Below are 257,203 nucleotides of genomic sequence, written 5' to 3'. Positions count from 1 at the left end.
ATGAGGAAAAATAAAAATAAATTATAAAATGATTGGTTGATGTAGCAACTAAATCATCTCTCATATCCTCAGAGATAAGTGGGCCATACTCTGCAAAATTTTTTTGCATGAAGAGCTCAGATCGGTTCTTCCTGGACACAGGAGACACAGAACTGGCCTCCCTCTGGCCGCACGTGTCCCTGACTGAGAAGACGAAGTAAAAGGAGCAGGACAGCACCTGCATGAGCAGACCAGACCCACTGAAGCCCTCCCCAGAGCCTCCCCCACAGCAGCCCAGGGCCTCCGGGAACCCTCTAGAAACAGGGGGCTCTCAAACCTGGGAACACAAATACACTTGCTCCGTAAGAACAGACTCAAGGGTCCTGGTCCACAGAATTTAGTGTTCCACCAGAACCACAGGGCCTTCTCTTGTCATGACCCCCAGAACATGGGCAAATGGTAAAGTAGCAGCTATGACCTGGCCCAAGGAACCAACTCTGAGCTCTGAGAATTCATCTGTGTGCAGAACTGGCCCAGCCTCTCATGCTCTCCCATGGCCAGAGCAGGGGCTATCTGAGCTCTGCAGAAGTTTACATTTGCTTGGTATTTGCCTCCACCTGCAGCTTCAATGCTCCCAGGCCTCTGCCTGCCTCCCCAGGCTGGCATGCCTGGTGTGTAGAGCCAGAAACTGAATAGGCTGCTCTCTGTTGAAGAGACACTCAACTGTGGTCGCAGCAAGCCAAGCAGAATGAAGGTGCTAAGGGAGGCAGCATGTCTGCACAGGGACAGTTCAGGCTGACAACAGGCTCCAGCTCCGGCTGTCCTCCAACTTCCCGAGTGACCCTGGACAAATGCCCCCACTCCACCCCAGATCCTATTTCCTCAACAGAGAACTTCTGGACTCAGTCCCCTGTGAGGACCCCACCAGCTCAGCCCTTCAGAGAAGTGCCCCTAATGGGGAACGGAGACTATACCCTCCTCATGTGCAAACAAGTTTTGGCAAGAATGGGACCCTTATACAGGTCACAGCCCTGAGCAAGCCCTCTCCCAGTATACCTGAAGGCTGCCCGTCTGGCTGGGACACCACAGCGCCATTCTCCTGTCTCTCCTTCGCTCTGCTGGTGACTTCCTTGACAAGCTTTCCCCTCAGACTCAGAAATTCAGAAAACTTCCGGGCCTTCTGCTCCCGCTGGACTCTTAGCAGGGATTCCAGGTGTCTGAGAGTCTGAATCGAGATTCCCTTTGCATCCTAGAGGAGACAGGAGTTCACCTTTACAGAAAGAGGCTACCCTTCTTCTCTTTCCCCTAAGCCTCTCACACCTGCTGCTGCTGGCCTGGGAGTCTGTGATCAGTGCCTGGTGCTTTTCTTGCAGGAGTGGGAGGCATGAAATGGGGATCAGAGAAGGGTAAGCAGCAGCTTCAAAGTTGCTGGAAGTGCAGCAGTTCAGGGTTTGGGAGCCCTGCCAAAATGTACACAGCAGGATAATGCAAAGGACCGCGTCACAATTCTAACCACATCATAGCATAAGGGACTTCGTTGGAACATGCTTTTCTACCATCTAACTGAATCTAGGATAACAGACCATGGCTTGCTCATTTTTGTACCCCCAATTACTATTATTATGCCAAACACACTGTCCATGATAACAATGTTGAAAAAACTAAACTGCTGTAAACACAATCCAAGTACCCTTTCAAGGCCTATTGGAAGTTGCTCGAGCTTTTGACATCCACCCAGAGCCCATCGGAGGCCTAGGAAGGCATCTGAATCCAAGATGAGGATTCATGCAAGGTTAGAAAGGAACGTCTTAATCAAGTCTGAATATAGGGCCAAAGTTAGAGTAGTCAGTAGTTGAAAACAATCAAAGTAGTGAGCGTTCTTCCTAAAATAACCCTAGTTGTCTATTTTTTTTTTTCTAACTTACTCTACACAAATAGTACTCCAATAGTGTAATGCTTGGCTAATTTAGTAACAGGTGTGTTTTTATTTAATAACAGATTTCATTGGTGCTTCTAACAATAACATACATGTTCTAGTTACGCACAATGGCATTCAAATACTAGTTGGAGAGAGAATCCATAGACCCTTTAAAGGAACTGGATCACTGCTGCAGCCTCCCTGAGATGCTGAAAACCTGAGTCTGCTTGCTTTCTCAATGGGGAGGTTTGTGGTCTGGGGCAAGTTCCCAGCCCTGGTCACCGGCTGCTTGGAAATAGACTTGGTCCTGTCGGTGGGGCACAGTGCGAGTGAGACCAGACTTTAGGACTGCAGGCTGTGTGGAGGCGGGCTGAGGCCTGTGACTGCCAGATTTCCCCCACTTCCCTGGCGACCTGTATGACTCAGCAGAGGCAGCCATGATCCCCCTGGGAATATAACTCCATTGGACTGGGAATCACACCCTTATCCCCCACAGCAGCTGCAGCAAGCCCCACCCAAAGAGAGTCTGAGCTCAGAAATGTCTATCCCTGGCCCCACCTGGTGGTCTTCCTGCACCCGCCCTGGTAGCTGAAGACAAAGGTCATAATCTCTTAGGAGCTGTATGGCCCTGCCCACCGCCTGAGAAACCTGAATACTTAACCAGGTGTCCCTAGGGCAAGTAGGCAAGTATGCATCCTCCCTATAGGACCACAGCTTGAAAGCACCACCTCCTAGCTGGGGCCAACTAACACTAAACCAGTGCACTAAACAAACAAACAAAAAAAAACAAGGACCCTCAAGAGTCCACTTCACTCCCCTACTACCTCCACCCGGAGCAGGTGCTGGAACAGTATCCATGGCTGCAAGACCTGAAGATGGATCACATCACAGGACTCTTTGCAGACACTCCCCAGTACCAGCCTGTAACTCTACTGGGTGGCTAGACCCAGAAGATCAAAAACAATCACTACAGTTCAGCTCTCAGGAAGCCCCATTCCTAGGGGAAGGGGGAGAGCACTACATCAAGGGAGCACCCTATGGGACAAAAGAATCTGAACAACAGCCCTTAAATCCCAGATCTTCCCTCTAACATAGTCTACCCAAATGAGAAGGAGCCAGGAAAACAACTCTGGTAATATGACAAGGTTCTTTAACACCCCCAAAAATCATACCAGCTCACCAGCAATGGATCCAAACCAAGACAAATCTCTGAATTGCCAGAAAAAGAATTCAGAAGGTCAATTATTAAGCTAATCAAGGAGGGACCAAAGAAAGGTGAAGCCCACCTTAAAGAAATAAAAAATGTGATACAAGATATGAAAGGAAAACTTTTTAGTGAAATAGATAGCATAAATAAAAAGTTATCACAACTTCTGGAAATCAAAAACACACTTAGAGAAATGCAAAACACACTGAAAAGTCTCAGCAATAGAATCAAACAAGCAGAAGAAAGAACTTCAGAGCTCAAAGACAAGGCTTTCAAATTAACACAATCCATCAAAGACAGAAAAGAATTTTAAAAAAATGAACAAAGACTCCAAGAAGTTTGGGACTGTGTTAAACATCCAAACCTAAGAATAATTGTTATTCCCAAGGAAGAAGAGAAATCTAAAAGCTTGAAAACATCTTCGAGGGAATAATTGAGGAAAACTTCCCCAGCCTTGCTAGAAACCCAGGCATCCAAATATAAGAAGCTCAAAGAACACCTGAGAAATTCATTGCAAAAAGATCATCACCTAAGCACATAGTCAACAGGTTATCTAAAGTCAAGATGAAGGAAAGAATCCTAAGAGCTGTGAGGCAAAAGCACCAGGTAACCTATAAAGGAACACCTCTCAGATTAACAGCAGATTTCTCAGCAGAAACCCTACAAGCTAGAAGGGATTGGGGTTCTATTCTTTAGCTTCCTTAAACAAAACAATTATCAGCCAAGAATTTTGTATCCAGTGAAACTAAGCTTCATAAATGAAAGAAAGATACAGTCTTTTCCAGACAAACAAATGCTGAGAGAATCCGCCACTACCAAGCCAGCACTACAAGAACTGCTAAAAGGATCTCTAAATCTTTTTTATTTAATTTATTTTTTTATTATACTTTAAGTTTTAGGGTACATGTGCACAACGTGCAGGTTTGTTACATATGTATACAGAAACAAATCCATGGGCCGGGCGCGGTGGCTCACGCTTGTAATCCCAGCACTTTGGGAGGCCGAGGCGGGCGGATCACGAGGTCAGGAGATCGAGACCAGGGTGAAACCCCGTCTCTACTAAAAATACAAAAAATTAGCCGGGCGTGGTGGCGGGCGCCTGTAGTCCCAGCTACTCGGAGAGGCTGAGGCAGGAGAATGGCGTGAACCCGGGAGGCGGAGCTTGCAGTGAGCCGAGATTGCGCCACTGCACTCCAGCCTGGGCGACAGAGCGAGACTCTGTCTCAAAAAAAAAAAAAAAAAAAAAAAAAAAAAGAAAAAATCATGAAATACACCAAAACAGAACCTCCTTAAAGCATAAATCTCATAGGACCTATACAACAATAACACATGAAAAAAAAAAAAGGCAAGGTATTCAGGCAACAAATAGCACAATGAATAGAATAGTACCTCACATCTCAATACTAACATTGATGTAAATGGCCTAAATACTCCACTTAAAAGATACAGAATGCAGAATGGATATGAATTCACCAACCAAGTTTCTGCTGTCTTCAGAAGACTCACCTAAACTCACATTAGGACTCACATAAACTTAAGGTAAAGGGGCGGAAAAAAAAACATTCCATGAAAATGGATACCAAAAGTGAGCAGGAGTAGCTATTCTTATAGCAGACAAAACAAACTTTAAGCAACAGCAGTTAAAAAAGGACAAAACAGGGACATTATATAATGATAAAAGGACTAGTCCAACAGGAAAATATCACAATTCTAAATACATATGCACCCTAACACTGGAGCTTCCAAATTTATAATACAATTACTACTAGACCTAAGAAATGAGATAGACAGCAACACAATAATAGTGGGGGATTTTCAAGACTGCACTGACAGCACTAGACAGGTCATCAAGACAGAAAGTCAACGAAGAAACAATAGACTTAAACTATAACCTAGAACAAATAGACTTAACAGATATTTACAGAACATTCTACCCAACAACTGCAGAATATATATTCTTTTCATCAGCACATGGAACATTCTCCAAGATAGACCAGATGATAGGCCACAAAACAAGTCTCAGTAAACTTAAGAAAATCGAAATTATATCAAGCACTCTCTCAGATCCCAGTGTAATAAAACTGGAAGTCAACTCCAAAAGAAACCCTCAAAACCATGCAAATACATGGAAATTAAATAACCTGTTCCTGAATAATCGTTGGGTCAACAACGAAATCAAGATGGAAACTTAAAAGTTCTTTGACTGAACGATAATAGTGATACAACCTATCAAAACCCCTGGGATACAGCAAGAGCAGTGCTAAGAGGAAAGTTCATAGCATTAAATGCTTACATCAAAAGTCTGTGGCCTGGCACGGTGGCTCACGCCTGTAATCTCAGCACTTTGGGAGGCTGAGGTAGGCGGATCAGGAATTCGAGACCATCCTGGCCAACATGGTGAAACCCCATCTCTACCAAAAATACAAAAAAATTTAGCTGGGTGGGGTGGCACGTGCCTGTAATCCCAGCTACTCAGGAGGCTAAGGCAGGAAAATCCCTTGAACCAGGGAGTCAGAGGTTGCAGTGAGCCAAGATTGCACCACTGCACTCCAGCCTGGTGACAGAGCGAGACTCGTCTCAAAAAAAAAAAAAAAAAGTCTGAAAGAGCGCTAAATAGACAATCTAAGGTCACACCTCATGGAACTGGAGAAACAAGAATAATCCAAACCCAAGGAGACAATGGATCAAGACGAGTGGCTGAGGAGTGGGCCCAGAAGCCTTGGATAGAAGCACTGGAGGTCCTAAGGACTGCAGACTGTCCTTAAATGAGGAGGGAGCTTCCCAGAGTGGGGACGGTCAGCATCACTAATTACCAGGAAAATGCAAATCAAAACCACAATGTTACACCACCTCACTCCTACAAGAATGGCCATAATCAAAAAATCAAAAATTAATAGATGTTGACATAGATATAGTGAAAAGGGAACACTTTTACACTGTTAGTGGGAATGTAAACTAGTACAACCACTATGGGAAACAGTGTGGAGATTCCTTAAAGAACTAAAAGGAGATCTACCATTTGATCCAGCAATCCCACTACTGCGTATCTACACTAAGGAAAAGAAGTCATTACATGAAAAAGATAGTTACACATGCATGTTTATAGCAGCACAATTTGCAATTGCAAAAATGTGGAACCAGCCTAAATGCCCATCAATCAATGAGTGGATAAAGAAACTGTGATATATATACATACCATGGAATACTACTAAGCCCTAAAAAGGAACAAAATGATGGCATTTGCTGCAACCTGGATGGAACTGGAAACTATTATTCTAAGTGAACTCAGGAATGGAAAACCAAACATCGTATGTTCTCACTCCTATGTGGGAGCTAAGCTCTGAGGACACAAAGGCATAAGAATGGTACATTGGACTTTAGGGATTTGGGGGAAAGGGCATGGGGGTGGCGAGGGATAAAAGGCTACACACTTGGTACAGTGTATACTGTTCAGGTGATGGGTGCACCAAAATCTCAGAAATCACCACCAAAGAACTTATTCATGTAACCAAACACCACCTGTTCCCCAGAAACCCACTGAAATAAAAAAATAATTAAATTTCAAATCTTTTATCTGCAAATAAAATATACATACATATATGTAACTGCTAAAAAACTATAGGAAAATATAAGTTATTATTTCTCAAAAAAAAAAAAAAACAAATAATTGGTGTCAGACATAGCTTTCAGTGATGCCCACACACAGCCACCTGCTGAGTGGACACAGCCACATGTACCACAGATGATGGGCTTGCAGATGGATACTTACCCAAGGGGGACCTATCCATAGGCCAGATTGAGCCAATTAAATTCCCTCTAGCAAAAAATTTAGAGACACAGAGGGAAGTAACCAATGAGTGGAGAACACTGAGCAATCAAGAGTCAGGGTAGCATCACCAGCCAAATAGGGCCAGTCTTGAGAAGCTGCTGGAGAAATAGAGGAAAGATATCACACTGCCGCTGTGAAGTGAGAAAGGCGTGCAGATGCCAGAGGAGCCCGGGCTGCCACAAGTGAGATGAATGAGCTCACAAGGCAAAGAACAATCGATCATTTGTCTGTCTGAGAACACTTAGTGTCTAAATCGTACGTATCAGCCCTTAAAACGATGGCCCTGAAACTCACCTTCCTTATGCCCATGCTTTCGAGCTTCTCTTCCAGGGTGTCCTCCAGGATTGGTCTGAAGTGCTTCAGCAAAGTGGGGTTACGCCTCAGAGCTGCCAGCACCTTGTGCTGTTCATCCTGGGAGTCCTCCATCTCTGTAGCATGAGACAATCACCCAGATCAGCCTGGACACCTGAGTTCTCCATTCCCAGAGCCCTACTGCACCTGCCGAGCCCTCGCACTGCCAGGGATCCTGGTCGGTTAACTCAGGACTTGGAGATTGCACTTGAGCCCTTAAAGCAGCTTGTTCTCTGGGCTCCCTTCTGATCTCAGATTCCAGGCCCCACTGCTGTGGGTTCCAGCCTAATCCTAGCCCCACCTGATACTCTCATCTCATTTCCATGCTAGGCTCAATTCTGGTCCAGGTGATAAACTGGGGACAAGATAGACAGATCATTGCTCCCTCAAGTTTACTGTCTAGACCAGGGATTCTCCCTCTAACTTTAGCATATATCAGAATCACCTGGGCATGAGCTAAAACTTAATAGTCCCTCACCTCACCCTCCAAAGAGTCTGATTCCATAAGTCTGGGGGAGGGTCCTAGAATCTACATTTTAACATACTGAGATGATTCTGATGGAGGTAAGCCACAGACCATACTTTAAGAAATACTGACCTGAGGCTAGCAAAATAAGCAATTACAATTAAATGTGGTAACTGCTACAAAAGAGCAGTCCAAGGTGAGTCAGGGAAGGCCTCCTACAGTGTTCTTCAGGTTCCATCTGGGGGCCTCTGTGGTAAGACCAGGACCAAGCCCTTTGACTCACTCAGTAGACATTAACTGAACAAGTAGCATGAGTGTAATCAGGCTAGGGCTGGATGCTAAGGACACAGAAGCCCATCTCTTATCCCCCAAGGACCTCACTCACAATCAAGGGTGGTGAATTTCACTGCTGGCTGTGAGTTGGAATCACCCCAGGCTGATTCCATCAGAATTTCTCAAGGTGGACCCCAACGCTTGATATTTATATTTTAAATTCTCTAGATATTCTAATAAACAGCGAAGCCTGAGAAACAATGATTCTAGGACAATGGTCCTTAACTGTGAGCCAAAGCATCAACATTACCTGGTAACTTGTGAGATGCAGATTCTCAGCTCCCACTCCAAATCTACTGAACCAAAAATTCTACAGGTGGGACCCAAAAATCTGGGTTATAATAACTCCTCCCCTGCCACCCATTCACCTCTGACCCTGCGTGATTCTGCTCAATAAAGTTTGCACCAGGACATGAGCCTCAACCTTGTCTGCACATTGGAATCACCTGCGGAGCTTTAAATGCTCCTGATGCCTGGAACCCACACACTCTATGTTCTGCTTTAGGTAATGTGGGGGTGTAGCGTGGTCTTCCAGACAGTTCAAGCTTCCTAGGTGATTCTTAATGTTTAGCCAGTTGTAGATAGCCACTGGTCTCACAGTGGTTCTCAAACTTGAGCAAGAATCAGAATGCCCTGGAGAGTGTGTGAAAACAGACTTGCTGGGTCCTGCCCCCAGAGTTTCTGCTTCATTTTGTCTGGGATGGGGCCTGAGAATTACAACTTTGCATTTCTAAAAAATTCCCAAGTGATGCTGTTGCCTGCTGGTCTGGGACAGGAAGAGGTAGACAAACAGTATAGTAAGCAAGTAAAACCTCCACTGGAACAGCAGGGGCACGACCATGGGATCCCCTGACTCTTCAATCTCAGCCCCCTCCTCTCTAGAACCCCGCATCTCCTGTTCAAAGATGTGATTCATCCTATCTGAGGACCTTGTGTTACTCAACAGATACCTTCCTCAAAAGTGATATGCAATTCTAATTTTACAACTATATCCCAAGGTTAAACGCACTGGGAGGGTAGGGGGAGGCAGTAGACGACTAACTGGTTAAATAAATTTTAGTTCATCCATCTAAGGGAAGACTGCAAAGCCCTGAAAACATAATGAAGCAGTTCTCTTTAAAGGGATATGAAACCATTTCCCAAGTAAGTTGTTAACGATATAACTAACTGCAGAACAATGTGTACAGTGCGTTCCCATGTGGGAAAAGGGAGAAGAATGGGTACACACTTGTGCTTATATTTGCACATATTCCCATGTAGCATGGAACGATACTTGAGAAACCATTAACAGCGAAACTTCTGGAGAGGAAACTGGATGGCTGGGCAGAAGGCAGGCCTGCTTCTCACTGCATACCCTTTTATACCATTTCTTTTTTTTTTTTCCAAAGTGCACAGATTACCATCTCAAAACTAAAGAAAAACATTATATTAAAAAATAAAATACGCCATGATGAGCTCTTTGATGGCACAATTAAAACTTGTCTGGGTGTGTCCATTGGGGAACTCTGAAATTGTCATGTCATTGCCTTGCTCAAACAAACGGGCCCTGATCAGTAGCTTTTCCAGTCAGCACTCACTCATCTGTCCTGGGAGCTTCCTCTCCCTGACTATCCCTAAGAGCTCCTTGCAGTCAGGGAGCATCTCTCTTTTTTTCATTTTTCTTTTGCATCCCTTGGTTACATCTGGTTGAGAGGTCTGTGAGTCAGTCAGTCACCGGATAGGGTGAATAAAAACAGCAGGTGACCAATGCTCCGAAAAGGGAGCCGAGGTGGATTCCTATGCATTAGTTAGGCCCTATGGGACCTGTCTGCAGCACACTCACGATGTAGAATAAAACAGCAAAGGCCATTTTAAGTCAACTCAGCGAGTTCTCTTCCACTGTTCTGCACAGTCGCAGGTGAGAGTCAGTGGGGCAGGCCGTGAATCAGATGTCCCTCCAAATCCTCACTCAGCTACCTGCTAGCTTTGTGACTCTGGACAAGCTAATGACCCTCTCTAAGCCTGGGCTTCCCCATCACTAAACGAGCAGATTGTATGTTAGTACCTGCATGTCACATGCCTGGCACACAGAAGGTGTTAAGAAATATTATTTCATGTCCTTAGTTCCCTCCACTCCAGCTTCGGATGTCCAGATACAGTTAAGTACAGACAAATTAAACAAGGAGGAGGGCAGCAAATCTGTTTCTGCACTGGACACCCAGGAAAGAAAGTAAGGTCCCACCTTCCTCCGGAGAGTCCTCCTCTGTGTCCGCAGCCTTTGGCACCTCGTGGATCCCTGAAGAGAGGAGGAACAGTTAGTGGCGCCAGTGCCCTGGACCCCATCCCTGACTCGAAGAAAAGTACAGAACCCCAGGTGAGTATGAGCCAGAAAGAGAAAACCCTCCAATCAGTTCATCTTGACTGGAGAGAGGCAGGATGGAGCAGACACTGGGGACAGAAAGATCCGAGTCCACACACTAGCTCTGCCCCTCGCTATCTGTGCAAGAAATGGCAAGTCCTTGAACCCCTCTAAGCTTTGGTTTCCCCATCTAGAAAATGAGGATAATTCAATAGTAAGCCATGTAACGAGATGATGAATCTGAAGTGGCTGGGGAAGGGTGTGGCACATGTCTGTTATTAATGGCTCTGTTCTAGCTCCATCCCTCAAGAAGTTCAGGGCCACAGGGGTCGGGCCTGTCTGAACTGGCTACATGGCTGGGAAGGGGACGGGCGGAAGGCAAGGGATAGGAGGAAATGAGAGTTTGCAATAAGAGGCAGAAGTGTAGCTAAAGCCATAGGACAGGGGAGCTAGGGGTGGAGGATGAAGGGACAAGCTTCACAAAGGGCTGTCCAAGGTCGTCTAAATAGAAGCAGTCCCCTGTGGGTTGCCATCTACCTTTAGATGCCAGCACCTGCACCCCATTACACAGAGACACACGCATCCCCACACCAGAGTACCCAAGAAGAGGAGACTGTATATGCCAAACAGGACACATTCACATGGGGTTGGGGTCAACTTGCTGAACATTGGGAACAAGGTAAAGGTTGCTGGCAACCCTGAATCCTAATTTTCCTCATTCGCTGTAGGCACGGTGAATTAGAAAAGCCTTCTCACGAATCCCTACTCCACCTATAACCACCCTCCTCCCCACTGCCTCCATCCCTCTACAGACAGGAGCAAGCCAGGCAAGAAGCCCTGCCAGCTGCATGGAAAGCCTTCAGCACAAACGCAGCTGCAGCCTGTGTGGGCCAGAAGCCTGACACTACATGTCCACAGGCTGCTGTCACCAATCCACCACCCGTGAATTGACTGGGGGAGAGGGAAAAGGAGGGAGAAAAGCCAGAGACAACAGTCAAGACTGCTACACACTGCCCTGTGTAGACACTTACCTTCCACCTTCCTGAGAGACAAGGACTGGATCTGCAAAGAGGTGGAATAGAGCGGGTTACAACCAGCAGGGAACGTTGTGAGAACTCTGCTTTGAGCAGTGTCTGCCTAGCACAGTGAGGAAGGGATGGCTACTGATTCCATGCCTCTGGCTGGGAACTAGAAGGAGCTCAGAGGCAGCACCCCAGCCCCCTGACACATCTCTGGGGTCCGTGTGTGAAAGGGAATGGCAGCATGCTCCATTTTCCAAGGTGGGGAGGCAAGAATGTCCCCTCTTCAAAGAAGAATTACGGCTCGATAGCAGGAGCCCCATAGAAACAGTGGGACAGGCACGCAGTTGTTCCTATTGGTATAATTCATGGAAAACAGCCAGGGCAAGGGAGAGGCTCCCTCCCACAGTGTGGGCGTCTGAGCAGAGCACTCCCTGGGAGGAAGGAGTCAGACACGTTCCCGAACAGGAGGCCAGATGCAGACATTCACTGAACTGTCTGCTCAACCGCCCTGCTCCAAGAAGTTCCTGTTCCTTCCCCCTTCATGGCTGCAGGCAGGACAGCCACGGGTGAACAATGAGACTTCACACCACAGCCGGACCCAACATCCAAGTTTAGGCAGAGAGCTCTGGACTGGTAATGAATGATGTCAAGAGCTGCTGGCACTCAACTGTTTGTGGTTTTCTTGGTTCGTATTTTTGTTTGTTTTACCACATGAAACAGATAAGCAGCAGAAGCGGATCTTCAGGGTAAAAGGAAAAAATAAAGCAGTTATAGAGAAAGGAACAGAGACACACAGAAGAGGAAAACTGACGACCGCATTCATGTCTCTGGTTTCAGTTTACTCCCAGACTCAGCTGCTCCCTGCCGTGAGCTCTGTGAGATGCTCCGTCTACCCTTATGACAAACTCCCTCTTCTGCTTAAGCTTGGGTTGCTTTTTATTACCTGCAGTGGCACATGCTGACATACGACTCATCCAGTGTCCATTCCCCACTGCTGTCTCCTTTGCCTACCTCTACTCCAAACTACAAAACTAGCTGTTTACTTTCCCAGCCTTCTTTGCAGCTGTAGTTTCCCATGTGACACAGCTTTGACCAATAATATAAATAAGCACAAGTCTTGGGAAGGGACCTTTTCATCAACTTCTTCTGCCAAATATGGTTGTATGGTTGGGGCTACAGTAGTCTGCTTGCAACTATGAAAGTGAAGCAGGAAACAAAAGTCATCACACTGAAGATGGTAAAAAGAAAAACACAGTCTGGATTCACAACGGCATACTACTGCTAACCAAGCCCAGCAACTGTCACCTCTCTTGCTGTGAAAATAAAAATAAGAGCCCCTACTAGCCTGTTCTGTTATCTTTAGCCAATAGGTTCCTCACTGAATCATTTGCAAACAAGAGTTCTGAGTAACATACAGGACATTACAGCCAGCAGGGAACATTGTGGAAACTCTGCTGTGGTTTCCTCCTTAGGAAACCTCCAGACTAGAGCTCAGTGCAGAGCTGAGTGTTTTAGGGGGAAACTGAAAAGTAGCAAGACAGTGGGGTAGTTATGTCACCTGGGGGAATATGGCTGGGTGTGTGGGAAAGCACAAATAGCAAGGGGTGCAGGAACAAGAGGCCGGGACTAGACAGTAACAGTGGGTGCTCAGCCCAGGGAAGCTGTGTGGAGCCTGGTCCATGAGGTGGGTGGCAGCAGAGGAAGATACAGATTTTCCACAGACCTGGGGCTCGGGAGGGCAAGCTCAGCCTGGACTGGGCAGAGAATTTTCAGCAACAGGTAAAGAGTCACCGGGGCCAGCTTTAGGAGAAAGGTGCTAAGTGAGTGCCTTTTCATCACACTGCTTTATCTCTCACCTCATCAGAGGCTGTTCATTTATGAAAAAGGTACTGGTTAAGGAATTCTGCCTAAGAATACTGTGTAAGAAACACAAGCTTTGCGTTCTTCCTGCCTGGCCAGGGTTGAATCTCATCACTTACAGAGTGCCCCATGAGGACTTGAGCAAGGCACTTCCCTTCTCCAGTGTATTTCACCATCTGTCAAATGAAGATGGGAAGAAGGGGATGCCTACCTTGAAGGACAGTAGTGAAGCTTAAATGAGGTAATAAGCAAAGTATCAGTGAGGTGCTGAGCATTTTATATGGTCTCTGCTGTTAGAGTGGCCCCATCTGCCAGCAGCCCCTAAGGAGATGGCACATCTTCAGCCTGGAAGGAGGCAGCTACAGCCTTATCATTTTGTGCCCTTCATGCCAGAGCACTCTTCTCTCTCCTTAAGGAGCCTGAGTGGTAAGATTAGCACCGATGAGCCCAGAAGAATCCAAGGAGATCCTCACAGGAAAGAGGCCCAGGGACACCAAGGCCTGGCTGAAAGGAAGGGCAGACCTACCGTCTCCTCCTGGGAGGCAATGATCCTAGCTTGTTCCTGCAGCTGGGCACGGAGGGCGCTGATCTGGCACTGGGACTGGGCAGCTGCCTTCTGATCCTGAGACAGGGAGGCCTGGAGCCTCTGGTTCTCCTCCTGTAGCTGGCGGGCACAAGACGGCTGGTCAGTCAAATGTCTGCAGGGACATCTGAGTGCCCGGTGTCTGCAGGCTCAGCACCTGTAGGCAAGTGCCGGGCAAGCACAGTAAAGGATTTTGAGACCTGGACAGGCTCTCTAACAAGACTACCTTCCAGTCTGGGGACACTTTTGTGCTGTGCCTGAGAACAAGTAAGAAAGGAATGCATGCGTTTAAGACCAGGAGGGAAAGGGCTGTCTGTCAGGTGTAGCCACCCATTGAGGAACAGTCAGATAAATTAAAACCATTTGAAAATCATCGAATGGATGTTTTTAGGTGAAAACAAGAGGTAAAGAAAATGAGGTAACATGCTACTTCTGATGTGATAGCAGAAATAAAGTGAAAATATTTATTAATATTTGCATAAAGAAACTTTAGAAGAATACAAAAGAAAGCCATAAAAGTCATCTGAGCAGTAGGTGTTGGAGACAGGTAGATGGGGACAGGTGGGAGTGAGAACTCTACTCAGTGTATCTTAATATATTCCTCCTGTTTTGGGAACAAATGTGAATGTATTTCCCATTTGAAAATGCTTCAGATAAAATAAAACCATCACATGTGAGTGATCGTGCTTCCCTACACCGGAGTGAGGAGCGTCTACCATGGACCAGACTGATCTAAGCCTTTTCATCTTCTGAGCTTTTTGCAGGCGGAACCTGGGGCTCTTATGAACCAGCTTCCTCCGCAACTTGCCTCCTGCTCAAGACATTTTTACAGAAGCTGTTTGCTCTGCCCTGAGGCCCGCTGCTCCCTGTTCACTGTTCTCAGTATCTAAGTCCTTCCCTTTGGACTCCCACTGAACTATCACTGAGGCCCACAGCCGCCTGGTTCTCTCCTCGGGTGGGGGAATTTCAAAGAAGAGCCCAAACGTGAAACGACCAGGCGATTCATCTGAGGTTTATTGAACAACCCTCCCTGGAGGGCCTAACGGGGTCACTGCAAAGAAGACCACAGAACAAAGGATGTGTTCAATTCAGAGAAGGCCTGGAGGCCCCTGCTCTTGGACAGGGAAGCTGCTGGCTGGACAGCTCACCCCTTCTGTGTACTGATGGGGACAGTAGCCAGGAGCAATATCTGCAGTATCTGCCAACCAGTTCCCGGTGAGATAGGGGAGATGGTAGGTGAGGGGGTGTGGAGAATGCTGAATTCTGAGAGGAGGTCACAGGAAACCAAGCTCCCCAAGATCACCCAACAAAAGCTACCTCTCTTTTCTCAGCCACGTGCTCTTCATGCAGTTCCTTCACTTTTCTTTTCCACTCCGTTTTCTGAAAAAGATTAAAAGCTTATCAAATGGGCCCTTCCAGGTATTAAAACATGTTATAAAGCTACAGGAAGTTAAAAGTACTGGCTTATGGGTAGGCAGACAGAGTAGTGGAATGGAATAGAAAATTCAGACAAAGATGGAAATACATAGAAACTAAGTATGAGGAGAGGGGGATGGATTATTGACTAATGGTGTTGGAACAAATGGCTAGCTACCTGAAAAAAAATAGGAAGTTGGATTCTTATTACACATCTTAAAGCAAAATAAATTGTAGGTGGATCAAAGATTTAACACAAAAAATAAGGCCAAAAAGTACTAAAAGAAAACACAGGAGTGTTGTCTTTTTAAATCTCAGAGTGGGGAAGGCCATAAAGAAAATATGAATAATTGGATAATTTTGACTACATAAACATTAATTCATTGTTGTATGGCCAAACCATAATAAACAAAACTGAAGGACCAACAGAATACTGGGGAAAATAACCACAACTAGAAAAACAAAGAGCTGAGTTAATTTCCATACATTATACAAACTCACAAATTGATAGGGGAGACATCAATAATAGAAAAGTAGGCAAAGAATGTGAACAGAGTTCTCAGGAAAAGAATGGCCTCTTTATAATGTGAAACCTGTCAAACATCAATCAGCAGAAACATCTTACTGCTGATTGTTAGCTAGACTTTACATTTTTTCTCAAGAATCTTGAACAGCAGAAAGAGAAGCACAACATGATTTAACACCTGTACCAACTACCCTTCTTTGCCATGGAATTATCAGTGATATAGACCATTTTATAACCAGACTGCAGTAAAATTCATCCAGGGGTAGCCAGAGCCACCTCCTACCAGCCGGTGAGAGCAGACTGTGCACAAGTCTTCCTGGCTCCATTCAGTGACCTCACATTGATAGCAGGAAATCGGCCATGGTGGGAGTATTTACACCACGGAAATTGGCAAATGCTACAAATTAAAGCTTTTTTAATTCCAGAGAGCTGGTTGCTAAACAACTACCATCACAACAATGGATGCATCCCAAATATCTTCAAACCCAAGAGACTGTCACACTTTCTAAGAGTTGTTTCCAACTGGTTTAGAATCAGAATGGGCAAAGGTGCCAAATAAGAGACAGAGTTGTATGTATTTTTTAAAAGATCTTAGGCAAATCTGACATTGCACACATACCACCAGCCTCACCTGAGAACGCTATTCTATGCTTTCATGTACTGGCAGAAGGTCTGAAAATATAGAACTTTGATGTCCTTCAACTTCTCTACATTCATAAATGAGAGAATATATTGGAAGAGAAGATGGCTCTTGGCTTCCTCTGGGAAGAAAGGAATGGAGCATGAGCTCACCTGAATTTCTGTCTTCTCTCTCAGGGCCTGAAGCTTCCGTGCCTGCTGGAGCCACTCCTCTGACTCCTCATCTCGCAGTGATCCCAGGTTGGACTCCATCACACCGTGGGACTGCAGTGCCCGCAGTTTCTGAAAAGGCCAGGGCGTAGTTTTATTCAGATGAAGATCTCATCATGATGTTGTCTTTTATACCCAGAACAGTGTCAGAGGGGCACGCCTTACCCAACTCATCCTCCCAACTCATCCTCACTAGATACCTACACGCCTACAAATATTCACACAAATCAGCATTCCCCTTGACGAGGGCTCTCCTGGGGGCTCAGCCCTGGCATAGAAAAAGCAATTCCATGGAAGAACAAATTAAAGAGTGTAGTTTCCATTTCACTTAAATTCTGCTATACTCAAAATCCCGAGCTCTCCTGACTGCTGCCCCATTTCTTCCTCAGTCTGGAATACGCTGATGAGAATGAGACTCTTAGAGCCTATGGGAGGGTCTCACCCCAGGCCACTCCCTGAGGACTCCTGCCTCTCTCCCTACAAAACATCCTGGCGTCTCCAGAAAGGGCTTTGCACAGCTTGGAGTAGAGTCATCAATACCTGGTGATTCCTGGGCTAACAGTGTGTGTGACCTGAAGGAAAAGGTACAGAAAATTGGATCAAAGAGAGGATGCCTTTGCACGCACCTTTGATTATTTCTTATAATACATAACTGTCGTAGGAACAAAAGCAACATATTTCCATCTGTATGACTGTATAAAACTCATAAGCCCTATTAAGGGCTTTAAGGAAGTAACTCCAAGTGCCTAAGTTTAACTTGGTATCATTCTTGCTAACACTTCTCAACTATTGCTAAACAATACTCGTTCCAAAGGTTAACAATTTCTAAACTCCCTGAATATTTTCAAAGAGTCAAATGCTTGATCAGATGTATGCACATCTCCTGGATTCTGATGTGTCACTCCTGGTTTCCATATGCTGCTTATGACGCACTACAGAGCTGACTTTCTTGGCATTACAAACCTTCGTGGTATTTTCATTTAGCTAGACACTCCTTTGGCATCTCAATTTACCCCAGGTCTAATCTAAAGTTCTCTCTTTAGTCAGGTAACATAGCCAAAGTAAGCTCTCAGACTTCTGTATCAGGGAAAAAGTTCTGAGGAAAAAATATTTTCTATATATATATACATATATATATAGTTTTCATTGGCCTTCCTAACATCAGGGAGAACCATTTTCTGCATTTTGAAAATGGACGTCTTACAGTGTTTTTTTTACAATCATTCTAAATGGAATCTTGCTTGTTTTTACCCTTAAAATTTTAAAAAAATAAATTAACAAAATGACTACCCAACTACACTGAGAATTCGGTATCCAGTTTGATTCCTATATGTTAATAAAAGTAAAACAATAAAATATTGAAAAGAGACAGGGTAAGACACACAAACATACAAACACAATATAAGTAATCCTACAGGGGAAAGGTTTTTTAAAAAGAGTAAGATGGGCCAAGCGCAGTGACTCAAGCCTGTAATCCCAGCACATTGGGAGGCTGGGGTGGGCAGATCACTTGAGCCCAGGAGGCCAGCCTGGGTAACTTGGCGAAACCCCATCTCTACAAAAAAATACAAAAATTAGCTGGGTGTGGTGGCACGTGCCTGTAGCCACAGCTACTCATGAGGCTGAAGGAGGATCACCTGAGCCTGGGAGGTCAAGGGTGCGGTGAGCCGTGATTGTGCCACTGCACTTGAGCAAGGGCAACAGGGTGAGAACCTGTCTTAAAAAATAAAAAAAAAAAAAAAAAGATAGCATGTTCCAGTTTAGGAGAACGTGATCCAAGTTAAAAAGGATATCATGGATGGTAAGGATTATGTCCTCATTCACCAAAACTCATAATTTTCTTACCAAAAGTAACCCTTTGACCCTTGAAGAGGTGGTTTCTGAACAACTTCAAATTCCTATCAATACCTGTCTATCAAACATCTAGTCAGCTAGCACTGTGTCGGGGAAGTGTGGGGGTCAGGAGATGTTTGCATGAGCTTGGGAAGGATGGGTGTGGAGCTATATACTAGGAGCATGAGGTCGATAGTGGAGCAGAATCTTCTCTTCCATGATCATCCCTGGCCCAGCTGGGAAGCATTTTGGACGGAAGGGCTTTTGTCATTTTAGGGAGCCCCCATCCCCACCCCAGTGCACACAGAGTTCTCGTTTCAACCCCTCCACCTTCCACCTTTGGCTTTCCATCTCAGACAGGGATGATGGAGCACCCAAGACTCCAGGCATATGACAATTTCCTTTTGAAAAAAATTTGCCCAGGTGCTTCTTTAGGTAAAACGTGGAATGTTTGTGAAAAACGCACTTAAGACAGTTCATTTTCAAAAACAAGATTCTCCTTGATCTAGGAGGACCAATGAGAGATAAATACATTTAAAAAATATTTTTCCTTGATACAGTTTTAGTCATACAGGTTTATATGGGAAGATATGGTCAAGGGATAACTTTTTTTTTTTTTTTTTTGAGAAGGAGTCTCACTCTGTCACCCAGGCTGGGGTGCAGTGGCGCAATCTCAGTTCACTGCAACCTCTGCCTTCTGGGTTTAAGTGATTCTCCTACCTCAGCCTCCCAAGCAGCTGGGATTACAGGCATCCGCCACCACACCTAGCTAATTTTTGTATTTTTAGTACAGACGGGGTTTCACCGTGTTGGCCATGCTGAACCACCCACCTTGGCCTCCCAAAGTGCTGGGATTACAGGTGTGAGCCACTGCGCCCAGCCCTGGGATAACTTTAATAAGGTTATCCTGCATAAACTTGTTAGTATATCCAGTAGAAGAATAGGACCTTTGGAAATTAAAGAGCTGGGTTCAAATCCCAGCTCCATCTCTTCTTAGCTAAGTGATCTTCGGCAAGTTATATGGCCTCAATTTCTTCACCTATAAAGAAAGAATGATGGCTGGGCGCAGTGGCTCATGCCTGTAACCCCAGCACTTTGGGAGGCCGAGGTGGGTGGATTACTTAAGGTCAGAAGTTCGAGACAAGCCTGATCAACATGGTGAAATCTGGTCTCTACGAAAAATACAAAAATTAGCTAGGAACGGTGGCACACGCCTGTAATCCCAGCTACTCTGGAGGCTGAGGCACGAGAATCACTTGAACCCAGGAGATGGAGGTTGCAGTGAGCCGACACCACACCACTGCACTCCAGCCTAGGTGACAGAGCGAGAGAGTGAGAGCAAGAAATGAAGGTAGGTGGGGGGAGGGAGGGAGGGCGGAAGGAAGAAAGGAAGGAAGGGAGGGAGAGAGGGAGGGAGGAAGGAAGGAAGGAGAGGGAGAGAGAGAGAGAAAGAAAGAAAGTAGCTTTTTAAAAAAAAAACTTTAAAAAGAAAGTACTAAACCAGTGATGCACCTATTTTGAGAATGTTATGGTTGATTGCTATGAAGATTAAAAGTTAGTATATATAAAGTATACTGCATAAGGGCTGGAAAATAGTAAATACAGTCATAAATGTTAGGTATTATGTGTGACCTCTGAAGACCCCAACAGAGTGTCTGGCATGTAACCAGGATTCAGGGAATATTTGTTGGGAGAAAAATGCATTCATTTAAATTTTGCCCCATTTCTTGTCCAGTGATGAAAGCCCTTTGCAAAAATAAGAATAATACCTAGAGATATTACTATATACCAGATACACTACTGATACATTACTATATGCTGGATAATGTTACATACTGTATATGTACTAATTTAACCCTCTCAGCAGCCTATCTTACAGAAATAAAACTGAGGCATGAGGAGGTTAACTAACTCATTCAAGGTCTCACAGCCAGAATGTGACACAGCAGTGATTCAACTCCAAGGCCTCTGATATCCGGGCCTCTAATATCAGGCCTCTGATAACTGGCTTCTGATAACTGGCCTCACAGTGCTTTAGCTTCCAACCGCAGATGAAACAAAACTAGTACAAACTAAGAAATGAATTTTGAGAATAAGCAGATTTCCATCAAAGGAACTTTGAAAAGCCTTTTATGTTGGGTACCTCTTCTAGTGTAGAGTTCTGCTTGGCGACATTTTTAAATTCATCCCAAAATAATTTTTTTAGTTTATCTATTTCCCCATAAAGTTTGGTCCACTCTTGTTCTTTCCATTTATCAAATTCTTTCTTAGCTTCTATTTCCCTCTGATGAATGAGCTCTGCTTCCTAAAAAGAAGAGCAAGAACAATACAATGATTAATTCCACATTACAGCAAATATTTACTAAGAACCTACTTAGGCCTCCTTGTCTATGCAAGTCACTATGGAGACCCAAAGAGCATTCATCCCACAGTTCCCGTTGTTTGGACTTGGGAGGACCAGTCTAAGCCAATCTTACCTGAACTGTAAAGTCTCTTGAGTATAGGAACTTGTTTCTTTTTCTCTATGCAGGCTTACCTCTGAGATATTACAGGTTCAGTTCCAGACCACCACAATAAAGAGAATATCATAATAAAGCAAGTATTGGAATAAAGCAAGTATTGCAATAAAGCAAGTGTGTCATATAAATATTTTTGTTCCCCAGTGTATATAAAAGTTGTGTTTATGCTAGACTGTAACCTATTAAGTGTTCCATAGGATTATGTATAAAAAAAGTACATAACTTTATTTAAAAAATACTTTATTGCTTAAAAACAAAGATAAATAGCTAGGACCTAATTAAACTAAAGAGATGTTGCATGCCAAAAGGAACAGTAAATAGGGTAAACAGACAACCCACAGAGTGGAAGAAAATCTTCATAATCTATGCATCTGACAAAGGACTAATATCCAGAATCTACAATGAACTCGAACAAATCAGTAAGAAAAAAACAAACAGTCCCATCAAAAAGTGGGCTAAGGACACGAATAGACAATTCTCAAAAGAAGATATACAAATGGCCAACAGACATATGAAAAAATGCTCAACATCACTAATGATCAGGGAAATGCAAATCAAAACCACAATGCGATACCACCTTACTCTTGCAAGAATGGCCATCATCAAAAAATCAAAAAACAGTAGATGTTGGCATGGATGCAGTGATCAGGGAACACTTCTACGCTGCTAGTGGGAATGTAAACTAGTACAGCCACTATGGAAAACAGTGTGGAGATTCCTTAAAGAACTAAAACTAGGGCTGACTGCAGTGGCTCACGCCTGTAATCCTAGCACTTTGGAAGGCCAAGGCAGGCAGATCACAAGGTCAGGAGATCAAGACCATCCTGTCTAAGACAGTGAAACCCTGTCACTACTCAAAATACAAAAAATGAGCCAGGTGTGATGGCGTGCACCTGTAGAACCAGCTACTTGGGAAGCTGAGGCACAAGAATCGCTTGAACCCGGGAGGTGGAGGTTACAGTGGGCCGAGGTCACGCCACTGCACTCCAGCCTAGGTGACAGAGCGAGACTCTGTCTCAAAAAAAAAAAAAGAATTAAAACTAGAACTACCATTTGATCCAGCAACTCCACCACTGGGTATCTACCCAGAGGAAAAGAAGTCATTATTCAAAAAAGATACTTGCACCCGCATGTTTACGGCACCACAATTCACAATTGCAAAATCATGGAACCAACCCAAATGCCCATCAATCAACGAGTGGATAAAGAAACTGTGAGATATATATATATATATATATATATATATATATATATATATATACACACACATATGATGGAATACTACTTAGCCATAAAAAGGAATGAATTAACAACATTTGCAGTGACCTGGATCAGACTGGAGACTATTATTTTAAGTGAAGTAACTCAGGAATGGAAAACCAAACATGTATGTTTTCAGATATGTAGAAGCTAAGCTACGAGGACACAAAGGCATAAGAATGATACAATGGACTTTGGGAACTTGGGAGGAAGAGTGGGAGGGGGGAAAGGGGTAAAAGACAACAAATATGGTTTTGCAGTGTATACTGTTCGGTGATGGGTGCACCAAAATCTCACAAGTCACCACTAAAGAACTTACTCATGTAACCAAATACCACCTGTACCCCAATAACTTATGGAAAAATAAAAAATAACAATAAAATTTTTTAAATACTTTATTGCTAAAAAATGCTAACGATCATCTGATCCTTTAGTGAGTCATAATCTTTTTGCTGGCGCTGGGTCTTGCCTTGACGTTGATGGCTGCTGACTGATCAGGGTTGGGTGCTGTGGCAATTTCTTAAAATAAGACAACAGGCCAGGCATAGTGGCTCACGCCTGTAATCCCAACACTTTAGGAGGCCGAGGCAGGTAGATCACGTAAGGTCAGGAGTTCAAGACCAACCTGTCCAACATGGCAAAACCCCCGTCTCTACTAAAAATACAAAAAATTAGCCAGGTGTGGCGGCACGTGCCTGTAATCTCAGTTACTCGGGAGGCTGAGGCAGGAGAATCGCTTGGACCTAGGAGACAGAGGTTGCAGTGAGCCAAGATCATGCCACTGCACTCCAGCCTGGGTGACAGAGCAAGACTCTGTCAAAAAAAAAAAAAAAAACACCAGTGAAGTTTGCGACATCGATTGACTCCTCCTTTCATGAAAGATCTCTCTGTAGCATGAGATGCTCTTTGGTAGCATTTGACACAAAGTAGAATTTCTTTCAAAATCAGAGTCAATTCTCTTAAACTTTACTGTTGCTTTCTCAACTAAGTTTATGTAATATTTTAAATCCTTTCTTATCATTTCAACACTGTTCACAGCATCTTCAGAAGTAGTAGATTCCATCTCAAGAAACTACTTTATTTGCTCATCCATAAGAAGCAACTCCTCAACCACTAGTTTCATCATGAGGTTGCAGCAATTCAGTCCCATCTTCAGGCCCCACTTCTAAGTCTAGTTCTCTTGCTATTTCCACCACATCTGCAGTGGCTTCCTCCACTGAAGTCTTGAATCCCTCAAAGTCATCCATGATGGCTAGAATCAATTTCATCCAAACTCCTGTTAATGTTAATATTTTGACCTCCTCCAAAGAATCACACATTTTCTTAATGGCATCCAGAATGGCAAATCCTTTCCAAAAGGTTTTCAATTTACTTTGCTCAGATCCATCAGAGGAATCACTATCTATGACAGCTATAACCTTACAAAATGTATTTCTTAAATCATAAAATTTGGAAGTCAAAATTACTCCTTGATTCATGGGCTGCAGAATGGATATTGTGTTAACAGGCTTGAAAACAACACAAATCTCCTTGTATATCTCCACCAGAGCTCTTAGGTGACCAGGAACATTGTCAATGAGCAGTAATTATTTTGAGAAGAATCTTTTTTTTTAGCAGTAGATCTCAACAGTGGGCTTAAAATATTCAGTAAACCATGCTGTAAACAGCTGTGCTGTCATCCAGACTTTCTTGTTCCATTTTTAGAGCACAGGTAGAGTAGAGCTAGCATAATTCTTAAGGGCCCTAGACTTTTCACAGTGGCAAATGAGCACTGGCTTCAACTTACAGTCACCAGCTGTATTAGACCCTAACAAGAGAATCATCCTGTTCTTTGAAACTGTGAAGCCAGGCATTGACTTATCTCTAGCTATAAAAGTTCTAGATGGCTTATTCCTATAGAAGGTTGTTTTTTCTACACTGAAAATCTGTTTAGTACAGTCACCTTCATCAATTGTCTTAGCTAGATCTTCAAGATAACTTGCTGCAGCTTCTACATTAGCACTTGCTGCTTCACATTGCACTTTCGTTGTTATGGAGATGGCTTCTTTCCTTAAACCTATGAACCAACCTCTTTTAGCTTTCAACTTTTCTTCTGCAGCTTCTTCACTTCTCTCAGCCTTCATAGAAGTGAAGAGAGGTAGGTCCTTGCTTTGGATTAGGCTTTGGCTTAAGGGGATTTTGTGGCTGGTTTGATCTTCTATCCAGACCACTAAAACTTTCTCCATCTCAGTAATAAGGCTGTTTCACTTTCTTATCATTTGTGTGGTCAGTGGAGTAGTGCTTTGAATTTCCTTCAAATTTCCTTTGTATTCATAACTTGGCTGTTTGGCACAAGAGGCCTGCCTCTCAGCCCATCTCAGCTTTCGACATGCCTTCGTCACTAAACTTAATCATTTCTACCTTTTGATTTAAAGTGAGAGATGTTTAAGTTTGCCACCTTATATGGATAGTTTGTGGTGCCCCAAAACAATTACAATAGTAACATCAACGATCATTGATCACAGATCACCATAACAGATAGAGTAATAATGAAAAAGTTTGAAATACTGTGAGAATTACCAAAATGTGATGCATAGACATGAAGTAAGCACATGCTGTTGGAAAATGATGCTGATAAACTTGCTCAACACAGGGTTGCCACAAACCTTCAATGTGCAAACAATACAATGTCTGTGAAACATACAAAACACAAAAAAAATGAAGTATGCCTGTATTTGTCACAATACCAACTATGCAGCTGGTGCTCAATAAATGCATGCTGAGGGGATGAATAATGAAGGGGTAAGCAGGGCAACTTCATGTATTTTCATTCTACAAACATTTACTGAGCATTTTCTCTGGGCTGGGTTCTGGAGCTTTCAGAATCAAACCCAGTCTCTGTCCTCAAAAAGTTAACTAACTGCATTGTGTACGAAGCTAAAATTCAGGTTCAAATGTCCTCAGAGGGTGCTGACTAATGCAGGAAACTGCATCTCTCTGCTCTACTTTCGTCCACATAAGTCTAGCAAAAACAATTCAATTTTCCTTTCCAGTCTACCTAAAATCATTTGCCATGTCCAAGAAGGCACTATCCCAGCTCTGACTCCCAGCTCTGGGAAACCAGCCGGAATTTTTGCCCTGTGGGATTCATGTGCATCAAGGGTCTCCTGGGTAGTCCATGACCCAAGTCTCCCTGATGTTTTCTCTCCCTGCCCACCTGGAGCTGCCGCTGCCTCTCCGCCTCCCTCTGGGCTTCCAGCTCCCCTTGGGTCCACTTTAGCTTGGCCCGTAGCTCTTCTAACACCTCTTCCACTGGCTGTTCCTGTTTCTTCTGTTTCCCTGTGGGGTCCATGCAAAGACAGGTGATCAGTTTAAGTCCAAAAATCACGACGGTGTAGTTTCTCACCGCGTCAATCAGCCACACCTCAGTCTCAAACCAGCTTCGCTACTTAGTACATTGACCTTGGGCAAAGAACATAACCTCCCTGTCCCTCTGTTTCCCCAAACTGGAAAATAGAGATAACAATAGCACCTAACTCAGAGGGCTGCTGTGAGGATGAAATGTGAGAATGCAAAGTGCTTATCATAGTGTCTGGCATGACAACTCAAAAAATGTGAATTATTATTGTACTGTCACTTAAAATAAGTATTTGGACAGTACTGACAAATGGAAATAGAAATTTAAAACTACTATAGTAACAGAAGCAGAATATCAAATAGCATGTACACCAATTATCAATACAAAGAACATATCCATGTATCCTGACAGTAATCACAGAGAATTTTAAAGTAATAAAAATCATTGTAGTTTTAAGTTCACTTTTTTCAATAATATAAGTGTATAGTTGTAAATTTCAGGCCAGGTGCAGTGGCTCATGCCTGTAATCCCAGCACTTTGGGAGGCTGAGGCAGGCTGATCACAAGGTCAGGGGTTTGAGACCAGCCTGACCAACATGGTGAAACCCCGTCTCTACTAAAAATACAAAAAAAATTAGCCGGATGTGGTGGCAGGTGCCTATAATCCCGGCTACTCAGGAGGCTGAGGCAGAAGAATCGCTTGAACCTGGGAGGCGGAGGTTGCAGTGAGCCGAGATCGCACTCCAGCCTGGGAGACAGAGTGAGACTCTGTCTCAATAAATAAATAAACAAATAAATAAATAAATAAATTTCAAATGGAAAAAAAGCAGCATGTATTATAAAGAACCAAAGCTCCTTTAAGTGTATACTTTAAATTGTTTAAGTGAACAAAAAGATTCAGCATGAATTATAAAAAAACATCCTAACTAAACCACATACTGATGATAAAGCAAGAGTTAAGGGTTAAAAAAGAATACAATTATTCTTGAACATTTGTTACTTTTTAAAGCATATTTAGTGATTACTAGATAAATCATACTGTTATTAAAATTCCAAGCCTTTTCTTTGAAAAGAGATGTGGCTTTTCTCAGGTTGGACATTTTACAAACAAGCAATTTTTAGTTGCAGTAGAAATTAATTTGGTTTAATAACATGATTTGAGGCGACCGTGGAATAGGAGAGCTGGACATCTGGGAAGTCAGCAGCCTGCGAATAAACAGGCCATGACCATTAATATAGCAAAAGTGATCTTAAGAACACATTTCTGTCTCCTTACAGCACTTTACATTAAGGAAGTAAGAGATATGCACAAAGATCTACATGCAAGAATATCAATCATCATGTGATTTATAATAAACAAATGTTCAGGTAAGCCATATATTCAACAGGAGGAAATTGTGAAATACGATAGCCACTTAATGAAATACCATTCGGCCATTAAAAAATCACATTTTCAAAGATAATTTAATGACATTGGAAAATAAGACATATTCTTAAACGAAAATAAGCAATAGTCAAAGCACACACTATATGATTATATATGTCTACAGAAAAAAATAACAGAGAATACACCAAAATATTAACTGCTGGTGATACTGTTCATGGTTTTTATTTTCTCTTTTCTACTTTCCTGTATTTAAATTTTCTATACCAGAGACATATTTTTATTCAAAAAAAATTTAACGCATGGAAAATTTATTTTTCCTTAGCCTCCAATGCAGAACTAAGAAGAAGTAGATATGCACTAAATACCTAGTTTTAGGTAAGTGGTACTTTTTTTTATGAAAAGGGAATTTGAATGATGGAAAATAGGAGAAAAAGTTTTACTTAATGGCATTTTTACGTCTATATTTTATGTTTTAACAAATATTTCTTGTTGAACCTCAAAAAGTGAATATAGGTTGAGTGCAGTGGCTCACGCCTGTAATCTCAGCACTTTGGGAGGCCAAAGCAGGCAGATTACTTGAGCCCAGGAATTCGAGACCAGACTGGCCAACACAGTGAGACCTCATCTCTACGAAAACTTTTTAAAATTAGCCAGGTATGGTGGTGCGTGCCTGTAGTCCCAGCTACTCAGGAGGCTGAGGTACGGGGATTGCTTGAGCCCGGGAGATGGAGGCTGCAATGGAGCCGAGATCAAACCACTGCACTCCACCCTGGGTGACAGAGTGAGACCCTGTCTCAAAAAAAAGAAAAGAAAAGGGGAAAGACAAAGAAAAGAAAAGGAAAAGAAAAGAAAAGTGGATGTAAAATATGCAAATCTCTTTATGGGGAAAACATACAGCCTTGCTCCTCATTTTGGAATTTGAAATTGTAAAATTAAAGTGATTAGATCATGATAAGCTCAAGTATGTAGAAAAGTCAAAGAACTGGTCTGACTGCCCATTCACCCCTTTTAGGCTTATTCGTGGCTGGCATCAGGGAATTGCAGATTCGCAGAAGGCTGGAAGGTAAGAGCCCTTCAAAGTCACTCCATCTGACTGCCCCATTCACAGTGAAGGCCACTGAGACACAGCAGGGAAAGCATGGACTGAGGTTACATAATAAATAGCGACAGAGCTAAGAGTGAAATCTACCTGACTCCCAGCCCTTCTTTACACATGGGGTCAGAAACCCTTCCAACCCATGTGGGCTCCCCCGGTGGTGAATGGTGGGATCATCCCATCCCCAATTGGACAGTGAGGTTCTGAGAGCAGTTTTGGGTGGTATAGGTGGTCGCCACCCACTGAATACCAGCCCCAGCCCCTTCCACAGTCGCAGAAGGGGCCCAGGCTGCTGTCTGGACTCACCACTTTCTGCCACGCCTGCATGCCTGCGCTGGATGTGGCCCCGGAGAAAGGTGGCATTCATGAATGTCTTGTCACACAGGTGGCACTATACAGAGAGGAAGCAATGGGGAGTACAAGATTAGGTCACCTGAGTCAGCCTGGGATTTTCCTTTATCAAAGCCCCCATCCCCTTGGGACCCCTGGGCTGCTTCAGAAATAAAGAATTTAATTTACTGAGCAAGGCAATGATGTCAACCCATGCTGCCCACTAGGATTACCTGGGGAGCTTTAAAATACTACCAGTGTCCCGGGAAACTGTGAACACTGACTGGATATTTGATGATACTAATGAATTTCTGTTGCTTTTTCAGAGTGTGATGATGGTGTTTGTCTATGTTTAAAAGTCAGAGTCTTTCTCTTTTAGAGATACAAATAGAGATATTGAAATACTACAAATAAAATCATATTACTAATATGCTTCAAAATAATCCAGAAGTGGGGAAAGCGGGCAGGGGAAGAGGTGCAACAACACAGCCCATGGGTTGATACTGCTAGTGTGTAGATAAAGGTTCATTATACTATTCTCTCTACTATTGTACATGTTTGAAATTTTCCATAATAAAAAGTTTTTAAAATATGCCAATGTCTCGGTCCCATCCCAGGGTGGAGAACCACCAGAGGCAGAGGTTAGCAAATAAACAGCATCTGTAATTCCACATCCCTCTCCTAAGACATTTCAGACATAAGCAATATATCACATCATCTTCTCACTGTAAAATTTCAGAATTCTTCTCAACACAGCTTTGGAAGCTGCCATTGTTAGTTAATCCATAGGCAGATTACTTGCTATCTTTGCAGACAATTGTGACAGGAGTTGCCAGTTGTCCCCCAATACCCATTTTCCCTTGCTTCCTTGGTAACAGTAAGTCTGTGGCCAATGAGAATAAACATTCTATGTCCCAACCTTCCTAGCAACCAGGTGTGTACACAGGACTTACTACTAAAAGGGTTCTGACCCTTTTAATCATAAACATATCAATTATATCAACTTGTTATCAATTAATAATATATCATAACGATTCCTTCTGTCTCACTGTGATATTGTGATACAATAAGAATGTAGGCTGGGCACAGTGGCTCACACTTAAAATCCTAGAACTTTGGGAGGCTGAGGTGGGCGGATCACTTGAGCCCAGGAGTTCGAGACCAGCCTGGGCAACCTGAAGAAACCCTGTCTCTAAAAAAATTAGCCAAACATGGTGGTAGGTGCCTGTAGTCCTAACTACTCAGGAGGCTGAGGTGGGAGGATCACCTGAGCCTGGGAGGTTAAGGCTGTGGTGAGCCATGATCAGACTGCAGCCTGGGTGACAGAGTGAGCCCCTGTCTCAAAAAAAAAAAAAAAAAAATGTAAATTTGATCTTTGTTCCTTCCTAGTTTCTGGCAGAGATGTCCTAAAACACTTACAACAAGCTTGTTCAACCTGCAGCCCATAGGCCACATGTGGCCCACAACAGCTTTGAATGTGGCCCAACACAAATTTGTAAACTTTCTTAAAACATTATGAGATTTTTTTAGGAACTTTTTTTTTAGCTCCTCAGCTATCATTAATGTTAGTGTATTTTATGTGTGGCCCAAGACAATTCTTCTTCTTCCAATGTGGCCCAAGGAAGCCAAAAGATTGGACACCCCTGACTTACAATCTTCAGAGTGATAAGGGCGGTAAAGCATCTTTTGTAATAAGATTTGGTCTTAGTCCCCAGTTCATGACACAAGAGATTCTGAGATCCTTGGAATCTCCAGAGTAATAAGAGTGTCTACTATTGTTTGAATGTTTGTCCCTTCCAAATCTCATGTTGAAATTTAATCTCCAGTGTGGCAGTGTTGAGAGGTGGTGCCCAGTGGGAGGTATCTGGGTCATGGAGCAGATCCCTCATATATAGATTAATGCCCTCCCTTGGGGGTGAGGGAGTTCTCATTCTTATTAGTTTGACAGAGCTGGTTGTTAGAAAGAGCCTGGCATCCCTCTCCCCTTACTTCCTCTCTTGCCATGAGCTCTGGACAGGCCAGCTCCCCTTCACCTTCCACCAAGAGTGAAAGCAGTCAGAGGCCCTCATCAGGTGCCCAGTCTTGAACCTTCCAGCCAGCAGAACTGTGAGTCAAATAACCTCTTTTCTTTATAAATTATCCAGCTTCGGGTATTCCTTTATTGCAACACTAAACTTACTAAGACAGTGTTTTTTGTATGCTAATGAAAGGACTGGTGGCTGGGCACCTTCTGCCCCACCCCGCAAATGACTTTCTGGTGACCAACTCCCATCCTTTTTTTTTTTTTTTTTTTGGCTCATCAGCTCTCATTATGATAAAGATGCTGGGCTCAGGTAATCCTCCCAGGATGGGGGTTGGTCACCAGAAAGACCAAGGCATGGGTAGAGGGTTGAAACTTTCAGCCCCACCCTCCAGCCTCCAGGGAGGGAAGAGGGGCTGGACTACTAAGCAATGGCCAATGATTTAATCAATTATGCATGCTTGGTGGAATCTCCATAAAACCCCTAAATGATGGGATTTAAAGAGTTTCCAGATTGGTAAACACTAAGGTGCTAGGAGATGGCACACCCAGAAAGGGCAGGGAAGTTCCGAGTCCCTTCTCCCATACCTTGTCCTCTCTTGTCCTCAAATGCATCTCTTCCATTTGACTATTCTGACTTCTATCCTTATAATAAGCTAGTAATAAAGTGTCTTCTTCCTGAGTTCTGTGAGCCATTCTAGCAAATTATTGAACCTCAAGATGGAGTTATGGGAACCCTCAATTTGTAGCCAGTTAGTCAGAAGTACAGGAGGCCCAGGTATCTGAAGTGGGGCCAGTCTTGTGGGACTGATCCCTTAACTCATGAGATCTGATGCTAACTCCAGGTAGATAGTGTCAGAATTGAATTGAAGGGCACCCAGTTGGCACTGGAGAATTGGTTGGTGTGAGGAAAAAAAACACACATTTGGTGTCAGAAGTGTTATGAGCAGAAATAGGTAACCCATCCATCCACAAACTATGAATGTCTTAAAAACCTGAACCAGCATGACTTGTGCCTACATCCTCAGAGCCTGGCACAGGGCCTAGCCACCATGACAATTTTTATTAAAGGGCAGATGTCCCTAATCCATACTTCCATGGAGACACATTCAAGTGCTCCATGCTGCTTTGGGAAATGAACTGTCACTTGGTTGAATAATGGAGTCAGTATTCCAGAATAAGCCTGGCTCCACCAATCCCTTGTCACACGTAGATTCAACACATACACACACACATACCCCTCACACACACCTTTACACAACACACTCCTCTACATACACATACAAATTCTCCATCATACATAAATATGCACGCACTCACACCCTCTATAAATGCACCCTTAGACACATATACATCCTTCTTTTACATACACATCCTTACACACATTCTCCATAAGTACAAACACACACTCTTACACACATATATACCCTTCATTCATTCCCACACACACAAACACTATTTTTTTTTTTTTTTTTGGCAGAGATAGCTGAGGTTTTATTTTGGACAAAAAAAAAAAAAAAAAAAGCAATTGAATTGTTTTGCAGCTAGAGGCATGGGCAAGGGGGGGTCCCTAGGCAGTAAACTCCCCTGCAGGTGGGTTGAGGGCTAGGGCTGAGCCTCAGTGGGTCTCCCGTTCCCTGTGCTACCCTGCACAGCAGCCTCCCCCCTCCCCCAGGCTCTGGGGCAGCCGCAGGAGGGGCAGGCTGGGAGGGGCTGCCACAGCTGTTCACTTGGGCAGGACTTTAGAGGACTCGGACACCGGCTTCCCATCACATGTCTCTATCTTCTTCACAATCACAGTGGCCCTGGTGGAGCTGGTGCGGCTGAAGGAGCTGGAGCCTGCGCCAGAGCCAAAGCTGGAGCCCAGGCTGTAGCTGAGGCCAGGGCTTGTGAGGCCCCCATAGGCCGAGCTCAGACCACCTGCATAGCCTCTGGTGGTCTTTGTATGGATACTCGTGTTCTGCATCTCAGACTCCAGCCGCGTCTCCTCGCCCTCCAGCAGCTTTCTATAGGTGGCGATCTTGATGTCCAGGGCCAGCTTGACATTCATCAGCTCCTGGTACTCACGCAGCTGCCGCTCCACGTCCTTCCTGCTTGGCCTGCAGCAGGGCGGCCTCCAGCTCAGACAGCTTGGCGTTGGCATCCTTAATGGCCAGCTCCCCACGTTGCTTGGCATCTGCGATGCCCTCTGGCCTTTGAGGCCCTCAGTCTCAGCCTGGAGCCGGCTGATGTTTTGGTTCATCTCAGAGATCTCAGTCTTTGTATGCTGCAGGTCATCTCCGTGCTTCCCAGCCAGCATCTGCAGCTCCTCATACTTGATCTGGTACATGCTCTCAGCCTCAGCCCAGCTGCGGTTGGCGATCTCCTTATACTGTGCCTTGACTTCAGCGATGATGCTGTCCACGTCCAAGGAGCGACTGTTGTCCATGGACAGCACCACAGGCGTGTCCGAGATCTGGGACTGCAGCTCCCGGATCTCCTCTTCATACAGCTGCCTGAGGAAGTTGATCTCGTCAGTCAGCCCTTCCAGGCGAGACTCCAGCTCTACCTTATTCATGTAAGCTTCATCCACATCCTTCTTGATGAAGGCAAATTCATTCTCCATCTCTGTATGCTTATTGATCTCATCCTCATACTTGTTCTCGAAGTCCTCCACCCAGCCCCTGCATGTTGCCAAGCTCTGCCTTCAGCTTCAGCTTCTCCTGGCCCAGAGTCTCCAGCTGCTGCCTAAGGTTGTTGATGTAGCCTGAACATGTTGCCCATGTTAACTCTGAGCTGTCTTCTGCTGCTGCAGGAGGCTCCAGTTGGTCTCCCGCATCTTGTTCTGCTGCTCCAAGAACCATACCTTGTCTATGAAGGAGGCAAACTTGTTGTTGAGGGTCTTGATCTGCTCCTTCTCCTGGGTGCACGTGGCCTGGATGTTGCAGTCCACCTCCAGGTTAAGGGGGCTCAGCAGGCTCTGGTTGACCGCGATGGCGGTGAGGCCTCCCACGCCACTGGCCCCACCGTAGCCTCCGCCCAGGTCACCCCGGAAGCTGCTGCTGCCCACTCAGGAGAAGCTCAAGGAGCTGATGCAGGCGCTGGGCCCACTCATGTAGAAGCAGCTGCTGAAGGCCCGGGGGCCAGAGGTGGGCACCTTGTAGGACTTCTGGGTCACCCTGATGAACATGGTGGAAGCTGAACCAGGTGAAGATTCCAGAAGGAGCAGAGAAGCTGCTTCTTGGTCAGAAACACTATTAATACACCTTTTTATACATGTTCCAGAGTTGTATCCTTTATAATATAGTACAAGCACACATTACACACCACACACCCTACATACACACAGAGGTACCCTTCAAGTATTCACACACACATTAAACACACACACATATTCACACCATTTACAAACACACACACTCTCCATACATTCATGCATATACATACACTAGACATGCACCCTCTCCATAAACACACACATCTCCCACACATGTACAATCTACACACACACTGTAGAACCTAATGAGACAAGCCCAGGCTTTCTGGCCACGAGCAGCATCTCTGAAATCTGCTCCTAACCAGTGAAAACAGCCCCCCAGCAGCCTTATGGCCCCAGCAGTGCTGCCCAGTAGCAACAGTTGCCCCAGTGGCTGGGGCACACAGCCTCTCCCTGCCTGGTGGAGATTCCTCACCGTGTGGTAGCTGTGGGTGCCTGTCTGCATTAGCAGCTGCTGCAGGGTGCTGATCATCTTGCGACGCCGGCGGCTCTCCTCCCGCACACCCTTGAGCTCGTCGGCCTGGCGGCCCAGCTCCTGCTGACCACGCTGCTGCTGGCCCAGGCTGGTCTGCAGCCGTGCCTCCAGCTGGGCAATGCTGGCACTCAGGCAATCCTGGCAGTGCAGCAGGTACTCAATGATGAGCTGTGCCAGGCGCAGCACCTTGAGCAGTGCCGGGTCCACAGGCTGCCCACAGCGGCTGCACACCTCCCGGTCCAAGTTGCAGAAGGTGATGCCAGCAATGTTCTCTTGCAGAGTGGCCACATCCAGCTCCCGGGCCACGCGGTCTACATCCAGGGTGCTAATGCGTCTCCAGTCCATGCTATCATGGCGAGGCTGAAACTTGAAAGTGGGGAACGCGTAGGCCCCAAAGAGGGGGCCACTGAGGCCCTCAGCAGTGGCAGCTGGGGACTGCATGGGCAGAGGAGGCCCTGAGCTGACCACCAGAGGAGGGTGGCACCAAGGCCACGGCAGTAGGCCAAGGAGCTGAGAGAAGGCCTGGAAAAAGAGAAGAGAGTCCAAGTTAGGTGAGGTGTGTGTGGCTGCACCTACTGTATGTCTGGCCAGAAAGGGCCTAGGCAGGGCAAAGTGAGGTGTCTGTGCAGCAGCTGTAGCATTCATGGTGTGTGCTGACATGGCCAGAGCTGTGGAAGGAAAACATGGGCTTTGCAATCACACAGATGTGGGTTCGAATGCTCTGCCTTGGGCAAGTCCCTGCACATCTTTAAGCCTCCCGTGTCTAAGGAGGAACATGGGGCCCACTGTGCAGGCCTGTGGTGAAGAATGAGGCAAGTGAAGCACCCAGCCTAGTGCCTGGCACACAGCAGGTCCTCAGTGAGCCCCCTCTGCAAAGCCCACCTCCACTGCAGGAGTGCCTGGCAAAGGCCTTTGTCAGCAGGTGGCTATCAAATTTAGAAATGGGTCCTTCTGCAATCCTATTTTTATCTCAGGATAAAGTCCAACAACTTGCTGTGAATGACCAAGGTTCCTAATGTCTACCCTGTCTTCTCTTTCTCCTATAACTACAGGATTCTAGTGGAACACGAGTGAACTACCTTTCCCAGCTTCTCCAGCAATAACGTGTGATCATATGACTAAGTTCTCTCTCCTGGAATGTGAGTGAAATGATGTCCACCCCTGTCAGGAGGGGCTTAAGAGAGTCACAGAGTCTCTGCCACACGGTGCTCAATCCATCATGGGCTTTTTTTTTAACTTAACAGTTAAGTAAAAAGATCTCCAGTTTCTTTGCCAAGACTCAGATTCTACTCTCTAAACTCTTGGTGAGCATATGAACTGTTCTCTCTGAAGAGTAATTTGACAATATCAATGGGAATTTTGAACATTCTACTACTAAAAATTATAATTATGCTACAAACTCATATGTACAAAGGTACTTGTGAAAAAATTGTCATTGTAGCATCTTTTATAAAAGCAAAGTAAAAGAAAAAGTAGAAGAAAGCAAAGTACGATGTATCTCTATGCAATGGAATATTATGCAGCTATTGATTGGTATAAAGCCGACTTACATGTACTGATATGAAACGATAATCTCCTATATGTATATGTAAACACACACAAAATAGGCATATATACCTCTATTTCTGTTTTAATGACATATTAATATAATCATATTTAATAACTCACCAAAGTGAAAGGTATATATCATATCAGAATGGTTGTTTATGAGAGGAGGGAGGGAAATGGGAGTGTGGAATGGGGATAAATAAATGAATAGATGGATGGTGTGTGGGTGGTGATGGTCAGATAGACACATAAATAGGCCTTCACAGACCAATGATGATCTATATATATATATATATATATATATATATATATACACACACACATATATACATATATACATACACACACACACACACACATATATATATATATATACACACACACATATTCAGTCGTCTGTCAGCGTCCATGAGAGATTGGTTCCAGGACCCTCCTCAGACACCAAAATCTACAGATGGTCAAATTGCTTATATAAAATGGTGTAGTATTTGCATATAACCTATACACATTCTCCCACACACTTTAAATCATCTCTAGGTTATTTATAATACCTAATACAATGTAAATGCTATAAAAATAGCTGTTATACTTAATTATTTAGGAAAAATGACAAGAAAAAAAGTCTGTACATGTTCAGTACAGAAGAAACTATCCTTTTTTTTCCAAATATTTTTGATCCGCGGTTTGTTGAATCTGCAGACGCACAATCCACAGATATGGAGAGTCGAAATATACATACATCCATACACACACATACATATGAAAGACTCATATTTGTTATAATTAGTTTTATCATGAATAAAATATGCTCATTTATAATTCATATATATGATTCACTTATGTATATTATTTCATAAGCATAGACTGTTTCTGGAAAGATAGACAAGAACCTATTAGCAATGGCTGCCTCTGGGAAGTGAAAATGGAGATTAGAGGACTTTTATTTTTCACTTTCTACCTCTCTGTACTATTCAAAGTTCTTATCATCTTCTATCACTTTTATTATTTTTTAAAAGAAAACATAGAATTTCAGTTCTTGCAGAAGTGAGAATCTGACTAAGGCAACAAGAGGTACATTTTACCCTATTTAATCAAGTCTTTCGAGATTACATGATTCAGTCTTCTTTCTTTTTTTTTTTTTTTTTTTTTTTGAGACAGTGTCTCGCACTGTCGCCTGGGCTGAAACACAATGGTGCGATCTCGGCTTACTGCAACCTCTACCTCCCGGATTCATGCAATTCTCCTGACTCAGCCTCCAGAGTAGCCGGGATTACAGGCACACTCCACCACACCTGGCTAATTTTTTGTATTTTTAGTAGAGATAGGGTTTCACTATGTTGGCCAGACTGGTCTCAAACTCCTGACCTTGTGATCCACCCGCCTCAGCCTCCCAAAGAGCTGGGATTACAGGCATGAGCCACCACACCTGGCCCATGATTCAGACTTTAAAAAGTGCAGTAGAAAGTGCACTTAAAAAAGTGCAATAGGAAGTCAAAGAAGTCATCAGCTTCAGAAGGAAGAAGGCCTTTAAAAGATGGTAGGACTAGGCTGGGCGCAGTGGCTCTCGCCTGTAATCCCAGCACTTTGGGAGGCCGAGGTGGGTGGATCACGAGGTCAAGAGATTGAGACCATCCTGGCCAACATGGTGAAACCCTGTCTCTACTAAAAATAGAAAAATTAGCCAGGCGTGGTGGCGTGCACCTGTAGTCCCAGCTACTCGGGAGGCTAAGGCAGGAGTATGGTGTGAACCTGGGAGGTGGAGCTTACAGTGAGCCGAGATCGTGCCACTGCACTCCAGCCTGGGTGACAGAGCGAGACTCCGTCTCAAAAAAAAGTGGTAGGACTAGGTTGGCCAAAAAAAAAAAAAGAGAGAGAGAGAAAGAGAGAGAGAGAAGGGCCTCCAGGAACAGCCCCTGACCGCACTGAGCCACTGTCTTCTTCCGTCTTCTGTGAAAGGCAGTGACAGGCCAGCCCTGCCTACCTCACAGGGTGCTATGAGACTTGGAGAAGATGCAAGGGGAAGGTGCTCAGTGATAACAATGGCAACTCTGCAGGGAGTGCCACCCTCTATGCTAGATACAAACTCCTAATACAAACCTACAAACAGGTATTATTATTCTCATTTTACAAATAAGGAAACTGGTTTCTGGAGCGGTTCAGTGGCATCCCCCAAAGGTCATATGTTGAAAACTCAATCCCCAATGCAGCAGTGTTGAGAGATGGGACCTTTAAGAGGTGATTAAGTCACGAAGACTCTGCCCTCATGAATGGATGAATGTCATTATTGTAGGAGTGGGTTAGTTATCACAGGAGTAGGTTCCTGATGAAAGGAGGAATTCAGTCCCCTTCCCTCTTGCTCTTATGCTTTCTTGACCTTCCACTCTCCACCAAGAGATGATGCAGCAGGAAGGCCCTTGCCCAATATTGGACTTCAAGCTTGATATTGGACTTGATATTGGACTTCAAGCTTCCAGAACTGTGAGAAATACATTTCTTTTCTTTATAAATTCCCCAGTCTGTGTCATTCTGTTGCAGCAGTACAAAATGGATGAAAACAGGAGACCAGATTTGAAGTGTAATTGTAGGTTCATCTGGCACCAAAGCTTATGGACTTTGAACCACTCAACATTGATTCTTGGGGCTATTCCTCCTAAAATTTTGCTTTGATCAGATTATCATCCTTTATCCCTTAAACCTCCAATTCATCCACTTACTCACTCCTCATTTATAGTATGCCTATGTGGGCCCAGCCCAAGCTCAGGTCCTGGGCTATGGAGTCATGTTAACACACAGCTGCTCCCCACCCTGGAGCTCAGCATGGCTCCCTATTCCCACTGTACCAAATGCAAACCTCTTAGCCTGGTCTTGAGACTGCCTACAGGATGCCACTGGCCCACCTTTGCAGTTTCAGCTCCATCCTTCCCTTTCTCAGATACTCTTTCCCAACAAGTACTCCAAAAAGAAAACCAGCCAAACATAAGCACCCCCACCATGGTCACGAGAAGACTAGCACATTTCTGCCATGTTATGAGGGAGTGCAGTGGCGCGATCTCGGCTCACTGCAAGCTCTGCCTCCCAGGTTCACGCCATTCTCCTGCCTCAGCCTCCCAAGTAGCTGGGACTACAGACGCCCGCCACCACGCCTGGCTAATTTTTTGTATTTTGAGTAGAGATGGGTGACATGATACTCACCATGCTTAGCTCCAAAGCTGCAACTGTGCCACCAGAGCCTCAGAGACGACTGCTCACAACAAGCTGTGCCTCAGAGCAACAGCAGGTTACCAGGCATATTGTGGGCAAGGGTAACAAGACACCTGCTTCCTGATGTCCCAGCTCTTAGGTGAGCTCACCTGAGAACCGTACTGTTTAACTATTTAAGCTTTGGCCTCAGATGTTTGCCAACAGTCCTCTCTCTAATAATAAAGTCAAGAACTCTCCATCAGCCACTCTCTCTCTCATCTCTCCTCCTACCTCTTTGAATGCTCTTCCTTAAACAGTGACTATTCTTTCCCCTTTCTTTTATGACAGAGTGTGCCAGTACGCCCTTGATATTCTGCTATCCACCTGCAACCCATTTCTCCCTGCACGCTATCCCTAGGAATGAGCTCACAGCTTCAGCTACTATAGGCTTGCTCTAGGCTGAGCCTCAGTCACCTCCAAATCTCTCTCTAGCCCCTCGGTCTCTTGTGATCTTATACCCAACCATTCCATACTGATTATGCCAGGAATTGCAAAACCAAGTTCCACCAGGGCCAGAAAAGTAACATTAAATGCACAAAATGTAGCAGATATGAAAGAAACCACAGTACATGTGTGATGATAAATGGCAACTCATTCTCCACCTTAGTGTCCAAGATACAATAAGGCAGTGGTTCTCAAAGTGTGATCTCTGGACCAGCAGCATCAGCATCACCTGGGAATTTGTTAGAAATGCAGATCCCCAGACTTAATGATTTAGAACCACTAAATCTGTGGAGTGCTGGGCTAGGAAACATTAGGGATTGTGGCAAACCTGAGAGTGCAGGCCCTGTTTAAAGTGGGAAACCACTATTGAGCTCCAGCCACAGGGAAATGGATTTTGTGTTCCTTACTGGCTAATTCCAAATACACTGAGTGATATTCAAAGACTTTGATGAACTGTTTCCAAAAGTACCTTTCTAGCTGCATCTCCCATTTACCATATTACTTGCCTTCCACACTTCCATACCTCTGGGCTGTTTATTTTATGTATAGACACTGTTTTTAAATGCTTTACAAAGAAGCACTCATATATTTCTCAGGACAAGCCCTTGAGGAGGTACTATTATCATCTAAGCCACAGAGAAATAGAGAAGCTTGCCCAAGATCCAGAGGCAAGATTCACACCCAGGCAGCCTGGCTCCAGTCTGGGCTCCTAGCCTCTATTCTATGCCTCTTGGTATAGATGGTCCTTTGCCACCTCCTTTTGTTCCAGCTAAAGGTTGACCCATGTTTCAAGGCCCTGCTTATAAATGATTACCACCATATGGGAGTGTAAATTAGTTCAACCATTATGGAAGACAGTGTGGCGATTCCTCAAGGATCTAGAACCAGAAATACAAATTGACCCAGCAATCCCATTACTGTGTATGCACCCAAAGGATTATAAATCATTCTACTATAAAGATACATGTACACATATATTTATTGCAGCACTGTTTACAATAGCCAAGACTTGGAACCAACCCAAATGCCCATTAATGATAGACTGGATAAGGAAAATGTGGCACATATACACCGTGGAATACTCTGCAGCCATAAAAAATAATGAGTTCACGTACTTTGCCGAGGCATGGATGAAGCTGGAAACTATCATGCTCAGCAAATTAACACAGGAACAGAAAACCACACACGGCATGTTCTCACTCATAAGTGGGAGTTGAACAATGAGAACAGACAGACACAGGGAGGGGAACATCACACACCGGGCTTCCTGATATCCCAGCTCTCAGGGCTTAAAACCTAGATGACAGGGTCATAGGTGCAGCAAAACACCATGCATGTATACCTATGTAACAAACCTGCACGTTCTGCACATGTATCCCAGAACTTAAAAGTAGAATTAAAAATAAAATAAATAGATCCCATTTATCTATTTTGGCTTTTGTTACCATTGCTTTTGGTATTTTAGGCATGAAGTCCTTGCTGGAAACCATCATTCTGAGCAAACTATCACAAGGACAGAAAACCAAACACCGCCTGTTCTCACTCATAGGTGGGAAATGAACAATGAGAACACTTGGACACAGGAAGGGGAACATCACACACCGGGGCTTGTTGGGGGATGGAGGGCTGGGGGAGGGATAGCATTAGGAGGAATACCTAATGTAAATGAAGAGTCAATGGGTGCAGCAAACCAACATGGCACATGTATACATAATGTAACAAACCTGCATGTTGTGCACATGTACCCTAGAACTTAAAGTATAATAATAAAAAAAAGTCCCACAATAAAATAAATAAATAAATAAATAAATGTTTATCACCATAAATCCCTGCTAGGCTCACAGTCAAAGTTCCCTGCCCCTCCCCCAGGCTTCCACAGCGCAGGGCGTACACTTCGTCTGTTAGGGTGTCTCTGCAGCATTCATATCTCCATCCCAACAACAAGTGATTCCTGAGGCCCTACTAAGTGCCAGGCATCATGACTGGCACTCAGGATCAATGATGACCTGGGCAACTATCCCTGCCATTGTTAATAAAAATCGTTCACATTTCTAGAATTCTATTATTTTCCATACACGGTGCTAAGGTTTTACATGTATTATCCCACTTAATTCTCACAACAACCTATTATGCAGATAAAGAAACAGAGAGTGAACAAAGAGAGGAAACAGAGAGAGGAAACAAACAGGGGAAATGACTTTCCCACAGTCACACAACTAGTAAGTGATAGTGTCTCACACAACTAGTAAGTGACAGTGTCTGGCTCCAAAGTTTTTTTCCCCAGAGAGACAGAAAAATACACAGAAATTAACCCACAGAGTGGCAAGTGCCAAGACAGGAGCTGGGAAAGGGTTCTCTGGGAACACCAAGGAGGGGCCCATACCAGGACACTTCTGTCTCCTTCCTCCCCCACTCCCCTAGCCATGAACTTTATAGGGGCTGAGACCATGGCTTATTCGTATCTGCTGTATCCCAGTCCCCCGCCCATTACCTGGCACCCAGATTGCTACTGAACGGAGAAAAATTGTTGAAATCTCAGAATATCTGACTTAAAATTCTATTATTCTTAGGGTCTTGAAGAAATGGGGCTATGGACTGCCAAGAATTAGGATAAAGAGTAAAAGCTGAGTTAGGAATCCCTCATTCGGACTCTTTGGAGGGAAATGCCATTCAGACTTAGTAAATGCTTGATTTGTTGACCATCTGCATCCAGAGCTTAATCCCATGGGCTAAGAAGAGCTGAGAGTGCAGGAGTCCTGGCAGGTGGAACCAGGTATATCAATGAGAAGTCGCAGTGCTCACGCTGACTGTCAAGATACGGCCTCAGTGTTGGAGCTTGCTTCCTGAGCAGCCCTGAAACCTTCGTACTTACACTCTGAGCACAGTATAAACACAGAGAAGGTGGCAGCCCCACTCCCAGCTACACAGAATTAGGGGTCTGAGTTCATGAGGTTTTAATGCACCTCAAAAGTATTACTCATGTCTTTTTCTAGAAGCCTAAGGGTCCAATTCTTAGATGTCCTAGAGCTCTGGCATTATAAGACGGAGCAGGGCCAGGCGTGGTGGCTCACACCTGTAATCCCAGCACTTTGGGAGGCTGAGGCAGGTGGATCACCTGAGGTCAGGAGTTCAAGACCAGCCTGGCCAACATGGTGAAACCCCGTCTCTACTAAAAATACAAAAATTAACTGGGCGTGCTGGTGGGCGCCTGTAATCCCAGCTACTTGGAAGGCTGAGGCAGGAGAATTGCTTGAACCCGGGAGGTGGAGGTTGCAGTGAGCCGTGAGCAGAGACCGTGCCATTGTACTCCAGCATGGGCAACAAGAATGAAATTCTGTCTCAAAAAAAAAAAAAAAGATGGAGCAGAACTGTGGAACTTGAAGATGATTATGAAGATAAGATGACAGTATAATAGGTAACATTTATCAAACATCTATATGTCAGGCACTGTGCCAGCCTTTAAAAGTACTAATTCTAAACTCATATAGCCTTGTAGATGGCTATGGTTCGTCTCATCTCACAGATGTAGAAACTGAGGCTCAGAGAAGCTAAGGGCCCTGCTCACTCAGCTACTAAATAATGAAGCCAAGATTCAAACTAAGTTCTATCTGATTCCAGAGCTTTTGAATTATGCCAAACTCTTAATAATTATGATAATTATAATGATGACATACAAATTATTTTCCATTATGGAAATTACAATACCTGAGTTTTCTTGACCAAAGTGCAAGCACTGACAGAGTTTACAGCAAATCACGACAGGGTTAGTGTTAGGGATTCTAAATTCTCCCTGTATTTCAGCAGGGCTTGTCTGAACCCGGCTCAGCTCCACAGCTTGCATCCTGATTAGGATAGGCAGACAAAAAGCCGAATGAGAGTGTTGCATGTTACCTGGAAACCATACACCCCAGGGGCAAGGACATCGTGCTTTCTCCAGACTGAATTGTGAGCAGACTGCTTTTCCCACATCTGGGAATAGAAACACAAGGAAGAAATGACTCACTGTCAACCAGGCGCAGTGGCTCATGCCTGTAATCCCAGCACTTTGGGAGGCCAACGTGGGCAGATCGCCTGACGTCAGGAGTTCAAAATCAGCCTGGCCAACATGGCGAAACCCTGTCTCTAATAAAAATACAAAAATTAGCTGGGTGTGGTGGCGCATGCCTGTAGTCCCAGCTACTCAGGGGGCTGAGGCAGGAGAATCACTTCAACCTGGGAGGCAGAGGTTGCAGTGAGCCAAGATGGCGCCGTTGCACTCCAACCTGGGCGACAGAGTGAGACTTCGTCTCAAAAAAAAAAAAAGAGAGAAGAAATGACTCACTGTCATTAGGAAAACTGAAGCTGTTTAATCACCTTTAGATATATCGACAGGGTTTTGGGAAACTTCCCAATCCTAGACCAATATTATGAATAAGGGACCCAAAAGAATATTTGTGCTGACATTCAAACTTGCTTCATTGTTGAGTTGGTTTCTGCCTGAGACAATCCCACACCCATCTAGAATATAGAAAACCCATCTACCACCCTTGCTTTGCACACTCCCAGTGACAAGTTGTTCACCACCTCACAAGGCAGCCATCCCACTGTGAAAAAATCCCTGGAGACTTTACGGTTCTTCTAAAACCGGCCCACCAATAATCTGTCAAAAATAACTTCCTCAAAATTGGCCAAACACCTTATTTTTTTAACATAAACTGACAGCTAGACAACAACAACATCACCACCTTATTGTCTCTTCTGCTTCCTCAAGAATGCAGTCAAGAGGAGAACTTGAGGGAGCCAAGTTTCCAAGGTGGCTGCCAGGCAATCATTTACAAACCTGCCCTGGCTCCCAAGCTAACTTCAGCGGTGCCCACTGGGGGAGCTCGGGCGTGTCATTAATGCTAATTGTTGTGGCTGCCAAGGAAACCTTCACAAAGTTTGCAAACAGGCTATGCACACACAGTATGCAAGGGAGCTCCAGAGACCTCAACAGAGATGACAGGGACCTGGGGGCCCTCCTGAAGTACTACCACTGCAGAGCTTAGCCTTATTCTCAGATTCCATTGTGTTCTCCTTTTCCACTCTTCCCTGACCCTCATGGGGGCTGCAGCAACTCCTAGAACCTTCGAGCAGCAAGACAGAGGTCCCCTCCACCAGGCGCAGAGCTCTCCTTACACCTGGCCTCCTATTCCCAGCAACTTTAAGGAGATATTTTTAAGTGGCCATGGTTTTATCAAATGCCTATTAAGTTCTTGCCACAAAAGGATTTTATTTAAAATAAAAACAGGGGTAGGTATTTGACTGACGTCCCTTGTGAGTGCTGTAGAGAAGAGGAATGAATACTGACATGTCCTATCTTCCCAGATGCAGAATTGTAAAACAAACAAACATAATTGATTTTCACATGTAAAAGAAAACTGGCTTAGAACATACTAGCGTTTTCTTTGCCATGAAGGAGTTCACCTTCAGTGACTAAGCCAGAACTACTAGAGTTGCCAGACCTAGAGACAGGAGACATTTCGAGTGCTTAGCCAGGCTGGCCAGGACTGACCATCTCTGCGAGGAGTCCACAAGAAGCCTCAGGGCAGCCCTTCCCTGCCCCTATCAATTTGAGTTGAGCAAAAAACCTTTGACCAAATATCAGCTCCATGGCACAACCCACAGTTATGGTGCCCACATGAATTCAGGTTTCTGTTCCCAACCTGAAGCATACAACTTCATGAGGCATTTTATCAAGCTAGATAGTACCAAAAAATACTTCCAGATGAGGGAGGTGTCTGACCAAGACAGACAAAAGGCCCCTTATCAGCCACTTGACTGGAGGATCAGCCTTCCCTAAGCAGGATTGTTCTCACTGGCCAGTCCTCACATTCGGGAGGGGTGGGAGAGGTGCTAGGGGCTGCAACTGAGAAGGGAGAGATCACCCACCCTGTCTGCAGATGAGGGTGTGAGAAGCCAAGTCAGAACACCCCATACTTCCCAGGCCTCTCTCCAAAGTCCTGTTAGAAATCGAATTCCAGGAGACCAGGCAGGGGCAGCCTAGGCCCCGGGCCCCTAGGAAGTGCTCCGTGAACTAGGCCCTGCCCAGGCAGCCTCGGACCCCCTCCTCTGCCCTGCCTCCCGACCCCTGTCCTGCACTGAGCAGGTCTTCGGTGGACTTTATGCGCAGCCACCTCAGGATGAAAATAACCACGCCTGCCTCCTGCTGAGGTCCAGCCCAGGAAAGGAAGAAGGGGAACGAAAGATGCCAATGCGATTGTTTTTAAATCACCTCATTACTAAAAGAATCCTCCTTTACCTACGGCACTCAGATCATCAAGCCCTCCCAAATCACTTTTCTTTTTTTCAAAAAGTAAAAACCCAAGGCCGTCTTCCCAGTGAAGCCGAATCTTGGGGCATCCCGTCATTCGCCCCCGCGCGCGGGTCCTTCCCTCCCGGGGCGCCGCGGTTCGGAGCAGGCCGAGGGGGCCGGGGTGCAGGGAGGCGCCGGGCCAGAAGGGCGCGCCCTGGGCAGCGCGGACGCACGCAGCCGGCTCCTCCCGCGCCCCCGCTGCACCCCGGCAGGGAGTTCGCCCCCGCTAATGTTTAACCTCCCGAATCTCTGATCCCTCGGACTGCAGCCAAGCTACCCACCCGCCCCGCTCCCGGGACGAATTCCTGGCATAGTTTTCCCGCGCGGCCCGCTCACCGTGGGGTCTCCTGGAGCCGGGGGCGGCGGGAAGACGTCTCGAGGTGGCGGCTCCCCTACTCGCCCCACGTCCCGCCTCCAGACTTGCTCCACCGCCCCAGACAGCCCAGAGATGGTTCCCGGAATGCTCACCGCCCGCCGTTCCCGGGATGCTTCCCCAGCCCCCCGCAGCCCGGGCGCTCTCTGCGGCGGAGGCAGAGCCTGCCCGGCCCACTCCAGTGGCGCCAACCTGCGGGGCCGCGGACAGAGAGCTCCTCGGTGCACCGGTCAGCTCGTGGCTTGGGGTCTCTGGTGCCTCCAGCTCCTACTACAGCCGCCCCGCCCCACCTAAAGAAGAGGTGGAGCCTCTCCCCGCCCCTCTGGAACGAGCTATTTTTAGGTCTGTAACGGATGGGGGAAGGAGGGAATGCCACGTTTAATCCGTTAGTAAAATCCAGGATCCAAGCGAATGGCTTCCTGGCCTTGCTGAGAGGCTGGATTTGCCCCGGTTTCCCCACACCCTGTCTCTGGTACAATCGATGGCCTGCTGTGTAGGGGCGGCCGCAGCCCCCCGGGCTGATAGCCCTGCCCACCCTCCTAAAGGGACCGTCCTGGTTTCTTCCTGACCGGATCCCAAGCTAGGAGAGTTCTTTGGGCGTGCCCCAGGTCTGATCAGGCAGACGGCAGCCACCTTCCCTCCGCAGCCCCCACCCGCCACCCCCTATCCTCCCAACCTGCTGGTTTGCCCTGGGGATGCCAACTTGGAAACCCAGGACTGAAAAACTTATTTTTTCTCCTGATGTTCGTCCCTGATCTCTTCCCATAGCCAGTAGTTGCTTTGCTGAGATTCTGTTTTGTGGGCACCGTAACTGTGAGTTGTGCCATGGAGCTGATATTTGGTCAAAATGTTTGTTGCTCAACTCAAATTGATAGGAGCAGGGAAAGGCTGCCCTGAGGCTTCTTGTGGACTCCTTGCAGAGACGGTCAGTCCTGGCCAGCTTGGCTAAGCACTCGAAATGTCTCCTGTCCCTAGGCCTGGCAACTCTAGTAGTTCTGGCTTAGTCACTGAAGGTGAACTCCTTCATGGCAAAGAAAACGCTAGTATGTTCTAAGCCGGTTTTCTTTTACATATGAAAATCAATTATGTTTGTTTGTTTACAATTCTGCATCTGGGAAGATAGGACATGTCAGTATTCATTCCTCTTCTCTACAGCACTCACAAGGGACATCAGTCAAATACCTACCCCTATTTTTATTTTAAATAAAATCCTTTTGTGGCAAAAACTTAACAGGCATTTGATAAAACCATGGCCACTTAAAAATATCTCCTTAAAGTTGCTGGGAATAGGAGGCCAGGTGTAAGGAGAGCTCTGCGCCTGGTGGAGGGGACCTCTGTCTTGCTGCTTGAACATTCTAGGAGTCGCTGCAGCCCCCATGAGGGTCAGGGAAGAGTAGGAAAAAAAGCTCCTTTTCACACACACACTCTCTCTCTCTCCACCCCGCAACTCTCTTTCTCTTTTTTCCATTTCAAAGGCTTTCTTCCCACCAGAATCTCAATCTGCCAAGCTCTACATTTTGAGGCAGCCAAAGCAAATGTGTATGGGAACAAGCGTTGTCAAGGACTTGCAGGGAAACTGGAACTCCTGTGCATTGCTGGTGGGAATATAAAATGGTACCATTACTGTGGATACAGAATGGTAGTTCCTCAAAAAATTAAACACAAATTGCCAAAAGATCCAACAATTCCATTTCTGGGTATATACCCCAAAGAACTGAAAGCAGGGGTTCAAACAGATATTCATATACTCATGTTCATAATAGCATTATTCACAATAGCCAAAAAGTGGAAACAATTCAAATGTCTGTCGACAGATTAATGGATAAACAAAATGTGGTATATCCATACAATGTAATATTAACTTTAAAAAGGGAGGAAATTCTGACACATGAATGAACCTTGAAAACTGTCTTAGTCTATTCAGGCTACTATAACAAAATACCATTGAGTGGGTAGCATATAAACAATAGGAGTTTGTTTCTCACAGTTCTGGAGGCTGGGAAGTCCAAAATCGAGACATTGGCAGATTCAGCGCCTGGTGAGGGCCTGTTTCCTGGTTGATAGGCTGTCATCTTCTCACTGCACCCTCACTTAGTAGAAGGGGGCTAGCTAACTCTCTGGGGTTTCTTTCATAAGGGCACTAATCCCAATTATAAGGACTCTACCTTCATGACCTAACCACCCCCTGAAGGCCCCACCTCCCGATACCATCACCTTGGGAGTCAGGATTTCAACCCCATTTTGCAGGGACACAAACATTCAGATCAAGGCAAAAACATTATGCTAAATGAAATCAGCTGGACACAAAAGGACAAACATTGTATTATTCCACTTATACCTAGAAATATTGTATGATTCCACTTGTACCTAGAATAGTCCATTCACAGAGACAGAAAGTAGAATAGTGGTTACCAGTCGCTGGAGGAGGGGGAATGAGTAGTTATTGATTCATGAGTACAGAATCTCAGTTTGGGAATGATGAAAAAGTTCCAGAGATAAATGGTAGTGATGGTTGCACAATAATGTGAATGTACTTAATGCCACTGAATTGTACACTTGAAAATGGTTACAATGGCAAATTTTACATTATGTATAGTTTATCACAATTTTTTAAACATTAAAAAAAAATAGAGGATGGAGCAGGGACCAGGACTAAGTTGGGATATCTGTGCACCATCTATTCGGATGGGGAATGTTGTTCCTGCCGTCTTCTCCTAGTCAGGGCACTTTTTTCACCCCAGGATTTTCTGCCACCCACAAAAGCAAAGAGAAAAGTCCAGGCCTTGGGAGTCAAAGACACATCTACATTCCACATTCCCAAGCTACATAACCCTGGGAAAGTCACGTAGCCTGTCTGACCTTCATTTTTCTCCTGCGTAAAATGAGAAAAGTAAACTCTACCTGGAAGAGTTGTTAGAACCAAATTAGCTAAATTATATGTAGGCTCTGCCCTGGGCCTACAAGTCAGTGGTGTGCCCTCCTGACTTGACACTGTGAAATCGCCTAGGACATTTGCTTTTCAACTCTCTTCCCACTGTATCCCCGAAATTTGCAGAAAGTAGTTCTGAAGATACCTTTGTGCATGTTATTTCCACCAGCCTCAATTTCCCCTTGTGTAAATAGGGTGCCCTCCTTTGCAGGGCTGGTGTAAGAAAGTAGACTTGACATGCACCCAGATCTACCTTAGCCAGAAACCAAATCCTGAATCTTGAGCTGACTAAGACCTCATGCATGGAACCCTCACACTCTTCCCTTACTGGGCCTTAGTTCAACACTCAAGACAGGGAAGAGTTACTGAGTGCCCACCATGTGCTAAGTTATTTGCTTAGTCCCAAGGATACCAACAGCCTCTAGAGGACTAGATCACTTGGCACTGGAAAGCCGTCATTTCTGCTGCCCACCTCTACTGCAGCACACACAAGCTCTGGCATCAGCCATGGGGACAGGTGCATAGACCAAGGGAGACTGGCCCTAGCTGGCTAGTCCAGGAGACATTCCCGTCATCCCGAGCAGCTGGCCCATAAATGCTGGGTGGGAGGACAGGAGGATGGATTTTCAATACCCCAACGGCCCCTCACTCCCTCTTCAGCCCAGTACTAGGCACCCGCCCTCTGACCCAGCTCAGCCCCTTTCACAGTCTCCCTCCTACACCTCAGGAAATAGGACACAGCCTAGGCAGCCTGTAATAGGAGTGCCCTCTGCTGCCAAATGGTGGCATCACACCTTGGAAACCTGCTCTGGATCCCGCTCTCCTGAAGGGAAATGTATCTGAGGTGTATGGGACAGGTCTCCCCGCGCTGGGATGCCGGCCACTAATGAGCCCTGAGGTGATTTTAGGTCAAACGTGTATTGTTGGGTTTTCTGTGTTGATGTATAGATAGGCAGGCATACAGTCAGAGGGGGATTTTACATAAAATCTAGTTTGCTGGTTCCCGAAAAATCTAAGAATCTAGCAACAAAAGAAAGGCCTGCACTCACATGTCCAGAACTGGCAGAATCTGAGAGGAAACTCTTTCTTAGGCAGATCGTACATTCTAGCTCAATCCCTGAAAAGATCACTTTGAAGGAAGTCTGAGCACTTACCGAAAAGACGTCCTTTCTCAGGAAAACGTCCCTTCTGCAAAAATGAAAATGCAGAGCTGGATAAGCCTGGCCTAAGGGGTGGTTGTGATATGGACCCTCATTGGCTGGCAGTGATGGGCGGGTGGGATCTAGAAGGAGCTGCCCCAGCTGCCTCCTGCCTGGGCTTTTGCTTTTTGGAGGAGGGATTCCTCTTTGGTAGTTTGAAGAAGCCCATACCCTTTCTTCAGAATGGTTTTTATTTTTATTTTTTATTTATTTATTTATTTTTTTTTTGAGACGGAGTCTCGCTCTGTCTCCAGGCTGGAGTGCAGTGGCATGATCTCGGCTCACTGCAACCTCCGCCTCCCGGGTTCAAGCGATTCTCCTGCCTCAGTCTTCCAAATAGCTGGGACTACAGGCACCTGCCACCACGCCCAGCTAATTTTTGTATTTTTAGTAGAAACGAGGTTTCACCATGTTGGTTAGGATGGTCTCGATCTCTTGACCTTGTGATCTGTCCACCTCAGCCTCCGAAAGTGCTGAGATTACAGGTGTGAGCCACCACACCAGGCCTAAGAATGGTTTTAAATGCACCAAGCAAAACATAGAATTACAGAGGACATCAAAATATTGAAAATATAGCTACGAAATATAGCTAAGAAAATGTGTAAAATAATAGCATTTTTGTTTATTAATGCATTAAATGGCAAGATCTAGCATCTGATCTAAAAGTAGTAAGAATGTAAACAATTATTTCAAGATATCTGTAATAACTTTAACGTGATAGGAAAAAACTAATATTTAATGACAAAGTCACAGGTTCTAATAATACTACTGTGGTTTGTGGCCTACATTCATAATTGAAAGAAATGATACATTTTGATTAACAGCTAGTAAAAATAAAGAGTATGTTCCCAGACCCCCAAAATCTCTTCACAGCCCCCTAAATTAAGAATGCCTGCCCCAATACCATCAAGGAGGGTGCATTAACCTTGTAACTTAGTTTAGAAGATACATCTGAGATTCAGGGTCCTGACAATTCCCTTGGGTGAGAGAGCTCTGCCTTTATTTCTTGGAGGGGAGCAGGGTGACAGAAGGGTAGGGAAGCATGGCATGAAACCAAAAACAAAAAAAACAAAAAAAAGACAGGTTGGATTACATAAAAATTTTGAAACATATATGGTGAAAACATCCTAAATGAGGTTACAAAACAAAGAACTAAAAAAATGCAATGTAATTATACGTATTAGTGACATTAATTTATAAAGAGTACTTACAAATCAACAAGAAATAGAACAACTCAAAAGAAGAGTGGACAAAAGATGAGATGATTCATAGAATAAAAAAAATTGCCAGTTAAACATGTAAACAACCTTACCAAAATGAACATAAAAATTACATGTTTTAAACTATTATACTGGCCAAAATTAAATACATGTTTTAAATTGGTGAAAAGGGGGAAAATGGGCAGTTTCAAACAGCCTTCTTGAAAAATAATTATCAAAATTTAAAGTCCTCAAAAATGCAGTAATCAGGAATTTTTGCTATAGTATTATATGTGCTATTAAAATTAGAATAACCTAAATATCCACCAATTGAATAATGATTGAGTAGATTATGTATCATGTATCCTACAATGAAACACTATGCAACCACTATAAAGAAAAAAGTATATTATATCTTGGTGTGCTAATGAAAAAAGGTACCTACGACATACACATTTTTAAAGTGAAAAACAACATACAAATAACATGTATCTGTTTTTTTTTAAAGACAGAATTTGGCTCTTGTTGTCCAGCCTGGAGTGCAGTGGTACAGTCTCGGCTCACTGCAAACTCCGCCTCCCGGGTTCAAGCAATTCTCCTGCCTCAGCCTCCCAAGTAGCTGGGATTACAGGTACCCGCCATCACGCCTGGCTAATTTTTGTATTTTTAGTAGAGACGGGGTTTCATCATGTTGGCCAGGCTGGTGGTCTCGAACTCCTGATCTCAAGTGATCTGCCCCCCTCAGCCTCCCAAAGTGCTGGGATTATAGGCATAGGCCACCATGGCTGGCCATAACATGTAGCTTATGATTACATTTGTATTTTTTTAACTATTTATATGAGAAACTCAGGAATGGTATTCAAAATATTTAACGAGTCTGGCACAGATACCAACCAATCAGCACTGATGCTGGCCCTTACCCTAGAGAAGGAAAGAGACAGCCCTGTTGAATTGTGGGTGGGAGTCCTGGGGAAAAAGCAAGGGCAGACAAGGTGGCAGTGCAGGGTACTTGGAAGAGACTTCTTACCAATAAGCATGAATATATATGCAGAGAAAGAGTGAGAGGTACCTACAAACATGACAGTAGTACACAACATGCACTTTCACTTTTTGCCCCACACAATCCTGTTTGAAATTCTAAGAATGAGTAGGATTTGAAAAAAAATTAATACAGGGAAAAACACCAGCATGAGCCTATTTGCAAAATGTAGCCTGATATAAATTCATGGCATAGATTCACAAAAGGCCAGAAGGAATCCAGGGTTATCTGGGGTCCCAGGAACTTCACATTTCTTACCACTTACTACTCTTGCCATCATCACCACCACCATGTTTTGAAATGTTCTTTTTCACTAAGCAAACTGGATTCATTAAGTAATACATTATTATTTTATTTGCTACATTTTTTATTAATCAAAAACATAATTTACTGCCGGGTAAAGCTCCCTATAAACATCAAATTATCATTAATGTCAAAATGAATTTGTGTATGTGTGTGCGTGTGTGTGTGTGTGTGTGTACATTTATTTACTTATTTATTTGAGATAGGGTCTCACTGTCTTGCCCAGGCTGGAGTGCAGTGGTATGATCATAGTTCACCATAACCTAGAACTCATGGGCTCAGGTGATTCTCCTTCCTTAGCCTCCCAAGTAGCTAGCACTACAGGTGAGCCACCTTGCCTGGCTATTTGTTTTTTGTAGGGACAGGGTCTTGCTGTGTTGCCCAGTCTGATCTCAAACTCCTGGGCTCAAGCAGTTCTCCCACCGTGGCCTCCCAAAGTGCTGGCATTATAGGCATGAGCCAATGTGCGTGGCCGATTCACATATTTTTGAAATATTGAAAATATTTCTAATCAAACCCCTCAAAACCCTGTTGGTCAGGAATAGTTGAAGAACCATTTGTCATGCATTCTCCAGATGTAGAAGTGAGAGACAATGTATGTGTCCCTGCTTGTCTCTAAGACAGCTAGCCCTAGAAATCCTCACCTGTGGAGACAGTCAGGAGAGCTGAAAACCAGTAGTGGTTCCTAGGACACAACCCAAAAGACAGCCATGGAGTATGGCAGCAGGCCTCAGAGCCTGACGATGGTATCAGACATCTACAAGTCCAAAGCAAGTAGCTGTGAATAAATAAAGCTGGGGCACGAGACATGACTTGTAAATATTTTTTAATAAGATTGTCAAAGCAGTGACTTTTTTTTTTTTTTGATCTGGCTTTGTCACCCAGACTGAGTGCAGTGGCACGATCTTGGCTCACTGTACCCTCAACCTCCCACGTTCAGGTGATCCTCCCAACTCAGTCTCCCAGCTAGCTTGGACTACAGGCACGCATCACCACACCCGGCTAATTCTTGTATTTTTTGTAGAGACAGGGTCTCACCGTCTTGCCTAGGCTGGTCTTGAACTCCTGGGCTCAAGCAATCCACGTGCCTCAGCCTCCCAAAGTGCAGGATTACAGGTGTGAACCACTGTGCCTGGCCAGCAGTGATTCCTAAAGGGGGAAATATTAGAATAAAAGAGGGATAGATGGATATAGTTTGAAAGGGTATCATAATTTTATATTTGAGGGCAAATATAAACCTTTTTCCATAAAGCAAACTATCAAAAGGAAAGTTCTAGAAAACCTTGGCTGATAAGTGTTTGCTGAAGAAATATTAATTCTCATACCTCCTGAAAAGAAATAATAAATTATATATTTATTTATTTGTAATTGACAAATAAAAATTGTATATATTTATGGTGCTTTGAACATGACATTTTGAAATGCAGGAGGTAAATTTTTATGTGAATCTAAAAAGGGCAGCAGTTTTAAATAGTCTGAGTTTGTAAGTTGCTTCTATGGGCCAATTATGACAGGGTTAATGTGTATATTGGAAAGAGGTAGGGTAGAGAACAGCAGACACCCTGGGGAGGGGAGGAGACTGTCACAGGATCATGAGGCCAGGGATTAGGATATAAGTGCTGAGGACCTCATCTGCTTGATCCAGCTGTATCTGCAGCATCTAAATCAATGCTTGGCACATAGATCAGGCTCAGTTAATATTTATTGACTGAATGCATTAATGAATGCCAAAATCAGGACTAGAAATCAAGTCTTGTTTTACCTCAGTCAATGCTCTAATAGGTCCTGGAATTAATCTTACTGTATTAAATAGAACATGTAGCAAAACTGTTAGCTGCCTATCCCAGTACCCATTTTTTCTTCCTCCTTAAACTTGCCAGCCTCTCTTGCAGCTACATCTCAGTCAGTGCAACGTAAGAGAAAGTGTTATACAGTACTCGCAGGAAGTCTTCACAAAATAAAGCAAGCGCACCTTTCCTCTTTTCTTCATCCTACTGCCTGAAATGCAAACATGGTGGGTTGGAGGTCAAGCAGTCACGTGGACCATGGGTGTATGTTTTATAGCCAGTATCATTTGGGATTGTTCTATTATAGACAGAGAAAGCTAATCCTAACTGACATTTGAGAGGTAACCCTCTGCCCACCCCCCCAAGAGACAGTGGAGATCAAGTGAAAATGTGGCACTCCAGGAAATGTCCATTTCCACACTGCAGCAGCAGCAAACAAGTGTTAGCTCTATTTGTTACCTGGACCCAGCTCCCCAGTCACTGACCCCTCTGGGCCTTGAATCAGGTCCCTGTAAGTCCTGGGACAGTGCTTGCGATAGAGATTTTCCACCAGTGTGTTGCTTCCTCTAATCACAGCCCGTCCCTCTTGGTTCATGTGGTTCCACAAATGCAGGGCATAAGAGTCATTGAAGCTTGGGTCTGTATCCCACACTTCATAGTAGCGCCTCCACTCTGGATAGGAGATGGGGTAAAATCTTTGGGGGTGTAAGAAGGATATGTTCAGGCACCTGAGGTCGCTCACCTCCTGGAAGTCTTCAAGTTTACACCATACCCTCAACATCCTTGTCATCAACTCAGGGCCTTGGTTGCCCCAAATGTCTGAATTATAGTGTTCAACAAAGTTTTCCATGCATTCCCACAAAAAAGGGTGGTGGGGGAGGAACCCAAATACTCCATTACTAGAGTACCGAGAAGCCTGCGCAGCCAAAAAGTTCTCCTCAGGGATGGGCCTGATGGAGATGACATCGGTGTCCATGTAGATGCCACCGTATTTCCAGATGATGGCCAGGCGGGATGCATCCGAGCTGACGTGGAGCCAGTTTCTCTCTGCGCTGGCGTTGATCTGCAGGAGCAGGTGCAAATCAGCCCCAAGTAGCCAGGGGAAGAGGGAGGGGCATCACAGCAGGAGGCCAGGCCCAGAGAGGCTGGGGAGGGGTTAAAGAATCCAGCTTCCCAAAATCCTGTTTGCCACAAGCCCCATTTTGCAAATTTACCAAACTTACCTCACTCTAAAGTTTTTCATGTAAGTAAAAAGTTTGCAGCAATCAGTATCAATGGGAAGGTTTTAGCAGCTTTTAAAGATTTCATGAAATGGTTTTTTTAAAAACATTAAAGCATTGGAAAGATAAAGAAGAAATCCAGAAAAGATTTCACAATGCACTGTATGAGTCATTCTTCAATGTGGGTGTACATAAACTACAAATATGAAACTGTAGAGGAAGAACCAAATAAAGCCCTTAAAATGCTAACAACTGACAATGAAAAAAATCAGTATGTCTGCTGTTTGAAAAATTGGTAAAAACAATCTTAAAATGCATACCTTTGCTCATGTATTAATTCCTTTATTATTAAAGGAATTAATTTATTGAGGGCCTATTTACTATGTGCTGAATTCTATTAAAACTGCTACGGATACAGCAGTGAACAAACAAACAGAAATCCCTACTGGGAGGAGACAGATAATAAATAAACATTCTGTGTCAGATGTTGACAACAGCTATGAAGAAAAAAAGCTGGGTGAAGGGACTGTGAAGGGGCCAGGGTGGAGCGCTGTATTACATTAGTTCCCCCAGAAACTGGAATGAAGTGGGTGGGTGAACCATGCCCATAGCTGAGAAAAGAGAGTTCCAGGAGGAGGGAACTCCTAGAACTCTCTTCTCTTGCAGTAGAGATTGTTCACCAGTGGGTTGCTCCCTCTATCCACGGACCTCCCTTCCTGGTTCATATAGTTCCACAAATGCAGGACATAAAAGTCACTGAAGCTCAGGTCTGTATCCCAGTGAATACAAGGGTCCTGAGGCAAAAGCACACGTGCCATGTCTGGGAACAAGGAGGAGGCAGTGGGCTGAAGCAGAGCTGAGAAGGGAGTGGGGTAGGCAATGAGATCAGAATTGGAGAGGGGTGGGGAGGGAGGCCAGATCATGTAGGCTGGGGCCAAGACTGAAGTGATTTGGAAAGTTTAGAAGAAAGGAGGGAAGTGATCTCAATTACTCTTCAAAGGGTCACTCTGGCTGCTGTGTGGAAATCAGTCTGGGGTAGGGTTGGTAGATGGCAAGGGCAGAAGCAAAGGCAAATTAGGAGTTGGTTGACATAATCCAGACAAGAGATGATGGTGCTAACAGTGGGGGTGAGGGAAGGGCACATAATGAAGATGAAGCTGGTCAGGATTTGCTGATGGGCTGGATGTGGGTGGGAGAGAGAGGAGTCACAGATGACTGCAAAGGTTAAAATGTGGGTAAAACAGAAAATGACTTTAAAAAGAATAAAAATAAATCAGCATAAATGTCAATGTTCTCATATGGAATGCTAAGATTTTGAGGAGAAATAGAAAGCAAAATGTTTTGTTTGTTTGTTTTTTAATTTTAAATACATTGATTAAAAGGTTAAACAACCACCCCTGGCTTTTGACAAAATAAACAGTCTTTAAAATTCTGCCATCAAGTCAAATGAAAGCAGGTCAACTAAAACTTTGACGAAATCTTCACAAGTTGTTAAAAATTGTCACATTGTGCTAGGCGTGGTGGCTCACACCTGTAATCCCAGCACTTTGGGAGGCTGGAGTGGGTGGATCACCTGAGGTCAGGAGATCGAGACCAGCCTGGCCAATGTGGTGAAGCCCCGTCTCCACTAAAAATACAAAAATTAGCCAGGCGTGGTGACAGGCGCCTGTAATCCCAGCTACTAGGGAGGCTGAGACAGGAGAATCATTTGAACCTGGGAGGTGGAGGTTGCAGTGAGCCAAGATTGTGCCATTGCACTCCAGCTGGGCAACAAGAGTAAAACTCCATCTCAAAAAAAAAAAAAAAAAAAAAGGCTGGGTACTGGTGGCTCATGCCTGTAATCCCAGCACTTTGGGAGGCCGAGGAGAGCAGATCACGAGGTCGGGAGTTGGAGACCAGCCTGGCCAACATAGTGAAACCCTATCTCTACTAAAAATACAAAAAAAAAAAAAAAAAAAAAATAGCCAGGCATGGTGTAATCCCAGCTACTCCAGAGGCTGAGGCAGGAGAATCACTTGAACCCGGGAAGCAGAGGATGCAGTGAGCTGAGATTGCACCACTGGCGAGAGAGATTCCATCTCAAAAAAAAAAAAAAAATCGTGACATTGTATACAATTGCTAAAAACCTAATAATAACAGCTAACATTTATCAATAATTGTTCTAAGCTCTTTTTAATCTACACAAGTCCTCAAAAATAGGTACTACGATCACTCCTATTTTTTAAATTAAAAATTATGACAGGGGGCAGGGCACGGTGGCTTACACCTGTAATCCCAGCACTTTGGGAGACTGAGGTGGGCAGATCATGAGGTCAAGAGATCGAGACCATCCTGGCCAACGTGGTGAAACCACATCTCTACTAAAAATACAAAAATTAGCTGGGCATGGTGGCGCGTGCTTGTAGTCCCAGCTACTTGGGAGGCTGAGGCAGGAGAATCACCTGAACCCGGGAAGTGGAGGTTATAGTGAGCCGAGATCGCGCCACTGCACTCCAGCCTGCGTGACAGAGCAAGACTGTCTCAAAAAAAAAAAAAAAAACAACAACGAAACAAAAAACAACATAAGCACTCCAATAAGGATGACCAGCGGAAAGAGGTTTAAGGTTCTAGCTGCTCAGAGAACAGTTGCCTATCCCCACCCTATGCCCATAGTTCTCATTCCTGGGCATCATCAAGGGCTGCAATAGCCCAGATCAGTGCAGAAAACCCAGTGGTCACAAGGAAGTGATGGCACCTTGGGTCTTTCCTAACAGGTGGTTCCCAGCTATCCTGTGGTGGCCTAACTGGGGAAGCACATGCCACAGCTCAGTACCCCTAGGGTATTGTGGTGTGATCCCTGTAGATTACAGCCTACTGTAGTATCCTGCAGGCTCAGACAGAGCAAACACTTAGGAGCTCTCTAGCTCAGAGTCCATCTTGCTCCTAAAATCCAATGTAGTAAAATTAAGTTGCAGCTCAGAGCAATCTAAATTGTGTTCCATGGAACATCAGTGCCAAGAGATTATTTATGTGTCACACTGAAAGAGGGTTCCATGCTCAAATAAGTTTAGGAAGTGATGGGTTGAATCCAGTTAAATTTCTTTAGTTCAGAACGATAAAGAGGCTTTAATATCCTCATGTGTGTGATTCATCTGTAAGAAAAGGATGTGGTATGCAGCTTCTCCCAAAATCATTTAATTACAGATTTTTTTCAAGGAGCAAAATACAATTTAGACAGTGTGTTAGGCCGTTGTTGCATTCCTATAAGGAAATACCTGAGACTGGGTAATTTATAAAGAAAAGAGGTTTGATTGGCTCACGGTTCTGCAGGCTGTACAGGAAGCAAAGCAACAGCATTTGCTTGGCTTCTGGGGAGGCCTCAGGGAGCTTTTACTCACAGCTGAAGGTGAAGCAAGAGTAGGCGCGTCACATGGTGAGAGCAGGAGCAAGAGAGAGAGTGGAGGTGGGGGGGTAGGTACCACACACTTTTAAACAACCAGATCTCACGAGAACCCACTCACTATCCTGAGGACAGCACCAAGTCGTGAGTGATCCACCCCCATCACCCAATTACCTCCTACCAGGCCCCACCTCCAACAATGGAATTCCAATTCCACATGAGATTCGGTGAGGACATATATTCAAACTGTATCAGGTAGTGTTAGTCTAGCCCAGGCATCAGGAAACTTGTAGAGTCCCAGAGCACCCTCTAGCAAGTTAGCACTGAGAGCCACAAAGACCAAGCTGGGGTGTCCCCTCCACTCCCAGAAACTGCCTCCCTACCCCTCTGCCCGCCCTGCCACTGTGCAGGGCAGTGCCACCTGCTTGTTGGGAACCCTGCTGTTGGCAGCTGCCAACACAGTGGAAACTCAATCCATGAACTGCCCCACCTCCTCCTGATGGGTCCCAATTTGAGGACTTCAAGGCTCTTCAGAAGGAGAGATACACACTTTGGGATCTAGAAGTCAATGGGGCCAAGAATAAACTGACCCCAGGAGCCATTCCCAGCCACAGCCCCTACCTTTCTGGCCCACCAGATCCCTCCCCATCATGTGTGTCACTTAGTCCAAAAAATGTCTCCAGCTGACAGCAACTAGGTACAAGCATGCCCTCCACCCAGGACAGTCCACCCACTTCCCAGGCAAATGAGGTGGGGCAGAGAGTAGGCTAAATAATGGCCACCCAAAGACCTCAGGTCCTAATTCCTGGAACCTGTTAATGTTACCTCATATGGGAAAAGTATCTTTGCAGATGTCATTAGGAACCTTAAGATGGGGAGAGTATCCTGGATGGGCCCTAAATGCAATCACAAGTGTCATTTAAAGGGAGAGACAGAGGGAGATTTTACACAAACAGAGGAAAAGAGATTTGAAGATGGAGACAGAGACTGGAGTGAGGGGCTATTGGCCAAGGAATGCCAGCAGCCACAGAAGCTTGTCAGAGGCAAGGGATCATCCTTCCCTAGGAACTCAGGAGGAAATGCAGCCCTGCCAGCAGTTTGATATTGGCCCAGTGAAAATAATCTGGGACTTCTGGCCTCCAGAACTGTGAGAGAATGAATTTCTGTCGTTTTATGCCACCAGGTTGGTGGTAATTTGTTGTAGCAGACGGAGGAAACTACCACAAGTACCTTCATAATATCCTCAATTTTACCACCTTAGCCCACAAGGCCGAAAATATTTACTATCTGGCCCTATGCAGAAAAAAAAGTTTGCTAATATTTGCTACAGCCTATGATTAGAATTTAGACAGAACTTTATGTGGCAAGCAAATAGTATCATTTTTGCTTGTGTGTTTGTTTGAGACAGAGTCTCGCTATGTTGCCCAGGCTGGCCTTTGAACTCCTGGGCTCCAGCGATCCTCCCGCCTTGGCCCCTGGAGTAGCTGAGACTACAGGTGCATGCCAGCACACCCAATGTGAATAGTATTATTTTTATGTCAATTTTTAAATTACTTTTTGTTTTCTAAAATAATTTCATTTGTAAGATCAACACATTGTCATCACTAAATTCACTCCTAATCCAATTATACTAAAACACCTACTATTATTGTGTGTTGTATAGTTCTTTCAGGTCTTTTCTTTTTCAATAGATGTGTGTGGGGTTTTGCATAACTTAAATCGTTATAACTATTATAATTACATTATATATAATTACATTATGACATAAGATGGTTTTAATTCCATATTGTGTTATAGTCTTCATAGGATGTCAGTTTTAAAAAATCATAGTTAAAGCCTGCATAATGGAATCATTGAGTGGTTGTACTAAAATTTCTTTAAGCAACCTGATTTCAGCTCCTCTATAAGAGAAATATTAGATTGGCACATTATTCCCTTATTATGGTCTGCTACAAACTTGGGGATTACAAAATTCCTCTGAGCTCCAGGAGTTTCTCAATCATATCTTAATACAACCCAATCTCATATCGCAGCATTTCACCGATCCTTCATGAATTTTCTATTTACATCATTTTCATGTTAAATATTGCCTGGTTTCCACTTTAAGTGCAAAAAAAAAAGTTTAACATATGTGGATTTAAAACTGTAGTGAAAAATAAGTGTTCTATACACCTAGAAAAGATATAAAAACTCATTCAGTTAAGAATAGTCTCCAGAGTAACCGAGATCCTAAAAGAAATAAGGCTAGAAGCAAAAGACACCAGAATAAAGATGCACCTAACATAAGTCTCCCCTGTTTATTTGAATCAGTTCTCAACATAGTAAAAAGAAGGCCAAATGAGAGTCAACCCAAATGTGGGTTCTAGTCCCATCTCCGACCTGAGTCATTACCCTCAGTTTACCCATATATACAATTCGTTGACAGTTTAAGTTTCCCTAAACACTTACTTGATTGTACCATGAAAACAATGGTGTGTCTTCAAACAGCCTTTTCATCTCCAAAGGGAAGAGGAAAACGTTGTCTATTGCTGAGAGGAAGGAAAAAGCTGGGTATGTGGAGTTTGAGGGCATCGGTGTGGAATCGGTAAGACCCTTCATAAAGAACACCACAGCCCACTCAGGATAAATCTTGGCAGCAGACTCTACAGAACAGGAGACCAAGTGGGGCGGCTCCATTCTCTCCGAGGTCTCTAGAAACACAATGCCACGTCTGTGGCTCAGGAGGGCTTCCAGCCCCTGGTGGGACTTGAAAGAAGGCAAGCAGAAGAGGCAGCTGGACTTCAGGGTGAACTGGTAGAGGAAGCCACAGACAAGCAGCAAGGTGACTGACAGGGACAGCTGGAGCTCCTTCCGCATGTCCTCTTCTCTGTGCCAGCCTGCTCCTTTAAATCAATACAACTAATTAAAAATCACAGCTGCAAAACCTGATAAAGATAGCACACAAGAAAATGATACATGAATATCATTTAAAAACTTAAATTTTAAATATCCTAAATAAAATATGATGAAATCAAGTCCAGCAATATTAAAAAGAAAAATGCAGCCAGGCATGGTGGCACATGCCTGTAGTCCCAACTACTAGGGAGGCTGAGGCAGGAGGATCCCCTGAGTCCAAGAGTTCAAGACTAGCTTGGGCAGCATAGTGAAAATCATCACAACAATTTAAAAAAAAAAAGAAAAAGAAAAAGACAAGAAATGTGTGAGAAAGAAAAATGCATCATAACCAATCAGGATTTATCTTGATTTTAAAATGATTTGACATTAAAAATAATTAGTTAATAGGGAAAACTATTGATAAAATGCATTATCTTAACAGACTAAAGAAGAAAAGCCATATGATCATTTTGGCTCAAGAGATGCCAAGAATGTGACTAACTTTAAGATCCATTCACAATTTTTTTAAAGTACAAGGAAACTTTCTTAAACTGATTTTAAACAATGTCTACCAGAACATATAGCAATTATCATACTGAATATGAAACATTTGAAACATCCCATTAAGATCAGGAATATGATATGAATGTCCATTGTCATTGTCACTGACATCATTGGTTACAATCTGATAATTGTAACCAATGCAATAAAACAAGAGAAAGGAATTTCTACTATGAATATTAAAAGAGGCAAAAGTATCTCTAGGTTCAGAAAACATAATTGAAAAACTAATAAAACTAAGAAAAAAATTAACAAAGGAAGTAAACTGAAGGCTAAAGAGTTAAATAAATTGCCAAGATCACACAATTAGCAAGTAGCAGAGCCGTGACCGTAACTTGCATCCACCTGCCACCGAAGTCCAGGCTCTGAACTGTTACCTGCAGTGCTTTCCTCACCATAAATGTTAGCTCTAACCAAGGAGAACACAGATCTCAAGTCTTGGCGGGTCTATCTTTCAAATTACATATAACCCTTTTAGAAAATACAAAACAGTGAATCAGAGCCTACCTTCTAGCTGCAAACGCAGTTAACCAGTATTTGAGGTCTTAGAAATGACAAGTTCTTCCTGCTACACTTTCTGATAAATTGCCACCCAATCTTCCAATTCAACAACACAGGAGTAAGTAAATCATTGGCAGATTGAGACTAAACACAAAAAGTTCCCAGGACGCTCCTCCCTTTACTAAGTTCCCCCAAACACAGACACTTGGGAACAAGAGGGGTTTACCAGATTTTTAAGGTGACCCACACACTAATCCTGCCTGTTTGTGGATCTATTATGGGGGTTATAATGGGATTATTTCACCTGGAGAAAACTGTATCCTGGCATAACCTTGGAGCCAACATATCCTGCACTTGATCAGTTTAGCTTGAATCAAAAGTATGGACAGAGACCCTATAAGGTGGTACAAACTCCCCTTTGCAAGCACAAAGTTTGATTAAAAGGAAAGAAAGCCCATCACCACAAATAAGCAATGAACAAAGCCCTGCAGTCCAAAGGCCCAGTGATCTAGAATGAGAAGTGATTCCTCAGTGTCAGTCACAGTGGCTGCAGGAAGGCTCCTTTTTCCCCAAGGTCCCCCTTATGGGGTATGAACCTCCTCCCAGTCTCAGGAAGCCAGCTTTGTTGTCCTCCACTGATGTGGCAGTCCCCGCATTTCCCAAGGCGTTAGCACTCACCTGTGGCCTATTCCCCACTGCCCCTGAAATGAGCTCTTAGCAATCTTCTTTGGAGCCATCCTCTGCTGAGAATCACCTGTCTTGCCCGTGAGCAGATATCCACAGTTCCCCCTGGATGCTCTAGTGTGAGCAGGTAGGCTTGCTCCTGAGCAGACTTTGGATTCTAACATAGCAGGTCCTACATGAAGGGAGTTAAAGCTGCCCCACTCGTTGATGGCTTCTGGTTTTCTATGTGTCCAAGGACCCCAGAAACAGCTTGTGGGGCTCCACAAACCTCTTCCTTTTGGAGCTGAATTTCTTCTCTGGACTTCTTCAATTCTGGGCTCAGAGTGCCTTGGCATCTTTCCAAAGTTCTCTGTAATTGGACAGATTGGTTGTTCTTTCCTATGAAGGGGAGTGGAGATTAGTGCTCCTGCTCCTTGCCCAGGGGTAACTAGAGGACCCCATCTGTGGGAGTGATAATGCATTCCTGGGCCTCAGGTGGGTCACATATCTTAGTGCCTCCCAACTGCTAGCCCAGTGGCTAAAACTATTGAACAAGTGGTCAAGACAGAGATCAGTGATGTAGTTAATGGCCTTTGTCAGGTGAGGATGGATGTGAGGATCAGCAATGCAGTGAAATCCCAAGCACAAAAGTAGGACCTATCTGACCAAGAACCAAGTAGAAAGTATGATGGAAGTAGCACTGAGCTTGGAGTTATGCCTCCAGCCACCACAGGCTGAAGGCATAGACAAGCCCCTAAACTGCCCAGAGCCTCAACTCCCTTGAAAAGTGCAGAAAATGACTGACCTCAGGCTCACTGGGAGAATGAAAGGTCTCTTTAAACCAAAGAAGTTATTGTCACTTTCTACCAAGGAAAATGGAAGAGAAAAATAGAATTATATCAATATGAATGGTATTTGTACTCCCTGATAACAAACATTAAGTTGTTTTGTTTTGTTCAGATGAGTGAAGTCTATTCCCTATTCTAACCTTGTTTTTTTTTTGTTTTGTTTTGTTTTGTTTTTTTGAGACAGAGTCTCCCTCTGTCACCCAGGCTGGAGTGCAGTGGTGTGATCTTGGCTCACTGCAACCTCTGCCTCCCTGGTTCAAGTGATTCTCCTGCCTCAGCCTCCCAAGTAGCTGGGACTACAGGCATGTGCCACCATTCCTGGATAATCTTTGTATTTTTAGTAGAGACAGGGTTTCACCATATTGGCCAGGCTGGTCTCGAACTCCTGACCTCAAGTGATCCACCCACTTTGGCCTCCCAAAGTGCTGGGATTACAGGCATGAGCCACCGCGCCTGGTCCCCAGTGAACTTTTAAGAGGGAAATCTTCAACCCTGTATAAGAGTTGATGAGATGTGTTCAGAAGCCAGGTCACCGGTACTTGGAGCCTCTGTAGGTTCATAGCCCAAAGTCCTTCCTGTGTCCTTTTGAGAAGGCCTCCTGTCATCTGAGCCACTCTACCTGGAACTTCTCAGGGCCCCCCACATCCATCCTTCAGCATTCCCTTTGGTTTGAGAAACAGAACTACTTTCCCTTCCTTCTGCGCCCCTTTCTGCCTTTCCTGGCCTATACCACACTAACTTCTGTCTGTTCAGGCAGGTGTCACAGCAGCAGCTCTTAACCCGGACTTTACAGATCCCTAGAAGCTCCAAGGATGGGCTTCAGGAGACCCTGAACCCTGGCGCCATATTTTACATCAGTACCTTAACCCAGGATGTCACTTGTCCATACCTTCTCCTACATATCACCTTCCCTAAGAAAAGTCCCTGCTCCCTGACCCTCCTTGACACTAACTCTGCTCAAAATTCTTCTGGATTTCTTCACTACACAATCTCAGGCCTTCTCCAACTAGCCAAGCAACCCCTAGGAACCCCAATGTAGATATCTGAGTAGAGATGTACAAAGAACTACTTGTCTTTGAACAATGGATGTGTCTGAATACACCGATGGCAGTCACATATGCATTCAGGTGTTGTCTACTTTCCCAGGAATTTCTGAGTCGTGCGAGAGAGTTCTTGCTTCCTCCATTATAATGTAAGCCGGACTTGGTCAGTCCAACAGACTATGGAGCCTGGGCAATTGTTGCTGACTGATGAGAACTTAGGAAATGTGAATTGATGTGGCCCCAAATAAATTAACAGGATAAGACAAAACCTCTGAATTCAGCGTTTTTCTATTATACTTGGATGTTTGGAACTAGCGTTAAAAAAAAAAAAAAGGGCAGGCCAGGGAGAAAAACCATTGAACTGGAGGAGAAAAGGAGACATTTCCCCAACTCTTCAGCCCTATGGATGACCTCTGATAACCTCAGTTGAAAACAGTTCAGTGTTTGGCACTAAACTTCCTGCTTCTACAGGATCCGCTGTATTAAGAAGGGGAAGTTAAAATAATTTTTTTTAACAATAAATGTTTGTCGAATTGAATTTCACATGAAAAGCACAATGCTTAATTCTATAGCTTCTTTGAACTCAGATTTATTGCAAGAAGGAAATTTTCAACCCAGCAATATTTGTCCTCTTTACTTTGGAGCCTTTGGAACCACAGTTCCGGTTTTAACATATTTGTTAAGCAAGCGGGGCTGATAAACTTGTTAAAGCATTCAGTTATTAACAGGGAAAAACCAGTACACAAAGTGATATCTTATCAACAATGCCAATTCCCTTCACCACTGTTCTGAAGTTGGAACAAAGACTGGAATGTTGGGTTTATATGAATGGAGAGGAGATGGCTGGACAGAGGCATTTCACTGCAGACTAAGAACAACCCATAGCATAACACTAGGAAACCCATACAGGAATAATAAAATAATTGACTTGCATTAAGGACTGACATTATCAACATTAAATCCTGACAAAAATAATTGTTAAAAAGTATTTCTCACTAAAAATCAATGAGTTAGCACCAGAGTAAAATCTCTTTGTCCCTTAGCAATATTTTAAACTGTTCTGCACTTCGAAGGAAATGAATCTAGCCTTGTGTATCTGGTGATAATGCTCTTTGTTCTCCACTCAGCCACAGCAGTCAAACATGCCCCTGTTTGCAACACTTTACATAGCTATCAATAATTGATTTCCGGATTTGTTCTGGAAATTATTGTGTTCACACATGTAGTTTCCCCCCCTTTTTTAAATTTACTTGCAGATAAAAGAGTAGGTGGGGGATAAGTTCAGGGAGATAAGGGGGAAAAAGTTAATAAATGTTCCCTATAAACCAGTTGTGCCCCAGACACCACTTTCAAAGACTGAAGAACAGGGTCTGCAAGAAGCCTATAGAAAAGAGTGGCACCTTTCTGACAGCGAGGGGCTATTTGAAGAGACCTTGCTAAGTTCTGTAGGCAAGAGTTTAGTTCCTTTTTCCTGTAAGGAACTGAAATCAGCTTAGGGTCATCTATGCTAAGTGTCCACATGGCACAGGACTTTATAAAGCCTGAGAGTCTGAGAATGAGCACTTTCCAATATGGCTGAAAGAAACTGTTATGGATTGAATGTTTGTGCCCCTCCCTATGTTGAAGCCCTAACCCACAATGTGATGGTGTTTGGAGGCAGGGCCTTTGGAGGTAAGTAGGTTTAGAATAGGTCCCTGAGAAGAAGGGGAAGTTAGATCTCTCTTTCTCTCTCTTCATATAGACCATGGAAAGGCTAAGTGAGCAACAAAGACAGAAGGTGGCTACAATAACTGTCTGTTGTTTAAGCCGCCCAAACTGTGGTATTTTGTTACAGCAGCCCAAGCTAAGACAGAAACCCAGGGTAGCTTTCTTCTGTCCAATCCCCTTACACATGTTTTTATGAGAATCTGTTTTTGAGCCATGAGTGAAGTGAGAGCTGCTCTTAAGATTTACAGAATTGGGACCAGGCTTTAGTGGGGAAAGAGTAACTTCATCTGCAACAGAAACCTGTAGCAAGTGGAACTGTCCTCCTAACCTGAGGCCTCTCTGCCTTTCCTTGCTTTTGTCCTTCCACACACCCCCACTCTGTCCTCTTGCTATGTCTTTTCTCTTTAAATGGAGATCCCTGGTCTTCCTTATCTCAGTGACTGACAATCACCATGCACTCACTTGCCCAAGCCAGAAACCAGGGGCTAATTCTTAACTCTTCTTTCTTCTTACCCCTCACATCTAAGCTATAAAGTTCAGGTCCTCTGAGAAGCAGACACTATGATGAAATTAACTGTGCACGGTTTTATTGGGGAAATGCGTATTTGAGAACAAGAGGAAGAAAGCCTTGTATGGCTGGGACAGTTGTCAAGCCACAATGAAGATCTGAGAAAAGCTGAGGGGAAGCATTCTAGGCTGGCTTGTCTAAGGCTGTCCTTGTCTAAAGAAGGTTCGGCACAATCACTGGGGAGTCCTCAAGCCAAAATCAGTCACATAGGCTGGGCGCGGTGGCTTATGCCTGTAATCCCAGCACTTTGGGAGGCCAAGACAGGTGGATCACCTGAGATCAGGAGTTCAAGACCAGCCTGGCTAACATGGTGAAACCCCGTCTCTACTAAAAATACAAAAATTAGCCAGGAATGGTGGTGGGCACCTGTAATCCCAGCTACTCGGGAGGCTGAGGCAGGAGAATGGCTTGAACCTAGGAGGTGGAGGTTGTAGTGGGCCGAGACCACACCACTGCACTCCAGCCTGGGAGGCAGAGTGAGACTTCGTCTAAAAAAAAAAAAAAGTCAGTCATAGAGTAGTTCTGCGTCGCCCAAGAGAGGGTCTACCTTAATACTCTTGCCACATCCAGTCACTGGATGCCTGTGGAAGGAGTGGCCTCAGCACAAAATCGGTGATGTATTTTATAGTGCAGCAGCAGCAGCAGCAGCTAGGACCCCTGATCTGTTGTGCTCTTTCTAGCTGGAGGTCTGTGAGGCACATTCTCACAACTGCCACAGCGCACCCCTTGAGCTTCACAGATTTACTTCTGCATGTAGGTTCCAGAAGCCTTTTTTCCTCGGAGGAACTAACAAGAAGGAGGTTACTGAGATGAATTACAGCCCCTGTCACTGTAGTTGTTCTCGAGCAGCAACTCATCTTGTCCCTTCTCAATATTCATTCTAAATTCCCTTCATCCTCAGAAGGTTCCTCATCAGAGGTTGTTTGCTCAGCTGGTTGTGCAACTCACCTCCCTGAGGTGCTAAATGCTTGATTGTCATAACTTTCTCAGTTCAGGGTTGCTGCACATGTCTGTTCACAGTTACAATGGGGCAAGGGAGTACCAGGAGGCCCAAAGTGGATCTCATAGGTACCATATCTATTCCTCCCTGCTGCTATCGTGTGAGAGCAGCCTTACCTCCTCTTGCCAATCAGGGTTAATTACTTCTACCAGTGTAACTATTTTTTACTTGCTGGTGCCAAAGCACAAGGAGTCCAAGATGCCCTGCAGTAGTCTGTAATACAGGGGGACCCTTGCAGTATCACCTGGCAAGGATCTTCTCTATTTGGGACAAGAACCTCCAACACTGAAAAGCTCAGAGTTTCAGGAATAAGAAACACAAGATCTCCTAGTAGATCATTAGGAGTGAGGATTAGTGGGGCCACTCCTATTTACACCTCTTTAATGTCTGTATCCTTCCTACTGGGAACAGAGCACCCAATACACATCTCTGGATAGACATAAATATGTTGTGTCCTGAAGGATGGCACCCCACTCTTTCAGAGTGTTTCCTCCAAGCAAGCACTTTAGTTGCACTTTTAGAAGGCCATTCCAGAAAGCTGCCTCTGGGTGGTGTGATATGTGATACAACCAGTGGACCCCCCGGTCATGGGCCCACTCCTCGCTGTAAAATGGTGGTCAAATTCTATGTTATATGAGATTCCATGCCTGTGTACCAGGCATTTCATAACCCTCAGATAGTGCTGTAGCTGAGGTGTTACAGGAAGGAAAGGAAAATTCATACCAGGAATTTTCATTCCTGTGGGGATGAACCATTGGCTCTTTCAAGGTGTGATAGTTAATTTTATGTGCCAACTTGACTGGGCTAAAGGATGCCCAGATAGCTGGTAAAACATTATTTCCGGGTGTGTCTGTGAGAGTGATTCCAGAAGAAATTAGCCTTTGAATCAGTAGACTGAGTAAAGAAGATCCACCCTCACCAGTGTGGGTGGGCATCGTCCAATCTGTTAAGAGCCTAAATAGAACAAAAAGGCTAAGGAAGGGTGACTTCCCTTTCTCTCTCTCTCTTTCTCTCTCTTTTGTGAACTGGGACATCCATCTTCTCCTGCTCTCAGACATTGGAGCTCCTGGTTTTGGGCCTTCAGACTCTAGGACTTACTCCAGGCTCTCCCCTAACCATTCCCCAACGCCACCCCACCAGGCCCATAAACACACAGTTCTCAGGCCTTCAGACTTGGACTGAATTACACCACAAGCTTTCCTGGTCTTCAGCGTGCAGATGGTAGATGATGGCACTTTTTGGTCTCCATAACTGGGTAAGCCAACTCCCATAATAAACCTCCTCTTATATCTACATCTATCCCATTGGTTCTGTTTCTCTGGAGAATCTTGATTAACACACAATAGAAGGGGTGTGATGTGGTCAACCAACTTGGCACCAAGTAGCCACTTGGTCCCTTCAGTAAATAATGCCATATCAGAGACTTAATGTTGATCTCTGTTGCTGACAAGTTGGGCATTCAGAGACAGCAGTAGTTAGTTTGGTCCTGGTAAGTGGGAGTCTATGCTGTTAAGCCAATACATGGCCTCTATCTTTGCCATGATAGCCCTTCCATTTATGTTCCCATCATGCAAATTTTGGGGTGGTGACCGATTGCTAGATTGTCAGCAGTACCCCAGTGTTCCTGTGAGACGTCTCACTGTTTTTCTATTGGCATTTCTCTGATAATTCATGAGTTGAAGTATCACTTCACAAAAAGTTAGCTTTTTGGTTTCCTCTTGTGTAAATTGCCTTTTCATGCACTTTGCTCATCTTTCTGTTGGATTCTCTTCCTTTTTATTGTAACTCTACAACTTCCTTATAAAATCTAGATATTAGTCTAGTGTTGGTTTTAAATATTGCAACTATTTTCTCCCAACATGTCATCTGGTTTGTCTTTCTATTTAACAGATATTCTTATTTTGATGTAATAAATACAGGAGTTATTTTGTTGAATAACTTGTGTCTTGGAGATCTTTTTGAAAAAGACCTTCCTCACTCCTAAATTACAAAAATATTCTCCTACATTTTTTCTTTTTCCTGTATAATTTTTTTTTTTAAAGGAGTCTTACTCTGTCACCAAGGCTGGAGTGCAGTGGCACAATCTCAGCTCACTGCAACGTCTACCTCCTGGGTTCAAGCAATTCTCCTGCCTCAGCCTCCCAAGTAGCTGGGACTACAGGCACACGTCACCATACCCAGCTAATTTTTGTTTTATTAATAGAGACGGGGTTTCACAATGTTGGCCAGGCTGGTCTCAAACTCCTGATTTCAAGTGATCTTCCTGGCTCAGCCTCACAAAGTGCTGGAATTACAGGCATGAGCCACTGTGCCCGGCCATTCTGTATAATTTTATAGATTAAATTAAGTTTATTCATTCATCTGGAGTCCACGTTTGCACATGATAAGATACGGAGACTGGCTTTTCCTTTTCTCCCTATAGAGAAACTGTTTCCACAACATTGTCTACAAAACATTTCATGTTTTCTCTGTTGGGTTGTGATGCCAGTGCTATCACACAGCAAGTCTCCATATGCATGTCATATATATGTATTTGAATCTGTCTCTGAGTTTTCTCTTTTGTTCCACTGGTCTAATTGTTCTGTACCTGTACTTCTTTGCCTGTACTTTTAAAATTCCACTGGCTTTGTCTGGTAGTCTTAATCCATGGCAGGTATTGAAGGACTGCATCCTTTTCTGATTTCCCCACATGGCCTTGGAGCAGCTGCCTCGGCAGAACAAAATGGTTGCAAAAGGCAGAAGCAATAGTGAGACACTTGTCCTTAGAATAAATTGATAGAAATGAATGAAGATTAAGGAACAGGTAAAAAAAAAAACTGTGACTGGATAGAACATATTCTTGGAAGAAATTAAGAAAAAAGAAGTAGGAGAGGAAGAGGAGAAGGACTAAAAGAAAAAGAAATAGGTATCAGCAACAACAGCTTTTGAGAGGAAAGAATTTGAAGAATTTGAAACTGTTTAGAAGCAAAAAAAACACAAACTATTAGTGAAAATGATAGCCCAAAATAAGTGCAGGATGTGGTACAAACATAAATTTTATCTCAAGAGATCTCAGCAGAATTTTAGGAAAATAATAACAGCAGCCATATAATTTTTTAATCTCTCCAAATCCCCATATAAAAATGAGTAGAGCAACTATATTTTAAACCCAGAATACCACAGGCAAAATTTACTACAAAACAAGGTGACAAGGTATCCCCATAAATCCCAAAATATATGTGGATGAGGACAGACCACCAATAGCCCCAAGAATTCCAGGGTATCAGCTCTGTGCTGAAAAAAGCAGAGAGAGATGATCAGACCTGAAAGCTGAAGAAACTCAAAGCATCCAACAGATACTCACCAGAAAGCATGGCAAGGCAGTGTGGGAACAGCACCGAAACTGGGGGAGGTTTTTGTCCAGTATAATAGCGCATGAAGGCAAGGAGGCCAAAGAAAATATGAAGGGGCTAGAATAGCCTAGACCTCTGTGAACTTGGAAAATTAAGCAACCAGGCTTCCTCTCCAATACGGAGCCCCATACTGAAGAGAAACTGATAGGAATAGAATGAAAATTTTAAAAGATAGGGAATTTCACTTCCAAAAAGATGAAATAAGGGGACTAGGTTGACCCTCTCACGTGAAACAAACAAAAAATAGACAACATATACAAAATAATGGTTTTTAAGACCCTGAACATCAGGCAATGGACAGTAATCCCTGAAAGATGGGAAACAAAGGTGAGCCCTGTGATTGTCCTAGCTTACTGCCTCAGGACAATTTCTAGGCCACAGTACAGGGAGGGGAAACCCAGGCAGAGCTCATAGAGTCTTTGCATTGAGGAGACAAAGCCATCCTCATCTCTCACCTTATACAAAAACCAACTCAAGATGGATCGAAGATTTAAATCTAAAACCTGAAGCCATAAAAATTCTTTGCCCAAGCCAATGACTAGAAGAGTTTTTCTGAAGATAACATCAGAAAAACTCTTCTAGACCTTCCAGACATAGGCTTAGGCAAAGAATTCACGACTAAGACCCCAAAAGCAAGTGCAACAAAAACAGAAATAAATAAATGGGACCTAATTAAACTAAAAAGCTTCTGCAGAGCAAAAGAAATAATCAGCGGAGTAAACAGACAACCCACAGAGTGGGAGAAAAAAATTGCAAACTATGTATCCATTAAAGGAGTAGTATACAGAATCTACAAGGAATGCAAACAAATCAACAAGAAAAAAATAATCCCATCAAAAAGTGGGCAAGGAACATGAATACACATTTCGCAAAAGAAGATAAACAGCCAAGAAACATATGAAGAAATGCTTGGCCGGGCACGGTGGCTCATTCCTGTAATCCCAGCTCTTTGGGAGGCTGGGGCAGGTGGATCACTTGAGGCCAGGAGTTCAAGACAAGCCTGGCCAACATGGTGAAACTCTGTCTCTACTAAAAATACAAAAATTAGCCAGGGGTGGTGGCGCGTGCCTGTACTCCCAGCTACTCGGGACGTTGAGGTAGGAGAATCACTTGAATCCAGCAGGCGGAGGTTGCAGTGAGCCAAGATCATACCACTGTGCTCCAGCCTGGGCTAAAGAGTGAGACTCTGTCTCAAAAAAAAAAAAAAAAAAAAAAAAAAGAAACGTTCAACATCACTAATCAACAGAAAAATGCAAATTAAAAGCACAATGAAATAACACCTTACTCCTGCAAGAATGGCCATAATTAAAAAGTCAAAAAACAATAGATGGACAGCCAGGCGCAGTGGTTCATGCCTGTAATCCCAGCACTTTGGGAGGCCGAGGCAGGTAGATCACCTGAGGTCAGGAGTTTGACACCAGCCTGGCCAACATCATGAAACCCCATCTCTACTAAAAATACAAAAAATTAGCTGGCTGTGGTGGTGGGTAATCCCACCTAGTAATCCCAGCTACTCGGGAGACTGAGACAGGAGAATCGCTTGAACCCAGGAGGCAGAGGTTGCAGTGAGCCAAGATCGCACCATTACACTCCAGCCTGGGCGACAAAGCAAGACTCCATCTCAAAAAAAAAAAAAAATACACCAGTTACACCAGTTAGGATTAAAGACAGATTTGACACTGCAGAAGAAAATAGTGGTGAACTGGAAGGTACGACAATAGAAGCTATCCACAGTGAAACACAGAGAGAAAAAAAGAATTTCAAAAATGAACAAAAGATCACTGTGCTATGAGACTTCGAGTCACCTAGTGTATGTGTAACTGGTATACCCAAAGAAGAGGAAAGAGAGTGAAGACAGAAAAAATAATTTCTAAAAATAATACCCAGCTGGGCACAGTGGCTGCTGCCTATAATCCCAGCACTTTGGGAGGCTGAGGTGGGCAGATCACCTGAGGTTGGGAGTTCGAAACCAGCCTGACCAACATGGAGAAACCCCGTCTCTACTAAAAAATACAAAATTAACTGGGCGTGGTGGCACATGCCTGTAATCCCAGCTACTTGCGAGGCTGAGGCAAGAGAATCGCTTGAACCTGGGAGGCAGAGGTTGCAATGAGCTGAGATTATGCCATTGCACTCCAGCCTGGGCAACAAGAGCAAAATTCCATCTCAGAAAATAAATAAATAAATAAATGAAATAATACCCAAAATGTTTTCAAATTTGGTGGAAATTATAAAAGCACAGACCCAAGAAGCTCAACGAACCCAAGTGTAAGAAATATGAATTAAGCTATATCAAGACACATCATAATCAACTTGCTCAAACCCAGAGTAGACAGAAGATATTAAAAGCAAAGATACCAGCAATTAACAAGTAGAATTTGAATTAAAAATACAATGCCGTTTACATTAGCAACCTCCAAAAATTAAATACTTAGGTGTAAATCTAACAATTATGTATAAGATCTATATAAGGAAAACTATAAATCTCTGATGAAAAAAATAAAATGACTAAATAATTGGAAAGACATTCCATGTTCATGGATAGGAAGACTCAACTTTGTCAAGATGTCAGTTTTTCCCAATTTGGTCTATAGATTCAATGGAATACCAATCAAAATCCCAGTAAGTTGTTTTCTGAATATTGTTTAAATGATTCCAAAGTTTATATAGAGAAGCAAAAGACCCACAATAGCCAACATAATATTGAAGGGGAAAAACAAAGTGGAAAGACTAACACCACCTGACTTTAAGACTTATTATAAAGCTAAAATAATCAAGACAGTGTGTTATTGGCAACATAATAGACAAATAGATTAATGAAACAGAATAGAGATCCCAGAAATAGATCCTTGTAAATATTGTCAACTGATCTTTGACAAAGAAGCAAAGGCAATACAATGGAGAAAAGATAGTTTTTCAACAAATGGTGCTGAAACAACTGAACATCCATGTGCAAAAAAATGAATCTAGACACAGACCTTACAACCTTCATAAAAATTAACCTAAAATGGATCACAGACCTAAATGTAAAACACAAAACTATAAAACTCCTAAAAGATAGCACAAAAGAAAATTTAGATGACCTCGGGTTTGGCAATAACTTTTTAGATACAACACTAAAGGCATGATCTACAAAAAAAAGAATTGATAAGTTTGACCTCATTAAAACTATCATTTCTCCTTCATGAAAGACACTGTCAATAATTTTTTAAAGCAACAAACTTATAGAAAATATTTGTAAAAGACATATCTGATAAATGACCGTTATCCAAAATATACAAAAACTCTTAAAACTCAACAATAAGAACATAAATAATCTGATTTAAAAATGGACCAGGCCAGGCATGGTGGCTCATGCCTGTAATCCCAGCACTTTGGGAAGCCGAGGCAGGTGGATCATTTGAGGTCAGGAGCTTGAGACCAGCCTGACCAACATACCGAAACTCTGTCCCTACTAAAAATACAAAAATTAGCCAGGCATGGTGGCACGTGCCTGTAATCCCAGCTATTAGGCGGGCTGAGGCAGGAGGATCACTTGAACCTGGGAGGCAGAGGTTGCAGTGAGCCGGGATCGTGCCACTGCACTCCAGCCTGGGCAACAGAGCAAGACTCTATCTCAAAAAATAAATAAATAAAATAAAATAAATAAATAAAAATAAAAATGGACCAAAGCCTTTAATACAGACCTCACCAAATAAAATATGCAGATAGTGAATAAGCATATGAAAAGATGCTCCACATCATATGTAATTAGGGAATTGCAAATTAAAACTGTAGTGAGATCCACTACACACCAATTAGAATGACTAAAATCCGAAACACTGACAACAAATGTTTAGCAAGGATGTGGGGCAACAGGAACTATTATTCCTTGCTATGGGAATGCAGAATGATGTAGCCACTTTGGAAGACAGTTTGGTAGTTTCTTACAAAACTAAACATACTCTTAACATGTGATTCAGCAGTCACAGTCCTGCATATTTACCCAATGGTGCTAAAAGCTTGTGTCCACACAAAAACCTGCACATGGATATTTATAGCAGTTTTATTCACAACTGCCAAAACTTGAAAGTGACCAAATGTCCTTCAGGAGGTGAATGGATAAACTGTGGTACTTCCAAGCAATGAAATATTGTTCAATGCTAAAAAGAAATGAGTTATCAAGCCATGCAAAGACATGTAGACACAAATGCACATTGCAAAGTAAAATGGCTGTCTGAAAATGCTACATGCTTTATGTTTCCAACTATATGACATTCTGGAAAATGCAAAACTATGGAGATAGTAAAAAGATCAGTGGTTACCAGGGTTTCAAGGAAGAAGAGATGAATAGACAGAGCACACCAGATTTTTAGGGCAATGAAACTACTCTGTATGATACCATAATGGTGGATACATGTCACTATACATTTATCCAAACCCCTGGAATATACAACACCAAGACTGAACCCCAGTGTAAACTAGGGACTTTGAGTGATAATGATGTAGCAATGTAGGTTTGTCAATCATAACAAATGTACTACTCTGGTGGAGGATGTTGATAATAGGAAAGATTATGCATGCGTGAAGGTAGGAGGTATATGGGAAATCTCTATACCTTCCTTTCAATTTTGTTGTAAATCTAAAACTGCTCTAAAAATACTGTCTTTTTTGAAAAGCAGTTAGAGGTGGAGAAATGCACGTTACATACAAGGAGCAAAGACATGGATGACAGCAGATTTCCTATCAGAAACTATACAAAAAAGAAGGCAGTGAGGCAACATTTGAAAGTGAAAAACAACAAGAAGAACTATCAACATAGAATTCTACCCCCCTGTGAAAATATCTTTCAAGCCGGGCGCGGTGGCTCACGCCTGTAATCCCAGCACTTTGGGAGGCCAAGGCGGGCGGATCACGAGGTCAGGAGACCGAGACCATCCTGGCTAACATGGTGAAACCCCGTCTCTACTGAAAATACAAAAATTAGCCGGGCGTGGTGGTGGGCGCCTGCAGTCGCAGCTGCTCGGGAGGCTGAGGCAGGAGAATGGCGTGAACCCGGGAGAGGGAGCTTGCAGTGAGCCAAGATCGCGCCACTGCACTCCAGCCTGGGCGACAGAGCCAGACTCCGTCTCAAAAAAAAAAAAAAAGAAAGAAAATATCTTTCAAATTTGAAGGCAAAATAAAGACTTCTTTAAGGTATACAAAAGGTGAAAGTATTTATCACAAATAGATTTGCAGTACAAGAAATATTAAAATAAGTCCTTCAGGCAGTAGAAAAATTATATGAGGAAATACAGATTTACACGAGGGAATGAAGAACACCAGAAATGAGTATATATGAGTAAATATGCAAAGGTTTAAAAAAAACTTTAAAATTTTTCAAATATAAGTCATTGTTTAAATAAAAATCAAAACAATGTAGTGTGGAGGTTATAACACATATAAAAGTAAAATTTATAATTAAATAGCATAAACGCTGTGAGGGAAGCAATGGAAGTATATGATTATAAGGTCCTTACACTATATGTAAAGTAGGATATCACTTGAAGTCAAAAAGTCATAACTTAAAGATATGTATTATAACACTAAAGTATCCACCAAAATGACACAGCTGAGCTTATAGCTAATAAGACAACAAAGAAAGTAAAAATTGAATCGTAAAAATATCAAATTATTGTACAAGAATTCAGAAAAGGAAGAAATTGGGAACAAAAAACTGATGAGAAAAATAGAAAAAAGAAAGCAATATCAGTGACTTAAAATTGACCATATCAACAAGCACAAACCAAAATGGGGAGAAAATTGAGAGCAGATAGGCAAAACAAACAAACAGACAAAAAAAGAAAAACACCCCCCCCCAAAAAAAACAAAAAAGCTCTCAGTAATTGTATTATCCTGAGACTTTTGTGTGAATAATGTAGTCAAAATAAATGAGTGATTATGGAGTATTCTAATTCTATCACAGCCTAGGTCCTTGAAAATCGGGATTTCCAATGTGGTGGATAGAAATATATCCAATATAGAAAAGGTTAAGCAAAACATCCTATAGTCCAGAATTTGAATTAGAAGTATCAGTATGAACCTGGGATATTTTGCCGCTTGTGTGTGTGTGTGTGTGTGTGTGTGTGTGTGTGTGTACATTTCCTAGCTATCACTGAAGACCATTGAAGACCATTGTAAACAATGGTCAATACAGTAGTAATTAGATATCCTTTAACCCAAACAGATTGTGGTTTTGAAATATGTCTAAGAAAAATTAAGTCTTTTAGGGCAGGGCGTGGTGGCTCACACCTGTAATTCCAGCACTTTGGGAGACCAAGGCGGGTGGATCACGAGGTCAGGAGACGGAGACCATCCTGGCTAACACGGTGAAACCCCGTCTCTACTGAAAATACAAAAAATTAGCTGGGCATGGTGGTGGCGGCCTGTAGTCCCAGCTGCTCGGGAGGCTGAGGCAGGAGAATGGTGTGAACCCAGGAGGCAGAGCTTGCAGTGGGCCGAGTTCGTGCCACTGCACTCCATCCTGGGTGACAGAGTGAGACTCATCTCAAAAAAAAAAAAAAAAAGAAAGAAAGAAAAAAGAAAAATTAAGGCTTTTAGAGGGAAATGCTTCATTCAAGGCCTGAGGCAGGAAAAGTACATGTTTAATCTAGAATATATTTTCACACCAGATAGCAAGAAAGCTACTAGGGTCATGTCAAATGATTCAGGAACCAACTTGAGGAGGCTTCTACTGAACAAAATTAGGATACTTTTAGCTTTATAAGGCATAATCATTGCAATTGATCAAAACTCTTCAAATATATTTAAAATCATAGACTCATGATATTTTTTAAAAACCTAACTGACCAGTTTTGGATCATGATAGATACCCAAATCACTATCTTGAAAACTTACTGGTAAGAGAGAGAACCAAAGATTCATTTTATATTTCCTATGTAAAATTGTACTTGTGGTTACTGACAGTAAAAACAGTAGTTATAAAAATATTTCAACTTATAGATGTACGTAAAAGCATTCCAACTAACACATGGCAAATAAATTATTGAGTTAGAATATTACAATTTTGCAACCCCCAGTAAATTAATGGATCTAGGCATTGGGCATCAACAGCTGCTAATATCAAAAAACGAGTGAAAACCAGGCATTATTTGCCTCCTGATGAATGAACACAGCACCACCTATGGACTGGGCAACAACAGCAAAACTCTGCCTGAAAAAAAAAAAATTAGCTGGGCGTGGTGGCAGGCGCCTGTAGTCCCAGCTACTTGGGAGGCTGAGGTATGAGATTCACCTTGAGACACCAGAATTGCCTTGAACCTGGGAGGTGGAGGTTGCAGTAATGAGCCAAGATTGTGCCATTGCACTCCCACCTGGGCGACAGTGAGACTTTGTCTCAAAAAAAAAAAAAAGTAAAATAAGTGAATTAAATATTCAACTCAAAAAAGAAAGTAAACCAAAAAATGGAAGGAAATAAAGATAAAATGCCCCAAATCCTAGACCTTTATGAAATCAAATGTTGACAAGGTAGAAGCCAAGTGCTACATTATTATTCTCCTAGATTAACTCCTGGATTTGGACTGCTATGGGATGATGAGATCCTGGAACAATCTTGGATTCCACGACTTCTGATATGAAGTACAGAGTGACAATCTCTTCAGGTGGCCCAAGTATTTTAACCAGAGATAGCACAGAGGTGTAGTTTTTCTATATGGATCTTCAAAAATACTTTAATTTAGCAATCCATCACGCATGAGGGGCAGTATTTCTGCAGCTTGATCCTTGCTAGTAATTAAAACTATGGGGTGAACTATGCCAAAAATGACCTACATAGTTACTATAGTTACATGAAAATTAAAGCTAAAGTCAAAACACAACATGCTGGCCGGGCGCGGTGGCTCACGCCTGTAATCCCAGCACTTTGGGAGGCCGAGGTGGGCAGATCACAAGGTCAGGAGATCAAGACCATCCGGGCTAGCACGGTGAAACCCCATCTGTACTAAACAAAATACAAAAAATTAGCCGGGCGTGGTTGCGGGAGCCTGTAGTCCCAGCTACTCAGGAGGCTGAGGCAGGAGAATAGTGTGAACCCAGGAGGTGGAGCTTATAGTGAGCCAAGATCGCCCTACTGCACTCCAGCCTGGGCGACAGAGTGAGATTGCATCTCAAAAAAAAAAAAAAACACAATATGCCAAAGTCAGCAGGGTTATACTAATCTCAGCAAATGTAAGATTGTACATTTACCAATGTTTAGTATTCAAAGTAGTTTATTTCCTGAAATCTTATATACCATCTTCAATTTCAATTTTTATTTGACAGATATTAAAAGCTGATCAGGAAAAATATTTATAATAAATGAAAAGAAAGCATACATCATAATATATACAATGACTTGATTTTATAAAACAAAATATAGCCATATTGTGTACATCAAAAAGTTTACAGTGATAATAAGTCCTTGGAGGCAAAAATCCTTCTTACTCATCTTTATGGTCCCATATTATAGCAGAGTGCTTGGCACAAAGTAGATGTTAAATAAGTGTTTATTGTAAAAATGGAAGTGAATAACGTATGTCTTCAAAAAAAAAGATACCCAGTCAAGTAAATATATGAAACTTTAATATGTTTGCATCTGAAACATACAAAAGCCTAAAGATAAAGTCAATATCTAACTAAAATTCTCTAGTGTATCTTCATTATTATAAATTAAGTCTTTAGTCAAAAATTCAGCTCAAAAAATACAGTCTCAAAAAATCACATATCTACATATAGTACTAAGACAAGTTAATTGTCGGCCAGGCACAGCAGCTCATGCCTGTAATCCCAGCACTTTGGAAGGCCAAGACAGGTGGATCACCTGAGGTCAGGAATTCAAGACCAGCCTGGCCAACATGGTGAAACCCTGTCACTACTAAAAATGCAAAAATTAGCCAGGTGTGGTGGCAGGCACCTGTAGTCCCACCTACTTGGGAGGCTGAGGCAGGGGAATTGCTTGAACCCGGGAGGCAGAGGTTGCAGTGAGCCAAGATCACGCCATTGCACTCCAGTCTAGGTGACAAGAGTGAAACTCCATCTCAAAAAAACAAAACAAACACAAAAACAAGTAAATCATCTTAAGCTGCATCATCATCATCATCATCATCATCATCATCATCATCCACCGCAGCATAAATGGCTTGATTCCTCCTCTTAATTTTCTTTCTTTGTTCAGGTTCGTGTTCATCACTCAGCCTCTTCAATGGCACCTTGGTTAAGTCCTCTCCGTTTCCTGACTCCACAGTCCCACCAGGTTTCCCCTCTCTATCAACTGTGGAATCCACTGTATCATCAGAAGATACAATCATAGAGCCTGGCAAGATCCTGACATCAGAGAAACTTGCAGAAAACTCAGAAGCTTGATCAGAAGGTTCTACCGATGGTGTATTCATGCCACTATGTGCACTTACAATACTATCTTCATCTTCTTCTTCTTCATCTAACATTATTTCATCTGGATTAATAGAAGACAGAGCAGATGTGTCTGTATTATATTCACTCCGGTCTTCTCCAGAGTCATTACTCTCCACATCATCCTGTTCTTCATATTCACCACACACATGATGTTCTTCCTTGGACTTCTGAAGCCTAACATTGATGTCTGTGATGCCAAGTTGGGCACAAAATTCAGTAGTCTGAGGGTTGATCCTATGAATCAGCTGCATTTGTGTCTGTGGCTTGCTAGGATCATAACAAGCAGCTGTTACACTAAAGTTACATGGAACCTTGAGATCATGATTCAATTTTTCCAATACTCCTTTCATACCTTCTTCTGTTGCACTATAATCCCACCTATAAAAGTACAAAACAATAGCTTTTTACATTTTTTCAGCTCTAAACAATAAATGATGAAATCTAATTATAGACTTCAGGTGCAAGGATAAAAAATAAGCCATCTATCAAAATTCCATTTTTAAAGTTAGAGTTAATTTAGCAAAGGACCATTTAGAAATAAAAATAATTCTTAGAAAAAGCCATCTTTAACTCATACTCCAAAACAATTTTAATGTGTGGACTATATCTTCACCATATTATGGTTTTATGTACACTTATTCACTTATAAATTTATTTGAGGTAATGCTCAACAGTCCATTTTCCTGTCTCTTTTAGATGGAAAACCTGCAAACTTTGAATTGTTCTGACACTCATTCAACAATAATTCCCTTGATTAAGAACAAAGGTGGAGGCCAGATATAGCAGCTCACGCCTGTAATCCCAGTACTTTGGGAGGCCGAGGGAGGTGGATAGCTTGAGCTCAGGAGTTAAAGACCAACCTGGGCAACATGGGAAAGCCCCATCCCTACCAAAAATACCAAAAAATTAGCTGGGCATGGTGATGCGTGACTGTGGTCCCAGCTACTCTAGGGGCAGGGGTGGGAGGATCCCTTTAGCCCAGGAGGTGGAAGACGCAGTGAGCCAAGATCCAAGATCACACCACTGCAGTCCACTTTGGATAACAGAGCTAGGCCCCGTTTCAAAACAAAACAAAACAAAGGTGGGAGACACAAAAATTATGCATGCAATAGAAAAAGCAGGTCCTAAATAAAGTCTGACTTACCTTGCATGCAGGCCATTATTTTCTGGCATAGTCCACAGGCGCCCAGTCACATTAATAAGATCATCCGTAGCCCTGAGAATAGTGAGCCATTCAATATCATATTCCAAGTAATCAGGAGCACTGGGGTCATGTTCTATCTCTAATATCTACAAGATGAAATCAACGTTAAGAAATACATATATATTTTTAACAGTCTAAGAACTTTAATATAATTTAATAAAATAAAAAGGAATTTAAATTTAATTTCAATTATTTAATTTTAAATCAATCCATTTAATTTTAAATTAATAAGTAAGATACCCCCAAAGAATTCTCAGAATACATAAATTACAAAAAGCATAAAAAATTCCAAAAGGAAAATTATATTTTTTTAAGTCTCTGGAAGAGTACAACTATATTACAAAGCCACTTCACTCTTCTTACCTGAAGAAAATCTCTATGTGGTAAGCATTTGTCCAAGGCTAAAAATTTGGTTGCTCTGGCTGTCTGTCCTTTATCCTTTGCCTGGACAATATGAATCATGATTTAAGAAAGAATGTTAAAACAATCACAGGTAATTCTTCATACACAGAATAGGATGAAAATAATCTTTATTACACATACCCCTAAGTTGTGTGTCAAAGGAATGACTGTTATTTTTCCAAAATTAAGTTAATTCTATACCCACTTGTGTGATAATAGAGAAGGCATTTAACTTCTCAGAGCTTCAATTTCCATACAAAATTCAAGGCAAAAACTAATGATGATGATGATGTTAACTCAAAGCACTGAACACACATAAATCAAAGCATATAACCCAAGGATTAAAGATAAACAAAAGAGCTTAAAAGTAAACTGGCAGAACTAAAACTGTATAATTTTTAGAAGAACCCACAGGAGAAAATCTTTGTAACTCTGGGTTAGGCACAGATTTCTTAGCTACAACACCAAAAATAGATGTGATATATCCATAGAATGAACTGTTACTCAGCAGTAAAAAGGAATGCAATATTTATACATGCTACAACATGAGTGAATCTCAAAATCAAGCAAATGAAAGAAATCAATTGCCAAAGACTATATATTTTACAATTCCATTTAAATGAATGTTCAGGAAAGGCAAATCTATAGAAACACAAAGCAAGTTAGTGCTCGCCTGGGGCTGAGGGCAGCAACAAGGATTGCCTTCAAGTAGGCACAAAGGATCTTTGGGGGTGATGGACAAGTTCTAAAACTAGATTATGTAATATTAGCACAACTCTGGAAATTTACTAAAAATCACTGAATTGTTCACTTAAAATGTGTTTTTTTCTTTTCTTTTCTTTGTTTTGAGAGAGTCTTACTCTGTCGCCCAGGTTGGAGTGCAGTGGCACGATCTTGACTCACTGCAACCTCTGCCTCCCGGGCTCAAGTGATTCTCATGTCTCAGCCTCCCGAATAGCTGGGATTACAAGCATGTGCCAACATGCCCAGCTAATTTTTGTATTTTTAGTAGAGATGGAGTTTTGCCATGTTGGCCAGACTGGCCTTGAACTCCTGGGCTCAAGTGATCCACCCACCTTGGCCTCCCAAAGTGCTGGGATTACAGGCATGAGCCACCATGCCAAAACATATTAATTTTATGGTATGTAAATTATACTCCAATAAAGTTTTTTTTTTTTCAAAAGTGAATTGACAGAAAGAAACACGGGGGGAATCACAAACATGTAGGTCATTTTGGAAAAGGTTAAAAAACCTTTCCCCAGCATCTCCAGTTAAAACCTGAACTCCAGAGCATGGCCTCTAGAATGCATTTGTGATCTTGTTCCAGCTTCATCATGGAGGAAAAAACACAAGGAAGCAAACTATGGTATCTCCTGCTGAGGAGCAAGCATCAGTTCAGTTCTGGTGAGGTACAAGCTGAGTATGCCTTATCTAAAACGCTTGGGACCAGAAGTGTTTTAAATTTCAGATTTTTTCAGATTTTGGAATATTTGCAGAATACATACTGGTTTAATATCCTTAATCCAAAAATCTGAAAATTGTGTGTCATGTCAAAAATTTCAGATTCTAGAGCATTTCAGATTTCAGATTAGAGATGCTCAATCTGTACTAAGAAAAATGGAAGGCATGGCCAGGCGCGGTGGCTCATGCCTGTAATCCCAGCACTTTGGGAGGCCGAGGCGGGCGGATCACAAGGTCATGAGATCAAGACCATCCTGGCTAACATAGTGAAACCCTGTCTCTACTAAAAATAGAAAAAATTGGCCGGGCGTGGTAGCGCGCACCTGTAGTCCCAGCTACTCTGGACGCTGAGGCAGGAGAATGGTGTGAACCCGGGAGGTGGAGCTTGCAGTGAGTGGAGATCGCGCCACTGCACTCCAGCCTGGGCAACAGAGCAAGACTCTGTCTCAAAACAAAAGAAAAGGAAAAAGAGAAATGGAAGGCATGAAGATTATAGGCAGATATTGGCAGCAAAGCAGTCCAAGGAAAAGTGATCTCTGGTGTTGGTAAAGGGGATAAAATAGAAAATGGCAGTCAGAGGAAGTTGAGGAGCCAATTACAAAGAGGTCAAACATATTATTAATGCAGAGATACAATGAAAAGGGTAACCTCTCCTTCTCCCAGTGAAACTGGGAAGTGAGAAGAATAAATCCACAACAGAAAGGGCCTATAGGTATATTTTCAGACAAAACCTTCCACACTGTGTTTGAGGAACATTTTTAAAGTATACCTCTAACACAGAAAAGTGTTTGGTTAAGTAAGTCTGGGAAGCATCACATTCTACTCTTGAGAAAGGCAATGCCCATTAGTGCAATAAAGAATCTCAGAAATTCTCTACATGTCTCCAAGAAGAAATCTGTGTTAACCCAGCATTTTCTAAACAGTTTTCCTATGGAATACTTTATGGGAAAGTCAGAGTTCAGCCAGAATCAGAGGTGAAAGGAAGAAATGCATACTTCCATAGAAGTTTCATTATAAGTATATATTTATTTTCTACCTCCCATCAAGTACATCATCCATGCAGTTAAGCAAAGAAAACTGGGGGTCATCCTGGACTTCTTTCCTCCCCCAGTAACCAAATCGCAATGATTCTCCTTCTAAAATCTCTCTAGAATCTGCTTCATTCTCTGTATTCTCTCTTTGCCTTAGGTTAAAACCTTTTCTTTTGCTTAAATAGCCTGCTCTGCCTCCCATTTTACATTACTCCAATCCATATACAACAATGCTGTCAAACTAATCGTTCTAAAATGAAAATCTGATTTCATCACTCCCCAAATTTCCCCATCATCTCTGGTTAAAACCTTAACTCCAGAGCATGGCCCCTAGAAGGCAGTTATGATCTTGTTCCAGCTTCATCAGTCCCTACGCCTTAGTCCCACAGGAACTACCTACAAGTCCCCAAACACCCCATATTCTCAGACCTCGAGCCTCTGCACATGCCAGTCCCTCTACATAAAATACCCTTACAGTGTGTTTCTTCCTGGCACTTCAAGACTCAGTTCAGCTATCACCTTTTGAAAACCTTCTCTATCTTCATCTCCCGTGTTCCCCATCCCACCACAGTCTGGCTTAGGTGCTCCCACTGCCTACGTTTTCTCTCAAACTTACTATACTGTTTTGTGATTGCTTGTCTTTCCCAGAATCATATATTGAGCTACTCACAAGAGGTAAGTTATCTTTTACTTCTTTCTCTAACTTTACAACTGTGTCTGGTCCATAGATGTTCAATAGTGTGTGTTAAATGAAAGAATAAACATTTTGTTTTCTACCTGATGCTGCATCAAGGCGGCAAACTTCACATGAAGGTGGGCAGAAAACCAATAAGTAGGTTTGAGATGCTCTAAAAGCTCTGAGGCAGCTGGACTTCCTAATGTGTTATTTTCCACTTCTTGTCGGAAAAAAGATTTAGTCTTAAGAAGTTGCTTCTTATTTCCATAATGATATATACTTCTTGGCCAATCATGAGACAAGAATATATCTATAGGCTGCTTCAGCTTTCAAAAGAGAAAAAGAGAAAGAAAGAAAACTCTTAAAACAGATTAACAAAAACAATCCCCTCCCTTCTCTCTACCACCATACAACCATTCACCCACTGAGATCTCTAGAGTTTTGTATAATTCATTCTAAGGACACTTTAAGAGAGTGATAAAAATACTAGGCTACTCATTCATCTAGGCAAAGAGAAGCTGCATTTTCTCTGCTCATAAATCATTCTTATTTTCAGTGGCAAGGCAAGGCAATGGAGACAGACTCTGATTAGACTGCCAATCATCTAAGATCTTTAGCACTTATCTTCTAAAATACACGATAACCATAGTTCTTTTCCTCTTTGGTAAAGAAATTACTATTTTGGGCCGGGCACAGTGGCTCACGCCTGTAATCAATCCCAGCACTTTGGGAGGCCAAGGCAGGTGGATCACCTGAGGTCAGGAGTTCAAAACGAGCCTGACCAACATGGTAAAACCCCATCTCTACTAAAAATACAAAAATTTAGCTGGACGTCGTGGCATCTGCCTGTAATCCCAGCTACTAGGGAGACTGAGGCAGGAGAATCGCTTGAACCCGGGAGGTGGAGGTTGCAATAAGCCGAGATCATGCCATTGCACTCCAGCCTGGGCCACAAGAGTGAAACTCCATCTCAAAAAGAAAAAAAAGAAAAAAGAAATTACTATTTTGAAGATCCAGAGACACTAGATTTCATGACACCTCTAACATGACTGATTCAGTAAATCCAAAGATTTACCAGGAAAAAAAAATTCTAACAGGCTCACATAGTATACAGTAAAAAACTGTTTACTACATAAATTAGTATTTCATTAAACAACTAAAGGAAACAAAATATACTCCAGACTTTACTTATCCCCAGAACCTTCAAGTAATCTGAAACGAATACTCGAAAAACGAAATTAAAACAACTTAAATACCGGCTGGGCGCAGTGGCTCACGCCTGTAATCTCAATACTTTAGTAGGCCGAGGTGGGTGGATCACCTGAAGGTCAGGAGTTCGAGACCAGCCTAGCTAACATGGTGAAACCCCATCTTTACCTAAAATATAAAAAATTAGCCGGGCGTGGTGGTGGGCGCCTGTAATCCCAGCTACTCAGGAGGCTGAGGCAGGAGAATTGCCTGAACCCAGGAGGCGGAGGTTGCAGTGAGCCAAGATCGCACTGTTGCACTCCAGCTTGGGCAACAAGAGTGAAACTTTGTCTCAAAAACAAAACAAAACAAAAAAAAAAACTTAAATAACTGCTCAAGACAATATAAAATATTAGATATTAGATAGATATGACTAACCACTGAATAACTGGTATGACCAACAGATGCAACAAAAATTCAGACTAGGGTAATGACTCTAAACTAGAAAAGTCATGGTTGGCTGGGCATGGTGGCTCATGCCTGTAATCCCAGCACTTTCGGAGGCCAAGGCGGAAGGATCGCTTGAGTTCAGGAGTTTGAGACCAGCTTGGGCAACATGGCGAAACTCTGTCTCTAAAAAAATATGAAAAAAATTAGCTGGGCAAGGTGATGCGTGCCTATAGAAAAAGCTACTCAGGAGGCTGAAGTTGGAGGATCACCCAAGCCTGGCAGATTGAGGCTGCAGTGAACCAAGCCATGATCATACTACTGCACTCCAGCCTAGGTGACAGAGTGAGACCTTGTCTCGAAAAAAAAAAAAAGAAAAGTCAGGGTTGGGAAATGGCATCTAAGTTGGGTCTTAAAGGACTGGTAGGATTTAGACAGGTGAAAAAGAAAACCTATTCAAGGGAACTGTATGCACAGGGCATAAAAGAAACACTTGCAAGCATCGTTAGACTCCTGCAGAGGCTCTAGAGACAGTGTGATGGGCATGAGTGCAGCGAGGCAGGCTCTATCACTAAACTTTGGGAAGTCCTGGGCAGGTTACTTACCTGTCTGAGCCTTGGCTTCTCATCCTTAAAGGGATGAAGTTAAGAGTAAGATCTATCTCATAGGGTTTGAGTGGAGATTATATGAAATACCAAGTGTGAAGTCTGCTTAGCCCAGTGTCAGCCATGTAATGGGTTCTCAAACGAAAACCTAGTTTCACCTATTCTGCAATTAAGCAGTGTTTCCATACCACCTTCACAATTTTCCCATTTCCTCTATCATCTTTACTATTACTTATTTTCCATTTAATACCATTACTTAATTACTATTACATAAAATAAAATGTTTATTTCAATATTTTCTTTAAAATATCACTTTTTTTCTTTTAAATATCACTTTAATAGGTATTCTTTAGCCTTACCCTAAGTAATATTTGAAATCATGAATTAAATCTTTCACTCTTACTAAAATAAACTCATAATTATTGAAGTAAAAAAAATTTTGCCGGGCACAGTGGCTCACACCTATAATCCCAGCACTTTGGGAGGCCAAGGTAGGCGGATCACCTGAGCTCAGGAATTTGAGACCAGCCTGGCGAACATGGTGAAACCCCATCCCTACTACAAATACAAAAAATTAGGCAGGTGTGGTGGCAGGCGCCTATAGTTCCAGCTACGCAGAAGGTTGAGGCACAAGACTTGCTTGAACCCAGGAGGCAGAGGTTGCAGTGAGCCGAGATCGCGCCACTGCACTTCAGCCTGGGTGACAGAGTGAGACTCTGTCTCAAAAAAAGAAAAAAAAAATGTTCATCTGTGAACCTCCTAAAAACTCAAGATCCACATTTTAAAAATACAGAATTGCTCTTCTTGAAAGTAGTATACCAATATGACCAAAATACATTTTGGCATAGAATTACTTTAAAATTTTTTCAAGTCTGCTGTAATGCACTTTTTACGTACCTGTTTTAATTTATAGACTTCAATATTTCTCACATGATATATACTCCTGATTGTAGATGAACTATAAGGGGGGCACTCAAAATGACCTTAGATTGAAGAAGAAAAATAAGCTATATTTAATTTCCTTAAATACTGCAAATACAAAGACATATACACAGGTCTCCAAAATATCATGTACACCTTCAATATATATGATTTTAAAAAGTTATCTAGGGAGATTTTTTTAAAAGATGGTGGACTGCAGTCTCCTTCCTGTGCAGGCTCAACTAAGGGTGTATCTGCTTTCTAAGGTCCCGCACACGGTTGCTGGCACACTTCAGTTACTTTCTAACTGATGACTAGAGACTAGTTCCCTATGCTCCCAATATTAATAAAATAACAAATTATTGTTGTTTTAAGCCGAAAAAGAAATATGTGTATTATATGCATAAATGATATCCCTGAGATAAAATAGAAAAACCTGATAAACATCTTCCCAAGAGTGGTTCCAATTTGTACTCACACCTGCCACAGAGAAGACCAGCCTATTTTGTACCTCCATTCCAACAGTTTAGAATAAGAAAGAGCCAAGTGGCAGGGAACAGACTTTTAACAGTTACATTCAGGATGTCAGTTTTAGCTGTCAACTTAATTCATGAAATTTGTGAAATCGATGTGAATCCAAATTATTCCTTTAACTTTGAAATCAAGGTATGGCCGGGCACAGTGGCTCACGCTTGTAATCCCAGCACTTTGGGAGGCCAAGGCGGGCGGATCATGAGGTCAGGAGATCGAGACCACGGTGAAACTCCGTCTCTACTAAAAAATACAAAAAATTAGCCGGGCGTGGTGGCGGGCGCCTGTAGTCCCAGCTACTCAGAGAGGCTGAGGCAGGAGAATGGCGTGAACCCGGGAGGCGGAGCTTGCAGTAAGCCGAGATTGCGCCACTGCACTCCAGCCTGGGTGACAGAGCGAGACTCTGTCTCAAAAAAAAAAAAAAAAAAAAAAAAAAGAAATCAAGGTATAATTCATTCAGACACAATGAAATGAATATGCAGTTGTGGTATACTTATATAATGGAATATTATTCACAAATGAACAGATTGGATTACACGTATCAACACAGACTTCAAAACATGTTAAACAAAGAAGCAAGTTTGAGAAAGATACAAGCAATACGATACATTTATATGAAGCTTAAAACAAGTACATTGTTTAAAGTTCTTACACATGTGGTAATGATGTAAAATAATCAAGTAAATTATAATCACCAAATTCAACACAGTGACTGCCTGGCAAAGAGAGGGAGGGAAGAAAAGAAGGGAACGGGCTGAGGACAGAAAAACAATGAACTTTAATTGTATCTATACTGTTTTATTTCTTAAAACCAAAAATAAAAAATAGCAAAATACAGGCCAGGTGTGGTGGCTCACGCCTGTAATCTCAGCACTTTGCGAGGCTGAGGTGAGTGGATCACTTGAGGTCAGGAATTCGAGACTAGCCTGACCAACATGGTGAAACCCCGTCTCTACTAAAAATACAAAAAAATTAGACGGGTGTGGTGGCGGGCGCCTGTAATCCCAGCTACTCAGGAGGCTGAGGCAGGAGAATGACTTGAACCCAGGAGGTGGAGGTTGTAGTGAGCCAAGATCGCGCCACTGCCCTCCATCATGGACACCAAGAACGAAACTCTGTCTCAAGAAAAAGCAAAATACTAAGACTTGATAAAACTAGATTGAGGATACAAAGATATATGAAAGAGTCAAAGTATATATTATGCCTAAGTTACTATGGGGCATGCAAGTTCTAAAGTTTAAAAATAATTCTCAAAACAATACCTTTTCGATAGTCATGAGATTTGAAGATACCAGAGATTCCACCGATCCTTACACCTCGGTATTTTACCACACCAGCCAAACCTAAACAGTACAGTTAAATAAAATTACTGTAGGCAAAAGGAATCTCTTTACACTGACTGAATAAACCATTCCATTTAGATGGAATTCCACACAGTTCTAAAAGTATTTGAAAATTAAGCACCATGATGAGGTTACGCTTTTTACATAATAATATGCCAACGGTGTATTAGGGATATATTATAACAGTATATAAAGGCGAGGTCTGGAATTAGATGAGCCAAAACACTAAGTAGATTCTGGAAGGGACAAATGAGATAGGGTGCTGAAAGTGAAACAGACATAATTTGGTACCTAACTGAATACACGGGTGAGGTAGTGGGAGGTGGAAAATGTCCTATGATGGATTTACATGTATAAACCTGAAAATCAACAGGTATAAAGTATAAAGAACCTACAGCTTCTAGTTTCATTTCTGATTGATCATCTTCTGACAATTTCACTTTTTCACAATATTGTAATATAGGATGAATACATCAAAAGATGATCAATAAGTAGCAAAATATGATCTCATCATTGGTAAAATCTATAAACTGTTCTAGAAAGAATATACATTTAAATAAAGGGATGAAGCTGGGTGCGGTGGCTCATCCCTGTAATCCGACCACTTTGGAGGCCCAGGTGGGCGGATCACTTTGAGCTCATGAGTTCGAGACCAGCCTGGACAACATGACCAAACTCAGCCTCCACAAAAACATACAAAAAAACAAAAAAATTAGCCGGGCGTGGTGGTACATGCTTGTAGTCACAGCTACTTGGGAGGCTGTGGTGGGAGGACAGTTTGAGCCTAGAGGGCGAAGGTTGCAATGAGCTGAGATTGGGCCACTGCACTCCACCCTGGGCAACAGAACCAGACCTTGTCTCGAAAAATAAAGGGATGAAAAGGCTATATAGTTTATAGGGGCTAATGTTGAGACAATCTAATCAAATCTGAAAATCTAAAAGCAGATTATAGGAAATGCAAAGGATAAAAGGAATCTAATCAGCTAAATCCTGAATGCAGGAAATGCTGCAGGACAAATTTCCTGTTTTCTTCAGCAAGTAAAGGGCATGAAAAAGCAAGACAGGGAGACTATTATAGTCTAATAGACTTCAGAGTCATGACAACCAAATGAAATGGGCTGGCCTTGTCTGGGTCCTATTTAAACCAATTGTAAAGCAGACATCTTTATGTTAAGCAGGGGAATCTGACCAGGAACATGGCAATAGATAATGATTACTTCAGCTAAGTATAATAACAGTACTGTAGTAGTATTTTTAAAGATCCTTATCACTTAAAAACATGCACTGAAATATGTATAAGTGAAATAGTCTAACGATTGGACTTGCTTTAAATACTCTAGTCATCTCTTCCCACAAAAAAAAAAAAATCCAGGAGATTGCAATATAATAATTGTTGAAGCTGGTTAACAGGTACTGAGATTCATCATACTATTCTCTACTTTTGTGTATGCTTAAGAATTTCTATTAATAAAAGTTTAAGGTCTTTTTTTAATTCAATAAAAATTGTAAGAAAAAATGAAGGGACTACAAATAGTGTGTGAGGTCTTTGCAATTATATTAGCTAGTGCTTAAAACACTAGATGAAGGGCATATTTTCATGATCAACCATTTAATAATTAACTGTCTTAATTAAATTTTCATGATTCAGTATTTAAATTAATGACATTCTCCAAACACCATACATGTCAAGACACAGCCCAATAATGCAAATCCTGATAAGCTCTTCCATCCCAGGAAAAAAATTATCCACAAACACAATCACATACCTAAATAATAAATGTTTGGTGCCACCCAGCCACCATAGGGTAACTCTTGCAAATGATTTGAGGCTTCATGGTTTCCCCCAATGAAGAGCGTGAGAACTGGGGCCTTTTTCTCTCCAGAGTAATACCTAGAACATAAGAGCAAAGTCAGTTACCACAATTAGGTATAGCAGAAAAGCAAATAAGTTCTGAAAAAAAAAAAAAAAAGAAACTGAGTTCATCATAAAAAGTTAAAAAGCTCTTTCCAAAGGAATTGCCTGGGGCTGGGCGCGGTGCCTAACTCCTGCAATCCCAGCACTTTGGATGGCCAACACAGGCAGATCCCCTGAGGTCAGGAGTTCGAGACCAACCTGGCCAATGTGGTGAAACCCCGTCTCTACTAAAAATGCAAAAATTAGCTGGGTGTAATCCCAGCTACTCGGGAGGCTGAGGTAGGAGAATTGCTTGAACCCAGGAGACGGAGGTTGCAGTGAGTCAATATCCAGCCTGGGCAACAAAGCGAAACTCTGTCTCAAGAAAAAAAAAAAAAAAGGAATTGCCCAGTATCCATCCTTGCCCTTAGGAATGAAGAGCTTCCACCTTGGGCCTCAAGTCAGTGCTCGTTCAATTAAGTCAAGAACTGTTTGGAGTTCATTGCCATAACCTCATCTTCTAGAACCACAACAAGCACATAGCAGGCGCCCAGTAAAAACTCCAGGATCATTAAATGAACTAATTCCAGAGTCCTATCAAGTACAAGGTAGCTATCTAAACCTGTCAGCTTCTTCCTCCAGGTTGTCCCCTCCCGGGCTTCGATCCCCTGTGAAATGGATAAGATGGGTGTATGGAAAGAAGGAAAGTGACATTTCCTAAGCGACTAATGAGATAGGGTGCTAGTGAAACAGACATAATTTGGTACTAACTGAATACAGTACCTAACTGAATACACTTCCCGCCTCCCACTACCTCACCCCTGTATTCAGTTAGGTACCAGTTAGAGACACAGCGAACAAAGACAGGATCTAAGGGAAATAGGCAGCCAGTGGCAGAGGGAAATCGAACCAGTCCCACCCCACACTGCCAAGTCTGGGCCCGGGCCGCGTCCTCACCTGTAGAAGGTTTGCATGTGGCGATACTTGGGCGGCACGGCCATGCAGCGTAGATCCGCCTCGTTGCGCACCGCCTGGAAGTCGCCACAGCACAGCAAGAGGTCGACAGGCCCCGGGCCGCGCCGCTCCGCCAGCGCCAGTGTCTCATAGATCTTATCCAGCTCGCCGTGGCAGCAGCCGGCCACAGCCACCCGCATTCTGCCGGCTTGAGGAGGTGAGCCCTGTCTGCAACGCCCTACACCACAGCCAGCCCAGGACCGACTGATCGATCAGCTCCCGCCAACTTTAATAAGTAGAGCCACCGCCTGGGTGTAGACTCCTGCAAAATAATTCACTTCCGGTTTCCAGATCTCGCGAGAGAGGGACCGGGAAGATCAAACCTAACTCTGGGGTCCCAGGGAACTTATTTTCTTTTTTCTTTTTTTTTTTTTTATTATTGTTTTATGCAGTCAATATTTTTTTTTATATACATCCACAAATGTACTCTTTCCATCCGTACTCTTTTCTTCCTGGATTTCCATTTTTCTGTTTGGGATCATTTTTCTTCTGTCTGAAAAGCTCAATTTAGTTTTCCTGTTTGTTTAGTGTAGGCGGACCACAGATTAATTTTTTTCTAGATACTTGTTTGTTTAAAAATTTCTTTGCACTCTGGGGAAAATGGTGAAACTCTATCTCTACTAAAAATACAAAAATTAGCTGGGCGCAGTAGCGCACGTCTGTAATCACAGCTACTCCAGAGGCTGAGGCAGGAGAATCCCTCAAACCCAGGAGATGGAGGTTGCAGTGACCTGAGATCGCGCCCCTGCACTCCAGCCTGAGCGACAGAGCGAGACTCCGTCTAAAAAAAAAAAAAAAAAAAAAAAAAAAAAAAAAAAAAAAAAAGATGGGGGGAGGGAGAGCGAGACTCCCTCTCAAAAAAAAAAAAAAAGAGAGAGAGAGAAGAAAAGAAAAGAAGCCAGTGTGCTGGCTCACACCTGTAATCCCAGCACTTTGGGAGGCAGAGGTGGGCAGATCACGAGGTCAGGAGTTCGAGACCAGCATGGCCAACATGGTGAAACCCCGTCTCTACAAAAGATACAAAAAATTAGCTGGGCGTGGTGGCACACACCTGTAATCCCAGCTACTTGGGAGGCTGGGGCAGGAGAATCGCTTGAACCCAGGAGGCGGAGGTTGCAGTGATCTGAGATCGTGCCATTGCACTCCAGCCTGGGTGACAGGGTGAGACTCCGTCTAAAAAAAAAAAAAAAAAGAAAAGAAAGAGGTGTCTTTGATTCACCTTAATTTATAAAGGATGTGTTTACTGAGTACTGAATACCAGTTAAGCAGTGTGTGTGTGTGTTTTTTTTTTTTTACACAGCATTTCAAAAATAGCATTCTATTATCTTCTGGCTTGCATTATCTTCTACTGAGAAGTCACCTATAAACTTAAGGGTTTTTTTCATTGAAAGGAATGTGCTTTTTTTTTGTTTTTTGTTTTTTGTGTTTTTGAGACAGTCTCTCACTCTGTTGCCCAGGCTGGAGTGCTGTAGCACGATCTTGGCTCACTGCAACCTCCGCCTCCCGATTTCAAGCGATTCTCCTGCCTCAGCCTCCCAAGTAGCTGGGATTACAGGTGCACACCACCATGCCCAGATAATTTTTTGTATTTTTAGTAGAGACAGGGTTTCACCATGAGGGCCAAGCTGGTTTCGAACTCCTGACCTCAAGTGATCTGCCCACCTCGGCTTCCCAAAGTGCTGGGATTACAGGCGTTAGCCACCGCGCCCAGCCAGTAATGTGTCTTTTTCTTTGCTATTTACTGTTTTCTCTTTCTCTTCTTTCTCTCCCTACTCCTTAAAGCTATTTTAATAAAATATATCTAAGTGGGTTTTTTTTTATTTGAACCTATCTCATTTATGCTTTCTGAATCTATAGCTTGCTATCTTTTTTCAGTTTTGGAAAATTCTTGGTCAGTATCTACTTAAATGTTGCTTTTTTTTCTGTCTTTTCCTGCTCCTTTGGAATTTTTCCATGGTATTTTACCTATCTTTTATTTCTATTCCATAGTTCTCATTTTTATCAGTGTTTTATTTTGTATAGTTTCTAATAACCTCTCTTCTAGTTTACTAATCCTATTTTGTTCTATGTCCAATGTACCAACTCATTTATTAATGTTTTAACATTATAGTCCTTTTCAATTTTAGGATTTATATTGGATTCTTTTCCAGGGAAGCCAATAGTTTAAAGAGATTCTTTATCTTTTATTTCCTTCATCTTTTCCTCTCTTTCTCTCATACATTAATCATAGTTATTTTAGGTTGCCTGTCTTCTAAGCCCAATATCTTACTTATCTGCAGAGCTGATTCTATTGTCTGTTTTTGTTTCATTGGATTCTTTTTTTTTTTTTTTTTTTTTTTTTTTTGAGACGGAGTCTCGCTCTGTCGCCCAGGCTGGAGTGCAGTGGCGCAGTCTCGGCTCATTGCAAGCTCCGCCTCCCGGGTTCACGCCATTCTCCTGCCTCAGCCTCTCCGAGTAGCTGGGACTACAGGCGCCCGCCACCACGCCCGGCTAATTTTTTTTTTTTTTTTTTTTTTAGTAGAGACGGGGTTTCACCGTGGTCTCGATCTCCTGACCTCATGATCCGCCCGCCTCGGCCTCCCAAAGTGCTGGGATTACAAGCGTGAGCCACCGCGCCCTGCCGTTTCATTGGATTCTTAGTTTAAAAATCTCGTTTCTTGGCAGTGGTGACTCCCACCTGTTGTCCCAGCACTTTGGGAGGCCAAGGTGGATGATCTCTTGAAGCCAGGAGTTCAAGACCAGCCTGGCCAACATGGTGAAACCCTGTCTCTACTAAAAATAAAAAACTTAGCTGGGCATGGTGGCTCACGCCGGTAATCCCAGCTACTTGGGAGGCTGAGGCGGGAGAATCGTTTGAACTCGGGAGGCAGAGGTTGCAGTGAGCCGAGATCGTGCCACTGCACTCCAGCCTGGGCTACAGAGTGAGACCCTGTCTCAAAAAGAATAAATAAATAAATAAATAAATAAATAAATAAATAAATAAATATCTCGTTTGTCTATATATATTCCAGGGTACATGTGCAGGTTATGCAGATTTGTTACACAGGTAAACATGTGCCATGATGATTTACTGCGCCTATCAACCTATCACCTAGGTATTAAACCCAGCATACGTTAGCTACTTTTCCTGATGCTCTCCGTATCTTGCAGATCACTTGAGGCCAGGAGTTCGAGACCAGCCTGGCCAACATGTATCTCTCCAAAAATACAAAAATTAGCAAGGCATTGTGGCACATGCCTGTAGTACCAGCTACTGAGGAGGCTGAGGCAGGAGAATTGCTTGAACCCAGAAGATGGAGGCTGCAGTGAGCGAAGATTGCACCACTGCACTCCAGCCTGGGGGACAGAGTAAGAACCTGTCTCAAAAAAAAAAAAAAAAAAAAAGAAGAAGAAGAAAAGAGGATTCTTGGGCTTGGTCTGTCTTCACCTATCTTTATAGGTCCTTGAATCCTAGCAGTCTCACGGATGATAAAATTCAAAACTAGGATAGTAAATAAAATCTCCAATAGTAGGAATTTAGTTTGATAAAATTAAACCAAGATAAACAAGCAAGCAGGCGCAAATGGCAAATTCCTTAGGATGAAACTCTCAAGGCAAAGACAATTGCCTGACACCCCAAAATAATTATTTTTAAATAAAACTTTAAAACCCACCAAGGATTTAAAAACTATCTCCCTCTGCCGGGTGTGGTGGCTCACGCCTGTAATCCCAGCACTTTGGGAGGCCAAGGTGGGCGGATCATCAGGTCAGGAGTTTGAGACCAGCCTGGCCAATACGGTGAAACCCTGTCTATACTAAAAATACAAAAATTAGCCGGGCGTGGTGGCGCACGCCTGCTACTACTACTACTCCCAGCTATTGGGGAGGCTGAGGCAGGAGAATTGCTTGAACCCAGGAGGCGGAGGCTGCAGTGAGCCGAAATCGCGCCACTGCACTCCAGCCTGGGAGAGACAGAGCGAGACTCCATCTCAAAACAAAAACAAAACAAAACAAACAAAAACCTCCCTCTAAGAGTTTCTAAAATTATCAGGTTTTTTTTCTTTAAGTGGCCAAGGACTTTTCATTTTCCTGACAAATAGTTTTCCTAACTAGAATGCAAGCTAAATGAAAGTAGGTGAATATTTCTAAAACTTTCAGAAAGGAAGATGACCGAACTGGTAAATAAAGAATGAGTGGGCCAGGCAGAGTGGCTCACACCTGTAAGCTCAGCACTTTGGGAGACCGAGGCGGGCAGATCGCTTGAGGTCAGGAGTTCCAGACCAGCCTGGCCAACATGGTGAAACCCTGTCTCTACTAAAAATAAAAACAATTAGCTGCACGTGGTGGTGAGTGCCTGTAATCCTAGCTACTCGGGAGGCTGAGGCAGAAGAATCTCTTGAACTCGGGAGGCAGAGGTTGCAGCCGCTATACTCCAGCCTGGGCAACAGAGCTAGACTCTGTCTCAAAAAAAAAAAAAAAAAGAAAGAAAGAAAGAGTAACCAAGACAAAAACAAGCAAAGAAAACACCTCTGGAAAACTTAATCAAGAAAAGATAATCTAATCAAGGTAGTACAGAGAATAATAAATCCATCTCTTCCCATTTAAAAAAACTAGTTAAAATAAATATTATAGGAAAAAACACCAAAATCAATTAAAAATGAAGCAGTACATGTAAACAGAACAATGATAATAGGAGACACTGTAAAGATTATCAAAGATACGAAGGCATTGTGTCCAGAGTGATGTTGGAGCAATTTATTTCAAATTTACAAGGAAGATATAATTTTCATGATACTTAAATTGATCAGGAAGGTAGAAAAATATGGAAATCTAATACTTCTGATTGGTTTTAAATATTTTATTTTCCTTCTGTATAGATTTTGTTGAAATATAATAGAACAATGGATGCTTTTTACATTGTTAAATTTAACTTTTACGTAATTTTATTTTTAATCTATGGGAATTGTTTTCCTCTAGATCTTTTTCCTCCGTGTAAAAAATTTTAATTAAAGTATAGCTTACTTAAAGTAACATAAATAACATTTTAAGTGCACAGTGTGATGATGCACATATGACAACCACCCATATCAAGATATAAAATATTTCCAGGCCAACCGTGGTGGCTCATGCCTGTAAACTCAGCATTTTAGGAGGCCAAGGCAGGCAAATTTCTTGAGGCCAGGAGTTTGAGAACACCCTGGCAACATAATGAGACCTCTTTACAAAAAAATTAAAAAGAAAACATTAGCTAGGTGTGATGGTGGGTGCCAGTGTCCCTAGCTATTCAGGAGGCTGAGATAGGAGAATCACTTGAGCCGGGGAGGTCAAGACTGCAGTGAGCCATGATCATGCCACTGCACTCCAACCTGGGTGACAGAACGAGACCCTGTCATAAAAAAAAAAAGATTTACCAGAAAAAAAACCATTATCAGGTCAATTGACAAAATCTGAATAAGATCTGCAAATTAGATAGAAGGATATTAGCATTAATTTCCCAATTTTGATCATTTCACTGGTGTTTTATAAGGGAATTCCTCGTTTTCAGGAAACACACACTGAAATATTTAGGTGTAAATGGACACCATTTCTGAAACTTACAGGGGCTAGAAGCTAAGGAACCACATTTTTTGGATTCCCTTGCCACCTTAGTTCTGGATTAGGTTTTACAAGTGGGAGGCACTTGTGTGAGATTAGGAGGTAGAGGAAAGGTAAAAGCTGTTTCTTTTCTGTCTCTGGCAACTGTGGTAGCAGCAGACAAGCCTGACCTCAGTAGCAGCCAGCACCCTAAGCTTCTTCAGTGGTGATGAACGTTCTGCAGCTCCTGATCTCAAGTAAAATAAACCCTGCCTGTTTGCAACTTTAGATCTTCCAATAACTTGTCATCTTTTTGTTTAAAAAACTTAGAAGGGGTTCTGTTTTCCTGTATGATATGCCAGCCAAGATGTTATTCATGTAAAAGGCAGCAAGCAGATGTTTTTGACCACTGAAAAGAACTCCAGAGAGACAACACTCATGGACCCTTCCTGAAAAAGAAGACTATAATAAAATCCAGCCAAATAAGAGGTGAATAAAAATAAGAATTCAGGAAGGAAGAATTGTGTTTAAAAGATGGATGATTAAAAATGGAGCAGTGGAAAGGGATAGAAAATGTTGCAGAGTAGTTAATACAAGGTAGTTCAGGAAGGCCTTGCTGTTAGGGTGACATATTGAGCAGAAACCTTCATGAAATAAGGGAGTGCACTATGGTGTATTTGGGCAATGGGTTTTCAAGTTCACTTATAAGTAAAGTGTTAACAAACATCAGGAAAAACATTCATCATTGCTATCCATATCTTATGATTGAACTAAGTGATTACGGCACCTATTACCACCTGATGGCAGCACTCTACAAGAAAGCTAAGGAGAGACAGAGACCTATGCCTGATGCAGTAAAACTGTAGTCAGTAATTGTACAGAAAAGCAAACATCACAGACAGATAAAAGAGTTCTGTGGTGTCTCTAATCTCTGAACTTATCAGAAATTTTGTGGAATTTCTGATTTTAGCAGGAAAAAAAACAAGGAATATCTCCTGTGTATAGGTTTTATGGCTTCCAAATTATGTTCCTGTATTGGAAGTGGTAAAAAGATCAGATCTATTTTGTGTAATTTGTTATTATTGCTTCCCCATTTGAAATGCATCTGCCTAATGTGGTCACCCTTGCTTGAGGGAAGTAGGGGAGGCTTTCTATTACCTGGGCAATCCAGAAGGTCATATAACCATCAAAGATGGGCTGTTAGTATATATAGTGTTTCTTCTTCGCCTATAAATAATTGGGGCTCTTGTCCTAATATGATTTTGGACAATCTGCCAGTGTTTCCACATCTATATCCAGGGAAGTAGTATCTTAATTGTTTGATTAGACAAATGTTCATGGATGAGCCAGGATCTGTGTGGAATAGCATACAGGGCTTTGCCTGCCTCATTCCTGTTTACACTTCAGGTCAGAGTTTGGGTGCCAGCTCTACCATAAGGCTCTCCTATGACCTCAGTTCTGGTGAGGTTTCTCTCCTATGTACTCCCTTGGCCCCACACCCTCTCACTTACCACCCTACAGTGTAATGACTTGTTCACTTGACTCTTTACTTCTTGCCTGAAAGTTCTGTGAAAACAGGGAATATATCCATCTTGTTCATAATTGTATTCCACTCCTGGGCATTGTGCCTGGCACATAGGAGGTACCTAGTATATCTCTATCTATCTATGCTTTGTCAAATGAATAAATTTCCAGGATCCTTAGCTAGGTTCTCTTTTTTGAAATTCTTTTCATTATTAAAATAAATTAAAAGAGTTTCTTTTTCATTATTAAAGAAAAACAGTTGCTTAATCCACAGTGACTCAATTTTTTACACTTACATTTTTCACTGTGTGTTTCCTAAAAACAAGGGCATTCTCTCCATGACAGCAGAACAATTATCGAAATCAATACATTAGCAATGATACCTTATCTACAGACTTTATTCAAATTTTGCCAATTTTCCCATTGATATCCTTTATAGCAAAAGAAAAAAAAGTTTTCCCTTGACTGAGATCCAATTATAGATCACAGGTTGCATTTAGTTATCATATCACTTTGGTGTCCTTTAATCTGAAACTATTCCTCAGTTTTTCTTTCATGATATTTTTGAAGGATATAGGTGTGTTATTTTGTAGAATATTTCTTAACTAGGGTTTATCTTATGTTTCCTCATGATGATATTCATGTAGTTTTGGCAAGAATACCACAGAAGTAATTTCGTGTTCTTCTCAGCACATGATATCATGGTGTTTATTGCATTACTGGTGATACTAATTATAATGACTTAAATAAAACGTTACCTACCATTACGGCAGGTACTCTACTATCCTTAGTATCTTGTAGAGTGATACTTTAAGACTGTAAATATCCCGTTTCTCTTAATATTTTCACCACTTAGTTATGGCATCCATTGATGATTCTTGCTTGAAACAATTATAACTCACACAGTTGTCAAGTGGTGATTTTCTTTCCTTTTTTTTTTTTTTTTTTTTTTTTTTTTTTGAGAGACAGAGTCTTGCTCTGTCACCCAGGTGAAGTGCAATGGCACGATCTCAGCTCACTGCAACCTCCACCTCCCAGGTTCAAGTGATTCTGGTGCCTCAGCCCCCACGTAGCTGGGATTACAGCCGTGCGCCACCATGCCAGCCAATTTTTATATTTTTAGTAGAGGCAGGCTTTTGCCATGTTGACCAGGCTGGTCTCGAACTCCTGGTCTCAAGTGCACCCGCCTTGGCCTCCCAAAGTGCTGGGATTACAGGTGTGAGCTACTGCAGCCTGATTTTCTAATTCTATCATTTCTTCTACATTTGTAAGTTGGAATTCTACCATAACAGTAATTCAATTTTTAAATGAGCATTCTCTTTTTTACTGTGGTTTCCAATTTTAAAACTTTGTAAACGTCTCACTACTTCTATTTTAGGAACACACATATTTCTTTTATTTTCTTTTTATTGTTTATTCTGAGACATGGTTTCACTCTGTTATCCAGACTGTAGTGCAGTGCCACCATTTCAGCTCACTGCAACCCCTACCTTCTGGGCTCAAGCCATCCTCCCACCTTGGGCTCCCAAGTAGCTGGGACCACAAGCTCAAGGCACCATGCCTGGCTAATTTTTGCTTTTTTTTTTTTTTTTTTTTTTGGTAGCAATGGGATTTTGCCACATTGCCCAGGCTGGTCTTGAACTCCTGAGCTCAGGTCAAGTGAGCCCATCTCTGCCTCCCAAAGTGTTGGGACTACAGGCATGAGCCACTGTGCCTGGCCAGGCATATACATTTCACACCCTCCGTGGACCTGATGAATTATTGATGCATTATTTCCCACCGCAAAAGCCCTTGTGGACTTTCCTTTACAGGCTGGTTGCTTAGATGAACATTCAGTAGTCTCATCCGGGAAAGTCCTACTAAGTCCCAGAGGACTGTAGGAGCTCCGGAAAGAATTTTGGAACCAGAGAAACCTGTACCCAAATTGATTCAGCCTCTTACTCCCCAAGCAACCTTAAGCAAATTATTGAACCTCTCACAGTCTCACTGTTTTTTTTTTTTTTTTTTTTTTTTGAGACAGAGTCTTGCTCTGTCACCCAGGCTGGAGTGCAGTGGCGCGATCTCAGCTCACTGCAACTTCCGCTCCCAGGTTCAAGCAATTGTCCTGTTTCAGCCTCCCGAGTAGCCACCAGGCCTAGTTAATTTTTGTATTTTTAGTATTGACGGGGTTTCACCATATTGGTCAGGCTTGTCTCAAACGCCTGACCTCAGGTGATCCACCCACCTCGGCCTCCCAAAGTGCTGGGATTACAGGCGTGAGCCGCTGCGCCCAGCCTCACAGTCTCACTTTTATTCCTGTCTGCTGAGGGCAAGAACCATGTCTTTGTTCCATTTCAAAACTCTAGTTCAGTGCATTCACAAGAAAACCTGTAGTTAGTGTCTGTTGAACTGCATTGTATCTCCTCTATACTATTGTCAGCCCATTTTCTTTTTTATTTAAAGTATTTCATCTGTTTTCTTCCTTTTTTTTTTTTTTTTTGAGACCAAGTTTTGCTCTTGTTGCCCAGGCTGGTGCGTGCAATGGCGTGATCTTGGCTCACCACAACCTCTGCCTCCCGGGTTCAAGAGATTCTCCTGCCTCAGCCTCCCGAGTAGCTGGAATTACAGGCATCCGCCACCACGCCCAGCTAATTTTTTTGTATTTTTAGTAGAGACGGGATTTCTCCATGTTGGTCAGGCTGGTCTCGAACTCCCGGCCTCAGGTGATCCACCCGCCTCGGCCTCCCAAAGTGTTGGGATTACAGGCATGAGCCACCGTGCCCGGCCCCTGTTTTCAAGTCTTTTTAAAGATTCTTCTAAATTCCTTTTGGGACCATTCAGGTTTTAGATTATACCTATCTCCCTACACTTTAAACTTTCCTATTTTTGTATAGATACATTTCTCTCTGGCTTTGTTTCTCATCTTAGGCAGTTCCACATAGATATTTATAAAGATTTTTCAGATTTTTTTCTGGCTACTTCTTGTTTTGCATTTCATTTTTTTTCTTCATTAAACTCACACTTTGTTGTCTGTTTTTTTTTCTTTCAGAAATTAATACTGCTCTAAGAGCCATGGAACGACAGGGAGAAGTTTCATTTCTGTTTGCAGAGTAGTCAGCATGGATATTTCCCTCTCCTCACCACAGTGCCAAATTTAACTGTTTTTGTTTTTTTCCGCAACCTCCACTTCCCAGGTTCAAGCAATTCTCCTGTCTCAGCCTCCTGAGTAGCTGGAACTACAAGTGCATGCCACTATGCAAGGCTAATTTTTGTATTTTTAGTAGAGATGGGGTTTCACCATATTGGGCAGGCTGGTCTTGAACTCCTGACCTCAGATGATCCATCCACCTCAGCCTCCCAAAGTGTTATGATTACAGGTGCGAGCCACTGCGCCCACCCTTAACTGTTTTGTTATTGTCACATAGAGGCTGAATCGAAAATTCCTTTTATCTTCCAATTTCTACTCATTACTTAAGAATGTACCTAAAGTTATTTATCAGCAAAATTTGAACTGGGAGCAAGATTCCTGATCTCCAAACTTAGGAGTTGGCTATTCAATGCTTTCTTCCTGTAAAATACCTATGTCAGTCTTCTGGATAAAAAACAGGAAAGCCTGGGTAACAGACGTAGGTGTGAGATGTCTTGAGTCACATTTCTAGCTCCTCCCCGCTCTGATTTCAGCCACAGCAGCAGTGACAGTTCTGTGCAAGCTCAGATTTATGCTGCCTATATCCCACCCTACGATGAAACCTACAGACTCTGCTTTTTTGTTTCAGGTTAAAGAAGCCCGTTCTGTTCTGGGTGCAAATATAATCCAGGAGGGCAGGGAGTTAATAGCCCTAGGGAAATCCTCAACCAATACAGATGGTATTGGTGGATGAATGCTGTAGCTTCAAGATGGACAATCCAGAGAGGTATTCTGTATGTTTTTCAGAAGTGATTGAGGAATAAACAGTGGCATCAGTAATGGATAATTATCTTGAATATTTATTCTTTCTTTTTTCACTCTCCCTGACCTATCAATTTTGTTCCCTGAAAGCCCTTCCTAAATAAACTACGTGCACACAAAGCTTCGTCCCAGGCTCAAACTAAGCCAAAAATTCGTTCAACAAACATTTACTAAGTGACTGTGCTAGGCACTGAGATAGACAACCTAGAAGATAAAACTCCCAGTGCCTGTCTTGAAGTGTATAGTGAGACACACACGGAAACAATTAATAACAACAAAACCACCCTACAATTAAAGTGAAGTCTGAAAGCACAGGGGAAAGGGTATCTAACCCATGCCTGGGGGAGGCGATTCCTGGAGGACGTATTGCTTGAGCTAATGGATGGAGTGTGGATCAAATACAGTTATAAAGACTCTATATGCTATGTATTAGGGTTATGCTCTGCCCCATTGCAGTATGCAGTACATGATGTGATTTTAGGTGGTCCATGGATGGACATTTAAACTTTTTTTTTTTTTTTGAGACGGAGTCTCGCTCTGTCACCCAGGCTGGAGTGCAGTGGCGCAGTCTCGGCTCACTGCAAGCTCCGCCTCCCGGGTTCACGCCATTCTCCTGCCTCAGCCTCTCCGAGTAGCTGGGACTACAGGCGCCCGCCACCACGCCCGGCTAATTTTTTGTATTTCTTAGTAGAGACGGGGTTTCACCGTGATCTCGATCTCTTGACCTCGTGATCCGCCCGCCTCGGCCTCCCAAAGTGCTGGGATTACAAGCGTGAGCCACCGCGCCCGGCCTGGACATTTAAACTTTTTGTAGTTAACGTGTACTAGAATAAAAATAAGGAGCACAACACGCTTGATTTCACAGAGTATTATGGTTTAGGATAAAGCCTAAAATTTTTAATGAGTTGAAATTGGCTTTAAATAAAAATATTGAATGAATAATAATACCTAGGTGCAGATTGGCAAAGATTGTGTAGGTGGTGTACAGATTACCCAAGTTTCGGAAATAGTATTATAGCAGAAGGACTACCTAAAATAAAATTCCTGCCTTCCAGGAATTCAACAGTTTGTTAAGGAACACAGACCCATAAGCAGGGGTGGTAAATGCTACACTAAATTTGGAAACCAAGTACAGGAGGAAGACAGGAAAACAGTGAGGAGCAGAGTGCGGGAGAGGCTACCAGCTACAAGACCAGTTGGAAGGCTATTGCTGTAGTCCAGGGGGTTACAAGAACCTGAATTAGGGTGTGGCTATAGAAATGGGAGGAATACAAGTAATGTTAACAGGCCAATTACAACCATACTGTGAAAACCTTACTGGTTGCAAGCAGTACGAAGGTGAAACTTATCCAACCAAGTCAAGGGCAGTGTTGCACACACACACACAAAGTAGTAGGACAGCTGAATTAATCAACTATAATTAAAAGCATACTTTTATTTGGCTTCGGTTATGAGAGTGTTTTAGTGTGAAATATTTAGATATTTGCCCCCATTTTCCCCACTTGACTCAGAAGCTAGAGAAATGTTAACACATATTGTATAACGCTTTCTATGTTCTAGGTTTTTTCTGAGCGCTTCACGTTTGTTGACTCCTCTATCCTCATTAACCTTTATTTTACAGATGAGGAAACTGAAACAGAAGGTTAGATAACTTGCTCAGGGTAAAGCAGCTGATAAGTCAAGTAGCTAGGAAGAAACCCAAGCATTCTGGCTATTCTTAACACTACACCAGAATAAACGCGGCCGGCACACAACGCTAAGGCAAGTCACATTTCTGTATTGCATCGTGAAACAATCACTCTTACGGTTGGCAAAGGTTCTGGGATCGCAATTTCCCCACCTATAAGATGGAGATAACGACGCCGGGAGTTTGGTGCAGAGAGAGAGAATGAATATGAAAGTGAACTTCAAACTATGTATGTGGCTCCACGTACTACTTTTTCCAAATATGAATACGGGAACCCATAAACTGCAACTTATAAGTCCCTAAAGCTTGTAGCGTCAGGGCGAGACTCCGCCTCTGGGGCCCCGCCCACCGCGAGCGGCAGGTGGGGCCCGCAGATCTTCTTTGCGCATGCGGAAACTGCTGCCCGCTCCCACCTCTAACCCAGGCTCAGAGTAGCTGCTGTTTCTGAGAGAACGATTCGTAGGACAGCCCCTGACGCGATTCCCTTTTGCCCTTCTTTCTGCGGGCCTTTCCGGTACTTGAGCGGTGTCCAGAGCGTGGCCGGTTCTCGTCTGTCTGGCTGCCTTTAGGGAGAGGTGCCTAGCGTTGGCCAATAGTTGGCTGTCGAAAGTGCCGGCCCCCGCGCCGGCGCCTGCAGCAGCCGGGTGGGAAGGCTCAAGATGGCGTGCCTGTTGGAGACCCCAATCCGCATGAGCGTCCTTTCGGTGAGTGACCCGCCGCTGCCGCCCGCCCGCCCGCCCTCCAGGGAGCCCCATCCCGGTCTCCACCATTCCCCCAAGCGTGGTGTGCCTCCTGGGCACCACCCCCTGGGGTGGCGCCCGGCTCAGTCTTGGGCCAGGGAGTGAGCGAGGGTGGACAGGCGGGATAGACGGGCAGAGGGTACCCCGGCCGAGCCAAAGACGTTTCCAACTCCGGGAGCTCCCGCCGGTGCGGGTTCCCAGGATGGCGTCTGGCAGGCGGGGTGGCTGGGCTTACAGACAACTGGCTGGGCGGTGCGGCTTGGACTTTGCCAAGCATTTCACTGAGCCTTCCTTTTAGCGATGCCGCTTCCCGGGGGCCGAGCGCTCTGCCTTATGAAGCGCTGCGCTTGCAGCCGGCCTGGGAACGAGCGCCCACTCAGCTCTCCCGGGCTTTGGCAAGAAGAGGTGCAGGCTCCTTGGCCCCCATTTCCTCAGAGCTGCCAGGCCAAGTCTGTGGGGCTTCTATCGCGTCCCAGCACCTGGGCACCGGCTGAAGCTGTTTGCTTTTTGGCAATGATGATTCGTATCAGCTGCAACTCTTCCTAGTGTGTGTGGTTATTTAAGCCCCTTTCCTCCGTTCTGCTCAGAGGTCGCGGCTCTGAGTCAGAGGAACTCTATGTTCCCTGTGCCTGGTATTCCGTTTTTCTTTAAGGGGAGTCAAACATTGAAGGGGGGAAAAGGGGGTGAGATTTCCCCATTGTTGAAAGAAGGGAACGTATTGACATGCCAGGAAGTAAAACCTGTTTTTTTTTAAAAGAAGTTTTTTTTAAAGAAAAAGACGACTTTCACCTTTCACTATGTTGCTCTTGAACCAGGACCAGGAATGAAAGTTACTGGGAGATAACTTCGAAGGATTTTGCAACAAATTCGAGCTGTCCGACTCTGAGAATGGTCAGTTTACCAATGGTTCATTTGCTATTGTTGGAAACAAGCAGGCAAATACTGATTGACCATCTTTTAGACTTGTGGAAGCCGGTCTGATACTGAGAGGGTAGTTGGATTATAAATGACTTGTCGGGTTCCTAGAGTCTTGTAACTATAACCGGTTTCTTTTCTCTTCTCTGACTTGTCCCACAAACGAACTCACCTATCTGAAAGCACCTAGGACATTTGCTTATGATTCAGGGTTAGAGCAGTGTGGCAGACCTCAACCTTGAAAAGGCTTAAGTTGTCAATACAATAATTTTGTGAGGCTGTCAATAGATTTTTCCCCTGATCCATTTTAGCAGTCATTTTTTTCTTATTTTTAAACTGCAACTAAGGAAATACTGTTTACCTAAGTATTAGATCAGATTAGCCTGTTACTCCATCACTGACTGTAATACCCAGGAATATTCTGTGGAAGTGCAGGCCAATGACTTTTACCTCATTATGTTTAAAAAAAAAAATAGTGTCTTGGCTGTTCTCAGTTCCCCTTTAATTATTCATTTAGATTTCATTTATCCTTCAGTTCACCTGAAGCTTACTTTTTGGATGTTGTCAACTTGTATAATGCATATGATTGAAAGTTTTCATTTGTTTCACTTCCTTGGTAAATAATCTTTTCTGCTTATTTTATTCAAAAACTTCTTGAAGAGTATTTTCTATTAATACTTCTGTTTAGGATTTGCCTTTAGCCCTAGTCTCATTAGGGGCTTTTTTTTTTCTTTAATTAAAAAATTTCCATAGTCCCAAAGTCTGTTCTATCAGATCTTCACTCCTAGAGCCTTGGGAAGTAGGAGCTTTTGGATAAATGATTTAAAATGTTTCAATTCACTGATTTTACTAATTTAAAGTGAAACCTGTACCTTTCAAAGTACTACCCAGAGCACCATGTTTTGAAATGCAAACTAGAACAGGAAACATTCATCAGAAATTATCTTGAATGGTTGATTCCTTTAATAAGCTACAATGTACCAGTTATGTACAAGCTCTGTATTGTATACGTTAGAGAATGCAAGGATGAAATCAGAAATGCGTTTCAGGAGCTCATAGTGTGGGTGACGCTATAATTTGATAAACATAATTTCAGCAAGGAGGCATTCAAGTTGTTTTAAAGGATTTCCATTTGAGTCTCTTTATACCTTCTCCTTGGGAGATCTCATTGATTTTCCTGTAACCTTAACTGATCTGTTCTGATATCTACATTGCCAACCTTGACTTTCTTCTACATCTAGTCTTATATCTTAAATTGTGTGGATGACACCCATCGCTTCCAATAAAGCACATTCCTTCTCCTAAGGGGATTTAGTTATGAGTTTCCAATTTCTGTTAATGGTATTATCTTTCACTGATAAGTCACTGTTGAACCTCCTGAATAATCTGATTCTTCCTCCTTTCATCCCCCTATATCTACCAGTTGTTAAGCTCTGTTGCTTCTTTATTCTTAGTGTTTCTCATATCTTTCTGTTCCCATGACCACCCTCATTCAGGACTTTGTTGTTTTGTGCCTGCACTACCACAGCGTCCTTTTAATTATTTTTACTGTCTCTAATGTCTTACACTCTCAGTGCAAGTCCATGCCTACTTTAATTTTCCTAAAGAACTCTTTGTACAGCTGCTCCTCGGTTTCTTTTCTTGATTGAGTTTGTTTTGCCCAAAGGCCCAAGTTTATATTCAGCTTCAGAGTTCAGATTCTTTATTTTCTTCTTTATCTTTTTTTTTTTTTTTTTTTCCGAGATGGAGTTTTGCTCTTGTTGCCCAGACTGGAGTGCAGTGGCGCAATCTTGGCTCACTGCAACCACCGCCTCCTGGGTTCAAGCAATTCTCCTGCCTTAGTCTCCTGAGTAGCTGGGATTACAGGCATCCGCCACCATGCCCGGCTAATTTTTTTTGTATTTTTAGTAGAGACGGGGTTTCACCATGTTGGCCAGGCTGGTCTCGAACTCCAGACCTCAAGTGATCCACCCACCTTGGCCTCCCAAAGTGCTGGGATTACAGGCGTGAGCCACCACACCTGGCCGAGATTCTTTATCTTCTACATGAGCCTTCTATCCTGTATAAACTGGCTTTCTCAGGTTAGAGTGATACAGGATTCTTCCGAACTCCAGTAAATCTTATTCTTCTTACTCATTTGTACATATGAATTTTAGCTTTGTATATATATATTCTGTACATCTACTTTGAGCTTCTGCCATTTGCTAGGCAAGCATGGTGTTGAGTTTGGGAATACAGCCATAAGCTACACAGACCTCTGTCCTTTTGGAAATGTTAGCCTAGTGGGAAAAATAGATATCAAATAATCACACAGTTTGTGAATGGTGATTAGTATTATGAATGAAGCATATAGGGTGCTGTTCAAAATATGTCACAGAGGAAACTGATCTAATATGGAGGGCAATAGGAAGAACTAGGGAAGGTTTCCCTGAAGAAGTGACGCTGAGCTGAGAGTTCAAGGACGTAGAACTAACTAGAAAAAGTGACAGAAGAAGAGCATACAAGGCAAAGGGAACTGCTTTTGCAGAGGTCTTTAATAATACTCTGTCTTGTCGTATTAGAGAGTAAATTAATTCAGAAGTAACACTTTGTCTCGCAAATCCTAGGTACTCAGTAAATGTTTGACTGAACTATCTATTTCGGAGGGTTGGACAAACTCTCCAGCCCTCTTTCTAGACTGCACTACGACCACCCCATCCCTCTTTGGTTTGCATTTAACATTACAACATCACCCTTTTCAACAAATTCATAAATTTCTCCCATATTTTCTATACTTTTGAATTATGTTGATTGCATTTTTAAAAACATTTATTTTGAAATAATTATAGATTCACAGGAAGTTGCAAAGATAGTACAGACAGTTCCCTGTGTACACTTCACCCAGTTTCCCTCATAGGTTACATCTTATATAGTTACATTACAATATCAAAACAAGGAAATTGATCTTGGTATAAGTATGTATCTATTTCTATATCATTTTATCACGTGTGTATTTATGTAACCATAACCACCACTGTCAAGATACAGAACTATTTCGTCACCACAAACATCTCCCTCATATTCCCTCTTTATAGTCCCATCTACCCAGCCTCTCCCCGCAACAGGTATCCCTAACCCCTGGCAACCACTAATCTGTTCTCCATCTCTATAATGTCATTTTCTATAATGTCATATGAATGGAATCATACAGTGTGTGACTTTTTGAGGTTGTTTTTTGTCACTCAGCATAATACTTTTGAGATCTATCCATGTTGTTGCATGTAGCAGTAGTTCCTTTTTATTGCTAAGTAGTATTTCATGGTGTGGATGTACCACAGCTTGTTTAACCATTCACCTTTTGGGCGTTTTGGTTGCTTCCAGTTTCTGGCTATTATAACGTAATATGAACAATTATGTACAGATTTGTAAGGACATAACTTTTCGTATCTCTGAGCTAAATGCCCAGGAATGCAATTGCAGGATCATATGGTAAATGCATGTTTAATTTTAAAATAAACTGACAAACTTTTCCAGAGTGGCTGTACTATTTTACATTTCTACCAGTAATATGTGAGACATTGTTTCTCCGTATCTTCACCGCCATTTGATACTGTTATTTTTTTATTTTAGCTGTTTTAGTAGATGTGTAGTAATAGCTCATCATGGTCTTAATTTGCATTTCCCTAATGATTAATAATGTTGAGAATATTGTTATTATTTATTTATCCTTTTTTTTTTTTTTTTTTTTTTTTTTTGAGACGGAGTCTTGCTCTGTTGCCCAGGCAGGAGTGCAGTGGTGCGATCTCAGCTCACTGCAAGCTCTGCCTCCTGGGTTCATGCCATTCTCCTGCCTCAGCTTCCTGAGTAGCTGGGACTACAGGCGCCTGCCACCACGCCTGGCTAATTTTTTGTATTTTTAATAGAGACGGGGTTTCACTGTGTTAGCCAGGATAGTCTCAATCTCCTGACCTCGTGATCTACCCGTCTCGGCCTCCCAGAGTGCTGGTATTACAGGCTTATTTATCCTTTTGAGACACTCTTGCACTGTCACCTAGGCCAGAGTGCTATGGCGTGATCTCAGTTCACTGCAACCTCTGTCTCCTGGGCTCACGCGATCCTTCTGCCTCAGCCTCCCAAGTAGCTGGGACTACAGGTGTGTGCCACCATGCCTGGCCATGTAGAGACGGGGTTTCACCATGTTTCTCAGGCTGGTCTCAAACTCCTAAGTGTAAGCCATACTCCCACCTCAGCCTTTCAAAGTGTTGGGATTACAGGTGTGAGCCACTGCACCTGGCCTGAAAGTCTTTGCTTATTTGCCATCCATGTTTTCTCTTTGGTGAAATATTTCTTCATGTCCTTTTGCCCACTTTCTAATTGGAGTGTTTGCTTCTTTACTGTGGTGTTTTAAAAGCTCTTTATAGGTTTTATTTTTATTTTATTTTATGTTTGAGATGCGTTTCGCTCTTGTTGGCAAGGCTGGAGTGCAATGGCCTGGTCTCAACTTACTGCAGCCTCTGCCTCCCAGGTTCAAGCGATTCTCCTGTCTCAGCCTCCCAGGTAGCTGGGATTACAGATGCCCGCCACCACGCCTGGCTAATTTTTGTATTTTTAGTAGAGATGGCGTTTCACCACGTTAGTCAGGCTGGTCTCGAACTCCTGACCTTAGGCAGTCTGCCCATCTCGGCCTCCCAAAGTGCTGGGATTACAGGTGTGAGCCACCGTGCTGGCTTATTTTATTTTTTGAGACAGAGTTTTGCTCTGTCATCTGGGCTGGAGTGCAGTGGTGTGATCTCAGCTCACTGCAACCTCTGCTTCCCAGGCTCAGGAGATTTTCGGGCCTCTGCCTCCCAAGTAGCTGAGACTACAGGCGTGCACCACCGTGCCCAGCTAATTTTTTGTGTGTATTTTTAGTAAAGATGGGGTTTCGCCTTGTTGGCCAGGCTGGTCTCAATCTCCTGGCCTCAGGTGATCTGCCCACCTTGGGCTCCCGAAGTGTTGAGATTATAGGCGTGAGCCACCGTGCCCAGCCAAAAGCTCTTTATATGTTTTAAATCTGAACGCTTTGTAAGATAGGTATTTGCAAATATTTTCTCCTAATCTGTAACTTGCCTTTTCATCCTCTTAACCACAGTTTAAGATGAACCTTGATCTCATACCTTATACAAAAAGTAACTCAAAATGCATCATAGATTTTATCATAAAATAAAACTTTTAGAATAAAACAGGAGAAAATCTGCAGAACCTTAGGCTTGGTGAAGAACTTTTAGACATAACACCAAATGCATTACTTATTAAAAAGTTGATAAATTGGACTTTACCAAAATGAAAACTTACGCTCTGTGAAAGACCCTGTTAAAAGGATGGTTGCATTTAATTTTGGTCACTTTGTAATGGTAAAGAAGTAGGGTAACAAATTGTCTTTGAATCACTTTGTAGGCTATCATAAACAGCTGAGGCACTTGTTGATTTTTAATTGTCTTCTTTACAGTCCTTTCCCAGTGCCATTGTCTTTTTTTTTTTTTTTTTGAGATGGAGTCTTGCCCTGTCACCCTGGCTGGAGTGCAGTGGCGCGATCTCAGCTCACTGCAACCTCCGCCTCCTGGGTTCACGCCATTCTCCTGCCTCAGCCTCCCGAGTAGCTGGGACTACAGGCTCCCACTGCCACACCCGGCTAATTTTTTGTGTTTTTTAGTAGAGACAGCGTTTCACCATGTTAGCCAGTATGGTCTCGATCTCCTGACCTCGTGATCCGCCCGCCTCGGCCTCCCAAAACGCTGGGATTACAGGCGTGAGCCACTGCACCCGGTTTTTTTTTTGTTTTGAGACAGAGTGTTGCTCTGTCGCCCAGGCTGGAGTGCAGTGGCGCGATCTCAGGTCACTGCAACCTCTGCTTCCCAGGTTCACGCCATTCTCCTGCCTCAGCGTCCCGAGTAGCTGGGACTACAGGTACCCGCCACCACACCCAGCAAATTTTTTTGTATTTTTAGTAGAGAAGGGGTTTCACCATGTTAGCCAGGATGGTCTCGATCTCCTGACCTCGTGATCTGCCCACCTTGGCCTCCCAAAGTGCTGGGATTACAGGCGTGAGCCACCGCGCCCGGCTGCCATTATGTTTTTTTTTTTTTTTTTTTTTTTGACAAGCAGCTGTTAGAACTGTATAGGGTATTCCAAATCTGGATATTCCTTCATTTTGTTCTGTTCTCTACAGTTGTAAGCCTATTGTTGGCCTTGCCTATAGCTACTTAATGATTTATTCTCTTACATCCATAACTGGCAATAATTAGGAAAAAAAAATTGCTGTGAAGTTGAACCCACTATCCTGTAAACATAAATTTGGCCTCCCTAGGTTTTTAGTAATAAATGCAAAATAAAATCTGTACAGCACATTTTAAAGTTTGCCATTAGTTTACAAAGCACTAAAAAGTACAGGGTATGTCAGTAGGTGGTCCTAAAATAAATTCATCAGTAAATCACCAGGTGCAGTGGCTCACACCTATAATCCCAGCAGTTTGGGAGGCTTGGGCAGGTGGATCACCCGAGATCAGGAGCTCGAGACCAGCCTGACCAACATGGTGAAACCCCGTCTCTACTAAAAAATACAAAAAAAATTAGCCAGGCATGGTGGCAGGCACCTGTAATCTAGCTACTTGGGAGGCTGAGGCAGGATAATCACTTGAAGCCGACTGGGAGGTGGAGGTTGCAGTGAGTCGAGATTGTGCCGTTGCACTCCAGTCTGGGTGACAACAGCGAAATTGTCTGAAAAAAATAAAAATAAATTCATCAATGAATCAATGGGAACTTTCTAATCTTTAGTGGCAGTGTGTGAAAAATGAGAGGTGCTCATTGTATGTTTCTGGACATCTTGCTGTGTATTTAAGGAAAGACTAAGATAGCGCATGTTCAGGAAGTCTTATAAACTCTGTAAAGAATCAGAAACACATTTATGTAGGGTCTTCAGATTTTAGTTTTGAGACCTAGCCTTATCACCTCTTATTTTCGCTACATTTTAAAATACTTACTGTCAGCAGACAGGAATGTCAGTAATTCTGACTTGTATGTTTTTCAATTCTGATTTGGCATTTGTTTTTGCAGTACCATCTGTCCTGTTGACTTCTGGGTAAAGAGATGGTATTACATGGAAAAAAAACAAAGCTCCTATTATCTTCTAGAAATTGGAGAGCAGCTGCCTTCACTGAACAGTAGTGCTATGATCCCTGGGACTGTTGAGATAGAAATTAAAGGTATTCCAAATAAGAGCAGTTTTACAGAAATAGTCCCCCGCCCCACCACTTGTCATTTTGTTGAAAAAAAAAAACTGTTTTGACCATATTCCCTAATTTCAGAGGAACAAAGAGTTACATTTTCCACTATATTCATAATGTAGATATTAGAGGAAAGAGGAATGATGAAACAGTGTAAGGCTTTATATTAAAAATAAAAAGTTGTGGTCCAATGGGAAGTTTTCAGCCTATAAGATCTATTAATATTGAGAGGTCTTTACCACCTGGAAAGTGATTATTGAACACATGCTTCTTTTGCCTTAGGGGTGTTTTTAAGAATTTCTTAGGCTTTCAGAAAGCTAATGGTGATTGATGGCATAAGGGAGACTAAGGAAAAGGAAAGAGTCATGATGATCATTACGATAAAGCATGATTCACAGGATTTATGCCTTTTTGGCCAGGTGGTATGATCTTCTGAGATGATGAGAATTAGGAGAGGAATATGTTAGGGGAGTAAGTAGGAAAATGAGTTTCATTTTGGACATGCCAAATTTGTAGTCAGTTGGATATAAAGGTTGAGTGCCTAAATCTGGGGTAATGATCATTATTTTGGCATCATCAGTGTATTGATCTTTGGTTCTTAGCTGTTTAAGGATGAGAATCTCGATACCTGCTTTCCCAGGAGAACATGCATATGCCTAAATAGTTGCATAATTTCTAGAGGTTGCTGGATTCCCTGAAACCCAGAAGTCACTCCAGAATTAACTTCTTCACTTGTCCCAGTGTGAGTCAAGAAAACGTAGCAAAAGCCAGGCACGGTGATTCACGCCTGTAATCCCAGCACTTTGGGAGACTGAGGCAGGTGGATCACCTGAGGTCAGGAGTTCGAGACCAGCCTAACATGGTGAAACTCCGTTTCTACTAAAAATACAAAAAGTTAGCCAGGTGTGGTGGCGCACACCTGTAATCCCAGCTACTTGGGAGGCTATGGCAGGAGAATTGCTTGAACCCTGGAGGCGGAGGTTGCAGTGAGCTGAGATCACACCATTGCACTCCAGCTTGGGCAACAAGAGTGAAACTCCGTCTCAAAAAAAAATTTTTTTTAAGTTACTTAAAATCATTTTGGAATGGTAAAGATTGTAGCAATAAGGTATTAAAACTCATGTGAGCTATTATGTGTGAGAATTGTTTCTGAAGAGCTACAATTTTTTACCCAGAGTATGCCAGTAATCTCCCAGAAGGTGTACTTTGTCCACAGAAAGGGCTTTGTGTAGCAGGCCTGGGATGCAAAGCTAGGTTATCTGGAGATCCAAACAAACTACAAAGTAAGGTGATTGTGGGTCTGGACACAGGCAAAGTGGAATAGACAGATTCGAAGTGCCCTGTGATATTGCTGTGATTGTCACAGGCCACAGTGTGGATGACAGGTCAGGTCTGAGAGATCTTGAGTGGTACTGTAACAGGAAAGTGAATGCACCAGCTGCTGCAAGTGATGGGCTGAGTCTGAGGCAAGCACCATGGATAGCTCCAAGGCAAGGCTATTACTGCCTCTAAGAATCTGAAGCAAATAAAGCCCTTTTTATCAGGAAGGCACCTGGCCTGTCTGAACAATACTACTTCGAAGGTGTGCCATGAAAGATGGTGCCCAGGATCTCTAAGTAATTACATGACAGCAATTTTGAATAATAATTTCAACTATTCTTATGGGCCAGGACAACACCTCATCCTCTGAATAGCCTCACTTCGTTGTTATGTCAGGATTGAGAAGTTGGCATTTAAATACATCCTAGTGGACTTCATTGGTCATCTTACCACCTTGGGAGGTATATAAATGAACTTCAGCCAATCCAGAGGATATCTCAGTCTTTGTAAAACTCGTGATCATTTTTGTAACTTTGCATGTGCTTTCCAGAGATAGTTCTTGCTCCCTTGGACTTTCAGATTATGCTGTCTCACACCCTGGGTTCTTATCTCATTTACGGTATCCAGAGGTATCATTTATTGACCGTTAGTTTAGGCAGTCTCATCTACAGCGAAGAGTAAATGAATTGAATTTAATAGTGAGAAGAAACCTTAAAGATCTTCTAGAGTTCAGATAGCTGTTTATGATTTGTACCATACTTTAAAAGGGAAAACATTGTAGTACTTGATTAGAAGCATGAATGCAAAATTACTTTCAGTCCTGTGACCACCAAGCATTTTATGGCAATATTTAATAGTTTACAAGGGCAATAAGAATGCATTATCACATTAAAAACTCACTACAGAGCCAGATGTGGTGCCGTACACCTGTAGTCCCAGCTCCTCAGGAGGCTGAGGCTGGAGGATCACTTGAGTCTGTGAGTTTGAGATTTGAGACCAGCCTACGCAGCATAGCAAAACCCTGTCTGTGGGGGGCAAAAGCCAAACAAAAAAAACTCCAGAAAAAGTAAAGGCTGCTCTTCATATCCCTTTTAATCTAACTGTGCCCTGGCTTTTCTTTTATGAAAAAAGAAAATCCCTCTTTGTTCCAGTATAAAATCATGGGATCTTTTCTTGGAAGAAACCTGCAGATAATCTTTAGTTCATTCTTGTCATTTTTTTATTGAGGAAAACTGAAAACCGGAGAGGCCGGCTTGCCCACTGTAATATAAAGTATCAGAGTCAGATCTCCAAACTCCCACCTTTTATAAACAAAATTGTGTGTATAGCCTTATATTGTATATTTATTATTACTATTTTTTTTTCTTTTTGAGACAGATTCTCACTCTTATCACCCAGGCTAGAGTGCAGTGGCGCAATCTCAGCTCACTGCAACCTCCACCTCCTGGGTTCAAGTGATTCTCCTGCCCCAGCCTCCTGAGTAGCTGGGACTACAGGCACGTGCCACCACACCCGGCTGATTTTTTGTATTTTTAGTAGAGATGGGGTTTCACTGTGTCAGCCAGGATGGTCTGTATCTCCTGACCTTGTGATTCCCCTGCTTCAGCCTCCCAAAGTGCTGGGATTACAGGCATGAGCCACTGCGCCCGGCCATATAGCCTTATATTTTATTAGAGTTTTATTTTCAGATTTGATAAGCACTGATTAATTTAGTATTTATTTTTAATGACATGTGAAGTCTAGTTTTTGGTCTTTACTGAGAAGTCAGGCTTACCTCTTATGCTATACAAGTATATTAAATTTAAAAATTATATATTTAAGTGTTTTTGTGATTGTATTTGTGAAATTAAAGTAGATTCCATTCTAGGAATCTCAGTTGCCATAGTATGTTACATTCTGCACTGATGAGGCCCAGATGCATTGTGAAGTAACATTTTAGAAACTTTCCGAAATTACTAGAGGCTACAGAAGTACAGAGCTTTGATTAATCTTGGGAGGGAGGATGCAGTGAAACTTGACATACCAAAAAGTGAATAAGGATAAAATTGGTTGCAAAAATAGTACACAAGGGGTCTAAAAGGAATTGAATGTTTTAAATCTCATCAAGTCCTAACAGGGCTAGAAGTTTACCAGAATACAAAGAGCAGAACAAAATAAAACCAAAAAAGCCTACCTCAAAATCTTAGGTTTTGATAGTATTTGGGAATTTTCTTCTAATTTTTTTCTCCTTTTGGAGAAAGTTGGAATGTAGGAATTTTGGAATACCTAAGAAGGACATGATAGCTGTCTCCAAGTAAAAGGTCTGTCTTTGTGGATAGTGTTATCCTTTTTTGTTCCAAGTAGAGGCAGATTTTTTTCCCTCAAAATTAGGAAAGAATTGCCTAACAATTAGTTTTGTCTAATAGTGAAATTAACTCTGGCAGTGAAATAGTACACATCACTAGAACTCTTCAGGCAGCAGTTAGGCAGTTGTATTTAATGTTTTTTGTCTTTCATGATTTCATGAGAACGCAACCAGAACGAAGGGGAAGATGTGATTTGAAATTAAAGCACAATTTAGTAAAATGCTGCTTTTAAAGTATTGGTGTCTGATATTCTGGATTGTGGTAGTCCTAATCTCTCTAGGGACAAGTACAAATACATTGTCACTGGGCTTTAAAATGAATAATTGAGAATTTGTGATTGATCTGAGCAGTGTACTTGTTTGGCATTTTAGTAAATTGTCACAGTGACAAAAGGAAGTATTTTTTGAACTGAGGGTTTTGGAGGTATCAGAAAATCAAATTTTGGTTTCACATTGTTTTAGGGATAGAAAGAGGTTCTGGGGCTTCCAGTTGACCGGAAGGTTGAGTTGTTTCAGTTTGTGGTTTCCCAACCCTATCAGACTCACACACTCTGCTTATAATAGATATTTTGTGGCACTTTTTTGGCTATCTTGAAGTGGCATTCATAGATAAGTTAACTGTTCTCACATGTAACTTTTAAAAAGTTGATATAATGCCCCAGCTGTAATAAAGGAGAAAGACATGAAGCTAATTTATAACATCATTTAAACCTGTAAATACTCAGGTCCTACTATACCAGAAGTAATTAAGTAACGGTATATTTGTAAATATACATAGTTTTGTTGTAAATGTGACAGTTACACTGCAGACTGATATAGATATGTTGTAATGTTTACTTAAATACAATAAATGATATTTTTATGTGACTTTCTGAAATGAATGACTTTTGGTAAAGTTCCTACCAGGACAAAATACCACCTTTTCTTTATTCACGAGTTACATTCTTGGAAAATCGATTGTACATTAAAATGGTACAAAACATATTTTGTGTTTCTATGTAAAATGGAATTAGACTCTAGGTTTTTTGCCTACGTGACTGGATAGTGGAAAGTTGGGGGATGTGTGCCTACTGTCCCAGGTCATCTAGCATCTTTAGTCCTTGCCCACTAGATATCAGTAGCATTTGCTGTCATTGTGACAGCCAAAATCATGTTTCAGACTTACAAAATGGATCCTGATTAGAATTGCTGAGAGCACGGGGCTTTCTGAGTGATGTGTGTGTCTTAGCATACACCCTTCCCTTTTCTCACCTCCACTTCCATCTCCCCTTCAGTGTGTGACAGTGTATAGTATAAGCACTTGGAAACAAAATGTGCTATTAAACATTTTTTCCATGCTGTGTCTAGCCCTTAATATATGACGTCACTTATTTATTATGTTTATTGCTTTTTCTCTTTCTCCCTTTGTCGAAATGTACACCCTTCAGTGGGCTTTCTTTTTTTTGAGATGGAGTCTCCCTCTGTTACCCAGGCTGAAGTGCAGTGGCGTGATCTCGGCTCATTGTAGCCTCTGCCTCCTGGGTTCAAATGATCCTCCTGCCTCAGCTTCTCCAGTAGCTGGGATTATACGTGCATGCCACCATGCCCAACTAATTTTGTATTTTTAGTAGAGACTGGGTTTCACCATCTTGGCCAGGCTGGTCTTGAACTCCTGACCTCAGGTGATGCACCCACCTCGGCCTCCCAAAGTGCTGGGATTACAGGCGTTAGCCATGCCTGGCCTTTTTTTTTTTTTTTTAATGTTAGTTGCCTGCAATAGGGCCTGCATAGCTGTTTAAATATTTCTTGACCAACTCAGTTAAAAAATACACTTCAGCATTGTTTTGTGTTCTCAACTGTATACTACCTCATCATAATACTAAATTACATTTTCTTTCTCAAACACCTTTTTGCTTTACAGCTCTTGCGTATGTTGTGCTCTCTACCTAGAGTCCTTGTCTTCTCCCCCTCCCTTTTTTTTTTTTTCTGAGACAGAGTCTTGCTCTGTCGCCAGGCTGGAGTGCAGTGGTGCACTCTTGGCTCACAGCAACCTCCGCCTCCCGGGTTCAAGCGATTCTCCTGCCTCAGCCGCCCAATTAGCTAGCATTACAGGCACACGCCACCATACCCGGCTGATTTTTGTATTTTTAGTAGAGACGGTGTTTCGCAATGTTGGTCAGGTTGGTCTTGAACTCCTTACCTCACTATCTGCCCGCCTCGGTCTCCCAAAGTTCTGGGATTACAGGCGTGAGCCACTGCGCCCGACCTTACCCCTCCCTTTCTCACCTGGCAGATTAATATTAGTCTTTCAGATTACTCATCCTTACTTCTTAGAGATTATTTTCCATCTTGTCCCTAACTTCAATGATATCTTCAATTTTCTTTTTACATTGTGTTCACTTTTATGATTACACTAAATCACTTTAGTATGGTTACACTTGTAACTTGCTTGTTTACATGGTGTTTCCTTTCTGTGCTATGAAACCCTGAGAGTAAGGAACTCCGTTTACATCCAGAACCTGGCATAATTCCTGGTAAATTAGTGATACAATTTGAATTTCATTTAAAATTGAATTTTTGTAGAGTTCAAACATCCTATTTTTGTGTTTGTTTCTTTCATCTCTCCCCAAACCAGGATTTTCTCTCACAATGCTGAATTATGAACAGTTTTATTTTGAAGTTCCTAGTAGTTTGTGGACTAATTGACATGTTAAATTTAATTAGCAGCCACTGGTTTAAACATTCATTTCGTCTGGGGTCAGAATACCTCATTGGGAATTGTAATGCTATTTTAATTTCTAAAGAGCAAATGAATTAAATGAATAAGTAGATATGAAAATGAACTAGAACATACTAAACAAGTATATTTGGTTTTTGCTGAGTATTTAGCTTAGTTTGAGAGTAAGCTGTTATTAGTTGAGGCTGGGTATTTTTGAATAGTTTAGCTTTAACCATGGATGTGAATAAGAGGACTGTTAGTACACCTGTCAAAGCAAATTACCCCCTTTGTACAGAAATAGAATGACTCTGAAAATCGGTATTTCAGGATACTTTTACAGTTTACAAGGGATTTTCTGTGTGATTTGAGGCACACTCTGAGACGTGATAACATCACCATTTTATAATTGAAGAAACAGTCTCAAATTTTACCTTTTTCCAAAGTTGCATAGCTAGTAAGTGGTAAAACTAAAATTCATACCTGAGTCTTCAAATGCCAAGTTATTTGTTCTTTCTACTACATGATGTCTGAGTATGTTAGAAATAAAGAACACTATATTTTAATAAATATACACAGAGCAAGACTTTACTGAAATAAGTTTGGTATTTTCCTATTAGCCTTCAGATTTTTATTCTTCATTGTCTAATAAACTAATGGCTTTACCCTAAAACTTGAGTTGAACACTTATTTTTCCTATTTTTTGAGTTAAATCCTGTTCATGACAGGCCTGGGGTTTAAACCCTACCTGAATAAATATTTTTCAAAAGGCAATGGTTTAAATTCACCATAGCCATGGGTAGTTTATTCAGAGGGACAATCAGAGCCTGTTCTAGTTTGCCTTTTTAGGACATCTGACTAGTTTTCTGAGCTATCTGTAAGTTTTTCCGCTTTTCTTTTGCACTATTAAAGACAAACAAAAGGTGGGATTGATTATACAGCTTAATTTGTCTCCAACAATATTATTTTATGCATATTATTCTGTGACAGTTATTAATGATGCCCTCTTTCACTCTTAAAATTATCCTGATTTGGATGATAAATTCAAAGGCCTATAAGTTATCTATTGCTGTGTAACAAATTGCCCCAAAACTTAGTTGCTTAAATCATTTATTATCTCAGTTTCTGTAGGTTAGTAACACAAGTGTGGCCTAGTTGGTTCCTCTGGCCCAAGATCTCTTATGTGGTTGCAGTCAGGGTGTCAGCAGGAGTCACAGTGTTATCTGAAGGCTCAGTTCAGGGAGAATTCAGTTCTAAGCTCACTCATGTGGTTGTTGGCAGGTTTTAGTTCCATGCCATGTGGGCCTCTCCATGGGGCAACTCCACAGCCTGACAACTAGTTTCTGTTAGAGAAAAAGGGAGGGGGCAGGGAGAACTTGGAAGTTTCTGAAATGGCATCTTATTACCTCTGCTGCATTCCATTTGCTAGAACCTACTTACTAGATCCAGTCCTCACTCAAGGCGAGGGATTGCACGAGGGCATGAATGTCAGGAGGTGGGGATCATTGGGGCCTATCACAGATAGTCACCTTAATAAAAGGAAAACTGCTTCCACATAATACTTTTCCATAATGGAATACGACTCATTACCTGTTGCTGTTTTTGTTTTCCTGAATAAATTTACTTCAAACTTCTCCCCACCTCTCTTATTCATGGTAGCTTCTGTGCATTTAATTGTAGCTGGAGGAAAACACAGCCATGCTGATGGGTTTCCTGTCAAATTTATAATCACAAGCCTCAGTAAGCCCCTTATTGTTCTCTGGCAGTCCTGGTACATTTTCCTGGCCCATTCAGTGTCTTATTCCTTCTCCTCTTTCTTCAAACCACTCACATTTCTTCCTCTATTTTTACTTTCCTAAAATAGAAGTCATCTGAACAGAACTTTCACAAGCTCTCACCACCATATCCACTCAGGCTGGAGTGCAGTGGCTTGGATCTTGTGGAGTGATCTTGGCTCATTGCAACCTCCGCCTCTGTGGTTCAAGCGATTCTTGTGCTTCAGCCTCCTGAGTAGCTGGGATTACAGTCACCTGCCACTACAACTGGCTATCATTCCCTCTTGTTATTGTACTTACACATGCTCTACTTGACTAGTAAATCCCATTCTCCCTCAGTTATTCATGAACATTATTACAGTTCTCCCCCTTCTCATGCAGCATCAAATTTTCTTCTCTATTAAAACATTTCCATCAATGAATAAGCATGCTCCAATTTATTCTGTCTTAAAAAATAGACTCTCTCCTGAGTCTACTTCTCCCTCTAGCTACTATATTTCTTTACTCCCCTTTACAGTGAAAAGCCTTCTTTCTTTTTTTTTAAGGAATTTTATTAATTTTTTTTGCACACAAAACAATAAACATTTTCTAAAAATGCATACAAACAAAAAGATGCATATCAAACGTATTAGGAAGGTTGCACATGGGAAGACGGGGAATAGAAGTGGGGGGTGGGAATTAAAATAAATGAGAGAGGGACTTTGTATGGATCAATGATAACTCAATCCTCTATTTGACAAAGAAGAAGGAGAAGGAAGAGGAAGAAAAAGAAAGTGGGATAAAGGATCAGAAAGGGAGGAAAATAGAAAAAATTAGAGCATGACTCCAGGGTAGACCTGTTTTGTTGTCGCTGGGTTGGTTGGTTGGTTTGTCTGTTGTATTTTTCATATGTTTCACCATGTTGGCCAGGCTGTTCTCGAGCTCCTAGCCTCAAGTGATCAACCCACCTCGGCCTCCCAGAGTGCTGGGACTACAGACGTGAGCCACCACGTCCAGCCCCCACATTGCATCTGGCCTCCGTGGTAGACGACCTAGACGGGGTGGCCGGGCAGAGGCGCTCCTCACTTCCCAGATGATGGGCGGCCGGGCAGAGGCGCTCCTCACTTCCCAGATGGGGCGGCCGGGCAGAGACGCTCCTCACTTCTTCCCAGACGGGACGGCCGGGCAGAGGCGCTCCTCACATCCCAGACGAGGGGGCCGGGCAGAGACGCTCCTCACTTCTTCCCAGACGGGGCGGCCGGGCAGAGGCGCTCCTCACTTCTTCCCAGACGGAGCGGCCGGGCAGAGGTGCTCCTCACTTCTGAGACGGGGAGGCTGGGCAGAGGCTCTCCTCACATCCCAGACGATGGGCGGCCAGGCAGAGGTGCTCCTCACTTCCCAGACGGGGCGGCCGGGCAGAGGCGCTCCTCACATCCCAGATGATGGGCGGCCGGGCAGGGGCGCTCCTCACATCCCAGACGGGGAGGCCGGGCAGAGACGCTCCTCACTTCTTCCCAGACGGGGCGGCCGGGCACAGGCGCTCCTCACTTCCCAGACGGGGCGGCCGGGCACAGGCGCTCCTCACTTCCCAGACGGGGCAGCCGGGCACAGGCGCTCCTCACTTCCCAGACGATGGGCTGCTGGGCAGAGACGCTCCTCACTTCCCAGGTGGGGCAGCGGGGCAGAGACGCTCCTCACTTCTTCCCAGACAGGGGGGCCGGGCAGAGACGCTCCTCATTTCTTCCCAGACGGGGCGGCTGGGCAGAGGCTCTCGTCACTTCCCAGACGGGGTGGCCAGGCAGAGGTGTTCCTCACTTCCCAGACGGGGCGGCCGGGCAGAGGCGCTCCTCACTTCTTCCCAGACGGGGCGGCCGGGAGAGGCGCTCCTCACATCCCAGACGATGGGCGGCCGGGCAGAGGTGCTCCTCACTTCCCAGATGGGGCGGCCGGGCAGAGGCGCTCCTCACTTCCCAGATGGGGCGGCCGGGCAAAGGCGCTCCTCACATCCCAGATGATGGGCGGCCGGGCAGGGGCGCTCCTCACATCCCAGACGGGGCGGCCGGGCAGAGACGCTCCTCACTTCTTCCCAGACGGGGCGGCCGGGCACAGGCGCTCCTCACTTCCCAGACGGGGCGGCCGGGCAGAGGCGCTCCTCACTTCCCAGACGATGGGCTGCTGGGCAGAGACGCTCCTCACTTCCCAGGTGGGGCAGCGGGCAGAGACGCTCCTCACTTCTTCCCAGACAGGGGGCCGGGCAGAGACGCTCCTCACTTCTTCCCAGACGGGGCGGCCGGGCAGAGGCGCTCGTCACTTCCCAGACGGGGTGGCCAGGCAGAGGCGTTCCTCACTTCCCAGATGGGGCGGCCGGGCAGAGGCGCTCCTCACTTCCCAGACGGGGCGGCCGGGCAGAGGTGCTCCTCACTTCCCAGACGATGGGCGGCCGGGCAGAGGCGCTCCTCACTTCCCAGACGGGGTGGCCAGGCAGAGGCGTTCCTCACTTCCCAGACGGGGCGGCCGGGCAGAGGCACTCCTCACTTCTTCCCAGACGGGGCGGCCGGGCAGAGGCGCTCCTCACATCCCAGACGATGGGCGGCCGGGCAGAGGTGCTCCTCACTTCCCAGACGGGGCGGCCGGGCAGAGGCGCTCCTCACTTCCCAGACGATGGGCGGCCAGGCAGAGGCACTCCTCACTTCCCAGACGGGGTGGCCGGGCAGAGACGCTCCTCACTTCTTCCCAGACGGGGTGGCCGGGCAGAGGCGCTCCTCGCTTCTTCCCAGATGGGGCGGCCGGGCAGAGGCGCTCCTCACATCCCAGACGATGGGCGGCCGGACAGAGGCGCTCCTCACATCCCAGACGATGGGCGGCCGGGTAGAGGCGCTCCTCACATCCCAGATAGGGTGGCCGGGCAGAGGCGCTCCTCCTTCCCAGACGGGCAGCCGGGCAGAGGCGCTCCTCACTTCTTCCCAGACGGGGCGGCCGGGCAGAGGCGCTCCTCACTTCTTCCCAGATGGGGCGGCCGGGCAGAGGCGCTTCTCACTTCCCAGACAGGGCGGCCGGGCGGAGGCTATCCTCACATCCCATACGATGGGCGGCCAGGCAGAGGAAAAGCCTTCTTTCAAGATTCTTCTTCTGGTTCTTCTTTTCCCATTCTCTCTTAAACCCTCCCCAAGCAGGCTTTGGCCCCACTGTACTGCTGTTGTCAAGATCAGTGAACACCTCCATGTTCCTAAATCCAAAGGTTAGATCTTAATTATCATCTTAGCTACACATCACTAGGATTTGACATAGTTGATTAGTCCCCTTTTGAAATATCCCCTTGATGTGACATCCTGGATTTCTTCACTCTACACTGGCTGCTTGTTTCACTACGCCAGAGTAGAGTCTTCGGTCTTGCGGTATCCAGGATCACTCCCTTAGTTAATTAATTTCATTATATGCCGACAACATCTGATTTACACGTCTAGCCCACAACTTTTTCCTAAACTCTAGGCTTACATATCTACTGCCAACTTGGCATCCTCACTTGGATGTCTCATATGATTCTCAATCCTAACATGTCCACAACTGAACTTTTGATCTTCCCACTCAAATCCAGACCTCCTGCAGTCTACCTCATCTCGTTAACTAGCAACTCAGTCTTTTTTCTTTTCTTTCCTTTTTTTTTTTTTTTTTTGAGGTGAAGTCTCACTCTGTCACCCAGGCTGGAGTGCAGTGACGTGATCTTGGCCCACTGCAACCTCCACCTCCCTGGTTCAAGTGATTCTCCTGCCTCAGCCTTCCAAGTAGCCGGGACTAAAGGTGCGCGCCACCATGCCTGGCTAGAGACAGGGTTTCACCATCTTGGCCAGGCTGGTCTCGATCTCCTGACCTCGTGAACTGCCCGCCTCAGCCTCCTAAAGTACTGGGATTACAGGCGTGAGCCACCACGCCTGGCGGCAATTCAGTCTTTTTATGTGCTCAGGGAAATAAGTGTTAAACTTGCCTCCTTTCTTCTCTCATACCCTACATCGAGTCTTAACGGCTTATCCATTTTATAACTTCAGCACTTACCTGGAATCTGAATACATCTTCCACAGTGTTTGGTCTAGTCCATGCTACCATCATCTATGAAATAATAGCATTTCTGGTGTTGGAAATAACCTCCTTCCTAGTCTCCCTACTTTTGTCTTGTATCCCTTCCCCTTCTCCACACGTGTCTGTTCCTAAATTGCAACCAGAGTGATGCTTGAAAAACGTTAAGTCAGGACCAGGCATTGTGGCTCACGCCTGTAATCCCAGCACTCTGGGAGGCTGAGGTGGGAGGATCGATTGAGGTCAGGAATTTGATACCAGCCTGGGCAACAAGGTTGAGACCTTGTCTACTAAAAGTAAAACAAACAAAACATGAGATAAGTACACACATAAGTCAGATCATGTGTCAATTTCCCTGAACCCTCTAATGGCTTCCCAACTTGGACCATAAAAATAAAAATCCTAACAATGACCAACAAAGTTCTATACCAGTGCTATCCAAGGGAAAAATGCAAGCCACATATGTGATTTAAAATTTTCTAGCAGCCATGCTATCTAAAGTAAAAAGGAAACAAGTGAAGTTGATTTTAATGTTATTTAAACAAGTAAAGCAAAATATTATTTCAATATATCTGTGTAATAAGTTATTACTGAAATTTGTTTCAAAAATAGCAAGTCTTCACTATCTGATGTATAGTTTATACAATTTGGATGCTAAATTTTTATTGGAAATACTTGATTCATATTTAGGTGTCATAAAGTTTATAGTTGAAAATGTAAACTCATATACCCAAGTAGTTCCAAATCATTCTTATAATTTAAAATAACTGAGTCCAGTATTGGTTTCTTAATTAAAGTTTAAAATATAAACAAAATTCACTTCCTAGCCACATTTCAAATTTCAAATGCCATATGAGGCTAGAGGCTGGCTTACTGGACAGTGCAGCTCTTTACCATCTGGCCCCTGTTCTCTGCCTCATCTCCTGCTGCTTTCTCCTTTGCTCATTCTGCTCCAGCTATAATGGCCTCCTATTCTTTGATTATGGCAGATACTTCTCATTTTAGGGCGTTTGAATTTGCTGTTCTTTTTGCCTAAAAAAAGCTCTACCCCTAGATAGATGCACAATCTGCTCCTTCACCTTCTTCAGGACTTCACTCAAATGTCACCTTTTTAGACGTTCTTTCTCTTATCAACCCATTTAATATCTGTACAAATTGCCTTCTCTCCCTACCTCTTACATTTCTAGGCTGCCTTCTGAAAGAAGAGAGAAGACTGGGAGGGGAGAGGTGACCTGATCTACAAGGAGCAGTGAAATATCAGCATTGTCCTATACAGATAGATGAATACATTAGACAAAAGCGTAGAGTAAGATAAGGTTGAATAAGTGATCATACCCCTTCAGCTTGCTTGCTGTCTGAGCAACTTATTTGATTATTTTTGTGTATACATGACAACCCTTTCAGATATTAAGCTTCTTAAATGCAAGGCTCTGCCTTAATGTCCTCTCACACCTTCTTTGACATCTAGCATGTAACTTTGACCAAAAGGCAATGTGAAATCTCCAATTGTGGGCCACCTATTGGTTAGCCTTTTGTGTTTTACATCCTGCGGTGCCTTTCTATCCTCTGTTCTTTTCAGTGCCAGCAACTAGTATACTTGCTGATTGTTTACTTGTATTGGCTTCTCATGCCCTATGGCAATGATTGTGACATTGATTCTTTCCTTGTCCATCCTGGTACACCCTTACTCATTTTCCAAAGCCAATTCCTGAAAGAAGCCTTCCCTGATTGCCCTGGTTTACAAATGTCCTCCTCAGTGCTGCCTTTATGTTGTGTATACTATAATTCTTATATTCTAATAGGGAAATATTCATGTAAGCATAGTGACAAGAGAATATGAATTCTTGAAAACAGGGACTGTGCCTTACTTATCTTCTTTATTAAAGATAAATTTATTTTTAATGCTTTCCTCAGTGCATGTTATATTGAATGAACCAGGCACAGAGCAGCAAAAGAATTGCTATTAATGGGGGAAACTTATGTTAAGATACACATCATTGAGAGGTAAGAGATGTGGAGCTATAGAGAGTAAAGGTAGAGAGAACAGTAACATCAAAATCAATCTCTGGATAGGAGGGTCTGAGATACTTAGAACTTACTATGTCAGAAAACCAGGAAAACATGTACTCAAATGGAGTGGCAAAACTTACCTGTTTGTATTATAGTAGTGCTTTTTTCAGTTCGTCCGTAGCTTTTGGTTGTCATATATTGTTTCTTGATATGTTCGTACAGTTATTTGTGTCCTAACTGTACATTTGATGATCTGACAAATGGGTAAAGATCATGAGAAGGCACATTTGTAAACCGAGGGATTGGGCAGATTATTGTTGAGAGTCCTTCTAACTCGGTGATTCTGTTATTTTGAGGAAAACAGATTCTGTTAGCAGGCGCTTTAATGGTACCCTGGTGGGCACAAGAATTTTCACCACTTTTGCCTCTTTGCTTCCACTGTTTGTTCTTTGTAAATGAAGTACATGCTAAAAGCAAGCATTTGAGCTGGATGTAGTGGCACACACCTGTAGTTAAGTTACTTGGGAGGCTGAGATGAGAGTATTCCTTGAGCCCAGGAGTTTGAGATCAGCCTGGGCAAGACCGCATCTCTGTTTTTTTTTTTTTTTTTTTTTTTTTAAAGCAGGTATTTGAGTTGCCTTTGAGGATATTTTGGTAGCAAATTCAGAATATGAAAATATGTGTTGGCTGGGCGCAGTGGCTCATGCCTGTAATCCCAGCACTTCGGGAGGCCAAGGTGGGCGGATCACGAGGTCAGGGGTTCGAGACCAGCCTGGCCAACATGGTGAAACCCCATCTCTACTAAAAATACAAAAATTAGCCGGGTGTGGTGGTGTGCGCCTGTAATCCCAGCTATTCAGGAGGCTGACGCAGGAGAATTGCTTGAACCCGAGAGACGGAGGTTGCAAGTGAGTCAAGATCATGCTGCTGCACTCTAGCCTGGGCAACAGAGCGAGACTTGGTCTCAGTGGAGGGGGGAAGAAAATATGTGTTGACTTAGTTAACTATATTATCAGAAAACTAGAGTTTGTGTAGTTCTCCAGAGTTATTTTTGGTGGCTCAAAAGTTTTAAGCTGGCACTGTATCTTGGTAATTAACTCTTTTACTGATTTGGAGTTCTGAGTAAATTGGAAAAGTTATTTCTTCCTCCCTGTAAGAACTTACTGCTAATGGCAGGGGAGTATATAAAGATATTTCGGCAGGCATCAGGAAAAACAAGCAGGGGACAAAACTTTTTCTCTGGTTCTTAAATATGGGTTCTTTGTTTTAAATAATACTAAGCATTGAAAATTAAATATTAAAAAAGAGTTACCCTCCAAAATAAGTGTTACAAGAAATAACACAATAGAAAAACTCCACAATACAAATGAAAAGAGGTAAGTGTCTTCCCTTTGTACCCTTTCTAATTCTACCCACCCTTACCCAGTTCAGTTTAGACAGCTTGGGTGGCCTACAGATCACTCTAATTCTTAATTGTTTTCCTTCACAGAAAGTGTGACAACTCCTTTATTTATTTTTACTTCTGCCTCCAGCAGTGAAGCTTCTCTACATTAGTCTAAGGATTTCCTCTTGTACCTAGACTACCCCTTACGGACTATTTCATGAAGTCCTCACTCTTCCCTGGCTGAGAGCCAGATTTTGTCCTTTCGTGTATACTAAATTACAGAAGTAATATTCCTATCTATTAATTATACGTACATGACACCCAGCAGTTAGTGAAGAAACTTAGCTTGCTGCTAAGTATATATGCTAACATATATGTCTAGGTCTTCTGTTGGCAAAACTTCCAGGGCTCGCCACAAAGGTCCCACTGTCTAGCTGTGTGTTTAGTGAGAACTAGGAGTCTTCTTTCTTTTCTGTCTTACTGTTTATCTTTGTCATGAGCTTTTTTTTCAGACTAATGTAATATTTACAAAAATATACTTAATATCTTCCTGATGATTCTGAATGAACAAAGTTATGTGCTTCATAATTATGTTGATTTTCCAAACTCTCCTGCTAGTTTTAAGACATAGTAAAATGTATACCATGGACATTCTTACTTTTGAAATTGGGCATTCTTGGAAGAAAAATACTAATCTTTGACATCTTGAACTGAACACTACAATTTCCCATTATTTTGATACCTGAGAGAGAAAAGTCACCTGCTTAAGTATCCCATATCATGAGGAGGCAAAACTAAGTATTTAATATAAATTTTAATGCATCTACCTTAAGTTAAATTATCTAGTCACTTGATATTGTGGGTGATGCTGTGAATTTGTGATTTGCATGGCTTCAGATGTCATAATTTTTCCCCCCACTTTCTAGGAAGTAACAGCTAGCAGTCGCCACTATGTTGACAGGCTATTTGACCCTGATCCCCAGAAAGTTCTACAAGGTGTCATGTAAGTAGTATGTATTTAAGAGTCTATCAAAAAGTTGTTTGTTTTCATGTTTTAATCTGCCAAATATTTTAATTTTGAAAATACAGGGTTATACCTTTTTTCTTTCATTTGGCTTTTTTCTAGAAAGACTGCTTGACATTCATGACGTTTAATATTTTACTATAAAGAATTGTCTTTGAATAGTTGTTAACTGACATGGTTAGCTTCATTTTTTGTAGAATACTTGTTTCACATTAAAAAAATGTTTTCTTTGGAGAATGCTTTTGCTTCTTTAATATCCACAAAAGCAGGAGAATAAGATTGATGGTCTTTCATAATTGGAGTGTAGTGAAAGAATAGACCAGTAGGGTTTTTTGTTTTGTTTCGTTTTGTCTTTGGTTAACTCATTAACTGTCACCAAGATTGAGTCTCCTGTTGATGTCTTAAATTTAGAATTTAGAAAGCTGTCAGAAAATCTAAACTCTTAATAACCATAATGCCTTTTTTTCCTCCAAAATTTCATGTTTAATGAGAGGAAACATTTTTAAGCAACATACCAGAGGTAATTATGCTCTTAAAAAATTAAGAGAAGCAAATAGGATAAGATTTCAGATTTATTCCCTTTCCTTTGAGTTTCAGATTATCATACTCTTAGCGCATTAGTTCTAAGGAGGAAGGTCTAGACTAAGGCTCATCATGTGAAATGTGAAGGATCCACAGGCCTGAACTGTGTCTATGGGAAGAAAGACACAAAAAAGGGTCAAGATACATTTGGGTAATGATGAGGGCACCAATGAGGGAGGCCTCTTTCTTTTTCTCTAATCCCATATGCGTTGTCAGCCAAATAGTACTTTAACTTGTGCTTAGCCGTGGCAAGGCTAGGATGCTTTGTTTATATAAGTTTCTTCAGACTGCAGTTTTTAAAGCCTCTCTCCCCAAACGCATTGTAGGCTTTGGAGTTGTGAATTTATAAAGGGAGGTAAAATAAAAGTGCTGTAAAACTGCTTGGCTATTCAAATTGAGCTGAAAGGGAAGGTGGGAAGCTGGTTAGGATCCACCCGAGAGATACTTGACACTTAACTTTCACGGCTTCTCAGTTTACAAAAAGCGGTGGTATTTCTGGTGTTCTCATTATGTTAACTTTGCCTTTGTCTCCTTAAGTAGGAGACTTTGTAATTATTTAATCACTCCTTTTTAGACTAGTTTAATTATTACCAGGAAAAATGGTTTATTAAATCCATCTATTAAATAAATCAGTTTGGGTTGTACCTACACACACAAGTTAGTCAAGGGGGCAGGTTTTACTTAACACTCTTCCTTAGATACTCTCCACATACAACCAGATAGCTCTGTATATGGATAATTCTAAATATTACTTAAAATTGCTCAATAAATGGTTGAGAATGTTAGACTTATTAAGTGTTCAATAAATGGTTTTAAAAGATGATATCACTGCTACCATGTTTAGGAGAAAGCTGTTTAGTAATCAAGAATTCTGTGTGGTAGACTTGTGGAGTTCTATCTGATAGGAGTAGCTGATTCGAATGTTGTCACTTTGAGAAATTTTTTACTTACCAAACAACACTGTAGTTTCTCAAAAATTGATAAAATACCGAACGATAAAAGTGGGAAAGACAAAATTATGACAAAGCAGCTAAAATGTAGTTTGATAGCCTTAGTGTCTTTTGAAAAACTACCAGTTTGAGACCTAATTAGCTGTCAGCTGGACATAAAGAAGTGTTTGTGTGGAAGGAATGGTAGAGTAGAAAGAGCATGGGCTTTGGAGTTGGACAACAGTGGGTTGAATTCCTGATTCTGACATTTTCTGTTATGGTCTCTTTCTAGCGGTGTGCTTGGACAAGTTTTGTAATTTCATTGAGCTTCAATTTCATCATCTGTAAAGATAACACTGCCCATATTGCCAGGTTGATGTGAGAATTAAATCAGAATTATAAAATTCAATGTCTGATACATTGTGGATCAATTGGCACTTAAGTGGTTAGTTGTTATTAGCCCCAATTTAAAACAACTTAAAAAAAAAAGATAATTCTCCTCAAAGAAGAGAAAGGGGGAAAAAAACAGAGGAGACAGTTCAAACTAAAGTAGAAGAGAGAGAGGGACTAAAATTCCTGACTCAGACAAGAGAATGTGAGTGATAACATTCTAGTAAATGTGATTGCTACTTAAAATACTAAAATCTTTTTATAGTTTAAAGGGTACAGATCACCCAACATTTTTTTTTCTTTATCTCAGAGTAGTACTGATCTTATGGAGATAGTGTAGTGTGATTTGATAAAGCTTCCTTTTCTCCAGATAGAAATATTTATTCTTTCTGACTTCTTTCTTGAACTTTGTCACTGTCTGAAAATTAATTGTACGTGGTCAAGAGAATGAAAAGTGAATTACTTTCAACATTATCTGTTTTTAAGTAATCTTTTTTTTGTTTTTTTTTTTTGAGACAGAGTTTCACTCTTGTTGCCCAGGCTGCAGTGCAATGGCGCAATCTCGGCTCACTGCAAACTCCACCTCCCGGATTCAAGTGATTCTCCTGCCTCAGCCTCCCAAGTAGCAGGGATTACAGGCACCCACCACCACGCTTGGCTAATTTTGTATTTTTAGTAGAGACGAGGTTTCTCCATGTTGGTCAGGCTGGTCTCGAACTCCCGACCTCAGGTGATCCACCTGCCTTGGCCTCTCAAAGTGCTGGGATTACAGGCGTGAGCCACCATGCCTGGCCTAAGTAATCTTGTTTAATACAATATATATAGAAAAGGGGAATGAAAATGGTATTTAAGAAAAGAGAGTTGACCAATTTTTTGATTTTTATACACCTCACAGTCATCATTATGTCACCATTAAGTCATCATTAAGAGACCATTACTAGACCAAAATAGGTAGGTAGAAAGATGGCCAGAGTATAAACAACCAAAGGTAGCCTATTAATTTTAGGGAAGGAAAAGGTAGAAGCCGAAATAGCATTAAATCCAAAATATTTAATTGAAAGGACATAAAATAATTGACAAAAATTGTAGCTTTGACTACAAGCCAACCAGAGTTTTATCATTTTTCTGGCTCTATAAAGTTTGATTTATCTTAATAAATGTTGTGAACATATACGAGGCATGGTGGAAGGCACGTGTAGTTAACAGTTGCTTGGGAGGCTGAGGTGGGAAGATTGCTGGAGCCTAGGAGTTCAAATCCTGCCTGGGCAACACAGTGAGACCCTATCTTGAAGACAAATAAGATTGTGAACATATATAACATACTAGCAGGAAAAGCAAAGTCAAATTAAAGATGAATAATGATTCTTCATCATAGTCTACAACTAATCTACTAGCTGAGTTAGAGCTATAGATCTACCCATAAATATGGGGAACTTTGTAGATAGCTCACATCACAGTGAACCATTTTACCTAGTCAGTGAGTATGCCTTGTTGAAAAATAACATTAAGCATCAGAACTGCTTAATTTTCAATTGTTGAAGAATGCGGAGTTATCTAGAGAGAAATTTGTTAGCACAATAGTTAGCATAAACTTGGGTGATCCTCTTGTGTAAAAGGTTTGAATACAAAATCAGGTCCTTTTCTCTAAAAGAGCAAAATTTCATATGCATAACTGAATAGATGATCATTAAGCAGGGAGTAAGATATGAGCCAAAATAAGAGGGAAGTCACTGTGTAGGTCATAAAGTGTAGCCTTTGCAACTACAACAGAAAGTAGGTATGTCAGTTAAACTACCCTGCATTGCAAATTCTGAGCCTCCTGTAATATGGAGAGCTGCATGTGACTTAAAACATTGCAGGACCTTTTTTGGTGAAGTTATTATGGTATTGGTTCAACCATGTTAAATCTCATACTTGAAGAAGAAGAAGAACTCTTCATATGATTTTGTAAATCATGAGTGAAAGCTACTTAAACACTGTTTTGTTTTGTTTTCTTAACATAACAAAGTTAGAGCACTTGATCTGGTTTTCATGTTAGTGAATTTCAATGAAAGATTAACAGAGGCCAGGCATGATGACTCATGCCTGTAATCCCAGTACTGTGGAGAGACCAAGGTGGGCGGATCCCTTGAACCCAGGAGTTCCAGCTTGGACAACTTAGTGAAACCCATCTCTACAAAAATAAAAATTTAAAAATTAGCTAGGCGGCCAGGCGCAGTGGCTCACGCTTGTAATCCCAGCACTTTGGGAGGCCGAGGCGGGCGGATCAGGAGATCGAGACCACGGTGAAACCCCGTCTCTACTAAAAATACAAAAAAATTATCCAGGCGTGGTGGCGGGCGCCTGTAGTCCCAGCTACTCGGAGAGGCTAAGGCAGGAGAATGGCGTGAACCCGAGAGGCGGAGCTTGCAGTGACCCGAGATTGCGCCACTGCACTCCAGCCTGGGCGACAGAGCGAGACTCCGTCTCAAAAAAAAAAAAAAAAATTAGCTAGGCATGGTGGTAAGTGCCTGTAGTCCCCACTACTTGGGAGGCTGAGGTAGGAGGATCCCTTGAGCCCAGGAGGTGGAGGTTGCAGTGATTATGCCACTGCACTCCAGCCTGCGTGACAGAGTTGTTTTTGTTTTGTTTTGTTTAAAAAAAAAAAAAGGTTAGCAGATATCCCTATGTGGCCCTTTGTTGATATTGCTATGTTGAAAAGTAAAAGATGATATAAGCCAGCATAGCTAGCTTTGTAGTTTCAGAGTTTAATGGAATTAGAAAGCTTGACTAGACCTCTGGTGAATTCAGTCAGGCACTTGTGGATGCTGCAGAATCATGTGATTTTTTTTTTTCCCCCACCAAGAATCCACTTCTAAAGTATCTTCTGAAGCATTTTAATGTACTGATGATATGAGTTTATTTTGGTAATGATTATTTAATTCTCTTAGCTCCAGGAAGTTTTGTATCTCTGGTTTCAGTAGAATGTAGACAGGTTCCATTTTCTTGCATGAGCTAAAGATAAGAGTTCCCGTAAAATGAAGCCTTGGGTTTTGAGAACTTTTAAGTTAAAGGGTTAAGTTTTAGAATAATTGAAAATAAGTATTCCAAAAAAATCATTAAAAAAATTTCTTCTCCTAATACATTTAATCAGTTTTTTTGTTTTGTGTTGAGATGGAGTCTCGCTGTGTCACCCAGGCTAGAGTGCAGCAGTGTGATCTCAACTCACTGCAACCTCTGCCTCCTGGGTTCAAGCAATTCTGCCTCAGCTTCCTGAGTAGCTGGGATTATAGGTGCCTGCCACCATGCACAGTTAATTTTTGTATTTTTAGTAGAGACAGGGTTTTGCCCTGTTAGCCAGGCTGGGCTGTTCTCGAACTCCTGACCTCAAGTGATCCTCCCACCTTGGCTTCTCAAAGTGTTGGGATTACTGTGCCCGGTCTTAATCAGTTACTTTTGAGGGTTATGGGTAAACATACACAAAGGTGACCTTAATACCAAGTGTGATAGAGTGATCTGCATCTTACTTGTTTAAAACCATATATTCTGAGAGAATTTGGTCAGAGAGTTCGATAGGCAGGATTATCCAGGAATGATTAAATCAAATTGACATGGTCTTTGCTTGCAGACAGATAAGCTGTTTGTATACATATGTCTATGTGATACTGACTTTGAACATCAAGACTATATATTTGCATGCATATGTGTATATATCTTTTCGTTTCTTTTTTTTCTTTTTTTTGAGGTGGAGTCTCACTCTGTCGCCCAGGCTGGAGTGCAATGGCATGGTTTGGGCTCACTGCAACCTCTGCCTCCCGGGTTCAAGTGATTCTCCTGCCTCAGCCTCCCAAGTAGCTGGGACTGCAGGCACATGCCACCATGCCCGGCTAATTTTTTGTGTTTTTAGTAGAGACGGGGTTTCACCGTGTTAACCAGGATGGTCTCGATCTCCTGATCTCGTGATCCACCTGCCTCGGCCTCCCAAAGTGCTGGGATTACAAGCATGAGCCACCGTGCCCGGCATAAATGTCTTTTCAAATGTATAAAGCGCTTAACTGTATGCTGCCATATTGTTCCATACTGTTCTAACACATTTTTTATGTTCCTTGTAATGATTAAATATATTTAAAATGTTAATATCTACCAAAATATTTTGGTAGATTTTACTCTTCATTTTTAGAGAATGTAAGGTGATTTGTAATCATACATTGATAAAACAGAGTTAAATACATTAAATATCCTAATTTTGGAGCCAGTATTTAATTTTCAAAATTATTAAGGAACAATAAAATGCTATGGAAAGAAGATTAAATATTTACAGTAAACTTTTCATGGTTTTTTTTTTGTTTTTATTTATTTATTTATTTATTTGTTTTGAGACAGAGTCTTGCTCTGTCATCCAGGCTGGAGTACAGTGATGCAATCTCGGCTTACTGCAACCTCCGCCTCCCAGGTTCAAGCAATTCTCCTGCCTCAGCCTCCTGAGTAGCTGGGATTACAGGTGCATGCACCATGCCCGGCTAATTTTTTTTTTTTTTTTTTTTTTTTTAAGTAGAGATGGGGTTTCATTATGTTGGCCAGGCTGGTCTTGAACTCCTGACCTTGTGATCCACCCTCCTCGGCCTTCCAAAGTGCTGCTTTTCATGGTTTTATACAAATCAGAACTGTATCTGAAGCTACATATATTCCAAAAATCTACATCACAGAGTAATTTGTTTGTAAGGATAAACTAAAGTCAATTCTGTTTTTTCAGTTTATACATGTAGTTGATATTCAGTAAATGCCCAAGTTGATTTGAGCTGAATTTTGCTGTAAGTTTTCCAAATGCCTCTTGAATCAAAGCCTTATGTTAAAAATAACTTTAGTTTGAATAATATATCATTAGCTAATTCTTAAAATTGGCAATTCAATAAAGACAATGGAATTCATTGTCATATAACTTTAGTTGGAATATGAATATACCTCATTCCTTAACCATGCATGATAACAGAAAGGTTATCATACTTGGATGTCTGGATATTACATTCTCCAAAAAATGATAATTACAATTACAGGGACAGAGCATTGTGTATGTTTGTGATTCTCACAGTCCAAATAATGTAAGTTGTTTACCATGTTGCCCTTATTGTAGTTACCCAGGGATACGTGTTTTTTTCTTATTTTACAAATGAATGTTTTATAAACAGTGAGTTTTCATAAGTAGATCAAACTTTATACTCAGATTGTAGTTTTCAGTATCCAGTGTAGTTTTTGGCAACTTCATACTAATTAGACCAGAAATACATATAGAGTATTCCAAATATGAAGCAGAAAAGAGCTGCTTCAGGTACGTGAAATACTGGTTCAAAATAAATAGATATATAGTCATGCTCTACACAATGATGTTTCAGTTAAAGACAGTTAAAGTCAGTGACCCTGTAAGAACATAATACTGTATTTTTGTATTTAAATATGTTTAGATACACATTACCTACCATTGTGTTACAGTTGCCTACATTATTCAGTACAGTAACATGCTGTACATGTTTGCAGCCTACAAGCAATAGACTATACCATATAGTCTAAGTGTGTAGTAGGCTATACCATCTAGTTGGTGTAAGTAAACTCTATGATGTTCACACAAGGACAAAGTAGCCTAATGATGCATTTCTCAGAACATATCCCCGTCGTCAAATAACGTGTCCTCGTCGTTAAGCAAAGCATGACTGTAATTGATTTTTTAGCTTGAGTCTCCAGTCTTCAATACTTTTAAAGATAATTTTGTTTTTAGGTGATATTAGGCTTTCAGTTAAAATGTATGCTATTTTTGACCATTTAGAAATAAATATATTCATACTTGATTGACTGAAATGGTTTCTCCAGCAGGTCTAGATCCTTTTTTTTTCTTTTCCTGTTATTTTAATAGCAACATATAGTGCTTTTTCTCTTGGTTTTCATCACCCTTTTAATGCTCTAATTTAGACATATGCTGTGGTAGGCACTGTACATTTTAATATTCAAGCCCTTTTTCTGTGCCACACTAAAAATCTCTTTCAAAGCAAAGAAAGTAAAGTAGAAAGTTTAACCTCCGTGTAAATGTGGGAGCTTATCAAGTCCATTTATTAGCATGCAAATTTAAGACTCTAGCCAGATTTTAGCTGAAAATCTTCCTCAACAAATGCATGTTTGTAACATCTTAATATTGACTTCTTTTCTCCCACTCCCAAAAGTGGGATATCCCCAAGGCTTACTTATTCTTATCTCACCTCAAAGATAATTCAGTGTGTACAAAGTCAAAAATCAATCCTTGTCTTCTGTCTAAGCTTTCTGTTGTTTCCTGCACCCATGTGCCCAGACATGAAGTAGTCGCTCGAGATGTCACATATCACATTTTTGTACCTATTAAATCATCTTGTTAACTGCTTCCTCAAAATGACCTTTGTATTAATGATTCCTTTGGCTGCTCCACTAATCAGTTTTGTATAACCAGATACCTAGATGGATTGATTAATTCCTTCAACAAATATTTATTGAGTGCCTGCCTAGTACCAAGCATTGTGCTAGTATGGGGGTATATAAGGGTGAATAATGTAGTCGGTGCTCTGGAGGGTCCAAAAGTCTAATAAAATAGTCAAATAACTAAAGAGACCATCCATGATAGTTTACCTAATGAATGCTATGTTAAAGATAAGCATAGGGGTCTGGAAATCACAAGGGGGGCATCAGCCACTTAGTTGTCCCTCTTAACTAATATTATAAGCATTCCATTTCACATTCAGCTTATTTTCCTTAGTCACTGCTTCCTTCATGCCCCTTCTGTGATCAAAAATATGATTGCTCCTTAATCCATCTCCCTTTAGTTTGTCTCATCTCCCTATCACTTTTCTAAGTTTATGTTCCATGCCACCCTAAAGCGAACTTGTTTTTCAGTTCAGGCTCCTTGTAGTGCCCCAGGAACATGCCATTTTCATTTCCAATATGGTCTTGTGTGAACGATTTATCCTTTTGTCCTCCCATCTGCTTATCCAAGTCCTGACGATTTTCTAAGGTTTATCTTAGTTCTTAACCATTGCCTCAAAACCTTTTAAGCTTATTGAGCATCTACTTTTCTTTACCTTATAAACATTCAGTTTTTAATTTAGTACTGACTTACATTGATAGTGTTATTTTTGCCACTCCAAGGATATTGTGAACTCCTCAGACCAGGCATCCCATTGTGTGATACTTTTGTATACTTCATAGAGGCTAGCACAGTGCTGAGCTCAAAAACTAGTTGTTGAATTTCAGTAAAAGTAAGTAGAGCATTTTTCCCAACATTAAAAGTTAGTGGGCATGAAATGACGTTCTTTTGGTCTACTGGGAAAAAGGGTGTCTGACTAAAAGTTAGAAACACTTTTATTTTGCATAAAAATGTAACATTAAAACACAGAAGGAAAAAGAAAATGAATTTACTGAATTCATTTGTCTTTTCCATTGGTTCGTTGTCAATGCCTGATGTCCTGGCAGTAATGGGAAAAAACAGTTGGCATAAAAGACATGGGTTGAGACTGGCTCTGTCATTTAATATTGGGTTCTGAAAAAAGCCCAATCCTGAGTTGTAGCTCTCTCCTCTGTAAAATGGAGTTATTATTACTCAAGGTTATGATGAAGATGAAATTAAGTAGTGGATATGGAATGCTTTGTAAATTTGAAGGTAATATAGAAATCTTGGATAGTGTTGTTGTGTTCCCATCTTGGATGATAGCTGTGAGTTTGCATTTTACAAAAATAATGGATATCTAGAATCACTGTAAATAATGATCTACTGACAGTAACTGCTTTGATATTTCCAGGTCAGATTGGCTTTCTTGCCTCTCAAGAGGAAATAGACTTTAACTCTAACAAAGTGATGACCTGGGGGTTTCAGGGCATGCTTCCTGGAGGAAGTGACATTCAGACCTGAAAGATGAGTAAAGCTAGTCAGAGGAAAGTATGAGGGAGGGGATAAGGAGATGACAGAGAAAGAATACTCTCTGGGAACTGAAAGAAGCTTCATCTAGATGGCTGAATGTTGTCATCTGAAATTGATTCCTTAATCCTGTAATTAATCCTTTTGATTTTAATTCTTCATAGAAGTGATCTATTAGCATTCCTTTATAGCAACAATTGAATAGAATTTATTAATATCTTTTTTTCCTTATCTAGCACAGGTATATTTACTTACTAAAGCCAGAGCGAGAATCTTTTTCTTTAGACCTTGTTCCATTGTATTGTGTTCTCTTTAGTTGGCATTTCCTCTGTTACCATCAGTTACCTCCTTCATGTCCTTTTTGTAAACTATTAAGAGAATTAGAAAATTGGTGTTGGACGGGTTTTTGTTTGCTCTTGTCTGTAAAAACATGGCATGGTTTCAGATGTTTGGAATAGGTTCATTTGGTAATGTTAGGGACCACTCATTTCTGCTTAAGAAGAATGGAGAGGAAAAACTGGGGAAATATTAGGGTTGGGAGTTCTGGAATAGAAAGCATTCAGAATGGCACTTAGCCTACACAGACTCTAAGTAGGTAGGGGCTGGACAAATGAATGTACTACATTAGTATAGGCAGAACACATTAAGAGAAAGGAAGACAATGACAGTAAATGACAAGCTGGTAGGTTAAGGTCCATATGCTGATGATTAGGAACTAAAGCCTCTAAAGAAAACAGGCATCCATGAGGATGCAGGAGCTTAGAAATCTCTTACTAACTTTAACTTCGCTAATTGAACCTTTGATATCATATAGTTTTATATTCATGTATCAGAACTTGCTAACAACCTCAGTAAACTTCATTCAGTTCAGTCCCATAAACAACAACAAAAAAATTGCTACTTATTTCTTGTAAACCATATAGAAGATCTGAGGGATACTTTACAGAGGGGTAGGTCAGGCCTGGAAAAAAAGCACTACCCTCAGGCACTGAGCTAATGGAAGAAAGACCAGGCATTCTCAGTATTTGGCTTGACTTGTAAAAATGCCATTCAGAAACTTGTAGGGAAAATCCGCTTTTAGCACATCACTAGTTGTTGCAGTATTTTTCTGCAATAATCAAAAAAGGCAATTGAAGACAAGGATTAATTGTTACCAGGTTCTTTAATGCCAATAAATATGATTGGTGTTAGAAATGTATGCTGACTGTAACATTTATTTGTTGATTTTTTTTTTTTTTTTTTGAGATGGAGTCTCGCTCTGTCGCCCTGACTGGGGTGCAGTGGCGCGATCTCTGCTCACTGCAACCTCCACCTCCCCAGCTGAAGTGATCCTCCCACCTTAGCCCCCCAGGTAGCTGGGACTACAAGTGCGTGCCACCACACCTGGCTAATTTTTGCATTATTTGTAGAGATGGAGTTTTGCCATGTTGTTCAGTCTGGTCTTGAACTCCTGAGTTCAAGCAATCTGCCTGCCTAGGCCTCCCAAAGAGCTGGGATTACAGGTGTGAGTCACCACGCCCGGCTGGGGAAGTATTTTTTAAACATTTTATTAGTAGTACTGGGTTTATTTTGAGCTATTTATTTTTTCTCTACGTTTCCTTTTGAACCAACCACAAATTTGTGAGCCAAGTGATCAGTGGTAGAGGTTTTCTTATTGTGGAATAGAGTTTTGCTCCGGGTGAAGTATAGAGCTCTGTGTAGCTAGAATAATAAATACTGTGAATATCTGAGAAATGTAAAAGATTCTTTGTTATTTTTTAAATCTCCTTAAGAGAAAACTGGCTGCTTAAGCAAAAATAGTAACAATGTATTATGTTGTTTCTAAGCAATTTAAAAGTATTGTATAACAGCAGCCCAAAAAACGGATGGGAAAATGGAAATACATATGCAAGGCTCTTAAAATACATGTGCAATGAGCTAATATCACTTGAAGACTGACTGTGATAAATTAAAAGATGCATTGGAAAACAACAAAGGAGTACAGTTAGTAAGACAATGAAGCAGATAAAATGGAATTATAAGAAATAATATATAAAGAAGTAAAAAAAAAAGTGAACAAAGTGTGATCATTGAAACAAGGAGATAATGTTCTGTGGGCTGTTTTTTTTGTTGTTGTTGTTGTTGTTTGTTTAACTCACTCCCTACTCCCAGAGCTGATTGTGAGGGTGGCCTGTATTCCTTTATATCCAAAGGATTGGTAGGTACCCTTTCTAGAAGAACTCAATTCTGTACTGGAAGTCTTTCGCCAGTACTCTCACTTTCTACAATAGAAATCTCTCACTTTCTACAATACTTGCCCGTTTTACAGTCCCCACATTCACTCTGCACCTATCTCTATCCCTTCATTAGTACTTTAGGTGAAAACAGGTTAGTGCTTTTACTTTGTCAAATCTAAGATATTGCATAATGAAGTAGAATGATCTTTGAATTTTTTTCAGTGCTGTCTTAACATACTTTATTTTTTCTTCCCCTTAATTCAGAGACATGAAAAATGCTGTAATTGGAAACAACAAGCAGAAAGCCAATCTCATTGTTTTAGGAGCTGTTCCAAGGTATGTTTGCTGTCTCACCCCTTTCTTGCCATTCATACTAGTTTCTAATGTATTTCTTACTCTCAATTATAGAACCCATTTTTTCCTGTATTATCTCTCTAATTCTTAAAGTAAATCCCATTTTTAAAAATAAGTGCAAGTACTTAAACCATCTCTAAGGAAAAAAATTATAAAGTAACAGAGAATGTAATAAGAAGTGAATGTGTTAATACATTTTGGAAATTCAGGAAGACCTTTGACCTGATGACAAAAGGGTTCGTTAGGTACATAACCAATGTACAACAGCCTGATACTTTCTTCTCCATTTCCTTAGAGCCTTGGCAGTTTTTTGTGTGAGTGGGTAATTTATTAGGAGCCTTAAGACCTTTTTGAATTTAAAGGAAAAAAACCCTGCTTGATTTTTAATCCAGTTTCATTTTAACGTCTGATTTTTACAATTTGCTGTTTTTTAAGTTAACGTAGGAAGTTTAGGAAGTTTAATTTCTTCTTTTGATGACCTAATAAGCTTCCTTTAGGCAGGCAGTGACAGTTATATAACTTCCTCTTTACTTTTGCTCCTCAGAGCTAAGTTTTCTGTGCAATTGCTATTAGCTTTTTATTCAGAATTATTTATTATTTTGTTTTTTTCTCCTTATTTTCTGGTTTTGATACAGAATTAATGGTTTAAGTGTTTTAACTCACCAACCTCAAATGTATACTTTAGTAACTATAAAGCTGTCAGCAACCTTTCTTAGGGGATTTATGTTTGGTATATATAAATAGTGCTTTATGGAGCATGAGGGTCCTGTCTTAGAACATAACGTAGATGGTTATAAGTGGAGGAAGGTTAGGGTTTGGGGAGTATTTGTTTGGCAAGTTGGGCTGGAGTGGAAATGAGAGGATCTCTTCATTTCCCAAATGAGAGAGCTGGAGAAAGAAGAAACTATCCTTGCTTGAGGAGCTGCACAAGGGCTCTGAATATTCCCTGTAGGCTCGATATCTACAAACTGCACCACTGCTCTGGATTCAGAGCAGTAGCGTTTCTAGTTTGAATTTAAGATCTGGCATCACATGGCATTTGAGAGTCTTCATATTTTGGAGACCCAGCAGGAAGTGGTAGATGACGTGGACTCTGATGATGCTGTTTCTACAGAGACCACTTGTGGACAACTTTCAGATTTACACTTTTTATAAACCCTGAGAATACGATAGTTCTTTTTTTCAAAACCTCTTCTAGATTTTTTTTCCAGATGTTTCTTTAATTAGCAGATGAGATAAACAAATGACCATTGGATTCATATAAACTCAACCAACCATGTTTTTAGTATGTGGACTGCACAGCCTTTTTTGGTCACGTTTAGTCTTGTTTAAATTTTTTAGTCTCTTCGTTTATTAAGTTCCTTCTTTTTAGATTGTTGTACTTGCTTCAGCAAGAAACCTCGAGCACAGAGCTGAAAACTGAATGTGCAGTGGTGTTGGGAAGTCTTGCTATGGGTACTGAAAACAATGTCAAGTCTCTACTGGACTGCCATATTATCCCTGCCTTATTGCAAGGTACGTAGGGAAGCCATTTTTGCTCAAGTAAAGTTAAAAATCAGTTTGCAGTGCTTTAAATACTGATTGAAAGGATTAGTCCTAAATCTCGTTTCTGTTAATAGGACTACTGTCCCCAGACCTGAAGTTTATTGAAGCTTGCCTCCGATGCCTGCGTACCATCTTTACCAGTCCTGTCACTCCAGAGGAGCTACTGTATACAGTGAGTTTTAGATGTATTTGAGACATTAGTTACATTTCACTAACAGCCTACTCCTAATTTGCTTAGCATCTTCAGACTCATCATAACTGTGTTATATAAAAAAGTCCCAGTTGGTCATGGTGGCTCACATCTGTAATCCCAGTGCTTTGGGAGGCTGAGGTGGGAGGAATGCTTGAGGCCATGAGTTCAAGATCAACCAGCGTGACATAAGAAGACTCCATCTCTTTTTTTTTGAGTTGGAGTCGTGCTCTGTCGCCCAGGCTAGAGTGCAGTAGCGCGATCTCGGCTCACTGCAACCTCCATCCTGCCAGGTTTAAGCATTTCTCTCCCTCAGCCTCTGAAGTAGCTTGGATTACAGCACGTGCCACCACACCCGGCTAATTTTTTGTATTTTTAGTAGAGATGAGGTTTCACCATCTTGGTCAGGCTGGTCTTGAACTCCTGACCTTGTGATCCACCCACCTCGGCCTCCCAAAGTGCTGGGATTACAGGCGTGAGCCACTGCGCCCGGCAACAAGACTCCATTTCTACAAGAAAAAAATAAAAATAAATTAGCCTGGTGCAATGCCGCATGCCTATAGTCCTAGCTACTCATGAGACTGCAGTGGAAGGATTGCTTGAGCCTAGGAGTTTGAGGTTATAGTAAGCTATGATGGTGCCCCTGCACCTCAGCCTAGGTGACAGAGTGAGATCCTCTCACTAAAAATAAAAAAATGATAAAAGTCTCAGCTGGGTACAGTGGCTCATGCCTGTAATCCTAGCAGTTTGGGAATTCAAGGTGGATATATAACCTGAGGCCAGGAGTTCGAGACCAGCCTGGCTAACATGGTGAAACTCCCATTTCTATTAAAACTACAAAAATTAACCTGGCATGGTGGCACATGCCTGCAACGCCAGCTACTGGGGAGGCTGAGCCGTGAAAATCACTTGAACCTAGGAGGAGACGTTGCAGTGATCTGAGATCACACCACCCTACTCCAGCCTGGGCAACAGGGCAGACTGTCTCTAAATAAGTACATAAATAAAGTCTCAAAAAGTATTTGAGTTCTTGCTTAGAACAAGTATTTGAGTTCTTGCTTATTTCCAAATACCAGATGCTCTCAGCTTTGTAAGAAAGTGAAAGATAGTCTCAGACTTCGAGGAATTTACAAGCTATTTTTAAAAAGACACATTTTTATCTCTCTGTGTAGAACTTAAGAGAAGTTTATTTTACGCTAGATGAATGATAGGGAGTTCAGCTGACTTTCGTTTGAAATCCAGCAGAGTAGGCTTTGCAGAGAAGCTAGAATTTAATCTGGGTTTTGAATAATGAATAAGACTTAGAGAAGTGGAGAGGAAGGCATGAGGCACCGTGCTCAGCAAAAATTCATTTCTTCTGGCTTTTTTTTTTTGGAGACGGAGTCTCTCTTACCCAGGCTGGAGTGCATTGGAGGAATCTCAGCCCTGCAACCTCCGCCTCCTGAGTTCAAGCAATTCTTCTGCCTCAGCCTCCCGAGCTACTCAGCTGGGCCTACAGGCATGTGCCACCACACCCGGCTAATTTTTGTGGTTTTAGTAGAGACGGGTTTCACCATGTTGGCCAGGCTGGTCTTGAACTCCTGACCTCAGGTGATCCACCCACCTCAGCCTCCCAAAGTGCTGGGATTACAGCGTGTGAGCCACCGCGCCTGGCCTCTTTTAGCTATTTTTCAATATACAATAGATCATTGTAAATTACAGTCACTTTACATGGGGCTTTCTTACTGACAATTAGGCCAATATTTTTAAACACTCTTATTCACAGTTCACAGCAGGAAGCTTATTTTCCATTGCCTCACTATACATGTCAATTTGTGTATGTGTGTGTATATATGTATGTATATGTGAAAGAATCCTGAGACAAGTTTCATGACATAGTTCCACAGATGTAATGCCCTCTGGTTTCTATGCTGTCATTTTTCATTCTTTAAAAAAATGGTGGTTGTGATTATCTGAGCTAACACAACAAATCATATTGTCAAACTGTACACACAGGAGTCAGAGATCTTATCCAGAATCAGGTTTTGTAAATATTTCAAGACTATAAGTAATCAAGAGGAATAGGCAAAGCAAGCTTGGAGAGGAGACATGTTACATGGCTCCCTAGTCTGTCCTTCCTACATCAGACACATACTCCTCTGGCCGTTAATGATACATAAGGTGGTCAGTAGGTGAGATTTATGGGTCACCTCACACGGTAGGGGGCACCTAAATTATGAAACATTTTATTTTCTTTTATTTATTTTTGAGATGGAGTCTTGCTCTGTTGCCTAGGCTGGAGTGCAGTGGCTTGATCTCGACTCACTGCAACCTCCACCTCCCAGGTTTAAGCAATTCTCCTGCCTTAGCCTCCCAAGTAGCTGGGATTACAGGTGTGCACTACCATGACCGGCTAATTTTTTTTGTATTTTGGTAGAGATGGGGTTTCACCGTATTGGCCAGGCTGGTCTCAAAATCCTGACCTCGTGATCCTCCCGCCTCGGCATCCCAAAGTGTTGGGATTACAGGCGTAAGCCACCGCGCCCAGCCTAACATCTTTATTTTATACCTTATGGTTTTATGTGACATTCTTCAGGGAGTTACGCCTCATAAATTCTATAGAGTGTTTACTGCAGTCGTTCTCAGACTTCAGGTTGCACTAGAATTATGTGGAGGGCTTGTTAAACAGGGTTTGCTAGACCCCACCTCCAGTTTATGATCCAGTGAGTCTTGGTTTTGCATTTCTAACAAATTTGCAAGTAACTCAGATGCTGCTGGTCTCAAAGTACTTTCTTTGAGAACTGCTGGTTTACTATAAACATCCTGCTCAAAGGATCCCATAGAGGACTTAGTTAGTATCAGTTTATTTTCCTGTAGTTCATATTGTAATGTTTGCAAAGAGAGTAAGCCAGTCACCTGTCTTTTTTACCCTGGAAGTTTCTCACCTACCCTCAATCCCATAATAAGGAGAAGTTGATCCTGGCCAACTATTTAAACTCCTTCCACCTTATTCTCTAAACTGATTCATGACCTACTAATGGATCCTGGTGCACCATTTGGAAAATTCTGATCTATGCCAGCTGTTTTACATGAGACAATTGAGACCCTTGGAGGTTAAATTTAGAGTATCTAAATTATGAAACATTTCAATTTTGTGCCTCAGATATTTTATGCCTCAGATATTTTATGTCTCAGAGACAGTGGAGAATTTGTGAAGAGTTGAATTGGGGAAGAACTAGCACAGTGTTTCAGTGTAATTACTGACTTTCCGTGAGTTGGAGTGTGTAGAGGCCAGCTGTTTAAAAAGCTGTTTGAGCAACTCAGGCCGTAGAATAGAGATGGGGTAAGTAGTCCAGTAAAAAGACAGCAGGATTTCTAGTTTGAAATCGTGTTTATCAGATGGGTGATTTCGGGCAAATTTTGTATTTAATAATTGCTATTTGCCTTAATCATCTGTAAACTGCAGATATATAGACACAATTGACAGAAAGGGGCAGATGGGAAGAAATGGGATGGGGGCTGTTGTAACTGAGGGAAAGTGAGGAATGTGAGAACATTAGAGAAAAGGAAGGAGGTGGAAATAGCTTTAGGAGCCCAATAGAGGCTTTTTAATCTACCTATTTGCCTTTTCTATCTTAGCTGCTACCTGCCTCACTATCCTTTGCCAGTGAAACCCCAATTCCCCTTCCCCCACTTGACATTTTCCTTTTCTTTCTGTGCACTTAGTATCTGACTTTCTTTGAAGTTTTGTTAAGTTTTCAATTTTGTTTTTAAACTACTTGTGTAAACACAAAGGGTTACACTAGCGAACAGGGGGAAGAGATTCTACTTGTAGGGAATCAGCAGCCTTCTGTTTTCCTACTTGGCTTTTACGTATCTTGGGTATTCTTTTTTTTCCCAAGGAAAATCCCAAATCTTGTTCCTCCCAACAAGGGTGTTCTTTTAAGTTTTTTTCTTTGTCCTCTGTTGTCTCTGGTGAGGATCCTCAAAGTATGGTCTGTGGACCAGTGGCATCAGCCTCATTTGGAAGCTGACTCGGGATCCTACCCCAAACCTACAGTATCAGAGTCTGTACATTAAGGACATCTCCTGGGAATTTGCATGCACATTCCTTCTTGAGAAGCATAGCTCTTGTGACATCATTGACTAGGAAGCTTGAGCTAAGTCTCCTTTTTTATCTGTGGTTTCAGCCAAATACCTTTCAACTTTTAATTCCTTCTGCATTCTTTCGTTGTTTGTTTTTGTTTTTGTTGTTTGAGACAGAGTCTTGCTCTGTCTGTCATCCAGGCTGGAGTGCAGTGGCATAATCTCACTGCAACCTCTGCCTTTCCGGTTCAAGTGATTCTTGTGTCTCAGCCTCCCAAGTAGCTGGGATTACAGGCATGCACCATGATGGCTGGCTAATTTTTGTATTTTTAGTAGAGACGGGGTTTCGCCATGTTGGCCAGGCTGGTCCCAAACTCCTGACCTCAGGAGATCTGCCCGCCTCGGCCTCCCAAAGTGCTGGGATTACAGGCGTGAGCCACCACTCCTGGCCTGCATTCTAAATAAAAGGAAATTCTTGGAGAGACTTGCAGCAGAGTGGGTTGATTATTTTCTCTTTTTCTGTGCTACTACATAGGTTGTTAAGTGTCAGCAATAGGCAGAGAGTGGGGTGTACCTGAGAAGCTGCCAATCATATAAATTGTCTCGTCTTGTACAGATTGAAAATAGCTAACTACAGTCTTTATGAGAGATTGTTAGTATTTACTGGTGCTTAACATCACGGAGATCAACATTTTCAAATTTTTATACAATAATTCTTCCTTATAAACTATTTACTAGTGCATAATGTACTAGTTACCTCACATTTTGGTTTCAGAACTGATTTCTGTCACGTCTTATTGAAATGATTTTATCATGAGGATGTAAGCAATTTTTGAGAGTTATTGAGAATTTCCTGTTCTCATATTTTGCTACCAGGAATGAATATTGAAGCCTCTTTCTTAGTTGTTGGCCTAGACAGTTTTCATGGCCACATTGCTTTTGTTTTGCACTGTGCCTTAAGGAGACTTGATTGACTGCCATTAAGATAAGAGTACCATAAGACTACCTTCTTGTGGAAATATTTTATATTTTATCAAATATACTCATGGTGCCTGAGTTTCTTGTTGCTGTGTTCTCCTTCCCTAGGATGCCACAGTGATACCGCACCTCATGGCACTGCTTAGCAGGTCTCGCTATACCCAGGAGTACATCTGTCAGATCTTCTCACACTGCTGTAAAGTAAGAACCAGAATAAATGTTATCTATAATGTAAAATCTTACTGTGCCTTTAAGAGATGTACCTTCTTTGTGTACCCTCCCAGAGGTAATCTGTACGTATATAAGTAGACCTGTGTGTGTTCGTATATATATATATATTTAAATATATAATATATATATTTAAATATATAATATATATATATATTTAAACACAAATGACAGCATACCATACATACCGTTCTGCACGTTAACATTTTTCACTTGACATATCTCTAAGGCTATTCTGTATCAGTACATAAGGACCACTCTCTCATTCTTTTTTTTTTTTTTACAGTGCGTAGTATTTTAGTGTATAGATTTATTTATCCAGTCCTGTATTGTTGAGCATTTAGTTTGTTTCCAGTCTTATGCTATTACAAAACAATACTGCAAAAAATACCTTGTATATAAGGCATTTTATAAGAAATAAAATTTTGAGGTCAAAGAATATATGTATTTGTAATTTTACCACATTTTTAAAATAAAGATTATACCACTTTATACTACCAGCAATGTGTGATCATGACTGTTTCCCCTCACCCTTGTTCCCTATTACTGGAAACTGGTTTAAGTGATCTCAAATAAGGAGAAATGAGAGAGATTCTTCTCATTGTTGAGTAAAGTTTCTCTTTCTTTTCTATGAAGTGCCATTTAGTTTGCTTTATAGATTATATGTTGAATGTATCATTTTTGATAACCATAGGTGATTATTTGAGATCTTTCTTAATTTCTACACATTTTCTAACTTCTAACCAAATAATTATCTTCTGATGATATTGCATCATTTATATACATCCTATTATTTATAATACAAGTCGCAAGTAAGGAGCTTTGGGAACTATAGGAAAGAAGGGATAAGAGAACACCTGGAAGACACAGGTCTATGCTGTTTTAGAACAGCCTTCCAAATAAATGAAAACTAAATCACCCGGTTCTAGGAAAAGTTTCTACATTGTAATTTAGACATCTAAAGCCCTTTCCAAACAAACCCTAGCTGATTATCACAATCTATTCAGTACTATTTAAGATTTTTGTGAAAAAGTTTTGAGGTTTCTCTTCTTGGATTACGTTGACAAAGTGTGGGCCAACTCATAGGAGCAGAGATATCAAACAATGCCTTATAATCTTTTGAGGTGGGGAAAGAAAGGCTTTAAGAAAATGATAGTTTTGTTGCAACTCACTTGCTTAAAATGAGCTCAATCCATCAAGGCCTAGAATTTTCCAGCAACAAAATGATATCTTATAGCCAGCCTGGCAAGTTGAGGAAGATGTTCCAGAACCGTATGCCTCATTAAAAATTTTTCAGGGGCTGGGTGCAGTGGCTCACACCTGTAATCTCAGCACTTTGAGAGGCCGAGGCAGGTGGTTCTCTTGAGCCCGGGAGTTTGAGACCAGTCTGAGCAACATGGCGAAACCCCGTCTCTACAAAAAATACAAAAGAATTAGCCAGGCATGGTGGCGTGTGCCTGTAGTCCCAACTACCCCACAGACTGAGGTGGGAGGATCGATTGAACCCAGGTGGTTGAGGCTGCAGTGAACCAGTCATTGCACCATTGCACTTCAGCCTGAGTCACAGAACGAGACCCTGTCTCAAAAAAAATAAATAAAATTCTATTACTGAGTGTTCAACAGAGCACAGCATCTACTAGTCATAACCACAGTAATCCCAAAAGGCTACTGAAAATTGGACCTGGAGGAATAACTACATGTTAAATTATTTTAAGCTGTGAGAAGTTTGAATAATTCCATTCCTGAAGTTACCTAAATAGCTTTCAGGATTACTCATCAGAAACTCTTCGACATAGGGATTGCTCATCTGAAACTTCTCGATGTTGTTTTAGCTGAAATTATAGAGTACCATTAAATCACTATTTTTTTGCTGGAGAGAAACTTAAACTGAGGATAATGATTTAACATTATCATACCACTGACAGAATGGAAGATGTTATCGGAGAAAGTCACCTTTACTCACCTTTTAATTGGATAAATTAGCATTTGCCACTATAATTAAATAACCACATTTAAATATTCTGAGACGTAGCTAGGCTTCAAGAAACAGTATAGCATTTATAAATCCAGTGACAATAGTAAAAGCCTAAAATACAATATTAACAACTTTACTGATATACTGACAACATGTCTTTGAGAACAACTGATCCAGTGGTCCATGTATTGTCATTAAATATAAAACCCTTTTATTTTCATGTTGTTCTTTTTTTGCATATAAGCTAAAAATAAGATTTATAATAGAATTTTAAGACTCATTTGTAGGGACTCACATTAAGCTAAGATTAAATGACAAAACTTAAAATTACTAATTTGCTTTGGTATCCATATTAAATAAATTTACATACTTTGGGGGAGGGAAAAAAGGAGAGATCACTAAAGCATTTGTGTTATAATATGATCATAATTATATTTTTGAAATTTTCTGATTTATTGAGCAAAAAACACCCACTAGAAATAATATTTGTTGAAATTCTAACTTCTAAACTGTTGCTCTTTCTTAAGTATTTACTCAGATTTCTGAGCCTACTTTTTGGAGTTTAAGACCATGAGAGCTAGGCCAGGTGTGGTGGCTCATGCCCATAATCTCAGCACTTTGGGAGGCCTAAGTGAGAGGATCCCTTGAGCTCAGAAGTTCAAGACGAGCCTGGGCAACGTAGTGTGACCCCATCTCTGGGGTGGGGGGAAGAAAAAGACCATGAGGACGTAGGTGCTTCCCACCCAGTGGATGCTGCCTCACTAACCACCAGGTTCCTGCAGGTTGATTTGGAGAAAGCTGAATGAGAGACCGATAAGTCTCAAATGACAGATCCTCCTCGCTAGTTGGTTCAGCCTTGCAATTGCTTTTTTTTTTTTTTTTTTTTTGAGATGGAGTCTCACTCTGTCTTCCAGGCTAGAGTGCAGTGGCATGATCTCAGCTCACTGCAACCTCCATCTCCTGCGTCCAAATGATTCTCCTGCCACAGCCTCCCAAGTAGCTGGGATTACACCTGTGCACCACAATACCTGGCTAATTTTCGTATTTTTTTTTTTTAAGTAGAGATGGAGTTTCACCATGTTGGCCAGGCTGGTCTCGAATTCCTGACCTCAAGCCATCTGCCTGCCCCGGCTTCCCAAAGTGCTGGGATTACAGATATGAGCCACTGCGTCTGGCCCCTTACAACTGCTTTTACCAATTGTGTGTACAACCTCAGAGAGGAGGAAGAACTTCTTTTGTAACAAGTATTAGCTGCCATCTTTGAGGCAAAGAATTTGAGGGAAAAAAGTAAGGTATCTTGTGAGCACCAGGAAACAATTATGTATAGAGAGAATTGCAGTGTGCTTGATCTTTTCCCTATCCATTGTAAATATAACTTAGAAAGGATATGCCATAAATTATTCAGATCTTAGAAAAAAAGTTACAAGCACATGGGTATATGCTGAAATGATGTTAGTAAAAGATGGAAAACAATCTAAGTGTCTAACTATAAGGTACTAGTTAAAGTTTAGAACATTCATATAATAGAGTAAGGCCAACAGATAAATGAGAAAACCCTTTTTGTACTGATATGAATGATCTCTGAGATAAATTTTAAAGGAAGAAAAGGTTTAGAGCAGTGTATGTAGTATTCTACCATTTGTATTAAAATGGGGGAAGAATATATTTACGTATCTGCTGTATAAAATGTCTTGAAAAATATAATCTATTAGGTCACCTTAAGGCAGGAGAACAGATTGGCTGCAGATAGAGGTGGAAAAACAATGAGGTGCAAGAGGCTGAGGCAGCACCCTGCCTACTTAGCTTTTGCTAAGCTCTGTCAGTGTCTAAACTGGGTTGTCAAAATTGATAAGGAACTTAAAAAGCCTTAGTGTGATGACATAAGCTGAGGCTAATTTTGGCTTATCTTCATGATTTAGTAACTAGGTAAGAAAAAATGGGTCAAATCCTTACGAGACCCCTGTTTTCTTTGGCTCCCCTGCTTCAGTCTTCACCACTGTGTTTATAAGCCAAGGACTCCTTTGTTTCAAATGAGACAAATGCATGTGAAGTGTTTAGAGCAGTGCCTGGCACTGGTATCCAGTATCCAGTAAGTAGTACCTATACTTACAACTGCAGATGATGCATGGACGAGGTGGGAGGAAAGAGAGCACACTTAAAACCAATGCCCTGAGAATGTCAGTATTTTCAGTTATTACAAAAACAGGTTTGCACCATTCTGGATGGATATGTAACAATATCACACCATTTTACTCTGGGAATTTATCCTCATAACCTCAGGATCTGTAGTGAGATGCAACTTCAAATAATGTTCAACAAAACACTGCTTATAGCAGTAAAACATTAGAAACTACCTAAAATATACAATGGGGGTTTGCATGAGCAAACTGTGGAATACTGTATTGTGATTAAAAATAAGAAACTCAAAGTTAGAAAATGTATGGAAAAAGAGAAATTGCTGAGTTTTTTACAGATTATTTTAATAATACATAAAATATTTTGGGATTGTTACCTATAAAGTAGAATATGATGGTTGTGCTATTCAGAAGTATGAAAGCTAATTTCCCCACTTCAAATGATGGGTGTTTTGGCTCAAGAAAGAATGAGCATCTTCACAACAGTTGTTACTTGCTTAAACAATGGGTTGGGAGAAATTGGTTTGAGAGCACTTGCTGGACCAGTAACTGGTTTCGTTTGGTGAGCCCAGACTGATAGCCTACCTTTGTGATATTTTTCTCTTCTGAATGATGATAAGCATGAAATATCATTCCTGTGTTGGCTTTAGCTGATTTTTCATTAATTGATTGGATAAGGTTGGACATAAAATGAATGAATAAGAATTATGGCAAATTTGAAGCTTTGCATTAATTTTAGCTTCTGTCACTTTGAAGCTCTTTAGTACGTTGATTAGTAGAAAACAGAATTGATGAAAAAAAACCTTCATTTTCCTATCTCTTTACCTTCCTACTCTTTTAAGAACCAATACTTTCTTGTTTTTGTTTTTGTTTTTGTTTTTTTTGAGATGGAGTCTCACTCTGTTGCCCAGGCTAGAGTGCAGTGGCGCGATCTTGGCTCACTGCAGCCTCCGCCTCCTGGGTTCAAGCAATTCTCCTGCCTCAGCCTCCAGAGTAGCTGGGGCTACAGGCGTGCGCTGCCACACCTTGCTAATTTTTGTATTTTTAGTAGAGATGGGATTTCACCATGTTGACCAGGATGGTCTTGATCTCCCAACCTCCTGATTCACCCGTGGCAGCCTCCCAGAGTGCTGGGATTACAGGTGTGAGCCACTGCGCCTGGCTGAACCAATACTTTTAAAAAGAAAAATGAGATAGAAATATGGAAACCAAAACACATTGTTGTTCATTTCCCAGTTATGGAGTGTTGTGTTTCCCACTATAGCGTTACTCAGACCTTCCCGATGTGTTAAGGTAGGTTAGTCTGTGGTCCAGTTCCTTTTACAATTCATTTTTAGAGTTCCCCTGACTAGCTCATCAGTTCTAAGTTGTAAGAATGACTCTGCCACTGTTTCCTGTGGGCATAGGGCAGTAATGTGCACATGAAATGCTCTATTGCTGTGGTGGCGTTCTATTTAATAATTGCAGAGGACTTGGGCGTTCTGTTTAATAATTGCAGGGGACTTGTGCCAATATAGCTTCTGGGCCCACTTCTATATTTCTAGGAGGTAAAGAGGCAGCATTTCTAGAACTGGAATGAGTTAAGATATGGTAGCCCTTTGCAGGACTAAACACAGTGTTTGCCCTGCTTTTTGAGGTTTGAGTTTATTTAAGCAAAGAGTCACAGGATTCTATACTGTAGTGAATGTGGTTTTCTACATTTAAGTAAATGTGGTTTTATTGGAATGTGTCATTACTCTTCTAAATATATTGTTGTATTCTCTTTTCTTACAGGGGCCTGATCATCAAACAATTTTATTTAACCATGGTGCAGTTCAGAATATTGCTCACCTACTAACCTCACTGTCCTACAAAGTAAGATGTTAAAAATTGTGGCCAGATTTATATACCTTCTTTGTGATTTCTAGAAAGAGACCCACATATTTTTATTGTTTCTTTGATAATTGTGATCAAAAGTAGTATTTTATCAGTAAAATGTTATAGGGCATCATTTTAGCTATAGAATGCCTTTAAAAAGAAAAATCTGCCCTTGCATCTCTGTTTTTTTTTAGGATACAGTTGTACCATTAGTTCTTATTGATTTGCACCCATTAAATAGATTTAAAGTCTTTTTTGGATAGCTACCAGTGCCATGATGCCTTGAAGTATAGAAGCAGTGGCTTTCTATATCAAGAAAGAATTGAATTTCATATTTGAGACCTTTATTTAACCACAGTGTCTCAGACTTAGCATATTCCCGCATATGCATCAACATTTAAAATGTGTTATGTTTTGTATTTTGAGTTAAAAAGTAAAGAGTTTTCAGACTTAACTAATTAAATTTTCTTTTATATATGAAAGCAATCAGTGTCATATTACCAGGTGTTGAGTTAAAACCTTGGCCGTTCATCGTTGTCCATCTACAAGTTGTAGCAAATATTGGCATGTAGTCTTTAATTGTGTAACATTAGAGTTGGGTATTGCAGGAGTTACTTGCAGAACAGGGAAGCAGTCATTTTTGTCTTCTGTCCTCTTGCAGTAACTCCATTCTGTCCTTTTAGTCCTTTTTTTTTTTTTTTTGGAGACAGTCTCGCTCTGTTGCCCAGGCTGGAGTGCAGTTACACGATCTTGGCTCACTGCAAGCTCCTCCTCCCATGTTCATGCCATTCTCGTGCCTCAGCCTCCCGAGTAGCTGGGACCACAGGCACCTGCCACCACACCTGGCTGATTTTTTCTATATTTTAGTAGAGACAGGGTTTTACTGTGTTAGCCAGGATGGTCTTGATCTCCTGACCTTGTGATCCGCCTGCCTCGGCCTCCCAAAGTGCTGGGATTACAGGCGTGAGCCACCGCGTCCAGCCTGTCCTTTTAGTCTTTAAATTTATTTCAGGTAGGGCCTACTAATGTGTATGTTTTCCCTACCTCAGTTATCTAGTTTAGTCTTGGTAAAGAGCTCATAGGATAGGAATGAAGAGTGGAACTAACTTCAAACTAGCCAGAGGCAGGGGAAATAAATATATACTGAGAGGTACCTCCCCTTTCCTGTGCCATGCAGAGGCTAAACCAGTCAGCACTTGCACATCAAGAAACAGTTGTTTGGGTGGCTGTTTATTGTTCCTTTACTTCATCTCCTCTAGCTTCATTAATTCCCCCAGCTCTTCCTCCATTTCTCCTATCTTTTCTGCAATAGACTTCCTTATTTACTATAATGATTTGAAAAACCTACAGGTTGTGGAAAGGGGACTAGTCTGGTAACATTACTCTTCTGCCAGGGTTTGCCGTATTACCAAAGTGCCATTAATATATTCTAGGTTCCTCTTGTGGGCACATGCTAGTGCTGCAGAGCATCGCCCAAGTGAGGGGCAGGGCTTCTTCATACCCCAGCTACCTATCCTGTGAGTGCTTGTCAACCTCAGGTTCCACATGAAAACATCGTGTGTAGACTCAGACTTAGAAGTGAGGATTAGATTGGATTAGAATGGAAAGAATTAAGAAACATCTCTTAGGAGTTTCTGGAAATTGCAAAGCATGTTATATATGGTTAAGAGATTGGGCCCTTGGTATTATCCCAAACCAGTAACGTAGTTTTGAGGAATAGTAGCACAATTCATGGGTATTTTAAAAGTTAGTGCTTCTTAAATTTTATTGTAACATTGTTTCCTCTCCTTCTGTTCCCTGTCTCCAATCCATGCATAAAAGTATTCTATTTTTTTTTATTTGCCTTGAAAGCCACTTGGTAATTAATTGTTACTAAGTTCTCTTGGTCTTACCAACTGTACTTTGTATAGTGTTCTTTTAACTTTGATTAGGGATTTCTCTAGTTAAATTTAAATTGCTACTTCCTCATTTTTTTTCTATTACTTCAAAATTAGTTTTAACTTTTATAGTTAATTTTAACTTACTGTGTCTTCAGCTGTACAGGTGTTATTGTTATTTCTTTGAGGCCTGTATTTTAAGCAGATTTACATAATTTTTTAGAAGAGTTTAGATTCTGAGACATTAAAATTTGCATTTGCAAAATTAAATGCATTTTTTTTGTTTGTTCATTTATTTTTACAGGTTCGAATGCAAGCACTGAAATGTTTCTCAGTTTTAGCTTTTGAAAACCCCCAGGTATCGATGACCCTGGTAAATGGTAGGCTGGAGCTTTCAGTGGCACCTACATGATTTAATTGATGAACTTTGTAGATTTAAAGAATTTCTTTAATCGTTGTTTGTTTTATTTCTAGTTTTGGTTGATGGAGAATTGTTACCACAGATTTTTGTGAAGATGTTACAGAGGGATAAGCCTATTGAGATGCAGCTCACATCAGCAAAATGGTAAAAGTCAGGACAATGTGGGAAGAAAGACAGTGCTTTATCAATATCTTAGAGTATTTTTGGACAACCAAATTTGCTTGCTTCCAATCCCCATTTTATTTTGAGATTTTGAAATTTGAAAGTCAGGGGTCCATCCCACATTTTCTTAAATGGATGTGAGTTTTTTATACTCAGCTTATTACTAGTAATATGCAGAACAGGAACTCTCGTATAACATCTGAGACTGTCTTCAGAAAATTACTTTATTATATCCTCAAACTACTGTCCTTGTACTTCAGTTGAAATAATACTGAATTAGATTAGATTTAACCAACATATACTGTGCTAAGTATTAGCCAGGGAAATATAAAGATATAGAAATATGGATGAGAATTAGTTGAAGTTGATAACCAAGGGATGATTTCAGAGAACATGGCTTCCTCAGATTTCAAGGAAAAAAAAAAAAAAAAACAAACAAACAAAATCTTCATAAAGTTGTGATGGTTTAGAAGATATTTATGCAAAGCTTTTTTTTTTTGTTGTATTTTTTTTTCTTTTTGAAATGGAGTGTCACTCTGTCACCCAGGCTGGAGTGCAGTGGCACTATCTCGGCTCACTGCGACCTCCGCCTCCCAGGTTCAAGCAATTCTCCTGCCTCAGCCTCCTGAGTAACTGGCATTACAGGCACATGCCACCACACGCCTGGCTAATTTTTGTATTTTTGGTAGAGACGGGTTTCACCATATTGGTCAGGCTGGTCTCAAACTCCTGACCTCGTGGTCCACCTGCCTCGGCCTCCCAAAGTGCTGAGATTACAGGTGTGAGCTACCGCGCCCGGCTGCAGAGTTTTTATTAGCACAATTTCTGGCTCATGTAAACATTCAGTGCATGTTCTGTAATTATCAATACATGAATGGATGTGTTGAGCACTTGTTGTGTAGGGTTCTATGCTAAGTTTAATCTTAGTATTTAAGCTGTGGTTCTAACATTTTGGTGAGAATTTGGCATTTTCAATGAATTACTCATGTATCATGAATTGTTTGGTTTTTGTTTGTTTGTATTGTTTTTCGCTTTTTGTCTTTAAAACTGAGTATTTGCCTCTGTCAGTAAGGTAATGTTCTCAAGTAAATGGTTTCAGAAAAACAATATGGTAACAAACCTCAAGATAATAACAACTACAAATATTTCAGCCGTCTACAATATAAGTAAAATAATTTTACCTATTTGTTTGTAACTTTCTGTAGAAGCCAACATGAGATGTTTTAATTTTTCCCCCCATCTTGCTAAAGGAATGTAATCAAAAAGGAAATTCATTAATTTAAATTTCTGAAGCACTTAATGTTCAGCGCCTAGGGAATACAAATTAACTATATTCTTGTTCAAAGGCAGCTTATAATTGTTTTTCAGTAGAACCAAATTATTGACTCATTCCCAAAGCCACTGCTGTTAACCTCTGAATAGTTCATTTCTGGTGGATAGCTGTGTTACAAGTTAAATGCCTCTTCTGTGATACTTCTACTGCATTTGGAGTTAGAATATTCCAACTTAACTTCATTTAAACTGAGATAATGTGTTAATCTTATGTTTCATTTTGAACATTTTTCCCTTTTTATTATGGAAAATTCTGAAGTATAAAGAATACAACATGTGCCCAGCACCTAGCCTAAAAATGTGTCCATCATTAGGTTATTTATTTTTAAAACTATTTGGTAGGTTTTTGTTTCGTTTTGTTTTTTTAAATATCTGGCTTACCATCTGTATTTGTCAGTTAGTTTTCTTTGACTGTTAAATTGCCTGAACCTCCGAAAAGCGAATTGTCAAAATCTTCACCCTCAAGATAAGTAATACTATTTGGTTTTCGATTTTTTAATAAAATCTTAAAGGCAAATAATTTTTCATTTAAAGCTTTAAACTCCAAGGAAAAACTTATTTTCTGCTGTCTTATTCCAGTTTAACTTACATGTGTAGAGCTGGAGCAATTCGGACAGATGATAACTGTATTGTATTAAAGGTAAGCTAATTAATTATCTTTAAAATGTGAAAATTATCCAGTTATGTGTTAAATATCAGTATTGATATTCATATTTCATTTTATACATTTATCATTATGGTATATGTGCATGGCATAGAATAATATTGAAAGACAATGCTTTCTTTTCAGTGGATGTCATATAGTTTTTAAAAATTGATTTTAGATGTGTTTTGAAAGTCAACGTGAAATAATTATTTCATTGTCACAGCTTTTCATTTTATGGTAATTAGGAGGATGTGGAAATTGTAAAAGTGTACAATTCAGGTGAAATAGAAAATATATTTCGTTCTCGATTGTCATTAAATTTGTATTACAGTTTTAGAGGCAGACGATTTGCTACTTTTGCAGAAAAAGACTATATCATTCTCATAGCTGATAATCAAAAGGCATAATGAAAGAGAATAAGTAGATAACACATGAAAACAAGCATTGTCATTGTGATATGTCATATACAACTCGAATTTAGAAAAGCCTAGAGAAAAGACCAGCCCTAAAAGTCCTAAAACCTGGATTCTGGTTTTAGCACTCCCACCTCTGACTGTACATCCTTTATTCTTTTGATGCCTCGGACTCCAGATTATGAAAATTGAAGCAATAATTCCTGCTCATCTATGCACAGGGTTATTGTGAGGATAACAATATATTAAATACATTAAAATGTCTTATTAGCTGTAAAAAATTAAGTATAAATAAATTGATGTGTCATTTTTATAAATATGAGATCTCACATTATCATTGTTCAAAAGGTGATCCCAAGGATAAAAGAGCACAAAGAAGACTAATATTTGCTTTAGTCTTTGGGGAAGAGAATTAATTTAATGAGATCTGAAGACTACCTAAGTAAACAACTCTGCATAGAGTGCCACGGACTTCCATAGCAGTTATCTTGATTTATTTACTTCTCTAACCTTCCTCTTTTTCTGCATTGGTAAAATATTAGTAGTATATTCTTCACATAGTAGTCATGAGCATTAGATTAAATAATTCATGAATTTATGGTACCAATAAATATTAGTAACTAGTAATGTTAGGGAAAAAAGAATAGGGCCTTCCCCTTGGAAACCTAGGGTTGAATCGTAAAGCGGCTACTAGCCTAATAGGAAATTAGTAGTGAACGATGAAGTGCCAAGTTCTGTGGTAAAAGATATAATAGGAACTTATTATGTATAAAAGAACAAAGCACAGTTGCCTGCAGTATTTGAGGAAGACGTTCTATAATGATAACATTTCAATTTCTACTTCCACATTGTCCTTTCAAGTGGATCCATCAGGCTTAGAAATAGTAAATCTCGTTTGAGACCAGCCTGGCCAATGTGGTGAATCCCCGTCTCTACTAAAAATACAAAAATTAGCTGGGAGTGGTGGTGGGTGCCTGTAATCCTAGCTACTCAGAAGGCTGAGGCAGGAGAATTGCTTGAATCCAGGAGGCAGAGGTTGCAGTGAGCCGAGATCTCGCCATTGCACTCTAGCCTGGGCGACAGAGCGAGACTCTGTCTCAAAAAAAGAAAAAGAAAAAGAAATAGTAAATGTCTGTAATATTTTTATTGAGAACCTAATGTAGATAAGTTACCAAACCAGTGCCAAGATTTTTGAGGGACCTCAGAAGTAAAATTGGACTTGTGGATACCACTGCTAATTCCAGCAAGTTCTTGGGAAGACCTAGCAACTGTGATACATTTCACCTGCATTGTAGTAGAACTGGTGGAATCTGAGTAGTGGTAAGATCACTACAGTTTTAAAGCTGTATTTTGTTTGGGCAACTGTAGGTATGACTCCCCAAACCAAAAAATAAACCATATTACTCACTAATGAAGAGATAGCATACTTTTCTTAAGGCAAAATCATTCCTGATTAAACTGCTGGGTCTCTTTTAGGTAAATAAGTAGATAGATGGGGCAGAACCATCAGACATGATTTGTTAGGGATTCTTAAATGTCTTTTACAAAGTTGTACAATAAAACTTGTCTTATCAGTCCCAAAAGCCTAATTAGAATTTGTATCAATATACTTTGACGTACGAATAGAGTTTAGTGTGCCAGTACAAATTATTAATCTGTACTGAATTTTGCTTGTTTTTGCATTTTAAAAAAATCTTTTATTCTCTGGAAGTCAGTAAAGGAAATATTTGATCATAAACATTACTCCTGATAAAAGCTATTGAGTTGATTCAGTCACTTTATGCTTAAGCTTTTACCTTTACCAAAAAGCAAATAATTAATCTCACTACCTTTCAGACATTACCTTGTTTGGTTCGAATGTGCAGTAAGGAGAGATTACTAGAGGAGAGAGTTGAAGGAGCTGAGACACTTGCCTATCTGATTGAACCAGATGTTGAGCTACAGAGAATCGCTAGCATAACTGATCACCTCATTGCCATGCTTGCCGATTATTTCAAGTATCCCAGCTCAGTGAGTGCCATCACTGATATTAAAAGGGTATGTTATTTTCCTTTTTTAGCAGCTCAAGGGAGATTTTTATAAAGTTTTTCTTATTGTTCACAGTTTTGAACTAATTGATAACTACAGCTTAAAGCCCTTTTAAATAAAGGATCTTTTATCTTTGGTAACATAGATAATAATGCTTTGTGAGTTTTTGAATCCAAATTGTTTAATGTTTATTGTCAGAAAGTTTTTACTGAGCAGATAAGCAATAAAGAAAATTGCATCCTAACTCCCCAACTAAACCTCAAAAGTAGTGGATTCTCCAAGCTGGTTATTGACATAACTGTATAATCTTATTCTTGGTCATGGAATCATCTCTGTTGTTATATTCTCATTCTTTAGGTCAGGAGTAATCTTTTTGTTACAGGAGACTAAGTTGTCCAATGTTACTTTCCACCACAGTCTTTCTATTTTGTTACTTTTCCCTATCTTCTCTTTTTTCCAGTTTCATACTGTGCTTTGGGCCTGCTAGTGACAGCTAAAGCATCATTTAATCTCGAATTTGGGACCAAAAAGGCCAAATTGTGCTTTTTCTGAAAACCTAAGTTCCTTAAAATAGATCGATATTTATTTTGACTTGTTGCATCTCAGCCTGTTTGCCCTATCCATTTCTTTAAGCATAGGAGATGAACATTCTGTAAGAGAAAGTTTATTCAAGGAGGTCATGGTAGAGAGAACATTGCCTCTTAATTAGTAGCCAGTACTGTTTCATGAATGTAATTGTATTTTTCATGCCAGTGGTTCCAATGGTAACTGTTCTCCTTTTGACCTCTCCCTCATGCTTTTGAGTTTCAGAAAACCTCATTTGGTAGGCAGTTGTTCATTTGGCATTTAACTTTGAAAATAAAGCAAACTATTAAGGGTATATCTTTACTCTGTCTTAAGAAGGGCCTAAAATAACCTTCACTGGTATTTGTATTAGTAATGTACTCTACCCTCTGGGTATTAAACTTATGTGTCTGCTCTTCTTTCAGTAGTGGTGTTTTTCCAGTAGAAGTGATGGGTTACGTACATTTAACCAGTTGCCTTGTCTGTTTTCCTTCTGGTCATTTTTTTGACACTGACACCGTATCTTACCAATACAAAGACATATGAGCAACCCTTAGCTACTGCCTCATGAATGCCCTGAGGTGACCACCCCAGGAAGGCAAATAAAATGTTTTGGTGGCCATGAGAGTAAGGAAACATAATTTTAAGAACATGTAGCCTATGCATATGCAAATCATTTAACTAGTATGTAGATTATCCCTTCTGTTAGTTTTTCCATTTCATTTCCATCAGAGTAAAACTGTAACAACAATAATCCTTAAAAATGACATCCTAATACCAAACTTGAGTAATAGTTTGTTTTGTCATCTTTATTTTTGATGATGGATTATCCAAAGCTTTCTGACCCAAAAAGTATAGACACTAGACCCGTAAAGAGAAATCTTCACATGTTAATAAATTTGTGATTTTCATGATATATTAGTTCAAGTCAGTATTATATCTTAATTTATGACTAGAACGTAGTTAAGACTTTGAGAGTAGATACTTTTAGTACTTATCAAAGTGAGTATTCTGTATTGGGAAGTTCTTCCTATAATCCATCAGTGTCTGCTTTGAACAGAAGTTTTGGAACTATTAAGAATTGCCTTCAGAGCCACCCCAAATTATATATATATGTAAAATATATATATTGTCTTTTGCTTTTTGTGGAATTTTTTGTTACCTACGTTATATTACCCGACTGAATTTCTCCATCTTCACACACAGTCAGTGACAACTAAAATTCTCATCATTGATCAAGCTATACCACTGTCAGTGTTTTCTAGCTAATAATACCAGTTAGCTCTTTAGGAAGTTTCAAAAGATGGTCTCAGAATGTTATGAGCAACAACACCTACATCATTGGATGAGTGAACCTTTCCAAAGTAACTTCTTTGGGAAAAGTAGTATTCATTTGGATTACATTAAGGCTGTTAGTTACGAGGTTATTTACATTATTGATAGACTTTGTGTAGTTACTTGGTCATAGTCAGTCATTGAAAGTATCCTGAAAATATGCTTCTGTTTTATTTTTACAGTAGTTTGGTGATCAAGTTTATAGAAGAGTTGATAATTAGTTATTCATGTTTAAAGATACCATTAATTGCTTCATGCTGATAATTTTGATAATGTTCTTGAAAAAACCCATACCCAACATAAATCTCAGATAACTGTAATAGATAATAATGGTTACCATAGTATACGGTTTGTTAAGCGTTTTCTTTTTTTTTTTTTTTTTTGAGACGGAGTCTCGCTCTGTCGCCCAGGCTGGCGTGCAGTGGCGCGATCTCGGCTCACTGCAAGCTCTGCCTCCCGGGTTCACGCCATTCTCCTGCCTCAGCCTCTCCGAGTAGCTGGGACTACAGGCGCCCGCCACCACGCCCGGCTAATTTTTTATATTTTTAGTAGAGACGGGGTTTCACTGGGGTCTCGATCTCCTGACCTCGTGATCCGCCCGCCTCGGCCTCCCAAAGTCCTGGGATTACAAGCGTGAGCCACCGCGCCCGGCCTGTTAAGCGTTTTCACAATGGGTTCTCTGTTTCTAAAAGCTTTTTATTTATTTATTTATTTTTGAGATGGAGTCTCACTCTGTTGCCCAGGCTGGAGTGCAGTGGCGCAATCTCGGCTCACTACAACCTCTGCCTCCCAGGTTCACGCCGTTCTCCCGCCTCAGCCTCCCAAGTAGCTGGGACTACAGGCGCCCGCCACCACGCCCAGCTCATTTTTTTGTATTTTTAGTAGAGACAGGGTTTTACCGTGTTAGCCAGGATGGTCTCGATCTCCTGACCTCATGATCCGTCCACCTCGGCCTCCCAAAGTGCTGGGATTACAGGCGTGAGCCACCTCGCCCGGCCTCTAAAAGCTTTTTAAATGCAAAATTAGGCCAGCACTACTCTTAAATGTTTCAGAAAATTAAGGGGAACCTCCTAAAGACATTGTTGCGATATCATTCAGGTTATCAGCTGTAGTCTGGGGCTAGGGAAGTCTAGGTGTGCCTTCTTTTGAAGGAGAACGTTTCAAAGAGCTGCTGCAAGCAAACATTAGTGCCACTAAAGCTGCCATTTAGGAACACTGAATTTTTCGGAGTCAGAGATTTGCAATGGTTTTTCATTTATCAGTGTCAAATGTAGTGTTCACTTTTAGATAGAAGCATACTGTGTGCATTTTAGGTCACATTGATATGAACACTGCAAGGTCTCAGTCCTATGTGAACAGAATCCAAAAATAACTGGGAAATGTAGTTAATGACTGGGAAATTCACTAAAATCTAAGAGTTGTTACCTTTTTTTTTCTTCAACTCAGTTAATGTTATTGAAAGTTTAATTTATGGACTGAGTTGGAACATATCCTTTTTTTCCCCATAGCTTGATCATGATTTAAAACATGCTCACGAACTCCGCCAGGCTGCATTCAAGCTCTATGCCTCTCTTGGAGCAAATGATGAAGACATCCGGAAGAAGGTGAGTCTGGGAGAGGGGCGTCCCCCAGTCCTGACAGCCAGCAGGCAGGGAGTGACGTCAACCTGAAAGTCGTGGTGAAGAGCACTAACAGTGACTGTTTGAATATAATAAAGCAGAGTGACTAAAGGCATAATTGAAGAATGAATGGGACCCGGATTTGGGGGGTTGTTTGTTTGTTTTTAGAACATAGAGTGGCATGGCCGTGCTGGAATGACAAATAACTGGCGTGCTTTTTTGTGTGTCATTAATATGAATTATTATGTTGCACATTTTTGCATGTGTTCTGATAAAAATCAATTCTAGCACTGTGAAGCTTCAGACACCTTGAAAGTCCTAACATTAGAATTGTAAATGTTATTTATGGAAATACCTTCCAATGCTATTGAGAAATTCAAATCTCTATTGTATATTGTTCTTTGATATGTGGCTTAGTTTTATGTTTTGATTTTTTTTGCTACTGTGCAAGTTTAATGTGAATAAAATCTTTGTGGAATAATGATTTTATGTTTAGTGAGTGGTCATCTGAATTTTCCAGCTCCCCAGAAAATGTATGCACTGGTATAGCACCCTTATGTTAGTAAAGCCTAGTCTTAACACTGAACTCATGTTCTTGATGAGAATACTTCTAGATAAGGAGTATAGTGGTAAGTAAGCTCTGACTTGGCTCCTACCACAAACCAAAAAGCTGGAACTTACCACTCAAAAACATATATAACCTAATAAATTCTACACAAGGCTTTCAGGACCATCAGAGAGCAAAACCACATGTTCTGTCTTGAGGAGCCATAGCAGAAAGAGCAAATTAGTCATTATTTACTGAACATGATGATTTACTAAATCTCCCCATCTGCTTTAGTATTTTAAGGAGCACTGTGAGAGAAATCACAAAGTATTAGAGTTTACTATGTTTCAGAGAAGTTCCTCAGGCCTGTAGAAAGAGGAGTATGGAACAACCTTATATTTGTTGAAATAACTTGAAAAGGAACCATTTCTTGAAGAAACTGAAGTAATAGCAATAAGATTCGATGTGTGAGTAGCTTTGATTTAAAATCAATGCAAAAAGCACAACTAATAAATTGAATGTTTCCATGTACCTCACTTTATTTCAGTTAACAAGATATTTTGACTTGAAGTGTTTTTAGTGTATCCCTATGAAAATCATTTTTGGTACATCTAAGTTTTCATTTATAAACTGTTATTTCAAAGCAAACATACTAGTGATATGATATATATGTGATTTATGGATGTTGACACCGATGTTGAGTTTAGGTACGTTGGTGTATTGCAAGGGGAGAGGCTTTTATAACAATAGATTTGAACATTTTTTTAAAAATTGGACTGTATAAGTTAAATACACAATTATTTGGTTTGGGATGGTTATTAGGGCCCATTAGAAACAGAAGAAGTATTTTACCCATTCTTAAAGCTCTAAAAAGCCATCTCATGGACTGAAAGGTAGATAGACAGATGGACCACAATGGGAAATAGGATGTCCATTTGTACTTCTTTGTACTTTTTTGTTAATAAACTATTGTTTTGGAATTAATGGCTTAATTTGTGATATCATGTTCTAGAAATACTTGCAACATGACAGTCTAATCAGTAGTCTATTAAAACTTGTATTCATAATGTGTATAATTTCCTGGTAAGGCTAACTCCTGATCGTTTCTGTAGAAAGATGACAAATAAAGAAAAAGTTATAATTATTAATTATAGTTTTTTGTGTGGTAAAGCAAAGATACTGTGATATTATGTAATGGGGCTTATATAGCATTTTAAGGAAGATATTTAATTTCTGGGAAATTAAGTGTTTGAATAATTTACAGTTCATAGTAACTACTAAAGAGATAAATTGTAAAATGGAAACTATAAAGTAATTTTGTGATAAAATCTACTTGAAGACTGGCCATAGGCGTGGAAAAATTTTCAGTGTATAAAAAATGATAAATAGTAGCACTTTTCTTTTGAGTGCATTTCTGTTTCCTTTTTTGTTGTTGAAATATTTGGGTAGATTTTTATTTACTTTCTCCATGAAATATTTATTTCTTGTTTACACTTATGTCTTATGAACTTAACTGTATTTTTTGTGTAGATCCTTAAAGTACAATGTTTATTGTTTGATTTTTTTAAAATGCAATATTTATGCTTGCCAAGATGGAATTTCAGTTAACTGAGTCAATAAGTAGAGAAACTGAGTTAATGAGTGGAGAATCTCTGAAAGAAATTTAAAGGACTGTAGATCTACTTCCCCTAATCCCTACTTCTCCCGCTCAAAAACCAACAAAAAGTTTGTTTGTTTCAGGAGAAAAACATGAAATGATCAGTTGGTCTGCCATTTAAATTAAAAATGGGAACATAATTCAATACATTCAGTAAATAATATGTATCCTAGTGCCCTATTATGGCCAGTTAAGGAAAGGAGGCAGAATGAAGAAGAGAAAATAAGAGCAAAGTAGAGACAATGAGAGGTATACACATTAGTAAAGGAGAAGGACACTGGCCTCTCTTCATATAATTGTGTCTCTTTTACTGCTTCCAAAGACTTCTGAAGGTCTGCTGTGTTTTCATTTCTTGGTACCTTCTCTTTGGGCCAGAGAATATTAAGCTGAAGGTGGAATGTGACCTATAGATCAGAGATTTACCACCCCTGCTTTGAAGCAGTGTTGGTGTATTCCCACTAAAATAAACCAACTGTATAACATTCCCTAGAACTTAATAAGCACTCAATAAATATTTGTTGAATAAATATAGAAATGAAAATGCAGAAATCATACACAGAGTGACTTTAATTTGTTTGGACCTTTATCCTGCATGGAGCAAAATTGGTATTCTAATTCTGAGTGTTGCATCCTTTATTATTCTATGGCATACTTGAAAATTTCTTAATTTATTGTGGTGTCCTGTCAGCTAGAGTGAAGGAGGGTGGTGCTGGTGGAAACAGTTGTGCAGGTGAGAGTGAAAAATACTGGTGAGAGTGAAAAATACTACCATTGACTGTGACATGAAGAGGGAGAAGAAGCCCCAGAAAAGATGGAGGATCACTGAGCCTGGCAACAGTTGTGGCCTGGCCATGTTAAACTTAGAAGAATTCAAGTTACCTGTAATAATTGATCCTGACTCTGAATGGATTTTGTTTAGAGAGAGTAAGAGCATAGGCAGGAATTGACAGCTCAGTGGAAGAAGGGTTCAGAACACATTAGCAGTAACTGCAATGACAGCAATGCCAAGTAAAAATTAGCTCTCATCTCTGCCAAAGGAAAAATCTAGTTTCTAATGATAGTCTTTACCATATATTAATGCTGATTAGGAAGCGGAAGTCCAGTTAATGGGATATTAAAAATGGAAGAAGTTAAGATACGAAGCAAAATAGATCAACAAACTATTTCAAGTACTGGCATCCCCAGTCAATGGTTAAGTCACAAGAGGCAGCAGTGGCAAACAATCCTGTAATTTTGAGATAGATTCTTCTATGACAAATAATTGCTGTTATGAAGACCATCACTTGATTAGGACCTATCGATCACCAATTAAGTTGGAAGTTGAAAAAGGATTATCTCTCTCTTACTCTTCAAGTAACTAGTAGAAGTTGTTAGAAATGTTAGTGAAAATTAAGGGAAATTAGAAGTAAAGTGTAAATTAAAATTCAAGGAAATTGGTATACTAACCCGGATGTTGGTTTTATTTTTGATGAAAGTAAACACACTGCAAATGTTAAGTACGTATTGTAACCTTCATTCCCCTGGGGCACCTGACTAATGGAGCCTTGGGGAAAGTTTTCTGCTTAAATTTGAATACTTATATTTTAGCTGGAGATTTCTTTTGAGGAACTAGAATGTAAGCTCCATGGGGGCAGGGATTTATTTGTGTTTTGTTCATTAATGTATTCCCAGCATCTAAAACACTGTCTGTGCATAGTTGACACTTAATAAATAATTGATGAATGAATGAATGAAAAAAATGAACACACAGACAAATGGATGTATGAGCAATATTGCGTTATTAAGCACCCATTATCTTATATGCTCCTGTCTGCATTAGGAACTTTCCTAACCTCACTAGCAATTCTGTCTGTGTGTAAAGACAGGAAATTTGAGATGGAGAAAATATACATCTGGTCATATAGTCAGGGGTTTCACTATTATACTTAGCATAGAGAAAAATGCAGGAAATTCCCATTTTTTCAAGAGGCAGGCAATCGTGAGGGCTTGTCTTTTGCTTGCTTGGCTATAGATCAAAGAAAACATGTTTTATGGTATTGTACTTTATTTCAAAATAATTTTGACCATTATTTCTTAATTAGAAAATATAGAGTTTTTATCTTTCTAAATGTGTGACTTTTTTAAAGTTTGTATCATTCACACGTGTGAATCTGGACCATGTTTTCTAAGGATAAAAGTATGATTTGGTTTATAGAAATTAACCTTTCAGGAATCAACGTATTTGCAAGGTTATATATACTGATATAAAATATTTTTCCAATTAGTGTCTGATTTTTAAGATCAGTTACTCAATTCTGCATAGACTGATTGAACTACCTGCATTGTATAATATTGCCCACTGGGTGGAGGGAAGGAGAGGCAGGGAGGGGAGATGAAGATCAACAAGGCATAGCCTTAAACCTCAGCATTTGTAATAAAACCTCAATAAGTCAGAGAAAAGTAAGGAATGACCAGTAAGAATTTGCTGAGGTCTCAGAGAAGTATTTAGAACCCATTAAAATGGACATGTTTATCCATGGAGCTATCCTTGAATCAATTTGGAATTTAATAGCTTAATTATTGGTTACTTTAAACACTTTCTAAATGCTTTTCGTTTTACATTTTCAAGAATTGAAAACATGAACTCTTAAGTTTTTGTTCCTTGAAGGAAAAAAAGTTGTCCAATCACAGTGGCTTTATATGACATGTGAAGAAAGCCAAGAGTGAGATTAAAAAAAATTTTTTTTTTGAGAAGTATAGGCAGAAGAAAAAAGGAAAGCAAAGAACAAGAATTTGTCTTCTATCCTCTTTTTCCTAGCAAAGAAAGTTACAACTGCAGATCATTGTAAATACGTGATATAATGTACTTAAAATATTTAGCACAGTGTCTGCCACATAATAGGTGCTCAATAAATGGAAGCATTTATTAGAATATCTAATTCATTGGGAGATTAAAAATATATATTTTTAAGTATATTAAAAGAAAAGATTAACAACATTGAAGGTGTAAATAAGAGGTTTGCAATGAAGAAAGTGATTTTATGCTATAAGTTTCTAAAACTTTATTCCAGTAAAGGAAGTTATGTTTTAGAAACATAGGCTCTTTCTGTAGAGTATTTCCTGATAACAAATTGTCTTGTTTATAATTTTATTCTAAAATTTAAAATACTAATTTTTAAAACTATTGTCATAGCGTGCCCTCCAAAGTGTATTAATAATTGATTAGAATCTTAGATAATAGATGTCTTAAGAAAAGTAAGGAGGCTAAAATCTACCTAACTTTGATCACCTAAGTATTACTGCTCATGGTTGTCATGGATGTCATTTCTTCAGAGTCATCATTCATACAAAACCATATCCCAAAAATACATGTTCACATTTTGAACCAATGTAATTTTTCCTGTATTTTCAATGCTGTAAGATTTTAAAGCATATTTGTAAATTTAGGTCAATCTTTCTTAATATCTTTCTGCTATCTCTAAAGATTGCTGACTGGGCATGGTGGCTCACGCCTGTAATTCTAGCACTTTGGGAGGCTTAGGTGGGAGGATTGCTTTAGCTCAGGAGTTCAATACCAGCTTGGGGCAACATAGCGAAACTCTGTCTCTACAAAAAAAAAAAAAAAATACAAAAATTATCCAGGCCTGGTGGCATGGACCTGTGGTCCCAGCTATTTGGGAGGCTGAGGTGGGAGGTTCACTTGAGCCCAGAAGGTCGAGGCTGCAGTGAGCCGCGATCACACTGTCACACCACTATACTACTGCACTACAGCCTAGGTGACAGAGTGAAACCCTGTCTCAAAAAAAAAAGATTGCTGAGCATGCATTCACTTTGAACATTTTTATTTATTACTAGTTGATCTTCTGGGTAACAGTATAAATGTACCGTGAATTTATATTGTTAAATATTTTGCAAAGTTTAATGATTCTAAATGGGCATTTAAAAGGCACAGCATCGAAATTTTGTATTTTTCTCTACCATGAAATCAGGCAGATGCAAGGGATTATTTCTAAGCCTTAGCCTTCATGTTGAAACAAACACCTTGTACATTTGGAAGGTTTTCCATGATACCACAGAAGTAGCACCCTTCAGGACTTGGCTCTGCTACTGAATAGCAACAAATTCATTCGAAATTCATAATTCCTTGCCTCAAACTGTGGTTAAGTTGTTAGTTACCTTCTTAAAGCAAATCCACCAAAGAATTTTATGTGAACCTTGCAACATTCATTCACAATGGTAAGTATTTTTAAAGCAATAACCATGACAGGACCAGGTTTTGCCACTTGCCCACAGTATTGAGACCTTTGGCCTTCAACATACTGAAAGAAGCAAACCTGGGAGTGATAATGCTGTATATACAATAGAGGTATTTATAAAATAATGAATTTTTATTTCATAGTTTCATTAAATGGAGATATAAAATTGAGTGTTTTACTATTTGTGGTATGTCCTTTGCTTAAGCCATTGAAAGTATGACCGACAAGTTGGTTTATTGTTTATTATCTAGTTAAAAAACAGAGGTTATATACACCAAGAAATGGGCTAAAATATCTTTATCAGATCTGTAAATCTAAATGTTGTGATTTAGTTGGATTTTCAAGAACATTCTTTCTGGAAATGAATGAAATGTTTGGAATAATTAAATATGTATGGAATAGTAGAACTTGAAAAGATTAGGATTGTGATAAGAATCAGGGATTGTTGCTATGCTCTTTCCTATGATTGAAGCGCTAGCATAGAGGTTGGTAAACTACAACCTGTGGGTACTATTACCTACATTATAATTTTGTAGCTTGCAAGATAAAATTTTTTTTGCATTTTTTGATGATTGGGAGAATTAAAAGAAGAATATTTTCTGACATATGAAAAGGAAATTAAATTCAAGTTTATGTCCGTAAAGTTATATTGCCGTACGACCTTGTTGGTTTATGTGTTGACTTTTGACTGTTTTGCACTACCAAGGCAAGTTGAGTAGTTGTGACAGAATTGTATGTCCCACAAAGTCTAAAATATTTACTGCTTGGCCCTTACAGAAAAAGTTTGCCCACCCTGCGCTAATACTGCATAGCTAACTATAAACTCTTTTTTTTTTTTTTTGAGACGGGGTCTCGCACTGGTTCCTAGACTGGAGTGCTGTGGCACGATCTTGGCTCACTGCAGCCTCCGTCTCCTGGGTTCAAGCGATTCTCTTGCCTCAGCCTCCCAAGTAGCTGAGATTACAGGCGCCCACCACCACGCCCGGCTAATTTTTTGTATTTTTAGTAGAGACGGGGTTTTCACTATGTTGGCCAGGATGGTCTCGAACTCCTGACCTCGTGATCCACCCGCCTCAGCCTCCCAAAGTGCTGGGATTATAGGCGTGAGCCACCACCCCCGGCCTAAATAGAAACTCTCATAAACCAGTTTGGTGAAATACCAAACTTCCCATATGCCTGTGTGTACTGGCATGTAGAAAGAAACAGGGCCCTGACCAGGAGAGGGAGAAGCCAGTTGTCTGACTTTCTGAAGAAAGGCATTATCAATTGTTGACAGTAGACATTGTCACTGGATACTTTCCTACATACTGATTCCCTTGTTTGAATGATTTTGGCATGTGACAGCCCCTAGAAAAATTAGATTAAAACTATGGCTTTGGGTTATGATTGGAAATCTTACTGGGTTCTGTGTATTGGTTAACAAGGTTGTCTGAATAAGATTTTTCACTATGCTTGAGAGAAAAAAAAATCTAGTTCACTTATTAAGCAAATATCTATTAAGCCTTTGCTAAATATAAAGTGTTAGGTGGTATGGGGCATAAATCATATAACTCAGTTACTTAAGTCAACAGAATCTGTTTGGGAAACCATATACAACAGAAATATAACTACTACCATTTGTTGAGCACTCACTATGTGCTGGACCCTGTGCTAAGCATCAGCACATTCTCTCCCTTAATCGTCATACCACCCTGTGTGATAGTTTTTGCAGATCAGGAAATCAGCAGTTTGACCAAGGCCCCCCAGCTAGTAAGTAGTAGTCTCTGTCTTATCCCAATCTCTCTGACTCCAAAGCCTATGTTTTTAACTATTACATCACTTTACACATGCTAAGTTAAATACCATTATAGATCCAAATTATGGCATAGAATGGCAAGAAATTTTACAGAAGAGTATATGATTAGCCTAGAAAAGAAAATACTACAAACTGAGAGAACTTGGTATATAGCTTAATAGTTTGTCCTAGCTGTTTACAAAGCATTAGATTCTGAAAACGTCATTTCTATCACATAGCTTTTGGTACTAAGTGGGTAATGAGATGCTTTAATCCATCTGTCCATTCATCATGTAACATTGATGATGTACTTCCTGTATGCTCAGAATGAAGCAGAAGACTGGCATGTACTTTGTGAATGCTTACAGTTTGATGTAGTTAGGGAGATGAGACACTAAATTGCTATGTAGTAATTCCAGAGCCTCGTGTATAAAAAGTCTGTCCACACTGAAAGCCATTTTTGCCATGAACAGTGCACTCAGATATGATTAAGATATGACTGTAATTGAAATAACCTATTATGAATGAGTCTGGAAAAGTCCCTCTCTTATAAAGAAGTTTATTTGGAAGATTTCTCACCTTCTAAAATGCTAAAATCATTTCTTCTGAAGTTTTGACCCATAGAAAATGAGGGACCTCCATATCTGTGTTCCTTCTGCATTAATTTTAAATGTTTTTCTAAGGACACTAAATATGATTTTGTTTTATTCTACAGAGGAAGTATCCAGAATTATGTATCAAGGTACTATTTTAGCATTTTATTCTGTAGACAGCTTCTTTATGGGAATAGAATTAAACTTCAGGCAACATTTTGAAATCCTTGAATCTGTTAATAGGTTACTTCTTTGTCAGTGGTTGTCACTGGAATGTAAGCTATGTAAAAGCAGTACCCGGCATATTGTAGGTGTTATACTTTATCTATTGAGTAATTTTTGTATGTCTGGACCTGAAAATTTAGCCAACTAACCTGTAGGTTAATAAAAACTGTGAGGGTGCATGACTGTGTATATAGAGGAATGGGGCTGAACAGGCATTGTGCTGTGCAATTCCTGGGCAGTGAATCGTTCATGTGCCCAGGATGGCAAACAGGAGGAGACAGATGGAAGTCTCAGTTACTTACATCATAATTTATAATGGTTTTATTTATGCGTTAAAAGAGTGTAATTCAGTGGCTGTTTAGGCTGTATTCTGCCATTAAGCTAATGATTAAACTTTATGAAATTGAACTCTTAAATATTTTTTGATAGAAGTATTGCTCTGTTTTTCTGCAGTATAAGTATTTCTGATGCATTATGTTTATACCTTTGGTTTTGGGGAAAGGAAAAGTCGACTCGAGAAAACTCCCACTTTTCCACAAAGTGTAGAGAAGTTTAGAACTTTCTTCTAATGTTTCTTCTGAACATGTAACATAAACGACTTTCCCAGCTAGTAAGAAAATAAAAAGATGTAAATGACCTCAGGTATAAATGACAAAATATCATAAGGCTTAAAAGCAAAAATGAAATATAGAAACTTAAGAATGGGCCCACAATATGTACCCCTCTTCTTTATCTTCTACCCCTAAAGTGAAGTGATACAGCTCCAGCTCCCAGGCAGGCAGGCAGGCAGGCAGACCTACAGGAGAGGATAGATGCTGATTTAATTCAGTACCTTCAAGAGAAAGGATCAAAAAGAGGCCCTACAGACCATTTCTTAGACGGTGGGCTTTTTAGGTCTCCAGCTGAGAGAAGATAGACTATTTCCTCCCACCCCATGCCTCCCAAACATTGTTCTTTTTTTTTTTTGAGACGGAGTCTGGCTCTGTTGCCCAGGCTGGAGTGCAGTGGCGCGATCTTGGCTCACTGCAAGCTCCACCTCCTGGGTTCAGGCCATTCTCCTGCCTCAGCCTCCCGAGTAGCTGGGACTACAGGTGCCTGCAGCCACACCTGGCTAATTTTTTGTATTTTTAGTAGAGACGGGGTTTCACTGTGTTAGTCAGGACAGTCTCGATCTCCTGACCTCGTGATCCGCCCACCTTGGCCTCCCAAAGTGCTGGGATTACAGGCGTGAGCCACTGCGCCCGGCCAACATTTTTCTGTTGACTCAAGATCATGGAGTTAGAAGAATTTGGTATGAATGTGGGAGTGGATAACAATGAAAGAGTGAGAGGAGGGAAGAAATACTTTGTCAAGTGTTTACTGAGACCCCAGAATATAATATATTCATCAGTGATCTGTTCTAAGAGAAGCTGAACATCTTTTTCTCATTTAGAAAAAAATAAAGGCCGGGAGCGGTGGCTCACACCTATAATCCCAGCACTTTGGGAGGTCGAGGTGGATAGATCCCTTGAGGTCAGGAGCTCAAGACCAGCCTGGCCAACATGGTGAAACCCCATCTCTACTAAAAATACAAAAATTAGCTGGGCGTGGTGGCATGCGCCTATAATCTCAGCAACTCAGGAGGCTGAGGTGGGAGAATCACTCGAACCCGGGAGGCGGAGGTTGCAGTGAGCCTAGATTTCGCCTGGGCGACAGAGTGAGACTCCATCTCAAAAAAAAAAAAAAGAAAAGAAACAAAACAAAACTGCCTTTTACTTTAAAATTCTTTGCTAGAGGAAAATGTCCGAACATCTTACATTGGAGCAGTGGCACAGATATTACATAACAGGCTATGGACGGGAAACTCTACAGTTTTTATTCACAACAGATGAATGGAACTTGTGGCTAAGGACAGTAGAATGTTAATTCCATTTGGTTACTATCTGCTAAAGCTAGGTCCTGGTTCTAAAATGGAGGTCAGATGAGTTGAAATGTCAGTGGAACTCTGTGGTTTCTTCCCGGTTTTTCTTGGCTTATCTTTTCACTGGCTGGTATCCTCTCTGACCTTTGCCATTTGTACCCCCAACCAAAGCTGAATCGTTGATTTGTCATTTTCTCTCTGGGAGGTCCTGTAAAGTATATCTTTTTCTCCTCCTTTTTTTTTTTTTTTTTTTTTTTTTGAGATGGAGTCTCACTCTTTTGCCCAGGCCAGAGTGCAGTGGTGCGATCTCAGCTCACTGCAAGCTCCACCTCCCGGGTTCACGCCATTCTCCTGCCTCAGCCTCCCGAGTAGCTGGGACTATAAGCGCCCGCCACGGCGCCCTGCTCATTTTTTGTCTTGTTAGTAGAGACGGGGTTTCACCGTGTTAGCCAGGATGGTCTAGATCTCCCGACCTCGTGATCCGCCCGCCTCGGCCTCCCAAAGTGCTGGGATTACAGGCATGAGCCACCGCGCCCGGCCTTTTTTTCTTTCTTGTTCAGTTTATTAATGATACCCCTTCTTGCCAAGTATAGTATATTAATCTTTATTGGCCCAAGATATCAATATGTAGTCTGTGGTTTCCACAGCAATGATAATTTTTTATAGTTCTTTTCCTCTTTCCCTGTTTTCAAAGTCAGATCTCAATTTAGTTAAGGCTAAGTGAAAAATCCCATCCTTACAGCATAGTGAATAGAAAGGACCTCATACTGGAAGTAAGAAAACCTGGAGAATGGGGAAGGGTGCTCTGGCTGCTCTGCTGCAGTTTGCCTGAAGAACCTGGACCAGTGACTTCATCTTTCTGAACTTGAGACCTCAGATAAGACTATTTCTAAGACCTCTTCAGATATTAACATTATTCAGCCTAATGAATGAACAGGCACAAATGTGTTTAGTTCTGTCAGACAGTTATGTCCACTGCATTAAGAGAATGCAGTAAGAGAATTGGTTTTCCAGTTGAACTGATTTAGGAGCGAGCACTGCAACTGCCCTTACTTGATTCGTGGAAGACCATGTACTGTTGGAGATTTTGGATTTGGGTTTTTTGGTCTTTGGTTTGTTTTTGTTTTGCTTTACTTTGTTTTAATAAAGGAGAAATTGTATGAGGATATACTCAGGAATAATACACATTAGGTGCTCAAGCATTTCCATGATGTATATGGCATCATGTCTTTAAGTATCCTGTGGTCATCTTATAAAATCACATGGTCACTTCCTAAAACCTAGTGAAAGATTGGTTTTCCATTTGGGGGAATGGATCTCTCCCCTGACTCTTGCTGGTTCTACCCAGTCTATCCAGATAAGCTGGTTGTACATGCCTATTTCATTCTAGTATCTGCCTTCTTACCTCACGGCCCTTCTCTTTCCTCCCTAGTCTCTACCCCATTTCCAAAACTAGTGTCTTGATGGTGCTGACATGAGATCTTGGGTTTATAGTGCTCATTTCCTAAAAAAAAAAAAAAAAAAAATGTAAGTGAGGAACTCTAGACCTTAAATAAATGGTCCTGCTAGGAAAGACTCAAGTGCGTGTCCTGGGACTTGTCTTTATTGACATTTAGGAGACTAAAGCATTGCCATCCACACCCAGCAGGTCCAGTCTCTGTTATACATCCTTTTTCCTTGCCAGACCTTCTCTCTCTCTCTGACCTCCTTGTGCTGCACCCTGCTTGGCTGCTTAATCCCTCCTGCTTTAACTAGAGTCTGGATTTGATACCTTATCCACTTAGATCTTAAATGGTTGTGGCTTGTGATTTTCAGAGTTTAATTCCAGGTCCTTATTCTTTCTGGCCAGTTCTGTCTTGTTATTACTCATAATCCATTAAAACTTTCTCTGGAAACTTTCACAAAAGCCTATTTGGAATTAAGTTGTATTTGCCTGGCTATTATGCACATTCACATAAGTGATTGATGTTAAGAGAGAGCCCACTTTGCCACCCACTGCCTTGACACCCCCCCCCAACCCACCCACTTTGAATTGTCCGAGAAGTTTGCTGACACCACTAAGAATCTGCCTGGTTTCAGTTTCCACATATTTTGCTTGACCTGGTTTCAACACAGTTGAAGCTAAAGTCCAAGCTAAAGTTTTTCTAGTATCTGAAGAATGTTTCATCCTGGATAAAGCTGGAATAATAGTTTGTCTTGTTTTTTCGAAGACCATATCTCTGACTCTTATAATTCATGTGCTCAGAGGAAAAGATGGCTTATGTCCTGGCCACAACTAAATTTTGGATCTACTAAAGCTCATGGAGGGCTGGGAAGTTCCCTTGTAGCCAAAGGCCCATTTTCAAGTTGTTGGAGTTCCTGTGTATACCATAAACCACCACCTTAGTATTATCTGGATTCTGCATTTTCCCTATGATTCTCTGGACTGAGTGCCCCTCTTTCCCACTGGTCATAAAAGTCTTGTCCTGATTACAGGGGCCTCAGATCCTGTTCTAATAGATCCTTATCCACTCCTGCAAGAGCACCAATGCAATAGACAGTTTTGCAAAAGCATGTCATAAAATCTAAAGACACCAGCAGGGAGGTATACAATACCTGGTCCATTGACCTAAAACGGTCAGTTGAGGATGCAACATTTTTTGTGTTACTTAATTCTGCAGTTTATAGCCCAGGCCCCTAGAAAAGCCTAGAAAGAAAGATGGCCTCCTCCACTCTGAGAATTCAATCTACTACAAGTACCCCTTCTGGCTGGGCACAGTGTCTGTGTAACAGAGGGCACTGTCTCTTTTTCTTTTTTAGCAGATCCAACCAGCTATGCCACAGGGCATATTTGCTGAGCTATGGCCGAGGAGTCTCCAACAAGAACCATGAGGGAGAACAACTTTCAGCTTTACTTGGCATTGCTTTTACATCCTGGAAGGACCTAAGATGCCTTTGCAGGGTGCTAGGACTTGGCACCCTCCATCATATCAAGGCTGTGGAGCACGGTACTGGGGTCGTTAAAAGGCACCATGGAGGACATGTTTTATTGCTCTTGGCTTTCCAATCCCATGTTTGAAAAGCTGTCTGGTGCACTGTTAAACCTTCATATGGGTCAGAGGGCTGTGGCAGCAGCAACTACCAGCTCCTTCCCTGCTGACCTGAAAATTTTTTCTCTGGACTGGATTCCAAACCTTTTCCTGTCTTGTGATCACATTTTTGTCCTCATTTTTGTCAGTGTATTCACTATAATGCCCTTTGTATCCATACACAGATGGTCTCCATGCCCTCAAGCTTGGAAAACCTTGGTTAGATCATGTTGTCCATACCCTTTTGGAATTCAAAGTTTACATTCTAATTTTGTATTGTTTTTCACTCTCACTCCAAGACTGATATCTTGATGGAGAAGGTGGACCAGAGATTCAAGCATGCTTTCTAGAACCCTAGCAGGGTTACTGAATTCTCTCCATTACAAGTTCAGGTACAGATTCAGGCCTTCTGTTACAGACATTCTGATAGACTATGATCTAAGAAGGGTCAGCTTGTGCCTGAGGGGAAGACACCTCCAGATAGTTTTATGTCCTGACTTGGAAAGCGTTTACCAGCCACCTTATGGCTATACTCTGTCTCCAAAGTATCAGGGACCATACACCCCTAGAAACTTTAAAAGAAAGCACAAAGCTACAATCTTAATGTTACAGTGATTGAGCCCTAATGTTTTTCCACTGTCCTAGATCTTAAAATTCCTGTTCTTGAGAAAGGATGTCTTCCTACCTTCCCTTTGTAGATACTTGTTTCATTGTGTGGCCCCATGATCCCTGTCATCCCCAAGGTGTTCTTTCTACCATGAAATCAAGCACCATAGCACTGAAACACTTAATTGTGCTTGCTTATTCAATACTGTGAGTTTGGTAGGAGCCAGGGCTTTCTCTTCCTCACTATTTTGTTTTTGAGTTTCAAAACCATGCCTGTCACTCTCTGGGCACTCAGATATTTGCTGAATACATAATTATAGAAATGCAAGTAGGAGTTGTGCCATTTGCCTTTCCTTGCCTTCTCCTTTAGCACTCTAAGTAGACCTGAACCATTCTCCAGCCTCTCCTCACCCGCCTTCTTCCCATGTTCCTTCTAAACAACATGGTAGTTTTGTCCAGACTGACTAACATGATCCTTATGCACCTGCTGATTACAAAAGATTGGAGATAAAATAACCATTACTGTATCTCCTCATGTAGTGAAGGCCCAGAGAGGTAAATTGCCCAAGATTATACAGCAAATCCACTCCGTAACATTCCATTTCCCCTGCTTCACCCACTAGGCTGGCTACCTACTCATTTTATTTCTGATCATCACCCTATTCCCTTTCCACAGGTTCTTTCATATCAGCCTTCCAAACTTTGGGAAGAGGCTACAGTCTGGACTTTAGCCCATACTAAGCTTGTAGAATTTTCTGTCACATCTCTTGTGTGGGATTAGGCTTTTTCTTGATGCTAAGCAACTTCAGGAATTTGTGACCTATGGCTATACTGAGATATACTTTATTAAATGCCTACGATTGCTACATCATTCCGGTTCTTTGGTAGATTTACATCTTTGGTTGAATGTAGCCAGGAAACCTTATCTAGAAACCTCTTTCAAGTCTTGGCCACACCCAGGGCAAGCATCTGGAGCCAATGCTAATAGTATTTCTCAGTTCTTTCTGGAGAGTAACCGTGTGTTCAGCCTATCCGTACTTCTACCACCACCACATTCTCTGATGATGTGACTATATCCAGTACAGGCAGTTGTTTCTCCCAAGTTATCATTTCTCATTCTTAAGTAAAAATAATTTCCCAAGCCAGAAGGATCTTTCAGGCATAAGCATCTAGTCCTCCCCTGCCTGAAACTTTTGCCCTAGGCTTTTGTTTCCTTCCCATACTGAAGGTACTGATTTGGCCTTGTCTGTGTCAAGAACAGTGACTAGTGCATGATTGAAGTAACCCAGCCAGTCTTTGATGGTTGCTGTAGCACAGAAGGTTAGGTAATTTGGAAAACACACTACTATGACCCCCAAGGAAATAGTAATAAGGTCCCAACTAGTTTAATGGAATGCGAAAGGAATGAATATAAGGTGTAGTGCTAAGTAAATTGTTTTGGTTTTGTGTGGTAAGGGAGGAAGAATTGGGGTCAAAATTAGCACAAATGTAGGGCCTGGGTGGCTGGGAGAATGTTAAAATACCGTTAGCTAAAACAGAAAGACACAGAGAACAAGCAGGTTTAGCCAAGGCTAGGGGTTGGGAGGACAAATTCAGTATGAGACGTAATAGATCGGAAGTTCCACTGAACATCCATGTCATATTTATTAGGCAATCAGAAGTATGGAGCTAGAGGTCAGGAAAGAACTCTAGGACAGAACTTTAGAAAATTTCCCATACTGAGTTGGTTTTGAAGTCACAGTATCGTTATATATAAGAGGTGGCGATGGACAGAGCCTTTATTGGATATATGCCCATTTAAAGATGGAAAGTGGGGAGAGGACTAGCTTCAAGAGGTTAAAATTTGGACACTTAAACGTCTTTTAAACAGGATTGAAAATGAGAGGTAGGGCAGAGTAAAGATGTGAGAACGTTATGGAAAGGTAGTTTTTGGATCAAGGTAAACAGGCTTTGAGCTTGAAGTACCCAACCTTGACAAGAGTAAAGAAAACAGCAAAAGCATGGAGACCTTTCATCAGAAATGGGAAGTTGCAATGTGTATCCCCAAAATAAAACAAGGTCCCTACGAAGATGAGGTGGCCACAGAGTGGCTGTGACCATGAGGGAGGCAGGAAGAATTTGAAGTAAGAGGTAGCTACCATAAGGAATATGGGCATCTCCAGGGGGTTACAAGGCTGGTCACCAGCAGTGAGGGTGCCACTGAGGTAGGATAGCTTACATGGAAAGAACAGCCATGTTTGGTGGTTTTTCTAGAGCAACATCAGCAGTTGGTATCCGGAGCAGGAGTAATGAGTGGTGGGAGGACAGTGAAAAAGGGAAACTGTCTTCTAAGTGGAGTGTCTGAGCAGGACATCCATGCCAGGGGGAAAAGGTATAAGAGAGTCACAAAGAGTAGGTAGACTGAGAAAGGGAGGAGTTTAGGGGCTAGAGGTGACAATGAGGACAGAGTGGTTGTGCATATCAGTAAGAATGGAATTAGGTTTGGTCTAGGGCGAGGAGTAGATCAATATGTAAATGTTTTGGAAACTAAAACACCAGATAAAAATTACCATTCCTAACCTACATCTAAAATGTGGTTCCCTGTTCTTAATAGATGATATTTTCCGTTATTGTTGTTAATTTCAACAATATTTTCTTCTCTTCCTGTTTGGCTGAAACATTCTGAGGTTTCCCACTCTCTCATGTTCTAAGGTCAGCCTTCTCAATCCTCTCATTTTAGTCCAGGTCAGTGATCTTCAACCTTGGCTGTGTACTGGACTCTCCTGAGGAGATTAAAAAAAAAAAAAAATTTAGGTGCCTAGCCCTGACCCTGGAGAATCTAATTTAATTGGTCTGCTGTATGGCCTGGACATAGGATTAAAAAAAAAAAATTTCCCCAGGTAATTATTCTGCAAGGCCAACCAAGGTTAAGATCTATTGGTCTAGGTATTCTCCTAGGTGAGAGTAACGACTCCCATTAATGAGTTGCCCATAATGGGAACTACCTGGTGAGTACAAGAGGACTACTTTAACCAGGGCTGTATTACAAGTGTGGCTGAGCATATGGACTCTGGAGTCACATGCCTGGGTACATGTCTCAGCTCTGTGATTACAGGAAAGCTCTGTATTATCCAGAATAATGTCTACAGAAGAGTGAGGGTTAAATTGGGTAATACAACATGCTTAGCACCATGCTTGGCACATAGAAGAACTCAACAGATGTGTTTGTTAATATTTGTGTTGTGATGTCCTGAGTACTTTATTCTAATATGAAAAGACTGTTTTTCAATAGGCCCACACAAGTCAAATTCAGTTTCCTTCACACACTATTTATTTTGTATCTAGACATTGTTTGATGAAGCAAAATTGCAGGTTATCTTATTTTTAAGTTGAAACAATAGAGCTTCATGATTATAGTGATTATATGTAGCAGCACTTAGTGCTATAGTGAAAGATGGCAAGGGTTACTTTTCTAAAAGTTTCAGTCGGTTGGTAAGAAAGTAGCCACAGGGTGGCTCTGTCAGAAGCCCAGATTTCATTTCATGAGGGCTGAGCATGGACTGTGATTTCTTTAGAACCTCACTCTGGAAGGAACCTGCCCAATGAGAGTTCATTTATTTCTTTTCCTTTTTCTCAAGATTGTTTACGTAACACCTCTGCAGTACTTATACCATTTAATTTTTGTTTTAAGTGTCTTTAAAAATAAACAACCTGCCCCTTACGCCTGTCATTCAGCCTGGCAGGTCCTTAGTGGGCTAGACCTACCTCTCTGATGAACTGCCTGCCCCCACCGCAAGATGATTGTTCGAGAGGTAAAAACTCTTGCCAAAAACAACGTTAAACTTTTAATGGATGTTAACATACTTGCATTTACAAGCAGTGAAGCTTGTCACCTTCATGTTGTTATTTATGCAGCATTAACCTTTTTCTCCAGATCATTGAGACTGAAAATATGATGGACCGAATTGTGACTGGCTTGTCTGAGTCTAGTGTCAAGGTGCGGTTAGCTGCCGTCAGGTATGAGCTTTAAATGGTCTGAATAAAAACCTTTTGCCATGTATTTAACCTGTTTCCTTTCTGGTCCTTCACTGAGTATACGCAGACTACAAATATTCCTCAAAAGTCTGCTCAGGTGAATTCATAGTGTATAACATTGTCTAACAGAGAGCCTGGCCTCCAAACCCCATGAAGTGGTCTGATGTAGTCCACTTAACAGTGTAGATATGCTTGAAGTGTACATTAGTCATTGTAAAATGCCAGCCAGTTTGTTTGAAAAGTAAACGTTTTGGTTTCTTCTGAAGCTAATTTTGATTATTCTTTGTAGATGTTTGCACAGTTTATCCAGATCTGTGCAGCAGCTTCGAACCAGTTTCCAGGATCATGCTGTGTGGAAACCTTTAATGAAGGTAAGAAGAAAGGGTCAGCCAGTAACAGCCATACTCACAGACCCTAGAGTGAGCTGAGCTAGCTAACACTACTCCCTGGTCTAGGAGTGTGTCTGATTTTTGTGTAGAGCATTTTGAACACTTGTCTCCTCAAATCTGATATTCTAAGCATCTGCAAATGCTTCATGTGTGAGGGGGAACTATAGGCCTGATTTTCTTTCTTTCTTTCTTTCTTTCTTTCTTTCTTTCTTTCTTTCTTTCTTTCTTTCTTTTTTTTTTTTTTTGAGATGTAGTCTAGCTCTGTCACCCAGGCTGGAGTGCAGTGGCACTATCTTGGCTCACTGCAACCTCCACCTCCCCGGTTCAAGCGATTCTCCTGCCTCGACCTCTCGAGTAGCTAGGACTACAGGTGCGCACCACTACGCCTGGCTAATTTTTGTATTTTTAGTAGAGACAGGGTTTCACCATATTGGTCAGGCTGGTCTTGAACTCCTGACCACGTGATCTGCCCTCCTCGGCCTCCCAAAGTGCTGGGATTACAGGCATGAGCCACTGTGCCCAGCCAGGTCTGATTTTCTTTTATTTACTGAGCTTTAGTTACTCATCTGATCTCCCTATTTGTTTAATATTACACCTTAACCTTATATTCAGAATTATCCTTGTAATTTTTGGTTCTGAAAAGCAAAGGAATCTGCCATTTACAGAGATAATGTGTTGTTCTTAGTCTCGGCAATCCCTGGATTTTTTTTTTTTTTTTAAATAGACACAGGGTCTCACTGTGTCACACAGGCTAGAGTGCAGTGGCTCAATATGGCTCACTGCAGCCTTGTGCCCCCCGGCCCAAGTGATTCTTCCACCTTGGCCTCCCAAGTAACTGGGACTACAGGCATGTGCCACTATGCCTGGCTAATTTTTTTGATTTTTTTGAGACAAGGTCTCGCTAAGTTGCCCAGGCTGGTTTTGAACTCCTGAGCTCAAGTGATCCTGCCTTGGCCTCCCAAAGTGTTGGCTAGGATTACAGGTATAAGCCACCATGCCTGGTCCCTGGATATTTTTTAACATAACATTTTTGGTGTTAGGTCTTCTCTTCAGGCCCCTTTTATCCCCGCAAAAAAAGGTTCAGGGCAAATGAATCTGAATCAAGACTTAGAGCATGCATCAAGTGGCTGCTAATAATGTTATCCCCCGATACATTGGTCTTTGGTCTATCATTTTTTTTTCTTAAGTGATCATATACCTTGCATTTAGTCAACTTAATTTTTTAGAGTTTTTTTTTTGTTTTTGCATACCTGCTGTGTACTAAGCAAAGCCTTCAAGTACAGTGAGCTACCAAAAACATTTTATCACAGATCTCTTACTCTTGGCTTAAAGCTTTAGGTTTACGGGGCAGGGCATCAATGTGGCAGAAATAGGCAAGAGACCATTCAGGCAGGAAGAATATAAAGTGGGCTTTGAAAGCAAGAGGAAAACAGGAGGATTTTCTGGGGAGCAGAATAGCATGAGGAGAAACATTATATATGGTATGTGTAGGGAACAGCAAGTATACCTTTATGACTCTAATGGAGCAGTGGGATATAATGAGACATACCAGTGGACAGGTAAGGACGAAGTGGAAGAGTTAGACCAATGCCAGTGGCCTTGGGAATTGACATGCTGAGTGGTTCTTCCATTGAGGAGGTTCATCTAATGACAGAGTATATGATTTATGTGTTGAGGTCCTGGAATAAAGCAGTAGGAGTGGCTTAGGAAAGACCATATGAACCCTGGAGCTACTTCAGTGGGAGGAATGATAGATTGAGTGTATGATTCACTACTCAGGAGCTGTCAGGGGAACACCAAGACTTTTCTAGTCTAAACAAGTGTCACAATATGGTCTTATGAGGCCTATCTGAACAGTATGTTTCTTTAACAACTTAGTGGGCCTGTCTAAGCAGTGTGTAACATTGAACTTGACCAATTTTCATCCATTGGCACATCTTCCTGAGATTCACTCTTTTTCACACTATTAGACATATGTCATCTCTTCTGAATACTCCTCATTCTCTGATATTCTTTTGCTTCCTGAACCTCATTAAGAGCCCCAAATCTCAGAATGGTTATTTACCTACACTCTACTCTCCAGCTACAGTATCAGTGCCTTTCTACACTTGGAACACACTTGCTTATGGAGTGTGCCAGCTCCCACCAGCAAAAGTTTATTTCAGGTCCACCATCCCTTATCCAAAACTGTTGGGGCCAGATTTGACATTTCTGGATATTTTAAGGCTCTCCTCAGTTAAGTGGTGTTTTCTTTTACTATTCCTACTCTTTATTATTCTTAAATTGCGCCTTTTTCATAGCAGCTTGATCTTGATTTATTGATTATCCATTCAGGAATTTTTAAGTGCTCTTCTGCTTCCCCAAATAATTCCCTTTTCATCCAGAGCCATTTTCCCTGCTCGCTAAGCTCAGTAGCCATCTATCATACAAATCAGAAATGGAGTAACATGGTTTCTCTTTAGTTCTTTCTGTGAAAAGGTCTAATGAGCATTCTAGAAGGGTTTCATGTACTTGGGTACATGTGGATATAATTACTCTCAAACTACAATTTTGCTGTATGTTTAAACTATAGTATTAAAAGCTTGGAGGTAAACAAATGATTTACTTCCAATACTTTTTGGTCTCTAGTCGAGAGGCTGTTTGCATAACTATTGATTTTTCCCATTTGCTTTTCCATGTTTTTAACAGTTGGTTAACAAACTGCAAGAAGGTAGACATTTGGTTTTAATTTAAAAAATTATTTGTGACTATTTTTTGTTCCTATTTTGGTGAAATTGTTTGGTGAGTGTTAGATGTCAACTTCTGAATTTCACATGCCATACCTTACACTGTGCCAGGTAAGTGGTTTTTAAGTTTATAGGACCTCTTCTGCTTTAGTTTATCATTAGATGTTATCTAATTTTAATGTTATCTAATAAAACTTGATAAAAACATTAATTTCTATAAACAGTAACATTTAAAAAATGAATTATGTCAACCAAAGCAACTTTTTAAAGACTTGATAGGCATTGACTTATTTCAATCAGTGTTTCTAAGTAGTATAGTTTTGGAAAATGATTATTTCTCTTAATCTAAAAACAATTACCGAGCACCCATTTTGTGCAGTGCCACTGGGTTGCTACAGGCTAGTATAAATTAGACCATAGATACATAGATTATTTCTTCAGGAAGCTTAACTCTATTAATAGAAGGGGAGATTGGCATAACTGCACAAAGAATTTGAATAGGTTGATGGTCATGAGGATCCTAAGAGACGTCACAAACCATGGCAATGGGACCCCAGAGGAGGATAGAATGACTTCTGACTGAAAGGGCTGGGATGACTTTAAAGCTTGGATAGGGGTGTACCTGAGAGATACGGGAAGGGCAAGGAAAGGAAAGGAAAGGGTGAATAGGGCCTTAGGGAAGTTGTGACAGACACAGAGCACAGCATGCCTAGTATATGAGATTTGATTTGATCTTTATCAATGAACAGTCCATAGGAGAGTTAAAACACAGTATCTTAGGAGAGCTGCTTCTACTTTATAATTCACGCTTATTCTTAACTTGAGAACTTCTGACTTTGTTTAGCCAAGAAAAGCAGATAATATATTTAACTGTCTGAAATTTTTTGTGATTACCCATTTCTGGTTTGTATAATTGGAGCTCCTAATACTCCTTTTGGGATCCTAAGCCTGAGCCTGATCTGATCCCAGATGCAGAGGATTTAGTTGAAGTGATTATTGCATATAAATAGTGGTATTTATGAAGACCTTGTCTCTTAGAATCTAGAAAGAACAGGTTCTAATAATAACTAATAGCAACTAACATTTATCATCATACTGTGTTGCCTTCTAGTTCAGTGAAAGTCCCTGGAAGTTAGTTTACTGTATACCTATTATGTGCCTGATAGCATCAGCAATTATGGTACTAAATTACCATTTTCAAAGCCTTACTTATATAGCCATTACTATGTGCCAGTTACTATTCTAAAACCTTTTTATATATTTATTCTCATCACAATCCTGTGAAGCAGATACCATTTTATGGTTGAGGAATTCATGTACCTATTTAGTTGTTGAGCCCAAATTTGTATCCAAGCAGTCTATGTTTTTCATTTCCCTGCTACGGTGCTTCCCTTATTATTCACTATATCACATTTAATCCTAAATAATTCTGTCAAGGAGGTCTTATTTCCTCAGTTTATAGGTGAAGAAATACAGGCTTAGGCTAGTTAGTGGAAGTGTCCAGTTGGAACTAGGTCTGTGTGATTCCATTCCTGAGAACCAGTCTCCCACACTGTCCTGCCTGTGCAGTAGTAGCTTGCTTGATCCGTCAGTGCTCCTGGTCAAACAAGCCCTTCTAAGGACACATCAGAAAGTCAGGCTGTAGGGCCATTCTGTAGACTCATAAGAGGCTTAACTAATGGAGTAGAATGAGCTCACTTACCCCAGAGCAGTCCCTTGGCCTTCAAGCATTTCACATAGAGTATCTTTGCCTGACATGCCTGTCTCCTCCCTGCAAGAGCCCCAGTGAGGCTGCAGCTTCTCCAAGCAAGACAGATTTGAGGGCCTTAGTCAGTCATAATTATAGCACTGGGAAAAGTTTGACACAATATCAAGTGGATTCTTCCTATCTCTCCAATGTGAAGAATCAGGTTGAAAGATAATTGTTCTTGTTTTTATTTATATTTTATATCTCATTTTATATCTCATCTTCATCATTCCAAATCTTTAATAGTATCCTTTTTTAATTCCATAGGTTTTACAAAATGCACCAGATGAAATCCTAGTGGTAGCATCTTCCATGCTATGTAATCTTCTTCTTGAATTTTCTCCAAGCAAAGAGGTTAGTATTGATTTTCTTTTCCTAGACTTTGCCCAGTCCAGCTAGAGATTACTCAAATACTTTTTATAGTAGTTGACATTGAAATTTATGGGTTGGGTTTAAAAACTACTTCGGAATTGTTTGATTGCATGGGGTGGGGGTGTGCAAATAAATCATTCATTTTAAAATATGGTTATCATTTCCCATTATTCTTTTTATTCTATCTAACATATTCAGCTTATTTAAAAGATAGTACAGCTTAAAGTCAATTTAAACTGCCTGAAACTGTGAATGTAAGAAATAATTTTTCTTACAAATAGTAAACTATCCTCAGGCTATCTTTACTAAAGGATAAATTAAGACTAAACTTTGTAAACCAGGATTATAAGTCATTTCAAGGAGATAACTGCTGTCACTGGAAAATCATCTTTTGATGTTTAATGTTAATGGTAGTTGTTTGGGGAGGGGTTGGATGGGGGTTCCCTTCTGCATTGTATAAAATACTCGAGTATGTATTCTTTTTTTAATAGGAAAAGCTAAAATATACTTTAATGAAGAAGGGGAAAACCTTATAAAGTTAGTTTTATTATGTCATAATACCCCTGATCTGTCCAATCATGAACTCAGGTTTATTGTGCATTTAGTTGTCCCATTTGTGTTGAATTTATTTTCCGCATTATAACACTTGTAGGCGTTGACTATAATTAAGAAAGGTAGTATTAATAAGATGGAGGTTCTGGCCAGGCACAGTGGTTCATGTGTGTAAACCCAGCACTTTGGGAGGCCAAGGCGGGCAGAACACTTGAGGTCAGGAGTTTGAGACCAGTCTGGCCAACATGGTGAAACCCCATCTCTGCTAAAAGTACAAAAATTAGCCGGGGGTGGTGGTGCATGCTTGTAATCCCAGCTACTCGGGAGGCAGAATAATCACTTGAACCCAGGAGGCAGAGGTTGCAGTGAGCTGAGATCGCGCCACTGCACTGCAGCCTGGGCAAAAGAGGGAGACTCCATCTAAAAAACAAAAAAACAAGATGGAGGTTCAGAAATAGTTATTCAACAAGCAGGAATCTTGGAACAAACAGGGCAAGACTGGTAGTTACTCTGATGGAAGAGAAAGGCAAAACAGTACACCAGAGCTTCCATCAGTTCTCTGCCCTGTAGATAGATGGGGTCTTGGCCTGGTGATAATCCAGTCACAGCTTGTGTACCACCGTTAATCATCCTTAACTGCTCTTATATTGCTCCAGATCTACCTTCAGGATATTTAGGGTCTGGTTAGGAAATAGGTAGATGAGCTCAGGCAAAGGATCACTAATACGATTTTTTTATATTGAAAAATTAACTCCCAACCTGGGCAACATAGCAAGACCTTGTCTCTACTAAAAATTAAAAAATCAACCAGGCTTGGCACACACACCTGTAGTTCTAGCTACTCGAGAGGCTGAGGCAGGAGAATTGTTTGAGCCTGGGAATTTGAGGTTGCAATGAGCTATGATCATGCCACTGCACTCCAGGCTGGGCTTCAGAGTGAGACCCTGTCTGAAAAAATTAAAATTAAAAAAAAACAAAAAAAAAAAACAACTAGATTCTAAACCAAAGTGGGGGAGGGAAATGCTATAAGAGCATTTTTTTGTGCCAACTGACAAAATTAGCGTATGGGCTATAGATTTGATTAAAGTATTATTTTAATTTATTATTACCTTTCCTGAATTTGGTAACTATACTGTGGTTATCTAAGATAATATCCTTGTTTTTAGGAAATATACATTGAAATATTAAGCGTAAAAGGGGCATGATGTATGCATCCTACTTTCACATGGTTCAGAAAAGATAGATAATGTGGATTAGGTACACAGTACGAGAGAGATGATAAATTAACAATGGCAAATGTTAAAAACTGGCGGATCTGGGAAAAGAATATCTGAGAGTTCCTTGTATTTTTTGCTACTTTATAAGTTTGAATTTATTTCAAAATAAGTTTTTAAAATATAATTTGGACAGTCGAGAAATGTATACCCCTTTTTCTGGGTATGTAGATCTGAATTGCTTCTGACGTTTCTATAATCCTCTTGACAAGTGACCTTTAAGCATTCATTGGTGATGGTAAATCTTAATCCTCTAAGGTTTGAATATTTTTTAGAAATTACCAAAAATTCATGTTCAGTCAAGTGTCATAAATAAAGTTAAGTAGTTAGACTAAAGCATGGTATTTTAGGTGTAAAATGTGGCATGACTATAAAAGTACAGGACTGTTTTGCTTGTATAATTGATACGTAGTCCTGAAAATATCCTAAAAGATAAATTCTGCAGCATGTTTGGAATAAGACTGACAGCTTAGAAGGAGGATGATTTGGTTGTCTAAGTTACTTTATATTTCTTTCCTTTACCAACCATATTACTTCATAGAGTTTGTAAGCAATGCACAAGATATAAAGCAGAAAGTGACAGAGTCTCAGAGAAAGATGAGAGTGGGGAGCTAGGTAATGGGATCATAAGGGTCTGTGTGAAATGTACAGATAACTAGAATGTCTCCTGAATCCTCCAGGACTACAAGGATAAAAGGAAATGACAGAGTGGTTTTGTTTTGTTTTCTTTTCTTTTCTTTTTTCTTTTTTTTTTTTTTTTGGCTTTTTGGATTTATGAGAAAATAATTGTCTTTGCCCTTCTCAAGGTGATTTTTATGGCTACAGCACTCCCTGCTTTGCAAAAGTTGCCTGGAATTCAGTAAGAGTGGGGAAGAAATCACAGACAAAGTGCCAAGGTATATGCATGTTTAGTTTGCAAACCAGAATTTAAAGCTGTGATTTTTTTTTTTTCCCTGTCCAATGGCAGCCAATTTTGGAATCAGGAGCCGTAGAGCTACTTTGTGGATTAACTCAGAGTGAAAATCCCGCTTTACGAGTGAATGGAATTTGGGCTTTAATGGTACGTTTCACTTTTATATATATCATAACTTACAAAAGGTATACAGCTATTGTCTAAGTTAGAACTATGATGTGTTATTTGAAATGTCTGGAATGTTCTTTTTCAAAAATCTTGCTATTTTGTTCTAGTTTTCTAATGACTAGGACCTTGAAGGCTTAGTATTAAACTAACAGATTTAACTCTAAGCAAGTTATGCCTCAGTTCTCTTATTTATTATTAAGAAAAGTGAACAGATGTTGAAACTTAGCTAATTCTGGGAAAATAAATTTTCCTTATCATGAGCATAGTATATTTTTGTGTAGCGCCACCTACTTTACAAAGCACTTCCATATCTCCTTTGCTCTTCAGAACAACTTTATGATACCAACCAGAGAGTTCTTACCATACTTTATAGATGAAGTAAACTAAGGCACAGAATGATTATGTTTTTTATTGGCAAATAAAAATTATGTGTGTTTATAATGGTACAACATGATGTTTTGAAAGATAAATAGATTGTGGGATGGCTAATTTGAGCTAATTAATGAACATATATATTACCTCACATACTTAACCATTTTTTGCAGAATGATTAACTTGTCGAAGGTAATAAAATTGGTGCATAAATACTTATTAATTTTTTTAACAGTTTCTAGTAAATAATTTATAATATATTCTAAAACTTTATGGGGTTAGAGAACCATTTCTCCTTAAGATTATTAAAATTTTCTTGCAATTGAAAATAGAGTAATCCTAAATTGATTTTTAAAACATATTTATACTATTTACAATTTAATTGCTCTGTACCAGACACTAAGCTGAGCATTTTATATTTATCCCTAATTCTTATTTTAAGATATATTGGTATATATTCACTTTACAAATGGGAAACTAGGACTCAGGGAGGGTAAGTGAATTGTGAAGGTGAAGACCTCACAGCTAATAATGGAAATGGGTTCAGAACCTTTTCCAAGCCTGTATTCTCCCTGTTCCATGCTATATCTGCTGTGTTTTTATACAGACTTTAGGATAGAAATAATTATCTTCTAAGAAAGCAACAAATGTGTAGTTTCACAGATATTTTTCTCCTGAACTTTGTACAGCTTTTAGCACTTCTCTTTCTTGAAACTCCTTCCCAGGACTTACTTTTTTTAAACTCACTTTCTACGTAGCTTCCTTTTCAACCTCTTCTCTGAGAACATTCCCCCAAGTTTCAGTTTCTGGTTTCCAGTTCTCATTACATCAGTTTCAGGGACTTCATCTCATATCATGGTTTCAACTTCCCCTAATAGGTTGCTTTGAAATCTACATATCCAGATGTAACTGTTACCTGTTTCCCAGATCTATCACTTAAATGGCGTATGGGACTTCATTTCAGAATTCTCTGACATGCACAACTTTAATGTTGGAAACTGAACTTATTTCACTCCTCAAATCTGTACGAACTATCTTATTCTCGTCAGTCTCCATATTACCAGCTGCTGTGTTTTCTCTCTGCAAAATATAAAACCTTAGAATCATCTCTGACCTGGGTCTCTTGACACATAGAGAGTATTCTTTTTGCTCTGCCATGCTGCCTCACATTATTATGTAACTTGATGGCTAATGTCTTAGCTCTTTAGTTCCTAGAGGGCAACAACCACATATTATGTCTGTAGTTTACAAGATTTTTTTTTCTTTCTTTTTTTTTTTTTGGATACAGAGTCTTGCTTAGTTGCCCAGGCTGAAGTGTAGTGGCATGATCTCAGCTCACTGCAACCTCTGCCTCCTGGGTTCAAGCGATTCTTGTGCCTCAGCCTCCTGAGTAGCTGGGATTACAGGTGTGTGCCACCACACCTGGCTATACAAGAGATTTTTGTATCAAAAGTTGATTTGTAAGTTGTTATTTGGAATTTACCATGGTTTTTGTTTTCTTCAGACATGTGTAGCTTGGGATTAAGCTGGGCTAACCCATGACACAAATTAGAGAAAAAGGAGCAAAATAGCTACCAGCCACCCGGGATTACTGGTAGCTCAGACACACCTCCTACCCTCTGGAGAGCTTCCTGTGTGATATAGCCCAGCCATGCCAACACCTACCATAGTATTGTGAACACAATAGATGTTTTCATGCCAGTAAAGTTAAGAAAACCCACTGCTTATTTTCTTCCGTGAGTACTTTGAAATCATTCTCAAAAGGCATGGCACAGTATAATCATTAATAGTCATTTCATGTACAGCAGGCAACTTGATAACCATAAAGATATTGTCAAAAGTGTTAAATGAGTTTTGTATTTATTTGAGCAGTCTTAAGACATTCAAATGTCTGTACCTAAAAGTGGTCATATTCCTCATGTAGAAGTATATCTAAGAGTAACAGTTACCTTTCTCTTGACGGACAGAAATATAGTTGATTAACAAGAATCAGGAAAATAGATTGATTTATCCTTAAAGATTTTCTGCAGATTCTGTTTGTGCTTTGAAAATTATCAAAGTTGGCCAAACCTGGTGGCTCACACCTGTAATCTCAGCACTTTGGAAGGCCAAGGCAAGTGGATCACGAGGTCAGGAGTTCAAGACCAGCTTGACCAACATGGTGAAACCCTATCTCTACCAAAGATACAAAAATTAGCCGGGCGTGGTGGCTCACACCTGTACTCCCAGCTACTCAGGAGGCTGAGGCAGGAGAATTGCTTGAACCCGGGAGGCAGAGGTTGCAGTGAGCCAATATCGTGCCACTGCACTCCAGCCTGGGCGACAGAGCAAGATTGTGTCTCAAAAAAATTAAAAAAAGAAAATTACCAGAGTTACTATTAAAATATAATTTAATAAAGTAAATGTAGACATGATTCTTGCAACTTCTTTAATCCTTTCAGAATATGGCATTTCAGGCTGAACAAAAAATAAAAGCAGATATTTTACGAAGCTTGAGTACTGAACAGCTATTCCGGTTATTATCAGATTCAGATTTGAATGTGCTGATGAAGACATTGGGACTTCTTAGAAATCTCCTCTCTACTCGTCCTGTAAGTAAAATCACCCAGGCTTCCAAATTAGCTAGCCCTGCATATGCATTGCAAGACATTGCTTTCTGTCTGTGCTCTCATTAACATCTGCCCATGAGTGTGATTCAAATGCTGCCCCCTTCCAAAGAAACAAGGAGTTGATGTCTAAACCTGTCACCTTCATAGGTGTTCTGGGAGCTGCTTCACCATATCACCCCCTATTCTCCACTCCTACACTGCTTATCCTGTCTCCCTCTAAGCCCTGGAACAGAGGAAAACATGACCAGTGCCTACCTTGATTTGTTACTTTTTTCTTACCTGGTATGCTCTCCAGGATGGATTTTCTCATCTGCCTAAATCACTTATCTCTGGGGCCTCTGCTTCTTTCCCTTTAGAGAATTCTCAGAGCCATTCCATAGGCCATCTCCCTACCCACATTTACGGGATTGACCTCTGAAGATGCCGGTGTAGAAAGCAGTGGATACGTGTCAGAGTAGGAGAGGCTGAGCCTTGCTGGTGGGGTCCCTCTCGATGTTCTCTAATGTTCCCCAAGAAACAATGAAAGTGGCCTTCAGGTAGATGAGGAAATATGGGTGGTTCCCTTCTCTGTGCCCCACAAGTTGTCATTATGCATTTATTCTCCAAGATAGTATTAGGAAATCTACACTGTGTTTTCCATGTCTCTGGCTTCCTCCATTACCCCTGTCCATTTTTTATGCTTCCTTTTTTTTTTTTGAGACAGAGTCTTGCTCTTTACCCCAGGCTGGAGTGCAGTGGCACAGTCTCAGCTCATTGCAACCTCCACTTCCCGGGTTCAAGTGATTCTTCTTTCTCAGTCTCCCCAGTAGCTGGGATTACAGGCATGTACCACCATGCCCAGCTAATTTTTTGTATTTTTAGTAGAGACGGGGTTTTGCCGTGTTGGCCAGGCTGGTCTCGAACTCCTGACCTCAGGTGATTGGCCCACCTTGGCCCCCTAAAGTGCTGGGATTACAGACGTGAGCCCACCGCACCTGGCCTTTGCTTCCTTTTTCTTTAATATATTTGGGTTTGAGGACCCCCAATGATTGTGCTTTCATATTCTGTCAGGTCAACTTTACGTATGTATGTATGTGTAATGTGTATATACGTGTGTGTGTGTGTGTGTGTGTGTATGACATATTTGAAGGCAAACTGCAGCTTCAAAATATAATAAACACTGTTCTTTGGCATCTAGTTCTATATGCTATAGTGTTTTGCATGAAGCAGTTGTGAATCATATTGTTTTAACTTTTAGAAGCCTTCTATTCGTCCTATGATCTTTGTTTCTTTGATAATTATGGATTTCCCATTGTTTTACAGCATATAGATAAAATAATGAGTACTCATGGAAAGCAAATTATGCAAGCCGTCACTCTTATTCTAGAAGGGGAACATAACATTGAGGTCAAAGAGCAGGTACGTTGTTCCTTTTTCTTGGGGAATATTTTATGAATGTGAGCACAAAGGAAGTTCTTAGGAGTCTCCTGAAATATTCAAATCTGCAGAAGACAGAGTGCTGAGATGGGAGATGCTCTAGAGATAGGAAGAAATATCTTCCACCATCCCTTAAACTCTCTTTAAGACTTCTTCTTCCTGAAATAGAGGAAAACATGACCAGCGTCTACAATTTTGCTTTCTGTGTCATGCACTGTGCACACTGTCCCTGTCTCTACAGGAGCAGCCACCTTTCATCATCCTGGAATGAATCCTTTTTCCAGGATCACTATTTCTAGCCCTCTCTGCCGCTATGCTCTCAACTCAAAATTCCTGCAACTCGCTGATAAAATAATTCCTCATCCTGGAGATAGTTTTCATTTCTTTTCTCTTAGGCATATTATTCCTCATCCTGGAGATAGTTTTCATTTCTTTTCTCTTAGGCATCTTATTCCTCACCCCATAACCCTACTTCCATTAAGTTTCAGGAGGGCAAGTTAGGGGTAGGTATTAAAGTACGAAGCTGTGCATTTATCAGGACAGTTGGGAATTATTTTTCTTTACTTTCTGGGATTTATCATGGGAGTTTTAATGTATATATTTTATTTTGCTCTAAAAGCAAAGGTCACCTGCAAACTTAAGATTTTAACACAGGACCAGAGGTACTGGTGATCTTCAATTTTTTGACATAGGTTTTGGCTACATGGTTATGTTCCCTTTCAAAATTCATTAAGCTGGCCGGGCACTGTGGCTCATGCCTGTAATCCCAGCACTTTGGGAGGCCGAGGCAGGCAGATCACGAGGTCAGGAGATCGAGACCATCCTGGCTAACACGGTGAAAACCTATCTCTACTAAAAAAATAAAAAAATTAGCTGGGCAAGGTGGCGGGCGCCTGTAGTCCCAACTACTTGGGAGGCTGAGGCAGGAGAATGGTGTGAACCCAGGAGGCAGAGCTTGCAGTGAGCCGAGATAGCGCCACTGCACTCTGATCTGGGTGAAAGAGCGAGACTCTGTCTCAAAAAAAAAAAAAAATTCGTTAAGATGTAGACATATATGTATGTCTATCTGAAAGAAACTCGCCCAAGGTCATCAGTAGAGAGTTGGACCCAGAGAGTCTAACTTCAGGGGCTGTGCTTCTCATCTTCTGTATTCTTGAGTTAAAGTAATTCAGCCAGCCTTGGAAGAACAGTCCAGGAAGTAAGAGTTATAGGTCTTAGGAGCTGCAATTGAATTTGTGAGCAAAAAGATGGTAGGTTTCATAAAGTGATTTTAAGACAGATATTTTACATGATATCTCTTAAAATTTTTTTAAAAACTGTTTTGATGAAAAAAATTAACACAGAGAAAGTATAATCTCATAAGCATCACTAAAATTAGCTGAAATGAAATCCATTACTGAAACTCAACAATGAAGAAAATACATTGTTCAAAATAAACCATTGTACTTCGAGAGGATAGGAATGAATTTCATCTATAAAGACAACTTACCTGGATAGAATTTCAGTAACTTGAAAAGCGAAGCAAGACAGAAAGGTGAGGCAAGATTTGAATGAGGGCAAAATGAAAGACCAACAACATTGTTTTTGCAGGACACAAAGGAACTTTCTCATACAGATTTTGGAAATGATCTGGAAGTAGGCGAGTATGGGAGGCTAAACAGCTGACTAGCTAGAAGTTTAATGCTTCTCAAAAGCACCTGATAAATTAGTTTTTTGACTGACATACAATTGACATACAATAAGCTGCACATATTTAAAGTATACAGTGTTTCAGTTTTGACACATGCATCCACCTATGAAACTGTCACCACAGATAAGATAGTAAAACATATGTATCACTGCCCTTAAATTGGGAATAAGACAAGTATGTCCATTTGTACCACTCCTGTTCAGCATTGTGCCGGAGAAGGCAAGAAAAAGAAATAAGAGGTATACAGATTGGAAAGGACAGTATGAATGCCTATAATAGAAAATGCCATGGACTCACCAAAAAATCTAGAACTAATAAATGAGTTAAGCAAGGTCACAAGATAGAAAAGTCGGGCCGGGCGCGGTGGCTCACGCTTGTAATCCCAGCACTTTGGGAGGCTGAGGCAGGAGGATCACGAGGTCAGGAGATCGAGACCACGGTGAAACCCCGTCTCTACTAAAAATACAAAAAATTAGCTGGGCGTGGTGGCAGGCACCCGTAGTCCCAGCTACTCGGAGAGGCTGAGGCAGGAGAATGGCGTGAACCTGGGAGGCGGAGCTTGCAGTGAGCCGAGATTGCACCACTGCACTCCAGCCTGGGCGACAGAGCATGACTCCGTCTCAAAAAAAAAAAAAAAGAAAAAAGAAAAGTCAGTTGTATTTTTATATACTAGCAGCGAACAATTGGATATTGAGATATTAAACAGTACTATTTGCAGTAGCTTAGAAAAAAATGAAATTCTATGTATAAATTTCACACGGATCTGTATACTGAAAACAATAAAAACACTGACAATGAAAGAAATCCAAGACCCAAATAAATGGAGAGATATACCATGCTAAAATGTCAGTTCTCCCCAAGTTGATTTATAGATTAAGCACAGTCCCAAGCACAATCGCAGCATGATTGTTTATAAATATTACTATAGATGTAAATATCTAAAATCTGTGCCTTTACATATAGATTTTAAAATCTGTATGAAAAGGCAAAGGAGCTAAAAAGCCAAAACAGTTTGGAAGAAAAAACAGGAACAGTGGGAGGATTCACAATACCTTATTTCAAGACTTAATTATAAAAGTACAGTAGTAATGAAGACAGTATGCTCTTAGCAAAAAAAGGTAGCACATATTGATCAATGGAACAGATTAGAGAGTCCAGAAATAGACCCACACATATATGGCCGGTAGATTATTGACAAAGGTACAAAGGCAACTCGGTGGAGAAAAAATGGTCTTTTCAAGAAAAGATGCTGTACAAGTGCCCAAAAAAATTAACTTTGAACTATACCACACACTTGAGATAAAAATTTACTGATAGACATAACATAAAAGGTAAAACTATAAAACTTAGAAAATGCAGGAGAAAATCTTCGAGATCTTAGATTAGGCGAAGAGTTCTTAGCTATGAAATTTCAAACATCATTCAGAAACGAGGAAGGTAAATTGGTCTTCATCAAACTGTAAAACTTCTGCGCCGTGAAATGCACTGTTAGGAGACTGAAATGACAAGCCATCCACTGGAAGGAATATTTGTGGATCAGATACCTGACAAATGACTTGTGTCCAGAATATTTGAAGAATTCTCAAAACAATAAGAAAACAACCAAGTATAAAACTGAACAAACAGGCTGGGCACGGTGGCTCACGCCTGTAATCCCAGCACTTTGGGAGGCCGAGGCGGGTGGATCACGAGGTCAGGAGATCGAGACCATCCTGGGTAACATGGTGAAACCCTGTCTCTACTAAAGATACAAAAAATTAGCCGGATGTGGTGGCGGGCACCTGTAGTCCCAGCTACTCAGGAGGCTGAGGCAGGAGAATGGCGTGAATCCAGGAGGTGAAGCTTGCAGTGAGCCGAGATTGCGCCACTGCACTCCAGCCTGGGTGACAGAGCCAGACTCTGTCTCAACAACAACAACAACAACAAAAAACTGAACAAACAATATGAACAGATACTGCACAATAAAATATCACTATGCATCTTTTAGAATAGCTAAAATTTTTTTTAAAACAGTACAATTGCTAGCAAGGATGCAGAGCATCTAGTGGAAATGCAAAATAATACAGTCATTTTGGAAATGGTTTGACACTTTCTTACAAAGTTGAACATATACTTGCCATACGACCCAGCAGTCCTATTCCTAGCCATTTACTCACATAAAATGAAAACCTAAGTTTACACACGTTCATAACAACTTTATTTGTATCACCAAAAATTAGAAATTAACATCCCTCAACAAACTATGGTGCATTCATATAATAGGATATCACAGGCACAATAAAGAGGGACAAACTGTTGCTGTATGTAACAACATGGATGAATCTCAAATGCATTATGCTACATGAAAGATGCCAGATACAAAAGGCAAGATACTATATGATCCCATCTATATGACCATCTGTAAAAGACAAAACAGTAGAGACAGAGAACAAATCAAAGGTATCCAAGGCTTAAAGGTTGGGGGCAAGATTTGACTATAAAGGGATAGCACAGGACAATTTAGGGAGGGAGGTGGTGATAGAACTGCTCTGTAAATGCTGACTGTACTGGTGATTTTAAGATTCTATACATTTGGTAGGCCGGGCACGGTGGCTCACACCGTAATCCCAGCACTTTGGGAGGCTGAGGCAGATGGATCACTTGAGGTCAGGAGTTCAGGACCAGCCTAGCAACATGGTGAAGCCCTGTCTTTACTAAAAATACAAAAATTAGCCGAGTGTGGTCACGCACCTGTAGTCCCAGCTACTTGGGAGGCTGAAGCAGGAGAATCGCTTGAGCCTGGGAAGCAGAGGTTGCAGTAAGCCGAGATCACACCACTGCACTCCAGCCTGGGTGACACAGCAAGACTCCATCTCAAAAAAAAAAAAAAAAAAAAAAAAAAAAGTTTCTGTACATTTGGTAAATTTACTACCAAAAGAGTGAATTTTACTGTATTTCATAATTCTGTTCTCATTTCTACAAATGAAATGCCAATTGGGATTTTGATCGTATTGTATTTATAAATAAATTTGGGAAGAAGTGACATCTTAACAATATTGAGTCTTCCAATTCATGAATATATCTTCCCAATTATTTAGGTCTTCTTTAATTCTTCTTAGCAGTGTTTTGTAGTTTTTGATATATAGGTCTTGCACTCTTGGTCAGATCTATTCCTATTTCATATGTTTTTGTAAATGTTATTTTTAAAATTTTGATTTCCAGTTGTTCGTTGTTAATATATGGTAATACAATTTTCGTATGTCAGTCTCGTATCCGGCATTCTTGCCAAAGTCACTTTATTTTGTGTGGATTACTTAAAATTTTCAAAAAGTGATCACATCTGTAAATAAAAATAGCTTTATTTCTTACTTTCCAATCTATATGCTATTTTGTTTTTCTTGTTTCATTGTCTAGCTGGAACTTCCAGTGTAATGAGATGAGGATGAACATATTTGTTTTGTTCCCAATATTAGAGGAAAGCACTCAGTCTTTCACTATTGGATATGTAGGGTGTAGGTTTTTCATAGATTCCCTTTATTAAAGAAAGGAAAAGAAATTATCTTCTAGTTTGTTGAGTTTTTATCATAAATAGATATTGGATTATTTTTACTTTTTTATTTTTAAACCCCAAACATGAGCCATAGATTTTTTTTTCAATCACTTTTTTTGCATCTGTTGAAATCATTTTTTTTAAACTCTGATTTATATGGTGAATTCATTTGATTCAGTTTCAATGTTAAACTAATATATTTGAGGTAAACCAATATATTTGAGGTAAACCTAATTTAGTCATGTATTATCCTTTAGATATATTGTTAGATTCAATTTACTGAAATTTGGTAAGGAGTGTTTCACATCTATATTCATGAGGGGTATTGATGAATAGTTTTTTTATAATGTCTTTTTCTGGTTTTGGTATTGTGATAATGCTGGCCTTGAGGAATGAGGTGGAGGTGTTCCCTCTTCAATTTTCTGCAAAAATTTGTGAAGAATTAATTATTTTTTTCTTCAATTTTGATGGAATGCTACCAGTTGGAATCATCTGGATACGATGACTATTTTGTGGAAAGGTGTTTAACTACAAATTCAGATTTTTTAATAGAAATAGGACTACTCAGGTTATCTGTTTCTTGTGTGAGGTTTGGTATTATGTGTCTTTCAAGGAATTTGCTCATTTCATCTAAGTTTTCAAATTTATTAACATAAAACGGTTCATAATTTCTTATTCCTTTTTCAAGTCTGTAGTATCCTTTGCAATATCCCCTCTCTTGTTCTTTATATTGGTAATTCCTTTTTTTCTTTTTTTTCTTGGAGACAGAGTCTCGCTCTGTCACCCAGGCTGGAGTGCAGTGGCCGATCTTGGCTCACTGCAACCTCTGCCTCCCAGGTTCAAGCCTTTCTCCTGCCTCCACCTCCCAAGTAGCTGGGATTACAGGCACGTGTCACCACACCCGGCTAATTTTTGTATTTTTAGTAGATACGAGGTTTCACCATGTTGGCCAGGCTGAGCTCAAACTCCTGACCTCAGGTGATCTGCCCACCTCGGCCTCCCAAAGTGCTGTGATAACAGACATGAGCCACTGTGCCTGGCTGGTAATTCCTTTTTTCCTGTTCAGTCTGACTAGAGGTTTAGCAAAGAATCAGTTTTTGGTTTCATTGCCAAAGAATCAGTTTTTGGTTTCATTGATTTTCCCACCTATTATTATTATTATTATTATTATTATTATATATATTTTTTTGAGACAGTTTCGCTCTGTCGCACAGGCTGGAGTGCAGTGGTGCAATCTCAGCTCACTGCAAGCTCCGCCTCCCGGGTTCACGCCATTCTCCTGTCTCAGCCTCTCCGAGTAGCTGGGACTACAGGCGCCCGCCACCACGCCCAGCTAATTTTTTGTATTTTTAGTAGAGACGGGGTTTCATCATGGTCTCGATCTCCTGACCTCGTGATCTGCCCGCCTCAGCCTCCCAAAGTGCTGGGATTACAAGCATGAGCCACCGCGCCTGGCCTTATTATTATATTTTTAAGACAGAGTCTCACTCTGTTGCCCAGGCTGGAGTGCAGTGGTGTGATCTAGGCTCACTGCAGCCTCCATCTCCTGGGTTCAGGCTATTCTCGTGCCTCAGCCTCCCGAGTAGCTGGAATTACAGGTGCCCACCACCACACCCTGTTACTTTCTTTTTTTTTTTTTTTTTTTTTTTTTTGAGACGGAGTCTTGCTCTGTTGCCCAGGCTGGAGTGCAGTGGCGTGATCTCGGCTCACTGCAAGCTCCGCCTTCCGGGTTCACACCATTCTCCTGCCTCAGCCTCCCGAATAGCTGGGATTATAGGCGCCTGCCACCATGCCGGGCTAATTTTTGTATTTTTAGTAGAGATGGGGTTTCACCATGTTGGCCAGGCTGGTTTTGAACTCCGAACCTAGTGATCCACCTGCCTCGGCCTCCCACAGTGCTGAGATTACAGGCATGAGCCACCATGCCTGGCCAACTTTTTGTATTTTTAATAGAGGTGGGGTTTCGCCATGTTGGCCAGGTTGACCTCAAACTCCTGACCTCAAGGGATCCACCTGCCTCGGCCTCCCAAAGTGCTGGGATTACAGGCATCAGCCACCGCACCCAGCCTGCTCTCTATTTCAGAGTTTAGCCAACTGTTTCTGTAAGAGGCAAGGTATATGTTTTAATTTTTACAGGCTCTGGTCTCTAGCAACTACTCCTCTATGCTGTTCTAGCCTGGAAGCAGCTATAGACAATACATAAGCAAGTAGATATGGCTGTCTTCCAATAAAAATTACCAAAAGAGAAAGCAGGCTGGATTTGGCCCAAACCATAATTTACCAGTCTCTGCTCTATTTCCTTGATTTCCAGTTGTTCATATTAGTATATACACTAATATGCATACATTAATGGGGTGTGTGTGTGTGTGTGTGTGTGTGTGTGTGTGTGTGTGTGTGTGTAGTTTTTATCTTTCCTTAGCCCACATATTCAGTGAGTTGGCCCAATAATTGATTTCTTTTTTTTTTTTTTTTTTTTTTTTTTTTGATACAGAGTCTCACTCTGTTGCCAGGCTGGAGTGCAGTGACGCGATATCGGCTCACTGCAACCTTTGGCTCCCAGGTTCAATAGATTCTCCTGCCTCAGCCTCCTGAGTAGCTGGGACTACAGGCACGTGCCACCACACCCAGCTAATTTTTGTACTTTTAGTAGAGATGGGGTTTCACCATATTGGCCAGGATGGTCTCAGTCTCTTGACCTCGTGATCCACTCGCCTTGGTCTCCCAGGGTGCTGGGGTTACAGGCGTGAGCCACCGCCCCTGGCCTAATTGATTTCTTTAAGATTTGATTTCTTGTCTCCATAGGAATATTTACAGAGGGGTTTTATGAGCTTCAAAACAGAACTGTACCTCACTCTTTCATGCTGTTCAAGCCTGGGGATGCATGGGTGTGTTCTAATACTACAAAAAGGGGAATTACTCACCTATCTTGCTGACCTGGTCTATTCTGAGGGATCTTCCCTGGAATTCCCTTTTATATTCTGTTTTAGTGGGTAAGAGGGGGTAGCTGTTTTCTAGGAGAGTCTAAAAGTGTTTACCATTTCTCTTCTCCCCATGAATACCTTGGTTATGAAGCCTTATTCAAATTCTTATTCATAGTAAGGATCATTTCCATTATTTCCTCTTAAGCTGCTCTGGCCAACCCATAGGATTGAGTCTTCTTGGTGAGAAATGGTGGGGAGATGGAGAACAAGAGAGTACTAAGCTATGATTCTTCCATGTGCTGCCCCACCCCCCTACTTCTCAGCCAGGTTTTACCTGTGTTCCCGTAGATTGGCCTCACCCTCTGCATTTTGATTTTGTCTTAGTAAAGCCTGGCAGAGGCTGGTTGGTGAGAATTGGATCACTACCACTGATGAATATCATTTTGCTGGCTTGCTCTTGGAAGGTGGGGTTATTGTAAAGCTTGCTAAGGCTTTCTGTAACCACTTTAAGGAATTCGAGCAGAACTAGAAAGAATGTGGTATTGTGAGTCTGGTGTTGCCACATTTGGATTGCATGTCAAGACAAGTGATGGAGAGGGAGAGAGAAACAATACTTGTAGGCTGGGCACTGTGGCTCATGCCTGTAATCCCAGCACTTGGGGAGGCCAGGGCGGGTGGATCCACGAGGTCAGGAGTTCGAGACCAGCCTGGCCAACATGGTGAAACCCCGTCTCTACTAAATATACAAAAATTAGCTGGGCGTGTGGCACACACCTGTAATCCCAGCTACTTGGGAGACTAAGGCAGGGAGAACTGCTTGAACCCAGGAGGCAGAGGTTGCAGTGAGCCAAGATGATCACGCCACTGCACTCTAGCCTGGTGACAGAGTGAGACTCCATCTCAAAAAAAAAAAAGAATACTCATTGTATTTAATTACCTTATCCTGTAGGCTCAGGTGGGGCTAGAATGTGGGGAAAGCAACTATAATTCTCTTGGTTCTGATGTCATCTTGAACTTGGACTCCTGAAACATTGACTGTCAACTCTTCACCAAACTAATTACTCCTGTTAATTACACTTGTCATGCTCATGTCTGCCCCTTCATAAGATCTTTTCCACAAGAGACTAACCAAAAAGAGTGCAGATTCATTATTATTAATTTCCTTAGGGTATTGTTCCTACCAAGAAATTTAAGACAGGTTCACCATGTACCAGTGCTTATATACCAGATCACCAGAAATCTGACACCTTCTCCAGATCAGATCATGTCTGTCCCACTTCTTGGGCACATAAAGGCCTCCTCAACATGATCTAACTGCCCTGGAATAAATAGTTCCCCAGTGTTTGCTTAGCTATTAGACTATACAATTTATGTTTCATGTCTACTGTGTCTCAAAGGCAGCCTTTTCTGGTTTCACACCTCAGGACTTACTCCCTAATAATCTAGTTACAGCAGTGTATTAATCTAGGAGAAATAAAACCATGCACCCTTTAGGGTATTTTGGGGCTTGGGCCACTTCAAGAAAACAGTCTCCTCAATTAGCTTAATTAACTTGTCTTGCAAAGAAAAAGTTTAAAATTGGAGAAAATTATGTGAATCTGTATCCCAGCCTCACCTCTCATTCCTTTGAGTTATTCCTGACTGGGTTCTAGGACTGTGTCTCTTGCTCTGGGAAGTTTTCCCTAACCCTTGCAGTATCCAACAAGTGCTTTTTCTTCATGCCTTCTCTATTCTCTGTTTACTTCAATCACAGTGAAATGTAATTGTTTGTGTGACACCTTCAAAGTCAGGGAGTGTGTTTTTTTCTCCTGCCTCATCCTGATGCCCTGCAGAGGGTATACCCATAATAGTTACTTAGTAAATGGTTTGTTGAATTGCTAAGCTTGGCACTGTTGGTATCCCTATCATAGTCCTTTCACCATTATCTTAATTTTTGCCTCCTGCTGGTCTGGCTTCGAGAATGGAACAGCTGACAAGAACAGTTTTTCATTTAAGAAGACTGCAGTCACCAGTGCAGTGGTTGTCCCCAAGGTGTACTGTCCTGCCACCTGGCACAGGCTTCCTCCAGTCTTCACATTAGGCCAGCCTGGACTAAGTTCCTTCACACATTTTACTTCCTTTTCTCTTCCCCTAACAGGGTTCAAAAAAGTTAAAAGGTCCTAAGTGCACATGGCTGGTGTAGCTGGTGGACAGGGTCTAGGCCTTCACCTAGAAGGTCATGAGCTTGGGAGCAAGCAGCAGGTGGAGGCCTAGGAAAGGGAGGCCTCCCTGGGAGGGGAGTTGCAACACCTACAGAGCTTCCACCAAAGAGACTACATTGTTGAAGGAACACTGTGGTTTGTCACAAGAGCTTCTCTTAGAAATGAGATTTTCAAGAAAAATAATAAGTTACATTTTCTCTTTGATTTGATAGTATGACCTATACAAAATAGCTGTCTTTGCCCAGCTATGGCTTAATGCCCAGGAAGAAACCACCCAAGTGTTGGGGTTCTCTTTTGACTAAGGTAGATTTTGTTTGGGTGTGGTTACTGTTACTAGCAGTGATGCCAGCAGATGAGAAATCAGGGCATTGAGAGTGGAACCTGTGAGAATCCATGTACCTTCAAGTGAAAAATTGCCCAAGCTCTTGAGACAGCTTGACTCTGGGACTTCAGAGTTTTCCTGACTATTGGCCGTTTGTTCTTTTCCAGACACTGTGCATCTTAGCCAACATAGCGGATGGAACAACAGCAAAAGATCTTATTATGACCAATGATGATATCCTTCAGAAAATCAAGTATTACATGGTGAGCCCTTGTCCCCTTTCACCATAGGATTAGAATGCAGGGACTGTTGCGTTGTTAACTCAAAATAAATTGTGCAGAGATTTTAAAAAGAGGAAAAGAATAGATTATTCTGTGACTCCTCAGATTCAAAGAACTCTCTTCCATCCTGAAGAAAAAGAAAAAACACCAACTCCTTGAAGCTTGTACCACTTGGTAATATTATTACCTGCCAGTCCACTCCCTGCCCTTGTCATCTACTGGTTGCCTCCCTCTTACTGAGTGAAGACCCGGGCTCTTGGCTTTCTCTCAGTGGCCTTCAGTCCCTGTCTTCCCTCTCAAGGCTTCAGTCCCATGGTGGATGAACCCTCTAGCCCCCGGCACCATAGTTCCTTTACCTGTTTGCTTCTAAACAATCTGCTACCTACTGCCATGGCCATACCCTGCATCTGATCATCACCAGAGACTGCCCATTGCCAAAATGTGGGTATCAAACAGCCCTCCACTTCTCATTATGTCAACATCTCTTGACAAAATTCTAATCATGGAGGAAGCCTCCCCTTGTCACACCAATCTGTCCTCTCTATCCCTGCCATGTCAGAGTTAACAACTGCAGAGAAAGGCACAGAACCCTACATGGGCACAGCTCCTCCTGGTGTCCTTCAGTGATTCTCTAGGAAGCTGGCACCCTCATTCTCCATAAGAATAGATTCTTACCTGCCCCTCATTCTTTAGACCTCACCTCTTCCCTCCCCCATTACAGTTAGTGATGACCTCAGCTTTTTGTCTTATTAAGAGAAACTAAAATCCTTCAGTGGCTCCTTGTTACATCTTGAATAAAGTTCATATGCCCTTATCATGGCCTGTCAAGTCCTACGTGACCTAACCCATTTATATCCCCAACTTATCTTATTCCTCTCTTCCTTTGTTCACTACACTGGCCACTTGAAGTTTCTCAAAAAGGCCATGTTCTTTCCTTCCTTGGGACCTTCACACATACTGGCTTCTCTGCCTGGAACACTTTTCTTCTCTCTGTTTCACCCTTCAAATCTCGGCTGAACTTATACTTTCTTACTGGACTCTTGCCCTTATAGATTATTCCTCATTACTGCATTTTGTTTACTTCCTTCAGAGCACTTAGCTCAGTTTTAGTGATACATGTTTGTGTGCCTACTGGGGGTCTCTACCACAATGTAAGTTCCTTGAGGGCAGGGACCACGTCAGCTTTGTGCACAATTGTATATCCACCATGGTGTCTGGCCCTTAGAATATGCTTGGTAAATATTTGTTGAATGAAAACCTTACCACTTCAACCAGGGATTCCCTTATCTTTCCAATACTAATCCACACTGTATCCATAATCACTTAAAAAGTTTTCCTTAACTTCTCATACCCATCGAGACATACCCATTTCTCTGTTATTCAAAGACAAAGCCAAACTTCTTTTCATTTTGAGACAGGGTCTCACTCTGTCACCCAGACTGGAGTGCAGTGACGTGATCTTGGCTCACCACAACTTCCACCTCCTAGGTTCAAGCAATTCTCCTGCCTCAGCCTCTTGAGTAGCTGGGATTACAGGCGTGGCACTATTGCCTGGCTAATTTTTGTATTTTTAGAAGAGATGGGGTTTCACCATGTTGGCCAGGCTGGTCTCAAACTCCTGACCTCAAATGATCCACCTGCCTCGGCCTCCCAAAGTGCTGGGATTACAGGCATGAGCCACTGTGCCCGGCCTTCAAAGCCAAACTTCTTAAAAGCATCTTTTCTGCACATACTGCCTCCTTCTTTACCTCTAAAGTCATTCTGTAACCTGCTCTATTTCACCTCTACCCCCATCATTCAACTGAAACTTAGGGTCACCAATGACTTCTATGATGGCAAATCCAAAGGATCCTTTTCTCTCTTCATCTTACCCCACTTACAGCAGACTTCAACCCAGCTGACTATTTCCTCCTCCTGGAAATATCCTTTTCTCTTGGCTTGCGTGACACCATACCTCCCTACTTATCTCTGGACCCTTTTCTCTTCTCTCCTACATGTGCTCTCCTGAGATCAGCAGATCACAACGTTCATTGTACAATAGGGCCTCGCAGGGAGCTTTCAAAGATTACTGCTTTGTTTCCTCCCTCCCAAGATTCGTATTTAATAGGTCTAGGGTTATAGCCTGGGCATCAGGATTTTTTTTTAAGATCACTAGGTGGTTATTACTTACAGACAGAGTTGAGAACCATTACCTTAGGAGAATCTCATCCACCCCCATAGCTTATACTGTCATCATTGTGCTGACAGTACGCTGTAATTTCCAAATGTGTTTCCCAGCCGAGACCTCTCTTCCAAACTCTGGACTTATATATCCTCCTGCCCTTTCAGCATCTCCATGTGGCTGTCTGATAGCATCTTGGAGTCTATCTTGATTTCTCCAGCTCTGTCCCCTCATTCACTCAATTTATCAAAAAGTCCTATCTGCCCTTCTTCCAAAACTGATCTTGAATCCAATTACTCCTTTTCATCACCACTGCCCCCACGCTAGTCAGTCCAAGTCACAGCACCTTATGCCTGATTAACTATAATAACAGTATCCTCCTTGACACTTCCTCACTGTCACTCCAATCCCTTCAGCCCAAGTGGTCTTCTAAAAATGTAAATCAGATCTTGTCCCTCCACCGTTTAAATCTTTCAGGGGCTTCCTCTCAACCCAGAATGAAATCCAGAGTCCTTACTGTGGCCTACAAGTTCGCACAATTTGGCTACACCTACTTTTCTGAACAGACAGCTCCTTCTTACCTCAGACCTTTTCAGGAACTTTTTCTCCTCCTTGGAATTTCAAGCCCTTTGCTCTTTGCACATCTGGCACCTTCCTATTCTTTAAGTCTCTGTTTAAATATTGCCTCCTTCAAAGAGATCTGTCTTGCACATTCCACCTAAATTAAGTTCCCACCCCTCCACCTTCCAATTTTCTCTATCCTCATAGTAATTTGTGTCCTCAAAAAATATTGAATGAATGATGAACAAACTTATGCATAGTAAATGCATATTTGTTATAGTATATACAAGCTCATTTATTCAACAAATATTGATTGATTGTCTGAGGCTGGGAGCAGATAAGTTTTATTCTGTTTTGTCTTAAGGGAGGCCAAACTGGACATCTCCTTAAAAGTGTTGGCAGTTAGAAGAAGAAAGAATCACTAGCCATAGAATTCTACTGGAGGAAGCCACATCCATTTCTTTGTCTCTGCTTAGTTGAAATATAGTCCTACATGAGAAGATAAGTCTGTCTTAGCCTTGAAAAAACCATTGAGCATATTTTGCCATTGATACTCCCTCAGATGTGCATAAATTATTTAAACATACTAGAAATTTTTTTTTATTGACCAATAGGACAATCATCTATAAAGTTTATTTTATTATTGGGTCCTTTTTCATTCAGGCGAAAGCACCCTATCCAAAGCAACCAGAAATGGTTGTACTTTCAGTACATAAAGCAAAATAAATAAGAATTGTATTTAGAAGAATAGGAGGCTCATTAGTGATAGTAAAGACATTTGAGAAATCAGCTGGAGATTTCATCAAGTTTTGGGGTATATTCCTATAGAAATAGGAGTAATTTAATTATTCCAGAAGCTGAATGTATTACATAATGCTTCTTGTTTTCAGCAAGTTGTGTCAGAGGAGTAAACCGTTTATAGATTGTGTGTGCGTGAAAGTCTAGGTGTTACAGAACTTCCTGACCATATATTCATTTTCTTCCCCCAAAGGAATTATTGGGCCATTTGAATAAGATAACCAGTAGCTTAAGAGATAAATACCAAATGCACATCCACCCAGTGTATGTTGGCTATTGGTGACCTGGAAACATAGCCTAAGTCAAAAGCATAGAATTGTCATATGACAGTGTTTCCTCGTGCATGGGTTGAATCATAAATTGCAAACTGTACCCATAGCCCTAGAGGTGTTTTGTTTGTCCAGCCAGATGGTTTTTTAAATTTGAATTTGAATGTCTTTTGGCAAGGCTTGTACTCCTCAATTTGCCAGATTCTCCACTGTCCCTTGTTATCTTTAGCCCAACCCTTTTACTCATTAGTGTTAATTTCATGGCCCCTCAAGACATTTGAGTTTGAGGCCTCTTCTTCAGACCTTTTTTTTTTTTGAGACGGAGTCTCGCTCTGTCACCCAGGCTGAGTGCAATGGTGCTATCTCGGCTCACTGCAACCTCCACCTCCCAGGTTCAAGCGATTCTCCTACCTCAGCCTCCCTAGTAGCTGAGATTACAGGCGCCCGCCACTACACCTGGCAAATTTTTGTATTTTTAGTAGAGACGGCGTTTCACTGTGTTAGTCATCCTGGTCTTCAACACCTGACCTCGTGATCCACCCGCCTTGGTCTCCCAAAGTGCTGGGATTACAGGCATGAGCCACCTCACCCAGCCCTGCTTCAGACTTTTAGGTTATAGGAATTGCCTATGGTAGGTCCCCCCAAAAAAAAGATCTAAAATGAGATTACCACCATTTTGATTTTTTTTTCTTTTTCTGTATTAATAGGGCCATTCACATGTTAAACTGCAGCTTGCAGCCATGTTTTGCATATCAAACCTCATATGGAATGAAGAGGAAGGTAAGAGATTGGTGAGATTTGTTTTGAAAAAAATTATGGGAAGAGTGTCTTGCACAGGGAAGCCAGCAGGTGCCCCTGAGATCCTGGGCAGAGGCTCTGTTCTTGGACCATCTGGCCCAAGCACCCTCCAGAGTTGCCCTGGTATGAGAATCAGTGGAACTAGCCCAAGTCAGCTGGACAGTCAACACTGAGTGCCCCGCTGGAGCCAACTCTATACCAGATTCAAGGAGAGAGAGTGAGAAGTAAGTGGCAGTCCCCGCCATGAGAGAGCTGATGAGGAGGATGGTGAGATGCCCTTGAAGAAGGTGAGAGGAGAGAGTGGGGGGAGGATGAGCCTTCTTTATGAGCAGAGGAAGCACATATGAGGACTACAGGCAGATAAGCATGATGGAGAAGAAGATGCATTTGTGAGAAATGAGAAGTGCAATGTGACCAGTGAAGCAGCTGGTCTTTAAGGAGGCCTGTATAGATCAGAGGTTCTTTACTGTGACTGCATATTAGAATCACCTGGGAATTTTTACACCAGGCCAATTAAATCAGAATCTCTCGGGGTGGGCTCCAGGCATAAGTGGTTCTTAAAGCTCCCCAGATGATTCCAATATATAGCCAAGGTAGCAAATACAGGAGAGCAGTGGGTCTCAAGGCTGGGTTGGCTGCATTAGAATCACCTGGGGAACTTTTTTAAGTGCAGATTTCTGGGCCCCATGCCTAGAAATTCTGATTCAGTGTGTTTAGAGAGAGCCAGTGCATGAATGGTCACTGTGGGCTCTTCAGTGGGGAAGACTCCAGGGGATTACTCAGCAGCAGCGCCCAAAACAAAGTGCAAGAAGGGAAACTGGATTCCGCCCACAGACCTAGATACCAAGTACCACTTGTGTACTGGGGAGACAAAGCCACCCTCAAGGAGATGTTAGTCTAGTTGGAAGATAGAACAGAGTGATATGAAATTGGAAGTGCCAGTTGTGCGGAAAGGCAACAAAAAGTGCTGGGAGGACAGAGGAGGGTAGAAGACAATAGAAAGGGGAAGATAAGACCTGTTTAGAGTAGTAAGAGCCTGGCCTGGTCTGGCCAGGGCCATGGGTATGTCCTGAAAGAAGTGATGAAGCTGGGAGTCAGTGGCAGAGGGCCTTGTACCAGGCTGAAGAATCTCACCTTGACCCTGTAGTCCATGGAGAAATCAGTCCAACTGCAGAACCCAGGATAGACTGCAGGCAGGATGGTCAGGAGGCAGAGAGATGAGTTAGAAGACTGTCAGAGAGTCCAAGCATGAGCGGGTCCAACTACATTGGGAGAGGGTAGAGGACAAGGGGTACAGGAGGAGTAGGGAGTGAAGGACACTGGTAAGGCTCTAGATTGTTAATTTTACATCAAAGAGAGCATTTGCCTGGGTCATGTTCCCAATAACCTGGCTTTAATCGTTTAGGTTCACAAGAACGCCAGGATAAATTACGAGACATGGGCATCGTAGATATTCTACACAAACTGAGTCAGTCACCAGATTCAAACCTTTGTGACAAGTGAGTATGAATGCGAAAAGGCCTTGCTTTGGGCTGTGTTGGATTCTTTCATGAAAGGGTTTGAATTGCTTGGTAATTAATGGCCATACTTTTTAAATCCTTTAGATTCTTGGATTTTCTTTATAATTTTCTATGAGCCACTGTACGACATTTGAGTGAGCTGTAAACTAATGATTACCAAATTATTAAAGACTCTCATCTTATTGTGAATTAACATGAGTCTGGGCCATCTTAGTGGATTGGATCCAGAGGCCATTTGTGTGCATTCGCCTGATCATTAGAATAGACATGCATGTGGCGTTTTGGAAAGCAGAAAAACCAGTAATGCAAACATTCATTAGCTCAAAACCTCACTGAACACCCGTTTTGTGCCAGGCTGGCCCAGCTGCTGGGGATACAAAAGCGACCACTAAGGAATCACTGTCCTCAAAGAGCTCATCATTTCCTGGTAGAGTCGAGAGTTATAATCAGATACTCAGCTAACCTTGAAAGAGCCATAAATGCTCTTCCTAGCTGTGTGTTCTCCCTTGTGACAGCCTTCACTTTCCATTTCACCTTTGTATAATAACAAATCAGGGGACATCAGTACTTTGAGTCTCTAGACTCTTGAGCATGGCTTAGAAGCCCTGCAGCCCTTAATGGTCTGGCTCTGCCTTTCTCATCTTCCCTGCACCCACCATGTACACCCCATACTGCAGCCATACCTGTCCGCTTACAGTAGCACACCTTCATGCATTTACACATCTGTTCCATCTACTTTGCTATCCCAGTCTCCTCTCCTCTGAGTCCCCATTCATTCATCAGATATCTCTTTTTAATACCTGCCTTCTGCCAGGCATTGTTTTAGGCACTGGAGATATAATGGTGAATAAAATTGATGAAGTCTTTGCCCTCATGTAACTTACATTCTAGTATAGAAGATAGATGATAAACAAATGAATACGTAACACAGTATCAGGTGATGAGAGGTACCGTGAAGAAAAATAAAGCAAGGTGAAGGAATGGAAGATCAAGAAAATTTATTTTAGGTTAGCCAGTAAAGATCTCTCTGAGGATGACATGATCAGAGACCTGAATGAAATAAGGAAGATTTCATCTGGGCAAATGCTTAGACGAAGAGTATTACAGACAGGGGTGATAGTGGGTTCAAAGGCCCTGAAGCAGGAGTGAACTTGGTATGTTCAAGGAATAGCAAGAAGAACAGAGGGCTAATGAAAAATAATGAGAGGGAGAATGCTAATAGGTGGAAGAAGCCAGACCATGAAGAGCCTTGTAGGTAAGGTAAGGACTTTGGCTTTTATTCAGAGTTTAATAGGAAATCATTGGAGACTGTTAAGGAGAGGAGATATTATCTGATTTGAATTCCTTTTTTCCTTTTCCTTTTCCTTTTCCTTTTTCTTTTTCTTTTCTTCTCTTTCGAGATGGAGTTTCACTCTTGTTGCCAAGGCTGGAGTGCAATGGCGTGATCTTGGCTCACTGAAACCTCTGCCTCCTGAGTTCAAGTGATCCTCCTGCCTCAGCCTCCCAGGTAGCTGGGATTACAGGCGCCTGCCACCACAACCAGCTAATTTTTTTGTGTTTTTTAGTAGAGACAGGGTTTTACCATGTTGGCTAGGCTGGTCTCAAACTCCTGACCTCAGATCATCCACCCACCTCGGCTTCCCAAAGTGCTGGGATTACAGGCCTGAGCCACCATGCCGGGCCCTGATTTGAATTTTTAAAAGATCACTCTGGTGACTGTACAGAGAACCATCTGTAGGATGGCAAGAATGGAGGCACAGAGACCAGTTAAAGGCCATTGTAATAATGTCGGCAAGGGAGGGGGGGATTCATATTGGAAGTATTGAGAAGTGGTTGGATTCAGGATTTAATCTGAAGATAAGCACCAACAGGACTTACTCACAGATTCAGTATAGGATGTTAAAGAGAGGAAAGGAAAGTGTCTAAGGTTTTAGCCTGAGCAACTGGACAGAGGGTGTTGCCGTATACCAAGATGGTGAGGAATATAGAAGTGGGTTGCAGTAGGGAGCATCAAGAGTTCTTGTTTGGGTATGCCAACGTTAGGATGCCTATTAGATATCCAAGGGACTTGGAAGAGCAGGGCTGTAAATCTGAATGGTATTTATTTATTTATTTATTTTTTGAGATGGAGTCTTGCTCTTTCACCCAGGCTGGAGTGCAGTGGCGTGATCTCGGCTCATTGCAAGCTCCGCCTCCCAGGTTCATGCCATTCTCCTGCCTCAGCCTCCCAGTAGCTGGGACTACAGGTGCCCACCACTGCGCCCAGCTAATTTTTTGTATTTTTAGTAGAGACGGGGTTTCACCATGTTAACCAGGATGGTCTCGATCTCCTGACCTCATGATCCACCCGCCTCGGCCTCCCAAAGTGCTGGGATTACAGGCGTGAGCCACCGCGCCCGGCCAATCTGAATGATATTTAAAGCCATGGAGCTGGATGAAGTCTCCTAGAGCAAGTAAAAAAGAGAGAAAGGAGGACTAAGGACCAAGATCTAGAGTCCCCCCAGCATTTAGGCAGTGACAAGAAAGATGCAGCAAAGGAGCAGAAGGAACAGCTAGTGAGGCAGGCAGAGACTCAGGCGCATAAGGTGTCCAGAAAACAAAGGAAAAAGATGCCTGGACAGTGACCGTTTATCCTTCAAAACTCATATCAGGTTGCCATGTCCTCCAAAAAGCCTTGCCTGGCCCACTCTCCACCCTCCCCTCCAGGCTTTGCCAGGGATGCTTTTTGTGCTCCCGTAGCATCTGTAGAACACGTCACACTGTGCCTTGGCTGTCAGGTTGTCTGTCTTCTCCACTGAAGGGGAGAGGAACTTAACTAACTCCTCTGAAGTAAATGGCTCTTCGAGATTGTGAAGCACACAGAACAGGCTGGTCCTCTGCTTCCCCGAAGCTTACCATCCGGTAGGCTAAAGAAGAATAACTAGGCTGGGCACAGTGGCTCACGCCTGTAATCCCAGCACTTTGGGAGGCCAAGGCAAGCGGATTATGAGGTCAGGAGTTCAAGATCAGCCTGACCAACATAGTGAAACCCCGTCTCTACTAAACTCCAAAAATTAGCCGGGCGTGGTGGCGTGTGCCTGTAGTCCCAGCTACTCGGGAGGCTGAGGCAGGAGGATCACTTGAACCCAGAAGGCAGAGGTTAGGGTGAGCCGAGATTGCACCACTACACTCCAGCCTGGGCAACAGAGCAAGACTGTCTCAAAAAAAAAAAAAAAAAAAAAAGAAAGAAAGAAAAAGAAAAAAAAAAAAAAAAAAGAGGAAGAAGAACTAAATAACTGCAGCCCAAGGCTGCTGGTCAGATGAATGTACCATCAAAGTCAAGTCCATCCACATGCTGAAGGCTGGATTTGAGCTTGTACCTTGAGGACTGGAACCACCTCCACAGCTGCTGGCATAAACGATGGGCTCTGTCAGCCCATCTCTTCTGCCTGAGCGCCAGATTGTTCACTGGGGGTTTTATCTCATATTTATTCAGAAGTAAAAACAGATTTTACTTAAAATCATCTCAGGGATGACATAGAATGGTTAAGACAGGCCTTACCAGCATCAAGTGGGATAGGTTTAGCCTGCTTGCTTAGACCACTCTGGTGCAGTTTTCACATAAGTTTTTAGCTCATCTTAAACTTAAACCATAAAATAATAGAATCAAGGTCTGAGCTACCCAACCTGAGTCCATCTAAGAAAGGGTAATCTTGCCTCCAAAACCATTCTTCTAAAGACTCCTTAGATAATGGCAGTAGAAAGACAATAAAGGTACAGTGTCTGAGACCCAAAATAATCAAACCTAGCCAACCTCTGAATAAGATCCAGAAGGAGTTTGAATTTGGCAGATTTAAAGAGCAATACAGAATTTCGATCAAGACCCTTGTGGTATTCGCATCATGGTACAGTAAAGTCTATCACCTGAAGAATACATCTCTCAGGTTCCTTTTGTCGTTAAGGCTTTGATCCTTTGACTTTCAGATGCTTACAGATGAGGAACTATTGCTAACCAGCCCTCTCCACCCAGGCTTAGAGGGCTTCAGGGTTGCAGGGTCCCAGAGCTCCCACCTCCATCAGAACTGCTCTTCTCAGCCTCTTTAAATATTTGGGGAGTCAGGTGGATGGTCTGTGGCATCATTCATAAACTTGTTTCTGAAAATGTCCTTGTAGAACCCAACTTGCTCATAACTTGGAGATAATCTTTCTAGAGCTTTCTGTTCTGATGGATTGGACTATTCACAATATCATCTTTAGAGTCTTACATAATTGCAAGAATACACCTTAGTATACCACTTAAAAAACTGTTGTGTCCATTACTGCAGAAACTGCACTTCAATCCAGCTTATTGTATGCATAGTCTACTTGGTATTAGTTTGATCAGCTATTGTACCTTTCCATAGGTAGACTTTCTTTCCATAGCTTAGAAGAGACCATTGCTGAAACCTGACTTCCTAACTCCCACAATTGCAGCCTCTTTAGAAACTTTACCAAGTTTGTGATAGGAATAGTAAAGGAGGCCTCTTTGGGCCCGCCTCAAAGGGGGCCACTTTTACAAGGATCAGGATAGATTAAGTCACTGTTCACATTATTTTTTGGTTTGTTTGTTTTTTGTTCTTTTGTTTTTTTTTTGAGATGGAGTTTCACTCTTGTCGCACAGGCTGGAGTGCAATGGCACGATCTCAGCTCACTGCAACCTCCGCCCCCCCAGTTCAGGCCATTCTCCTGGCTTAGCCACCGAAGTGGTTGGGATTACAGGTGCCCGCTACCACACTCGGCTAATTTTTGTATTTTTGGTAGAAACCGGGTTTCGCCGTGTTGGCCAGGCTGGTCTTGAATTCCTGACCTCAGGTGATCCGCCCTTCTCAGCCTCCCAAAGTGCTAGAATTACAGGCATGAGCCACAGCACCCGGCCTACATTCTATCTTTTCCTTTCCACCTGGCCACCTTCTTCCCCCATCACCGTAACAACATACATCTCACATTGATCAGTTACGGTGTCATCAGGTGTGATGAGAAGAACAAGATGAAATTGTAGCCTTCTTCCACAGTTCTGAGGCATGTGAAGCATAAGACAGCCTCATCCCATGGGCTCTTGGCCCCTTCCATGCACCTTCTAATCACCTCAACACCATTTCTTTGGTCAGTTTTCTTATTTGCTTCCCAGAACCCTAAGTGTTCTCCCCTAGTGTTGTGCCTCACTGCATAAAACCTACATGGCAGTAAGAAAAAGTAAAGAATTTAAGACCTATCACAACTATATGCCAGTGACAAAAGAAAACATAGAATGTCAGCACATACCAGGGACTGTGGAATGTCACTGAGCTGCAGCAGGTTTAAGTGCAGTAACAGCCCTCTGAGACAACCACAGGAAGAAGAATATAGCTAGAGTAGATTTCAGGTGTCTACCCCTTAAGGCAGGTGCCCACCTGGGCTCACCCCAATTCCCTCTGGAGATTTACTTTTTTAGACTTCCCTAGCTATCATCATTGAGCCATAGGGTTTTTTACCCCAATTACAATTCTGAGATGATGGCTAACAGGAATTTTGTGATTTCAGGGCAAAGATGGCACTGCAGCAGTACCTGGCATGATGGGAGTGCCCCTGGGCACCTGTGAGCATCCCACCTCCTTGTTTAAGGAAGTACAGGAACCAGCCTCATTTGATTCCTTCTATTTGCACAAGTCACCTTGGACTGCAGGGAGCTGTTTTGCAAAAGCAGTTTAGTAGGCTTAGATCTCAAATTCATCTTGAGAACATTTTTTTGAGGTAGTAATTTCCTCAGAAGACTCTTGTGTTTTGTTTTGGTTTTTTTTTCTGAGCTACTTGGACTCTTTATTAGAACAATCAATCATTTTCCTTTGGACCTACAATTTTTTGCCTATGCTGCAGCCACTTTGTGAGTGAGAATGAATATGTCTGTGTGAACACACAGGCATGCGTGTGTATGTGCACGTACATGGGCCAGAATGAATGGATGTGTGTGTGTGAGGGATACCTCAGATTTTTCTTTTCTTATTTTGTGTGAAAATCTCTTTTCTACAGATTTTCCAGGGTTTAAGCATTGCTTGCTGTATAAAAAACTTTACTGAATTATATACAGTTTGAATGAAATGTTATTTTAAAAACAAAACAATTGTTAAGTGTTCCATAAAGGTTATGTTGAATTTTGGTCAGATGAATATTTGTAAGTAAAAAATATATGCATTTCTGAACCTCAACTTACATAGATTTTCTTTATATAAAAAAAAAAAAGAAAAAAAAGAAAAAGTTGGCTATAGTTGGCCTGATTAACAGGCACTATACATGGTGCTGTGCAAAATAGTAAGCTAGCATCTTACTGCCGTCAATATTAGCAGGTACAGAGCCTTTTTTCATCCTAATTCAGTAAGTTCTCAGGCTTCCAAGTCAAATGGAGGAGTAAAGTGAGGCAACAGATTCACCATAGGCTTTTTGAAGCATCAAAGGGAAATATAACTACTGATAGTGAAAGCCCAGCCATGACCCAGATGGGCTTACCCTTGACAGGAACTGGGGACCAAGAGCCTCCCAATTGCCCTAACTCCTGTCATTGGTATTAGCAATATCTGGCCAGATTTAGAACCAGTCATGGAAACTTGTGCTCAGACTAAAAGTAGGTCATCACTTCCCAGAAACAGAACACCTTGTGCTTCCTGAAACAGCATATATCACTGTGAAACTGAAGAGTGTTCTACAGACACCCCTGTAGAAAGAAACAAAGAACAGGATAGTTTAGAAAGCTTTCTCTTAGCTGTATTCAGCAAATTTCATACTAGTTGCTCAGGATTGCTAGTTGGTATGCTTTTGTAAAACGAGATTGAAATTTAATAAAAGATACAACTAAAATCTTTTCCTGCATGAAGCTAAAAGCACTCAAGTTGAGAGAGGGGCAGGGGAATCTCCCCAGGATGACTGAAGATGACTTCTTTTTACAGCAAGTACTGTTAGCCTTTCTGAACCCCTTAGCTTGGCCCCTGCTCCAACTTCTGGGTCAGCGGCAAGGTGAACTCAACAGAAGTTGCTCTTGACTGTTTGAAGGAAGAAGCAGCCTGCCTTTTCTCTTTGCTAAAAGAAGGTCAAAGGCTTCACAACCAGGATGCAAGGTCTGCGGTCCAGAAGCTTGCGGTGAGTGTGTGCCACTGATGGAGCCCCAGGCCCACCCTCAGCCACTCCTGATGGGGTTGCTCACACTGCAGCTGCCCTATCACCACCCTGCACGTTCCTTGGAAGATTTAAATGTTTGGTTGCAAATGAATGTTTTAAAAATGTATTTAATGCAATTTTTCCTGCTGTCGACATGGCCACCCAAGATTCAAACACAGAGACTTCCAAGTCATTTTTTCAGAACATCACTGATTTTAAAATCTGTCACAACAGGACTTGGTTTTGTGCAGATATCAGAGTGCTAATGTGAGAAACCCAGTTAAAAGAAAACTTAGTTTATTGGGAAGAAAGCCTTAGGCCCACTCGTTGTTTCTAGAACTGTGAAAATATCCTTGGTTGGCATTTTTAACACAAAACACTATAGTGTTGGTATTAAATAGTACCAGGTAAATATAAAGAAACCAATAATGAATTGCTGAGACAATCTTGAACCCAAATAGCATTAGAAAGCTCAAGGCCCAATGAAATAACACTTTCACACTTAAACTCTGTGGATAAATTTTGCCTGTGGGTATAAACAGATGGTCAAATTAAAAATGCTTTACTATAATTAACTTTTCTGATTTGAATGAAGGGAAATGTATTTATTGAAACAAAGCTGTTTGCTGCTTTATGCAGGTGCAGTGTTCAGTCAGCAAGGAAGTGGGAAGAGTGGACATGGTCTTGTGTCTACACCCAAGTTCTTAACTAAGCTTCTCGCTCTAATACTGCATTCTGTTTCTCCTTTTGTGCCCTGATTGTAATCCAAAATTTATGAACTAGAAAAGAATGTCCAATTTAATAAGTTGCATTTTTTTTTCTTTAAGCACTTTATTCAGAACAATACATGTTCTTCTGGTAGTGTTTGGATAATATGATTTTAACACATGCTAATAAAAGCCAAGAAAAATCATGGCAACTTCTAAAAAGGAGTCTGTTTTCCAAATGTCTAGAACATTAGGAAACATCAGAAGATAATGTGTACAGGCTTTTGGAACCTGTGATTCTTGGTAAATGAAGGGCTGGGAAGTGGCTTTGCATTTCAGAGTGGGACCCAGTGCCTTAACGTAAGTGTGGCTTCCAGAGGCATCTACAGCAGTCTGGGGACCCCTCTCTTTTTGGCCTCCTTCCGAAGGCCAGCAGACCCTTCACAGGTGGCCACTCCCAGCCACAAGATATCCCGTCCCCAATGTCATGTCCACCCCCTCCATCCTGTTCTCCTTAGGTATGCCCCATCTCCACTGCCACCAGCTGCACAGTATGCAAGAGCTTGCTATCCCTCTGCAAGGACACACAGGTGCTCTTCGTCTACTACGCACTGCCACCTTTTCCCATCTCTGAATTGTAGGCACACCTCCTATCTCCAGGCCTCACTGGAAACAAAGCCAAGGACACCTGTGCCAGAGTGTGGCGGGAGGATGATGAGGTGGCTAGCAAGAGTGGGAATAATCGTGATGGGAACCTCTGAGAGGACCCAAGGTTAAGGCGAAGAGAGTAGGAGCAGGGCCAAGCAGGCCCCTGTTTCCCATAACTGCCACAGGGAAAACTTGGAAGTGAGGCCTAAAAAAGGAGGAAAGGGGGAGTCCCACCCCAGATCTTGATGGAGGGCTGACAGAATGGTTCCAATTTCTTGCCATCTGGGATAGGGACTGGTGCTGTCCCCATCCTGCCCCTTCCCTGTTTACTGGGCAGAGAGGCACATGTTTATTTCCAGCATGAGAGAAGGTCCAGGATGTGGCTTTAGGGAAGGCTGAGGGAACCCCCCAAGGGCCACTAAGTGGACTACTAAGCCACCTTTTCTCTATCTCTGCAGCCCCTGGCTCCTGGCTTTGGCAAGCAATCTGCCCTCAGTCTGAGTGGAGGTCCAGAGCCAGTCCTTAAACCACCCTCCTTGACTTCATGGAGTCCAGCCTGCCCTCCTCCTTGTCAGGCACTCACACCCAGGAACCAAGGGGTCTTAAAGCCAAAAACAGCACCCATCCTTTACTTCCGTATTTGCTTCTGTTGTGGGAAACCAGGCCTAGGGTCTCCGCCAATGAGTTCCATCCTCTGGGAGTGGGCTGATATTTGAGCCACCCTCGGGAACCCCCTTACACCCCATTCCCCTGTTCCCTATGCCATGAAACTTGTGGACTCTTAGAGATGCCCTGCAATGCTGAACCCACAGCATCCCTGAGTCACCAGTAATGGGAGGAAGGGGCATGTCACCATTCCTCCCACTTCTGCCCCATCACCTAGTGCCCCACTTGCTTTCCCACTGCCCTGCCCAGCTACTTCATCCATCACTGACACAAGAACACTCCCCGCCAACAGGCTCAGTTCCCCAACCTCATTTTCCCCTCTCTCCCCTGCTTTGGGAGGTTCTGGTGGCTCCATCTCTCATCTCATCAATGTTGGAAGATCCTTGGCTTCCCAGATTCTGGGGAGATCAGATGGCTGTCAGCTGGGTGCACCCCTCCAAGTAGCTCATTCAGAGCCACACACACCTGTGATGTGGAAACCCAGGCACAGGGCTTCTCCAAGTCGTTTGTCACTTGTGAAGTGGGCACAGACCATATGGGCCCCGCTTTTGAGCCCACTCCCAAAGGGAAGAGCACAGCCCCATGGTGGGCTGTGAGTCTGGGGATCTGGAATAGTGCATCCAGCTTCCTGACAGGTCCTGTCAGTGAGGGCTCTGTTGGGCACATTGAGATCCTGTACAGTTTCCGATGAGCACTGTGGACATGTGTGTTTCCATCCAGGGGTGGCATGAGGTCCTGGGAAACACAGTGGCCTTAAACAGTAGGGCCTACTGAAGGTCACTGGCCTTGGTTCCCAACTGTGGGGACTGACTTAACCGTGTGTCCCCAGAGCCAGCTCAGGGCCTAGCACAGACTGTGTTGTGCTAAGCTGACGAAGTGTGATGCACCCACGAAGATGTCCTCTGGGAGCTAACTGCCTATTTAAAGAACTTCAAGTCATGGACAAAACCAGCAAGGAGGAAGACGCTGGCATTTGCTTCATGGTGTAGAAGAACATGGCCTTCTCCTCAGGAAAAAGTATGCCTGCACTTGGCAAATTTACAGGTAAAGTGGTTAGAGGGGGTGGCATTGTGTGCTAATAATTCCCAAGTGGTCATAAGAGCTACTTTTTACTGAAATCCTGTGTCCCTCAAGAGAAGAACTGTAGAGGGATGGCTAAGCCAGGCAATTCAGTGAGAGCTGAAGGCAACCTGGCCCCACTAGGAGCTCTCAGCTTTTAAATTTAGGTGTCAGCCAGAATCAGAAGCCAGAGAAATGGGGGAGGGATGCGTCAAGAAAATTAGATGAATCCTGGTTCCAAATTTAATGTCTAAGCATTGCTTTATGAACATGCCCTGGTAATGGAGAACTGCAGATGGGAAAATCTGGCAGCATTAAATGACTGTTGGTGTGACTTGGGCAGACAGTGTGAGGAAGCATTTGGAGCTTATTTATATCTGCCTCGGCATCAGTGTGCCTGGAAGTGTCATAGCCAATCTTGCTGCACTGTTTTCAAGCCCATGGTTACCAAATTAAGTTCTAAAATTGTTTAATTCATAAGGTAGATTTATTGTTGGGGAAACACCATCTCATATAACCCAGTATCCTCTGAGATGACACTTGTATCTCACAACAGGATGTAATAACTGATGTTCAATTATTTTGTAAAATCCCAAAGACAGAAAAAAAAAAAACTGTTCTACATACTGTTTAATAAGGCAGAAAAGTATATACTATTCTCTTTCTTTACTTTTTTTTTATTATTAAGACGGAGTCTCACTCTGTCACCCAGGCTGGAGTGCAGTGTCATGATCTCGGCTCACTGCAACCTTCACCTCCCGGGTTCAAGCGATTCTCATGCCTAAGCCACCCAAGTAGCTGGGATGACAGGTGCACGCCACCATGACCGGCTAATTTTTTGTATTTTTAGTAGAGACAGGGTTTCACCATGTTGGCCAGGCTGGTGTCAAACTCCTGATCTCAGGTGATCCACCTGTCTCGGCCTCCCAAAGTGCTGGGATTACAGGCGTGAGCCACTGCGCCCAGTCATATTATTTTCATTGTCTACAGAAGACAGCTAAACCAAAAAGTATTGGTACTCAAAAGAGTAAATTCTGATTCTGGAGGTCTGTTTTGTGCAGTAGACCCCTGGTCCCGTGCCCTGGAAGAGCAGCACAGCCATCTCAATCCACATCCTTGGGAAAGCAAAGCGCCTCAGCGGGCCCCGCTGTTGCTTCAGCCTCACCGCCTGTGGGATGACAGATGTTTGGTAGGACTCCTGAAACAGCCCTGTCCCAGACCTTCTGTCCCACCCACCATCCACGAAGAAATGGGAAGTTAAAGGTCAGAGCAGGAGGGCCAGCAAAGAAGTCCTGATATGTGTTAGGGACCAGGAATTAAATAAATTAAGATGGATAACATTGAGCATTTAATTCGTGTTAGATGCCAGACCAAGAGCTTTACATCCTGTCTTTCATCTTCACAACAGCTCTATGATGAAGATTTTTATTATGAGGTTATTTGTGGTTATGACGAGTCTATCATTATCTCCATTTCACAGATGAGGAAACTGAGGCCCAGAAAAGGTAAGTAACTTTTCAGAGGCTCTTCAGCTGGGGAATAGTGGAGCCAGGATTCAAGCCCGGGATTGTCTATCACCTTGACTCCTGCCCTTTTTTAGCAGGAATAGTGCTAAGTACAGTGGAGGCATATGCTGCTCCCCAAAGCTGAGAGTGACACATCAGAATAAATGGGCAGAACAGCACCCCAGCCAGGCTGCCAGTGTATCCAAAGGAGGCTGTGCACTTATTCCCAGGATGTGGTCTGCAGATAGCCCCTTTTCTCATCACCTGAGGCCAAAAAGTCAGTCTCATGATCTTCCAGCACTCCCAACAGCCCAGTGAGAACTTCCCAGCCACCTGCCACAGACTTGGCTCTGAGTTACAGCTATTTGCTTCCAATTACCACCCCCCATTCCCAAAAGCTTGAAGGGGCCCCACAACCCTGGACACATAAGGAAATGCATCATGGACTCTCTGAGGGCAGGTCCCAGAGGAAAGCTGGCCTGGAGTGTCAGTGGGTCTCTGATCCACATAGAGCCACACTTCCCAAGATTTCCTGGCTCCCCAACCTCTGTGGCACGCTCAGCTTGTTCCTCAGCTGGCAGTGGGAATAATTCTACTTCACAGAGCAGTGGCAAGTTCACCTATTTTGACTTGGCTGCATTTCAGATCTTGAGACCGTGAGCATATCAAACATTTAGGCAAATATATTGATTAAAACCCAAACATTTAGACACACGTTTAAGATGTGAATGTGACCTCCCAAGAATCCAACCCTTACATCCTTTGGGTTTTCCCAAGATAATCATCTCCCAGCCCCTTCCACTCATTTCATGTTCAAACCAGAGACATGGAATGTAGCAGTTCCACTGGTTGTGGGGTAGACTGAGTCACATGGGCTCCGGACCCCTTGGGGTTCTCACCCAGATTTGGAGGTGGTGATGCCACCTGGCATGCCTTTCCCAGAGGCTGTCTGAATGCTTCCCATGAAGGGAAGGTCCTAAACAACGGTCATGCATTGAAATGTGGGGCTGAGGGAGATGAGGTCACAGCAGGCTTCAGGTTGCGGGCCCTTCCGTATAGCTGCATTTCTCAGTGAGCCCTTAGGGGCTTAACATGGAGAGTGTGGAGCAGGTCTGGCCTCTGACTGGCTTTGAGGTAGGCTTCCAGAAAGTTAATGAAATTTTCCCAATGGTTTCCACAGGGAAATGCAAATAAAGTACTTTTTGTAACAAAAATATGACTCCAAGATAAGCAGCAAAAAATTTAATGAGGTATTAAAAAGCAACACTGTTGCTCTATGAGAACACAAAACAGTTTAGTATTGATAATCAAGTTATATAATGACCTGTATTTTCAGAACAGGACTGTATTAGGTTGAAGACTTAGTTGCCAAAAATTATCAGTCCTCCACACACTCAAGCACATAGTCACAAATTCCTTGTATCTACGATTTAATAAAGACCAAGTCTGCCTTGATGACTTACCCTGAGGGGCTTCTGTATCTTTGTCTGAAAATTTCAAACTGGGGAAGAGCAATGCCAGTTCTCTGTCAGCATCTTCTCTGTCCCGGCTTCCATGGACAGCATTGAAGGGCATTTCTGTGCCGTACTGAGCTCGGAGACTGGGAACATTGGCAAAATGTAAAAGAAACAATTGTTTCATTTGAAAAGAAATGTTTTGCTTTCTGGCAACATGATCACCAACTACCAATCAGCACCCTGCATTCCTGTGAAGTTGATTTCTCTGCAGGAAATACCAAGAACAGCAGCAATGACAATAGTAGCTGGCATTTATTTGGTCATGGCAGTGTGCTGGGCACATAGTTGGGTACTTTACCTACACGATCCCATTACATTTTCGCCACAGCTCTGTGAGGGAGTCTACTGTTACCCCATTTTAAAGATGCATGATTAATGGTGTAAGCACAAGAGCTGCCATTTTTTCGATATTACTACCAAAGGCTAGCACCATACCAAGTGCTTGATAAAGTTGTGCATAGTTATCCTTGCAATAACCTCGTAAGATAATATTACTATGATTTCCTGTGTGTCAAGCACTACTCTCGGTGAGATATATACATGTATGTATACACAATCCTGATGGATGCTCATATCCCCATTTTATGGTTGAGAGAACTCAGGCTGAGAAGAGACTTGCAGTGACCTAAGATCTGAATCCTGAGCTGGCTTTCACTAGCCCAGCCTGCCTCATATATAAATGTTCCTGGTCCCCTATAGCTACAAAGTACAACTGCAGTTCCTTGGCCTCTCTAATTTCTTTCCTGTTGTCTGGGCCTGTCAGCTTCAAAGGCCAAGGTACAGTGGATTTGGATTGCTGGTGCCAAGCTAAATACTCCCAAGTCCAAGGAGCAGGCCAAGCAAGCCCAGTGCAATGTGCAGAACAAGGTACTCAGACTCCCGAGGGCCTCAGGACACCCTGATGGGGAATAGGTTTGGATGGCGTTGAGACTACAGTGCAGATTCTCAGGCCCTGGCCCAGAGTCTCTGATTGACCGGCTTGAATGGGGCCCTAGAATCTGTATTTTCCTGGGAGTACCCTGTGGAATCCTCTGGCTGAAAAGAGAAAACAGCGACTGAGGAATGAATCCAGAAGCAGCCCTCAGAAGAGGACAGAGCAGGAAGAGGAGGCAGCTCACAGGAGGCACTCAGCAAAGGCTGGGGACTGGACCAGAGGGGGAAGATGTCAGAGTCTCCCCAAGTATATAAGAGAGAGGCTCCTGGCCATCAGAGAGTCCTCTTGTGTTACCCGTGATTCTAGGCTGAACACTGAGTGGGACTCAGCCTCCTGGGATGCAGGTTTTAAGATGGATGAAAGGACCACAGCTGGTGACATCACCTTTCAGGCTGCTCCCTCCTGGCCACATTGGGGTCACAGGGGCCCATGACGGTTCGCCAGGTAGTGACCACGTCCTCGAAGCCCTCAGTCCTGGTGAGGATCAGGAGGTGGCTCGGTCCACTGCACATGTGATGTACCAGCTTCTCAAATGCCTCCTAGGCACGGGGAGGGAAAACAGTGACCAGGGCAGGAGCTGCTAGGGCCTGCAGAGGATCAGCGAGCCCATCTCACCCACAGAATGGGAGGGAGTTAGTGAGCAGCCTTGCTACCAGCCAGCATGCCCGTGGCCACTCAGCCACTGCACCCTGTCTGCCTGGCCACCTCTGCCTGCTGTGGAGGGTGTCAGGGATGGGTGGTAGTGATGACCAACTACACTCAGAGAACTCAGAATGACGAGACTTTTAAGTTGACTCATTTGGGAATAAACATGAGATTATATAAGTTAGGCAGAGACATTTAAAAGACCATATCTATGGAAATCGTGTGATGCTGGATAACCAAGGGGTGAAATATAGTTGGTATTTTTTTTTTTTCATGCAATGCCTCACAACCCTTCCTCCCTCCTCAAGTAACAGTACTCTGGTTTTCCTTCAGGGAACAGCCCTTACCCATTTCAGTTGGTCCAAGTTTGACTGACAACCATGGGATGCCTATTCCCCAACACACAAACACACCCCTGACCTGAGAGGAGGGGTTCTGACCCAAGCTAAGCCAAGAAGACTCCCAAGCAGGTGGGTCATCAGCAGAAGCAAATGGAAGGTAGTTAGATCTGAGTTATCCAATGGCAGTACCTAAAGTGATATGCTCGAGGCTTTGCTTCGAGATCCCTAGCTTCCTTTTGTGTCCAAGCCCTTCTCATTAAACTCTCCCTTCAATTCTGTGAGTTATGGACTATGCTTCTAATAAATTCCTTAATTCATTTCTTAGAGTCAAAACCTTTTCTTTGCAACCAAAAAACTTTACGTGATACAGCCTATTGTCATTCTGAGAACAAATTCATGACCCACTTGCTGTTCCTGTTTTGGTTCTTCATAATTTCTTCTGTCACAAACTAATATCAATCTATAAGCATAATGTTGGAGGAAGAGAAAGGACAGTGTGTTGAACTTGTGGAAGTAGATGAGCTGACCTCTCCAGCTTTGTGTTGGTAGAAAAGTTGCACTTCTGCCTCTGTCATGGTTCTCTCTTCATTTGTTAGAATTTCAAACCCAGCTTCCTGAATCTGTAGAATACATATAAATATTCTAAAAGGGTAAATCCAGCCCAAATTCACATTGATTAATTAATTTAGTTGAAAGGTAAAAAATAAAGACAGGCCACATTAAAGGCTGTGGAGACACTGATCCCCACATTATCTGTCCCAATCAGATTTAACATTTTCATTTACTTGAATGGAGTTTGAGCTACAACCCCTTAGAAGTCATCTTTCTGCACTAAGATATCACTGCCCGGTGCCCCATCCCTGTTTATCCACAAAAGAGGACATAAGGACAGTGGTGCATGGTAAGTGTTGTCTCTCTTACCTTCATGATAATCTCATCAGTCTTTCCATGGGCCACTGCATCTGGTTTAATGATGGCCAAGGTACAGGTCCTCTCTGATGAAACTAAGCCAAAAAATGGTGCTGTCAGATGCTGATGTTTGAGGCTCTTGGGAGGCCATCCACAAAAAACGATGCAACCTCTACACAATGCTCCATTGCACCAAGTGCCAGGCACAGGCTTGGGCTCTCAGAGTTCCCTTCCCTGGCCTCTTAGTTTTGCGCCTGCAAACCTGGACTCTGGTGGATGCACCAGTCTGACTCCAGACCTGAGGCCAGACCTCAACCTCCATCTTGCTGCAAGGAACAGAGACTCAGAGACTGGCTCAATGAACCTGGACAGGTGGCAGAGGAGGAACATGGGGGAAGGGATTGCTGAAAGACTGCTTGGGACCAGAAATCCAGAAACAACTGAATTGAGTTGGCCTAGGGAGTGGAAAGAAGAGGAGGTATAGGAGAAAGTGAGAGGGGGGCCTGGAGCATGGGCAACACAGGCCTGGCTGCCCTCACCCTCTCATGATTCCCAGCCTCTACCTGCTATCTGCCACATGTTCTCTTTTCACTCTACTGGTTCCTGTGCCTCTGCTACTTTTTCCCTTTCCTGCCATGTGGCTAAAAATGGCTCCTCCAGGCCCTGAGTCTGCATGATGTTCCATGACTTCTCAGCTCCAGCACATACTACCAGATTGCAGTTTCAGTAGTCTGTCTCCATTCAAGTTCTTCTGAGAGAAGCCAGATTGCCCCACTCATTGGTTTTAGCCAAGGTACCAGCCCTAGCTCACTGGCCAGTCTGCTGATTGACTGCCCTTGAATGAGCATCCACCAGTCCAATTAGCTGTGACAATGAGGGAGCTGCCACAGGATCAGAGTCCACTGCTTAGGCCCACAGGAGCTGTAGGGAGCTCTGTGTCTAGTCCATGAGCCCATCTCCATTGTCCTCCTGCTTATATTATATAAGCTTGTCTTCGGTGAGTTATCTACACTCTCCACAGAATCATCATTCTCCCATCACCTATTTTGTTTCTCAGCTTTTACATTGGTTGTGTTGAAATGAAACAAGACAATTCTACATTTAAAGAGGGCTTTCTACTCTGAAAAATCTCAAAAACATGTACTGCAAAAGTATAAATGATTTCAAGCAACAAATCTTATTTCTTTCTGAGATTATTATTTCTAACATGAATATTTAGATTTTAAGAGAGTTTTACAATAAATTCCATTATAAATTGATTAGTGAGATCACCTCGAGGTAGAGGAAGAAGAAAAGAGACCAAAGCAGGGGCCTGGGGTGCTCCAAGTTAAAAGGGCAGCACAAGAAAAGCCAATGAAGGAGAAACTGAGGAGAGGCCAGAGACATAGAAGGAAAACAAGAAAAGTTGTGACATCTCAGAAACCGGAAGAGAAGGTTTTGAGAAGGAAGACATCGTGAACATCATCCCATTCTGCAGAAAAATCCCATAAGATATGCACTGGAAACTACCTGTTGGTGCCACCAATGAGCACCATTTCAGGGAGTAGTGAGTGCAGAGGTCAGATTGCAGCAGGTCGGGGCATGAATGGAAAGTGAAGGTGGCCTAGAGTGTGGACAAAGGAAGCTTGGCTGTGAATAAGAGGAAGGCTAAGGGCAAGGGTGGTATCTTAGATGGTTTTCTAGGTGGGAGAGAATTGATTTGAGAAGAAATCATGGAGGAGGGAAGAAAGAGGAGATGATGCAACAGGGGAGCAACAAATGTCTCCTGCAGAATCACAATCACTGATTTTCTCTTCACCCTTGAAGTTTTGCTGTCCTAAACTGTGCCTTCTCCCTTGTTAGAATCCAACTCAAACAATTCTTATTCTCCACACATGTAAAAACAGCCTTTCTATTTCAAGCAATAATTTAAAAAATCTTCCTCCTCTTATCAACACAGTTCCTGAGCCTAATTCTGGTTTTCCCTCATGTCTCAGTTACCACCAAGAGACACACCGTCCCAGCAACAGCCTTCCTAACTCTTAGCTTTTCTTCATTCTGTCAGGTCAAGTTGTTCTCATATGAAAGGTTCAAGAAGTACTGTGATACCCAGGAGTGTAAAATCTGCAAGTTAATATTTGGGGAATACAGGAAAGAGGTTGTAGGGCTCTGGGAAGGAAAGGTTTTCTAATGTTTAAGAAAGAGGTGAAAAAAGAAGCTTGAGCTTTTTTAAAAAGTTCAAATAAGAACTAAGGAAATACCAGCATCATTGCTTTCAATTATTGGTGTTGCTACCCTCCATTTTATTGCATGCAGCTTTTTTGATGCCTGGTAATTGCAATGAAAGTCACACCTGTTATATTTGAACATAATCAAAATGCTGTGAAATGTGTCCAAAATGCTGATAAAGATCCAAAGAGAGATTTGACACAGTATGTTTGAAGTGAAGTGACTGGAGACAAAATATTTTATGGTTAAGCTTCCCAGAGTCATTCCAATTTATCTAGCAACAGGCTTCTCAATAGAAACTATATAGGCCAGGAGGCAGTGGAATGACATTTCCAAAATACTGAAAGAAAAAGAAAAAAAAAAAAAACCTTCATCCAAGAATACTGTACCCAGCAAAGCTATCCTTCAAATATGAGGGCAGGCCAGGCGTGGTGGCCCAGCACTTTGGGAGGCTGAGGTGGGCAAATCACCTGACGTCAGGGGTTCAAGACCAGCCTGACCAACAGGGCAAAACCCTGTTTCTACTAAAAATACAAAAAAAAATTTAGCCAGGTGTGGTGGCACATGCCTGTAAACCCAGCTACTGGGGAGGCTGAAGCAGCAGGAGAATCACTTGAACCCAGGAGGCAGAGGTTGCAGTGAGCCAAGATCGTGCCACGGCACTCCAGCCTGGGTGACAGAGTGAGACTCCATCTCAAACAAAAAAAAGAAGGAATGCCTAAGGAAATCTTTAATCTGAAAGAAAAAAATACTAATATGCAAAAAGAAGACATTTGAGGTATAAAACCCACTGTTGGCCAGGCACAGTGGCTCACGCCTATAATCCCAGCATTTTGGGAGGCCAAGGCAAGTGGATCACTTGAGGCTAGGAGATCAAGACCAACCTGGCCAACATGGTGAAACCCCGTCTCTACTAAAAATACAAAAATTAGCTGGGCATGGTGGCACACGCCTGTAATCCCAGCTACCCAGGAGGCTGAGTCATGAGAATCACCTGAGCCCAGGAGGCGGAGGTTGCAGTAAGCTGAAATCGCACCATTGCACTCCATCCTGGGTGACAGAACTAGAGTGAGCCAAGATCATGTCACTGCACTCCAGCCTGGGTGACAGAGCTAGACTGTCTCAAAGAAAAAAAAAAAAAAAAAAAAGCCAGATGCAGTGGCTCATGCCTGTAATCCCAGCACTTTGGGAGGCCAAGGCGGGCAGATCACTTGAGGTCCGGGGTTCGAGACCAGCCTGACCAACATGGAGAAACCCCATATCTACTAAAAATACAAAATTAGCCAGGTGTGGTGGTCCATGCCTGTAATCCCAGCTAACTGGGAGGCTGAGGCAGGAGAATCACTTGAACCCGGGAGGCGGAGGTTGCGGTGAGCCAAGATCATGCTAGCCTGGGCAACAAGTGAAACTCCATCTCAAAAAAAAAAGAAAAAAACCAAGACCCAACTATATGCTGCCTACAAGGAACCTACTTTACCTATAAAGACACATAGACTGAAAGTGAAGGCATGGAAAAAGATATTCATTGCAAGTGGAAACCAAAAGAGAGCAAAAGAAACTATACTTAGATCAGAGAAGGTCACTATATAATGATAAAGGGGTCAGTTCATCAAGAGTAACAATTATAAATATCTACCCAACACCAGAACACTCAAGTATATAAAACAAACATTAATAAATCTAAAGGGAAAGATAAACTGCAATACAGTAATACAATACTGCAATACATAGGGGACTTCAACACCCTACTGTTAGTAATGGACAGATCAGTCAGACAGAAGACAAACGTCGTAGTCAAACTGCGTACTAGACCAAACAGACCTAACTGATATTTACAGAAGATTTCACCCAACTGCTACAGAAAAGACATTATTTTCATCAGCCTGTGGAATATTCTCCAGAATAGAGCAAATTATAAGCCACAAAACTAGTCACAACAAATTCAAAAAAGCAGAAATCATATATATCTTTTCTGACCACAGTGAAATAAAATTAGAAATCAATAACAAGAGGAACCTCAGAAACTACACAAACACATGAAAATTAAACAACATACTCATGAACAACAAATGCATCAGAGAAGAAATTAAAAAGGAAAATTTTTAATTTCTTGAAACAAATGAAAATGGAAATACCCATCCAAAATCTACAGGATACAGTAAAAGGAGTAATACAGTAAAAGGGAAGTTTGTAGCAATAAATGCTTATATCAAAAAACGTAGGAAGACTTCAAATAATGTAATTGATGCACCCAAATGCACTAAAAAAGCAGTAACAAACCAAACCCCCGATTAGTACTAGGAAGCAAATAATAAAGATCAGAGGAGAAATAAGTGAAATTGAGCCTAAAAAATACAGAAGATCAATGAAGCAAAAAGCTGATTTTTTGAAAAGATAAAATCAACGAACCTTTTAGCTAGACTAAGAAAAAGAGATGACCCAAATAAAATCAGAAAGAAAATGGAGACATAACAACTGGAAACACAGAAATATAAAGAATCATTAGACACTATTATGAACAACTATACAACAAATTTGAAAACCTAAAAGAAATAGATAAATTCCTGGATACATGCAATCTACCAAGATTGAACCATGAAGAAATAGAAAACCTCAACAAACCAATAACAAATAACAAGATCACAACTGTAATAAAAAGTCTTCTGCCAAAGAAAATCTCAGGACCTGATGGCTTCAATTCTAAATTCTACCAAACATTTAAAGAATAACTAATACCAATTATACTCAAACTCTTCAAAAAAATTTGAAGAGGAGGGAAAACTTCCAAACTCATTCTGTGAGGCCAGAATTGCCCTGATAGCAAAACCAGACAAGGACACAACAAAATGAGAAAACTAGGCCAATATTCTTGATGAATATGGATGAAAAAGTCCTAAACAAAATACTAACAAACCAACTTCAACAACACATCAAAAAGATCATTCACTATGTGGGATTCATCCCAGGGATGTAAAAAGGGTTCATCATATGTAAATCAATAAATGTGATTCATCAAATCATTAACAGAACCAAGAACAAAAACCATATAATCATTCCAATAGATGCTGAAAAACCATTCAATAAAATTTGAATTCCCTTTATGATAAAAACCTTCAAAACACTGGGTATAGAAGGAACATAACTCAAAACAATAAAAGCCATGTATAACAAACCCACAGCCAGCATCATAGTGAATGGTGGAAATTGCAAAGCCTTCCCTCAAAGATCTCGAATAAGACAAGGATGACTGCTTTTACCACTTTAATTCAAAGACCCCACCAAAAAACTTTTAGAACTGATAAAACGAAATCAGTAAAGTTGCAGGATACAAAATCAACACAAAAACCCGTAGCATATGTATATACTAACAGCAAACAATCTGAAAAAGAAACCAAGAAAGCAATCCCATTTACAATAGCTACAAAGAATATAAAATATGTAGACTTCAATTTAACCAAAAGATGTGAAAGCTGTCTACAAGGAAAACTATGATATGCTGATGAAAGAAATTGAAGAGGACACACACACACACACAAATGGAAAGATATTCCATGCTGATGGATTGGGAGAATTAATATTGTTAAAATGTTAATAGTGCCCAAGGCAATTTACAGATTCAATGCAATCCCTATCAAAATACCAATGACATTCTTCTCAGAAATAGAAAATATAATCCTAAAATTTATATGGAACTACAAAAAACCCCAAATAACCAAAGCCATCCTGAGCAAAAACAACGAACCTGGAGGCATCACACTACCTGACTTCAGATTATACTACAAAGCTATAGTGACCAAAACAGCAAAATACTAGCATAAAAACAGACACAGAATAGTGAACCCAGATGTAAATCCACACATTTATAGCCAGCTCATTTGCAGCAAAGGTGCCAAGAACATACAATGCTGAAAAGGACATTCTCTTCAATAAATGGTGCTGGTTAAACTGAACAACCATATGCAGAAGAATGAAACTACACCCCTATTTCTCACCATATACAAACACAAAATCAAAATAGATTAAAGGCATAATTCTAAGACCTGATACTATGAAACTATCAAAAGACAACATTGGGGAAATGCTCCTGGATATTGGTCTGAGCAAAGATTTTTTGTGTAAGACCTCAAAAGCATAGGCAACAAAAGCAAAAATAGATAAATGAGATCACGTCAAGCAAAGAAGCTTCTGCAAAGCAAAGGAGACAATCAACAAAGTGAAGAGATAATCCACAGAGTGGGAGAAAATATTTGCAAACTATCCCTCCGACAAGGGATTAATAACCAGAATATATAAGGAGCTCAAACAACTCAAAAGCAAAAAGAAAGATAATCTGATTTTTAAATGGGCAAAAGATCTGAGTAGACATTTCTCCAAAAAAAGACATAAAAATGGCCAGTGGGTATATGAAAAAGGTGCTCAATATCACTAATCATCAGGGAAATGCAAATCACACAATCACAATAAGATGTCATCTCACCCCAGTTAGAATGGGGACTATTAAAAAAAAAAAAGTCAGGGAGGCCAGGTGCGGTGGCTCACGCCTGTAATCCCAGCGCTTTGGGAGGCCAAGGCGGGTGGATCACCTGATGTCAGGAGTTCAAAACCAGCCTGGCCAACATGGCAAAATCTAGTCTCTACTAAAAATGTAAAAATTAGCCAGGTGTGGTGGCTGGTGCTTGTAATCCCAGCTACTCAGGGAGGCTGAGGCACGAGAATTGCTTGAACCTGGGAGGCAGAGGTTGCAGTGAGCCAAGATCGCACCACTGCACTCCAACCTGGGCGACAGAGGGAGACTCTGTCTCAAAACAGACAAACAAACAAAAAAACAAAAAAAAAGAATAATGAGGTGAGGATGTAGAGAAACGGGAATGTTCATATACTGCTGGTATGAATGTAAATTAGCACAGCCACTATAGAAAACAGTATGGAGATTCCTGAAAAAACAAAACTAGAACTACCATATGATCCAACAATCCCACTACTATGTATATATCCAAAAGAGAGGAAATCAAGAGATATCTGCACTCCCGTGTTTATTGCAGCAGTATTCACAATAGCCAAAATATGGAATCAACCTAAGTGCCCATCAATGGATGAATAAAGTGTGGTGTATATACACAAGGGAATATTATTCATTAATTAAAAAGATTAAAATCCTGTCATTTGTGGCAACATGGATGGAACTGGAGATCATTATGTTAAGTGAAATAAGCCCCCAAGCAAAGAACAACAAATAGCACATGTTCTTACTCATATGTGGGAACTTAAAAAATGGATCTCAGGAAGACAGAGAGTAGATTGGTGATTACCAGAGGCCAGGAAGTGGAGAGAGAGAAATGAAGAGAGGTTGATTAATAGGTACAATCTACAGATAGACAGAAGAAATCAGACCTGGCATTCAAGAAATCAGCAGGGTGACTATAGTTAACATTAATCTTTTGTACATTTCAAAATAGCTAGAAGAAAATAATTTGGATATCCATAGCATAAAGAAAAGATAAATATTTAAGGTGATGGATATCCCAATTACCCTGATTTAATTACATGAATGTATCAAATTATGTCATGTACTCTGAAAATATGCACATCTATTATATATCAATTTTTAAAAGAAAATTATGAACCATTAAAAAACCTTCTCAGAGTTCAGATTGCTCAGTAAACTGAATACTCATCTATTTTAAACATATATAAAATCTGAGTCTGCTTTGCTTTTTTCCCTTGCTCATTGGTTCTGCACTCACCCATGTCCTCATCTTCACCATTATTCTTTCCATGGGAAACACATTCATCTTCATCAGAAAGAGCCTCATCTTTAATCTAGTACAAATTGGTCATTAAAAGAAAGTAGTTAGCTAATTAACATTACCACTAAGACCTTCAAAAACCTGTAGAAACTAAAAAAAGCAAAGCTCTAAAACACAGAGAAAAAAATGTCAAAATTATCAGTCTTGGAAACTTTACAGGACCCTTTTTGGTAGTTGGGTGATGGTGTGGGACGGACAGAATTAGAATACAAGAAAATCTACTTATCTTAAGTTTTAGAGTCTGCCTCTTTTCATAACATTAAGTAGAGATAGAGAGTTGATAAGAAGACAAAGAATTGAAATGTAAGTAAATATTAAGAGATTGACTACGCAGTACAGAGAAGCGGTAAAGAGATAATATTCCCTTGGAGGAGGCACATGAAAATGTTAGCATTTGCAGTTTTCTTTTGTGAGGGAAAATGGCCAGTTTTCTTGGGAAAAATATGATTTGATTTTAATCCATTCTATAAAAATGGAGCTTTGCTATTTGGAATTTAATAAGAAAACTTGAACAACGAACATGGAATGGTGTTGAGTCACATTTGCAAGATGCTCAAAGCACCAGGAAATACCTCTCTACCAACGGTATGTTGATTTTCAAAGGCAGCCAATTATTTGAAGAACTGGCAGTCAATGTTATCATGGAAATAATGTATCAAAATCACAAGCTTTACTGATTCTATTTCTCATGATAATGACAGACCTTAATTTCTAAGTTAAAGAAATGAGCCCTCTGAGTTCACAAGTCAAACGTTCAGGAATATGAGCCAGTGGGTCACTAGGAGAGATTTCATCTCGAGGCTGAGAGGAGCCCATGATAGCTGACTTCTCCTACCCACCACTCCATTCTGTAACTTGATTTTCATTTCTGAATTCATTGTTAAGAGTTGAAGTGGGAGATGAAAGGGAAATGGATAAAGTAAAGCGCTCTGGATGAAAGAGATGGCTTTTATAAGAAGGTTTCAAAATGCACACATATCACCAGGGCACAGTGCATGAGGAACAGACCCAGGTGAAACTTTTATGAAGCTGTCCACCGACAGCTCCAGGAAAGTCAGGTGAAGGGGATGGGGACTGCTGATCCCGCCCTACTAGCGCACTTGTGAGTTAGCTGCTTGTAGAAGTGACCTCCAGTTACCACTTTCCGTTCTCTGCCTTCAGCCAGCACTTTCTTTTCGGCCTCCAGCTGGTCTAGGATGGTTTTCTGCAGCAGTGGGGCATTTGCTCCTCTAACCACAGCCACCAGTTCTCCTCCCTAGAATACGTTACAAACAGCATGAAATACTCTTGGCAAATATTAATCTCTTGCAAGAGATGGCAAAAGTGTCTAGGAGTGTGCCCAAGATCAAGGTCCTTCAACCCCAGGCCTGTAGCAGGGTGCTCACTTCTGCTGCCCTCCCTTGGCAGGACACCCTCAGGTCTGCTCCTAGGTTTGTTTGTTTGTTTGTTTGAGACGGAGTCTTGCTCTGTCGCCCAGGCTGGAGTGCAGTGGCGTGATCTCGGCTCACTGCAAGCTCCACCTCCCAGGTTCACACCATTCTCCTGCCTCAGTCTCCCGAATAGCTGGAACTACAGGTGCCTGCCACCACGCCTGGCTAATTTTTTTGTATTTTTAGTAGAGACAGGGTTTCACCGTATTAGCCAGGATGGTCTCGATCTCCTGACCTCGTGATCCGCCTATCTCTGCCTCCCAAAGTGTTGGAATTACAGCCGTGAGCCACCGCGCCCAGCCAGTCTGCTCCTAGTTTTAAATGATTTCTCTTTTTCTGATCTCTACCTTCTAGGCCATGCCACTCCTTTCAAAGCTTCCTTCAGGGTAACCAGCAGTTCATTAAGGAAGGAACAATACATAGTAAGTTATGAGTGACTAAGTGTGGCTTACACATAACTTATTCATTCAACAAATATTATTGAGCACTTAGTATACCAAGCACTAAGGCAGAGGCAAAGAATATAAACATTAAACATGAAAAAACATAGCTGCAGCCTTCATGAATGGGTAGTAGAGTGGGGAGAGGGATACCTGGCCAAGCTGAAGAAACAATTACAATACTATAAAATAATTGCTGTAATAGGAAAACTTATAAGGTGCTTGGAACTTGGGGCAAGAATTGCCAGCATCATCTGAGATGGTCAGGGAAGACTTCACAGTCCAGGTGGTATTTGGGATGAACCTGAGTTTCTGCTTTAACTCTTTCAAAAGTCTATTTATTTATTTATTTATTTATGAGATGGAGTTTTGCTCTTGTTGCCCAGGCTGGAGTTCAATGGCGTGGTCTCAGCTCACTGCAACCTCCGACTCCTGGGTTCAAGTGATTCCCCTGCCTCAGCCTCCCAAAGTGCTGGGATTACAGGTGTGTGCCACTGCACCTGGCCAAAAGTCTCTACGTTTGTACTCACAAAGAAATGGATCTGGAGAGGGAGAAGTTCACATAGAGTGGGTCCTCCTTCCATTTCCATCCCATCCCTCAGTGGACCACCATAGGGTTGAAGATTGTGGCCCATGTTCCCATACAGCCAATTAGGATTTATGCTTTAATTGCTATGGGCTCAAGCAATTAAGCCATTGTGGTGATGATCCCATTTCTGCAACTGAGCTCTGATGTCAAGTGTGTCTGGGGCATGCTCATCTCTGAGCTCCTTCCTACTTCTCCCTTCTTTCCTCCCAACCATGTTATTTCATGTAAGTTCAGGCTCGCTACTAAAATCCAAAGCTCAAATAATGTTTTATCATAAGTTTCCAATTTGTACTACTTGCAGTGCTGAAGCCAGGAGGCTGAAGTTTTCCAAATTAAACAACCCTAGCCTGGTGTTCGGAGACCTGGTTGAGTAGATCCCAGTATTCCTGACTCTACAATGAGGGGGCTGATCTGAGTGAGGAGGTATATCGATCCATTGCCATCAGAGCCTGGCAGGTGGGCTAAACCTAGGAAGCCAAGTGTGAAACAGTGGGCCCTAAGGGGCATGGAGTTGGACCATGGATGTCACACCCAAGGACATCCAAATTATATTTTCAAAACACTGGGCCACTTGGTTTTCCTCAATAGTCCCTCTCATTTCTAACTTTCTGTAAACGTATCTTCACATTTTATGATTAAATAAAAGTGAATGAAGAGCTTGTCTGCCCCATAAAGGAGTATCTATTTTTACTAAAAATTCCCCTTTATGGAGCAAATGATAGAAATCTTGAAACCCTGTGCTCTGAGAGTGAAGCCTCAGTCTAGAGTATTCATGAGCCAAAAAGGAGCACGTATATTTGAGTGACTGGTACTCTCTCCCCGTGTACAGCAAGTCAGGAAGGCTGCGCCAGCACAGTGACCACCAGGGTGCTGTGTCATCCACCTCCTTGGGCACAGGGCCCTCAGGCCGCCATCCTAGTCAGCAGCTTGTATCACCAGTTAGACTTGGGGATGGGGGTGTCTGTGTGTAGCCAACATCATAAAAACAGACTGGGAGGCATCAGAGAAAACAGCATCACTTGTTTGAATCTGTGAGGCCTCTTGGTGGTTCCCATTAATTCTCCCAGAGAGAATTAATGTCAGTGAGATGCTTCTATTTTGAACTCTAATGATTTGCAATCGTCCAATAGTTCTGATTCTGAAAATATACTTACTGCATAAAACAGAAAGGTTGGCTCGCACTTCCCTCTGTACTTTTTGAGGACATCAAGACGATCTGCCTCTGCCTAAAGAAAACCACTATCAGCAGGTACCCTGGGTGCAGGGGGTGCAGGGCCCGATTGATTGGTGGGAAACCACACAGGGAACTGAACACCCCCAGGACTGACTTCTCCAGGTAGAGCCCCGATTTGCTCTCATGCTGTTCCTGCTAATCAGAGCTGTCCTATAAAATTGCAGACATGTACTCTCTTGAAGAATCAAATGAGGAGGAAGCAAGAGTATCACCTACCCCACCCAGCTACTGCACCAGTCCAAGGGAGCGCTACTGGCTAACGTCCTTCTGCAGCCATGACTGACAACCAAGGTGAAGGTCTTCAGGCACCACCTTCATTGTCTGAGAAACCTGCTGCACGTGGGCATAAGATATCCCCCATGCAAGCCCTTCTACAGCACACTCCCTATGGAAGCACCAAGACTGACTGCCAAAGGAGGAACTGCAAAGTCCTTGAAGTCCAACTTCTTGAGTGATTAGTGTAAGTTATATTTTCTCCTGTCTTCACTGCCTATGAACCTCAAACCCATGCAGCATATCAACAGTGTCTCTTACACACTTCTCTGGAATTTATTCCCATTTCCATACATTCATCCAAATAAATATTTGCCAAAAGTTCCCCTTTATGGAGCAGAGGATGGCAATCTTAAAACTCTTTGCTCTGAAAATCACATTTCAGTCAACAGTGTTCACGAGCCAAGAAGGAGATGTGGCTGGGGTGGTGGCTCACGCCTGTAATCCCAACACTTTGGGACGCTGTGGTGGGAGGATTGTTTGAGCCTGGGAGTTCTAGACCAGCCTGGGCAATATAGTGATACCTTGTCTCTACAAAAAGTTAAAAAATTAGTCAAGCATGGTGGCATGTGCCTATATAGTCCCAGCTAGTCGGGCAGCTGAGGTGGGAGGATCATTTGAGGCTGGGAGGCAAAGGCTGCAGTGAGCCATGATACCACCACCACACTCCAGCCTGGGTGACAGGAAAAAGAAAAAAGAAGAGGGAGAATATGCATTTGAGTGACATATATTTCTTCTCTTCATACAGCACCAAGAACTGCTCAAGCCAAGAGGGATATAGGGAGGTGGGGTGTGGAATACGAACCTTCATAGCTAGAGAAATTAGAAACTATCGTGACAGTATCAACAAAAAGTCCACACTGATTCCTTTTTAATGACCTGAGAAAGGCTACTCTCACACTTCTCCTTCCTGAGTCTTTTAAATTTTTAAATTCTTTTTACAATGTTGTATGACTGTTGGCCAAGAGAGAATCTTACTAATGCAAAGTGCAGAAGGTCCAGGCCGACCTCGATCCTCATCTTCTGGAAGAGGCTCACCACAGGTTTGCAGGGGCCACACCAGCCTTGATAGACATCAACAACTGTGTGGAACCAAGAAGCAGGAACATTCAGTAGACACCAGCGCCCACCACACCAGGCAAAATTTATACCTGTACATTCTAACCCCCCTCAAATGGACATTCATTTGCTGAGATATCTAATGGTTAAAGGGATTTACTATCCCATGAGATTATAAGCCAGCGTGGAAACACAGCTAGCCCTCATTCTTATAAACTTGGTATACTGAATTCTAAATACAGTAGAAGCATAGCAGAAAATAATTTTCTTAACATGGCTCCTTTTTCTTAAGGGTTCTTCAGGCTACATTCAGGGTTAGGCCTAACACAGGGTGGCCCTCAATGATATTGGAATTAGACTGAAACTGTCTATTCTAAAAAGGAGAGGTCACTGTAGGTGACCCAGCAGCACACAATTGACTTTTATGTAATCCTTTGATAACAAACACAGGTTTGACCATTTCCTCTGATGAATTAAAAGCCACTTTCTTTGGGTGGAGCAGAGTTTTATCTACTTTAGAAAAATCAACATTTTTCTCCCAGAAAGTGAGCCTGATAGAGAGCTAGAGAGAAACTTGGATACCTTTTTCTTCTTTAGTCCCAATCTATAGTACATGTCAGGGCTGGATGTAAGGGAACCCTCTCATCTGAGTGTTGTGAACCATGTGATCGACAGGAAGCTAAGCAAACCAAGCCAACTCCTGTCTACTGGATTTGTGCAGGACCTGCCCCACACGACCGTGAAGCAGCAGCAAGGGCTAGATGGTGACATACCAGTGGCCATATTTTAGAGGAGGGATATCTGCCAAAACGCCTCAACACTCCCAGAGTTCATGCCTGTTCCACACAGGTGAGCATTTCTGTTCAACTGCTAGAGTAGCATAGTCACAGGGAGATAGTGTCAAAATTGCTAATAATTGATTAGCTCTGCCAATTTTAATAGTGTGCAATTTGTGATTTTACTTATTGCAGATTCACATTTCAAAATTTTCCCATCAAGTGAGAACTATTAATATAACACAATATAAATTGTCATGACTAAAGTTAGTATAGAAACTGGTGACACTGTACTAACACTGTCCTATACTAACCAGGGAAGGAAGGCTTCCCATGAAGAGGTGACTTGCGCTGGGCATTGTAGAGAGCCCAGGCTTGAATGGGCAGAGGGGGAGACTGTGGTGCAAAGGATGGGCAGCCAGGCATAGGTGGCGGACTCAGGGACCCCTGGGCAGCCTGCTGGACCAGACCTGCCCGAGGTGGTGTGGTAGGAAGTGGTGGCAGGGATCACTGGAGGAATCTGGAATGTGAGGCTTGAGGAGCTCTATCCTGAATCACTAGGCAATGAGGATTCACAGTAAGTATTAGAAGAGGGAGCTAATATCTTGGACTTGCCTACATCCAGAATTGTAAGAAATAAATTTCTGTTCTTTATATACTACCCATCTGTAGTGTCCTGTTACAGCAGCATAAACAGACTAAGCTATTCTGCTTTAGCTGCAAGAGGGCAGGTGCACTTTGCTTTTCTCTAAAAAGCCCACCAGTGAGATGGATATCAATATTGCACTATATAGATGAGGAAACTGAAATTCAAAGAGGTGAAGTCATGGACTTAAGGTAAGAAAGCAAATTCTCAAGCAGTATAGCTTAGTTCATTTGTGCTGCTATAATGGGACACTACAGACTGGGCAGTTTATAATGAACAGAAACTTAGTTATCACAGTTCTGGAGGCTGGCAAGTCCAAGATCAAGGTGCCAGCAGGTTTGGTGGTCAGGTAAGGGCTACATCCTCTGGAGGAGAATTATACTGTGTCCTCACATGATGGGAGTCAAGGGCAAAAGGAATAAACTCCTTCCATCAAGCCCTTTTATAAGGGCACTTAATGCCACTCATGAAGGGCACTACTCCCCTTTTAAAGGCCCCACCTCTTAAAACCATTACTTTGGCCATTCAGTTTCAACACCTGAATTTTGAAGGGGGACACATTTAAACCACAGTACAGCAGAATCAAGTTTTAAATCCTGTGTTGCCTGATGCCATAGCCCATGCTCTTTCAACTGCTCCAGGGAAGAAGCAAGACGCATGAATTCAGCAGTGTTCATTGGTTTAGCCATGTAGCACAATTTTGCAGAATGTGAGAACCAAGCTGGGTATAGGAGGAATGAGGAAGCCAGACACAGGGGTGGCAGAGGGGATAGAATGAAAAGAATGTAGGCAAAATACTAGGGATGAAAATGAAGACGGTGTGAAAAGGACTTCACCTTTGAGCCTGGCAGAGAAAAAGAACGAGCGAGGGGTGGGGAGAGATTGTTGGAGGGGAAAGGAGAACAAACTCAACTCTAAACAGGCTGGGTTTTCCGTACCAACCAGAAAATCAAAGACAAGTGGTCACAAAGGCAACCAGACATCCAAGCAGGAGAGGAGGGGCAGGAGAGTGGGATTTGGGTTCCACAGCATCCAGGTAGAGGATAAAGGTCTGGGCTTTTCTGAAGACAAGAGTTTCACAATTGACAGTTTTTAATTTCAACCTACTACAGTTATTTGGGTGAAGGCCAAAAAGGGCATTTGGGTCAAGCCGGGAAAATGTCCCTGAAGACTTAGAGGGCCCTGTACACAGGCCCACTGAAAAGGGCATGTTTAAATCCCAAAGGAAAAAAGCTGGGGCCCAATTAGCCTAAACTCTCTGTGCTGTATTTGTATTGACAGTGCACCTGCCATTTTTACTAGCTTCTCCCTCCTTCTTGGACACCCTGGCTCTGTGAGGAGTGGTGGGCACAAAGGCACCTTCACACAGTTACGGAGGAAGCGGGGGTGGGGGTTAGGGGGTGGGAGGGACCAGAGAGGAAGTGTTTGATTAGACTCTGAGTGAGAGGAAGCAAAACAGAGAAGCCACATGGAAGGAATGGCAGAGACAAGAAAAAAGTGTGTGTGTGTGTGTGTGTGTGTGTGTGTCTGTGCATGCATGTATAGGTGTGAAGGGACTTTGGCATGTTGAAAGCAGGTGAAAATGAACCAGCAGAAGGCAAGATTTCCAAGATGCTGGTGGTTCACTTTTGAAGCAAATTTCTGCTGGCTGGAGAGAGAGAGAAAAAACACATATCTATGTATTTATATGCTCCATATCTATATATTCCTCTAGACTGCCTGATGAGAAGGAGCAAAGAGGAGGCCCTGCTACCTTCAGTCAACAGAGGCCCTTGAACCATTTAGACCAGGCTTGGCAGAGGGTCAGGGCTCACTGGATGTTAGCTACTATCACATAGGGTGCTTAGCAAGGTGGCTGGCACACGATACATTCTCAAAAGATTAAGGAATGGTGGTTTTTTCACGGTGTTAAAGAAATAGAAATAATGATTTTTTTCACCTGGAGCCATGTTCCAGTTGCCCAGACAAGACACATGGACAAAATGGTTAAGTCTTGGCACCATCAAAAAGGCTTTATAATCCCTCAAACAGTAGAGTGTGGCAATACTCACACCCACACAACTGGATCAGCATTTATCTAGTACCCACTCGGCCTCAGTCCTGGGCAAGTCTACTACAGGCATGAGATTAAAAAGCCAATGCTGGCCGGGTGTGCTGGCTCACACCTTAATCCCAGCACTCTGGGAGGCCGGGGTGGGTGGATCATTTGAGGTCAGGAGTTTGAGAGCAGCCTGGCCAAGACAGTGAAACCCCATCTCTACTGAAAATACAAAAATTAGCTGGGTGTGATAGAACGTGCCTGTAATCCCAGCTACTTGGGAGGCTGAGGCAGGAGAATCGCTTGAACCCCAGAGACAGAGGTTGCAGTGAGCCGAGATTGCATCACTGCACTCCAGCCTGGGTGACTCCGTCTCAAAAAAAAAAAAAAGAAAAAGTCAGTGCTGTTGTGTTTAGAGTCTAGGAGAAAAGCTGTGATGGTCTTTCCCTACAGGGGCCGCAGCAAATGGGGTGTGTGCTGGAGGGATTGAGACAGAGTCTCACCCCAAGTGCCCTAGGAGCTCCCAGGAGGGACGTGACCACATAGAGGTTCCAGAAAGATTTCATATGAGGAGGCTAATTTTGCACTGGGTCTGGGAATAAGAAAGATTTCTACAGTTGGTGATGGGCCATGATATCCCATCTGGCTTGAATGGGCTTGAATGCTGAAGTCATTTGGTGGAGGGGGTGGTAATGGGCAAGGCTAAGATCAGATACAAGCACACTGAGCAGGTATATTCACAGAGAGAAAAACTGAGCAGGCACACAGAGTAACAGAGCACAGAGATATCTGCAGTGAATGAGAAAGAGAAGTAAAGAGTGGGTGACAGTAGGTGGTAGGCAGCCTCTCAGATGTTTCTAGTGATCCCCACCTCCTGGTCCTCATGTACTTGTGTAATCCCCTGCCCTGGAGTGTGGGCTGGACCTAGTGACCAGCTTCTAATGAGCAGAGTATGGCAAAAGCAATGGGATATCACTTTCAAGATTAGGCTAACAAAAGGCCGTGACTTCCAACTTGTGCCCTCTCTTAGAGCCCTGTCCTAGGGAAAGCAAGTTACCAGGTTGTGAGTAGCCTCATGGAGAAACCAATGGCAAGAAGTTAATGTCTCTGGCCAACAGCCAGTGAGGACTTAAATCCTTCCTACCCATAGCCTCATGAGCGAGCTTGGAAGTGGATCTTCTTAGGTCTGCCAACAGCCACACAAAAGAGCTTGGAAGCAAATCTGCTCCTCGTTGAGCCTTGAGATCCCGTCTGACACTTTACCTACCGTGGTGAGACACTCTGAGCCAGAGGTATCCAACTAAGCTATACCTGGACTCCTGACCCACAGAAATTGGAATAATCAATGTTTGTTGTTTTAAAGCACTACGTTTCTGGGTAAATAGCTAAGCAGCAACAAATAACTGATGCCAGGAGGATAGGGGTGAGGAGGCCCATAGACAGTGGCCTGCTGTTTCCTAATGACTGCAGTACCACGGTCAAGTCCCAGTGAGGCCTGGCTCTCCTTCCATCCTTTGAGTTCCAAGAGATCCCTGTATTCCTTCCAATGCATTCTCCTTTAATGCCTGAAGTAATTAGAAGAGGTTTTCTGTTACTTTTAACGCCAAACAACCCTAAGTACTGACTCATTTCCTGAACTGAATTTACTGATATTCAAGCCAGACACACACACACACACACACACACACACACACACACACACATCACCTGGTTTTTTATGAGGCTCAAGGTAATAGGAAAGTGGTGTTCATTGCAGCCCTTCTCTTCATGGTTCATCACACCATTTAATAATTTAGAAAAGAATGGATCTAAAAAGTTATTTTACTTTGAATTACCAGTTAGTCCTTTGGAACTGAGCATTTCCTCCCAAAGCTCTTGGGTGCTGATGTTGACCTAAAGCCAAAGAGGATCAAATGCCGTATTACTGAGGGCTCAGGCAGGGAAACAATTCAATCTATTTGCTCTAGATTTCTCTCTTTCTATCTCTGAAATACTTACAAGTACAGTTCAAGTTATCTTCTCCCCCATCTTCTTTTCTCCTTCCTTCTCTCCCTTCTTCTCTACCCAGAAAAACACTATCCTAAGAATGATGTGTACTAGTCTCAGGCATTTACATGTTATTTGTCCAGGAACAATGTATAAATTGTTTTTGTGTCCTTAAAATGTACATAAATGTATCAAACTGTAGTTTTCATTTTGAAATTTGTGTTTTCACTCAGTATCAGTATTAAGTTGAACTTATTGCCATTCACTCACATTTTTTTCTTAGCCACAGAGTTCTGGTTTTATAAATGTGAAATACAAGGAGAAATACATATTATCCCTCTTCATTAACAGTAAAAATTTCTTTTTTTTTTTTGAGATGGAGTCTTGCTCTGTCACCAAGGCTGGAGTGCAGAGGCACAATCTCAGCTCACCGCAACCTCTGCTCTGCCTCCCAGGTTCAAGCGATTCTTATGCTTCAGCCTCCTGAGTAGCTGGGATTACAGGCACGCGCCACTACACCTGGCCATTTTTGTATTTTTAGTTGAGATGGGGTTTCACCATGTTGGCCAGGCTGGTCTCGAACTCCTGACCTCAAGTGATCTGCCCACCTCGGCCTCCCAAAGTGCTGGGATTACAGGCGTGAGCCACCACATCTGGCCAATAGTAAACATTTCTGTATAATGTTTTTTACTTTGAAATAATTTCAAACTTACAGAAAGTGTACAAGTACAGTATAAAGATTTAGGGATTTTTTTTTTTAGGTATTTGAAAGCAAATTACAGCTTGTTATCTCATTACTCCTGAATATATTATTCCTATATAACACAATACAATAATCAAAATCAGGGGAAAAAACCACTGACATATTGTGAACATTTAATCCTTAGATAGAGTGCAAGTTTTCCTATTTATCTCATAATGTCCTGAGTATCAAAGGAGCTAATCAGAAATGTGTGCTAGATTTATTTGTCAAGTCTCTTTAGCCTGGAATATTTCTTTAGTCTTTCTCTTCTTTTCACAATGTTGACACTTTGGAAAACTACATGCCAGGTATTTTGTAGAATGTCCCTCAGTTGGGGCATATCTGATGTTTCCTCCTGATTGGATTCAGACTGTGCATGTTTGGACTGGTTGAAATTGGCTGGACTGGTAGGAGTGTTGGAGAAGCTGAAGATCATTCCTCTCACTACTCCCTAGCAGATGAGACACAATTTCCATCTGCCTGTTACTGATTTTCACTTTGGTCACTGGATTAACATGGCCTGTCAGACCTGTTGTCTGTAAAATTATTCTCTTTTCCTTTGTAATTAACATATTTTTGTGGTGAGCTACTTTGAAACTATATAAATTAAAAGACCACAAAAATTACTACTGGGTTTTTTTGTTTGTCTTTTTTGAGACAGAATCTCGCTCTGTCACCCAGGCTGGAGTGCAGTGGCATGATAATGGCTCACTGCAACCTCTGCCTCCCGGGTTCAAGAGATTCTCCTGCCTCAGCCTCCCAAGTAGCTGGGATTACAGGTGCCTGCTACCACACCCGGCTAATTTTTTGTATTTTTAGTAGAGACGGGGTTTCACCATGTTGGCCAGGCTGGTTGTGAACTCCTGACCTCAAGTAATCTGCCTGCCTCGGCCTTCCAAAGTGCTGGGATTACAGGCATGAGCCGGCACGCCTGGCCTACTATTGTTCTTAATACAGGTATGCTAAGGTCTGTGTCCCTTTAAAAAAGATAGGATGCATTATTGGCAATAAGGGCAAGAAACATGTAACACCTGCTAATCCTGTATTAAAAGTCCCTTTTTTGGCCGAACATGGTGGCTCATGCCTGTAATCCCAACACTTTTGGAGGCCAGGGCGGGCAGATCACTTGAGGCCAGAAGTTTGAGACCTGCCTGGCCAACATGGTGAAACCCTGCCTCTACTAAAAAAAAAAAAAAAAAAAAAAAAAAAAAATACAAAAGTTGGCTGGGCGTGGTGGCGCATACCTGTTTTCCCAGCTACTTGGGAGGCTGAGACATGAGAATTGCTTGAACCTGAGAGGTGGAGGTTGCACTGAGATGAGATCGTGCCACTGCATTCCAGCCTGGGCGACAGGACAGAATGAGACTGTCTCAAAAAAAAAAAAAAAAAAAAGTCTCTCTTTTAAGGAAGCATACTCCTTACTTTTTTTGTTTCAATGAAAAGTAGAAGAAAAAGAAACCGAGAAAAGCCTTTTTGATGCCTTAAATGAAGTAAGAGAGTTGGACTGATATAACCCTGGGCCCACAACTACAGTCCTGAGGAAAGTGATAGAAGCGTACAGAAGGGCCCAACATCCCTACCCAGAGGCTCACACTTAAGTCACCAGCAACTCTCTGTGGCCCACCCCTGTCATGGAGTGAGTCCCACCAGCTCTGGGGCCAGGACTCTGGGCAGTTGAAGAATCTCAGCCCTGGGAGCCGGGCAAGAGTGGAACAGTGTGGGAAATATCTGGACTTCACTAAGCCCTGCATTTGGTAGGGAATGAATAGGGAATGTGTGGCACCTTTTACCCAGACTGTCCTTTGATGTCCTGTGATTTCTGTCTGTCTCAGTTATAAACGGAACCCGGAATAACCTTGCTGAGAGAGAGGACAAGGTTCCTGGGTTGGCCAACTTTAGGCACTGCTTTCAAGGGGTTTACCTTATAGAGAGGTGACCTTTACACAGATGCCTCAGTGGAAGACGGGAGGGGAGGCTGCTTGCTCTCCTCCTTTCAGCAGGAGGGAGCACTTACTTTGAATACTGCATTGTACTCAGAGCTCTGAGTACTACACATGAAAAAATAACAACATTGCTAACAAAAGTTATTACCCCTACAGGAACTCCAGGGCATCAACACATGAAATGACCATAATATAACATTAGAGACACCACAGACCACATCAGACCAGCCAGGAAGTATCTAAAGGAGTCTCATCACAGCTCTGCAGGCGTTACAGGACAGGTATCATCCCTCCTGTCTACGTAAAGGATACGGAGGCCAGAGAGTTGAGGAAATGAGTCACACAGCAATGAATGGTAGGACCAGTTGATCAGAATTTACTTCAACCAGAACATTCGCATATGAAGTGGCTTCTGACTCTAGAATCCTAGAATATCAAGGCTGGAAGAAGGCCCTTAGGGATAATTCACACAACATCCTCATTCCATAGATGGGCAAGCTGTAGCCCAGAGAGGTTATGCGATGTAGTCAAAGACACAGCTGGCTATAGAGGACGCAAGAACTACATCAGGTCTTCTGACTTCCAGTCTAAAAATCCCACCCCACCCCACCCCACACCCCTCCCACCCCCAGCATGGGGTACCCTTAGAATGATGCTGCTTTCCCCTTTCCTCTTTTTAAACCACTAGGCTTTTGAAATCCACGTGCAAACTGCTGGTCCTACTGAGGACAATAAGAGAGAAACCAGATGTCTCAAAACCACTAAAGCTCTATTATCTAGGAGGCGCTGTAACCTTGGTATGCATCTTACTGGGCCCAGCTGATGATGAGGCATTTTAAAGTTCGTTTAAAAATGTTCCCATGTTACAGATCATCCAGCTGATCTCCTTATGACCAAGCACTCTCTCCTAATTCCAGGGTCTATGCCTGCACGTTTTTACCATCAGTTCAGAATCAACCACTGTCTATTGTCCAGGACCAAGAAGAAGAGCAGTTGCTGGCTTCTGAATTCACTTGTCCCACGTGCAAATGAAGTAAGGCACTCTATATAACAAATGTCCAGCACATAATATATCTCAAAACATATTTGTTAATAAGTGAAATTTGATGAGAACAGTGGTGGGAAAACTGGGTCTCCACAGAGCACACAGCTACAGACTCAGGCCCAAAGTCAAAAGAACCTATACTGTATTCTCTGTGCACATTGCAGTTATAGTTCAACAACAAGAACAAAATCACGGGCACATCGAGTTATGTTGATTCGTATTTTCTTGGTTTGTAGTTTTATTTAATGCATGTTTAGGTTTTATGGTTGTAAAAGCACTATAAACAGCTTCTACTCAGTTTTGTTTGCATTAATTTTGTTTGCATAAAATTTGTCATCACTGGGCTTCCAGGATAAGTTTTGTCCCTTTAAGACGGAAGGGTACATCACTCAAGTTTGAGAACACTGTCACGTACTGCTGGCAAACAGAATGTCACTTTTATACTGCAACCCCGCTCCAATCACCCTCCTCTTCCCCGACCCCAACGCACAGCTGGAAGCTAGCGCCCCTTGAGGCTTACCTGCAGGGCAATTTCCTTCTTCCTGCTGCCCATGGCTCTGCAAAGAAGACGAAGCCCTGTTACCGCGGCCGTGGGCCGTTCCCCCGCAGCCTCGCGACAAACCGCTGCGTGGATCAGCAAGCCCAGAGCCTCCTTCAGACAAGCCCCCCTCCTACGGCCCCTGGCCCCTTTTTAAGGTGCTTCTAACTGGCGGCAAATCAACACACTGATACAAAGTGAACACCCCACGAGGAAGCGGAGCCTGCAGTCCACGGGCTCGTGGCTCGCCGGGCGGTTTTCTGGGGATCTGCGAAGCCCCCTCCCCACCCCGGAGCCGGCCAGGGGGCGCGCGCAGAGCCGGAGTCAGTGCGCGGGGCGCGGTGCAGCCTGTCGGGCACAGGGTCGCTAGTCGAGGAATTCTGACAAAAAAACAACATGGGACCCTGTTATCCCTGCTGTTCTTATGGATTACTGGGAAACTGAGCCACTGCGAACGACAGGTACACGATCTTCGACGCGCCCGGAGTCACCAACCGAGTCTGCCGCGACCTAGCCGCGGTCGTCATGGCAACCTGGCCCCCCCGCCAGGCCTGCCAGGAAAGCCTGCGGACACGTAAGCCACGCCCACTCTGGGCCCAACGCAGTCTCTTCGCGGAGACTCTGAACCCAGCCAGCGAGAGGCAGGAGGGAGTCCCGCCCCTTGCCCTCCATATCGGACCATAGGAACCCACTCATTGGCTGCAGCGTTTGTCAGCGTCTGGAGGCTTTGAACCCACCAGGCAAAGACCCAGTGCATCTGTGCGTTGCACAGTCGCATCTGTGAATCCCTGCATCCCTCCTGCCCTGCCTGCCAAGACTGATGTGCAGCTTTTCTACCATCACATACCGGTATAATGTGTGCAAGGTAGGGGGTGTCTCCAGGTTTTGAGGGGTCTGCAAGCGTTCTCTTTAAGGCAAAGAATATGAAATTACAAATTCAAAATTAGATATGAAAGTCAAGTGAGACACATACAAAACAGTTACAAACACTGTAGATATTAATCCAACTCTATCAATAACCACTTTAAATGTGAATAATCTGATTACACCAATTAAAAGAGAGATTGTCAGAATGGATTTCAAAAACAAACAAAGCCCAGTTGTGTGTTATCCACAAGAAAATACATTAAAAGCAAAAGGATAGAGAAAGCTATACCACGCTGACACTAATTAAAAAAATAGCTGAAGTAGCTGTGTTAATTTCAAGAAAAGCAGACTTCAGAACAAGGAAATTTATCAGGTATAAACAGGAACATTACATAAAGTTAAAGGGATCAGTTATTTGGGAAGACATAACAATACTTAATATGTATGTACGTAAAAACAGAGCACCGAAATATGTGAGGGAAAAGAAGATAAAACTGCAAGGAAAAATAGGTAAGCTCACTGTTATAATAGAATGTTTTAATACCATTTTTAAAAGTAATTAATACATCCAGCAGGCAGCAAATGAGCAAGGATATAGTTGAACTGAAAAAAATATATCAAATTGATCTAATTGACATTTATACAATACTTAGTTCAACAACAGCAGAATATAGATTCTTTCTCAGGCTCACATGGGACATTCACTGAGCTAGACCACCATCTAGGCCATAAAACATAGCTTAACAAATTTAAAAGGATAGAACAAAGTATGTTCTCTGACTACAATAGAATTAAACTAGGAATCAATCACAGCTGATGAAAGAAATCTCGAAGATTTAAATAAATGAAGAAATATTCCATGTTCATGGATAGGAAG

General features: G+C 41.8%; 5 protein-coding genes and 1 pseudogene across 10 annotated transcripts; 1 reads left to right on the top strand and 5 right to left on the bottom strand.

Moving 5' to 3' along the window:
* Nucleotides 1-698: 698 nt before the first annotated feature.
* Nucleotides 699-46,264, bottom strand: LOC115836304 (zinc finger protein DZIP1L-like). The gene is made up of 13 exons (XM_030816505.1): nucleotides 46,092-46,264; nucleotides 34,130-34,711; nucleotides 28,415-28,499; nucleotides 25,486-25,607; nucleotides 20,654-20,815; nucleotides 16,621-16,749; nucleotides 15,204-15,266; nucleotides 13,830-13,967; nucleotides 11,453-11,483; nucleotides 10,305-10,358; nucleotides 7,228-7,361; nucleotides 1,036-1,228; nucleotides 699-853 (listed from the first exon to the last, which is right to left on the bottom strand). Exons 2-13 carry the CDS (start codon nucleotides 34,628-34,630, stop codon nucleotides 699-701), a joined length of 1,767 nt encoding a protein of 588 aa, XP_030672365.1. The 5' UTR covers nucleotides 34,631-34,711; nucleotides 46,092-46,264.
* LOC115836321 lies at nucleotides 32,185-33,142 on the bottom strand (annotated as a pseudogene).
* An 8,222-nt stretch (nucleotides 46,265-54,486) lies between the features above and the next one.
* On the bottom strand, nucleotides 54,487-63,174 carry A4GNT (alpha-1,4-N-acetylglucosaminyltransferase). The gene is made up of 3 exons (XM_003265279.3): nucleotides 62,996-63,174; nucleotides 61,632-62,065; nucleotides 54,487-55,647 (listed from the first exon to the last, which is right to left on the bottom strand). Exons 2-3 carry the CDS (start codon nucleotides 62,037-62,039, stop codon nucleotides 55,033-55,035), a joined length of 1,023 nt encoding a protein of 340 aa, XP_003265327.3. The 5' UTR covers nucleotides 62,040-62,065; nucleotides 62,996-63,174; the 3' UTR covers nucleotides 54,487-55,032.
* Nucleotides 63,175-80,613: 17,439 nt separating this feature from the next.
* On the bottom strand, nucleotides 80,614-94,782 carry DBR1 (debranching RNA lariats 1). Its single transcript, XM_003265280.3, has 8 exons — nucleotides 94,430-94,782; nucleotides 93,345-93,469; nucleotides 91,498-91,578; nucleotides 89,681-89,766; nucleotides 86,645-86,869; nucleotides 83,337-83,417; nucleotides 82,914-83,059; nucleotides 80,614-82,147 (listed from the first exon to the last, which is right to left on the bottom strand). The coding sequence occupies exons 1-8, from the start codon at nucleotides 94,624-94,626 to the stop codon at nucleotides 81,433-81,435; spliced, it is 1,656 nt and encodes a 551-aa protein (XP_003265328.3). The 5' UTR covers nucleotides 94,627-94,782; the 3' UTR covers nucleotides 80,614-81,432.
* A 12,748-nt stretch (nucleotides 94,783-107,530) lies between these two features.
* ARMC8 (armadillo repeat containing 8) lies at nucleotides 107,531-224,703 on the top strand. 6 transcript variants are annotated; one of them, XM_030816768.1, is made up of 23 exons: nucleotides 107,556-107,882; nucleotides 108,734-108,809; nucleotides 132,579-132,655; nucleotides 144,964-145,035; nucleotides 146,426-146,568; nucleotides 146,673-146,770; nucleotides 151,940-152,032; nucleotides 157,943-158,023; nucleotides 160,208-160,283; nucleotides 160,378-160,468; nucleotides 162,398-162,458; nucleotides 164,714-164,914; nucleotides 168,313-168,408; nucleotides 186,942-187,024; nucleotides 187,332-187,413; nucleotides 192,172-192,258; nucleotides 195,070-195,162; nucleotides 197,997-198,146; nucleotides 199,467-199,562; nucleotides 210,411-210,506; nucleotides 215,021-215,093; nucleotides 216,517-216,610; nucleotides 222,170-223,952. In XM_030816768.1, the coding sequence occupies exons 2-23, from the start codon at nucleotides 108,807-108,809 to the stop codon at nucleotides 222,201-222,203; spliced, it is 1,980 nt and encodes a 659-aa protein (XP_030672628.1). In that variant the 5' UTR covers nucleotides 107,556-107,882; nucleotides 108,734-108,806; the 3' UTR covers nucleotides 222,204-223,952. The 6 variants fall into 6 exon arrangements, with proteins under 6 accessions (XP_030672632.1, XP_030672628.1, XP_030672627.1 ...); XM_030816767.1 differs by lacking the exon at nucleotides 108,734-108,809 and having other exon boundaries at nucleotides 107,566-107,882; nucleotides 222,170-224,703; XM_030816770.1 differs by lacking the exon at nucleotides 132,579-132,655 and having other exon boundaries at nucleotides 107,584-107,882; nucleotides 222,170-222,781.
* Nucleotides 224,704-227,697: 2,994 nt separating this feature from the next.
* On the bottom strand, nucleotides 227,698-255,977 carry NME9 (NME/NM23 family member 9). Its single transcript, XM_012508511.2, has 12 exons — nucleotides 255,893-255,977; nucleotides 255,442-255,478; nucleotides 251,041-251,098; nucleotides 245,665-245,768; nucleotides 244,334-244,405; nucleotides 241,859-241,975; nucleotides 240,658-240,733; nucleotides 232,718-232,800; nucleotides 232,324-232,416; nucleotides 231,195-231,349; nucleotides 229,823-229,959; nucleotides 227,698-228,022 (listed from the first exon to the last, which is right to left on the bottom strand). The coding sequence occupies exons 2-12, from the start codon at nucleotides 255,472-255,474 to the stop codon at nucleotides 227,958-227,960; spliced, it is 993 nt and encodes a 330-aa protein (XP_012363965.2). The 5' UTR covers nucleotides 255,475-255,478; nucleotides 255,893-255,977; the 3' UTR covers nucleotides 227,698-227,957.
* Between the last annotated feature and the right edge of the window lie 1,226 nt (nucleotides 255,978-257,203).

The sequence above is a fragment of the Nomascus leucogenys genome, chromosome 8 (assembly GCF_006542625.1).
Source record: "Nomascus leucogenys isolate Asia chromosome 8, Asia_NLE_v1, whole genome shotgun sequence".
Taxonomy (NCBI): domain Eukaryota; kingdom Metazoa; phylum Chordata; class Mammalia; order Primates; family Hylobatidae; genus Nomascus; species Nomascus leucogenys.
Note: the sequence above shows the minus strand (reverse complement) of the source record. Positions and strands in the feature narration are given on the sequence as shown.

Coding starts and splice junctions, on each gene's coding strand:
- DBR1 (XM_003265280.3), bottom strand. CDS start 94,626: ATGCGGGTGGCTGTGGCCGGCTGCTGCCACGGCGAGCTGGATAAGATC. Junction 93,470..94,429: donor CACATGCAAACCTTCTACAG/GTGAGGACGCGG, acceptor CTTATGTTCTAG/GTATTACTCTGGAGAGAAAA. Junction 86,870..89,680: donor AAGTCTATAAATTAAAACAG/GTACGTAAAAAG, acceptor CTCTTTTGAAAG/CTGAAGCAGCCTATAGATAT.
- ARMC8 (XM_030816767.1), top strand. CDS start 107,838: ATGGCGTGCCTGTTGGAGACCCCAATCCGCATGAGCGTCCTTTCG. Junction 146,569..146,672: donor TATCCCTGCCTTATTGCAAG/GTACGTAGGGAA, acceptor TTCTGTTAATAG/GACTACTGTCCCCAGACCTG. Junction 215,094..216,516: donor CATATGGAATGAAGAGGAAG/GTAAGAGATTGG, acceptor TTAATCGTTTAG/GTTCACAAGAACGCCAGGAT.
- LOC115836304 (XM_030816505.1), bottom strand. CDS start 34,630: ATGCAGTCCCCAGCTGCCACTGCTGAGGGCCTCAGTGGCCCCCTCTTT. Junction 15,267..16,620: donor GAGAGAAGACAGAAATTCAG/GTGAGCTCATGC, acceptor AATCTTTTTCAG/AAAACGGAGTGGAAAAGAAA. Junction 10,359..11,452: donor GTCTCTCAGGAAGGTGGAAG/GTAAGTGTCTAC, acceptor TCCTCTCTTCAG/GGATCCACGAGGTGCCAAAG.
- NME9 (XM_012508511.2), bottom strand. CDS start 255,474: ATGGGCAGCAGGAAGAAGGAAATTGCCCTGCAG. Junction 240,734..241,858: donor AAGGCAGAGAACGGAAAGTG/GTAACTGGAGGT, acceptor AATTTGTACTAG/ATTAAAGATGAGGCTCTTTC. Junction 231,350..232,323: donor ACCAACACAAAGCTGGAGAG/GTCAGCTCATCT, acceptor CCCCGTGCCTAG/GAGGCATTTGAGAAGCTGGT.
- A4GNT (XM_003265279.3), bottom strand. CDS start 62,039: ATGCGGAAGGAGCTCCAGCTGTCCCTGTCAGTCACCTTGCTGCTTGTC. Junction 55,648..61,631: donor TGTTTTCATGGTACAATCAA/GTAAGTGTTTAG, acceptor CTGCTCCTGCAG/ATCAACGCCAGCGCAGAGAG.